The 288358-nt window shown below is 38.5% G+C and overlaps 1 protein-coding gene and 1 non-coding gene across 4 annotated transcripts; one reads left to right on the forward strand and one right to left on the reverse strand.

The window, feature by feature from the left end:
* The first annotated feature begins 21179 nt into the window (after positions 1-21179).
* Positions 21180-229708, forward strand: CDH2 (cadherin 2). 3 transcript variants are annotated; one of them, XM_036072062.2, is made up of 16 exons: positions 21180-21345; positions 48539-48650; positions 169139-169365; positions 171054-171200; positions 172946-173101; positions 177488-177632; positions 180298-180470; positions 188913-189050; positions 189724-189909; positions 192198-192451; positions 193406-193548; positions 196888-197121; positions 197417-197650; positions 199647-199786; positions 219181-219345; positions 228482-229708. In XM_036072062.2, the coding sequence occupies exons 1-16, from the start codon at positions 21286-21288 to the stop codon at positions 228686-228688; spliced, it is 2721 nt and encodes a 906-aa protein (XP_035927955.1). In that variant the 5' UTR covers positions 21180-21285; the 3' UTR covers positions 228689-229708. The 3 variants fall into 3 exon arrangements, with proteins under 3 accessions (XP_035927955.1, XP_035927957.1, XP_035927954.1); XM_036072064.2 differs by lacking the exon at positions 21180-21345 and adding an exon at positions 22445-22471; XM_036072061.2 differs by lacking the exon at positions 21180-21345 and adding an exon at positions 39773-39880.
* On the reverse strand, positions 181060-181166 carry LOC118522782 (U6 spliceosomal RNA). The gene has a single exon (XR_004910779.1). It is a non-coding gene; the product is annotated as a U6 spliceosomal RNA (small nuclear RNA).
* Positions 229709-288358: the final 58650 nt, after the last annotated feature.

Below are 288358 nucleotides of genomic sequence, written 5' to 3' on the forward strand. Positions count from 1 at the left end.
AATGCTTGAAAATGAATGAATGAATTCCAAACCATGCCTGACCTGGTCTTGACTCTTGCATTAAACATTATTTCTAACATATCACTAACTCCCATTATACTCAGCCTAATTTACATCATAAAGAGATTCATATTAAAAACATAACCCCCATTTGTGGGCTCAGCCTGACTCCAGGATCTAGCTTCAGTCCTTACCCTTGGCAAGGAATATTTAAGCAACATCAGACCAAAACTCCAGACTCAGAAACAAGTCACTCTTTTGGCCCATTAGGTCCTGTTACAATAGGGTTTCTGCTTTATTGTCAAAAATCAGTCCTTATCATATTCCCAGTCATTATTGGTTTGGCTTTCTTCCTACTGAAATTCAGCAACAGCGACAGTGACAGCATTAAGTATTCAATGATATTGTTTTAATTCACTGGGATTGTTCATTTTATTGGCACTATTAAAGTATTTCCAATGACACTTGCTAAATCAACTTTTCCTCCATTTACTATAGGACTGGTGCACTAATAGGACCCAAAATGTATTTCATTTGTTAGGATTCACAGGGCTGGAAGACTGAGCCCTCTTTAATAATTTATTCCAACACTTTGGATTCCATAAAATGGTTATATCTAAATTTAGAGTAATCATAATTTATATATTTGTGTAATGTCATCTTTGGCTGAAAGATTTTTTTTTCCATTAAATGTGAAATATAAAGGTTACAATGGCAGTTTCTATTTTACATTTCTAGTCTTCTGTATTTCATACTTCACTGCTATGTGAAATTCTGTATAGTAACGGGGAGAGCTATCATGGCGCTTTAAAAATTTCTCCCCGCAGACAGAGTCAAACTTTCTACAATTCCGAGTGCCCTGTTTGATGACAAAAATCATTTCCAACTGTTGTCCCAAGTATTATAGAGTATTTCACTGTAATGATGTGTCCTCTTCTGTTCTATATCACCACCTCTCAATGCACTTCTGTAAGGGGATTGTGGCAATACAGTAGTGTTTCGTGATTACTTTGTGGCTCTCTGTGACTCCTTTGAAACCCTCTTTTTCTCACTCATTCTCCCTCCTGGCAGCCTTTCAGGTTGGAGAAAGATCCACTTGTTCAAAATTACCCATATAGCCATGCGTTGAATTAGTTATAGAGAAAGGATCTCTGTTAAAATCGAATGACTCCACGATAGCCACATTCTGGTCTCCCAGAGAGCTGCAGGAGCAACTAAAGGCATGGATTAGCTAGCAGTCTCTCATAAATATAATTTATGAAATGCACATTCAGATGTGTGGACCTAATGTGTTTCTACTACAGTCGTGCTAATTCTTACAAAGTTGCTTTAAAAATCTGAAATAAATATATTATGGTGTCTAGAATAATTATAAACAACGCAGATGTTCTGTCACCGAGTGCCATTTTGAAAATACATATTTTTTAGAGTATTTGTATTCCGTGGATTTTGGAAAAGAATCAAGGCCATTTTTCAAAAGTACGTAAAATAGTATACCTGTGGAGAAGCTCATGTAAGTCCATTTTTAAACTACAATGATTTTTACAGCCGAATAATAGGGCTTTGAATAACAGAACTACTATAATTAACTGAGTTGTCAATGAAGGCAATTTTTCCAGGGCATCCATTCATAGTTTGAAATATTTCAAAATACTCTAGACTTTTGTCATTACTATAACACTTTAAAAAATAATACCTACTAACACCCGAGTCTTTCTTTCATCCTTTATTAAGGAAACTATTAAAATTATTTCTCAGATGTATTTTAAGAAAATAACCTTATGGAACTAATATTGTGACAAGAATTTTTGGAGAAGTTGGTGTTTTGTATTTGCAAAATCAAAACCACAGTTACAACTCTTCTTGTGTCAACAAAATCTATTTCATTGTCTAGCTTAAATTGTTACCTAAACTGAGAGCAGCCTTCTGACCCAAAGGTCTTTACATTTATTTAGTATTTCAGCTTCAAGAAAAAAATGACTAAAGCTAAAGGATTTACTTAAATTTAAAAGTAGCAATCAGGGGCACCTGGGTGGCTCAGTCGTTGAGCATCTGCCTCCAGATCGGGTCATGGTCCCAGGGTCCTGGGATCGAGCCCCGCATCGGGCTCCCTGCTCGGCGGGAAGCCTGCTTCTCCCTCTCCCACTGTCCCTGCTTGTGTTCCCTCTCTCGCTGCGTCTCTCTCTGTCAAATAAATAAATAAAAATCATAAATAAATAAATAAATAAATAAATAAATAAATAAAAGAGGCAATCATCACATTCAGTAGATTTGACAGCTATAGAAAAATTCTTTTAATGATGTAAATTGCAAATTACACTTCATACACAGGTTTACTTACCAAATCATAGACTAATAAGTCGATTTTTAAAAAGTTTCTCTTGGGGCGCCTGGGTGGCTCAGTCATTAAGCATCTGCCTTTGGCTCAGGTCATGATCCCAGGGTCCTGGGATCGAGCCCCACATCGGGCTCTCTGCTCGGCGGGAAGCCTGCTTCTCCCTCTCCCACTCCCCCTGCTTGTGTTCCTTCTCTCGCTTTGTCTCTCTGTCAAATAAATAAATAAAATCTTTAAAAAATAAATAAGTAAAAAAAATAAATAAAAAGTTTCTCTCTAATGTAGCCAAATATATCTCCCCTTTCTTAATTGTTTTCTTTTAGGTAATCAGCTTTACAAAAATAAATCAAGATGAAATATTTATGGCAATAAAACTGAAATATAAAAGCACTAAGGTATACTTTAAAGAGATAATGGTATTTTATATTAAAATGATTTTAGTCTTTCCGTCTTCACTGAAATGGAAAAGACACTAAGCCTTGCTGAGATAAAGTCTCCTTCATACTTTGCTGTTGAGAAAGAGCTCTGCTTTTCTTCACCCTGTGCTGTTTGGGATGTAATCAGTTGGGTAGGGGAGACTAAGGAGGAAGAGTGTGCAGAGGGGATAGCAGGGGCTCATGCTGCTGGTGCTTGCACTTTCTGACACACCAGCAACCCACCACCGACCTAACAAGACTGCAGATAGCTGGTGAGGGTTGGCCTGAGTCACCCCCGGGGAGCTGTGGGGCAGGGCTCCCTGGGAGGTTGCCACAGAAGCCAGCTTGCAGGAGAGCATCCAGAGAATGAATAGAAGAGGATGCTAATGTGGCAATTCCATGAGCTTCTAATTGGGAAATTAGCAGGCAATTCAGGCTTCAAAAATAAATCTATGCGAACCAACTAAAAGAGCAGTTTTGTTAAGTGAATGTAAGAACATTTCCTTTCACCCGGAATGTTTGGCATCGTGTGAAAAATCTGTTGATCAAAGGTCTCGTATTATTTTTAGATCAGGAAAGAATACAGTTTGGGTACAGTGTTTCCGAAAGAGAGAAAAGAGTCTGGCTAAAAGATTTGACCCCAAACTTTCTCCTTTCCTATGATTCGTATGTACGGCATGCAAAACAAGGGTGGAAATAATTAATCTGGTGATAATTTTTCCATCTTTGTCCTCTTAAAAGGCACATCAAATCTTTTTGATCATACTGGAGTTAAAAAATTATTATTTTCTAGCTAAATTTAAGGGTCATCAATCTCCATTTAATCTATAAAGGACATGCTTCTCATCATGAGGCCTTCTTTACTGCAAAGAGATTTTATGAAAAAAGACTGCAGATTAATATTATTCCCTAAAGACTCCTGACGTTTTTGCTATACTGATTTCTACCACTTTATGAAGTGTATGTCCTCCGGGCAACTTAGCTATGCAGCAGAATTTCCCAGATGCCAGACTGCAGACTATCACCCTTTGCAGCAAGTTTTTACTAATTCACAAAATGTTTATGTCTGAAAGGGATTACATTTTCATCACCTGATGCAAAACTTGTGGCTCTCTGCTGGCAGCCTGAGAAGTCCTGGTGGTCAAGCAATAAGATCAAAGTTCAGTCACCCAGGGCTTAGGTCCCTGCTCCTACTGGGTACCACTCCCTCTCTCCTCACGCTCCCCTCCTCTTCCTGTCTCTCCTAAGATTTCCAGGTGCCTCACTGAACATGGGTGGTCCAGGATCTGTGCTATAAGTTTATCCAGCCTTGATTACAGGCTTACTCTGAGCTAGACACTGCCCAAGACCCTGAAGTCTTATGGTAAATAAGAAACTAGCCCTGGCCCTGAGGAGTTTATGGTACACTGGAGCTCATCCAACACTAACAGACAAGGGACAGCTGTCCCCCCAAGGAGGGACCATATAGCACTGGAGTTTGTAGGTCCATCAAGGTTTCAGTCATAACTTCCTGGAGGGGGTGACCTTGAACTAGTCTTGATAGATGAAGACAACTTGGTCACTTAGTGAAAAGTGGGAAGAGGGGCACCTGGGTGGCTCAGTCAGTTGGCTGACCCACACTTGATTTGGGCTCAGGCCATGATCTCAAGGTCCTGGGATCAGAGCCCTGTGTCAGGATCCACACTCACCAGGGAGTCTGCTTAACGATTCTCTCCCTCTCCTTCTGCCCAGCGCCCCCCCCCCCCAAGCACACATGCTCACTCTCTTTCTCTCTCAAATAAATAAATCTTAAAAAAAAAAAAAAAGTGGGAAGGGCTTTCAGGCCCAGATTATAGTATAAATGAAGGTCTCAAAGGTTATAGTATTGTATATGCCCCCCCCACCCTGCAAATTCATATGTTGAATCTTTAGTTCCCAATATGACTGTATTTGGAGATAGGACTTATAGGAAATAATTAAGGTTAAATGAAGTTGTAAGGGTAGGATCCTAATTCAGTAGGATTTTTGGCCTTATAAAACAAAGATATCTCTCTCTCTCTCTCTCTCTCTCCAAGCACACACACTGAGGAAAGGACATGTGAGCACACGGCAAGAAGACCATCTGTAAACCAGGAAGAGAATTCTCACAGGACCCAGTCATGCTAGCACCCTGATCTCTTCCAGCCTCTAGAACTGTGAGAAAATAAATTTCTGTTGTATCGCCACCTAGTCTATGGTGTTTTGTTAGGGCAGTTAGAGAAGACTAAGACAAGTGCTCTCATGCCCTTGGGTTACTTTAAAAAGTACATATACTGTGATGTTTGAAGCCAATAATGGGTGAGATGATACTGGAAATGTAAGGAAGAGAGAGGAGGAAAGAAAGGTAGAGGGAATAGAAACAGACACCGCTCTCCATAGAAGCTTTGGATAAGGGGGAAAGGAACCATTCCTAGAGCTTGTGGAAGCACATTATGAATTTCAGCCTCCCATAGAGAGGAACGCTTAGCGTCCCTCCCTCCTTTATCATTCTGCCTAGTGCTTGCAGAAGGGTCAACTTCATTCCCTTGAGCTGGTTTCCCAGACCCACTGGAATTCTGATTCACTCCCACCTTGGCTCCATAGCACAAAGAAACTGGAAAATTGAAGAGTATTTCTCTTGGCCTTCAACCTGTGACCATAATGTTCCAACAACTGTTGCAAAATATGACTGCAGAGAATAAAGTTAATACTGAAAATTCAAAACAATTGGCATTATTAGGATAATAAAATTGCAACAGCTTAAAAACTCTCATTTCCTGAAAAGAGGGATATGTATAGATATAGCAATTACAGTTTGAATAACCATATGAATTATGGGACAGAGAAAGAAATAGATAAAAGAAGCCCAATTAATAAACAAGAGCCTCTTTGTTACTATTTTGATTAATTAAAAGCAGTTATGAATATATCTTAATAATGATGAAATAACTACGAACAGAATTAAACATAGGAAGTCTGCTTTCTAAAAGCATTGAGAAGATAAAAGTAAACAAAACAGCCTGTAGAACAGAAGCCAAAGAGTAAGCAAACAAAAACCAGACGACAAAATTATCTAAGACCAAAAAAATTAATGAATATAGTTTAAACTGCCCTATTAAAAGGGCAAAATATGTCAGATTGAATAAAAAGTAATCCAGTGAGTTCATACTTTTAAGAGAGAGATCTAAATAATTATACAGATAATTATAGCAGAGGTGGCAATTCACACAAATGGGACTAAAAAGGATTATTATAACAGTAAAAGAAAAATAATACTGAGTTATCTACAGCAGAATAGCTTAAAATATATATTAAAAAATTATTAAAAATATAGGAAATAACATTTTAAATGCACACTTAACTATCTTGTTAAACATCACAACATTCTAGATAGATAGATATAATAAATATCTCTATTTTATATCAATGTCTATATTGAGCTGATAAAAATAATTATAAGTAAATGAACAAGATAAAAAATATATATATTTATCCCCTACCCCTATTAGGAGATAACTGTCCATGAGTTTCTTGCACTTCTGCACATATTGCTAGCAGAGGTGCTGGATGCTTCAGGCTATCTTTCCAAGGATGTTTTTATAGAGGGGCACCTGGGTGGCTCAGTTGGTTGGGCATCTGCCTTCGGCTCAGATCATGATCACAGGGTCGTAGGATTGAGCTCTGAGTTGGGATCCCTTCTCAGGGAGGAGGCTGCTTCTCCCTCTCCCTCTGCCCCTCCCCCACTCGTGCTTGCTTTCTCTCTTTCTCTCTCACATAAATAAAATCTTTTTTTTTTAAGATTTTATTTTATTTATTTGACAGAGAGACAGCGAGAGAGGGAACACAAGCAGGGGGAGTGGGAGAGGGAGAAGCAGGCTCCCGGCCGAACAGGGAGCCCAATGAAGGGCTTGATTCCAGGACCCTGGGATCATGAGTTGAGCTGAAGGCAGATGCTTAACAACTGAGCCACCCAGGCGCCCCTAAAATCTTTTTTTTAAAAGGATGCTTTTATAGGAAATAACCTTGGAAGAGAGAGATAATGTCTCCCTCTGGAGCAGAGTTGGCTGGCTTAGAGTCTTGGAGACAATATTTCTCCGGAACAAAAGAGAGGCATGCTTACTGCCATTTATAAAATGATCAGGTTCCCTAACCTCAGGATTCTTCTTCTGTAACATATCATGGTGTATGTAGGTGTCACGTAGTTCTCTTTATCTTGTCCTGTGGAAATCACAGATGGAGAGCTAACATAAAAATGATGATACTCTAGGTACAACTACTGCTGTAAGTGATAAAATCCTTTCTCTGTGACCTAGGAATTGCATGTCTTCTCCCAACATTCACACAACCATGGAAGCTAACTTGTTAGCCATCAAGTGAGGCAAATTCTCAACCTGTCACGTTCTTGGCATTACCAGTAACTTTCTTTCATATAAAATATGCAAGAAGCATGTATTAAAATTAATACCATACCCAAAACAAAATCAGTAATTCAAAGAAACCAAAATCATGCACCATATTAAGTGACAACAATAGAATGAAAAATATAAACTCTTCTGTTACTGAAAACAAGGTTCAAACCCTTAGAAATGAAAATATACTTCTCTAAAAACTATTGAACCAAGGAAGAGATAAAAAGAAATAAAAATGTTAAAACAAAAGTGGCAAACAAAAGTGAATTCATATGTATTAATATTTTCTATGTGTTGTGAAGAATGCAAATAAAGTAAATTTTAGAAAAAGAAAAGATCAATTTAAAAAAAGGAAAGAATTAGGTAATAAAATTAATGAATTGAAAAGAAAAGAAAGAGAAAAAGAATAGAATAACAGAAAATGTCTAATAACATTATTAGCAAATATTAAATAAAATTGTGTAATAAACACAATATAACAGTACTTTTAGAACTGAATAAAATACCAGATTCTGCCAACGATATCAACGTATCTTCAAATAAAGATGACTTTTAAAAATCACAAATAAAATCTAGAATTTTACGCTGCATAATAAAGTCATCAGGTAGGACTTATTTCAGGAATGTAAAATGAATCAATATTACATAATTTATTATTAAAATACATTAAAGCACTATGTCAATTAATAAAAAATCATAATTTTTGAGCAAAGCATTGAAAATATTCAGTAGTCACAATTTTTGAAAACACTAATGGCATAGAATTATGTCATCAATATTATTAAAAAATAGTCACTGTGATACAGTTCATGGTTAGACCCAAGGAAGACTGTTATTAAATGTGGAAACAAACAATAATGATGTCCTTTTTAGAAGACTTTATTTGTTCAATGCTGGAAGACATGACACAAAGGTAAGAGCTATCAATATAAGACATACAGAGCAGTGATTTGTTAAGAAAATGCAAAATGACATCATATGAAAAATGTATACAATTATTTTATTTATTATAAGAGAAAAATACAAAATCAACAGCATGCCTATATACAAGTAATAGCAAATGTGGAAATAAAACTGTGTAAAGAAATTTCATTTATTACTGTAACAAAAATATAACATCCCAAGGATCTATTTTAATACAACACGTTTAACATATGAATAATATTACAAATAATTTTTAGAGATATAAAGGACATCTATGGAAGACTAAATATTTTACAATTATTACCAAATTAATTGATAGTTTAATGTGTCCAAAAACAGATCAAATGTGATTTGAGGTAATTTAACAAAAATATATTAAACTTCTCCCAGGAGAATAATCAGGTAAGAATAATAAAGAATTTTTTAAAAGAACGATTAGAAGAAGAGATAAGTCTTCCCACACAGTAAGCGAATGACAAAGCTGTGATAATTAAAGTAACACAGAATTGATACAAATACAGAAAGACCCTGCTTAATGGATAAAAAAAGATATCCCAAATCAATCAGTGACTCTCCTTGGAGACACTAGGCTGGTAGGTAACCGTGGCACTGGAAATGCAATTGACTTTCAACCTCCATTTCTTACTTTTCATCACTAATAATTTGCAACAGACACGTAGTGTGTGCAAGAATTAAACCTTTGTTATTTGAAGCCACCTAGTTTTAGGCAGTGTTTGTTGGCCAGCACAACGTTGTCTATCCAAACCGAGAGTCATGCTCCAAGATACAATTTTTTCAAGGAGAGTTTATTATTGACTCATAATAATTATAAGCATAGCTTTGAAATATCTTTGAAATACCTATCTTCAGTAACAAGGGCCTTCAGTGTCTTATGGAACTAGGGTGCAAAATTTTATGCTGCCAGTAGGTGTCAGGATCTACACCGTGAAGTGCAGGTTTAAAAAACAACAACAACAAAATGACGGGTAGAAGATTTACGACTTGGCTGCCAAAGATAGGAAAGTAAAATAAGTGTTCCTATTCATCAGGAGTTAATTCCAAATAATAATATTTTTTTAATTGGTTCTCTATTTTATCAGTTGTACAATTTTTTAATTGTGTATATTTGTTTCCTTTAATACAGAAATTTTAAAAAATAATATTTGTGTAAATGCTTGGTTGTCACACTGAACTTGATAACTGATGTGAGATTATTAAAGCCATGGTTAAGTCATTTAAGTAATTCATGCACACTATTCAAAAATTATTGTACTCATACAGACAACTATAACCCATTAACAATAACTTCTATTACAAATAACCAGCTGAAAATCCTTTTCTCTCTCCTTCAAACAATGTCTCAGAGGCAAAGGAAACCTACCAAGGATTCCTGATGGCCTTGCTTGTCCTTTGGTCTTCGTTGTTCCATACGTTGTTCATATCTTTGCTAAACACTTGTCAAGGAGCAGTCAGTGTGGGTCTGAGAGAGTAAATAAAAAGCAATAATGGTGGAAACAGAATGGATAGTTAACAGTCTGAAAATGTCCAATGTAAGAAAGACGTTAGGGTTTGAAGCCGATGGCCAAGAAAGAATTCTTGAGACAACTTTGGTGCATAAAGGTGGTTTTATTAAAGCACAGGGACAGGACCCGTGGGCAAAAAGAGGTGCACTGGGGTCATGAGGAGTGGTCCATTATATACTTTCAAGTTGGGAGGGGTTTGGGATAGCGTAAGGCTCCAAGGAATTTTGGAAGCAAGGTTTCCAGGACCTTGAGGGGGCTAGCTATTGTTGGGAAAAGGTCATTTACTACCGTCTAATAAAACCTGAGTCAGAGACCCTTCAGATGTATATCAGTGAGCCATAGACTTGGAGGATGATTGCCAACATGTATCTTGGGGTTTTAGAGATAGAGGACATTTTTAAAGGAATTTTTATATGTTAAAGTAGACTTACAGGATAGGGGCTGCGGGGGAGGGGGGTCGGGCTAGGATTGCCTTTCACCCTTAGCAAAGTGTCAACCTCGAGGCAGTTGAGTCCCTAGAGGAATGTCACTCTGCCTATTTCAAGGACTTGTCAGTGGGCTGTAGGTAGTAAGGAAATTTAATGTTTCTTCTGCCTTTGTTTCCCACATCAGTGTCCATAACAAACAGCTGTGAAACTGCTTTATGAAAGCAGACTCTACCCTGGAGGCACATTCGGGACATAAACGTACCCTTCTATTGTACAAAATTAGATACCGCCCTTGGGAAAACTTCCTGAAGACCACTGCTCTACACCAGTTATCATCAGCTTCATCAGTCTGAAGGCAGAGTAGCCGGGAAGTTGTTCCTTCTCAAATACATGTTTTTCTTTTAACCTGATGTGTTTGTCTAAGGGCCACTTGGTGTTCTGTGGTGATAGATGCCATAGAAACATTTGTTTTTTGGCCTAATTGGATGACTTCGGTTTCCAGAGCTGTCAGCTTGACAATTTTTACAAGTGGTAAGTTCAAGTGAAATAAAATTTCTAAAATTAAAGATAAATTCTACAAAACGTAAGAACTAGACTATAAGTAGCCTTAAAGGTTTGAAGAGTTTGTTCTAAACTAGGAGCACCTCCTAATGGCTGGATCAAGGAGCAGGGCCACACCACACCACATCGGTTTTAGGATTAGACATTTTAACAAAGCATAGGAAAAGTCAACAGTGTGAATAACTGTATCTTTTTGTTCTTTCCTCCCCACCAACTCCCTCTTTGCTGCTTTTTTTATTCGCTTGCTTGTTTTTAAGATATTGTAAGCTGACTCAGATATATACAGATTTTTAAAAATAGCATCAATCACACAGAGCTAAGAAATGGTATTTGCTATAAATTTGACTCAAAGGAGGACAAAGGTAGAGAAATGTTTAGTGAAGAAAACTGTGGTCAAAAACAAATATTTTTAAATGAAAACAAAAATTGGGAAACTGATAACTAAGGATGGAAAACCTTTATTTTTATGGTCAAAATATTGCATAAAGGTTTTAAGAATTTGATTTCTGGAGAAAACTATTAATTATTAATTATGTACCATTTTGGAGGACCACACATGAGTTTTTTACTGTTCGTGAAGATTTTTAAACATTTTTTTAGTTTAGTTCACCTTTTTTTTTTTTAACTAGGCTCCACACCCAGCATGGAGCCCAACATGGGGCTTGAACTCATGACCCTGAGATCAAGACTTGAGCTGAGATCAAGAGTTGGATGCTCAACTGACTAAGTCATTCAGGTGCCCCTTAGTGAAGATTTCTTAAATCCAGGGTTTGGGTTTTTTTTTTTTTTTTTAACATTAACTCTGGAAAACTATAAATAGCAAATATTTTTTTACTTTAATTTTGGTAATAATCTGATTTTACCATATCGATTATAGGAGATGCCATCAGCAATTTAAACTTTAGGATTTATAGAAGAATGCAAAGTGATTTCTTAACAGTATACAACATGCAAGCAGCTAGGTTGATTTTGTGATTCTTAAAAACAAACAAACGAAAAAACGTACTACAGGGTAAAGATTTTAGCCAGCATCGTGGGTTATCTTTTTCTAGGTTCTGCTGAACAAACTGAAGAATTTCCTGCTTATTCAGATCCAAGCAGGTTGCTTTCCTTCAGGCAGGTGCTATCTCAATTCATCATCTATTCACTGCTATCTTTTGCCAGGCACGTGGAATTTGAAACTCTCACTGGAGCCTTCGAGTGTCCATATTCCTGCTCACCGTGGTTCTCCCTCCCCGCCAGCCTGTCACCACCCCCTTGTTTCTTTTCCTACAAACTCTAGAGTCTATGCAGAGCTACCCTGAAGTCTGCCTGTCTTCTGTAGACCTAAGAGTAAAAGAAAAAGATTTGCAGTATTAGTCTTTTATTTTGTTCCATTCTCAGATAAGTGATCCAATTTGTACACAGTCTTTTTAAAAGTCCCCCTCCCTTTTTTTTAAGGGAAAGTATTTTCTTAATAATTTAAAAAAAAAGCTTTTCCCTCTCCTATGTTGCTACTAGGAAGTGGTAAACTACTCAATTTTACTATAAGATATACTGGATATTCTAAACAGAAGAGATACATTTTTTAGAACTGATTCTCTGGAAATACAACTTCTGGTGAAATGGTGAGTAATTTCTACACATCTGTTAAATGGTTTTAAATATATCCCTTTTAACTCCAAGCTTGAAATCAGCATGTGTATAAAATCTTTATAAACCCCTATAAGGTGAAGTGATGGCACGTCGTTGAATAACAAGATGATGAAATTCAACCTCATAAGACTTCAAATAGATAAGAGAAGGTTCATATTAAGTGTAAGGGAAGAGGAGTTAAATATTCAATCAGTGATTCTCAATAGCAGGAATGTTAGTGGGGAAGGTAGTGATGAGCTTCCCCACTAGGAATTTGTCACAATATTTGGGGCAAGGTATAATAAGGGCACCTATTAATTCACAGACATTATAGGGTGTTCCTTTCATTCCAATGAAAGATGTTTTTTCTAGGACATTTTAGTACACACAGTGTGACAAGCATCAAAAAAAAGCTGAAGATAATTGTACTAGATACCTTAGTTACTGAAGTATTTCTTTCTCAACTACTCCAAATTTGAGGTTTGGATTACTAATACTGTAAATTTATATTTCACTACTGTCTGTTGGAAATATGAGTCTATCCATATGATATGGATAAGTACTTCGTTCTGGATTGTTTTAGCACATACATAAGTGAACTCTCGGGGGGGTCAATATACTCCCATGGATTGCTTCAACATGATGTGGTACAACCTTGAAAATGGTTTTCATAACTATTATTTATATTAGTTGAGGATAGAAGATTTAGAATTTTTTTTTAAAGCTGAAAACTATAGGTGTTAGAACAGTGAATTGGGACTAGGTAATATATGAAGGTGACACGGTTTCTCACAGAACATGGAGAGTGACAGGTGTCCTTCATGAACTTCAGGAAAGGCTGGGTCACAGTGGGAGTCCTAACCTGCTTCCAGAGATCCAGGTCTCGGTGGAGACTGATGCGTGTGTATCTCATCCTTAGATGACCATCTCCGTCAGGGAAAAAGGTATCGACAGTCACCTAGCCTCCAGATAATCACCAAGGGCTCCTTCTCTCCTTTATCAAGGAATAAGCCACAGATTAAATCTAGACAGAGAAAAGTAAGATCAAGCCACCAGCAGAGTGCAGTGTGGCTTGAGCCTGTCTCAGCTGGGGAGTTTATATACTTCTGCAGGGCAGAAACCAGTCCCGGGCTGCCCAGTGCATGAGGCGTGGGGTATAAGTGCGGGAGTAACAACTCCTATTTCATCAGAATTGAGAGGACAATGGTTAGAAGTTCTGAGAAGAAGGTTCTTGACGTCTTAGAGACAGTCTCTGAACTCATCACCCAAGCAAAGCTGAAGTAGGGTAGGATGGCTTATGGAAAACTGGGAGGATCATGTTAAATTCTGCATGCTGAACATAATCCCCTTCCCCAAGAAAGCCTCTGACATGAAAGACAGAGACAAAAATAAACACTGCAAGAAATGCAACAGACAGTAAACTAGGATGATTCAGCGAACAGAAGAAAACTTTTAAACAATATGTAAAGAGATAAGAGAAGCTTTTCCATTTATGAAACAAGAGCAAGTTGCTATAAAAGAAACTATCAGAGAACAACCAAAAACTCTTGGAAATAAAAAATATGACCAAATATTCAACAGAAAGGCTGAAGGAAAAAGCTGAAGAAATCTCCCAGAAAACGTATTTGAAAGAGAGAGAATATGGGGGGGGCAGGGAAAATAGAAAAAAATGAGAGAGATAAGAAAATTAAGGATCAACCTGTAAGGTTCTGCATCCAGAAAATAAGAAAAAAAAGAAGCCAACTTACATCTTCTTCAGTTAAAGCTTAAACTATCTCATTAACATATGGATAGAGTTCATTTTCAATTAAAAAAAAAGGCTATAATTACACAAGGCCATTTTATATCATTTCCAAACTTACAAAAATAACTTCAGAGGCAGAATTTTTGAAGTATAATAGGTTTATAATATTTGTTGAGGTAACGATTTGAGAATGGGAATAGCAGTGCACATCCCCACCAGCAAGCATCTCTGAGTGAAAATTTCTTACTATTGATGATGACTCGCCCTTCTCAAGAGCTGTGCAAATTCTGGGAAAGGACAGACTGAACTGCACTGGATGACTGCTACTTACCAGTCGCCCTGTTGTGTGGCCCTTCCTGTCAGTTCTGGATGCTGAAAAGAAAAGGCTGTCCCACGCTCTTGTCCAAATTCCGTGTTTTTTCTTTCTCTTTCTTTTTTTTGGGGGGGGGGGCATGACTCACTTCTAAAACTGAAAAAACATTTATTGAGTAATTACTAGGATTATGACCTTGCCCTGGTCCTGTAGTTTAGCCATAGTCAACATTCTGTCCACATTCTGTCCCCTCCTCTCATTACAGAGCACAACCTTCAGGTGCTTGAGTTCTTTCCTTCTTCTGATGTTCGGCTGTGCCCATTTGTCTTTGACAGCCACTCATCCCTTCCCTCAAAGCCCTGAGGACCAGAAACCTCCAAGAACTCTTCCCAGGGGCTAGTAGGCCTCCAAGGGATTAACATTGCATATGGCTTGGATATGTAGTTTGGGAATGCAAAAACATGCTTATTATTGGCTGTCTAACAACTTTAGAAGTGAGAATATTCCCATCTCCTGCAAACACATTTTTGAAAAAGCTTCTCAAGGATGATTCAAAATAATAGACCTCCCAGAAAGAAAATGCTTATTTATGGTAATCACTCGGCTCTTTTGAGCTATGGAAAGAATGAATCACAGTGACATACATTATAAATTCTGTAATAAATGGGACTATTGTTGATTTTTTTTTACATTCACCATTGAAAAGGAAAACTTGGACTATATCTTCCCAGATTGTATTGCAATGTAAGAAGTCCTCTATGGATGATTATGGTGTGTTTAACTGAATATAATTTTCTCAAGTATCTATGGATGAGCATGTGTTGCCTTTGTAATGGAAAAATAAATATGTTATTTTTAAATCTGTGGATAAGTGGAGGGGGGAGGGGAATGATTTAATAAGCACAAGACAGCTTGTTGGTTATGCCACATCATTAAAATGTGACTTAACTTTAGGTACCAAATAATCATTCCTCTTGTGAGAGCCGAATCCACAGCCTTAAAGAATACTGTATATTTATCTACAACTTCTCTCTAAAGAACTAAATAGGCTTTACTGACATTATTTTTTCAGACAACTCAGCATTTTGTGAGGAAAGTGGAATTATTTAGGTTCTATAGGTAAGAAAATGTGTAAAGAAATTAAGTGGCGTGTTTAAGAGGATTCAGCCATTCATAGATCTAGGAAGAGAACACCAGTCTCCTGAATCCAGGGAATATTTTTCAACTGCCTGGAACTTCACTGGAGGAAAGGGCACAGAGTCCCTATAAGCTCAGATACTAAATATGTTTTAGTATCCTCTAAACACTGACCGTTGTATTTCAGAACCTTCCAGAAGGCAGATGTTTGCTTTTATAAGGACACAAGGGCAAAAGTTTGGCACAACTAATGTTACCAAAATCTTCAACATTATTTGTTTTATTTTCTGAAGATACGTTTATCTTGAGAAATAGGCCTTCTGATTCTTAAGGAATCCAAAGTGCTGTTGTTATCCCATAAACACCCATGCTTCCCGTGCAGAAGGCAGATTTCTTTAACATCATGCAAATTATATTTTCTCAAATACAGCTGATATTCAAGCAGGACTCTGAAATCAACTATGAAATCTTGACTCTGGGAACACATAGAAAGTCGTTTGAGAAATAACAGAAGTCAGGTTTACTGGAGAAAAGTTCTAAGCCAAGTAAGTTTTAGTCCTGGTCTTGCTATTATCAGTTTATGAGATAATCCAAAAATGAATATGTTTTCCTTTGTAAAATCAATACATTAATATTGAAGATAGTTTCCTACTAATACTTCATATACTCAGATGTTTTTACGCATCTTGTAAAGCCACCATATATTTATTACTTTTCTCAGTAAAATATGTATTCAGCCATTGCTACCTACATTAGAGATTTCATGTCCCTCTGTAAAATTCATGCCTCCCAAATAAAACTCTGATTCAAAGCCTTGTTTGTTTTAATTGCAGATAGTACTGGAGGAGGTGAGAGGAACATTCACTGAGATTCCTCAACAACTCTGCTCCAAATCCTCAGTGGAAGTAAGCATATTTAATACACATATAGATAAAATGCCAAGTCCCTCCTGTGTTCCACTGTGTTCATATCACAAGAAATCCTGATATATTATCCACATTTTAGAAATAATGAAAAGAGCCTTAGAATTGTTAAGAAACTCACCCAAGTTCATAAAGCTAGGTCCACCTGAATTCAAATCCATACTCTGTTTATGATACCTTTCTAACTTCCAGAAAGGGATTGTTTGGGGGGGGGGCAGCGAGGAAGGGGTGTTCCTTGTAATATAAAAGCTGCTTGTGAATTACCTCCCTGGCCATGGAAATGTACAACTCCTTTATTCACTTACTTGACCATATGTACTTCAAGTTACTACTAACGTGGTTATATTTTCCATGGAAACATTGAGTTGGATTTTCAAATACTTAAAAAAATAAAAATAAATATTTTTTTTTAAAAAAAGAAAAGAAAGACAGAAAGAAATGTAAATAATATCTCCAAACAAGAGTAGATTTAAGAAACCCAAGTTTTTTTTCTAATATTGGCACAGATGATGACTTCTCTGGCTGAGTACCAAATGAATGGCACAGTCGGTTGAGAGTCCAACTCGATTTCAGCTCAGGTCATGATCTCAGGGTCCTGAGATCGAGCCCCCCTCCCTCTTTGGGCTGCGCACTCAGCATGGAGCTTGCTTGAAATCTCTCTCTCCTTCTCCCTCTGCCCCTCCCCCCAGTCTCCCTCTCTCTAAATAAATAAATAAATAAATAAAATCTGAAAAAAAGAGAGAAAATATACGAATCTTGAAACACAAGAATCACACTAAATACAGTGAGATGATCACACTGAAAATGGAACATGGGAACTGAGACCAGCAGAGAGAAAAACAGTTATGAGCCCCATGTGACGTATACAGCAAAGAACAAAATAGCTAAGAGAAATAGTGGACAAATCCACAGCCTCATTAACTTTGTTTCTTTTTTTTCTTTTCTTTTCTTTCTTTCTTTTTTTCTTTCCTTTCTTTCTTTCCTCTTTCTTTTTCTCTTTCTTCTTCTTCTTTTTTTTTTTTTGTTAAACTTTCCTCTCATTCCATATCATTGATTTTTCTAAAGTTAAAAGGGACTCTCTAGATTAAAGAACCTAGATAGGACTGGTAATAACAAAGCAGGTGTCTCATCGGGGTTCCCTACTTGCCAGCAGGTAGCCTTGTGTACCTCTTTAAGCTTCAGTGCTCCTGGAAAATAAGGGGGTTGTACAGACCATCTTTAACTTTAATTTAGAACATTCCATAACTCTATAAAAGGGGTATAACACAGGGAAGGTCAGCTTTAATACCCTAACGCTAACTGAGGAGAAACTTGCAATGTGAGGGCCATTTCCTAAGGGAGAAGGGACCATCCTAGCTTGCCATGGGGGTTGGGAGAGAAGGACGAAAAGTTGAGGAGTGTCTTCATTTAATATTTGGGAAGGACACTTAGCAGGATAAAGACAAGTGTGGTTCCTGTTTCGGAGCTGTGTGGGGCGGCAGGGAGGGGAGGTTGTAGGTGAGGGTGCTGCAGATAGATACTACTATTTGTCATTTGTTTCCAAAGTGAGGACCCTTTTATCCAAACACTTGAATGATGTATTTGTAGGTTTAGCATCTCCCGTTTGAGAAAATACACCACAACAAAAAAGTTATGATTTTACTTTGAAATAAATGTTAAAAATGAATCATCATGGTATCTATATACATATGAAAACTAGCTATGTGCACATCATTTATTCAGTCTGTCCACAATGCTTGGTGCACATATTTATTTGAGACCTCTTATAGTAAATCAGCAGCAGACCACAGGCCAGAAATCAAGGGATTAGACTGATTTTCAGTGTATGAGCCGAGCCTTAATTTTTATTATTTTCTTGTTTTCTTCCCCTTCCCCTACCACCTGGCTGTTTCTCTGGGTCACTGCCAAGTCCCCTGCAGCCCTGGAGCTCTGCAGGCTGATGGAAAGTTAGTCTTCTGACTAACAATGCTGTGATCTGGGCTGAAAATCTTAGAGTTTGGTCACCATTTGCCCAGAGAAATGAATGGCCCCATTAGATTATTTTAACTGGTTCAATGGAGGCAGGGGTGTGTTGCATGCCAAAGTCAACACTGTATCTAATTTTATTAACATCAAATGGATGCACAGTCTCCAATAACATAATTTTAGACTAGTCTATTCCTTCTTGTGATAAAAGGCTGATTAGCAAGATTTGGCTGACCACGTGGTCAAGTTAATCTCAGGCAAGTTTCCAAAGCAATTCACAACCATTGAAAAATGAGAGGCATGCAAGTTGGACCAAAAAAAAACAAAACAAAAAAAAAACAAAAACCTTGCAAGTTCTTATCTGTATGATCAAAAACTATTGGAATCAGAGAATTAGTTAGCTGACAGGCATTGACAGGCATTCCAAAGCAGATTTTGAAGTCGTAATAAGAGTTTAATTTATAAGGGGCATGATGTTTAAAGCTTCTAGCAAATAATACTAACAAGCAATAGAGTTACTCATGCTGAAATCTGTTCTAACTTTAATCAGAATGGCAATAAACATCAATGGCTACTGCTGGGAGTGGGGAGGAATTTGAATTGACATGACCTTCCTTATTCTTTTTGAGAAAAAAAAATCTAGGAAATTTTTTTGAGATTCATTTAAAAAATGGCCTACAATATTATGTTTTAATTAAAATTGAATAAGCTTCCCTATGAATATTAAATTTTTAAAAGCCTAGCCAGCAATAGTACATTATCAAAAGCTGCATCACTCATGTCAAAGAAATTAGTACTTGATTTTTAGAAATTCATCAAGTTCTTAAATGATCAGTATCCTGAAATTCAAATTCAAATAATGTTAGTACTTCAGTTACCCAAAGTAGAAGAATAATGTTCATTAACTGCAACGAAGTTCCACGACCTCCAGAGTGTGGAAACGTTTAAATAAAATACTGGTATTTTTATTTACCTAAAAAAAAAAGTTCTGGAAAAAATTCATTATGTAGCCAAAATCAATGACTCCTCACCCCTCCCTCCGTTCCACAAATGCTTGTGACCCAAACTTGTAAAGTCTCTCACTTTTTGTGTACCACTCCAAGTTCATGCCTTAAGGAGAGGAAACAAAACTCCGTTACTTGGTGCGAACTATCAGTCATTTTACCTTTTAGATAATCCTATTTCCACAGCGAGCTCTGGCTTTTAGGTTGTTTACACCTCTCTTTCTCTTTCTTCTCTGTTTTTCTTTGTTGACGTTGTTGGAGGTGGTGTAAGGAGGAAGTCAAAGTCCCTGAAACTGTTTGCTAAAAATTGTGAACAGTACCACTAACGAGTTAGAAATATAGAACGGGAGACTTCAAATAAAATAACACGCACTCTCAAACTCTCAGAGGGAACAAAAGAAAACGAAACAAGAACACACAAACTTGGGCTGTTCCAGCACATTCGCGAAGGTGGGAGAAGTACGAGCGCCACAGGGAAACCGCGGCCTCCGCCCTCCCCGGCCCTCAGGTGGCTCAAGGCAAGCACCTCAGACAACAATGGCCAGGATGGGCTCTGCCTGCGTCGCCAGTATGCTGTGTCTGCCCTTATCCAGAAAAATAATCTATCTCGAAACAATGACAAAACAGAAAAAGAAGCGTCTGTTAGGCTGCCTAGGAGGCATTGTCCCCTTTCCTGATCTCTGATTCCCCGTCGCGGTCCAAGGAGGAACCTGCCAACCATCAAGTTCCCGTGCAAGTAATTTTATTTCCCGCAGCCCCTCCACCTGCCGGGGCGGTGCTGCGCGCACCCCAGACTTCCCTCCGGCGACCCCCCGCGGGCTGCAGCAAACACGGGGTGCTTCGGGGGGGGACGGGGGCGGGCGGTTGCCGTGGATCTGGCCGGCTACCGCCGCAGCTCGGTGGCCTCCGATTGGCCACGACGCGGGCGGGGAAGCTCAGCGGAGGAGGGAGGAGGAGGCGGGGGCGAGGGCGGCGGCGGCGGGAGAGGAGAGGCGAGGAGAGAGGGCCGCGCAGCCTGGCAGCGCGTGCGGCGAGCGCCGGGAGAGTGGCGGCGGCGGCTGCGGCTCGCGTCCATCGCGCTCGCGGAGGCCGAGCGGGGTGCGCGGGCGGCGGCGGCGGGGGGTGGGGCGGTGTGCGCGAGTGAGCGGCGCCGGGCAAGGACCGGCAGGCGGGTGCCGGCGCGCGGGCAGCAGGGGTGGCCGCGGCGGCGGCGGCTGCGCGGGACGGAGCCGTGGCAGTAGCGGCCGCGCCAGCCCCTGGCCTCACCCCCGTGCGGCCGAGGCCGGAGAACAGTCTCCCAACTCTCCGGGGTGCCGGAAAGCGGCCCTCAGCCCCCCTGCCCCCCCCCCCCCACGCAGCGGAGGCGCCGGGCGGCGGGACTGCTGCCCTTTGTGGGCGCAGCGCGCACGGCCCGGAGCGCCCTCCCCGCGGCGCTCTTCTCGGCATCTTCGTCTTGCAGAGCGGCCCTGGAGAGGGGACCCAGAGGAAGCAAAGCCACGAGCCCGAAACCTCGCGTTGCGGAGCCCCTCGGGAGCGCCAGCCGCTCCACTTCCACTTCCGCATCCTACACCGGCCAAGGTCCCCGCCGCCTGCATCCCTCCCGGCTTCCGCTGCGCTTAGGGCCGGAGCCTAGCCGCCTGCGCTGCCACCGCGGCCGCCTACACACACACACGCGCACACACTCTCTTTCTCTCTCTCACACCCTCACACGCACGCCCGCCTTCTCCCCCGCCCCCTCCCCAGCTCCTTGATCTCTCGGTCTGTTTTATTACTCCTGGTGCGAGTCCCGCGGACTCCGCGGCCCGCTATTTGTCATCAGCTCGCTCTCCATTGGCGGGGAGAGGAGAGCAGCGGTGAAGGGGGTGGGGTGGGGAGGGGAAGGGAAGGGGGTGGAAACTGCCTGGAGCCGTCTCTCCGCGCCGCTGTTGGTGCTGCCGCTGCCGCTGCCGCCGCCGCCGCCTCCGGCTCCTCGCTCGGCCCCTCTCCGCCTCCATGTGCCGGATAGTGGGAGCGTCGCGGACCCTGCTGCCGCTGCTGGCGGCCCTGCTTCAGGTACGCGGCGGTCTCCGCGGGCCGGGCCGCGGGCGGGGTGGGGCGGGCGGCGCCGGGTCCCTTTGTTCCCCGCGCCGCTGCGGGGCCAGGCTGCGCACCCGGGAAGGGAGGTGCCGCACCGCGCGGTCGGGAGCTGCGCAGGCACGAGTCTCGGGCCGGGGCGCTGGGGCAGGGCTGGCCGGGCCGGCTGGTCTCCGGCGCCGCTCCCGCGGGTCCCGAAGGGACCTATCGCCGGCCCCCTCTGTTCTTCCTTCCGGGCCGGGCGAGCTTGCAGGGGGTATCTCCGGGCAGCAGAAGGGTGAGGCAGGATAGCTCCCAGGTTTTGCAGTTTTCTGCGCTTCTCGCCCCTCGCTTTGCACTTTGCTCCAATTTTTTTGTTTATTTCTGCAGGGATGGGTCGCGAGTTTGCAGTAGGAATTCTCACTCTGGTGTCTTAGTTACGGGACGTGCCTCCATCCCACCCCACCCTGGCACCCGCGCGCCTCCCGGTGCCCGAGGGCTCCACTGTCCTATTGTCTTTACCCAAGACCAGAGTTGCTTTCTCTTCTTGTCCTCCTGCCCTCACTGTGTTCTGTGTCGGTCCCACCTGGAAGAAAACCTCGTCCCCTTGCCCCGAAGAGTCAATGCGGGCCGGGGCCTCCGCACCCAGACCCTGGCCCCGCACGCCCCGTATTCTGGTGGGTGGGGAGAAGTTCCGTTACTCGGTTATTATTCCTCTTCCCTGTCCGCTGTCTCTCCCCTGCGTTCGTCCTCGGGGACGCCTTCGCAAGGAGCCTCCGCACTTTTCACGCCTTCGGGAGAGCGCCAGACAGCCTCTTCATAGAATCGGTACTAGGAGGCTTCTCCGCGGCAGGAAGCACCTGCTTCAGGCAGGTCGCAGGTTCCCTTGCCACTCCGCGCCACCGGTCCCCAGCCCGGCTGACCGACCAACTTTCCCCGCGGCGTCCGGCGGAGGATAAGCCAAGGCCCCTCCCGGCCGCCCACAGGGTCCCGGGAAGCGACGCCGCGCGCCTCAGCCCCGACCCCCGCGCAGGGCGGGGGCAAGGCGGGGGTCCTAAATCGGCCCCGGCTGGCGATGGGGTTCCAAAGCGGCCGCAGGAGAGGGGCGTGTCCGCCCTGAATGCAGGTCAGGGTGTCCGGGGAAATCCGCCCAAGGGGCTCCCTGCGCACCCTTGCAGCTGGGGGTGGCCAGCGAGTGGCAGCTCTGAAAAGTGCGGGCGCGGCTTGGAAGTGCCGCTGCGCCGGGGGCGGCCGGGGCTGGGACAGATGGTGCGGATCGCCCCCCTCCATGGTCTTCACGGGTCACGGCCTGGCGCGGTCCGGCCGCGGCGAGGGTGGGGGGTGGGGGGGCGAATGCGGGCGCCGGGGGCGGGACGGGGTCGGCGCCCGCGGTCTCTCGCGCTTTCTCCCGCCGCCCCCTAGAGGGGTGTGGGCAGAAGCCGCTGGAGCCCTGTCCATGGTCCGCCGTGGAGCCGCGCGCCCTGCCCGGCTCTGCGCTCTCTTCCCCCAGGTCGTGCTCTCCCGCTTTCCGGCGCGCTCTCTCTCTCTCTCCTTCTGACTCCGTGGCCGCCCGGGTCCCGTCTTTTCTCCTTTCTTGGGTTTCTCCTTTTGTTCTTTCGTCTCCTGCTGGTCTCTCTCCCCTTCCCCCACTCGCCAGTCCGCCCCCCTCGGCTCTTCTGACTCTGGGGTTTGAGAACTATTAGACTAGACGTTTTTGGCCTCTGCAGTTTTGGGAAGTGGATGGAATTTCTTCTAACTGGGGGAGGAGACCAGTCAGTCACTTGCTAACAAAAGTATCTCCTGTTATAAAACCGCCCTTTATTCTTGAAGTGCGCACTCCTCATTCTTTCACCTCCTGTCACTTAACTTACTGTTTCTTCTTTTCAAATAGGGTTTACTAAAGGGGTTAGGCTGAAGGGGAAGGAAGGAAAAAATGCTACTTCGGTGGTTTGAAGTTAGGGAGAGGGCAAGATAAACTTAAGAATCCTATGGATATCAGATATTTTCCCTTTTAAACAGAAAATGCCGTAGATCAAAAAATCTTATTTTTAAAAGCATTAATTTTGAACATCATTGAGTGGTCTTACTAATTTACAAACAAGTTTTCATATTTCAGAGTGTGAAACCAGCAGTAGATAGTATCATGCTCACTAACTTTTTGATCTGAAAGTAAGTTTTAATTGAATACTGCGCAGTGAAGTTAGGAGAGGAGGAGACATTTGTTGGTCATTCATACCGTGGGACTAAGTGTGCTACCACTGGAGCAGTCTCATTTTCTCTTAGTCATCTGCCTTGAAGTCAGGTGTGAATTTTCTAAGTCATTTTCTCCTTTAAGCATTTTTTAAAAATAGAATTTATAAACGTCACATACTGCGCTTATCTTTACGGTCCCATGTTCTTTCTCAGTTTCTTCTAGATGGATGTCATGTTGACGTTTGTAAACCCTCAGGAAAAGGGAAATTATAACTTTGTCATCAAGTTATTTGGCAGTCTCCTAATTCCTGGGTGCAAGTTAAGCAATTACATTGAATGATTTGCAAGGTCATTAGGAGTGAAAGCAGAGCAGTTTATGAACATGAGTTTCAGGGTTAAGTGCGCCATGTGGATTGTACAACTGAGATTAGAAATGACTTTGTGCTAATGGCCTGCTTTACACACCAGAATAACAAAGATCTATCTGCAAGGTGAAAATGGCCCCTTCTGCAGTCATCTGCTATTCAAGTCCAGTTTTTGGTTTTTTTTTTTGTTTTTTTGTTAAGGTCAGACTAAGAAGACAAGACTTTTAGGAAAGAGGATGAATAGGTTATTAGTATAGATATAGAGCAACCTTATTTTTTCAGACAAGTTAAAGAATGATTAAATATTCAAAAGGACTTTGTGCATTTATGTGTTAACTGAAGTGTTCCTTGTTTTACTTTGAACACTTTTATTTTTACTTTGAGAGATCCTTTATTAGTTTAGTTGTTCTCTTACTTAGAGTTATATAATTCTAGTTAATTTTGCACATTATGATATTCAGCTTTAAGATTTTCTCTAATTCTTCCTTATTTTAACTTATGGCATTAGTATTTTCCTTTGCACTAAAAACAAGAAAGTCAAATTTAACCATTAAATTTCAAAGATCAAAGGATATCACAAAGTTATGACAAACTTCCCTTTTAAATTATGCAAGTGACTTTCAAGGCCTTCAATAGATTTATCATCAGGCCAAAAAAAAAAAAGAAATCAGTTTTATTTTTACTACCTACCCAGTAATTACTAGACTAGAAACCTGCTTTGTTTTTCTAGTTCATGTTTTAATGGCATAGTTCCATTCTTCTTATTTAAATAAATTTGTATGGGTTATGAAGCATCAAGGACATCACCTTAATGTTTATAGATACTCTGGATTCTTAGTCTTATCACATAAGTCCTGCTTTCAACCTTGGGTGAGGAAGTATGAAAAAAGATGGCATAAACCATATGTGATTTTCACCTGTTAGGTGTATACACTTTGAAGAGATTAATATTCAACACATGAGACACATAAGAAGAAGCTTTATTTTAGGAAGCGGGAAATCTAGGATGCGGTAATCATTTTAGGTATAAAACATATTTATTCTCAGTGTTTATTTGATTTTCATGTGTCTTTGTAACAACTTATTGTGAAAGTAAGGAGAATTAACATAGTTGGTATTTATAGTTTATTTTACTTAATGGCCATAGGTATGCATATCGTTGCCCTTTTCTTATGGTATGTGGTCATTACTCATAGATGGTGCATTGCCAGCATACTAGGTGTGATTTGATAAATAATTTGTGCATCCTAAAATATTTTATGGACACATTTAAAATATATATATATATATATATGGAGATATATATGTAGACAGATAATCTGTATCTGTCTGTCTATCTATCTATCTGTAATTTCTTAGGCCCCAATTGCAAGTTCAGAATTTACTTACAGATTGTACTTTTTGACTTTCATACGTTCCTGGAAGTCTGCTCTGATCTTCTAAAAGTTCAGACTGAGATTTTAAGAGGAAATTTTTTTAGATTGTATTTTTTGCATATAGAGACTAAAGTCTTCTTGGGACAGATTATTTTGGTGACAATATATTGCACCAAACTGTCCTTAATTTCTCTTTTCATTAAAAATTTTCAATTCTTAAATCTGTTGTGCCTCATTAAGCTTCAGGGCTATTAATTGGGAAATGTCAAGACTTAAAGCAACAGTTAATCTTGCTTTAAAATGCCTTAAAAAAAATCCTAAGTAACTCAAATCCCCATTCTGTTTTCAAAGGGATATTCTTAAGTTAGAAGAGTGATTTTTAAAGAAAAATCCTAGATGTTATTTAAGAAATGCCGTGTTTGTGTATATACTCTACCATTTGCCCAAGTTAACATTATTCAAATTTGTTCTTTTGGCTCAAATACAAAAAGTAATCAAGTTTAAGCACTGCACAGACTGGTGGTGAATTTTATCAACCATTTAAAAAATATGATAGATTTGAAGTTTGGATTTTGTCATTTGAATATTTATCTGCCATTAGTATACCTTCTAAAAACCTAAGCATTTTCAAATTGGGTTAAGAGCTATAAGTTGAAATGTAATTTGTATTATGCCGCACATTTCTGTCTTTTCCTACCAAAAACTTATTTTTGTTTTAATTTTTTAGCAAATTATACCAGTTAATTTGAGCAGATGCTAGTCTTTGTGTATTTAACTAAATGTAGATCAGTTTTAATTAAACAACCCTATTTATGCCAGGGAAGAGATTTATATAGATAAATGTTTTAGTTAGAGCTGTATCTTCTGCCTATATAGAGTGATGTCTGTAAAGTAGTCAAAAGAAGGTGAATTCCGGAGCTAAATAGGACCTTTAAAAAGATTTAGATTTAAAGATTACGATTTGTGTTACAACAGAGTTTTTAAAAGGAAAATTTGGGTTATAAATAAATGCTTCTCAGTTCTTATTTCTGGTTACTCTCTTTCATCCTCTGTGCACTTCCTTGTCTGAGCTTCCCCTGTACTTACAGCAGTGCAAAGACCTTGGGTCGTGTATATATGTACAACATGTATGTTGAGGATTGGTATTTACACACGTGTCTCCTGCAACATTTATCACAGTTTAGCATGAAGTGTCAATCCATAGTTAATTGACCTTTGTGTTTGCCATCCGAGGTAATTTGGGTACCAAAGGTGTAATAATTTTGTTCTGTGCAAATGAGCTGATGTTACATAGGGTCAAGGGCCAGAGCTAGTGTCAAGGGCAGGGAGCCTGGGGTTCTAATCTAGTCTAGATGTAGCTTACGCCCTTAAACTCTCCTGACCTCATTTTCTTCAACAGTAAAATACTGGGTCTGGTTGGATTAGTTGATCTCTAAGGGACTTTCCAGTTCTGGGACTCTTGGGGCTGCTTAAAAATATCCCCCAAATGACTCCTTTTCAAAGACTTTGGAATGACTTTAATTTTTAACCTGAAATGCAAAGATTTCCACAAACTCAGAGTGGTAGAATATCTCTTTGGAGGTCATTAACAATAGTTTATTATATATGGTAGGTTAGAAGTCATCTCTATTTTTTATATGCTTGACTTTTAAAAGTAATTTTTTTTCATTGGCATTGCTGCTTTTACCACTAAAAGTAAACTGTTTTTTTGGGTTAGACTTGAAGGGGAATGTGATACTACTAAGAATAAAAACTATTCCTTTTATTCCTTATATACTTCTGTGTTTCTTTGAAAGAAGATAGCTTCCGTGAGAACCTTTGAATTGAGTGATATGGGTCAGCACTAAAAATATAGCCCATTGACCTAGCAAGTTATTTTTCTACAGATATGTCTGTATTCATGATGTACACATAATATATAAATATATGTGCATATGTAACATTATGTATTGAAATGTTTATAATTACAAAAGATTGGATTAATTGAACTCTGAATGTCATTAGTAGGAATTGATTTAATAAATTATATGTGTAATATGCAGTTACATTTGAGAACCCTTGCTGTGTGGAATAAAGCATTTTAGTTCTAGTTCCAGGTCAAGAAAATGATTGTTAAACCACCTAATGTTTATGGCATAGCCACGTACCTAGAAATGCTTCAGAGAAGGACCGCGAAAATGATCAGTGGGATTTCAGGGCTTCTGAATGAGGAGAAATTGGACGAAGACCATGATAGAAGCTGTGACAAAAGAATAGGTAATCAAACAATGTAGGAATAGGATGAAGATGGCCTAAGGTAATAGTAGAACGTCCTAAAGTTGTGTCGAGAACAACCTATGGCAGGCTGAGCTACAAGTAGGTCTAAAGAAGATTGGCTAAGTTAATGGGTAGTTAAATAATAGCTTAGTTTCCATGTTGTATCATAAAATGACTATACTGTGCTGAGTTATTTGTGCCTGAGAGATTACATTAGTTGGTTTAAACCATTGTGATATTTCTTACATTCCTTTGACTGAATATTTAATTTTTCATCTATTCTTGGTGGCGAAAGTGTGGCCTAAAGTATAGTCTAAACACCTTACTACTATCTAGAATTTGAGATGCATAAGAATATTTAGTATAGGAATCAGATGTTCTGGTTTACTGTCTTGATTAAATAAACTGTTTAACTTGGGTTTTTCCCAAGTATCATTAGAAAATTAATTGTATAATGCCTTTAAAACAGCTTGAGCTATTTAAAAGGAAATGCTATTATAAATACAATACGGCAATCATATAGAGAAGTGCTTGGAGACATGCTTGATCTATGATCTGTTCTTTGGTTTTCTTTTACAAAATATACCTACATATAACAAAAATAAATAAATAAGTGCTGAAGTAATAATATATACTTTTATATATTGTAATTTTAATATTTATTTTTATGTTAACTTAAAAATTTACTTGACCATAGTGGACTTATATATATTATAGTTTTAATATTGGTTTTTGTGTTAATTTAAAAACAGTTGTTTACTTGACCACGATAATTGAAAATATTTATACCCAGATTCCCTCTCCCCCATTCTGATATATTATTTAATATTTCAGTGGATTATTAAAAGGAATTTGTAAAAAAAAAAAAAAAGTTAACTGAAGGGACATAACTTAGAATATTATTCCAGAAATTACTGGAAATGGAAATGTGAAATGACCATTTTCCCCTCATTATTAAAATAAATTTTGAGTTTATTCAACTTTCTTCTTTTGCATTAAATATTGAAGTATTTTTAAAAATTTATTTATTTATTTAAGTAATCTCTACACCCAACATGGGGCTCAAACTCAGAACCCCAAGATCAAGAGTCGCACACTTTACTGACTGAACCAGCCAGGTGCCCCTAAATATTGAACTTTTCTATTACTGCTTTCAGTAATGGTTGTAAGGCTGGCCCTTTTTCCCTCATATGCAGTTTTAAGACCTCTCACAATTTATTTTATTTTTATTAATCGTCAGTAGGTCATTCATGTAACTCAGAAAAAACACATACACCGGAGAAAACCATTAAAACTTCTGATATTTGTTGCCACCTCTTCGAACCCTTTTTTTTTTTTTAACTAATGTCTGGTAGTACTAAACCTTTACAATAAAATATTTTTAATTTCAGTGAAGGAAACTAACATGTTATCCCAGTTAATTATTTCCATAACCCTGTGAGATAAAATTCCCATTTTAGAGATGATGAAAGTAGAACTCAGTTTGAGTAGTTTTTCTGAGAATCCAGAGTGAAACGATATCTGTCAGAGTAGATTGAGCCTGACTGCAAAGCACATGGTTTTCTCCCTCCCTCTATGGACTGGGACCCTTTCAATACAGTGGTAATCAAGGAATGAATATTGCATTAGAGAGGAATTTCGATTCCTCTTTAGTAGGTTGATAAGATTTTTTTTTTATTTAGTCAACTTTTGAGTTATATTCTCTATTAATTTGACCTTAAATATTTTGACTTATTTTGGCGTCTGAACCCAAAATGTAATGCTTGGTAAGGATTTTCACTCATTTTTAAAATACGTTCTCTTAGGGGTGCCTGGGTGGCTCAGTCATTAAGTGTCTGCCTTTGGCTCAGGTCATGATCCCAGGGTTCTGGGATAGAGTCCCACAAGGGGCTCCCTGCTCAGTGGGAAGCCTGCTTCTCCCTCTCCCACTCCCCCTGCTTGTGCTCCTTCTCTCCCTGTGTCTCTGTCAAACAAATAAATAAAATCTTTAATAAAATAAAATATGTTATCTTAGAGAAAGAAGAAAATATCATAGGGAAATGATTCATAATCAGTTTTATAATGTTCTTCAAATTGTCTCGATCAACAAATAATATGCTGATAAGTGTTCAAAAATAATTTTTTTGCGCGAATCCTAGAACTTAAAATACTTCCTAAGAGCCTAGAAGCCCTCAGGCTATGCATGGTTTTTTTTTTTTCTTTTTTTTGATACTGTTTTTTCAGCGTTCCTTTCTGTGAAAGTAAGTTCAAGAGAGTGGATCACCAAGTTTTGAAATATGTTTAGTGACACATTTTCCCTGTTTGAATCATCTGAATTACTTTTTCTCCCAAAATGAAATTAATTGGGGGCTTTTAAAACAAATATGTCCACACCTCAAAAGGAACTACTAAAGCAGATTCATGCGAATGTTTTGTGGAGGGACAACAGATTTGTTTTGCGAAGGAGAAAGCCTAGAACTGTTTTGCTTGTAACTTGACCTATTGTAACTGGGCGGATTCAGTTGGCTTGACTAGAATCTCCAACAAAATGTCTCTTGGTTGATTGGGAAGCTATTAAGTGAACTCTGAAATAAATGAATAAAAAAACCATTAATTTTACTAAGTTTAAAGGGGATATAATCCACTCCCTCTGCTTAACATAAATCTTTCATAAACTAGAGATTGTGACCACTTTAATTTTTTTTCTTTTGTTGTCTTAATTGGTTAACACAATGGTTCAAAGTCTGAAGTTCATTCTTTATGGCTTTCTGGTCCAGTAAATAAAGAAAAAATGTGTTTTGTGTGGCCAGAATATTAGCCTTTTGCAGCTCCTTTGGCATCCCCCCAGTGGAGTCCATTTGGTGGCAACATGTTCAAAATTAACTTATAATGTTCTGCTTCCCCAAATTGTACTTTAGGGAATTCAAAATCAGAGTTGACACATACCTCAACATACACACTCACACTTTAGGGAACTATCAAATGCTTACAGGAAAGTGCACATATAAGTGGATAACCTGCTGAATATTCATAAATTGAACATACTATTGAGTCAGCACCCAATCAAGACACAGCTTCAACAGCACCTCATGAGTACCCTCCTCCAATTTTGACCATCCTCCAATGCTGAGTATTTACTTGACTTCTAGTAACATCTATTACTTTTGCTTATTTTTATGGAATCTTTGTACTTTATGAAATCCTATATTATATTCCCTTTTGTGTCTGGCATCTTCCACTCAATTTTAGAATTTGTCCATATGTTTGTGTCATACATATGTTTTAATAGTCAGAAATTAGGAAAGATTCATGGATGTTATAGAAATCTCCAGGAAGTTAAGGAAGTTGAAAATTCATTTTTTTTTAAAAGAATGGAGTGATTATTTCATTGCAGCTAGAATTTGCTTGCATATTTATGGTTTGTCAAGCCATGAAACACCTTTTGTGGGTTTTCCTACTCAGATTTTTTCTTCTGTAGTTCTTTTAACTTGGCAGTATTGTTTAGCCAAAAGCCAAAACCATTTAGACTGTAGTAAGTTACAGCCTCTACCAGAAGGAGGATGGAGGCAAAGAACTAAATGTCTTTTTGATTTGACGTCTTCAAGCAGAGTTTTGGGGTGTTAACAGATTCTAATCTTTTCAGTGATGCTTCTTAATACCTTCTCTGAGCTTATCAGTGACCCACTTCTCAATGAGGTCTTACCCAGATTTAATTTTAACTTAAAAAGAGGTTAAATGGAGGGGTTATAATGCCATAAACTGCTAGTTTTCCAGCTGTTCAGTGCATCTTTGGGTACAGTTGATCCTCTTTTGTGTTTGTATAGGTTTTTTAAAGATCTGAGAGGTTGCCATGAAGGATGCAGAGTGCCATATTTGTCCCAAGATCTTTCTTTCTAGAGGCCTTTTCTCTCTATTTATAATGGTTGTTTAGTAGATCCAGATTCTAGGTGGAGGATTCCATGCATGGTGCTGAGGACTAAAGAATCAAATTCCAGCCCACCAAGGATTTCTTTGCTTCAAGGCAGTTTTAGTTTTTTTTTTTTTAACGTTCTTACACGTGTGGACTTTCTTACATGTGTGGACTTTATTTTGCAGTATTTAAAGAGAGTGTACTTTTTGCACGGCCTTAGCTTATTGATACATAATATGTATTTCATTTGTGTTTCGCCCCAACCCATAGTTTTTCTCCCATAAAAGTAATTGTTTATATTTGGTGTTTGTGTTTTGGGCATTAAATTTTATTTACAGTCTGTCTTTTCTGTTTGACAAGTACTAAGAACATTTGGGGAGAACATCATAATCACTGATTTAATTTACAAATCGATTTAGGTTAACTTCTTTGTAAACAAAACTGGGTTATCCATGATTTGGTTTATGGTCTTCCCTTTATTTGAGGCTGTCTCTATGGAGCTGTGTTTAAAAGGAGGATACTGGTGTATTTAAATGTAGATAACAGTAGACTATCTGCAGATGGCTTATAGCATTTTATGACCTAAAATAAAGGCATTTTGGAAAACAGTGAGGTTACTTTTTTAGTATTTGCATTTGTAATGGATATTGTCATGATTCCTATTCCTTATTTTCCTAAGTCTTGGTTCTTCAGAATTTAAATGCATACATAATTTAAATATATATATACACACATATATACATACATATACACATACGTATCACGTGTTCCTGGGACACTACTCTGGTTGTTGTGCCAATATATAAATTGAGACCATGCACCTCCAAACACAGTCTTCTTAAACCTCATGCTATATCAAATTGTATTTATCTGTTTATATTTTCACATTTAGATATTTACTTACCTGAAATTTCTTTTTGTATGGGGTATGAGGGTAGAGAGTCTTGCTCAATTTCTCCCACCAAGATTTTATACACATAATACACAGACTAACACACGAGTGGCTGTCGTTGGTCAAATAAAGCTGCTCGTTTTCTGAACTGAAATGCTCCCTTTATTACGTTTCACATTTCCTTAGATTTTTGGTTCTTGTCCTTTTTTCTTTCCAGTTGTACTGATTTAGTAGCCTAGAGAGGCAGTGAGGCATTGTGGTTAAGATTGGGATCTCTGGAGCTAGTTGACCTGTGTTTGTACCCCAGTTCTGACACTTGGGTATTATGTGCACGTGGACAACATGACATTTTTATGATAGTTTATCATAAGGCGGTTATGAAAAGTAAATGGGTTAATATATATACATCACTTTAAAAAGTGCTTTCATATGGTAAACAAGGTATAAGCTCTTTAACTGAAGATTTTGGGGCGTAGCCATTACCACTGTTTTATACAAACACAGTCAAGGGATAATTTAATTATTTGAATAAATTTGAGCTCTTATATGTCTAAAGCTTTATTCTATGTTCAGCGTGATAGCCAGATAACTTGTAACTCTGAAGGGACTATCACCCGAATGTCCCTTCGGCCTCACTGAGAAACCACATTTGAAGGACCCATATTTTAACATCCCTCTTTAAATTCTAACAGATGTTGCTAGGCTGATAGGATTAGGGAAAGGGGTTAATATATATGGAGTGTATTCTGCCAGCAGTTTGAATTTTGGGAATTACAGGTAATCGAACAGAAGCTATTCTGGTGTCTTTCTCTTTGCTTCTGTGATTTAATTCTTTAATGTTCTGATATTGATGCAAACGTGTGTGGATGTGTTGAGACTAGCCTGGAACCAGAGTAAGTTACTCATCTCCGAATGCTTTTAACATGATGATGAGGACCTCATAGAGAGGAGGGGGTTGAAGGTAATGTTGGTGGATGCCAATACAGAATCTGCAAAAACTGAGTGAGGAGTCATTGTTCTTGTAGATTCTGATAATTTATTGGTGATTAGATGCAGGAAATATTACTTTTAACTCAGTTTCATCCTGTCCTAATAATAGCACATCATTTTTGAGTAATTACTATATGTGCCAGGCACTGTTCTAAGTACTTTAAGTGTATTAACTCATTTAATTCACCCAAGATTATACTCGTTTTACATATGAGGACACCAAAGCACAGATCGTTTAGAACAAGGTACCCAAAGTGATTTTGTTAAGGGAAGAAACTTAGGATTCAAATGCCAGCAGCCTGAGGTCAGAGCCTGTGTTCTGGTTTGGTATTTATTTGAATGCAGGTAAAAAAAAAAAAAAAAATTAAGGCAGGATTGGCATCCAGTTCTATTTTGCATATATATGAAGTACAACCTTTAAAAAAAAATCTTTTTTTATTGTAAAATGTGGTCCATGTGGAGGAGTATGTAAAGCACAGTATATGCACAGTATAAAAAATAATTAGCGTATACAAATATGTCCGTGTAACTACCAGACGAGTTAAGAAATGGAAAATTGCCAGTACCTTGGAAGTCTCCAGAATACTGTATCTATTCCCCCTTTTTGCCCCAGAGGTAACAATTATCTTCATTTTTCTAATTAATTACTCATTGCTTTTCTTCATAGTGTTACCATCTATGTATATATCCCATATATATGGGGGAGGAGAGGCGTGTTTATGTAAATGTGCGTGTATTATGCGTTAATAAATGTACTATGCACATGTGTGTATTTATGTGCACATATATATAAAATGTACTTTTTGTGATTTGCTGCTTCTGCTTAGCATTCTGTCTGTAAGATTCATTCAGTTGAATTGTGTAACTCTAATTTGTTCATTTTCACTGCTCTAGGGCATTGCATGCTATGAATATGGTAGAATTTACTTATTCAATTTATTGTTGATGGGTTTGTGTGTGTTCAGAATTCGGCTACTGTGAACATTGCTGTACTTGCCACCTGGGCATTAAGTGTCAGGGATACTCCGGGACTGCATTTCTCAAACTTGAGCTTGTGTAAGAATCACCAGAAAGCCCGTTAAACAGAGATTCCTGGCCTCACCCTCTGAGCTTCTGATTCAGTAACCCTGTGGTGGAGCCTGAGAATTTGCATGTCTAGCAAGCTCCCAGGTGATGGAATGCTGGACTGCTCTGGGATATGTACCAAGGAGTAGAACTGCTGAGTTGCAAACAAGAATGTTTTCCAAACCAGTCCACCAGCACCATGTATGTATTTCTCGTTTTCCCATGATTTTAGCGTATGTGTTATAGCCAAACTTTAAAATTTTTAACTGTTTAGTGGACTGCATAATTGTATCTCTTTGGTTTCAATTTACGCTCTCCTGGTTACTAATGAGTCGAAGATTGTTTTGATATGCGTTTTGGCCTTTGTCTCTTCCTTGAGGTGTCTGAATGAACGCTAGCCTATCAGATGAAATTTGTAATTTGTCTGTAGCTTGGCCTTACTGTTTATTGCCTCTTCTTTTTGCCTCACATTTTCAGTTGTGGCTTGTATGGGATGTTGTCAAGGATTGAGCCTTCTTGAAAGCTTACTCATGTGGTTAAATCTAATATTCGCTGAGTGCTTACTATGGGCCAGGCCAAGCCCTTCCCCTGCGTTGTCTCATGTAATCTCACATCAGGCCCCTGAGATAAGGTGGGCATTATCATCACTATCCATTTTACAAATGTCTGAATGAAACCTGGCTTAACACATTCACTCAAAGGCACGCCTCGAGGATGTGGCCGGTGGGGATTTGAACAAGGTTTTGCCTTGCTGGTAACAACCAGTCCCTTGGAAGTCTACAAGAATATATGCAGTGGGAGCATAATAAGCTTCTCTGTTCTAGATTTTGGGAAAGATTGCAGCCTGGAGGAGGATTTGGAGTTTAGAATCCAGACTTTAAGGATCTCCGTTTCAGAGAGCAACTTTGGCCTTATGAATGGGAAAATTTGATAGACAGAGCCAGTGTTCGGATAGGATACCATGGAAGCAGGCAGTTTCTGTCACTGGCCACATGACCCCTCGGTGGTGATTTTAAGAGATGCAAGTAACTGATAAGTGGTTGACAGTTCTCTGAATTGCCCTGTTTTTCCTGACCTCAGGCTGGCTGGGCCCAGCACCGTAGTCACCGAGCAATCCAAGGGTCCATGCGACTTTCTCTTCCTAGCACCTGGGCTCCCCCAAGCACTTGAAGAGACGTGGATGTCTGCTCTCAGACCCTCAGTGTTCAGCATCCTGGTGAGCTTGTGGCCCTGCTGGTGGTATCAGGATGTTATATAGTCTGGCCTCTTTTTGATCTTTGAGCCTTAGCCTTTGAGTATTCAGTAAGAGTGAGACTTTGTATGTAATTTTGGTGTCTTTGAAGAGACCTAGTAAATAGTGCTTCGTATCCATCTAAGTTCTGGTAAGTAAGACAAAAGGGTCAGCAGATAGTCAAAATACAACTTTTCTTACTGACAAAGGCAAGGGTGGAGAATGTAGATTAAATATCTTGGGTCTCCGAATTAATTCCCCCCCTTACCTCCCATGTTCAGCAGCGCTGGGTGAGGGCCAGCCTCCTGCCTGGGGACCCTGCTCCTGCAAGCTCACCTGTGGCATGGTGATATCTGCGTTAGGGAAGCAGGCGGGCTCCCAGCAGAAAAAAGATGATGAAGGTCCTGAACCCTACATGCCCATTTGTCTCAGACGAACCTGCCAGAGACGTTGACAGAGGTCAGGAGAGCTATTGCTAACGTAGTGCCCCCTACTTGAAAGTAGGGGGTAAGGGTTCCCGTAAACCTTCCCCAGATTTTGGATTAGCCATTGAGTTTATGTTCTTAACCACCGAGCCTGTGCTCATCCAGAAGGTACAGCGATTGCCCACAGTGGGGAAGATGGGCCTCTGTCAGGACCAGCCCTGCTTCCAACCTCATGAAGCCTTAGGAGATCGATAGCTTTACTTTCTCAAGAGTCCCCAAAGCTAATGGGACATGCAAGATGATCAGAGCAGTGGCTGCACAGCCTACCGAATTAGAAGGCACACCCATCTCGATCCTGGAGGATTTATCCCAGGCGAGGTTAGGACCCCACGGCCTATCTCTAAGTGTCCCAAAGACCGTAACAGGGAGCCCATGATATCTGAGAGAAAGACTCACAGTGGGCTGAGAAAACCTTCAGTTTAGCCTTCCCCAAATGCTAATCAGGCCAAGCCTCTTGTCTATAATCCCTGACCCTTGGGCTAAACACAGCTCAAAGAGGAAATGAAGACTTAAAGATACTGAATCTGATGGATGGAAGTTAAAGAAGACAGGGATTGCCACCATGGGATATTCTCGAACCTTGCACATAGGGGGCAGTATCTCAAATGCCAGTTTTCTCAGGAAAAACCCAGAATGCGTGGGTGGATCCCCTCCCCCGAGGTAAGTACAAAGTGCTGAATATAACCTCCCACTGGGAGCCTCTCCCCGAAGAGTTTCGGTTTGCAACCAGCACATTGAAACCTCCTACTCTACCTTTCCCTGTGAGCCCCTGGAGACTGCCAGCCTGGTGTTGTCACTGGCGTGGGCTCTGTCGGGTGGGTAGTTATGGGACACACTGTCTTGGGAGCAAGGTTTTCAGTCTCTTGCCACTTGTTATGGGGTTGCTTTAGCCAAAAAGGCCCTGTGCAAGGCAAGATTTCTCCTTCATTTGTAAAGACCAGTGCAGACTGCCAAGGGGCCAAACTACGGTGGCCCTCACCCAAAAGTGTTCATCATTTGGCTAAGGTCACCCCATGTGTCCTGCCTCTTTTCTGAGATCCTTGGCCTACAGCCTTTCCTGAGGCCCCCTGCTTGCTCTAGGCCCTGCCCCTGTAAACAGCCACTTTCCTGGAGAATAACCACCGTAAGTTGTGGTCACACATCAAGATCAAAATACCCTGTGGTTTAGGAATTAAAGCCTCTTGATGTTAAAAGCTACCTGCCCAACTATAAAAACCAGCCACACTGCACAATCAAGGCTGCAAACCACCAAGTTGAAAAACATTCAGGGCCATAGTAAAACATCCTTTCTCCCCTGCCTGGAGACCCGGTACCTCCATGAGTATTTTCTTCCCCAGTGTTGGATTCCTTTTTTATTATTTGCCGAGATCTCCAGATAATATACCAAATGCAAGTCTCTGAAGGGGCCCAATAAATAGGACCTCTCCTGCTGAACCAAGTTCTGAACCAAGTGAAATAGAAGCCAGGAGAGCCAACAGTTGGGAAAGGAGGGTATCACGTGGTTCTGGCAAAAGCTGGGCTTGAAAGTGTAGCTTTTGTCTGTTGCTAATAGGGAACCCCAGAATTCCACAGACATGGGTGCTCAGTTGCAGGCGGTTGTGGACACCCTCCCCCAACCCCCAGATGCTGCAGGGGATCCGTGAATTCCCAGCATGGAAAATGAGATCACCACACTTGTTTTCTGCGGGCCTGTGACTCCCCAGTGGGAGGAGTAGGGGACAGAGCTGGGCACCAGCTGCCCAGATTGTTCTTTTGAATTCAGCCTTCAGATAAGTTCAGTCCATCCTTCTCTCTAGGGCAGTCGTTCACAAACTTCTCGGTCTTAGGATCTTTTTATGCTCTTAAAAGTTACTGAGTGCCCCAGTGAGCTTGTGCAATGTGGGTAATATCTGTTGGTGTTTAGCATATTAGAAATTAAACTGAGAAAAATACATATTTAATTCATTTAAAGATATTAAAATCCATTATATAGGTAACATAAATACCAATTATTATGAAAAAGAGCTGTATTTTCCAAAACAGAAAAGAGAAGTTAGTGGGAAGAGTAGCCTTGCGCTTATATGTTTTTGTAAATCTCCTTAATGTCCGGCTTATCTGCTTCTGCATTTGCTCTGTTATGGTAGCACACATTGCCTGCCTCAGGAATACTCTGCTTTACACTTGTGAGAGATTGAGAGTGAAAGGACAAATAATGTTATTCTATTAGGAGAAGAGTTTTTGCCTTCCAGATCTCCTGGAAGGATCTTGGGGACCCCTAGCATTCCGCAGCCCACACTTTGAGAACTGCCGTTCAGGTTAGGCCTGACTGGTGGAGTGGAAAGAGGTGGGAGCAACATTCCTTCCACATGGAAAGAAGCTTCTGGAGGAGAGGAAGCATTCCCCCTGCACAGGTTACGCAGTGGAACCGTCCAAAGGCCAGCCTTAAATCATTCACCATGGCCACGGGTGGAAAAAACGTTAGTCTTCAGCCCCCGAGTTGAGACGGCAACTGATGGTATTAGCTCTGTAACCTCTGAGTTAGCATGCGGGGCTCGAGGCTTTACTTCTTTATTGCTTAACCTATTAGAACACCACTGGGCAGGGTGCTGCTTGGGGAACGAGTTCAGGAATGACTTTGAACCCTGATGTTATTGACAGTATCCTCTTCTCACTGCAGGACATTTCTGGAAGCTGTGCTGTGAATGTTATTTTCTCACAAGAATAATGGTGTAATTGGCTTGGGTTTATCTTATCAAGGACTTTGAATTAGATAAATCATCACTATGGCCAGCTATTCAAATTAAATCAGAGTTATGGGAACTGTAAATGTCTGTAACCATTTTTAAAAAGTGAAACCATTAAAAAAAAAAAAAAGAAAGGAAAAATGAAACCATGCTCCAGGTTTTATGAAACGGGTCTGAATGTAGATGAATACAAGGGAGCCTGGAGTATAGGAAGTGCACAGAGAGTCTATTATAGACGATAATTATTTCCTCATCAGTACCACCTACTGAAAATTCATATACTCGCTATATGTATTTGCTGATAATTTTCCATGTGTACTTTTAGAAGGGCTTGAGGGACGTGGAGGGGTTTTGGTTTGGGTGGCTTAAAAAAACAAGATGTTTATCCACGTTTGCGCTGATGTCTCTTTCTCTCCAATTTTTTCCCAGTGGACAGAAACATTGGAATTATTTTAAAAGGAGGTATCATATCATATCACAATCATATGTGAGAATCATTTTAGGAAAAATATTTACAATGGTAGCAGGTAGATTCTTCACTTGGTCTTAATTCATATAGGACAAGTTCTAGCCCTTAGCCAGTTAGGTAATATGTGTCATTGTGTGTGGATACTTTCTGATGTTTCTGTCCCCGATTCACAGTGGGGAAGGGTGGTCCCCAAAGCCATTTCGTGCTGGTTTGAATAGCATCCCTAAATTGACTAGCTAAATAACCTAGGACAGGGGCTCCTGGGTGGCTCAGTCGTTAAGCGTCTGCCTTTGGCTCAGGTCATGATCCCAGGGTCCTGGGATCGAGCCCCACATCGGGCTCCCTGCTCCGCGGAAAGCCTGCTTCTCCCTCTCCCTCTCCCCTTGCTTGTGTTCCTTCTCTCGCTGTCTCTCTCTCTCTGTCAAATAAATAAATAAATAAATAAAATCTTTGAAATGAATAAATAACCTAGGGTAACTTCCTTTTAGTTTGCTTCCTTGCCTGCAAAATGGCACATTATAGTACCTACCTCATAGGATTGTTGCGAGGATTATTGGGATATAATGCGTGGAAAGCCTTGGAATGCAGATCCTGGAACGTGGTAAGCACTCCATAAATATTAGTAATCAGTCATACTCAGTGTATTTAGTCAGATGAATTCCCCAGTTGGTTATAAACACCGTCTGATGCTAAGTAATATACTATTTGATGACATTTTGAACATTGTGTGTAAGCCTCTTGCAGTCTCTGGTGAGTGTGATGAATTGATGGGGCAAAATCAATGTAAGCCAGGATTGGTCGTCTCTACTGAATTGCCTTCGGCACTTGTGGAACTTTTTACTGGCAGTTTAATTGCAGAATGGCCTGAGCCACAATCTCTTGATAGTGTTACCCTTTCCTAAGCCAAGTCCATAAGTGAGTACCTGTAGGGCTGCTACCCATTACATTAAATCCATGACACTTACTGGTAAACTCTTGGCTGTGTTTCAGGATTGTGCTCCACGAAGCCTTGACGCCTCGGAAGCCCCTTCTCACGTGGCTGACGAGCTGGGGGATGGATGGGGCTGATCTCCCTGGACTTCGCTTGTTAGATGTTTGTATGTGGTCCCAAGCTTTCATAGGTTCTGCTCCTGAGAAGCTGACGCTCTAAACCATGTTTTGTATGCGGAACTCAGATTTTTGTCCATCAGACTGTTGTCTTGTGTTATCCTCCGGCTTTGAGTTCAGTTTCAGCAGGGCTGTCAGGTTTCCTGGCCAGCATCGATGCTATTATTTGACTCTCTGTCATTAAAAAGAAATGAAAATCAGAAAAAGAAAAGTACCAACGCTAGAGATATTCAAGGACTCATCCTAATGATAAAACAGAGGCGAAGATGGAAATTACTAGGTGGGTCACAGGGCGCAGTGGGTGGCCTTGGTCAGGGATTCCTCGCATCTCAGCCCAGTCTAGATGGTATCATGAAGTCAAGAAAGAGTTAAAGAACCAGTTCGAAATGCTGGGCTCTCCCTCCAGAGTAGTACCTGGCAAAACAAAAATATCAAAGGGCAGGGTTAAACTTCTGCCCATTTCAAGCATGTTTCCAGGGATATGAAATTCTAAGTGTCATCCATAGCATGGCTGACTCAGAGAAAAATCGTTAAAGAGTAGCAGCAGCTCTTGACTAATCTTCTTAACGTAGCCTCCAACATCAGGATGGAATTCTGTGAAATGTAGAGAATCTGGCAAATGTAATCATCTGGTGATAAATTGGATTTAAAAATAAAAAATTAGTCACGCACACTTGGTCCAGAACAGTCCATTATTGTATTACCATGTACCCCACTAACCACTTAAAAAATGTCTTCACCGGTTGTTTATTTTTGCGTATAGAATTGGAGGACCTAACCACGTAATAAAAGTATTACCATAGTTGTCCCCCTTACTTTCCTAACCCTGCCCACCCCCACCCCACAAACACACATCAGGGAAAGAATTCCATTGTTTTCTTTTTGTAATTCCTGCTTTAAAATATTTCTCAGGTAATCATGTAGCAAAGCAATAAAAGTCTCCACAACAGAAAAAAAAACAATAATATCATAATAATAGCTACCCCTTGTCTTGTGGTGGATCAGGTATTCTCTTTAAGCCCTCTGTCTGCTCCACAGCAGTCCCGTGAGGCTGGTACTCTGTTAGTGGTAGTAGCAGTCCATAGTTGTATAGAAGAAGAAGCCGAGGTCCAGGTGAACTTCTGTAGCTTGTTAAGCTCACACAGGTCACGCAGGCAGTGGAGACAGGGTTTAAACCTAAGCAGGTTTGCTCCAGAGCCCTGAATCTTAACCATTATGCACATTACTGCCTTTATTTCCATAAAAAGTAAGAGACAAACAAAAAGAAAAAGGAAGTTTCCAGCTTTGTTGACTGCATTAGATCATCTACTTCACAGAACTTAAATTGTTACTCGATTCTGACCTTAGATTATCTGGAAGGGGAAAAAAATGAAGAGATTGATCCTTTGGGGGAAGACATCCAAATGATTAAATTTGATAAGCAAGAGAGCCTAGGTTTCACTTAGGCAGTCTTCGGAGCCACGAAGAAAAGATAAAGATTCCATTAGCTTTGGGCCGCTTTCTGATGTGAAATTTTTAGCCAATAATCATAGATAATCTTGATCAGGAAGAAGATGGAGAGGCGAGGAGATTGAACATCCACTGTGGCTTCAGTGGAATATTTAAAAGCTTGGATTTAGGAGTGACTTGGAGGAAATTGGAAAGCGGAGCCAGTGACCGAGGAGGACTATAAAAAAGAATCACGATAATGGGGACCTGAAAGAGTAGTGGACTCGGGGCTTGAAAGCTCACAGTATTGAGACTACGGAAAACATTTTAACGGTAACAAAAGTGACGTCATTGTGAGTTCAGGACCGGAACAGATAGACTAATACTAACAGGCAAGCAGTACTCCTCAACTCCTATTACACTTTTGTCCTTTCTAGGCAAGGAGGTCGATCTTCAGCCTGGGAAGAGTAGAGCAAATACTTGTAAGAGGAAATTGAAACTCAAGATAGGTGAACTGATTGTTTGAAGGCGCGGGGCAGCTCTGAATGAGTTCACCTCCTCTGGCCAGCATGAATTTCATCCTAGTGGGCCAAGCGGACTTTTGCTGCCTACTTGTAATCTTGGAAGAATTGTGGAGACGAGGAGAATCACTAACGGATCAGGGATGGGATCATGCCCGATTAAAAGCAAAGCCAAAAACAAAATCAAGAAAGCGTAGTTTTCAGAGAAAAGAATAGAAAGCCCCATGCCAACCTGGGGCAAAATTCTGGAACCAGTAATTACAAAAGGATGGCTTGAAGATTCAATTTGTACATGTACACGGTAGCTAGGAGACCTCATGGGATTGTTAAAAGCGGGAAAAATAATTGTTTCTTTATTGCTTTTTGTTGCTAGGTTCTTAGACTTGGAGGCTGGGGCACACAGGTCTGCTGTGCCTGGAGTCCAGAGAGGTTTCAGGAGAGAGATGGGTACTGGATGTGTGGCTACCGCATGCTGCGTAGGCGCTTGTTAAGTGTACCGGTTTATCTACCACATGTCTTGAAATTCTGTTTTAGTGATTCGTGATTTAGATCCAGGAATCTGGATTATAGGCCAGTGTTCCAGATTCCTTGCTATGCTGGAGCAAGTTTGGGAACTGCTGAGCTGTAGGAGACGTGCCGTGCGTTGGATTTATGCTGTCATCATCGTGTTAATGCGTGACAGCTGATGCATTGGATAACCACGTGCCAGCCACTACGCCAAGGGCTGTACACATATGCTCTCATTTAATCCTCACCCCAGCGCAGTGAGTGGGTGCCGTCTTTATTGTACATATCATCCAGACAGGGAACTGTGACGTCTCTGAAGTCTCACAGACAGTAAGGGATGGGGCAGGATTCAAACTCGGGAAGTCTGGCGCTTTTGAAAGTCTGAGCTTCTGCACCACTCAGCCGATAGCCCCTCTTTTTTTTTTTTTTTTTTTTTTTAAGATTTTATTTATTTGTCAGAGAGAGAGAGAGAGAGCACAAACGGGGGGAGCTGCAGGCAGAGGGAGAAACGGACACCCTGCTGAGCAGGGAGCCCGATGCGGGACTCCATCCCAGGACCCTGGGATCATGACTTGAGCCCAAGGCGAATGCCTGACTGACTGAGCCACCCACGCACCCCATCAGATAGCCCCTCTTAAAAGCCCGCCTTAGGGCTCGGGGTTGGAGGGAAGGGTGATGTCTGGGCATGTGTCATACCCTGTCTTTAGTATCTGAGTGGCATCTTTATGAAGACATTGGGGTGTCTCAGGCTTTCTTGATGCAGAGAGCTGGGGGGGTGGGGAATGATTACATCTAGGTGGAATTATTAATTTATCACGATCCAATCTGGGAAGGTTACATGTAAATTACTGCCCCTTGGGGCCCCAAATCAGCAGCAAAGATACTGGAAGCCATGACTTTATATAGTTTCCTGGTAAAAAAGATCAGGGTTGTTTGGGTTGACTACAAGCTCAATATAAATCAACAAGCCTTTGTCTACGCTGCACCTTTTGCCTGGAATGCCCTTTTCCACTTCCTCCTCTTTCTCCTGGCAAATTTTTAATCATCTTTAAAGACAGAGCCTAAATGTCACTTCGGCTATGGAGTCTTCTTTGATTTCTACAGGCAGATTCATCATCCCATTCTTTCTGCTTCTTTAGCACTTTGTTCCTGGTGTTATAATTCTGCGATTATCTTTCTTAGTTTGTGCCACCCAAGTTCACAGTCACTCAGCTGGAAACGTGGGGGAGAGCATCCTTCTCTTCCAACATCCCTGCAAGAATCCCTGCCCTCACTAAGCTTATCAGTTTTAACTGTCTGCTTACTGATACAATCTGCCCCTTCCTCATTCCTGCAGCCCCTGTCCGATTCAAGTCTGTGTCCTGACTTGTACCCCGGCTGTCACTTGTCACCGCCCTCCCTCCCATTTTCCCACAAAGCATCAGAGACTTCTCTATCAAATGCAATCTGCCTGTGCTTAAAATCTGTGCCTGACTCCCCACAGCCAACAGGATAACCCCAAGGCCCTAACCATTTATGATCTAACCCTGTCTAACTCTCCATCCTCAACTTTTGACTTCCTGTCTTGCTTCTTGGACTCCAGTGACACTGAACTCATTGTAATTCTCCAGGCATAATGCTGTTTCTTGCCTCCTTGTTCCAGCTCAACAGTGACCGCCTGGGATGGCTTCCCACCACCCCACACTGCCGGGCTCCTCCTGGGTTCTGTGTGGGAGGCCCCTGGGCCCCTGCCCTGGGTTCTCTCGGTCTCTGCCTCTTGGTTGTCACTTTCTATTGCAATCACTTCTTTATTTTGCACTCACATTAAGCCTTGAACTTCTTAAAGGCAGTGAGGATGTCTGGTTTTGTTTCCATTGGCAAATGGATACTCAGTACAAGTTTCTGGAAAGAATTGTGTTGTAATTATTTGTTCTACCTGGAAAGGTAGGGTTAGGTAGGGTTAGCATCTTGCCTCTTCCTCTTCCTGGATGTGAGGTCTTGAGTATTTTGCCCCTCCTTTGAGTGAGCACCTGTTTGCTCATTTGTAAAATGAGGATAATTTCACACACATCCCCCCAAGGGGCTCTTGTGAGAAGCAGGTGAGATAGTAATGTTTTATAGATCTTAACACGCCATTCCAGGGATCGCGGACTACACCCTTGATGCCCATTTTTGTATGGCCAAGAATGTTTTTCACAGTTTTAAATGCTTATAGAAGATCAAAAGAAGAAGAATATTTTTGCCACTCGAAAATTAAATGAAATTCAAATTTCAGTGTCTATAAATAAAGTTTTATTTGAATGAATAGAGCCGAGTTCATTCTTTTCCCATTGTCTATTACGGCTTTGGCATTGCAACCGCAGAGTTCAGTCATTTCAACAGTTACTATGGCTTGTCGAACCTCAAATATTTACTATCTGGCCCCTTATAGAAAAATGTTTGCTGACCCCTACCTTGTTCAAATATTAGGAAAATGCATGTGATTCAGAGCTGCCTTCTTGTACCACAGAGTACTTTTTGAGGGGAAAGTTTCTCTCTTTGAACTTTCGGAGCCTCATCCTGGGTCCGGCAGAGTGATCCGTTGATGTTGGAGCAAGCCACAGGGGCACGGTTCTGGTTTTCTGAAAACGAGGATGTCCCAATAAGAGTATGGAGGACGGTTTGAAAAGACAGTGAACTTCCCACCACTTGTGGGGAGGGGGTTAAAGGGTAGATGGACACCCAGTTTTCATGGGTTGCTAAAGAACAGGGTGTCTCACTCTTGGCCCTGTTGACATTTTGGGCTGGATCATTCTCTGTCCTGTGTGTTGTGTGGTGATTAGCAGCAACCCTGGCCTTCAGCCACTAAAGGCCAGAAGCACCCTCGTCCCCAGTTGCAACAACCAAAAATGTGTCCATACATTTAATAATTTTTGGAGCCTATTTTTAAGAAAACATATTATAGAGTAACAGCATATTATGTTTTGAATCCATTTTGTCTTGGGGAAGAAGAATTTAGAAAAGTTTTAGCTGTTTAAAATGAGTATGAAGGGGTGCCTGGGTGGCTCAGTGGGTTAAGCGTCTGCCTCCGGCTCAGCTCAGTGGGCAGTCTGCTTCCCCCTCTCCCTCTGACCCTCCCCCTGCTTATGCTCTCCCTCCCTCTCTCTCTCTTTCAAATAAATAAAATCTTAAAAAAAAACAAAAAAACAAAATGAGTATGGAAATCTCATAAAGTAATATATGACCCCCGTGGGTATTTAATATTGGTTGCCAGTATTTGTTAGAGATGTGCTGTACAAACATGGTTGCAGAAATTCTCGCAGTCACCTTGTGCAGGTAGGCCCCCTTTCCTAGATGAGGAAGCTGAGCAGAGAGGTTGAGCAAAGAAAGGGTAACATGTTGAGGACAGAAATTCCCTTTTCTGAAATAAGATGGAGACAGAAACTCAGAAGTGCACATACATGGACTTTATTCCGCCTTGAAATTCCATTCCTGTGGGTTTGAATGAGGAGCATGTTGTTGCTGTTTCTCCCACCTTAGGGCAGATCCACTGGAAAACAAGACAGTAGCCATGGAACTCAAGAATGAGTGTATGTATGACTCTTCCTGAGGCCTTTCCTATCTTACCCAGCTGCCCTGGGGGTAGCCCCTATCCTCAGTTCCGTGTTTATCACCACCTTGTACATTTTTATATTCTTGCTTTATAAGTGTCAGTAACTACACATCTTTTATATTAAACTTTTCTTTTTTTTTTTTTTTAAAGATTTTATTTATTTATTTGAGAGAGAGAGAATGAGAGAGAGCGAGTACATGAGAGGGGGGAGGGTCAGAGGGAGAAGCAGACTCCCTGCTGAGCAGGGAGCCCGATGCGGGACTCGATCCAGGGACTCCAGGATCATGACCTGAGCCGAAGGCAGTCGCTTAACCAACTGAGCCACCCAGGCGCCCTATATTAAACTTTATGTATAGAAATGGAGTCCTCAGTCATGCTTTTAATTTTTTTTTTTTTTTTTTCAAGATTCATGCTACAGAGTGCTTTGTCTCTGGTCTGAGTTTGGAGTGTTGCATAAATAGATTTCTGAACTTACCTAAGAAGAGTAGTCTTCTCTAGGTTGATTTAGAATTAAATTTCTCTTGCAGTCTCGCGTGGAAGTTAAAGAAACTGACTGTCTGTTTGGAGATGTAACCCTGTGGATAAATGTAGCTCCAGTTCTTCCATTCTCATGCTGTAGAGCGTTACTGTTTTTGGCGATGTGAAAATTTTGATGGCTGTTTAGGTAGTCTTCAGGTTTTGCTGTTATAACCGTGCTGCGGTGGGCATGTGAACATGCCCTCACATATGACTGGAGCACGCACAAGAGAGTTTCCACAGGAATATACCTAGCACATAGGCTAGGATATATCCACATTCATCTTTACTAGAATTTTCCCACCTGCATTCCAGATGTGCCTGTACCAGCTTCCACAAACACCTGTATGAGCAGGTTGGTTGCTCCAGACCCTTGACCTGATACAGTCCTTTCTTGCACATAACAGACTTAAAACTGTTTGCTAATTCGGAGGGTCTGAACTATTCTCTCACTGTTGCTCCTAACACTTTTTTTTTTTTTTTTGAGATTAAAGACTGTGTAATATTTAACAAAGTTCAAATGGACTTTTTTCTTTTTTTCCCAGATCCAAAAAGAATGGCTTAAATATTAGATTAGCATGGATTTTTATGACTTTAGTATTTGCTCAACTTCTCATGCAGAATCCAGGTGGGCCTTTAATTGTGAAGCTGTGCGGTTTTGCTTTGACACTTGCTTTCAGGTCTCTCTCTTTCTGGGAATTTCCTTCCTTCTTCCTCCCAATTTCTGATTCTCATCAGTGTAGATTGTGCCTAATGCTGGTCCTGCAGCTATTTCGATCCCTCTGGCAGCCCGTGTCCTCTCTTCCTCCTCCTGTATATGGATCCCCATCATGTTTAATGTAAACGCTGCACGAGTTCTGTTGAGTGCTATGATGAGGTCAGTAGGGCCAGAAGACACAGGGAAACTGACTTGGAGGGGTAAGTGCATAGCACTTGGTATGACTGAGTTGTAACCACACTGGGTAGGTAGCTGCATATGGGATAATAGAGACGAAGATGGCAAGAGAGACTTCCTAATTTTTAAGTATAAAAAGGAAACATAATTGTATTAATCTTCATTTATATTTTTAAAGTGTCCCTGCCCTTTTGATTGATTGGTTTTACTTGGTACAAAATACTCTATACCATGCAAGAAGTCTATCGTAGTTTGGTCTTTTAATGAACTGGGTATATCGAAACAAACTTCATAGCCAGAGAATGGGATGAGAATGTAAAAATCTATATACTTAATGTATACGTTTTTCTTGAAAAGTGAAGTTGGCGATGGTGATTTGTGGAGACTAAAAACTAGTTGGCTACCCCCCTCCCCCCAGATCCACTTGATAATTCTTCGGTCACAATGCCCATTTTAATGGAAATGTGCGGTCTTTAGAAGAACCTAGAATGTGTATTATTTGGATTTTACTGGACAAGACAAGTGGGATTTGTTTCTTCTACTCCAGTTATCAAAAAGATTAACCCTTTGCCCTCTACATTCTAATTGTAACCATTCGGAAACAAAGGGGTTGTTTGTACAAGATAGCTGAAAAATTGAGGCTTTATGCCAAGTGGAATGTTTCTCAGTTGAAGGAGGTAGCAATCATTGCACACATTTTTTCTTGTGTTGCAGGCGTCTGTAGAGGCTTCTGGTGAAATCGCATTATGCAAGACTGGATTTCCTGAAGATGTTTACAGTGCAGTCTTATCACAGGATGTGCATGAAGGACAGCCTCTTCTCAATGGTACTATCTCAAAAGATATATTTGTACATACAGTGTCTATGCTCGTGAAACAAATTAGCTATTAAAAAGTCTCTAAATCATCTCTACTGTATAACAAGTATGAATTTTTCACAATCACTATAGTGAGACTGTAGGGACTTTATTTTAGGATTACAGAAAAGCATATGAATCTCTTATGTACATAACTGGAAGGCTCCTAATCTCTTGAAAACTTCAGATTTCTTCCATTTTTAATTTATAGTAGAAACCATTATGTAATTAATTTTTACAGTTTTTCTGTACACATTTTACTTATTTTGAAGGATGTTTGCCAAACATCAGATTCTAATGTGTTTAGAAATTATTTACAGCAAAAATCCACTTAGTATTTTGAATTAAAGAAACAAAGAAATTACTATGATATTATCTTTGATAAAACACATCAAACTTTAATATTTAGCTAAATTATCATAAAAGACTTAGCAGATTAAACCTTGAGGGAGGAGCATGAGATTCATATTTTTGTTATGACATTCTTTACAGAAATTATTAGATAGCTAATTTATCTGTCAACATATGTGACTTTTGCATATATACACCTCTCCTGTTTAAATGTGGATCAAGTTCATTGTGGTAATCATGCCAATACGTCTAGATAAAATCTGAAATAAAACTTTGAGTAGCCTAAGCAAAATTGAAAGCCCCTTCCTTTATCTCTAATTGAAAGCAAATAAAATTTTGGTTAGTAGTATTTTCATGGACTTATTTATCATTACACAAAATGTCATTGAAATGTGAAAGCAAGAAGAATTGATTAGTGAGTTGTATTTAAATTGTTATTCCCCACAAATCGTGCATAACTCTAAGGCTGTTTTAGAGAGCTCCTTTTAGAAAATCCGTGCAGCCTCAACTAATTAATTTACACAGGGTTCTACCACACAGCCTTAATTGAAGTGTCTCTGCAGCACTGACAAACCTTACTGGTATAATACTTAAGAAGACCATGGACAGAGGACTTTGAAATGTAAATGGCCTCTTAGCTACTAAAGTTCTTTAGTGCAAGATTAATCATTTTATTTTCATTTCTAATCTAATTGTGATTTGCTTACACCTATGTATTCTTTCTGAAGTTGATTTTTTTTAAAAGACATCTTTGCGTCCTTGCCTTATTACATGGTATTTTAATGAGTAAATGTTAAATTCGTCTGTCTCCACACTGAATTGCTCATTTAGTGGGTAATGGTTGACATGATTGATAGAGGTTATATCAAATCAAATCACAAGTGTAGATTTTGAGTCTTGGAGTTCTTCTGCATGTTTGTCATTTTTTTTTAAATCTATGAATTATTATATGGTATCCTAGGACCTGTGTGACCAGTAAATTTATTTGAATACTAGAAAAAAAAATGTATTGATGATGCTTCTCTAGAATAACTCCCAAGAAAAAATGTCAGTGGAATTTGTTGCATATTTGCAATTTATTTCTGAGATTCATTTTTAATGGATAAGTCTTTCTCCCAGTCTCTTTTCCTAAAAGCTTGTTGAAATTTTCTGGTTACAAATCAACACACGGTCTGTCATTAGAGACCACGGATTTAAGATGAAGTACATTGGCACGTTGAATGGTTTTGCAAAATGAAAGCCTGTTTTCTAATTACTAGATAATGCCGGTAAGAGTAGAAATTGGGCATAGTTGCTTACCAGGGTCTTTTTAGTAGAACCTAGAAGCTGGGATTTTGCCAGAGTATTACAAATGTGAAAGATTGAAGCTACTTTTGACTTTGTGCTCTTGCCATCATTGAAAGAAGTGTGTATCATAATCTCCCACAGAACTTACATGCTGTGACACCCAGTTGTTACCTTCTTTATCTTTAAGCTTTTCTTTTTCTTTTCAAACTATTTCTCTCATGCCACACCATTACTTTTCTCTTTGTCATTCATAGAATATGTGAAGGGACACCAGCATCTGAAAGCTTGAAACATAAAGCTCAAAATATTGGTTAGTAGAAAAAAATGTTTTGGGGTGAGGAAGAAAACTTACACAGGCTTTTGTGAAATATCCATTTTTTACAAGAGGGTTGTCACCAGTTATGTTTCCTTTAGAGAATTGTTATTTAGAAGGATTCTACATTTTTACCTCTTATATCTTTTTGGAGTTCTTAGTGGGATAAATAACCCAAAGGTTCATCTATACACTGAACCCAAATGCCATGCTGTGACTCTGTTCATGAATTCTGTGCCCTGCAGTAAGCTCATTTACCTTGCGTGTACTACATCTGGAAGGGATCTATTGCTAGGCCCACCTTTTGTCAAGTTTTGTGATTTATGGTGTTTAAGGAAAGAAGTAATTGTACATAAGATATATACAACAATTCTCTTAGACATTTGCCTCATGGCAAGTTCTACTGTATTAAAGTTTACAGTAGAGTCCAAAAGCCTACTGAAATCATAGCTCCTGACTTTTGATGCTTCCTCTGATTTCTCATTGATGATGTTTGGGGAGAGGGGAGTCCAACCATATGTATAGTATGGTTTCATAGATTACATCCCTGGCACACTAGTCCTTGTACCAAACTTTGACATTTTGGTGTAGTGTCATGCATGCTGATTATTTTTCAAACAATAAAACATCATAATCTTTGTGAAAGTGCTTGGAGACCATTAAGCATTAGATGGAGATCTAAGTTGGTATTGGTCATGTTAGCGAAGCACTATGTGGAAGAAGCATAAAAATGTCAAAGCTGGTCTGTAGTGTGGAGAGCATCCTTTCCTCCCATCTGCCTTTTTTTTTTTTCTCTTGTGATGAATTTCATAAAAAGAAGAGACCCAACAAGCTAGTTCTATCCCTCCAGTTTCTCTTCCGGTTGTCATCAGTATGTCTTCTATAAAATCATAAAGAAGACAAATGTATTTTGTGATCAGCCTTTACGTTTCATGTGATACCATGTTGAATATTTCTGCTCTTTTGAGAATAGTTCAGTATTAAAAAATGGCCATGTAGACCTCTGTTCCATTTTGTTAGCAAAACCAGTTTTTTACTTAACTGGGCCTCTCTTTTTGCACTTCCAGGTTGTTCCCAGTTTTTCTCTCTTACATAGAGTGCTGCTATGGAGATGCTTTTTGAGAGAACTTTGATTTTTTCTTCAGGGATATTTTTTAGGGGGATTTATACTCAAAATTAGAATTACTAGGCCAAAGGGAACGTAGGCTATTGATGTTTTTTTTTTTTACATTTTTGTAGGACGCTTCCTTCCAAGGCTAAACGTATGTTAGTTCTTTTCTACATCCTCATGACCCTTTAATTCTGTAATATTTTTCATTTTTCTTTTTCCCCTCCGGTGAAAAACATTCCTTTCTTATCTTGTGGTATTCTCTGTGTTTGCCTTTATAAGTTAGGATCAATTGTAATATGTTGAGGTACTCATTTTTACCTTGCATTTTTCTGTTCTGATTTAAAAGCATTTATCACAACCCCCCTCATTTTACAGATGAGCAAATTGGAGCTCAGAGAGATTATAGGCTTTTCCTATGATTATACAGTTCTTTAGATGGTTAGCTGCAGATCTGGAGTTAGAACCTAGGTTTTCTGATTCCTAATTTAATCCCGATGATGACAATGATTAAAAAACAAAACAAAACATTATGGGATAACCCAGGGAAGAGTGAAAGCTAACGAGAGCTAGCCTAACTGGCCAGGTGTCTTGTGACAAGTTCATCTTAGAGCTAGTCTTTTTTATTCCCACTTCACACCATGACTTGTGTGTTACTAGATATATTTGGGAATTGGTGACTGTGAGGCAACCAAAGCTCCCTGTAATTAAAAAAGACATTTCAATTACTATCACCATTCATATTTTGTGCCTACTTGCTTACAAGCAGCAAAATTAAGGGCTTTGCAAAATAATATTTAGTCTTTAGTATATAACTTCTACTCCACTGAACTAGAAAAATCTCTTGTGGTAGCATATTACCTGAAAATAAAATAACTGCAATCATAAATTTTCATTTTGTCACCAGCAATGCATCTGACACTATAAAATTACAACCACACCGTGACATTGCAGAGAGGATCCAGGCTGTTTTTCGTGTGGATGTCAAGAGTGATTTTCCTGTGTGTTGCGCATTGGTGGTCTGCGTGCTTAGACATTTCACTAAGTAAACTCCTCCAACTCTGGTCAACATAAATAGCAACCTGCAATTACCAAGAATATTTTCAGTAATCCATTTATACTCACCAACTCTGGGCAGGACATGATGATTATTTTCAACTGGAGAGAATTTGATTTAGATTAGTTTACTTACTGATTGAGGCTTGTCTGCATTAACAAGCTCTGGGGAAGCAGTAGTGTATGGTATCTTTAGATGACAGTATGAAAATATTTTTTATTAGTTTAGCAGGACTTTACAACTACACTACTTTTTTAATAATATGAGTACTTTTGTGTATGTGTTACTGAATTGAGAAGCCATCTTTATTTTAAGTAGCTTGCTGCGTTCGAGGCTTGTGATTGAATTGTTGTGAAAACCTTGGCTTTGTTTTAATTTTTTTTTATTTTGACACATACTGTTTTTGGTATTGAATGTGTGTTTTTAAATATTTGAAAGGTAGGTTTATAAACATCTTATTTATAAAGTTGGCTAGCCACTTGAACTTTATAATTTCCAGTGATTGTGGGAGAAGGCACTAGGTACTGGGATTGTTCTTTTGGATATTATGATGAGCTCTAAGGAGTTACAAATGAAATGCAGCCCTGTGGGATTCTCAGGGGTGGAGACCTTGTTTTAATACCACGTGGCAATTTTTTTTAAGAGCAATTAAGTATGTAATAAGATCAACATAAGAACGAAGAAATTTCGTCCTTGTTTTCATCATCTCATTTAGACTTTATTTAATACTTGGAATTTTTTATATCCCTTTTGATGTATTTTAGGTCCATCTTTCTTAATGCAATGCTGCAAACCAAGATAAGCCAGTTTGAGTGGTCCCTTTTTTTTCTTTTTTTTCTTTTAGTCCTTTTACAGTTATTTATAGCCTTCAGTGATTTGGAGTAGGTGAGGCCTGCTCCCTCACAAACTTGCAACCAGGTCTGTGTTAAAGAAAGTAAGTCACAGTTCACATAGGCAAACATATTAGCAAGCAGGCACCCAAGTGGTTTAAAATCTGTCCTTCTATGATCCAGAGAGGCCCTTTCTCATTGTCCCTTGGATTCTCTAGTAAACATCTAGTGGGGAATAGAAAATAGACATAGTAAATACGTAAAATTTACTGTATGTTAGACAGTGTAAATGCTATGGAGAAAAATAATGCAGAGAAGGGAAATAGGGAGAATGTGTCGTTCTGCCGTTCAGATAAGATGCTTAGGGGAGGCATCACTGCAGAGGACATATTTGAGTAAGAAATGATGTTGGAGGAGATGGTCCAAGAGCCAGAGATATCTAGGGGAAGAGCATTCAAAATAGAGCAAACATCAAGTGCAAGGGCCCTGAGGCAGGAGTGTGTTTGGAATGTTGGAGGAGTAGCAAGGAGCCTGGTGTGATCTGTGTGGAGAGAAGGGGCAGAGTAGTCGGGTTAGAGCAGTAATGGGCCACACTGTGTGGGGCCTTGTAGACCACTGTAAGGACTTTGGCTTTTACTTTGAGGAAGTAAAAAGCTATTAGAGGGTCTTCAGCAGAGGAAAGACATGATCTGACTGACAAAACAGCATCATTCTGGCAGTTGTATTGAGAAAAACCAAAGGAGATAAGAGGGGATGAGGAGACCACTTAGGAGACTAGTGATAATGTTGGTAAGAGAAGATGGTGGCTTGGACCAAAGCAGTAGAGGTAGGAGAAGAGGTTGGATTCTGAATATTTTTAAAAATAATTTATTGATGTGAAATTCACATAACATAAACTTAACCATTTTATAGTGAACCATTCAATGGAATTTAGTACATTTCAGTGTTTTACAACCACCACCTCTGTGTAGTTTCAAATATTTTCATCACTTCAAAATAAAACCCCTTATCCATTAAGCATTTTCTCCCAAATCTTCCTCCCCAACCCAGTCCCATAAACCTTTTGTATCTGGCTTCTTTCACGTAGCGTCATGTTTTGGAGGTTCATCCACATTGTAGCCTGTGTCAGTACTTCATTCCTTATTATGGCCAAAGAGTACTCCATTGTATGTATGTAAATATGTATATGGTTTACAAGTTGTCTGTAAACTATTTACTCATTCATTGGTTGATGGACATTTGGGATATTTTCACCTCTTGGCTATTGTGAATAGAGCTAGTATGAATGTGTGTATACATAGACTTTTTGAGTACCTGTTTTCAGTTCTTTTGTGTATATACCTGGGAGTGGAATTGAAGGGTCCTATGGTAATTCTGTGTTTAACTTTTTGAGGAACTGCCAGACTGTTTTGCACAGCAGCTGTACCATTTTGCACCCCCAGTGGCAGTATACGAGGATTCCAGTTTCTCCCCATCCACATCAAAACTTGTGATTTTCCATTTATTTTGATTGTAGCCATCCTAGTGTGGGCGAAGTGGTACCTCTTTGTGGTTTTGATTTGCATTTCCCTAATGACTGCTGATATTGAGTAACTTTTTATATGTGTCATTGTGTCTCTTCTCCGGAGGAATGTCTGTTCAAGTCTTTTGCCCATTTTTAAATTGGATTGTTTGTTTTTTGTCTTTCAGTTGTCAGAGTTCCTTATATATTCTGGATATTAATCCCTTAACAGATACATGATTGGCAAACATTTTTTCCCATTCTCAAGGTTGTCTTTTCACCTTCTTGGCAATGTCCATTTATGCATGAAAGTTTTTAACTTTGATGAAGTCCAATTTATCTATTTTTTTTTCTCTTGTTGCTCTTGCTTTTGGTGTCATATCTTAAGAATCCATTGCAGAATCCAAGGTCTTTATTTCTCCGTTGTTTTCTTCAAAGATTTTTATGGTTTTAGTTCTTATGCGTAGGTCATGGACCCATTTTGAGTTAATTTTTGTATGTGGTGTCAGATAGAAGTCCTAGTTTATTCTCTGAATCTGTTTTGACAATAGAGCTGATGGGATTTGATGGCTTGGACGGGTGGTGGGTAAATAGAGTCAAGGACGACTTTGATAATTTTGTCTGAATGCTGGGAAGGATGTTAGTCACTGTGATGGGGAAGATCAGGAACTTGGTTTGAATCTGTGGAGAAGAATATCAGAGATGTCAAAGGGACATTTGAATACAGGTTTGGGGTTCGGTGGAGTAGGCTGGGCTGCAGAATGGGAAGTAATAAGTGTATAGACGGTAAGTAGAACCAGGACCCAGGCTGAAGTCACTAAGGAGCCCAGTGTGAGGAGGAGAAAAACCAACAAAAGTAAAGAAATGGTTTTGTATCAAGAATTTGAGCACTCCAGTGTTAGGAAATCAGGATTAAGAGGTGAACTGGAGACTGAGAGTGACCAGGGAGGTAGGATAAAAATCAGTAAGGTGTGGCATATCTGAAGGGATGTGAGGAAATGTGTTAAAGGGAGGGCGTGATCGTCTGTGCCAGATGCTACTGTGAAGGATCAACTCGGATGAGGGCTGGAAATTCACCATTGATTCTGCAACTTGGAATAACTGGTGTCTTTGATTTTGGGTGTGTTCAACAGTCAGGTGGAGGCGAGAAGCTGGATACAGATTGAGTTTTCCTTTAAAAGGAAGAAGAGAAGTTGGGTGGTGGTTGAAGAGAGAAGCGGGGTTAATCGAGGATATTTTTTAAAGAAAGGAAATGACAGGTTTGCACGATGATGGGGCACAGACTCCAGTGGGGGGGAGGTGATGGTGCTGAAGAGAGGAGCTAACTGCTAAGACAATGTCATGGAGTAGACTAGAGAAGGGAGATCAAGTGGAATTTAGAAACCTGTATTTATGACAAGCTCCACAGATGTGTTTATGTACCTGCATTTGGGAACCACTCTAACACATTTTGTTGAGTCACTCCTAAAATGGTTTAAAATCCTTCATTTCAGCATGATGATTTCATGTCAGCCGAAGATTTGCTCCACAGAAATGGCAGATAGGATAAAAATGAAAGCCTTGTGGTGTTCGATGATGTAAACAGTGTTTTCATTGCTGTAGCATCCTTGACAGATGGTTATCCAGTTTCTGCAAGAATACCACTGCTGCTCCCTCCCCCCAAATGAGGAGGAGATCACTCCTTTACAAAGTCTGCTCAGTCTTTGGAGAGCTCTAACTGTTAAAAAGTGGTTTCTTAAAAAGTTTAACAGGAGCATATGTTCCTAAAATTTTTACCCACTGGTGCCTGTCTCATTTTTTGGCACCATACAGAACAGCAAGTACATTCTCTTATGCTCTAAGGTCATTCATTTCATCATTTTTCATTCAACAAGTATTTTTGAGCATTTGTCCTATGTCAGGCCTTTTTCAAGGAGCAGGCAGCGGTGGTCAACAAGACAGGCGAAACCCCTGTGGTAGGAACCTACCATGTAGAGATCCTTCACATACCTGAACACAGTCACTTTGGCTCCTTAAATCTGGTCTGCCACAGGCTGAACTTCACGTGGTTTCATGTGGTTTTCTCGGTGGTGTTTGAGCATTCTGGTCGACTCTTTCCTTTCCGTAGAGGAAACTGAGGTTCCCTCCACTGCTGAACTCATTCCTTCTGTGTCCTGTCCATGCCTCAGAGGCGTTCTTGACTTTGATGGGGATGCGCCCCTTCCCAGCGCGGCCCAAGGTGGACTTGGCATTGTTACCCGCTGCACGATTCTGTTGGCTCCTGTTAAGACTGTGGTTAACTAAAACTCCTGGGTGTTTTTCAGATGAACTGCTTACCATCTTGCACTTGTAAAATTGATTTTTGAACTCAAATGTTAGACCTGTAAGTTGATTCTTTTTTCAAAAAGGCCCTCGTTTCAACATCATCTGGAGACCCCACTGGCAACCCAAACACATAGTAGCTTCAGAAATCAATGCCCAGTACTTACTTTAAATCCTCATTTGAACAAAGCGTGTACGATAACATCTACAAGTTTTAGATGACATAAGCCGCCAAATCAATGGGGTAAACCATACACACACACATGCTTTAAATTGTTAAATGACCAAAAAGGGGTTGATGAGTTTCAGCCTATAGCAACTTGAAGAGACATGTTAAGACTATATTTCAGTTCATGGCCTATGATTTTCTTAAATAAGATTTCTTAACATCAGGCAATGGAGAAAAGGCTTGCAGTAGATGTATGAAGGTATAAATAACAAGGGATAACACATTCCTGCTGAAAAATGAATTTCATTAACTTTAACAAAAAGTAAAGAATAATCTGTTTTCAAGAATGCATATATCTTTTAAAGCACATCGAAGTTGCCACAAAGTCTGTGTTTCATCTTGAGGACTTTTATGTCAGTAAATGGTTGTCCCCTAAACTGATAGAACATAGAACAAAGGTGAATCCATTATGGCAAATCCATTACATTTGCAAATTGAGCACTATTATTTTTTGGGTGGGGGAGGCCTTCAGTAACTTTGTGTTTTGAATTGTGTCTCTGTAGGAGTTTCAGGTTTATTTCTTCAGTTGTTCCTTGTTGAATCTTTTATAGATCACTCTGGTTGGGATTTGTTCACTTGGAAGGGAAAGTCACTGTCCCCTTGACCTGTTATTTCTCCTTCAATGTGGATGAAGTTCCTTTTATGGACACTTTACTTTGCTGTTGTTTTTTTTGGGGGGGGAATGTCTTTTAGGCTTTTTTTCCAAGTGGAATCATCTTTGATGCTAATATTCACAATCTGAGTTGTATCAAGAATGAAACTGAGAATGCCAGCCACTTTTGAAGACGTGTGTCCTTACACCAGGTCATGTGTCCCCCTGTAGGAGCAGGTGGTTCTTTGTGACAGTGCGTCATTTCACCTCATTTTGAGATTTCCAGTAGTATGAGGGAGTAATCCCTTTATCAAAAGAACTCATCAGATTTTAATCCGACTGCCTATTACATTGACTGTTACATGGTTCTTTACTATTTATATGCTTTTATTATTTCCAGTTTAACTTTTGTTCCTAGTGTCTATGTTAAAAAGTGCAGGCAGTAACTCTAACAAAGATCTTTTAACTTTTTTTAAAGCCAATATCATTGGCTTTCAGATTTTGGGGTGCTTGAGAGTTGCCGTGGGGGGGAGTTTGTTAAAATTCAGATTCCAAGGCCTACCCCAGATTTTAAGGTCTTAGCCCTAAGAACACACATTATTACAAGTGAACTCCTGGTGATTCTAATAAAGGTGGTATTCCACCAAACGGACATAGTTGGACTTAGTGTGTATTTCCATGACAGAAACACAGATCAGATGGATTTTTAGAGATATTATACATTGGAGGTTGTACATTACCTCCTTTTCTTGTTTTGTTGTTGTTGTTGTTTTAATATAGAAGCCTACTTTCTGTCTTCGGACAAATACTACCTGCATTTAAAATAGACATTGGTGAAACCTTTGTTCATGTTAATGATTGATCAGAACATATCTATATACACTATTATTACTACATTTTGTTTGTTTTTAAATATCTTGATATTTATTTCGTCAGATGCTCAAGTAAGGAGACTAGTAAATTCTAGTGTAAGTGTGAATAAACAGACTAAGATTCTGCACTTACCTGGTTAAAAAAAAATTATGGCAAAGAAAATGGCTCAGAAGTTCTACCTCCAGTTAATTCTTAGTGCTGAAATCTCCTCCTTTCTGGCTGCTTCATTTACTTGCTGATATTATGGTTTAACTAAAGGTATTTCTGTCCAGAGGGGAAGCACCGATATATTGCATTTGATTTTCCTCTGACATCAACTGGCCTTCCTGATGTTCTCCTTTCATTGGCATTTGACTTTATTTAGCAGATTGTTGAATTACATTTTATTTTTTTTAAGGATTTTATTTGTTTGAGAAAGAGAGTGAGGGAGAGAGAGAGAGAGCGCCCCACACGAGTAGGGGCAGGGAGAGGGAGAAGCGGACTCCCCACTGAGCAGGGAGCCGGATGTGGGGCTCGATCCCAGGACCCTGAGATCATGACCTGAGCCAAACGCAGACGCTCAACCAACTGAGCCACCCAGGCGCCCCTTGAATTACATTTTAAAACCCTATGAAGAGGGGCCAGTTCATCATTACTTTTGTCTTTTATTTCAGAAATTCACCTTAAATTAACTACTCTGGATTAGCAGGCATTATGAATTTAAGAAAGTGTTGATATGGAAATTTTCAGAGCCTGGCATGTCTTTGTTTTCTGTACGTTTATTCAACAAATACTTGTTTTCTGGCGTGTGCAAGAAGTCAGTGTACATTGTCTTGGAAAATGTCAGTGCCCAGCTAACACTTACTAGTTGTGGTGGTGGGGAAAATAGTCACAATCCGTGGGAATCATTTAAATTATAAATATTTCTGTGTAGAATCTCTGTGGTTTTCAAGGCCAGCAAGAGTGGGCCACCTTAATGAAATGATCAGAGAAAAATCTCAACAGCGCTGAATATTTGTTCTCCTAATTCCTTTGTGAAATTAAATGCTGCAGATTATCACATTATGCGTCTATGTAATTATTCCTTCAATTCAGTCACTTAGATCTGCAGTGGCATCTTTTGTTGACTTGTCATCTATTCTGTTGATGCTGAAGACATTTAGTAAAGCATCTCGTTGCATTTATGTTGTAGGAAAATGGTCCCTTATGAGGTAACCTCACACTAACTACTCAAACTGATAAAGCTCTAGTACAGTATTGTCACTCCACTAATAATTAGCAAATTAGCAGATAGCCTGAATTCTCAGTCCATATTATTCAGTGCCCCATTGTCAGAGGTTTGGTAGTCTTCCACTTAAATGTCCTAATTGTTTAACGCATCTCAAATAATAATTGTAATTTATCATTTTCCAGGCAGCTGTTTAAATAAACTAGGCAATTAAGAACAGATGTACCCTTTGTTTTGCTGGTTATTCATATATGATGTCTAGTGGGTTCAACGTGGACATTTCATCAGTGCTATATTGAAATTTGTGAGGATCACCTTACTTTTGGCATTCAGGTTGTTTTTTTATAAATGTGTTACATTTGCATGGCCTTTTCTACTTCTTCAGAAATTTAATAAATTTTATTTAGCTGCTGCAAGCTGAGTCAAGTAGGACAAGGGGGTGCAGTGGAGGTGCATGGTGGGGGACATTTCTATTTTCACATAATGAAACTGAGTTCACAGAGGTGAAGTGATTCACTTAGAATCATAAGATTAATAAGTGGCTGAATGTGGTCTGGATATTGTCTTCTGATTTCTGTCCATTATACAGTCCTTCCCCTCTAGCCCATGAGGTCAGTGCTTCTCATAAAGGCTTGTTCTGATGAGGCATTTCATGTACCGTCAACTTCCCATCCCCCACTTGCCAATACTCTGTTGCTTGTTTGGTGTTTTAAAATTCCAGTTGCCAGTACCAGTTCATTTTACCATTCTTTTTTTCCCGAGAATGATCACAAAACCTTGCTCAGTTTCCTTGAGGTATTAGTAAGTGCACCCAGAGTTCTACCTTTTTTCTACCATTTTGGACTCAACATTCTACCCCGAATACTCTTATGCCATGAATGTTTACTACTTAAGAAATAGCAATTCATTTCTATGGAAGATGATAGAAGACAAGTGTAGCCCTCGGGGAACAGCATCTTGGTTTTGCCAGACCCAGTGGCCAGCAGTTAATTGGACATAGATAGAGAGATGACTCTCTTGTTTGCCCCAGATTACTTGTTAAGTGAAGACCTGGTAGATGAGAACATGAGAGAGAACCAGAACCAGAAGACTGCATACAAGCAAGAGATCTCATGATTCAGTAGAGATAATAGATTTTTTTAATTTATCAAGTGACTGTATGCACCAGGTACTTAATAAAATGTCCTGGCAAAAACAGTAATCCAGTGTTGTAGGTAAGGAAATTCAGATGTAAGCAGTTTTAACATGATTTACCCAAGGCATACCATTAGCAAGTGGTGGTACCAAGAATTGACCCCAGGTCTGTGTGATTTCTGTTCCTGTGCTCTTCCTGATATACCATGCTGTCTCCATAGGGTGTGCCTGAAAATTCAGATCGGTGAGGGACCAGATCTGCCTGGTCATCAGGGATGACTTCATGGAGAGGCAACTGAGCTACACTTTGGAGAGTGGAAGTTTAGATAGAGGAGGAGAGATGGATAAAGGAGTATGTGTGTGAGATCAGATTGACCTGGGAGGAAGATTTTTATTGGCGATTACTTCCCAAAATTGTAGACTGACGGGACCAAGTCTTGAAGGCCCTCGAGTGCCAGAGGGAGGGATTGAGTTGGCTGATGATGTGGGAGTCTTCTAGAGCTGGGAAGGAGAATTAGGCTATTAGGAATTCTGCAGAGGACATTATGGATGAAGCTAAGTCTAAAGGCTGTAAACAGTGGGTGAATAATGTTTTGTGTGGAGTAAGTTATGTAATAGACATCATGGTGGTCTTCCCCCCAAGAGTCCTTCCTCAGTTACTCTTTGGGTATTTACTCCTGGCAACCCCACACAGTTCAAAGCTTTAGGAGAAGCTTAATCCGCCTCTGGTTCTAGGGAAGAGGCACCATAGTCCTCTTCCTCTGCCCACGGTGGAATGTTTGAACAGTGAGCTCAAGTTTAAGGAAAGATATATTGTTCCTCTCAACTTGTGTCTAGATCTTTTGCCCCCTCTCTCCCCCCACCCCCCTCCCTCCTTCCCTTTCCCTCCATGGTTCTCACCCTCCCTGGATGGAGACAAGGAAGCAGATAATGTCAAGAGCTCCTATTAGTCATCCCGTTCCTGGCAGAGTGGAGAGAAGGGAAGATGCAGTTACTGAACAGCTGAATTAATATGATCCAGAGCTTTTCCTATTCCTGGGCTTCTGGTCATGTTAGCTGATAAGCTCCATCGATAGTGTAAGTCAGCATGAGATGAGTTTTCTGTTATGGGCAGTGAGTTACATCCTAGCTGATAGTGGGTATTGCTGAAGGTCTCAGTCAGGATGGGAGCACAGACTTCGTAACTTTGGGGGAATGAGAAGCTGGGCTATGTGGTGATGGCCAGAAAGGGGAAATATCAAGGTAAGGAAATGAAAGGTGTTGCTTTGAAAAGGGGTCTGTGCTTTTCTGCCATGAGTGGTCATCGCTATGAGGTGGAGACTGTGTCATTTATTTATCCAGTACCCTCAGTGCCTAGCACAACGCCTGACAAATCTTTCCCAGAACACTAGTTGGTAGATTAAATGAATGAATGTGTATGAACAACAGTTTGGCGATTTACTGAAAAATAGGAAATGAGGTCAAGGAGAGTATCCTCTATTGCAGGAAATAAAATGGAAATTAGAAGAAAAATGAAGTACTTAGTAACTTAGAAAGGTGGAAATGGGATGATAGTTTGTGAATTGGTGGAAAGTAAAAGGAAATTGTAAGTAGGCCGTAGGATCACACTGTTTTAGGCTACACAAAACTGCTTTGGGAACAATTTCTTCTTTCTCCTTAATTTTTTTCTCTCTCTAAATGGACCAATTTTTTCTAAATGTCTTCCAAAATATTTTGATTTTCTTGTAAGAATATATTGTAAGATAGAGCAGAAAGAAAAATTAAGGGCTTTTTCTAGGTCAGATCTTAATAGAAAATCACCATGGCAGTGAGAGATGTTGCTATGGGAAGATTTTATCAAAGTGTTCCTGTCACTTGCCTAGGTGGGAAGTGAGGTGTTGTCATCAAAAACCCACAGTGTGCTTGCATAGAGGCCTTGCTATGATCATTTTTACTCCTGTGGCCTCTTTTCTTACAAAGTAGGGATGCAAAAGCTGTTCAGTGTTAGATTTTTAAAAATTGACAGAAAATTCACTATCTGAGTTTTTTTTTCCTTCTTTAGTCTGTTCAGGATGCAGTAAGAGAATACCATAGACTGAATGACTCATAAACAACAGAAATTTATTTCTCACTGTTCTGGAGGCTGGGGAAGTCCCAGGGTGGCGGATCGGCCTGTGATTGAGGGCCAGCTTCCTGGTTCATAGATAACTGTCTTATCCACTCTGTTCTCAAATGGTGGAGGGGTGGAGGAACTCACCTTTCCCCCCCTCCCTTTTTTTAAATATGAGGACAGGGATCCCCTCATGAGGGCTCCAACCTCATGACCTAATCACCTCCTAAAAGCCCCACCTCCAAATGCCATATATCAGGGAATAGGTTTCAACATACGAATTTTGGGTGGCCACAAATATTCAGTTGACAGCAAATTTCTAACAGAAAAGATAAATTTTCGTATTTTTGAAAAAAAATGTTGATTATATATTAGTAGGTTTGTGAAAAGGGCAGAAGAAACTTGTAATTATCACTGTCAAATACTGTAGAACTTAGGGTATCTTATTTGAGCTATTTTGTGTAGGTCACTCCATCAACAAATTAGGTGGTATTTTATTAGTCCAAAATGACATTTCCTATCTGAGAATTTTGGAACTGTTTTTTGTTTTGTTTTGTTTTTGGTTATATGTCTGGTTAGCTGAGGAAATGGAGTAAAGAGCTGTTTTTTTAAAAAAAGATTCCACTGAATGGATGAATGTGGGTGCCAATATATGTATGTGTCTGATGGTAAATTTTTAATTAACTCTTAAAGGGAGCTCATTGAAATTTGGGATTACTGAAGTCTCAGCGTCCTAAGGAAATTTAGTTCTTTCACTGTTCTGGAGAAGTTCTTGCTCTCACAGTCGAATTCCACTTTGGAAAGTATTGGTAGGAATAGAGCTCTCTGCGCCCCAGAGGAGGTAACACAATTTTAGACTTCAGTCACTGGGGACAGAGCCCAAATCTTCTCCGACAGGGCTCCCTGGAAGAGGCCTGCTCAGCTGCTACGCTCACATCTTGAAGCTCTGTCATCTCATTACTTTGGCCCATTAATTCTGCCTTAGAGACCTTAGGTAGGCATGGTGTGATTACTTCACAGGTGTCCTAGTTGGGTGGGTATAGACTCATGTCCATTAGAGCACTAGTTTTCAAATTGTTATGACGGGAAACATTGTCACAAATACATTTCACATCATGATTCTCTATTAACGTGTGTGTGTGTGTGAATGTAGGTGGGGGTGTAGATATACACACCACACATCTATATGTCACAAGACAATAGACTTAGCATTGACAGCAATGTACTCCAGTTTCCATTTCATTCCAGTCCAGGTGATACTAATAATCTGTTGTTATATCTGCACTTTGAAAAGCATTCCTTTTGCCCTGCATTCTAAGGTAGAGGAAGTACTCAGCCTCAGAGACTTCTGTCTCTTTTCCAGTAGAAATGGACCTCTGATGACTAGCTATGATGTACCTACCCATGCCCATGGTCCCTCTATTAGTGTTAATACAATTCCAAAATGTTCATAACGCTTCTAACTGATTTTTATTTATTAGACACTGTGTACTGGATATGAAAATGTTTTTTGTGTGTGAATTAGCACCTCTTTGCTTCACTGTCATCTGTTAGGTGTGAGCACTATGATTGTGTATCATCTATTTTATAAATGAAAAGAGAGGTTCATTATTCTGCTGAAGAAGTAGCAGAGCACAGGGACACTGTGCTTAATGTTGCATTATTCCAAAAATTCTGCTTTTTGACCTAATAACATTTTCCTTATGAAGTTCTAAAGGTCCTAAAAATGGGTAATAAGAAAGTTATATAAATTATGACCGCTGACCATCTAGAATCATCATTAAGTTTTCATGGTTAATACTTTGTATTTTCCAAGTTGTGGCAGAACTAACTGATACCCACCTGTTTTACAAATTATAGGCTGGACTCAGAGAAAAATAAAGTCTTGATATATTATCTTCGGTTTATGTTATCAAAGACATCAAGGCCAACTTCTATTATGTATTATTTTTCTTTCATTTTTTTTTATAATTACCACAATTAAAGTGTATTTGCTTAAGTTTAAGTAGATAGTTTTTTATATGCAGGTAGTTCGGTTTTCTTTATGAGCTTAAAATCTTTACAGCTATGATTTAAAAGTATTAAAGTGAAGGAAGTAAATTCGTTCTAAGAGAAAATAGCTTCACATTAGGAATATGTCAGTCTTGGACTTACTGATATTTTGAAAGACAAATTATAATTTTCAGGGGAGAAGCTATTAACCAGATCACAAAATGGCAATTCTAATGCCTGTTTGCAGGTAAAAGGGACAAAATCACATAATATATGATGCCTAGTTGTTTGGAGTGGGATAGGGTATGTCTGAAACCTGTATGTAAGTGTCTAATGTCATTAGAGAATATGGGCGTGACCCATCCAGTGTGGGCTGCATGTGAAATTAATTTACAAATTTACTCTCAAATATAAGAAAACAGCAATTCAGATAGGCTTTGATTTGTACCACTGATATATCTGAACTGAATAAATAGGGTGTGTGTTGAATGTGTGGCAACACTCAATCTATTTATTGTGTGTTTTTGTCCTTCTGTGGGAGGCAGCCTCATTAATAATGGGGGTAATGCTAAACCCATTCTTCAGTTAGCTCCTTAATTCATGAATGCTATTGAGACATATTAAAATAACCCTTTGGATATTATAGTTTAGCAGTCAAGGTTCTTTGGAGGGTAGCCAAATATATGAGAAATAAATATATATACATCTAATATTTTAGGCACACACTTATTACCTTGTACACATAGAGTTCTTGAAGCATAATCCATGAAATAATATAAGTGATGAGATTATGAGACTTCGTTACCATTTTAAAAGTTTTTGAGAACCTGATTATATATTCTGGTGTGGCCTATAAATTCACTTTTTAAAAAAAAAAAATCCTCTTTAATTTTATATTTGATTACGGAAAAACCAAAGAAAAAACTGCTAAGAAATTTATGATAACATTTTTAAAGTATATCAAAAGTGTAATAATGAGTTGCATAAGCTCCATTTAGTTGTTAGTTGTTAGTTGTTAGTATACAGTTTTGGAATTGTATACTGGAATTGTATAGTGGAAACCATACTGTTTCACTATTTCCTTTAGTTGTGTGTCCTGGGAGCATTAGAGGTGTCCCAGGATGACATCTAACTAGTCATCAGTCATTTCTTTATTTTCTCACTCATTATCTAAAATATTTGTTACTGAGCATTCTTTTAGGATTGTAAGTTATTGAGTAATAGTTTAGCTTGGCAAAATATTTGTGCACCATCCTCTTCGGCCAGCATCACGATATACTTTGATGCCTAAGCATATAGAGCTTCGCAATATATTACCCATACAATTAGCTGAGTTCATGTGTGTATATGAAATGAAAGAGGAAATGTTACACATTTTTGTTCCTTTCTGAAATAATTTTCTGATTGCATGTGTACTGAAATAGCCTTGAAGGACTTGTATGCATTAGGGCAGTGCTACCTCCAACCATAATTAAACCCCACTTTTTTTTTTTAGATCTAGTTCTGTCGACATATAATTGTAGTAAATTTTCTTCTCTTGGCATGACTTAAATTACTGTATCATAATCAGTCTTTGTGCTCTGTTAATATATTATTTTTCTTATTAAAAAGAGGAATGAGCATTATTTTGATAAGGCTAAATAAAATCTTAAATGTATTTTTGAATATATGTGGAATACTTGTTGACCATTGTTCAGGAAAAAGTATTTTTCCTTTACCTTAGGGCCTTGCTTTGTTGGTTGCTTCCCAAATTTCAGATAGGGCTGTAATAACCTGTCACTATGGCTACCAGAATTTAAATTTGCTGTTATTAGGGGAAGCTTATAAATTCCCAAGCCACTCAAAAGTTGAATCCATCAACTAAATCCATAACTGCTCCTCTGGGAACTGGGGGAAAGCCCTGTAGATTTTAGTATTATTTCCCCCATATTAGTGTGGTGGATTTGGATGACTTGACAATTTTTTTTTTCTATACAAAAGAAGATGATTTAATAATAACAATACTTATCTTTTTTTTTTTTTTTTAATAATACAGTTCCTCTTCGAGCTCTCTCTCTCTCATACTGCTGCTGGAATTCTTTATACAAGGCAGGTATTTTGTCTGTTTCCTGCCCAAGGACTCACGATGGGCCTCATGGGCTCACAGTGCCTTGAGGAGAAAGTCCAGCCACTTGGGCTTAGTGTGGAAGGCCCTTTCTTGCAGGGTCTGGCCCTGGAGCATGCCTCTGCAGTTTCTTTGCCCTTTAGCCCTTGTGGATATTCTCAGCTCATTTGTGGAACTATTATTTTTTTTTTTTTAAAGATTTATTTATTTATTTATTTGAGACAGAGGAGATGCAGGCTCTCCACTGAGCAGGGAGCCCAATGCGGGGCTCGATCCCAGGATCCCGGGATCATGACTTGAACGGAAGGCAGATGCTTAACCATCTGAGGCACCCAGGCGCCCCATGTGGAACTAATTGATGGGTCTGGCTGCCCCATTTGGTCACATTGCCATATCTTTGCTTGTGCTGATCTGCCTCTCCAGAACCTACTAGCCCCTCTGTTCACCTTTCAATTCTAGAAAGTCTCTTTTCCATACTCACCTTGCAGTTCTGTTAGGATGGCCTCTCTTATTCACATCTCCATCTCCTGTGCCAAGCACAGCACACTCAATAATGTTTGAAATTAGTGATGGCTATCACTCACTCATTCTCTTTATTTCAGAGATTAGAAAATTGGAGAGATTTACCCAATCTTAAGATTTTTTTCAAAGGTAATTATCTGTAGGCAAGAGATTGGAAACCCCTTGACTGTGTTTTATATTTATGTAAATGTACCAAGTTTGCTTGAGTTCCAATACTATTAGGGGCTTTAGATGTGTTATTTAGCTTAATTATCATAACATCCAGTTGGGATATATTTTATACATATTTTAAAGGGATTGAGTAAACAGATTTAGAAAATCTAGAGAATTTGCGGAAGCACCCAGTTATTAATATATGGAAGATTCCATGTTTTTTCCAAAGGCTCCCTGTCATCTTTCTAAGGCTAGCATATACACTACTGTGTTTTGAAGAAATGATTCATTTTGATTTTTTAAATTTATTATATAATCATATAACCTCCCCCAATTATTCTATTTAAGTTTAATTTCATATTCACATTTGAGAACAATATATAATTGAGAAAGTAGTTATGGATTTCTAAGGTCCATTTTTCTCAGGATGATGACAATATCCAAAATAAAAATATTTGACCACTTTTAAAAGCATAGGCATCTGGGTATTTCCTCTAGAATAACAATATATGACCTTTTAACAATGTCTTTTTATTAAATGTGAACCATCATTGTGTCAGTCTGAGCAGTTCCAAGTGTTAGACAATGCAGTTTACCGTGAACTCCTTCATTTCCTATAAAGATACTATACTTAGGGGCGCCTGGCTGGCTTAGTCAGTGAAGCATGCAACTCTTGATCTTGGGGTTGTGAGTTCAAGCCCCATGTTGGGTATAGAGATGACTTAAAAATAAAATCTAAAAAAAAAAAGATACTATACTTAAGTATACTTAAGGTAAGCTTTCAGTTTCCCTATTTTCAGTGCAAAATTAAGGAAAATGTTTAAATTATCTTTCATATTTTCCACACCCCTAAATATTTCTTGTATGTAAATGCATATATTTTGTAATCAGGAGCTGTGAGCTCTAGTCATAAACAATATTGAAGATTTCACCCCTTCTGTTAACTTCAGTTTCCTGAGGATAAGGATAGTCCCTATTTACATGCCTGTTAGGATAAGTAAATAAGTTAATACCTATAAAGTGCTTAGAACAATGCCCACCACATAGGGAATGCTAAATGAATATTCATGGTGATAATTTAGCATTTTTTTCTTCCACCCCTTCCTTTTACACATGAAGTTTTCAGAAACTGAGTCAATTAATGGTTACTTTTAATAAATTAATATATTAGGGTAAATAAGTCCATTTTTATAAAGCAAGCATTTGGGTTCACTTCCTCCTTACTGCCCCTTCGCAATGTATTTCTACTTAATCTTGGCCCACTTTTTTTTTCTTTAAGGATTCTTTATTTGACAGAGAGACACAGCGAGAGAGGGAACACAAGCAGGGGGAGTGGGAGAGAGAGAAGCAGGCTTCCCGTGGAGCAAGGAGCCGGATGATTCGGGACTCGATCCCAGGACCCTGGGACCATGACCCGAGTCGAAGCCAGACCCTTAATGACTGAGGCACCCAGGCGCCCCAATCTTGACCCGCTTTTTAAGAAGAAAATGAATTTAAATATCTTCTTTGAGTCTTACTCCCTTCCACCTTCTGTCTTCTTTGGAATCACTGCTTGTAGATAATAGTTTTTGCATTCAATGTATTAATTGAGCAGCAGAGATACTTTCTTCATTCTAGGTACTTTGTAAATATTGGTTAAATGAATCAATGGCTGAATAGTAATGTACTGGGTTTCTGGCTTCTTGACCTTCAGAGGAAGGAACTTGAAGAGTTTTCTCATATGTGATATACTGAAACATAAATACTAAAGTAGAAGTCTCTCTCCTCCTCTTCCCGAGCTAAAATGTCCTTAATATTTGTGTAACAACTCTGACATTCTCGAGATAAAGTGGACATAAAGGTGTTAGAATCTAAACCCTAGGCAGTTTTTAAAATAACTAATATTTGTCTCTAATGGTGTTTTCAAATAATTTTCTTAAAACTTTAGAACCAACCCAGTGAGTAAGCAGTGTCTGCTCTGTAATACAGAAGCTCAAAGGCATAGCAGCTTGCCTAAGATACTGTACTGTGTAGCCCTTTGGAAGCTAAACCAAGATTTGGACTGCATTCAAGTTTGGATTCAGTCCCTGGACTGGTCCCCCTGCCACCCCCCACCCCCAACTACAACCAATTACTTTATTTCGTTAAGGAGTCATTCTTGAATCATTATTAGTCAGTGAGGTTGAAAAGACAAGAAATAGCGGAGAGATTAATGTAGTGATTTAGTACTAAATTATTGCCATCCTCTCTTTTAAATACCAAAATATTGGAGTAGTAATGGTAGAGTAAGAATAATGGGTAAATGTGGTAGTACGTCAGAGTACTTAACCCTTTGCATTTGGAAGGAAGGTGGAAAGGCTTTCTGGAAATAACTCCCTTGGCTGATGTTTAGAAAAACACTTACTGTTTTAAAATTGAGAACTTTTTGAAAGTGTAAAGATGAATGCTAACAAAATTTGGAAGCACATGGTTGGCCCGTGTTCTGAAAACCAGGATAAAGGGGCATGGTTTCTCTTTTTCTGAGATTAAAGCCTCCTGTAAATTTTGGCAGCAATATTTTATTGTAATAAGATCAGTTCGCAGCATATTCAGGCTTATTTTGAATGAAAATTGAGTTTGACTAAAGAAAATCATGTTCTTCCAAATGAAAATGAACAGATGTACAAAACGAACCTTAACATTCATCTCGGATTTGCCCCTCCCTGCGTGCACCATTTTACAGTAATAGTGAAAGTGACGCGGTGCGGGGAGCTGCTGCATAGAGTTAAAAAAGTCACTACGGACATCTTTTGGGGGCTTCAAGGGAACAACTGTATTAAGGAGGCGGAATTGCCTTTCTGTTTGGAAATATGAAAAGGAAATACTCCTCTTTTAAAAGTCATTTTACCTTTAAGTTACTGTTACAGCATTTTTAAAACCAAGAAATCTTTGAATTTAACACAATTTTTATCTCCCCGCCTGTCCTCCAACTGAATGCTGTCTGTTATTTTAATCATGTTAATCTACTACTTAGTATAAAATGCTGCTCTGTGGCTGCCCAAATACAAAAGTGCTTTGTGCTCTTCCTTGTTCAGTGAACCAGCCTTCACATCGTGCACGGTCCTGCAAACAGTTAGGGGTTTAATCCAAGCTGATCAATACATTTAGAACCCTTTATTTAGTGAGATCAATACAGTGTAATGAAGTCTGTGTTCCAATTCCCTTCTAAGCATCACTGTCAGGCTAGGAAGGTGTCTGTTTTCCTGTTCCAAAGCACAATCAGCATTATGTTTGAGGTTTTTTTCCCCTTCTTACCCAGGATGGAGCAACACTTTGGATCCCCCTCCAGACAGGATCCCCAAAGCTCATTCCCCCGGTCTGTCCCAAGACATGTCCATCCTCTAGAATAATGAAGAAGGAGTGAAGAGAAACCATGCAATTCCAGAAAGAAAAATTGAGTATCAGCAAAATACTGTTTTAGTTAGTATCTATTACTTAATCACATAAGATGATTGCTGCTAAATGGTTTTGAATAAAATCCTTCGTTTTATGAAAGTATGCCCACAGGTTAGCAGCGTGATTGTGGAAAGTATATGGATTATCATAGCACTGGAGAGGTAATCTGTCAACTGTAATTTTAACATAGATTCATTTATATGCAACATGAATAAAACAAATTGGAATCTATTGTACTTGCTTTCTGGGTTTTTATGCTTTGTTCAGGATTTGCTCTTAGTGAGACTTTTTAGCAGCTTTCATCTTAGCTTTAAAAATCTCTATGTATTTGGAGGAGTGTTTTTAGAGTATTTGGGATATCAGTTTTCTAACACTTGCGTTGAGTTAGACAGAACTGAGATGTGAAAATTGATCCCTTATATAAGGTGCTAAAGCACAGTTTGTCACCTTGTTGGCTCTCATATCTTCATGTGTTTTTCATGAACTTTCATCATAACCCAGAAATGTCCTCAGATTGTTTTTCCTGGAAAAATCCTATCTCAAAAGAGGTTGTCCTATTTATTAGAAATTGCTTATTTTTAATAGAATATAGTTAAGTCATTAACATGAGACCCATTGAAGAATGTCTGTTTTTTAGTTTCCGTTTAAGGGTTGTAAGATGATGTTTATATTCTTAGGCAAGAATGAAGTGCATGACTTCTAATGTGCTAAAAGGATTGTGTTTAAGAAAGTTGGGAGGGAAAAAAAGAAGAAAAAAAGTTTGGAGAAATCTCCTTATAATGTGTTGATTTAAAAATTACTTCTCAGTGTCTTATAATTAGAAATCTTAACACTAATAATTTTTAGTTAACCATATTTATAAGATGAAAGACTAGAATTCTAGACTTGGAAGGAATTTGGCAAATGGCCTAAGCCCCCTTCCTTCCATGGAGTGCGTTAATTAAAAAATAATAAAAGACAACTTAGCTAACTGAATTTATGATGACTTTGCTAATAGAGTAATATGAGAGTGTTAAAATACTCTCCATAATAAGAGGCAGTGTAAAAATGAATAGGAAATTTAAAAAAGTACTTGGAGAAAAGGCAACATCTTTGAGTACCTGCTGTGTAAAAACACCATAGTGCAAATCTAATTAGACAGTTACGTGTTCTGTGAGCTTTCTATCAAATCGTGGCGCTGAGGATGAATACAGAGAGTTGAAGTTTTAGGGATCCCTGAAGGAGTGATTACTTGTGTCTGTGGTGGAGATTAGGAAAGCTTCCTGGAGACATGGCAGTTGGACTTGGCCTTAAAACTTAGGCATGAATTAGGGGCACATGAGCGGCTCAGTGGTTAAGCGTCTGCCTTCAGCTCAGGTCATGATCCCAGGGTCCTGGGATCGAGCCCCGCATTGGGCTCCCTGCTTGGCGGGAAACCTGCTTCTCCCTCTCCCATTCCCCCTGCTTGTGTTCCCTCTCTCATTGTGTCTCTCTCTGTCAAATGAATAAATAAAATCTTAAAAAAAAACCCAAAAAACTTAGGCATGAATTAGATGAAACCAACTGGGATTTTCTGTTTGGCATTTGTTGGGCATGAGGCACCAAGAGGAGAAGGGAGCTTAAGACTTTCAAGATCTAGAAGAAACTCGAAGAACATTGATAGTATTACCTGAAATAAGGAAGCACCAAGACTAAAGATCAAGAGTGATAAAGGAAGACCATCCTCCTCTCTTGACATCTTGAGTTATAGCTCTGCTGAGCAAAGTGTGTACAATTCCTGCCCTCCCTCATCGACACACCTCTGTACATTATCGCTCGTCCCCTTGATGCCCTCTTTCCCACTCTGTCCTGCTAATTCCTCTGCTTGGGATTTTTATAAAACCCAGGTCAAGTGTTGAAGCTTTGTGTACCACCATGGGGATAAGTGCTCTCATTCCCCCAGTCCAACACTTTTTGGTTGACCGCACTAATGTGAGTGTGGTTCTATTTTATGGCACTCTAGTGACCTTGTTTTTCTTGCTAACCCTAATCCTGGCACACAGAAAATACTCAAATTTCTGTTGGATTAATGAAAAAGGATAAAGAATTCAGATTGTTGGAAAGGTAACTAGGGGGAGGACATCCAGCAGCTGTGGCTTGGGTTTACTAGAATTGGGGAAGAGGTTCGAGAATCTAATCTATAGTTAGAGTTGGCCTTTTGAGACTGGAATCTAGAGAAAAGAAAAGAATGTGGAAGACTGAATCATGGGACCCAAATGTGGAACTGAAGGAGGTTAAAGGGAAATCAGTACAACCTAAGTTAAGGACAAAGAAAATCTCAAGAATTAAGGAATGACCAAAGAGTTGAAATACTGCAGGGAAGCCAAGAAAAATGAGACATAATGAAAAGTTTGCATCTGGTGAAAGGTCAGTCTTTGAGGCCCCTGAGAATAGTTTAAATAGAGTGGTTAAGATGAAAATATGAGTTTCTTTAAGAAAACATCCACATGTTTTCATATGTCATTTGTAATGATGTGCTGGACAATTTAGTTTATTTAGGTGTTTTCTATTGACCCTTCACCCCTGAGTGACCAGAAGTCTGATGATTTCTTGTGGTCGTTTTTAGCTGATTGAAAGCTGGCTATTGAGTAAAACATAATTCTAAGTACTGGATACTTAGGTGAAACTGCACAGAATAACATTAGTGTTTCACTGTGGTTTCCATGGGTTTCTCTATTTGTCCTTGACTTGTAATGAGCCTATTAGCTATCAGCTGACACAATGCCTGTGGGGACAGTTGGATTCCATGAGTAAAAGTTTACACTTGTGGCCAAAGGGGCTTTCTCTTGAGAAGGGCTGAAACCCTTGATAAACAATTTTAATTTTCTAATCAGGAAACTGTTCTCAAAGGAAATAACAACAATACAACTTCTTTTTTTTTTTTTTAAGATTTTATTTATTTGACAGGGAGAGACACAGTGAGAGAGGGAACACAAGCAGGGGGAGTGGGAGAGGGAGAAGCAGGTTTCCCACGGAGCAGGGAGCCCGATGCGGGACTCGATCTCAGGACTTCGGGATCATGACCTGAGCCAAAGGCAGACGCTTAAGGACTGAGCCCCCCAGGCGCCCCAACAAGACAACTTCTTGATAGTCTGGGTGATATCTGTGTCCAGGGATGACCAGTGTATGTTGTGTCTGAGTATTTCTTCAATACTGTTCTTTCACTCTTAGGTTACAATTTAGGACAGGATAGATGAGGTCGATGAAGTACCATAGGTTTTCTGTCCAGCTTGGGCATAAATCATGCCTTCCTTTTATATCTCTCTCTTTTATATTACGGCTCATCTATCTTCTTTATTATGGTCATGTCTCATCTTCTAAATACACACAGCCTGTCTAGCCATGTACTATTGGATGAAATATCAATTTTGGTCATAAACAGGCATATATTTGTTTTATGTCAAGGACTATGTAATAGCAAAACTTTGGGGGAAAACTACATGATGCATACGATTTACACATCAAAATCTGTATCTTTTCTGTTACTGAATAGTCTGTAATTTCTTTGCTCAAATTTTCAATTAGCCATATTTTAAAGTCTCCAGGGCAGACGAATGCATTAAGGGGGAGGGAGTTTAAGAAATGTGTTGGGCCTTTGATATGGCCCAGATATGGCATCTGAAAATGATTGGGACCTCTACACACACATACTACAGACATATGTGTGTCTCTGTCCATTGTTCCAGTCGTGTGTGTGTGTGCCTATGTGTGTGTGAGAGAGATTATTTAGCCAGAGTACTTAGGAATAATTAAAAGGAGTGGCTTTTGTTCACTTGCTTTATGAATTAGGTAATATACAAATTTGGCTGTGTGAAACAAGACCTAGAAATAATAGTAACTTGGGAAAGAAGTTTATTTCTCTCACAAGTGGTCAGTTGGGCATCAGCATTCAGGGAAGGTAGGGTGACTTTCCTCCGTGAAGTTATCCATAGATCCAGGCTCCCTCTTTGTCACTGTTTTGCCTTCCTAGAGTGATGCTCTCATTTGCATTCCAAGTTGGCTAACGGTCAGGCTCACAGTCCTGACAGCTGGAAAGCGGAGAATGTCCCTTCCTTTTAAAGGCATGATCTGGAAGTTGCACATATCACTCACCCTGGCGTCCCATTAGCCAGAGGTTTCTTCTGAGGCACAACAACCTAAAGGGAGGCAAGGAAATGAACTCTGTATTCTGAGCTGCAGTATGACCAGCTAAAAATTCTTTTACTTTGGAAGTAGGTGAGAGTGGATATTGGGTTACAGTTTCTGTTCCAGGGCACAAAAGAGTTGGTGTATATAAATAGCAGAAAGGCCATTTCTATAGTTACATTATTATAGATCATTTATTGAATGTCCACTCAGTATTGCTTAATACTAAGGCATTATTGAATGGTTTATAAATTATGCAGAAGACATCTCCTTCAATTGGAAACTTGATGATCTCAAATTCCAGAATTTTAATCTCTGAGGACTTTGATTGTGTGGTAGATTGCACTTAATTACTGATGGAGATCTGTTTGTTTCCTAGCAGGTTAAGGGTGGTCTGTGTCTGATTACTCCTTGAATATTGCTTTATTTATTCACTCATTTCAGTTCTTTATTAAGCTCTCTTAAGTGGGGGTCCGATGCCAGGCGCTGCATGACGTACAAAATGAGCTGGACATAAACTCTAAGTAATAAAGCTTTTACAGCCCTGTGTACATCCCTGTGAAAGTCTGGCCTTGATAATAATGGCTGTACCTGGTGGAAATCAAGGGAACATTGCCCCGAAGTCTCTTCTTCATTCACTCAGAGTCTGCTCTGCACCATACTCCCTGATCATAATCCACTCTTGACTTCGTGGCAATGGTGGGAAAATTTCTTGAAGTTCAAATTATTTATGTTCCTTGGATTGTTTTCTGGTTTTGAATTTTCTGATGGATTATGAAGTTGCCCCCAGTGTCGTCCATGGGTTTGTCCGGGAACGAGGAAAAAAAGTTTATTGATGCCTATTTAAAAAGTAATTTCAGGTTTTGGAAAATTCTTTTTTTTTTTAACATAAAATATTATTTTACCTAGTAATTAAGCGTATTCTCTTTTCTTAAGCAACTCAGGTTTAAAATTTTCCCATTTAATCAGAGTGTAACTTTTGAACTTTTGGAATGGTCTTTAAGAAATAAAAAGCTGGTTTTAATACATATTACATACATCAATAACCATTAAGGTATACTGACTAAGCCTTCCTTAGGTAAACGATTTGGGTTTTATTCTTAAAATCTCCAGCAAAACCTTATGTGACCTTCATACTGCTCACAACCTGAAGTCAGGGCATGCACACACACACACACACACACACACACACACACACACACAGCACACACACACACACACACACACACACACACACACACACAGCCAAACAGCTACTAATCAAACCTTAAATGCATTATAAAACAACAACAAGAAAACACTGGTTCAACCAGTTTTTTCTTTTTCTTTCTTTCTTTCTTTCTTTCTTTCTTTCTTTCTTTCTTTCTTTCTTTTGTCATACTTTAATGAGAACTTTGGAACTTTTTTTTTTTTAACAGTATTCTTTTCAAATGGGTTGATCATTTTCTTTGATTACATTAGAATCACGAGGACTATTATAAATGTAATTAAAAATCATGTATAATAGGGGTGCCTGACTGGCTCAGTTGGTAGAGCAGGCAACTCTTGATCTTGAGATCATGGGTTCGAGCCTCACATTGGGTGTAGAAATTACTAAAAAAAAACATAAATAAACTTTTTTAAAAAATCACGTATACTAGAAGATGGAACACTTTACTTGGCCGTAAATATGCTTCAGTACATGGGGCACAATCAGCACTTCTTCCTAATCCCAGTCCCCCTATTGCACTTCTGTCCCTTTGTTTCTTACTCTTCTTTCAACCTCAATTTACTCTATGTCTAATATAGAGGCATGTGTATATTAATTATCAGATAGACGACTCTTGAAAGATTTTGTTTTATGATATGGGTAGAATCATATCATTGGGAAAAAACAAAACTCAACAGAGAAAAAACAGAAAAAGAAAATGTCTGTGGTGCCCCGGACTTGTCAGGAGGGCAGATAAGGTTTAAATAAAGATGGAAGTATCACATCCCTATTCTTTGCTTTTATTTTTAATATATTAAGTCAAATGAAGTGCTTAGGTTGGGATATATGACAGCTCTTAAACTGTTTCCCCCAGGATTGTGCATATGAGTTAGATGACAGATAGCCTCACCTGCTGGAAAGCAATCATCCTGAGTCCAGAAACTTGGGTTTCAGGGTCAGCTCAGTTCCGAACTTCCATATAATCCTGCTATGGTGTGTACTATCTCTGGGTGCCTGTTTTCTCATTTGTAAAATGGAGGGCTTGCACTCTGTGATTACTAAGATTCCACTCAGGTCTGTGATTAACATGGCACTGGTCACTTTTACCTTAAAAATAACACAAAATAAACAAAAAAATCAGCCTTTTTTTAAAGCCACGTCCTATTAAAAAAAGAAAAAAAAGCAGGACTGGTGCCCAAATCTGTGTAATTTGTTCTAAGGCCGCATAACTTTCTTGATGGTTTCAACTGCTCGTGAATAAATTTTGTGACCTAGCAATGTTAAGCTCCAGTCCCGGGGTGTTGGCATGGAGCCCCTTGCTGCTAGTGTATTCTAGGAGCATTCTAGAGTCTCCTTGAACCAGCTAATGAGTGAAGCCATTGGGGGAGCCCTGCAGTTGCATGTCCTCTGCGGGTGAGGGGCCAGCCGGCCAGCCTGGAAGGGCTGTCTCTGACCTGCTGGTTGTGAACATTTGTCCCAGTTGTATATTTTTACTTTAGCCATCGTCCCCTTGGATCACATGTCTAGCCATATGGACTTGGTTTACTTAATTTGAGGTTGATATTTCCAGTTTCAATTAATCTTGTTTAGACCAATTTGGTTTTTTTACAAAGAGGTAAATGGATTTCTCTTTGTGTGTCATCGCTTCCCCTTTTGTTGGTAACAATCAATTTCAATTTCAGGGGAATATTAAATATCAGTGTGAAAAAAAATGAGTAAGATTAAACAAGCCACTTTTCAAACTTCAGAAGTTAGAAGATTAATTTCAAATACACTATAATTGGTACAGGAAGGAGAATACGAAAACCAGATTGTGGGCACAGTTGTGGGAGATGAAGCTACTTAATGAGCCCTCCCCCGTCTATAATATTTTAGTAATCAGAGTTTTTAAAAAGATGAAATGCTGACTCTTTCTTCATTCCTAAGACAGGTACTTGGTCCATTAAACAAACAGCTATTCCTTTAGAGTGTGCCTTTGTTGACTCTTACAGGTAACTCAGTTATTTTTAGTAAGGTCTGGTTTGGTTCATGAAGTCAGAGTTCAGACTTGGAGTCATTCAAACCGTGTCTGCAGTGTCTACCGTCACATGGGTTCTGGGCTCAGGATCAAAGACAAATAGCGTGAAAACTTAACAAGTGACAGAGTTGTTTGAAAAAGTGTGAAACCTATAGTCTTTGTTATTAATTGGTTTTATAGAAAAAACCTTGAATGTCAACAACCTTCGGTATCATCCCACTTACTTCTCTGGCCTTTTGGGAGTTCTTTCTAAAAGAGGCACATGCCTGGTCATTCATTCTCCAATTAAAATCATATAGTGATGAGGAACTCACTTCTTTTTTTTTTATTAACATATAATGTATTATTTGTTACAAGGGTACAGGTCTGTGATTCATCAGTCTTACGAGGAACTCTTCTTATCGGGATAGCTATTTCCTTGAGGAACTGCTTTGTACCAAAGTCCATGTGACCCAGAATGGTTCATAAAAGGACATTCAAAATAATACATAGAGTTTGATCTGAAAATAAGTTAAAGCAGGCAGTAAAATTTAAAAGCATCATCTATTATCATTCTTACAGATAACTCAGGTTTCAAAGTTAGCTAGTCCAAAAATCCTTTGATTATTAAACTCTGTCAACCAGTGATCTCTCCCTGAATACTCGTCCTTTTTAGCCTAGCAATCTCAGGTCATTGGGATTAAAAAATGAGTAAAATTTCAAAAAAAATTGCCTAGTGAAGACTTTTGCTTGGGTTTCTCAACTTTGGCATTATTGACATTTTGAAATAGATAATTCTTTGATGTGTGGCATTATCCCGGGCATTGATGTTTAGCAACATCCCTGATCACCCATTAGATGCCCCAGTTGTGATAACCAAAAATATCTCCAAAGATTGCCAAAAGTTAGCTGGAGGGCAGAATCACCCACAATTGAGAACCACTGCTTTACATTTTAATTGGTATCACCATTTAACACCAGAAATATCCTAGTAAAGGATAAGCCTTCTCAAGGAGGAATAGGATGGAAACTAATAAAAATGCAATGTTAAAATTTTATGAGACTTATTGAATTCAATTGTTTTCTTGATACATGTTTGACAGATCTAGACCACATTGTACAAGGTGAGATGGAGTTCAGATGTCCCACTTGTGTTGTCACTTAGAAAAGGTCATTGTACAAATTCTGATTCCCTGAGGCATACTTGTATAAATGGAAATAAACATTTTAACCCCAGTTACTTGACTTTGGAATATCCTGGGCAAACTGGAAAGCTGACCAGTAGATTGGTTGTAGTAGTTCTGGTGTTGTTCTAACGAGAGGTGGTTCTAACTGACTCCCTGGTGATCATCAAGATGATGCAGCCAGAGGCCCTGATATCAGGAAATTCTCCTAGAAAGATACCGGTGACCAGTGGGAAGCTTTGTCACCAACTGGTGGGGAATCCTGGCCTGTGTTTGAGAATCCTTAGGTGTTGACTAATTTGATTTCCTCTCCCTCGTCACTGATGGGTGCTGAAATGGTCAGCCCCAGAGGAGCATGGTGATTCACATTGAGGATGCTCCTGCATCTTCCAGGTTAGAGGGTGTGAAAAATACGGCAGGAATTAAAATGATATAACTCACACCCCCTTCCCACATGGCATTTCTTATGGAAGTGATCCCTGTGGCACTTATGTGTAGGGAAATCTTTCCCAGGAACTTCCCATAAGATCTTTCAGCCATAACTCCCATACGGGAATGAGCACTCTCTACATAACCCCAGTTTTTTTCCCAGGCTCTCACTCTGGTTCCCAGGGTTCAAGTAGAGGCTGAAGACTCCTGGCACGCCTAGATTCTTGACTCAGTGAATTTTAACAGATAAGATACATTCCCCAGGAGTGACAGCATGGGGGATGGCACTGTCCCTTTTGACATCATCACTTTGAATCATCATTTAGGACTCCCTGTTCTTCTTAGGGATTTGTCATATCAAATCCTCAGCTGGGTTGGGCAAGAAAATGGTTGAGTACCACTGGAGGCTGAGACATTTTTGACAGACAGGAGCTAACCTTAGTGCTGTTCATTATAAGGTATTTTCCAGTGATTTGCTTTCCTTTATGAAGGCAGCCTACAATTTAGATGGAGAGTATTACACTGATATTTTTAGAAGACGGACAGATTGAGCCAAAGGTTACAATGTGCCTAAGGTCATGGCATATTAATAACAGATTCAAGACCTCAAAATTTAGAGGCCCCATAACTAAAACCTCTCATGACATAGTAACCTAAGTATTTTACTGACACCAAATCCAGATAATGCCATTGCTGAACTACAGCTTGATAGGTGAGTCATTAGTAAAAACATCTTTGACAGTTACATGGTTTAGAACTTAAAGGAGAACACAGTTTAAATGAAACAAAAGCCCATTTTATTGCTCATCAATTGCAAATTAAATTTAAAAACAAGTTCAAATAAAATTTTACACAATCCAGATATGAAATATTTAATCACTTATTCCTTTTTCTTATTAAACACATGTTTCTTTACAAATTGTATGTCGGAGAATCCATGGAAAAAATAATTAGTAGGTGAATAAACAGGCCTAGAATAAATAGGAAAAATTTTAGGATTTGGCTCTCTTATCCCACCTAACATCTTAATTTTGGGGAGCAGAGGATAACAGTACTAAGTACTATGAAATCTAATTTCTTTCCAAATTACTGCTCTTGTTCTACATAGTCTTTTCCCTTCTCTCTTTTCAATAGATTGACGTTTTTCCTTTTTTTTTTTTTTAAAGAAAATGCATATCTGCATTATGCTCCTTTGGGGTTTGTATAAAAGACTCCTTCTATGGAAGGTAACTTTTTATATACATTAGAAGTCATCATTAGAAGCTTGAAGGAAGAGATGGAGGTAGTATTCCATATTCCCTGTCTTCTTTTCAGAGCTAATTCAGAGTTACATTTAAAGATCATGCTCATTTTGTACAGTATTCCAAGAAGATTCTGTGTAAATGCCTACAGTACAAATGTTTCAGTCCCAATAGCTATCAGGTTCTTTCTAATGTCTAATTGTAAATCATTCACGTTTTGTTTGTGCCTAATCTCTGTCTGTTACCTACCCTTCCCAGGCAGCAGGGTATTTGTGTCACATCTTTGGTAAACACACGCTTTTTCTTTCTTTTTTTCTTTTGCTCTTTCTTTTCCTGGCTTATCGCAGTATATTGACACTTCTGCCTTACAGGCAATTAACTGTGCATGTATTTAAATGTTCTGTTCAATATGACAGCCAGTAACCACATGTGGCTGTGGAACGTTTATAATATGACTCCAGATTTTGAAGACCGAGTACAAAAAATGAATGTAAAATGTCTCCTTTTTCTTTTTTATCGATTACATATTGGAATGATATTTTAGATATATTGGGTCAAATATCATATACTATGTAAATTAATTTCATCTGTTTTCTTTTTACCTTTTTAAACTGGCTGCTGGAAACTTTAAAATTACACATGCAACTCACATAGTATTTCCATTGGGGTAGCACTGCTCTGGACTCTGCTATCCACTTTCTTTGCACTTGAGCACCCAGATTCAGTATTTTAAAGGCCTGATCAATATAGATTGTATTGAAAGAATACTTTCTTCACATTCTCTGAATACTTCCGTATGCTTTTACCCACTCCTCTAGGAGTCTTAAATTTTAACACAAAAAGATGTATATATTTAAACATTTTTTTGTTGTTCATTCCACAAATTTGGCCTCCTTGGTTTTTCTTTCCTGTGTTGTCTCAGTGCCAATGACTTTTCTTCCTTAAGAGAATTAGTAGACACACTTTCAAGGCTTTGTCTTGTTTGCTCACCAGCCTGCAGAGATAAGGGGTCTTAGAGTGTGGGCTTTGATCTGCATGTCTGAGGGTTTGGGTTTTTTGTTTTTTTTTTAATCTACTTGTTTGAGTTTATAAATCTGCTACTTTGAATGTGGGCAAGGATCCTCAGGAAGTTTTTTGTTTTTTGGGGTTTTTTCCTTTTTCTTTTAAGATAAATCCTGAGTTACCAATTAGAGGACATTTAGAAGGAGTCACATACTTCACTTCATGGAAGTAAAGGTTATTGAAAACTAGAAGATGACCAAATGAGCACTATGAAACTTTTTTTTTTTTTCCTGAAACCAGACTGTTAATTTCTTTTCAGAGTGTTTGAAGATTTAGTGAAGTTTCACATACACTTCGCAGCCTTTTGTTGAATCCATCACCTTGGTGCCTCCTTCAAAGGAATTTGGGTCTGGCCTTTTGGTGTCCTTTCTGCAGAGCGCCGCACGGAAGGCTTTCCTGCTCATTAAGATCCCAGTGTGGAATTCTGCAGGCCCAGACATCACTGACCCATTTGAGGACAGTGAATACAGAAAGTCAGGTTTTATTTCGGATCATTGCATTTGTCTGTGACCATGGGGCTGAAATATGAAACAAACCAGCTCTGGAGACATGGAGTCTTGCATTCATAGTGGAAGAGATTAGACAAGTGGTCGGCTAGTGACACAGACATGATTCATGCTCTATCTCCTGATGACGACACTTTCCAAATACTTTCAGTGTACTGATAGTACATTACTTAAATGCTAAATATATCTAACTCTTAACAGCTAATTGTCTGTCAGGCTCATTGTCCGTACCCTTAAATGCTAAGGTCATGCTGTCCTTCTGGTTTTGTAGATATAAAAATATGTATATGTCGCAGAGGCTGGGAAAGTAAATATGTAAAAAATAAGTGTACACTTGTAAAACTCCTCTTAGAATTTTGAAAGTATTCATTTTGTGAATGCAGTGAAGCTATTTACACTTTTTCTTGTTGTTTCCTCTTGTTCAATGTGTAACAGAATCACAGAACTTTAGGTCTGGAGGAAAAAACTCTGGAGATCATCTCCTTTAAGCTCTACATCTTTCCATGTTGCTTACTAGTAAACTGGGTTTAAAGGAAGTAAACGCCTTTTTCAAGTCTCCAGGATAGCGGGCAGCACGGGCTCAACCAAAATTTGAATCTCTGATACTGGAAGTGTAGTGTTCTTTCTGCCCGAACTTGACTCTTCTCATTCAAAACGTTGCAGGCAGATCAAGACATCCAAGAACTCAGTGGTTTTAATTTCAAAGAAACAACACCTGCCTCTCTGATCCTCAGTTGCTTCATTTATGAAAAGATAGGTCTTGGTTAGATGATTCCTGAGATTCTTCTTGCTCGCACAAATTATAGCACAGAGTTGTTTCTTTTTTTAATGTGGACAGTGTTATTATCTCAAACACATATGTTTTTAATCTTCAAAAAAGCAACTTCTATTTCAAGGTTGTGTTAAGTAACATTCCAAATCCAGATGAAACCAAAGAGAAAAAAGAAGGAACGTGTGATTGGGCTGCTGGGGTGGGGAAGAGAGGCCCATGCCCACGTGCGCGTGCGACTCTTGACGCGTCTCCATCTAGGTTAGCAGGTGGGCTCCGTGAGGGAGGGTGAGGCTGAGGCCAATATGCCGAGGCTTTTAGATTTCATAATAGAAGCCCTGCTCTGCTGTTTTCTTCCTGGGCAGTATTGGTCTTGCCTGTTTCCAAGGCCTGTAAGTAGACCAGCGAGCCACTGAAGGTCGACCTTGGGAATTGATAAGGGAGTTGATAAGAACTCTCTTCCCCTTCTGCAACTAAGCAAGAAGGCCCACCTTCTGTGACTCTGCTCGGACTGTCAGATGGGCATGTTCTTCCTTTATCATCCTCTTTAATTTCTCTGCCATACTAACCCAGTTCAGCTGGACTTAAGTCCTCCTGCTTCTACCAAATGGACCTTCAAGATGGTGTGGTGAAGAGAAGCCACAATTTGGAGAAAAGTGATTTGGGTTCTACAGCCAGCTTTGTCCTGTGCAACTGGATACCCTTAGCCAAGTCTAGCCACCTGCCTCTGGCCTCAATTTCCACTGCAGCCTGCATAAGCAAGCATAGGCATCTTTCTCTTGATGCGGTAAATAACGGTAAATAACACGTTCACTTTAACACTTACTTTGCACATTTATTTCATGTTTGTTACTGTCCTTTTGCCAGCAGAAGGGCATCATCAGTCTACTTTTAGGTCTCAATAGCGTGTACATTCATTATCCCTCTCCTGATACGTCCTGTTGCTTAGGGAGGTTGGCCCACTAACTTACAGAGCAGATCCATTATTTTAGGGTTGGGGAACAAAGGCGAAGATTTATTCTTAAGAAATAGTTGATACAGCGAAAGAATGTGGCTGATTGAGAGTCCCATGTAGGGAAATGTGTTTCTATGTTAGTCTTTGGCTGGAACTAAAACAAAGCAGAATTAACCAGAGGACGATGCTACACAGTAGACATAATGGCATGAGTCCCCATGTGTAATTAGTACAGTGTGAGCGTGGTCTGCATTAACATGGGCAGCATCAAGTTCATAATTCAGAAAGGGAATAAACTCCTAAGTGTGTCAGGTTTATTGCCTTTGCCTCTTATCTCAAGGAAGGACACCACATGGCCCTGTATTTGTATACTCTTGCCATGACAATTCCTTCTGTCAAAAATGATTTTCTCCAGAAGTATGGTATGTAAATTCTTGGCCGATCATTCAAAAAAAGGAAGGGAATTGCATTTTTTTAACCAGCAGTTTTCAAAATACTGTTTTGGCATATGAAAAGAATTAACAACTCCCTATAAGTGTTGGCATCATGTATGTGCATTTAATAATAATAAGACATAAAACATAATTGCATAAACAGTAGAAGAATCTTTCCTCCTGATCTTCTGATTATCTAGACATGGCAGATTTTTTTTTCCCCAGAGTTTCATTTTCCAAAGTAGTAGGGAAAAGTGTCAAGGAGATTTTGACATCAGTTGTTTGTGAAATCACCTTGAAGCTAAGACTTGGTTCTGTCTGGAATGATGTTGAAATGTGCAATAATAAATCACTCCCCAGTTCTTAAGAATAACAGCCCAAAGTATCTTATTTGTATGGTTGTTCCATATCTGGCTCATGTATTGTTTTGTTCAATATTATAATACTTAAAAGGGGATGTGGTCAATGAATTCCACTTGAAGTTTTCCTTATGCTCAGTGAGCCTTTCTTCTTAAATCTTTCATGAACTGTGTAAGGAGGACGAAAGCATTACCCTATACTTCTAAATACATGAGGATATAAGGATTCTCCAACTTAAAACTAGATGGCATTCCATTTTTTGTTTGTCAGTTCTTTGTAAATTAGTAGAACTTTTCTGTCATAATGGTGTTAAAAACTAAAAGAAAAGAAACGGCTACTAAGGGTCACAGGCCAGTCTACCAAAACTATTTATTTTGTACTGATTTCCTTTCTATGGAAAATTTTCTTAATTTGTATTGGGTATTTCAAGAATGAAATCCCTTTTGCTCCTTATTAGCTCCAGTAATAGGAGTTTGTAGATACAGTATTTATGTCATTAGTTATCTAATTATTTGCCCATCACATGGTGGCCACGGTTCAGATGCTGGTTTAATAAGATTAATCATAATGCTTTTAGTACTGGAGAAGGTGCTGTCGTGTTGTCAAAGGATTATTTAATGTTCAACATGAACAAACCCTCTTGAGGTGTGCCTGTTCTTGTTTTTTTTCTTTTATTCCGCCTTTCTTGACGGTCAATTAAATGGAATTCTACAGACCACAAGGGAAGAGAGGGAAGTTTCTGTTATTCGTTTAGACCTTACCCCTCCTTCTAGTTAAGGTGAAGAAAATTTGGGAAAAGCTGTTCTATTCTTACAGTGACCTTTTGTTTTGTTTTTTTTTTGTTTTTTTTTTTAAGATTTTATTTATTTATTTGAGACAGAGAGAATGAGAGAGAGAGAGCACATGAGAGGGGGGAGGGTCAGAGGGAGAAGCAGGCTCCCCGCCGAGCAGGGAGCCCGATGCGGGACTCGATCCAGGGACTCCAGGATCATGACCTGAGCCGAAGGCAGTCGCTTAACCAACTGAGCCACCCAGGCGCCCTGTTTTTTTTTTTTTTTTAAGTACCTCTAATGTTTTCTCAAAACAGAGCACGCATCCACAGAAAATGCTAGTTAAAAAAACCTTCTGAGAAGTCATGTGCCAAATGCAAACTATTATCAGAGAATAAACTAGAGTTTGTAACTTTGTAGTTGAGGCGTGTGTATATCGGGCACGTATTTCGAGGACTTAGAATAAACTTGATTTTCTGTAATTCCTCATCGGGTAAGAGTTGTGTTCGACGGTTAAAGGGACACAAATGTGTCTTTGAGCGGATGCTTGATTAAAAGCTGAGCCCCAGTCTGTCAGGGTGACTTAGAATTGGCCAAGACTCAAGTGTATGTGATTGCATTTCATCTATTTGCTAGCTCAACAGATGGATCTGTTTCTTAGAGTATTTGCGGTTTGTCCTTCAGCAATGACTAGCTTGCCCAACGACTGTAGATTCCATTGACCAGAGTTAATGATGCTTTTCCATAGATGTTATGATTCCCATAGTAGTTTTTAAATTTATGGATCAAATAAGCAACTGAGAGTTTTCAACCCTTTTTCAGATCTTTGGAAGTTGTCTCAAAAGCCTGATCAAGGAAAATGAGGCCATTTATCTTTCCAGGGGTTTCTATGCCCTCTCAACACCTATGTGTTAATGGGATAAGTAAGAGTGGTTTCTGCTTCTTGAAACCTGCAGGCTATCAAGGGGAGAGGGGGAAAAAATGGAAAGGTTACTGCTTCCTCTGTCTATCAGGTTTTATTATGGAAACTGTTCACCAGATAATTGGGTTTAATTTGTGACAGAGGGGAAGATTTGTATTGTAAACAAGAAAGTTCTTTGAAGATAAATCTTGTCAGTAGCGTCTGGAAGGATGCTGGAGGAAGCCTTGACTTTTTTTTTTTTTAATGGCCTTGAGTGGGAGGGTGTTTTTCTTTCTTGTTTTTTTTTATTATTTATTTAGTTAGTTCCCTTTTCTTCCTTTTTGCTAGACTATAAAGTGTTAGTGGGGCTGGAAGGTGATAATTAGTAGTCTTCACCTGATTTTTCTTTTGCAAGTGGGCTAATTAAATTGCATAAAAACTTTTACTTTTTTTTCCCCCAAAGGGAAACATACCTCTTTTGTCAGCTGCCTTTCTGAACGTCTGCACTCTTTCTGCCACCTTCTTTGTTTTATTGACTGCTTCTTTACACAATCAAGGACTCTCAGGTGCTTATTTGTAACTCTTAAATATTAGGAGAATTAGCACCACTTGTCAATGCCAGGTTTGTACCAATATTAATCAGTAATGTAGCATATATATTATGCTCCTATTGAGTTATTTATTCAGTTCTTCTATTATTATTTTACAGTGGGCTTTTCCTTACTCTGTTTTGTGTCATTTTAAGTGCCCTAGGTAATAGTGTCCGTAGTCTTCTGTATTACAGCGTATCACTGATTCAGTGGTTTCTATATGCACCCATTTCTCATTCCATACATGATCACTCCAAGAATCAACAAATTTTTCAACATTTCAAACTCAATATCAGTAGGTATTGGGTATGGTTTGTTGTAGATTTAGCTTTATTTTTTTAGTTTTAGGTGCCTTGCTTCAGATAATGTATTATTCTTGATAAACTTCAATTTGGTCTAAAATGATGCCAGGTTTTTATAAGATATTCAACAGCAAACATACTGTAGTACCACATTCTAGTTTTGCCTACTTTTTTTTTTTTTTTTTAAGATTTTATTTATTTATTTGACAGAGACACAGGGAGAGAGGGAACACAAGCAGGGGGAGTGGGAGAGGGAGAAGCAGGCTTCCCGCGGAGCAGGGAGCCTGATGTGGGACTCGATCCCAGGATCCTGGGATCATGACCTGAGCTGAAGGCAGACGCCCAACGACTGAGCCACCCAGGTGCCCTAGTTTTGCCTACTTTTAAGTGTCAAACTGACTGCGTTTTTCAGTTGTACCGATTCCAGACTTTTTATCACTGAAGAAAATATTTGTCGTGGAATTGGTAATGAATGTTTAGCTGGTGTCTGTGTGTTTTCTAATCAGTTGGGTTACCTCTTTGTACATAATTTTGATTTTTGTGCTTACATCCAAAACAATTTTAACCAAATGTTTGTGTAACTAGATAAACTGTAAAAAAAAAAAATAATTATCTCATGCTACCTATGATATAAATAATACAATTAGAGATGCTAAGTAAAAATTATAAGTTATTGTAAGGAGTTAAATTTGAATTTTTAAATGCTGATATGTAAGGTACCATTATATAGGAAAATAGTTTTAAAAATAACAGTTTACTCAAGCCAGAGAAAAGAATCTATTAGATGAGACAGATGCTCTGAAACTCAGAAACAGATGAGTAGCGCATCTTGTAGGCTTCCTCGCTGTTTAATAGTTATGTTACATGACTTTTTTTTTAAATCTATAAATTTATAACTGTAGTGGGTAATTCCTATAATTTTTTTTCTTTCTCCGATGAAAAAAATAAGTTCAAACCATCTATCTAGGAGGAAAAAGTAACTCGATAAATTGATGCCCATAAGATACATATAACTAACACTTTTTTTTTTTTTTAAAGATTTTTTATTTATTTATTTGACACAGAGAGAGAAAGCACAAGCAGGCAGAGAGGCAGGCAGAGAGAGAGAGGGAGAAGCAGGCTCTCCACCGAGCAGGGAGCCGGACATGGGGCTCGATCCCAGGACCCTGGGATCATGACCTGAGCCGAAGGCAGCTGCTTAACCGACTGAGCCACCCAGGCGCCCCTAACTAACACTTTTCTACCCCACATTTGCTGACAGTGACTGCCGGCAAGAAATAAAAATTTTCAAGAATTGCACTTTCAAAATCTCAGAGCAGAGAACTTGTGAATAGCCCTTTCAGTGAAGTAATATTATGAATATTATTAAAGAGAATGTATTCTACTCATTTCCTATTCATTGCAACTTGTATTTATTGTTTTAACAATAAATTCTTAATTAATCCACATAGTGGAATGGATTTTTTTCTGGTTAAGTCATGAAGGGGTTAACCAGGAATCCATTTGTATTCAAGCTTTATTTTTAAACATCTTTTTAAAAAATATTTTATTTATTTATTTGAGAGAAAGAGCACAAGTGGGGTGAGGGGCAGAGGGAGAAGCAGACTCCCCACCGAGCAGGGATCCCAGCATGGAGCTCAATCCTGAGACTCTGGGATCATGACCTGAGCCTAAGACAGATGTTTCACCGACTGAGCCACCTAGGTGTCCCTATTTTTAAATATCTTTATAAAATGTGTTAGGAGACTTTGGCTGTAATAACACTATTAATGAATGTGATTATATTTTTAATTAAGGATGAATGTTTTTCTGAATTTGAATTTTTATTGTAGAGTTCTGTGACACAGGCCCTGCCCCAGAAGTTAGAGGAGAGGGAAAAATGTTTATTGAATGACTAATACAAATTTGTTCTGTTGTCAGACTGAACTTTTCTTCTAAGATTGGAGTAAAAATTTTTTTTAAACTTTAAATGTATATAATTGATGGGTTATGTTTAAGAGTTTACTGTATTTCTTCTTATGAAAAGCTTATTTTGAAATGGATACAAGGAATTTGGAAGTATTCCAGAACTCTCTAAAATTCACACTTAATAATTTGCTTCATTCAGATTTTTTTTTGATTGGCATGCGATCCCTGTGTTGTGTTCTGAAATGTCTGAAATCACAACATCTTGATAGAGTCTACTCTATTTTTGAATTGTTTTAAATAGTAACTTTAAAATTTGCATTAATTGAAAAGTACCTTGTCATAACATTTGCTTTGTGTCATGAAAGGTTATCTATATTTGGAAGTAACGTTTTGGTAAAAGGAAGATTATGGAATATTTATGAACTTTCTCTCTCACAGATTCATAGGTTATCAGAGCAAGATGGAACTTTAGAGCTTTGCAACCACAACCTTCTCAGCTCACAGTCGAAGGAAATGAGGTCCAGAGAGATGAAATGACTTGCCCAAGGGCACACAGCTGAAGAGTAGTATAAGAAGGACTGTAACCCTGGACTTTGGGCTCCAGGTCAAGTATTTTTATCATGGAAAGTTTGCTCCAATAAAGTAATGTAACTTTTCAAAAGATCATGGTGTAAAGCTGGAAGGGAGTCAATTTTAAGTACACTTTATTATGGTAAATTCAGTTTTGCATCTTTGTGTATGTTTAGGTGGTTAATTTTTTTCCTATTAAAGTATGCTTAATTCAATTTGTGAATTAATTACAAAAATGAGAATAATTTTGCTTGGATGACGATAACTTAACTTACTCTCATGACCCAGTTTTAGGACTGTGCTCCTTAATAACACCTCCACAATGGGGCTCTGTGTAAAACAGTTAGTTTAAATTCTTGGATTACTTCATGGTTTTTAAAAAGAATAGTTGAAGAAGGATGCACATTAAATATTGCCTGTTTATGGCCTTTGATTGCAAGATAGCAACAGTTATAATCTCAATTTTCATGTAACCAAAGTTTATGGTATAGAACAAATACCTGCCCCCCCCAAAAAAAATATTTCATTTATTTATTTTGGAGAGGCAGGGAGGGGCAAAGGGAGAGGGAGAGAGAATCTCAAGCAGACTCCGCGCTGAGCACAGAGCCGGACACCGGGCTCGATCCCACGACTGCCAGATCATGACCTGAGCTGAAATCAAGAGTCGGATACTCAACGAACTGAGCCACCCAGGCGCCCCTACCTGTGCACTTTTAACTAATTTTGTTTTAGCTAATTTCTTCACAAGGAAATGCTTTGGGAACCTTTTAACTGAGTATATATGATAAATATTTTCACAGTCCTAATAGAACCAAGAGAACCAACAGAAACTGTTGATACCATTATTTGTAGTTTTCCTTCACTATAAATCTGTTTAAGTAACCAAAATCAATACTATAACCAACTGGAATTAACACTGATTGTTTTCTTGGAGAAGCAGACAGGAAGAAGTCACAGCCAGTTGGCATCAAAAAGGTACTGTAAGAGCTCAGTGCCTCTGGCCACAGCTGGTAGAGTTTGCCAGAAAAAGTGCTGCTCCGGCTTCTCCTGGGTCGTTGGTATTCACAGTGTGCAGCCCGTTTTCTTATTTTAGAGCCAAAATTTTTTTAAGCTGCATTTTAAAATCCCATTGACTTTTTTTTGGGGGGGGGTGGGAAGGGTGTTATATCTAAGTATGTGATAATAAGAGCTTATCAGTTGGGCTTGAGATCCTTACTCTGTCATTCTTTTTATTTATTTATTTATTTTTTTAAGTAGGCTCCACGCCCAGTGTGGAGCCCAACATGGGGCTTGAACTCATGACCCTGAGGTGAGATCGAGTCAGACGCTTAACCGACTGAGCCACCCAGGCCAGCCCACACTCGTTTATTTTTTAACTGGTTATTTACTGAGTACCTACTTACTCTAAGTACCTACTGTTAAGTAACTAGTGAACAGGGTGTTCTTTCTAGGCAAGCAATGTTTTGATGATTATAATCAGTTCCGCTGTATGTATGCATGCATCTATTTTACCCGATTCAGATTTCCACTGTGGATTTTTTTTTTTATAATCTGCAAACCAGTTTCAGTTGCACTGCTAGAGGCTCTTAGGTATTTAGCATTACTCACTCTATACTGATAGTCTATTTTTATACTTCATGTTTCCCTCTAATTTGCATTTCAGTTTCTTGGATAGGGGGTTTGGGGCCACCACCTCCACCCCTTGTCATGTAGCCCACAAATAAGTCAAATAAATTAGGCCTATAATGACATTAACTCATTCCAAACCATCAGATAAATTTTAGGATTTTTCTATATTTAATTTACATTAAGTGCCTAATTCCTTGACTTAAAAAGGCAAGGGAATGATTTGCATATTCATTTTTAAAAAATAAATACTCTGCAGTTGCTCTTCCCCAAGGTACCAACTGCTGTCATTCAATGTTGGATAGCCAGTGTGGAAATGGGCTTCCCATCCTGCAGAGGGGACTAGAGATATAGAACCAGGAAACAGCAATATTGGCCTATGGTACCGTACCGTGTGTTTCTAGTTACAACAAAACAAAACATTTCAAGAAGTGATTCGGCAGAGATGAATCAGAATACCCGGACTGTACTTGAAATTTTCATTTCTTGAGTCTTTAGGCACTTTGCAGTCAATCAGTTCCAAACACCTGTGATTTTATTTCTTCATTTAATAAAGTTAAAAAAAAACACACACACACACAACAAAACATTTTTTTTTTCTAGTAAAATTAACTTTTGATTTCTTGGTTTATAGAAAACATAACAGTTTCCCCCAAAGAGAGGGAGGAACCACTCGCTTTCACTCTCTCTTCTCAATGGAAAAGTAGGCCAGTTTCATAGGAGAAGTGGTTTCAGCCCCATGATGAAGGTGAGTTGACTTGTGGGCATTCTTTACAGATGGCCACAGGGAATGGGAACGTGCTTTATTTAGCTTCTCACCCTGCACAGCCATCGCGTTTCCTCTTGAGCAGTTTGAGAAATAGGAAGATACATAGGTAAAAATGGAGAGGGCAGAGAAGAACTGGAACAGGTGCTCAAGTGGCTAATTTTGGCTTTGACAAGATATTAATGGCCGAAGTTGGAAGTCTTTTTAGGGTGAAATAATTTTTTTTTTTTTTACTTTTGTGCATTTGGAAACCTTCTTAAGCAATCAAGGAAATTAAAAACTCTTTTCATGCTTAGGGCAGATTTTTGTAATCTATTGTGTGCTTCAAGCTATGCAATTTAGTTTCCTGGATTCCAGAAAAGTTTATTCTTGTACTTTAATCAATTCTTTCTCTTTTTAAAACTCTGAATCCCTGAAAATGGCTATTTCTGGCAAGCATAACATGTTACTCAAATTAAATTGCACATAGGTATTAAATAAGCTGGGCAAGATTTAATTCCCGAATGGGTTTGGGTGCATTTGTTTATAAATCACAGGTGTGGTTACAGTTAAGTCTCCAGGTGGCTTTTCGAGAAATATAAGTTAATAAGGTGCTGGTGAAGAAATGCATACAGGTGCAAATGACTTTAGAAAGGCAGGAAAATTTTCCACTAACTTCATTACGGTAGATGAAAATTAAGTTGTGTATAGTTAGGAGGGTCACATAAATAGCTACAGGGGTCATATGACACGGCTAGGGAGGTGGAGGTTATGTGTGTGTAGCTAAAAATTGTGAAACATGGAAAGCTCTGGAGTGACCTGGAATGAAAATTTGGATATATAAAATATTAAGTGGGAAGCAAACTATTAAGGTATTCTAGATACAGTGTAACTGGAGTTAACATTAATTCTAGTCATAGCAGTAGCTGAGTTCAAGGTAAAATATATTTTCCTTTCCCAGGTCATCATGTACACTAGATGGTCCGTTCTCCGCTGGGGCTCCCTAGAACATATGTTTTGAGATATGATATGCCACGAGTAGTAGGATATTAATACTTGTTCACAAATTTTACAAAATTCCTCCTTTTTAAATCATTTGAGTGAACTCCAGTTTACTCCTCTTCATGGTGTGAGTCTCACTCACCTGTATTCAGACATTCCTGCTCCGTGGGACGGAGGGGGGAGGAACGATTCAGCTAGGAAGTTGTTACGTCAGTGCCATACCAGGACCTGTCATGACTTAGCCTGTCGGATTTACTGCCATAACTGTAGAGGTTCTAATAATTGCAGTTTTTAAAATTCCAACCAAAAGTTTTTAGGTTTTATTAGAAATTTCTTAAATCTTCGGGAATATGTGTCCATGAGCGACATGGGATTATCTCATGGTAGAAAAATCTGCCAAGCTAGACTAAAGACCACGGAGAAGTTGTGCCATACACCAGGACCCGCTCTGGCTTGCTCGTATATACTACGGTAGTCTAGCATAGTGTATTAGTAAGTGTTCTCCAGAGGAAAAGATACAATAGGAGGTGTGTGTGTGTGCACGTGTGTGTGGGTGTGTGTATGATTTATTATAAGGAATTAGCTCACGTGATTATGGAGGCTGACAGATCCCAAGATCTGCAGGGTGAGTCGGCAGTTTGGAGACCCACAAGACCTGATGATGTGGTTCTAGCCCAAAGGCCCTCAGATTTAAGACCCAGGAGAAGTTAGTGTTTCAGCTCTGGTCCAGACGCAGGAAAAAGCTGATGTCCTAGTTTGAAGGCATTCAGACAGGAGGAATTCTCTTTTATTCAGGGAAAGGTCGGCCTTTTTTTTTTTTTTCTCAGACCTTCAACTGATTAGATGAGGCCCACTTACTGCAGGGAGGACAATCTGCTTTACTCAGTCTACCTATTTAAATGTCAATTTCATCCAAAAACGCCTTCACAGAAGTAATATATGACCAAATACCTGAGCACCCTGTGGTCCAGTCAAGTTGACACATAAAATTCACCATCACACATGGTGTCTGTACATGTCCAGGACAGTACTTTATAGACATCAGTACTCAATAAATATTGATGGATGGATGTTTGTTGGAAAGATGGATAAATGAATGAATGTTCATCACAGATGTTAAAGAATTGTAAGTTTCCATTTTATAAATCTGGAAATACTTCTGTTTTTGCTGGTTAAAAAGCTATAACTTCACAGAAGTTTGTTTGAATTTTAGTATTCTTTGGCCCTGGTGTTTAGCACATGAGCCAAGCTGAAGGTGATACCTACCTTTGAATACTCCAGAATACTCCAAAGGATCTAAACTTTTTCTTCTGTGAAATCGCATGTCTTTTTTCTTACTATTTTTTTCCTTTAATATCATACTACCTCTCAGTTTTTCTTACATTTCCATGGCCTCTTTTTTCTTATCAAAGAGGTATTTAATATTTATATTTCATTTTGTATCTTTATTTATATTTATTTATATTTAGTATTTATCTTTTCTTCACCCTAATTCATTTTAGTTTTGGTTGGCTCTGCCTTTATAAACTTCCTTCTAGTGGCTTCTTGCCAATTGCCTTTACTTTTACTGTGTAGATAATAACTTTTCAGATTTTAATTGATGTAAAAGTGTTTGTTGAAATCCCATGAGTGATGACAAACTCAGTAGTGTGGCTACAGCCATAAGAAAACTGAGCTACAACCTCAATATTTTGAAAATGAATTATATTTTCTATTAGTAATGAGTTTCTTTTTCTTTATTCTGATATGCGCACCATAGAATTATGAAGTTTTCTTGACTTGCACTTCTTTTAGTTCCTACTGAGTAGATGCTGCCAGTATTTAGCGGAGATGGTTAATGTCAATAACTCTCAATATTACAAAATGCTTAAGAGTGTAATGTAGTTCCTAAAATATGATGGAAACACCGTAGTTTAAAGGATTTTGCTAGTAACAATCTTTCTCCTCTGATCAAAAAGTTAATAGGTTTGCTGTAGAAAATTTGAACAGATAATCATGTATTTTTTTAAACAATTGAAGTATGGTAAGTTTACTCTGAAACAGCAGATGAGCAAAAAGAAGAAAACACCCCATGTGGCATACCTAGCTCGCTGCCACCTGGAGAGACTTCTGTTCCTCGATTAGCTAGATCCTTCCAGTTCCTCCCTCTGGTTATGTACATGTACAGTCAACCCTCATTATTCGTGGATTCCATATTTGTGACAGAACTGATTCCCTAAAAATGATTTGTAACCCCCAAATCAGTATCTACAGCCCTTTCAAGGTCATTCGCGGCCCTGTGCAGAAGGGTGAAAACGCGAGTCACCTAACACATACCGTCCCAACAGATGTCCAGCAAAACAAGCCTGCTTTCTTCTTGCGGTTCTCATACTGTAGGTAAGCGTCCTTTTTGCGGTCTATTCAGTGTCACGTTTTCACATTTTTGTGTGCTTTGTTGGTGATTTCATTGTTAAAAATGGCTCACAGGTGTACTGAAATGCTGGCTGGTGTTCCTAAGTGCGAAAAGGCTGTGATGTGCCTTTTGGAGAAAATGCCCACATTAAATAAGCTTCATTCAGGCATGAGCTATAGTGCTGTTGGCCGTGTGTTCAATGTTAATGAATTAACAGTAGATATTCAGTCAGGTGTTTTTAAACATAAACACACAAAGAACGACGTTGTGTATTGACCGGGTGATGAAAATGTTATGACCAGAGGCTCCCAGGACCCTACCTCTGTATTTCTCCTAGGAGCAAGAGAAATATTGGCTGAGTCAGCATTTGCCACAACTTTTTTTGAACATAACTTCCTGGGGTAATGGAGATCAAATTTAATTTTTTTTTTCTTTTCTTAAAAATTTGAGTTCCACTGTACTTTGTGCATTTTTCCTTGATAGTATATTTTTGAATATTTTCCTGTGTCATTAAAAGCTCTTTAACATCTTTTTAATATTTATGCAGCAGGACAGCATACAGATGGGATGTCAGTTTATTTAATAATCCTCCTTTTAGAGAATACTTACTAGGCTCTCCCCTAGTAAGTAACTTTTTACTACTATATGCAGTTCTGGAATAAACATCCTTGTAGCTTAATCTTGATCATATCCATGATTATTTCCTCAGGAAAAATTTTCTGCAAATGAAATTTTTGGAACACGGAATATGCAAATTGAGACTTTTGCTCTTTGCAAGATTGCTTTGTGACCTTTCTAATATGCTCCTTTCTAAAGAAGATGAAATTGGGCACCTGGGTGGCTCAGTTGGTTAAGCGACTGCCTTTGGCTCAGGTCATGATCCTGGAGTCCTGGGATTGAGTCCCGCATCGGGCTCCCCACTCAGGGGGGAGTCTGCTTCTCCCTCTGACCCTCCTCCCTCTCATGCTCTCTCTGTCTCATTCTTTCTCTCTCAAATAAATAAATAAAATCTTAAAAGAAAAAGAAGATGAAATTAACAATAAACTTATTTTTATCAAATTTCAAAAACATAGGCATTTGAGGAAAAAACTAGTAAAGTTACTTTTACCTTTTATTTCGGTGGCCATTTATAGTGTTTTGATGTATTTAAGTTTCAGGGCCTTGTATTTCAGATGTGCAGAGAATTGCAGATTAGGTAAGAAACGTTCAATTCCTTCCAGTCCAGAGTCCAGTCTCCTCTTTTGTACTGATAAAGTTGGAGGCTTGTTTGAATATTTTATTGTGAATTTAATTTTTTTTTAAACACACCAAACTGCAGAGCTTTATTTTCTTCTGAATATTATCACCCATAGGTGTAGAGGAGAACTCAGACTGTTCACCTCCATTTCCAACCCCTCTTAGGTTTCTCTCTTCTAGCTTTGTTTCAGATATCTAAATTCAGAAAATATGAGTCACACGTGTATTCTATGTAGGGACGGATGCTAAGTGAAGAGGGAACATGAAGACCCCCCGCTGCAAGGGAGATCCTGATTTCATGTCACAGGAGGAATCAAAGCAGAATTCATTGGAAATACAGAGGCTGGAGCAAATATTACTTTCTGCTGTGTTGTCAACCCAAAGAAACAGCATGTGTGCTAGACATTGAAAGACGACTTATGTTCATGGGGGAAATTATCTAATGCCATAAATTTGCATCCTTCTACAGTGGCAGATTTTTAATTTCGCTTATGATCTTTCTTGGGTAGGGAGCATGTCTAGCTTCTTTATTTTTAGCCTTGCTGCTACAAGAAAGCAAATGTGGATTTATGCTATGTAATTCTTATTTACAAAGTCCATGCGGCATTTCATAGTTTGTATGTTTTCTCTTGACATATCTTTGGTTTGTTTCTGCAGTGCCTTTGTGATCGTAAATCATCGAATATGTAATGTTAGATTGAATACGTAATATTGGAGTGTGTCGATATATTTTAATTTATTGACATTCTTCCCTAATTTGATCATTTTGGATTTCATTCCACTTTTTGATTATTACATGTAATACCAAGTGAACAACTTATTGCTTATATCTTTTTTATTTCTGGTGGGGTATTTTTAGTGCATATATTCCTATGAGCAGAACTACTTGGAAGTACTTTATTGCTTTTGTCATGTATTTTTATATTGCCTTCCAAAAATGTGTTGCTAATTAATAGTAATCCCTACAATAGTTACCTCATGATTGTGTGTTATGTGTGGTATATTAAAAAAAAAAAAAATCCTGCTTTCTTTGTGGCCATCAAATGGCATCTCAAGGTTGCTTTAATTTATATAGTTTTGATTACTAGCAAGGATCAATCTTTTTCTAATAGTATTTACTTTTGAATTTTGTCTTGTGTAAAATCACTGTTCATAATTTTTACCCAAATGCTTGCTTCCGAGAGCCTTTTCTTTGTCACAGTTAAGGTCATTCCATTCTTTATGGAGTTATTCCAAGTTAAATGTTTTGTGTGTGTAAAATGTAAAGCCTGTAACGTTTAACTTTTATAGACCCACTAGTAGAGAGGGAACAACACCTCACGTTATTGGGTTCTCACTTGGATGCAGACACTTTAACGAATAAAAACACGTCTGAACCACCCTCATTATGACCTGTGAAACAAGCAGCCAGGGCTAGTCCAAGATGCTGAATTCCCAAATAGTTCACCTTCTGACATTGGAATGCCCCCAGGTATCCAGAGTCATAACGTCTTCTGCCTCACACAAATTCATCCATCCCTCTTCTGAGTTGTTATTGTACCTCTCCGTTGTGAAGCTTGATCCCAGTAGATTGTAATTCTTTTTTCTGTGCCTGTGTTTTTCCCTTCTGGATGCTTCCCAAGGAGTGGAAACCCAGTCAGATTCTTCTTCTTCTTCTTCTTTTTTTTTAATTCTTCATGCCTAAGTTTGTTTATTCATTCAGCAAGAATTTATTGGATGTCTGAATGCTATCTTAAGCTTTATTGGGTATGGAGTATATACAGGTGAAAAAACCTTGGTCTCTGTAATCTGGCCAGATCATTTACAGCGAGGGGAAAACTTGGGTCCCTATGTAATTAACAGAGTGTGAAGTCTGAGTTTAGAGCTTAGGATGGTTTTTAAGCACTAAAAAATATGGGTTGAAACACCTTAAGGCTACAGTGATTGGGAATTATTGGGGAAAAAATATGTAATAACATGTTACAAATTTTTAAAGGTTATTTTCTCAAACTTGAGAGATTTTTAGTTAAATTGGCCCGGCCAATTGTAAATCCCCACCCTCATTCGTTAAAAATTTTGTCAGAGGAATGTAGTATTTAGAGCTGGCAGAGATCACAGAAATCATCTATTTAAAACTCCTTTTTACAGTCGAGGAAACGAAACTTTAAAGCAGTTGTGACTAGCTGAGGGCTTTTCCAAAAAGAAAATATTTCAAAAATGTAGAAGGGTAGATTTCCTCATAAATATGATGGAGAACTTTACACATCTCTTTGCACATTTGAGCCCAAGGGTTTTTAATCAGATCCAAGAATGGTTTAGATTCACCCATATATGTGGGCTCTGACCGTGTGTCTGGCTGGCCTATCCCATCTTCATCCTGTATGTACTTCCCAAAATGCTTCAGGGATCTGGGACCTGTGGTGATTCTTATTTTTTTTTTTTTAAGATTTTATTTATTTATTTGACAGAGACCCCGAGAGAGGGAACACAAGCAGGGGGAGTGGGAGAGGGAGAACAGGCTTCCCGCGGAGCAGGGAGCCCGATGCAGGGCTTGATCCCAGGACCCTGGGATCATGACCTGAGCCGAAGGCAGACGCTTAACGACTAAGCCGCCCAGGCTCCCCTGTGGTGATTCTTATATTTGTATGCTCTACGCTTTTTAAAAAGTGAGATTGAAATTTGCTTTTGGTTTCTATTCTTGATCCTCTTTGTGACCAAGACCTAGATTAATTACTACAGGGTTTTGAGTTTTAGTTTTTCAGTATAATATATAATATGTAAAGGAATGCAATAAAATATGTTAAGGAAATTGTATTAATCATGCAACTGGCTGGCTGTGATTGTGTTTTTCACAATGTTTTATCCGAACTTTATAGTCAAGTGTTTTATTGTTTTTGAGAACAATCCAGTGTTTTCTTTTCTACTTTGCTTAGACTTTAAAAGATAAAGACAAATTTATCTTAATTACACCAGACAAAGCTAGCATAGTGGTCTCCACATGGGATTAGACTGTGTAAAGGACAGAAAGAAGCCTTTGAAACTGTATTGTCTCTTCACTGAATTATAAAAATTTAGAACTCCTACCTTATTTATTACATGGAAACTCTTTCAGTTAAGATAAGGACTCTGGGGCAAGAAACTCCACTTAGCGTCTTCTAACTTGGGCTTTATTTTTGGTATGTGTCAGAGATTTTTGTTCTTGAGTACTTTTTAGGGGAATATTTGACTTCCCTGAAACACTAAATTTTGTATACATATGTATTTTTTTTTTTTTCTGAAGGGGTTCATAGCATCATGAATCGTATTCTCAAAGGTGTCTTGAACAGAAAGATGAGGAGAACCATTGCCCCAAACTTTGATGCAGTATCTGGTAGAATGCAGTAACTTAGGAAATGACAAACAACTTTGTTGTCCCTCTCTTTCTAAGCAAGTCCCTCAGAATGACAGAAATCAAAGTTCAGTGTTACCTGCACTTGTAATTTGCCCAATAATATGAAAAATACTCAAACTCATTGATTGTCTTTGAAAAGAGCATGTAACTGAAATGGAGAGGACTTGGCCTGGGCTCGACCATTGATTGCTTCCACTTGATGTCCAAGAAAATTTCTGTGTGATGGACCTCATCCCTCACTGTTAAAATGAGAGGGTAGATGTGAAGATTTCTATGTGTGTGTGTGTGTGTGTGTCTTTCTCCCATAATTTCATTCATTAATTGGAATATAAATAAAATTAGAAATAAATACTAGAAGTATGATTTGATACCACCCCCAAATTATGGATTTTGTTTTGCTGTGGTTTCTTCAAAGACTGGGTCTCTAAAAAAACAATATTATACATTAGGATTTTCAACTGCTTAGTTTTTGTGAGGCTTTTACTATTTTCGTACTTTTGGTTTTTTTTTTTTTTCCTCATCTGATCAATATTCCTGTTTCTTGAAAATAGGGCCATTGAAGGAATTTTGATAATTGGATCGAGTGCTGTTTAATGACATTGGGCTTTTGAGTGGTGATGACTAGAATTTATGTGCCCAGTGGTTTGTCTGACTTACTTATTTCATTTTATAATAATCATCTCAAATTCAAACACAAACAGGGGCACCTAGGTGGTTCAGTCCGTTGAGCATCTGCCTTCAGTTCTGGACATGATCCCGGGGTCCTGGTGTCTAAACCCATGTCAGGTTCCCTCCCCAGTGGGGAGTCTGCTTCTCCCTCTTCCTCTGTCCTTCCCCCTGCTTGAGCTCTCTCTCACTCACTCTCTCTCTCTCTCAAATAAACAAAATCTTTAAAAAAATTTCAAATACAATCATTCCTTCAATTTAAAAAAAGGCTAAGAAAAAAAATTTTTTAATAAAAATAAAAAAGGAGGACGCCTAGGTGGCTCAGTCATTGAGCATCTGCCTTCAGCTCAGGTCATGATCCCAGGGTCCTGGGATCGAGTCCCAAGTCGGGCTCCCTGCTCGGCGGGAAGCCTGCTTCTCCCTCTCCCACTCCCCCTGCTTGTGTTCCCTCTCTCGCTGTCTCTCTCTGTCAAAAAACAAATTAAAAAATAAAAAATAAAAAGCTAAGGTTATAATACTACTGACAGCAACTCTTGTTGGTTTGATGTCACGGTCAGTAATTTCTCTGACTTTCCCACAGTCTTCTTTCCTTGGCCTTAGAGACAAAGAAACAATGTTGGGCTGAAAACATCAGACATTGTAGAGCCACTCAGAAGTGAATTCAGGGTTAATTTCTGGTTAGGATATTGTGGAATGAATTTGTTCCCCCCAAATTCATTTGTCGAAGTCCTAATCCAGGTACCTCAAAAAATGACTGTATTTGGAGATAGGGCCTTTACAGAGGTATTTAAGTCAAACTGAGGTCATCAGGGTGGGCCTTAACCCAGTATGACCTCATTCCTTATAAGAAAAGGAGATTAGGACACAGCCAAACACAGGGAAGACCATGTGAAGACATATGCAGAAGATGGTCAAGGAGAGAGGCCTCGGAAGAAACCAGCCTTGCTGGCACCTTGACCTCAGATTTCCAACCTCCAGAACTATGAGAAAATAAATGTCTGTTGTTCGAGACACCCAGTCTGTGGTACTTTGTTATGGCCACCCTGGCAAACTAATGCAGGGGGCCTTGTTTAAAGAGTGATTGAAACAGCTCAGTTAATCAAATGAAAAAACAGATCTATCATTTTCTTCAGAAACAAGTTTTTATTAATGTGGCTTCCTCATAATCCCTTTGAAGGTGTCCTAAAACCATTGGTATTTTGTTAATTAATTTTCCAATGGCAGCTCCTTCAAACAGCAGATCAGTATGTTGTCTTTAAAGTATCTTTTTCTGTGAAGCTTCAGGAAACCTATATTTGAAAAAATAATTTGAGTTAATCATTAGGATTAATTGCTTCATTCTCATCAAAATATTACTTGATCTTCTCTGATGGTTTTGTTTTGTTTTTGTCCCAACACTTTACAAAAACATATCGGAGGGTTTGTGAAATATTTGCCAGACAGAGACTGAAGGACAAAGTCTATTGGCTGACTGAAGGAGAAGAAATTAAACCCAATTAGTTACAAAGTAGGTGAAAGGTGTCAGGGGCTGTTCCCACTTTCTTCCTATTTCTCAAAGTAATTTAAGAACAGTGGGGAAAAATGAGGGAAAGGGGAGAAAGTACAATTTTATCACCTCTGTTCTCAATTTGGTCTTGATGTCAATTTCTGGTAGGAAAAAACAAAAAAAAAACAAACAGAAAAACCCCACCTCTTTGCAATCATAGAGGTATTACAGAAAGCAGTACTCTTAAGTTTACTTTCTTCTTTTGGCTTCATATCAGAGTATATCTAGATCCTATCATTTTTACAACTTTGTCCTGGAAAATATGGGAAAGTCAGCCTATGCAATTAAATGCAAAATCAATGTAAACTGCCCAAAGGACTAACATATTGGGTATTAGCTTGTAGAGACAAATGCTTTTTCAGTCCTCTTGTGATTCTACTACTATTGGATATAGAAATTTAAGGCTTAATCTTTATTATCTCAGTGTTCTAGTTGTAGCAGAGTGAAAAGGAATAGCAGTCGTTTTTCTTTCCTTCCCCAAACCAGAAAGATACATGTTGCATTAGAAATACCATACTAGCTTCTGGGTGTTTTTAGGCCATGATAGATATAACATTCTATAGTACAATAAAAGAAAATTTGTCTTTTGCCCCGAAGTTATATTTTAGCTTTTGTTAAATTCTTATCTACCATAAGATTGGAAGGAGAAAAGCATATGTAGCATTTCCAAGAGTTTACTGGAATGCAGTAGAAGATACTCTAATAAATGTGCACAGGGTTTACTTTGGAATTTTGTAGGCGAAGGAGAAATCTACTCTTTGGCAGGAAGGTTGTGGGTAGCACCTAAGCAGATGTTTTTAGATACTACCTAGGTGGAAGCTTGTGGACCTCAGTTTAGCCAAGACACAGCTATATTGCTTGCCGGTGGTGTGTGACCTTGGGAAGATGGGTCAGTCATTTCTGGTCTTCGGTTGTACTTCCGTGATGACATGAAGGAGGTGGATGAGATTTTTGGTTCTTTCCTTTAAGGGGTCTCATCTTTAAAGATTTTATTTTTTATTTATTTATTTGACAGAGGGAGATACAGCGAGAGAGGGAACACAAGCAGGGGGAGTGGGAGAAGGAGAAGCAGGCTTCTTGCGGAGCAAGGAGCCCAATGCGGGGGGCTCGATCCCAGGACCTCTGGGATCATGACCTGAGCCGAAGGCAGACGCTTAACGACTGAGCCACCCAGGCGCCCCTAAGTGGCCTCATCTTTAAATTATTTTAAATGTTATTGAGATCAGTGTAATAAGCATGTATTTAAACACATACTGAATTTAAAGTATTTTTTCCATGATGTATTATCTTAGTTAACAGACGCTAAAAAGAACAATTATTAATAGGTTCGAGGGAGTCCACAGAGTTCTATATTTTTGTGTAGTTTTGTTTGTAAATTAAAAAATAGTTTTTATATTTGGGGTGCCTGGGTGGTTCAGTCCGTTAAGCATCTGACTCTTGGTTCCCGCTTGGGTCATGAGCTCAGGGTCCTGGGATCAGCCCTGTGATGGGCTCCACACTCAGGAGTCTGTTTGGGATCCTCTCTCTTCCTCTGCCTCTGCCCACCCCCGGCCCCCCATGATCTCTCTCTATTTCTCAAAATAAATAAATAAAATTTTTAAAAATAAAAAAATAAAAAATAGTACTTTTATTCAAAAAGGAAGGGAAGAGCCAGGCTAATCTCCAAGACCCTCACAGCTATAGCATTCAAAAACTGTTTTGAGGCATGCTAACTACATTTTAGTTTGTTATCACTGAAACCACAAAGATGTACTAAAAGGATATAATCAAAGAGTTTGTAAAAGCAGAGTTTATGGTATTGAAGACTCTGTCCACCAGACATGGGTCTGAAGTGTGGAGGTCTCCATTAGGTCAGGAATCAGACTCTGTCTTGTTTCCTGCTGTATTCCTGGCACCTTTCATATACATTTAGGTACTGTGTGCCCAATAGATAAATATGTGTTGCTGAATGTATCTCTTGCAATAAGATCTGGTAAGAGTACAAATCATAATTTCAGCTAACCTTTCTTTAAGAAAAAAAAAATTACAACCAAATAAGAAATCAATAAATTAGGTTTAATTAACCATGTGCTTTAGAAAAGATTATTGGACTTGAACAAAATTGTAGTTGAAATTGTTTTAAATTATTTAAATAATTTGAGGACATTTAAAGTGTGGCTTTATTTACAGCTTTCAATTTGTATGCAACTTTTTGGGTAAAAAAGAGTGTGAAAATCTAGATATTCGTAAGTAGACATAATAACCACTTAAAAAGTTCCTTACATCTAGGAAATGCGGTTAACTATAATAATAATTATAATGTGAAGAAAGGTATGCCATTGGTTATACTTTCTACGTTGAGACTGAATATTACTGTTTGATTTTTCTGTGGTAATTATTATCTTTGAAGGACTTTTGTGGAGTTTTGACTCCTTTATTTGAAGTCCTAATTTTTTTTTTCCAGAAAGTTATCAGTTCATGGTGTCCTGATCTGCTTAGAGTCAAAGTAAGTTTATTTGGCATTTAGGCTTTTATACAGTCTGTTTCTTGCAGTTCTTTATAACAAAACAGTCTTCTGGAGCGTATAAATGGTTTTGAATGGCAAGTAAAGGGAGCATACTTCTGATCTGTTGTCAAATTCTGTTTCCTTCTTTTCTGTGTATATTGAGTTATGAGAAAGAACAAATGAGTCAAACTAAGTCCCAGGCATGCAGATTTTTATTTGCTTATAAAGCTCTTTTAGCATAGTTATTTTAGAAGTTATACTTAAGTATAATAATCTATGTATTTTTTGCTAAGTCAGCTGTAGTTTTTTTCCCTGTGAATTTGCACTTTATTCTTTACCCAGCATCCAGTATAAAACTCGTGCTTTCTCTCATGGTACACAGTATCTGCTTTCATTCTTTTTTCACTTACACTACTTTGAGTTGTGGTTATCTTTTGATAAGTAGAGACAGCCCCCAGTTTAGAAACACTCGACTTGCTGCAAAGGTGGCCACCATGGGACGCTCCCACCCCCACCCAGCCAGCCCAGTAGGAAGCCTTCCCCACCACTGGGGGCGCTATTGGCGCTGGAAATCTTTATTCCCCTGCCCGCCCACTTTGGGAGGTCCCCAACTCCCCAGAGCCCTCTAGGCCAGACCTACACCCAGGACATTCCTCCCCCATGACTCTGTCTGTGTGCCTTCAAGGGCATGAGATAGCAGGCGATGCTGTGAGGTCCCTCGTGCTATTCATTCACTCTGCTCTAGATTAGAAAAGATCCTCCGACCTTGATTGCAGACGTCCCCATGATTTTCAGTTTAGTTTGGAAAAACTTGTGGTTCAAATGTCAGATTTATAAATTAACCTTCAAAGCCATTTGCACGTTCAGGGCTTCTTATGAATGGCTTATTTCTGATACTAGATTTTCACTGTCGTTGTGCAAGGACAGTTGCTTAAAAGTGCCTATAGAGATGTCAGAGATTTTGGTTTATATGCTCAAAAATGTAGATCGTTTTCTGAGTACCAGTATGTCCTCCCCCCCCCAAAAAGAAGAAATTGTACTTTAATTTGACGTGAATGTCTCTTTTTCTTTAACCTATTTTTGTCAGCTTAGCATTATAAATTAGTTGCTTCTTACCCATTAAGACTAATTAATCAAGGTAGCATTTAATTTTCTCTGACTTACTGTCTGGTTTAATATTTTTGCCAAGCAGCCTAGTTACCAAAGAATCATCTTTCCATTTTGACAAGTCAAGTATGTCTACTTGAGGAGCTTGTGTTTGTAAATTTTATATTCTGCCTTCTCTCCGGGGGAGGGAGAAAAGATGAGACAAACAACACAAATCTGAGTATCGGTAGCCTGGATTCGCCTGCCCTTCTATGTACCACAGCTGTCATTTCCCTGGCCAGGACTCCCATAATGAACGTCCGGTCAGCATGGATTTTTTGTTTTCTTTTCTTCTTGATTTTAAGATCGGAACAGAGCAGAAGGTATATTGCAGCAGAAGACAATGACGATGAAATCGTCTTGCCACACTTTAAAAAATACAACAATATTTTATTAAAGGAATCTGTATTCGGGTATTGAGGTAGTCCAGGTGAAGAGAGAGGATAATTTTTTTTTTTTTTCCTTTTGGACCCAAAGTAATAGATTGAATGAAGATGATCCAGGAGTAAAAAACCCAATGTGCCGAAATGGTGTCATTGCAGGAGGGCATGATACCCGTGGCCTTCAGACTCTGTGGTTTGTTTGTCTTGGCACGCCTGTATGTATAGAGGGCATTTTAAAATCCCTGGGCATGTGGGAGAGGGAGAAGATGCTTTTAGTACTTTATCCCAGTTACTGTTTCTGTTAGAACATGTGCTTTTGCTTTCTTCAGGCCGGCTTGTTGTGTTTACATCATTCCATCTTTGTCCCTCCTCATGGCATGGGGAGAACCGCTTTATGCTTTACCATGCTTCTCTTCACACAGATGCACAGCCCTTTGTGTGCTTTGCATCAAACTTGTCTTTCATCCTGTCTTTTGTGTCTTTTGCAAGGAAATTGATCTCATAAAGAATGCTATCAAATTTCATCAACTGGCAAAAAATATCATTTCAAAGTCTGAGAAGAGACATAAAAAGGAGGCAGTTGTAAGCTGGACTGTTTCAACAGATTGCTTAGCAGAAAATATTAAATCTGCCTCGCATGCCATTAAATCACTCTGGGCATAACTAGCCAAAGAATTTCACAATGTGGATAACCTCCAGCCCTCTGACTGTATGCAAAGTAGGAGGCCTGAATGTGAGCATTGTGTTATAAAACCTTAAGCTGGAGAGAGACTAAAAAGCCCAATCTTGCTGGTTATTTTGGACATTCAAATGCTGTCTAAGAGAAAAGAACTCATTATGACTCAGTTCCGTTAATTAGACGTAAATTACCATCTTTTGTCTGATACAAAAGAAGGTAAAGGGAACTCTGCAAGACCAGAGGATACAGAAATTCTAATGAGATGAGAGCATGGGCTGGGAAACTGCCTGAATACAAGGAGCCATTGAACTTGAGGCAAGCCCCTAGTGTGGCTTGTGTATGAGCAAAAAGCAAAAACATACATTTGTAATTGTCCAGATTCATATGCTGTTTAGAACCACGGTCAATGTCCCCACAGTGCTGGATGATCCTGATTTTGACAGGATGTGAGGCTGGCCGAGGGAATTTGCCCTTCCACTCCTGATTATACTCTGAAGATTTTTGTTACGTATACAGTCTGTTCTCAGTGGCAGATGAAAGACCTCAAATGTGACTGAATGAGAAGTAAAGGACCTTTTACTTATAAACAATAACGGCTTAATAAATAAAGGAAATTAGCAAAGTTTGACTTAAGGAATTAGACAGAAGTAGAGGAATTGCTTAAGCATAACAATAACTGGAGAACTACAGAATTCTGATGTTGGAGAGGACTGAGGGGTAATTCTGGAACTGAAAAGCTACTTCATTAAGCTAAGAAAATAGTAACCCCATTACTCCCTCCTTTGGAAATGTATAAACACATTTTCTTAATTGCATCAACTTCTCAATTGCAAACCAGGTTGTTCCAGAGTAAATTTAGCTTCACTGTTTCTACCTGCTAGAATGTTGAACTTCTCCTTTTTGTTAGGCAGAAATTAACATGGTCTCAAAGGCCCTATAGTCTGGTCACTAATTATGATTAGTTTCTGAAACAAGTTTATAATATAGTGATGAACATGCTTCCTGGTAGATGATACTTGTATTACCCTTTGAGAAGATGGGCACAGTAGGAGTTTATAACCTGTGTCCTGCGGCATTGACTGTCATGTTATTCCCGTGATCCAAATGCTAATTTCATAGGATATTATAATATTAGAAGTAATTAATCAGTTCGTTCATTCAGCACATTAAATATGTAGTAAGTCCCAAAGGCAGTGTTACGCAGTATGGGTTCTAGGGTAGTGATGACCCTAGTGCTGGGAAGAGGGATAGAGAGTACAGGACCAGACTGAGAAGAAAGTTTGATTTTCAGATGCACATGAACGTGGTAGCATCAGGCAAGTGCCAAGCAGATCACTGGCCATAGTTTTCTGAAGATGGAGGTTAAACCTGGGCTACTAGGTCAAGATCTAGGAGCTACCAGTAGGGAGTTGTTTGTTAATGCCACGTGGTGGTGGATGAAATCATACAAGGTGACTTAGAAGAGCCATGACATGGAAATGATGCCCCAGGGAGTGAAGATTTAAGGGGCAGGTGGGAAATTAGGAGCCTGAGATGGGAAATCAAGCCTATTCAGAGAAGCAAGGGGAAGAAATAGAACAGGTTATTGTGATTGCTAGGTGGAGGAGTATCTTTTCTCCACGCATTTGAGCTGTGCGGTGTGTGTATCTGTCAGTACGTGTGAATTGTATGTGTGAGGGGTGGGTGTAGAGACTGACAGTTACAACTAAGAAGTGCATTAAGATCAGGCCTGGAGAGAAAAATGACCATTTTTGAACAGGTTTATGTCCTACGTACAAGAGAAGTGTAAAGACAGATGTTGAAAAAGGAAAGGATGTCTCTACATGACGTCAGGGTCAAGGACACAATTGGAAGGCTAGTCATGAAGGACTTCCAAGTGGAGTCCTAGAGTGAGGAATGAGTGTGACTGGGGATCGGTTTGTAGAATGAAGAGTGGGGAGTTGAACTTTGATCGTGGCTGATAGCCTCCATCTTCCCAGAGGCGCTGTGGTCTTGGCAGATGAAGTTACCTATAGGCTGGGCCGAGCCTAGTGAAGGTTCAGAATGGTCCCTGAGGGAACGGGAGCAAGAGGGATAACAAGGACAGCAACAAAATAAAATCATAGGTACTGATCACTCAGTTAGGACTTGAGGCCTGCACTGGAGCAGATGCATAGTTACAAGATTTTTCTCCAGAAACTCTCAGCTTCCTGCATCTGGATGAGACATTGTACTTTTCTCTATTGATCCCAGTTTTTGAGGTTTTGCTGGATGGATGAAGTTTGAAGCGTCAGGCCAAACGAACAAACAGTTGTTTAGCTGGCCAAGAAGCTAGTAACGGTGCCTGGGGTGGGTGTGTGTGTGTGTGTGTGTGTGTGTGTGCGTGCGCGCTGCACTGCCCCTTGCTTCCCAGTATCCTTCCTTCTCTGTGAAATAGTGTTGAAACTGGCTTCCTTCCTATGTGGCTTGGAGAAACCAGATTAATAGGGAGATTCTCTGGCATTTTTCAGATAAAGACACAAAAGCAACTCCTAAAATGTCAGGAACTCTTACTGCTATTCTTTGGTACTCCTGAGTCTCCCTGTAAAAACAAAACAACAGAGAAACTACAATAAACGAAATGAGAAAAATCTCTTCCCCCTTGTGCTTGAGCTTAGTGACTTTCTTGCAGAACTAGCCCCATTGGTGTCCTTAGAATTCTGAGTAAGGGGTTGACTTTTGTCTTTAGAACTGCTGGCCAGCTTTCAGGTGACAGAAAAATGGTAGGTACTGCCTTTGAGTAGTATTTGTAAAGGCTCAGAGGCCAGTAGGTATACAGAGAATTAAATAAATAGGATTCATTTATGCTAGCTGCTGGCACCGAGTCATGTATTGTTGGTATTTGGTAATTCGAATTTGTCAGACAAAAGTCTTCATGGCTGATTTGCTTACTGGCTACCCAGGACAAGCTTCAGATTACGTGTGAACCAAGCTGGTGGGGGGGTGGGGAGCTCTCTAAGCTCTGCAAAATTGCTCTCTGCTGAACTCTGCAAGGCAAATAGATGTAGAGCTCACTAAGCCAAAATATGTACCATCCCACCCCCATGCAAAAATGTGATTCTGAGGAGTTGATTGCAGAGCCAACGTGGCATGTTCTCCAAATGCTGAATCCAGGACAGTGATTGAGAACCCCTGACTGGATGGTATCTGTGCCTAGTTTCCATTTGCCTCAAAGAAAAACATGGTTTGATTCATTTGACTATAGTGTGTGTATGTACATTTTCAGGCAGCTTTAAAATGCATCCTACCTTTTAGGAACGAGAGACCAAGTTGAAATAAACGTTCAGTAAGGTGTGGGGACTTGGTGAGTCAGCTTGGGACTGAAAATAAGGAAAATCTGTGTTCTTGTTCTTGTTCAGCAACTAACCAGCTTTGTGACCTTGATTGAGTTGCTTACATTTGGGGTCTTAAGTTTCTTCACCCATGAGGTGATCTTTAAGGTCTTCCCCGCCCCCCCCCCAGTTTTTAATAATTTATAATCCTTTAAGTTGTGTTTAAAAGATACAAAATTTTTTTTCTTGCTCTTTCCTACTTAGGCCAAAGTGGTCCTGCTTTTTTGTGTTTTGTGTTTTTTGTGACAGTGGTGCTTATGATCAAACTGTAGATTACCCAGGTTTCTGTTGGATCAAAGTGCTTCTTTTTCAGATTTTTATTCTCTTTATCATGTGACTTTTGGGCTCTTTGTCTATTCATTAGTGCCTCCAGCAGAAGGTGGGCAGGGACAATAAAATATGAAATTTAGGCAAAACGCTGCTGTAGTCTTAGTCCTGATGCTGAAAATGAGTTTCTTGGGGGATGTTATCTTTAGTTACTTAATTACGCTATCCGTGTCTCCAGGAGCTAATTGAGGGAACGGCTCTGCAGAACAGATCAACAGCAACAAACATGTTTTACCAGGCTTCCCGTCGGAAGTCCATAGGCAGCAAATTTAATATCAGCATTCTTTTCTGCTCAGTTGGCATAAATTGTCACTTGCTTTTAGGCTGCTCACAAAGTATTTTTAGACTCCTTTAGTTTCGTTCACTGTGAAGAAGAAGAACAAACCCAGCCCCTGTGGTCAGAGACCAAAGTGAGAAAGAACCTTCTAGTTGGCTCAGACCAGCCCTGCACCAGTGCTGAAACACTCCCCCTTAAGACAGGGTGTGCACTCCTGCCTGTGGGTATTGACAAGACTTTTCCTGTTTGTTTGTTTGTTTGTTTTACTTGTGTCCTAAATAAAAAAAATTTACAGCATATTTGCGTTAGATTCAAGAAACTAAGCACAATTAAGAAAACGACCATTTAAGGAACAGCTGTGTGGCCTTAAAACACTATGTGTTACACACCATTTTATAATCTAATATAAAATCGGATTAATGAGAGGATAAGAATTGCTTTGTGAATCTTTGAACAATTTGTAGGAAAAAATGTACATTAATTTCTAGATGGGGGTGCCGAATAAAATCTTTTGTGTGACAAAATACTTACTAGGAATTTGATCCTCTTGGGCTAGTCCATATCGATGTGCATGATGCAGTCTCCAGAGAAGAAATTTAACCACGACTCTTAAGTTTTGGTTGCCATTTTAAGAACTCTTTGAAAACCTTGAGGTGAATGTGATCCTTACTTTAATAAGTAAAAAATATTTGGATCCGTCATTTGGTTACAGTAAAATGGTCAGTAGTTCATAGCAAGGTTTTACAAGGCTATAATCCTGCTCTTGGACTTGATATGGAAAAAAGTGCTATTTAACAGATGGCAATGAAGAAAACTATAAACTCTTGCTTTCTTACCTGCTGATGCTGTGTATTTTGATCAAATGAAATACCCCACTCTAAAATGTTTCACCTTTGACTAACTTTATTCACATATATGTCATTACCTTAATGCTGAATTATATGTGATGTTCGATAGCCACTAAGCTAACCATTTAACCATGCCGACAGGTGCTGATGCTTGTAGCATAGAAAATAATTAATCTTACAAATGCAACGTAATCATCCTTCAGGAAAGTCTTATGAACAGTCCTGAGGCCAGATGGTATTTTCCTCATGAAGCATGGTTACTTACACATGATGGTGAAATGATACAATTAATGTTGTACTTCACTCACGTGACGGAGAAAATTTACTTTTGCAGGATGAGCTAAGAACTAAGATTTATAATATTGGAACTTGCAAAACATTAGCAGATAAAATACTAGAACTAGTTTGTTAAAAAAGTTTAAAAATAGCTTGTTTGTGAGGGATTCCTTATAATTTTAAAACATTTCCTAAAAGTTAATTTTAATATCTAAGCTATTTGCTTTTTGAAAAAATTCCTTTAAATGGCTCTTCTCTGGGCTTCAGCAGTAAATGAATCAGTGACTATTTATTTTGCCTAGTACTGGACCAAATGCTTCAGGGTATAAGATGGGACCTGTCCTAAAGGAATAAAATATATCTGGGGAGAATTACTAACTTAACAGTTAAAAAACAATTAAACGCTAAATTGTTAGAGTTGAAGGATTTCAGAAAAGGAGAGATTATCCTGACCTAGACGGACAAATAACGTCTTGGGCTGGCTCTATCTAGAATGATGAGTTTGTGTGAGTCCTGTAGTATCCAAGAAATCAGGCTGGGCCTCACAGACGCCTTTTCTCAATGAGGAGGCCAAAGCTCAGAGCTTAGTCTTTTACCCTTTATCACAAAGCCGCTCAGTGGGCTACTTGTTTGGGGCATAAGAAGGCATTCAAGGTGGAAGGAGTGGTTCAATGAAAGACGCGAAGGTAGACACAGCTATACTTTCCAGGAGTTAGGAGGTGCTAAGCTTAGAAGGAGTCTTCATATGACTGGAAATCTGATTTAGGTATGAAGCATGACCTTTTTGATTACTGTTAAATATTTTTCCCCGTATTACAAGGCATGGAGTATCCTGGGTGCTCAGTAATATTAGCTGATGGAGTGAAGGAGAACTGAGAAATTTCCCAATTTACTGTACAACACGTAAGTTAGGTTGGTCATTGGGTAAAATTTTAGCAGGAACATGATTTCACAAATAAGCCATATTAGGTGAACAAAATAACTTTAAACTCTATCAAAACTCGTGAAAATTTGTTTCAGCGTTCTTCGATCAAGATTTCAGGGTTTTTGTTTTGTTTTGTTTTTTGTTTTTAAGTATTTCCTCGTCCTCTGTTATCTTGGGCTGTGTTCGTTTCTGAAAGACCTATTAAATTTATGGGATATCATCTAACAACTTCAAAATTTAGAAAGTGAGGCATTTTACAGCACAAACCAACCAGTTAGGATTATAAACTTGTGTTTTAACATAACTGCTGTGAAATTTTAATTTCTTTCTGAATAGGAATAGGGGATATTTCAAGTTGCTTTATTAAGTAGGAAATAAAAACTGAGATTGTTGTATTCTGGTATTATTTGTAGTTTTCAGAATATCCCTGAGAGGCCCTTGCTTCTGTCTTAGATTTTCAGGTAATGACCTTCGATATTCATTGCTAATTTCTCTTTTGCCTTAGAGCAAGTGTCTTTTTGGTCTTTGCCCTCAGGGTCTTGTCTTTTCTCCGCCTTCTGGTAAATTAATTACAATTACCAGAATATTCTTCTGTCTCTTTTGAATATCAGCCCTGCATCCTCTTTCTGAGGAATCTGTCACTTATCACTGAAAGCTCCTCAGGGTCCCTGGTTCAGAATCTGGGTAATGTCATTCTGGAGAATTTCAGTTTGTGTGTTAGAGGTAGGAATGTATTTTTCTGACCTCGAGTTTCCCTTTGCTAAAATTTTTATTTTTTTTATTACTTTTAAATAAATGGGCCAGTTTTTAAAAATCAGTTAAGTCCCTATGATCATATGACGTATGACTTTTTCTCTCTGGGAAAAATAAGTTCACTTTTCAAAAAGACTACCCGCTCTATCTGCTAGAATTAAAATCTCTGTCATAGGGCATTGCCCTAGCCATGCAGGGACAATGTCCACTTGACAGAGCTCTTCCCTTCCCAAGGACGGGTCATCTTGCCTTTGACTTAGTAGCCGGACTGGAATTGGGAATCTACCACTTCAAAACATTGACCAGAACATCCTTTCTTTTCCTTTTTTTTTTTAATAAATTAATCGTATAAAGGAAAAATCATTTATTGGGATTAGGAAACTTAAGCTATGATCTCTGAAAAAGTAGAATAATTTACCTCAAAGGAAAATACACAGCTTATAGAATCAGAGATCATCGGAGAGACCCAAATAAAGCTGAGTGTGTATTTTGATTGTATATAGACAGGACTTGGACCCACACAGGAATGCAAATAAAGTAAACCCTCTGCTCTGCCTCTACTGTAAAATATTATTTGGAGGATATATTGCCGTATTTTAAGGACCAGTGGGGAAATTAAACAATAGAATAGAGAGAATGATTGGAGAGCAAGGGTATTTATAATCTAGAGCAAGGATGAAAAATGTGTTGCTTGTCCCCATCTATGGACGGTGAGGAGGAGGAGAATGACTTTTTAACTTTGGCTTTATTTTGGGAAATTAAGCTAAGCTTAGGAAGGAACCTTAGACAATTTAGGTAGTTAAATGTTGAACTGTTTTAATTATTTATTTAGTAAATATTTGTTAGGACTTATTAAAATTTCCTAGATGCAAAGACAACTGAGAAATATTCCTGTAGGCTTAAGGAACTGGAAGTCCATTAGTAAAACCAGGTAAGGAGATAATTACAGCTCAAAGGGGGGTGGGGTTCGAGAATAGACAAATGATGTTATTAATGTCCAGAGGAAAAGTCCCATTCTAATATAAGCAGGGATTTTGGATGTTGTTGTACTAGTTCTCCTTTATTAAAGGAAATTCTTTAAATCTTGTTTTAATTTCTAATTTGATAATACCTTCCTTTGTAAGTTTTCATTTTATTCAGTTTGAAGATTCTGTAAATATCTGATGTAATTGATCCATTTAATATTTATTCCAAAGATTATGGCTTCTGCCATTATAAATAACTAGAATTATATGCTGTTACTCAGCTGGTTGGTTTTTAACCATCTTAACATACTTAAAACAGCAAAGCATGTAGCCAATATACCAGAAAAACCATAACTGTCTAAAACAGGAAAGATGAAATTAACATGTATTACTGTTTTGGCTATTTGATGCAAATAGCACCGGGTTTCATTCTCAAAATGGAAGATGGATAGATGCTTCTATAGATGATGATGGTGGTGGTGGTGGTGATGACAATGTATAGATGATGATGATGAGGACAATGGTCACATGATAGAAAATGGCATAGGTGATGATGATGATGATGATAGATGCTTCTATAGATGATGATGATGATGGTGGTGGTGGTGTGGTAATGACAATGTTATCCCTTTATTGAGGGCAAGAGACAGAAGTACATGGAGTTCTTCTTGTGCATTAACTCAGTTAATTTTCACAATTCTCTGCTTTTTCATCTATCAGGATTGGCAAAGATGGTTGGATATAATTTTGTGAGTGATCTGATGAACGAATCAGTGCTTTCCCTAAAACCTTTCTCAAGCTTGAGAAATAGAAGGGCTCCTTTCACTGAAAATGTAAATTGTATCTTGGTAGTTATAAATGTGCAAAATATGAAACTCGTTAAACCTTTCTTATCATACATCTCATATAATTGTAAAAGCAAAATAACAGTAAACATACACCAGAAAAACTAAAAAGCCTTTTGGAATTAAAGTGTCGATTCATTGTCCTGGATGATGATGTTTTGTTGAAACGATCGCTATACAAAGAATGCCTGTGTTATGCTAGGTGGTTCAGTATTCTCATGTATTCATGTGTCCTATGACAGCCAACTTTTCTTACTGTTTTCCTTATTCAAACTATGTCAAAACTTCATGCAATGAAGGTATCGGTATAATTTCATCTTTGCTTGACGAGAGAATCATCTACATATTAAGTTCACCTTTCCATCACTGCTTGGTATCATTTTGTACGTGTGGACACAAGTGGGCATCACGTGCTCTTGTTAACTTCAAAGATTACCATGTGACTAAGAGCAGAAGCTTAATTTTCCTGTAGAGAGAGAATTTGTAGTTTCCCAGAATTTGTTGGCCACATTTCCCTGCCTTCTCCTCCCGGCAACATGCTAATGAAATTAATGCAATGGAAATAATAAGAGATAATGAATGTCTAGGTGCTTTGCAAAGCTCTTTCTATGCACTATCTCACTGAATCTCGCAGCAACCCTAGGCGCTAGGTAGTCTTGTTATACTGTTTTTGTAAGTAAGGACATTGGACCTTGAGCATAATAAATAAATTCCTCCCAAGGTCACATGATAGAAAATCAAACTGATTTTGCACCAGGTGTTCTCACTCCAGAGCCTGTACTACCCCCACCAGAAGCTTTATTTCTTCACTGATTCTATAAATATGTATAGATGTAACTTCCAGTGCACCAAATACCAGACCAAATGCTTCCCATGTTTTATAATCTTTACAACAGTCTCAGTAGAGAGATACTGTCATCTGCCTTTAGTAAGGTAAGAAGGCTCAAGGTCACCCTTTTAGTAAGAGTCATTCCCACCCCCACCTTAAAAGATATAAACATTTCAGGACTTGTAAAAGGGACAATTTTAAAAGCAGAACTTAAAATAGTGTTTTCATTTTCTAGAGATTCAGGAGCTTGATTTATATTTTTCAAAGAAAAACAATCAAATAAGAGCTCCTGTATTTATATTGATTTTTTAAAAATTAAAAAAAAAAATGTCATTCGAAAACGGGCCTGTTAAGCTTTTTAAAGGCCTCCATTGTATGTGAACCTTGACAAAGGATATGAAATAAATGCCTTGTGAAATGAAGTTCTCTACATTAAAAACATTTTTGGTCAGCAAATTTTGTGGCAAATTTATTGATGCAGTAAATATTTCATTTACTAATAGGGCTATTTGGGAGGAGATTTGTTTACACTGGAGAACTGAAGGAAATGCAGTCCAAATTATAGGCATAATGATTCTCATTGATATTCTTGCAGTACCCTCTAGCTTATATGCATCTATAAAATGATGATTTTTTTGAAAAAAATAAAACCGTCTGTGTCACCCTCTATATAATTTATGTTAAATTATCGACAGTTAGTATACTGATAGCCCAGACAAAAATAGGAATTCTAGGCGAGTGTGTCTTTGGGAGCATATGTGTATATAATTAGATACATATACACAGAACTGTGTGTGTAACCCATAAGTCCAAATAAGGTTCATATGCTTTTGAACATTGATGGATTTTTATTTTGAGTTTATGATAACCACTAATGTGTTCAAGTATTACTTTGCAGAGAGCAGAGATTATTGCCTTGGGCACAATTATTTAAGGTCTTTCGATTACTTTTGTTTGGAGAATAATACATTGTAATAGTAAATATATCATAAAGCTCAGAAAGTCTCCCTGTGTTACATGTAAATGTTTCATGGAAATCTCTTGGTTTGTTTTGTATTTGGTCCCTATCATTTGGATAGGACCCTCTTGTCTGTTTTATTACTTGGAACTTTATTAGTGACTTGCTAAGTCCTAGAGGAATCCAGTGCTTAACTAGAGGGACAGAGTCCCAGACCTGGTGGCCTGGTGGAAGTGGTGGGTCAAAGGGACAATTAGGAAGCACAGGCAGGTTGCAGGCTGGGTGTCCAATGCTGTTTCTTTCAAGAGAAGCACTCTTCAGGGGCACCTGCGTGGCTCAGTCGGTTAAGCGTCCAACTCTTGATTTCAGCCCAGGTCATGATCTCTGAGTCGTGGGATCGAGCCCTGCGTCAGGCTCTGCGCTCAGCGGGTCTCCCTGAAGATTTCTCTCCCTCTCCCTCTGCCCCTTCCCCAGCTTGCACGCACACACTCACTCACTCTCTCTCTCAAATAAATTAATCTTTAAAAAAAAAGAGAGAAGCACTGTACAGTCATTAACTTTAGCAATTAAGCAGTCATTGGTGGCCTTATCAAGAGCAACTTCATTATCCCTATTGTCTGTTGAATTTCTAGGATCTCAGAAGAGGAACTGTATAAGAAAGTCTCATAAATGTAATTATTTCTCCTAATGATGGTAGAACTGCCATAGGCACAATTATTGCCACTCTTAGGGCTACTAGGATAGTCCCTGAGTGTGAAAAGGAGCCAGATTGTGGGCTGGAATGAGGAGCAAAGCTGGGAGAAAGCATTTACTCAAGCAACTCCAAGGAAATGGACAGTGTACATAGGCTCATCTAGAATATTTAAGTGACAGGATTTATCTTAAGTAGCTTATAAACAAAATTACTTGGGTGGGTTGCTGATTAAGAAAATGCTTGCCAGTTTGTCAGAATGCCAGCGCTTTGTTAATTATTTAGCAATAAAAAAGGTTTAATTCTTTCCCCACTTTCCAGCTAATGGGAAGAGAAGAGGTGGGGGAGGGGAGGGCAGGTCAAAGTCCTGCAGTCCTGGGAAAGCTGAGGTTGGCCTCTGTCCTTAGTTTCTGTTGAGGAGGCCTGGTGATGGAGTGATGGTTATGGACGGATGTTCCTCCCGCCTGCTTCTCTGCTCCTTGCACACACTCCCACTTGCCCTTGTTACCTTCCTGCTTTGTTCTCCAAGGAGCAGAGTGACCTTCCAGCTGTGCACACCTGCATTTTTGCTCACTAGCATTTCTACTCGGTTCCTTTAGGAACCAGGAGAAACATACTTTCCCATTTTCTTCCTCTTACTTAAAAGAAGTAAAAAAGGGGTGGGGGGGAAGAGGGAGGGCAGGAGAGAGAGAGAGAGCCCCCAAATTGGCAGAAAACCCTGCAAGAAAATGAGTTTGACAGATTTGTTCAGTTTTGGATTTCTGTCTTCCTGTTTCCTGAATCTGTCAGAAAAGCTAAGGCCCTGCCCCCACGATGAATAAATTCCCTAAGGCCACTGTCTGAAAAGAGGGGAGATACACATCATTTTCTCTCCAAATTATCAGAGGAAGATCCATGCAGACAGAACCAAGACACAAATCATTATCTTCAAATTATTGGCGGGAAATCAAATTAATGCTTGAGGCTTTAAAATGGGTGGGCTAATGTGGAGGAGAAAAAAAAATAATTGAAAAACAGAATGTCTCATGAATAATAAATAAGTAAAATCTAGTTGTAATTTAATCCAAATCCTACCACTAATGGATTGCTCGTGATTAGTGGTGTGGTATGCTTTTTACCATTTCCTGATATTTCGCCTCTCTACCTTTGCTGTCTCTCCTAAAACATTTATCTTATGACATTTAATTACTTGTTTACACTTTGTTGTCTCCAGTTAGGCCCTGAGCTCTGTGAGGGCTGGCACTAGGCTTACTGCGTGCTCACCACTCTATGCACAGTAGGTGTTCTAGAAGGTTCCTTTGTGCACCAGAGCAAGTCAAGCAGTTCTTATTTTGCAACCTGGTCTGATCCAGTGAGGAATGGAGGCTAAACGAGTAGTGCTCTCTTCTCCGATGCATTGACTCAACACTTGGCTCTCTGCATTCTGTCCCTGGCTTCCTTCTGGGCTGGCTGATGGTAGTTGTCCTGCTGCCTGATGGAATGAGCCCCTGGCTGGTAGTCAGGAGAAAACCCAGAGCAAATCCCACCTCTGCTCCACCCCACAAAGGACCTTAGCAGGTTTTACTCACTTTTCCTAGCCTTAGAAATTAAATAGGGTAATTATACCTACCTCATTCAGTTGTAAGATGACTCAAATAAGATAATAACTATGAAAGCACTTTATAAATTATAAAGGTGGTAGTTGTAGTTGAGGGAGCAGAACAATAGCTGCAAATACTATACTTCCTGTGCAACCTTTACTCCTGGCAAGATGCCTTATATAGAGAAGGTTTTATGTATTTGTATGTATGTTTAGCATAAATTTTCTTGGCCTCCAGAACTCCTGCCTGCTTCAAAGCCACGTCCCCATATCACACCCCGATTTCCCCCCAGTATCTGATCCTCTGCAGATTGGGTCCTAATCTCCTGATCCACCCCTGCCTACTGGGCTAAGTGTGGCTGCTGATGCACTGGAGGCCATAGGTAGACCTTCACTTTTCTGCATTATTCTCTGTTGGGAAGCTGCTACCGTCACATTTTTTATAGCATTCTCTGGGAGATGGAACCTTGGGGTTTGTTTGAGGAGGGGTCAAGGTCTAAGCAACTCGTTCCCGAGATGTGTCCAGATGTGTTGAATGGTCAGCTCAGGCTCATTTTGGTGGTGACTCCATGCCCACATAAAACACGGTTGATGCCTTCCTATGTCTCATATTCTGATGGGGCAGCTAGTTCCTTCTGTGTGTGCTATACTAACAGGCAGCAGATAAGCCTGTGAGAGCCCAGAGACTGGGTACTGACCATCTACTGGTGAGATATCAAAGGTTGTCTTTTATTCTTAAGGTCTCAGGGAGGAGAGCTTAAAGTAATCACCTGAAAGAGGCTGAGGTACCCTGGAAAGTAGCATTGAAATGACTTGGTTGTCACTGAGTCTCTTGGTTCTGGACATTTGAAACCTGGAACAAAAAAAATGGGACTACTATTACAGAAAGAGTATAAAATGAGGAGGGTAGTTCCTTTGGAAGAATGAAATTCAATGTCCATTGCATGGGAGTGTTATTGGAGGTTCCGAATAAAATTGATTTTTTTTTAAAGATTTTATTTATTTATTTGACAAAGAGAAAGAGCAGGAACACAAGCAGGGGGAGTGGGAGAGGGAGAAGCAGGCTCCCCGCTGAGCAGGGAGCCCGATGCGGGGCTCGATCCCAGAACCCCGGGATCATGACCTGAGCCGAAGGCAGATGCTTAACGACTGAGCCACCCAGGCGCCCCCCGAATAAAATTGATTTTTTTCTCCACTTAAAGAGTAATCATAGAGACCTTTTCAGATTGTTGCCTCAAAAAAATTTTGAAGATTCTAGATTAACAAGACAAGCAAAGGTTAGCACTACAGTGTCACTGAATTTCCAAAATTGCAAATACTCTACTATAAAGATATATATAAAACTCTGTGCATCTGAAGTAATGTGCATCCTCCCAAATTAAAAAAAAAAAAAAAAGTGTCAAGGTTACTACAGTTTCAAAGTGGTTGAACTGAACGAATTTTCATGATGGCTCCACTTCATAATGGTAAATAGAAATATCCTCAATCGTTTGTCAGGCTTCATCTTGGAATTAAGGGACACCAGGAATATGCCCCTTGTATAACATGTTACAATGTTGTGCCTTTCTAGTCTCCAAAAATAGCAAAAGAGAAAAAGAATAAAGATGGTTTATTATATGGTAGGGAATGACTTGTCCTTTTCTTGTTTAATTAAAATGTTTTATGTTATTAAATAGATCTCAGCCTGAAGTGCTTTTCACCAGCATAGCACCTATCGGGTTGTGTCAAATTAGTCTCTAGTTAACGGAATAGCATTGGATCTAGCTCACCTTGATGAGGTAGTTCTTGGTTCAGCAGCTCTTCTTTAGCTAGAGGGCATTTCTTGTCAGCCTTTTTGAGACCAAGTTTAGTCTTAAAGCTGCTAGTACTGATTGATAGCAGCTAACATTATTATCTTCATGTATGGACCTTAGGTCTCATAACCTTGCCTCAAGACTTGATGAAGCTATTTTGGTCATGCTGTTAACACTTCTTCTATTTTTAATACCAAGTATCTGCATTATCTGCTGGATGAGTAAATTCAGCTTATTTTTAATTTGTTGAAAAGTTTTGTACCGGTCAGGAACATTTTTCCATGTGTCTTACCAGAATGTTCAAAATGGTCTTGGTAGTGGCATTGTGAGTGTTTGGAGGTGTGCATTTGTTAATTTCTCTCCCTTGGAACTTCAGAAATACATACTGACTACTTATGGGTTGGAGTCTCTCAAACATTCCTTGTATTTATAAATAACCATTATGTCTGCCAATAATGTTGAGACCTTATAGCTAGCAGCTCTGGTATTTTTGTTCTTTCTTCTACACTTAGCTGTCAAAGTTCGAAATGCTGTTTGTAGTGCTTGGAGACCAGATATCTTCTCTTTGCCCCTCCAGATCTACTCTCGGCCCCAGGAGGCTTACCTCTATGACTACATCAATGGGCTCTTTTGCCCTCTGTTTCTAGGTGAATTTAATCAATGCAATCTTTGGCTGAGATTGGAGGGAGAGAGAAGAACAGGTGAATCAGGACATGTATTACCCTCTCTTCCTGTGGAATAGCTTTAGACTACTGTCATTATACTACATTTTTGGTTTTATTCAGCTTTATTTTGATAATTCTTTGCAATGTATTATGAGCATCAATTTCCAGATCCCTAAAACTTGAAACTCAGAAATAACTTTTATTTCACTTTAACTAGAGAATCCATTTCATAAATGAGAAAAATGATGTAAGGTGGTGGGTCTTGCTCATGAAGTAACCCAAATGTCCATCTACTAGACAAATGGATACATAAAATGTGGTATATCCATCTAATATAATATTATTCAGCCATAAAACAATGAAGTACTGATATGTGGCTACAACATGGATGAATCTTAAAAATATTATGCTAAAGTGAAAGAATTCAGTTACAAAGGACCACATATTGTATGATTCCACTTATATGTAATGTCCAGAATAGTTCTATCTATAGACATAGGAAGTAGATCAGTGGATGCCTGGGGTTGGGTGGAGGGAGTTGGGAGGGGGGTGGTAACAAAGGTGATAACTAAGAGGTATGGGGTTTCTTTCTGGGTAATAAAAATGTTCTAACATTGATTGTAGTAATGGATGTACAACTCTATGGATATACTAAAAGCCATTAACTTGTATACTTTAAATGGGTAAATTGTATAATATGAGAATTACACTTCAATAAATGAGTTAAAATAGTCAATGTCACTAAAAATAAAGGAAAACCAAGACAAAACCAAAAACGCAAAGATACACATTGCATAATCAATATGAGTTTGCAAATACTTGCTTTTAGATTCTGTGAATTTTTAAAACAAGTGTGTGAATATTACTATTACCAGGAAGTATATAAATCTGTGAGATTTGTTAGTTCATTCATAGAATTTGTTTTCCTCTCCAGTTTATGAAGTTTTGTTTCATAGGTTTGTTTGCTTATGAGGAGAAAGATCCAAGTAGAAAACTAAATTTCTACAATGTTCTTATTTTAGGGCTTTTATTTCAATGTTACTTGAAATTTACTTTAGGTTTTTATATTGTGTGGGGTTTGCCAGTTCTTTCCTATTGGAGGAGCATATATATAAATCTTGCAAGAATGGAGTCTTCTTCTGAATGCTAAATGTGCTTGTATTGTGGATTTCATATTCTGACAATAAACATTTGTGTAACTTACAGATTAAAATTTTTTTAACCATCTGATCCAATAGTAAAACTTATCCTTTGTACAATTCAGATTCAACTTGACTATAATAGAAATCATTATTCAAACAGTGGAGCAGTACCAGCATTTCAGTGGCACCTAAACTAAGAAGAGAATTAGTAAAATGGTTTTAATTACATGCTTGTCTGTTTGATAGGCAGTAAGAAAAGGAGAGTTTTGCCTTTGAAAAGTGAAGGGGTCTATTTGGAGGAGGGGGTTGTCAATACAATTCCATGCCTTGCTATCAAAAATTATTCTAAAAATTGTTGATGCATTAAACATAAGGGCCTTTGTTCGAACTCCTGCTGTAAGGGTGACAACCTTAAAAATCTAAAAATAGTCTGATTAGAAACCCTAGTTTTACTTTAATAATGTAAAACCTGTATTTCTCTTTATGAAATATCTGCATTTATGAAGTTCATCTGTAGTTAATTTTGAAGATAAAATTATTTTATATTTAGTAAGTGTATGCCAGGGCTAGGTCTTCTTTTTCCTGTGTGCCATTCAAATGTACCGTCCAGTTCAAGCCAGTTAAGTTATAGTTTTTTTAAATAAACATTTTGAATTTAAGAATAATTGTTTTAAAGGCAGTGACTAAGTACTTTTCACATGGTTATCGAAGAGAGTTGTGGCATAAATTGACATCCAAATCCTGAAACATAGGAGGCTCTCAAATATTTGATGAACAAAATGGGGGGGATTATAGCCTGAGCCCTATCACACTCTACCCCCACTTTTAACTAGAAAGCCCCAGGATGCATTTTTTTTTTTTTTTTTTTTTTTTGGTCAGATTGGGTACCTCTCTGAGTGAATAATCATCAGAACCTAGGGAGTGTGAAATTTAATTTTGTGATCTTCTTCAAACCCCTAATGTTTAAGTCTGGTATCACCTAAAGAAATAGATAGTGGTGGTTGTCCTGCTTTTCTGAGTTACTAATTATTTCATCACCCAGGGTACCACTGTAGGGGTCTACTCTTGGTTATAGTGTCTACAGAATTTTGTATTGGAGAATTACGATGATGACGATGATGATGAAGTAGGCAGGATGATGATAATGGTGGTGATGACCACAACGCTGGAGAAGTAAGAGGTTGATGTAATATTTCTTATAATCTCAGCACCCGGGGCAAACAAAGAACCAATTCTACAGTAAGTGACCATGGATTTCCTTAGAGGTTGACAATGACTGGATTATCCCTGTCACAGCATATTCTTAGCACTTGAGCCAGTGTCTGAGAATGCAGAACAGTAATCCCTTTTCCATATAAGGAGATAGAGGCATTTGTAGTTTTGGAGACAGCAGTCCTTTCAAGAAATTCCTCTATTACATTTGCTCCAGAATGGATTCTCCTTACCCTATAACTCAGATGCCTTTTTCTGGTTAAGACATCTTGTGTAATGAAAATGTTGTTTTGGATACTCCTTAGTATCCTGCCTCCTGGTACATGGGTGCTATGTTGTATAGATAATTAGCTGTGAAGCCTAATAGAGTTGGGACCCTGGCTTAAGATCTTGGCTTAGATCTTGTCACCCCTCTGAACAATGAAGTGTCAACAGGAGATAAACCCCTTGGTGATTGAGTTTCTGGCTCAGCTCCCAAGAGCTCCCTTTATAAGCTGGACTGAGGGCTGTTGAGGTGAGCTACAAACTGGGTAGTCACCGTAATTTATAGTTTTTTAGTAGCCACTGGGCATTGCACCCGAATTGTGGTACATCTTCGTCTGTGACATTCTTGGGTATGAGAAATGTTATGATGAACAGCTGCTGGGAAAGAAGGGACCTGAACATTAATGGTTCTTGGACAAGACAAGCTGAGGGAGTAGGAGAAGCACAGGCAGGTTTATCAAGAAGCTCAAGAAGCTGAAAGTGTAAGGCCCTTCACTTTTAGACGCTGAGTGCTGGCCTTGCTGGGAGGTATTTCAGAGCGTCCTGGGAGGGAATGAGAGACCAGCTTGTAATCTGGAAACAGTTCTGGTAAATTGCCTGAAGAGATCTCAGAAGAAAGAGACCCGAATATCTCAAGGCTCCAGTAATTTTGGCAATTTATGTTCTCATTTTAAGTAAATACTCACTTTTAAAAAAAAAAGATTTTATTTATTTGACAGAGAGAGAGACACAGTGAGAGAGGGACTACAAGCAGGGGGAGTGGGAGAGGGAGAAGCAGGCTTCCTGGCAAGCAGAGAGCCTGATGTGGGGCTCGACCCCAGGACACCGGGATCATGACCCGAGCCAAAGGCAGACGCTTAACTGAGTCACCCAGGCGCCCCAAGTAAATACTCGCTCTAATTTATATTTTGTACCTTTGTTAAATAGGGCTCCAGGTTTTTCTGAATACTCTGGTTTGTTTGCTTAGCACATTCATTTATTTGTTCTTTTTCTTCAGACCACCTCAGAACTGGAGGAGGTGAATAGTTACATTCATCCCTGTTTATTTGTTTTCCTTCCTTCCTTCCTTCCTTCCTCCCTTCCTCCCTCCCTCCCTCCCTCCTTCCCTCCCTTCCTTCCTCCCTTTTCTTATATTGGCACCCTTCTGTTTCTCTCTTATCACACTCTGGTATATCCTCACATGCTGTGGCTAGTGCTTCATGGAGAAATTACTAGTTTAGGAAGCCAGCGAAAGAACAGGGATGAGAGAAACTGTTCAAATCCCCAGGAATTGCTTCCATAAAAATACCATCTTCAGACATGAGGATCCTTTTGACACAGGAGAGAGAAAATCTCCCTCTGCCCCTCTGCCCCGCAGCCCCCCCCCCCCGCTTTAAGGAATTCATAGTTTTAAGAAATCTCCAGATGTTTCTCATCCAGACATGTCTGGAGAAATAAATGGAAAGACAGCATATATTTTAAGTTGTTTTGGCCGTTAACGCCTCTCAGGCAGGCAATAAATATTATGTTACTTCTTCCTTTGCCTAAGTCGATCTTAATGATAGAATAAATTGGGGCTGGTTATATGCAGTATACTGTGCCGCTAGTGATTTTTGAAGCTTGCAGAATATAGATGGGTTACCAATAATCATCAGAAGCTCCTTTAGGAAGAAAATGTAGAAAAGGCGGTTAATGCTTTTTGAAGCATGAAAGAGGATACTTTTGTCTACAAATCCCAGGGATGTGTAGCTTAAATGGTGTGAAGTTTTACATATACACTGTTATGCTGTCAGATCTGTCCTAGTCAAGTCAATTTGTCTCAGTAGATATCCTGCTGCAGATCATTACTGAGTTCAAGCTTCACTTTATGGCTTCCTGAAGCTCTCGGCCTCCTGCTGACATTTAGTTTAGCATGTAGATGAGAAAGGAGCCCCTGCGAAAAGTTTTTATTAGGATGTGTTAATGATGCTTTCGTGCTCAATACAATGGGTGAGGGAGATCCGCTCTGGTTGTGGGTGTGTACCACCATAAATAACTTGCTGGCTTGCCCCATTTTTCTTTGCTCTAGAAGAGAAAGACTGCCTCCCTCCCATCCCTCCCACACAATAGGGTATTCTTCTGTCCTCAGTCAATGGACTTCCTTCGTGGTTGTTGGCTGTTGACTCTCTTGCCTACTTTGCTTTAAAAAAAAAAAAAAAAATCACCAAATAATGACTATGTTATAGTAGTGAGATCTTCAGGAAAATGACTCAGATTCAAAATACAAGAAAAGTAATACAGACATTGCTGTTGCCTCTGTAATAATTCTGGGGTGTGTTTTTTTTTCAAGTACTTCTAAAAGAAAGAAATAGAATTTTAGAAAACTGTATGCTTTTATTTTTTAAAAATCACCATACATGGGGCGCCTGGGTGGCTCAGATGGTTAAGCGTCTGCCTTCAGCTCAGGTCATGATCCCAGAGTCCTGGGATCGAGCCCCACATCGGGCTCCCTGCTCAGCAGGGAGTCTGCTTCTCCCTCTTCCTCTGCCTCTCCCCACTGCTCCTGCTCTCTCTCTCTCTGTCTCAAATGAATAAATAAAAAAAATTATTTAAAAAATAAATAAAATAAATAAAAATAAAAATCACCATACAAATAACTTAAGATAAGGGCTGTGCAGTGCTACTCAGATCTAACATTTAATTGCGGCTTTCTAAAGTACTGCTTATTTTTTTTTTTACATAATACAGTTTTCACAATCCGGAAGATTGTTAGACTTTGATGAGAGATGCGTTTCACAACTTGTGTCGTTTCGTTCCATTTTTCTTAATGTTGTACCATTAAAATTTGAAAAGTTTTTATAGTTGCAGCACCTGATTTCATGTTAGTGTGGTGTGAATATTTGCATTATTCGCTCAGTTGCATGACGTGGACTACTTGGTTTACAGTGTCAAGAGCTGTTTCAAAAATGATTTTTTAATTTTTAAAAAGCTTAAGAATTTTAATAGTTTTCATCTACAGTATGCTATAAAAATAATGAGGACAAACAAACTGGAGACTGTTGACTCAAGTTTAATATATTAGATTATAAATTGTGGTCCGTAGTTGAATAAGTTCTATATTTTCTGTTGGAAAAGTTGTTAAATTCATTCAGTTAGCGGACAAGGGCGTGAATAGTTGCCAGTAGTCTCTCTTATTGCATTATATCCCCTTGCTTTTGAAATTATTTTAGCCACATTTTATTTTTTATTTTTTTTTTTTTTTTTAAGATTTTATTTATTTATTTGACAGAGAGAGACACAGCGAGAGAGGGAACACAAGCAGGGGGAGTGGGAGAGGGAGAAGCAGGCTTCCCGCGGAGCAGGGAGCCCGATGCGGGGCTCGATCCCAGGACCCTGTGATCATGACCTGAGCCGAAGGCAGACGTATTTTAGCCACATTTTAAATTTTAAAAAAGAAATAGAAACATGGCTAGAAAAATGATTAAGTGTCACTTGTTTATTGCAAAGAACGAGGCTGTTCATTGCAGTTGTTTGTAAAATTTAAAGACAGGAACAAATCAAACGACCATGAGTTGGGAACTGGTTGAATAGATTATAGTACAACCATCTGAAGAAGCACTCTGCAGATTAAAAAGGAATGAGAGCTGTCTATAAACTGCCGTGGAGAGATCTTTCCAATAACCTATTAAGTGAAAACAACACAGCCAAGGGAAGTGTACTTAAATAAACATTGCTACTGTTTATCTAAGGGAGCAAGGGTTTTGTGGATTTGACTCTGGAAATGAGTCCATACTTTTTTTCTTTTTTTTGAGAGAGAGAGTACAAGCTGGGGGAGGAGCAGAGGGAGAGAAAGAGAGAGAGAGAGAGAATCTTAAGCAGGCTCCATCCCAGCATGGAGCCCGACACGAGGCTCCATCTCAGGACCCTGAGATCATGACCAGAGCCAAAATCAAGAGTCGGATGCTTAACTGACTGAGCCACCCAGGTGCCCCGAAATGTGTCCATATTTTACATAAGTATAAAACAAAACCAACAAAATGAAGACAACTACTAAAGATGAAATAAATAAGCTTCATTGTATAAAGCAGTTGCTGGTATAACCAGTAACACAGAGAAGAATCATTTCAAATGGTACTAAGGCACAGAAATTTGAGTGTATGTCCTCATTGGGATAGACTCTGAGATCTAAAGAAAAGAGGCAAAATTTTAAACTGTCTCACAGTTGTATTTGGTAATGGTGTTATTCTTGGAAAATGTTGTCAGTCTGTGTTGTGGGGTAAAGCAAGTGAGTAACCATGCTGTTGATTGAGAGAAAGAGGAACCAGATAGAGGTGTAAGATCAGTGTTACTGACATCCTGACATCCTGAATTTGAATGAGAGGTATCAAAATGAATTTTCAAAAAATTACGGATTTATTTGTATCCTTTGAAGATGCCTGAAAGCAATGACCATCTAGTAACAATGAGTAACCCTGAGACCCATATTGAGGTTCACCCGAAGGAACAAGGGCTCTTTGAAAGAATGGCTGATTCCGTGTCAATGGCAAGATGTGTAGGAGGTGACCTGGATTACCATGTTGCCCTACCACACAGCAACGTAACTATCAACAATTACTAGTTTTATCAAAAGGTCTCTCCAAGGGCGCCTGGGTGGCTCAGTTGGTTAAGCGACTGCCTTCGGCTCGGGTCATGATCCTGGAGTCTCCGGATCGGGTCCCGCGTCGGGCTCCCTGCTCAGCAGGGAGTCTGCTTCTCCCTCTGACCCTCCCCCCTCTCATGTGCTCTCTCTCGCTCTCTCAAATAAATAAATAAAATCTTTAAAAAAAAAAAAAAAAAAAAAAAAAGGTCTCTCCAAGCTGGGTCAACATGGGTGTTAACAAGTTTAATAACTGCAGTGGAAAAGAAAAACGAACCCATTTTGGTCACTGTTTTGAAAAGTGTTAAGTAAGGGGAAATAATATATTCATATTGTTTTCTCCGTGATGACTATTTCATGGTAACCCTGTAATGAGTAGATGATGCAAGTGGGTTCTTTTTTTTTATAGAAGTATTGCAGCTAATAAATGAAGAAGGAATTGTAGAAATTGATCATCACCATTTTGCATCTCTTATTAAAATACTGGGTCTAGGCAATGATCACCTACAGCTAAAAGAAAGAAAATCTATTCTCTCCTCCTGATAGGGATACACAACATCATCTGTGAACTAGTTTGCACCTTCCCTGCCCGCCAAAAAAATAATAATAAACCTGGATCTGATCAAATGGAAATTGGATTACTGACTGAATATTTGGTAATTTTAATGAATTATAGTTTACTTTTAGGTGTGATAGATATAAGTATCTTAAAAAAATGTTTAATACTTAACAATAAAAAAATTAAGGTCCTACTAACTTGCCTGATTATAAATGAAGTCAGTGACTAATTTTTAAAATTTTCAGTGTTGCATTGTGTATTAATTTGCCTGGGCTGTCATAATAACGAAGTACCACAGACTAGGTGGCTTAAGCAACAGAAACTACTTTCTCATGGTTCTGGAGGCTGTACGTCCAAGATCAAGGTGTTGGCAGGTTTGGTTTCTGTTGAGCCGTCTCTCCTTGGCTTGCAGATGGCCGCCTTCTTGCTGTGTCCTCACGTGGTCTTGTCTTTGTGTACTTGCATATCCCTCCCCAGATTTTCTCTACTTATAGGATCACCAGTCATACTGGATTAGAGCCCACCCATATGACCTCGTTTCACCTTAATTACCTCTTTAAAGGTCTAATCTCCCAATACAGTCATATTCTGAGGTACTGAGGGTTAGAGTTACAACATATGATTTTGGGGGTGACAAAATGCAGCTTATAACACATGAAATGGTGATCTGAAGGAGAGAGATTAATTTTTTAAACTTCAAAAAATAATTCTGGTAGTTTCAGTGAGTTATTTGTTGATGTTAAACAAGTAGAAGCACCCAGAGAACGTCTGGCCACTTTGTCATGGCATATATTTTCGCTTTCAGTGCTTTGCCAATTTCTGCTTTGTTCCCATGTGCTCTCTCTCTCTCTCTCTCTGTCTCTCTCTCTCTCTTTTTATGCATTGGCATCACTGAGGTTAGAGCATTATTTAATAACTTTAAAACACTTCTCTATGATCTTTGGAATTTCTCTACCTTTCCAAATAAATATGAGTAAGACATTATAGAGAAGCAAACCATTAAATAAGTTGTTAGCTTTTCTTTAAATAAATTTAAGAAAGGAGGTTCTTTGGAGTTCACTTGTGTATGCCTTTTAATGACAATGAACACTGAGAAGTTTAAATTTAATTTTTTTTGCTATTGCTATTGCCTAAATATAAATTAAAATTCAAGTAAGGATTTCTCTTCCTTTATCTGTTTAATTACAAAGCTGATATACATATTGATACTGTGTCTTTTCTTAGTTATAACTCCTTTACACAAATTATTTTCCATGTGTAATAAACAAAAATGGAAATTGTGATTTTTCTAATCATGTTCTCTTCATTTTTCCTTTTGGAAAACTGGTATAGTGTCGGGAAATAGAAATAAGTTTCCTTGTAAAATAGATTATGATGGAAAAACAAACTTGCTTTAAACTTTATAGATTGATTATTCCGTGATGCCAAGCAATAATCATTAATTGTGTCAGGACTACAATGGCATGGTGAGTCTCTAAGAAAGTGTTCATGTTTTTTGAGATGCATACCAAATGGGATCAGGGATTTGTGCTAAAGTGCCTAAGCAGTGACAAAAAAGGGAACAGATGAAGCATATGTGGTAAAATTCTGATAGTTGTCCAATCTGGATGGTCAGCATGAGTTCATTAGACTCTTCCTTTTGTGTATTTTATAATTGTCCTCGGTAAAAATTGATGCCATGATAAGGTTGTCATTGTTACACACTGATTTCCTAGAAAAGTACATAACAGTATTTACCACATTGCAGTGGTTGAGCCATGGAGTCTGTCTTCCTAGAGACACAGAGGCCTTCCTAACAGGACTCACATAATGTGTGCTGGGAAACTTAACTCATAAAGAGTCTTGTGTCAAGGGCGGGACAATTCTGTAGCTGGTAGGATGCATTTTGGAGTATGATCCATTTGCAGGAAAAGGCTAAATTTTCTTAATTTTTTGGAAAATGTTTGGCACTGAATTTCTTAATTTTTAAAAGTCAGGCACTCCTGAGAGGTATTGGGATGATTCTGACATAGAGTGTACCATCTTACATGCGAATTTCTCCTTTTACTTTATAGACTGCATTTCTTAGGATAAGCAGACATCTTTAATTGCAAGCCTGATATTACTGTCTGTAGAGATAACATCATCCTATTAATTATGCAGGGGTTATTTTTTTAGTGCACTTGGCATCTTCCTAAGGTCATTGTTACTTCTCATCATTATATCTAGTTTTAGCACATCTTAAAGTTTTGAAAGATCTTTGCCCAGTGTCATGTTAGGTATGCTTTAGTTTCCACTATCATGAAATAATAGTAGCCTGACTACTCTGACATATTAGGAAATCTATATGATAAAAGCTTATGTGAGCAATAGAAATATATTTTTTTAAAGATTTTATTTATTTATTTGACAGGGAGATAGAGCAAGAGCACAAGTAGGCAGAGTGGCAGGCAGAGGGAAAGGGAGAAGCAGGCTCCCTGCTGAGCAGGGAGCCCGATGCGGAGCTCGATCCCAGGACCCTGGGATCATGACCTGAGCCGAAGGCAGCCACTTAACCAACTGAGCCACCCAGGCACCCCGAGCAATAGAAATATTAATAATAATTTAATATAATATAATGCTTAGAAGGACTGTCTCTGCATCAGCATCTTTTAAAAGCAACCTCAGGAAAAACATTCATAGAAAAATGTTCATAGTTATTGATTTTTAAAATATGCATAAGATTTAGAATCGGGAAAAGAGGGGTGCCTGTGTGGCTCAGCCGGTTAAGCATCCAACTCTTGATTTTGGCTCAGGTCATGATCTCAGGGTCCTGGGATCAAGCCCCAAGTCCAGCTCCGTGCTCATCGGGGAGTCTGCTTGAGATTCTCTCCCTCCCTGTCTGCCCTCTCTCTCTCTTTCTGTCTAAAAAAAAAAAAAAAAAAGAATGGGGGGAAAGGAAATTGAGAGAATTAAGTGTTTTCAGTTCTTAGCATGGCTTAATTAGGAATACACCTGGTTAGGGAGATGTATGTTTAAATAAAAACAAACACAAAAAACAACTCTGATTTTTCTTTTGCATAGACCCTATCAAGACTGAATTAACTTAATGGTCAGAGATGAAAAGAAGTAAAGTTTTTTTAAGGTATCCTCTTGAGCTAAAACTTATGGCTATCTTAGGAATTTTCTAGGCTGTACTTCTCCTTTGCAAGAAGAGAGCTTTCAGCCATCCCCAGAGGCCTCTCCTTGTCAAGTGGACCATCTGGGCGTGGGAATGGGAGAGCTATTTCAGTGCCAGATGAGTCCCTACAGAGCAACAAAAGTGAAAAAGACATTACATCTCCTCAGTGCAGTTGGCTTGTTCCTCCGTTAAACATTTTTAAATAGAAAAAAACCTTTCCTGAAATATGGTATTAGGGAAGCACCTACTTGAAACCTAAAGCTGCCACCTATTAACTCTGTGGTCTGAATTACTTAACCTCTGTGAGTCTCGATTTCCTTATCAGTAAGGGGGATAAAGTTACATTATGGGAATTGTTTTAAGAGACGAATGAATAGAAAGTGACTGTTTTAGTGCCTGAGACGCTGAGCCAGAGTATTTAATAAACGGCAGCAGCTCATTTAGGTAGCTGTAGAAAAGGTTGGAGGGGGCAAAACTAAGAAGGTCCACTTTTACTAAGGCTTATAACTATACTGTATTCTATCAGCAATAATGAAATCTCTATTTTCATTTCACCCTTTATCATTTATCTAATATATAGGCACTATTTATGATGATATATTAGCTGGACCATTATTAATACTGCTTATCTCAGTTAGCTATTGCAAAAGCAATGCTGCTTAACAAACCAGTCCCAAACTCAGTGGCCAGAACAGCAATCCTGACTCTTGCTCATGCATTGGTGGGCTGGGTAGGGCTCAGCTGATCCAGGCTGGGCTGGGATACAAGCTGCAGATTGAGTTTAGATGTGCCCCTCCACCCCAATTCCCTTCACCCTCCTTAACTAGTGGGTAGCCAGTCCACATTCTTTTGCATGATGATGGCATCCTCCAAGAAGGCAAGCCTCCTAGTACAAGTACATTTCAGACATTTGCTTGTGCTATGCCCACGAACGTCCCAGTGGTCAAAACAAGACACATTTCCAAGCCCAACATCAATGGAATGGGAAAGTATATCCTGCCTATAGTGGGAAGAGGAAGCTAGTGAATATTTGCTGTACGATAATTCAAATTATTAAAATGATTTCCATCATAATAATAATTATTAATTGCATCCAGGTTAACTTATATTAGGTTTCTAAAAGCAGTGATCAGATCTGTAGGATGTGGCTGGGAAGGTTTTTTGTTGTTGTTGTTGTTATTGCTAGTTGTTTACTTTTTGACATTTCATGTGCATGTGGCCTTGTCACAGGTATGATTCAGTGATGAGTACATCTGATAACTTAGCTTCCTTATGGTCCGAACACCGGACCCGATAAACAAATGCATATAAAATTTTTGTAGCACATTGGTGCTTTTCTGGTCCCATTAATAGTCTAGTCAAGCGGAAAATGTTTTCTACCTATTTTATCAATCTGCTTTATTCCATCTAACTTTCGTTTCTGTACTACCACGGTGTGTATTTGTACTGTTCATTTCATCTCCGTGTGAAGAGTTTCCTTTCTCAAGAAGGCAGACTTTCAGGAGCGTGTTTAGCATTGTAACAGGTGAATTGGCAAGAGCTGTACGGACCGAAATAGACTGTTGTTTTGGTGCAAGTAAGACATGCCCACAGCGCATTTTTGGGGCTTCATCACAGAGGAGGCTTTTGAAATGCATCCACCTGACTGGTTGGATTCGCCACTCACCACTTTTAAGTGCTTATTTTTTTCAAACTTTTCCTTTTACCTCCGCATGACCCCAGACAAATCAATCAGCAGCCCTCTGGTTGAAAACTTTTCCAATAGATGATGTGACACCAGCAGAATCTTTTAAAGAATGGCCGTGTATTCCTCTGACCATGCAATAACTAGAAGTAGCACAGGGGGTCAGGCAATGAAAGAGAGCCTGAACAGGCATCAGTGTCTGCCGGGGGGCAGCGACTAGCCTGACAAGGGTGTCCCCCTGCTTGCCTGCAGATGGTATTGTCTGTTTTCTGTTTTTTTTTTTTTTCTTTTTCTTTTTTTTTCATACAGAAGTGGGAGGCGAGGGCTGTTTCAGCTGCCATTGATGAAAATCAAGCTCCCAACATCTGATGGCAGGCTGCTATTTCACGCTCTGCTGTTCTTGGTTCAGCAGAAAATTTAGTTTGTTGTTTTTGCTGGCAGTGTTTGCCTATTCTAACGTGGAGAGACTACTGCATTTAGTGAGGGGTGCGGCAGTCTTTGCTTACATTCAAATTCGTGTCATGGTTATAGTGCTCCACATTTATTAAGCAGAAACACCTTCATGTGCACAGGGAAAGAGCATCATGAATAACATCGTAGTCTTGAAGAAATGCCAAAAAACTTTCATGTTGGTCTCTAGGTACCCACTTGGAATGCTTCGGGGGCATTTGACCCACATTACATATCAAATACAGTTATTCTTTATAACAGCTGGGATCATTGTTTTTCGCTGTGTGAGGTACATTTGTGCCGGGTTGGGTCCGTGTATACATTTCACATAATAAAATCTCTGCCCATGATTTCAAGTGAAAAGCAGGTAAGTAATGGGAAGTTTTGCTTCCACTCCCCTCCCCCTTCAGTTCTTAGCATTAAACACTAAATAAAGGTTAAAATAGGTCACAATTCAAACTTACCAAGGCCTTGGGGCGCCTGGGTGGCTCAGTCGTTAAGCGTCTGCCTTCGGCTGGGGTCATGATCCCTGGGGCTGGGGATGGAGCCCACATCAGGCTTGCTTGGCAGGAAGCCTGCTTCTCCCCTCCCACTCTCCCTGCTTGTGTTCCCTTTCTCTGTGTCTCTCTCAAATAAATAAATAAAATCTTAAAAAAAAAAAAAAAAAACAACTCACCGAGGCCTTATTCATCATATGGAAATGATCTGTTTATGTCAATCTAAAATCTTTTAAGATAAGAACTTGAATAATCCAGTGAAAACTTAATTTTTTTTTTCTTTCCTGATACCCCCTGAATTCAAGTCTCACATGGCTTCAGAAAGCAAGTTGATTCCCCCCCCCCTTTATTTTAAAAAGGTAATTGTAAATACTTCAATCTTTTTGCCGAACGCTTGGCGGGCTAATCTTAACCTCTGGTCTTAAAACATCTTGAGTTGTAGAATGAAGAGTATTTTGATGTTTCCTTGCTCAGCTATGAATATAGAGGGCCAAGGCTTTCTATGATAGATATCTACTTTTTATCAGTATCTCATTTCTTTTTAGCTCCTAGCAAGCTTCTAGGTATTTAAATCTCTTAGTGCTTTTTTGTAACTTAGTTGCTTTACCTACAGCTAGGAGCCCACTTCCTAGGGAAATGATGGTAATTTGTTTGTGAACTGCCTGGAGCATGGCCAATCACAAGGCCACAGAAGATCTGAAGTATAAAGGAATCCCTGTAGGAATCACATCAAATGCAATCATCTGGTTTCTAACACACCCCAGTAAATGCATGATTCTTGAAATTCATAGTCATCCTTTTGCAAGCCTCTCCTTGATTTCACAAAGATAATATTGTGTACCTGCCTTAAGGCTGCTTTGAAAGAAGAAATTTACTTATACTTAATCCGTCCTGGCTCCTGTCACTTTCATCCATTACTGCAGTTCAACAGAAGTGAAATTTTAAATGCAAAATTATGATTTTTGCTCTGAGTGAAGGTCTCTGGAAAGGCCACACTTTCCAAATACTGTTTTTTTGAAAGACTGTTAAAGTTTGAATGTGTAGCACATCTAAAAACTTATCAGAACATCTGTTCTTTTCCTTTAGTTTATTGATTAGGTTAAAAATTAATGGTAAAATGGCATCAACTTTATTCTGACCTGTGACAGTATTTTGTAGGAGATCTCTTACCTAGGATGAATTTTGTAAATTTGCAGAGCATTTTTCTTAGTACTGAGTCTTATATTACAACTTAATTTGATTCTGTAATGTAAGATTTTCCTCTAAATTATGATTTATATTTATATCCCTTCCCACCTGAATCAGTTTTATGTCAAAAAACATTCTTATTTTTTTGGTTTCTGACAACATCTTTGCATATACTCTTAATGTTTCACTGTGACCTACCTATCAACATTTTTGAAGAAATAATTCTGTATTTTAATCTGCTATTAAGCAGATTCTCCCAGTGTGTTTTTATCTTCCAGGTTTTTTTCTGACTATTTCATTACCCACCAAGGACGTTACATGCAAATTTATTAAAGCTGCCCAAATTTCCTGACAATATAGGAGATGGTCACAAATTACTAGACAATAGTAAGTTATTCTATGTTATCTCTCGGTAATACATCATATTTAAATTATCTAGACTTAGAGCATTTATAATGCTCTCAAATTGTCACTTAAGGGCAATAGCTATCTTACAAAAATGAGCACTTGACTCAACTCCTTCTGGAACAATGTGTCCGTTTCATCACATACTTGATTACCTGGAATTGGGTATTCTGAATAGCTATGACGGAATGTTTTCTTAATTAGTAAAAATCATACTTGTGAACACTTAGCATTTTCTGTATTGTTGTGGATCCTGTGAGACACTGAATGTCTACAAATTCCGAAACATATTCTGAATTTGGCTTCTCATTCTTAAAATTCAAATTCTAAATTCCCTCAACTGTCTCTTTCTGCTAACCTTCGTTCATTCAGCAAGCACATAGGGAGGGCCTGCTGCATACCCTGCCTGAGCTGAGCACCAGAACCCCTAAAGGAATAAAGCACAACTTTGCCCTTCAGCTTGGGAAAATACATACCCACACATGTGAAACACAAGTGTGAGTGCTATGAGAAAAAATATATAAGGGTTACAGCTGGAACACACAAATGGGGGAGGAGCATATCAACTGGGGCTTCATAAAGGAAGTGACCCTGGAAAGTTGTGTAACCCCCTGCCAGGTGCTGCAGTTAAGTTTGGTCCACTCAGATGAACCGGCACGAAGAAAGCAAAGGAAGCCTGACACAGCCCAGTGTGTGCAGGTGGATTTGATTGGAATGGAGTTCACTAACAAGGCATAATGAGAGAATTGACCTTAGACACGGCCACATTGTCAAGGACATGTGCAACTGTCCAAAGAGTACATCTTCATTCTCTAATCAGTGGAGAGCTATTAATAGATTTAAACTTGATCAGCTTTGAGTTTTAGAAAGACTCATAAGTCGTCCGGAAGGTAGATTTGATGAGTGGAGAAAAGGCAAAGCTCCCCCTGGAGACCTGATGAGCAGTGTAGAGGGTTTGTGTGCCAGGGAGAAGCAGAGAGGATGTGTCTAGATGTTAATGAGGAAAGTCTACAGGACGTGGAGACTAGCTGGTTGAAGCAGGGTTCTAAAATTATCATATTTGCTGCTCTGTGACTAGCAGATGGTATCATGCTTCAAGGTAAGGGATGGAGGAGAACCCAGGTTGGGAGGAATGTGGTCATTAATTTTTCTTTTGTACACCAGATTGAATTTGGGATTTGAGGTATGGCCACACACAAGGGTCATAGAGACACTTAAATCTGTGTCTCTAAATCTCAAGAAAGATTTTTGGGTTAGAGATACAGATTTAAGTCATAATGAAATAAAAATAACTCTCATTTATTGAAAACATCCTTTGTGCTAGGCCTTGTTCTAGGTGATTATGTATATAAATATAAAAATTGTGAAATTTACTTATTTGTTTATGTAAGGTATTTTTAAATCGCTGATGTAACTCTAAGAACAAAATATTATTATCTTCATTTTATTAAAGAGTAAGTAAGGCTTAGAGCAGTAAACTTGTGCAAGCTTCCAAGTCTAATGATTTGATGATTTGGTTTGATTTGTATTTGATCACAAACATGATTAAAATAATGTTCACTGGTATTTTCCAGTATCATTTTTAGTAAGAAGGGGAAGCAGGGTATGGGCACAGTGGTAGACTGTGCGTGCACTTAGACCTGGCTTTGAAAGCCTGTGAGTATCACACAGAGAAGAGTAGGATGTTGGTAGATTTCACTTTATCTTATCAGCAGTAGGAAACATTGAAAGTTTTCAGCAAGATGATGAGAAAAAAAAGGAAGTGAATTCAAATGAGCATAGAAATTGGACCAGTGGGAGGGAATATATTAATGTTCTTTTGGTTGCAAATAGCAGAAACCAACTTAAGCCAACGGGATTGTTTATTGGAAGAACACCAGGAAAATCTCGGAGAAACAAAGAGGTTAACAGCCAAGAAGTAGAGTAGTTTGTGGAATTTCCCCTTCAGGGTACAGCCAAAAATTAACACACTATCAGCAGGTCCCTGTGTTTCTGTATCTCTGTTCAAAATACCAAGAGGCTGAGAAACAGATGAGCAGTCCAGCCGGTGTGGGGCCTTCACTGTCGATCCTGTCAGTTGTGATCATTCACTTGTAAACATGGCATCTCTTGGTCCTTCAGGTCTCTGTCCAACTTTTGACCCTAAGGAAATAATTTCTTCTATCTTTACTTTATTTTGTTAACTTGACATAAAAATGATCTTTTTCAAAGATGATGATCATAAGAATAGTGCTGGTGGTGGGGCGCCTGGGTGGCTCAGTTGGTTGAGCGTCTGCCTTCGGCTCAGGTCATGATCCCGGGGTGCTGGGATCAAGCTCCACATCGGGCTCCCTGCTGAGCGGGGAGCCTGCTTCTCCGTCTGCCTGCCTCTCTCTCACTCTCTCTCTCGTCAAATAAGTAAAATCTTTAAAAATAAAACAGTGCTGGTGGGATATTTATTTCATGAGGAAAAGCCACAAAGTTTGAAGTGAAATGAGATGTAATAAAAACTCAGTGCCATCAACCACTAAGGAACTTATTTTAAGGGCCCTTTAAAAATCACGTCTCCCTCAGCTTCTCCAGATCAAACCTGTTTTCCAGATATGCACATTTCTTCTCTACAGTGGGAAGGAGCTCTGACCTTCCTTCCATTCCTGTGTCAGGTCTAGTTTCTGATTAGAAGTTACTAGTTCTAATTACTCTATTTTTTTCTTCTCCTTCTTTATTGGAAAATGGTGAAATCCTTTCATTTCATAGACTTCAAACAGAAGGCAAGACCATACTTTTAAAACCTTAATTTCCTGTAATAACTTGTTTTACAATGCAAATGTTGCCTTCATTTTTCTTAAATGTTTTGTATGTGTGCCTGTGTGTGTATTTTTGTTTTGTTCACCTCTGTATCCCTAGGGTTCCTAGCAGTGCCTACACATAGGTGCTCAGTAACTAATTGATGAATGAATGAATGATTTTATAAGACAAGTGAAATGACTTGTCCACTCATTTTCAACATGAAAAATAGAGCGTAATTTATAGATTTGTAAATGCTTTTGGAGTGTCACGTCAGACCATCAGTGTGATACACCAACTATAATATCATCTGTAAAGAGTGGGCTTAAATATCAAAAAGATCATCCTAGATGTCATCTGAGGCAGGGTAATTGTGGAATTACCAAAGAACCTCTAACCTAGAATACTCTTAAAGTAAAAAAATAAAGCATTATTCCAGTAATTCCAATATGTTATGCTATTGGGTATTATAAAAGCAGAAAATCGGGCGCCTGGGTGGCTCAGATGGTTAAGCGTCTGCCTTCGGCTCGGGTCATGATCCCAGGGTCCTGGGATCGAGTCCCGCATCGGGCTCCCTGCTCCTTGGGAGCCTGCTTCTCCCTCTGCCTCTCTCTCTCTCTGTCTCTCATGAATAAATAAATAAAATCTTTAAAAAAAAAAAAAAAGCAGAAAATCTTGTTTATGACTAAACACAAAAAAATCAATTGTTAAAAACGTAATATCCCAATTTTAAGATTCCCATATACATAGAGTCAAAAAAATTTAACAATAAAATGTGTTAGTAAAATATAAAAGCACATACATTGTTACTAAAAAGCGCCTATTAACAGTTTGGTATTTCAAATATACCAGCTTTAGCTTTCCTATTTCCTATTTTTATGGTGATGATTTCCTTCCTAGTGCAAAGCTATTTCTCAGTTGTAACTACAAAAGGCATAACAAAAGTTACCGACAACTATTTAAAAGGAAAGTCATTTCATTTCTTGTTAATTCATTTCTTTCATCAATAAATTGTATTTAAAAATTTTCAGCTATAAGATGAATAAGGTCTGAAGATTTAATGTATAACATGGTGACCATTGTTGATGATGTTGTATTGTATAATTGAAATTTTCTAGGAGAGTAGAACTTATTTTCGCCAAAAAATACATACATATGTGTGTGTGTGTGTTGTGTGTGTATACATATATGTGAGGTCAGACTTGTGTTTATAAACTGGATGGGAGGAATATTTCACAATGTATATGCATATCAAATGATCATGATGTACACTTTAAATATTTTAACAATTTTGTCAGTTATACCTCAATGAGCTAAAAAAATTATATCTAAGTGAAATCAGGGTAAAATTCTTAAGGTAATGGGGAGCATTTCAATGGAATGTATACTTTTACATATTCATTTTTGGAAAATAAATTTATATTTTTATCCATTCCATTCATTCTTACTGTTATTATAAGGTGCGTATGAACTATATGTAATGTGAAGACTTGTTGAAAAGTGCCAAATGAGCCGCATTCAGCATCCAGGCCCTCTCTCTGTTGGTTCAGGAACAGGTGTAAAAGTAACATGGAGGCAGGTGCATGCTTCTGCAATGCTTCCAAATTCTGCTAAGAATGATTCACCTGGAAGAGGGAAGGGAGAGAAGTAGATTGATCTCTAGGCTAATTCAATTCCTAATCTTTCTGAGCCTGCTCACAGTGGTGCTTGCACTGCCGTGGCATTTTTTTCCTGTTGTCATGGCCACTTATCCATTGAAAACACACTGCTGACTATCCATTTTTTCACATTGCCTGGTGATTCTTGGGTTGGATTCAGGCTTTGATTAAAGTGGAAAGCACCCAATGGAAATTCATTCTTCTTAGTTCATATAAAACTTGATCCGTGATTTCATTGAGAAATTAAATGAATTCTGATTTTTTTTTCCCGTAGAAAAGTCAAATATTTATGAAGCCCAGGTGCCTACGGATACCTGATTTAAAGTAGAATGGCGGATTTTCACTTCAGGAAACCACTTTTACAAACTTGCGAATTAAAAAGAGATTTTTTCAAGAATGCACCAAATGATAAAGATTTCATTATTCTCTAAATGTATAATCTAGCATGATTCCTAAGGGAAAGACAGTTTTATTCATAAAGATATCAATTCACGGCTCATGTTCTTACTCTCAACGTGTGCTCACTATGGATTTCTCTCCCATAACTAGAAGCAGGGAAGCATTTTGAAAACGTGTACTCTGCTTTGGAGTCACACAGCTGTTTTTAAATACTGGTTCTACCACTGCGTGACCTTGGACCTGGTACTTCATCTCCCTCTAACTTTTTTTTTTTTCATCTCTAAAATAACATCTACCTTTTACAGTTGTCCTTAGGACTAAATGAGGTAGTATACGGAGAGGCGCATTTGCGTAACTGCTGAGTCAGTGGACCAAAGATCTATCATTATGAGAATAATGAACTAAAATCCTTGGTATTTGTTTCTCCTTCATTATACTGTGAGTCTCTGATGGGGCCAGGACTGGAGTCATCCATCTTGGTATCCGGTGTTTAATACTGTTGCACTTAGTAAGGGCAGTATTTACCGTAGTGAGGGCTTGCAGAGTTGTACATCAAAGCTCAGCTGGACTCCATTGGTTCAGCTTCTACTTCTCCTGTTTTCTTTGCTTTCTGCATCTGATGTTTTTCAAGCAGTTGCCAGCTTTACTACCTATGGATAATTTTGTCCCTGACACTTTGGTTAACAGGAGGTAAAACTAAGAGTTTTTGTGTTGAATGCAGATTGTAGGAACACAATTTTTATCCAAGCACAGACCCGAAAAAACTAACATGATCTGTCCATTCAGAGAATTTTCGCAACTTGGAAGTGAGTTAATTATTTTGCTGATGTGGTGGGCCCTGCCCAGTGGTACTCAGTTTTTGGAGTACTGCCATACCTGAAATCATAATTTGCCTTCTGCTTCTAGAAAGGCAGTCGTGTAACTGTTAAGGTGCTCTAAAGCAATAAGGTAGTGGTCTTATTGTTACCCTGGTCAGACAGTAATACATAGGACGATATCATTCCCTTTGTTAAAGCAAAACAAGGGGAAAGGACTGCAGTGGGCCACATTCTTGCTTGGACTCTTCACTCCAAGGCTCTGTGCACAAACGCTCAGTCAACTTTGAATATGCATCTCGGGCTCCGACTAAGAAAATAGTTACTTATTCTTCAGGAACACCATTTTAAGATATTATCAGAATAAACATTACTCACAACTTTTGTTTGTGTTTAATCAGTCAAAAGAGATTGACTTCTGTTTTTGGCATCGTCAGTGGTTGCCAATCTTAAAACATGCGTTATCGTCAGGAAATAGCTCAGAAGACTCCTTGTTGGTTGTCTAATATTCTCTTTTTCTTGAACTGTAAATGTTGACTGACCTTAAGTTCCCTTTCTTTGTGTTTACAGAATCACTGTAAAATACCAAGATCTGTTTCATAGTCACACAGGACTCGAAATTTTGTGGAATTGCTTATCCCCACAACTAATAAAATTGGAAGAAAATGATCCTTACAAATTAGTGGTGAGAAGAACTTGACAAAAAAAAACATGTGATACGGACTGTGACGTCCAGACTTGGCAGTGCTAGAGCAGAAAATAGGTAATTATAACAAGCCATAAACTAAATGTGAGTTAGAAACCCATCATTATTTGTAGTTCATTTGGTCCCTAATAATGGTAGTTTGTTTTCTTTGACAGTTGTGGAACCTGGGCAGGTTGCTTCATCTCCCTGAGCCGTAATTAATTCATTTATAAAATGGAAATATGAGTTACTACCTACTCGGGTTGAAGTGAGGGATCAGATACGATCAGGTGTGTGAAATCACTGAAATGTCAACACCACTCTCCTAAATCCAAGCACAGATTGGAAAGAGCACTGGACAAATGCAGGGAGCAAGGAGTGTCACACAAAAGGTGTGCCCAGAACACAGACACCTGACATCCCAAGCATCATGATGTCTCCATACCCCCCTCCCCCCTACCCCCTGCACCAAGCCTCAGAACCTCAGAATCCTCAGATGTCAGGAATGTGGATTCACAGGAGACCCAGTAGCATAGGTGGTGGGTTTATCAGGGACAACTTTCAATGGTTGTGCAAAGGAGAGACATGAAGGGACTTTTCATGACTTGAGACCCAAGGCATACATCTGGAAGAGTGTTAAGCAAGGGACCAAGAGCCTTAAGGATGACTGATAGAGGCCACTGTCCCTTGTACAATACCAGGGACGGGGCACGTATCACTCACTTACCATGAAAGCTTCCAGAGATTTTTAAGCTTACAAAAAACCGCCCAGTCTGCAGAGGAGTTACAAGAGCTGACAAGTATTTTACTTTCAGTAGGTATTCTGACGTTGTTAACTGGGCAATGATTTTGCACACCCGCATTTGAGCTTAAGGAACTGGTTTTGTAACTTTTACATTTGAAAAAGTAGTAGCAAGTTTGAATCTGGTACAGAAGAAAAGAAAACAAATGACCTAAGGTCCATGAATGAAGAAGCTAATGCATTTAATAAGGAGGAAAAAAAAAAGACGAGGGCTGAAATCAGTACATTTTAAAAATCTTTTTGAAGAGATACCTATGAGGTGGCTTTCAAGTGTCTTTTGTCAGTAAGATGAGGAAACAAAATAATCTCAGCAGGAAAAGTTTAGAGTAGACGTGACTTTCTCCCTGAAAGATTTCACCTCATTCCAATGACTTCAACTAGGCAAATGATTTGTGTGTGTCTCTATCACTAGACTAGGCGCTCCTCCAGGGATGGTCATGGGTGAATCGTCCACACCTCACCCACATCAGACACTCAGAAGATGCACAATTCTTATATGTGTTTTAATGCCAAATTAAATCAGCAGTTCTGAAAAAACGATCTTTCGTAAACTGTTTCCTCCTTCAAACTGAACACATTTCCATTCATCTTCCCACTAGTCAATCAGATTCAAAACACTGGAATCCTTTCTGGCTTCTTCTTTTCCTTTCATAGCCAGTCCTTAGCCTTACATCAGATTGGTTATCAGCTCCTCCGGATTCTATCTTCACCCCCTCTCTGGTTATATATTTCTCCTTTTGAGATTCTTGTGGCCAGCACTCTGGCTCAGATCCTCATTTCAGGCTCCAGCGCTGACCTCTTCAGTGCTCTGCCAGTCTTTCATTCATAATTCCAGCCTTGATGTTGACGTTAGGTCCCTTGTCCCAAAACACTGCGTGTGCTTCCCCTGACCTAAAGCCTTCAGCATCCATCTCATGAATTTTTGCAAGTCCTCTCTGTATATCCGTACTAAATTTATAAATGTATCTTCCACTTTCTCCTTATATGAACTAGATTTTAAGCAATGGCTGGTTTTTGCCTTTCCCTGGACATGTCATCCGCCCTCTTTATCCTGCTCAGTCATTCCTCTCCTCACTGGAATCCCCTTTCTTCCTGTCCCTGCCTCTCAGAACCCTCTGGGGTTCAGCATGGCCCCAGAGTATTTCTGTAGACTTTCTCACAGGTTCCCACAAGATTCTTGTGCTGTCCTAGACTCTTTAGTGTATGGTGTGAACTGGAAAGTTAATAGTTGAAAAGGAGATGTTTCAGAACAACACAACATGCGGTAAGCCATTGTAAAAAGTAGTTCTGCCCTCATGGAGGAAGTCTGTCTGAAACTCATAAAGTTTCATGGTGTGTTTAATGTCTACAAAACTCTGGGAGGAAAAGCACCCTGTAAGAATCTTCTATCTATCCATTAGCAAAATTATTTTGAGGCATGTTTGGCACTTAGAACATCTTTGATCTTACATGGAGTGCATTTCTTTAATTATGAAATTTTGTGTTTTAGCAAGTATTCTCAGATATATCCTTTTGACATTTAATCTCGAATCCTTACCCAATTTAAGATATAAAACCAATGACTCCTTACCAGTCCTAATTATTTTATAAGCACTTTGAGTGCTGCTGGGTACACAAAGCACATTTACTATTGACTTTTCATTTAAGTTGCTTCTTCAGAGAAAGCTAGGACAACTACAGATATTTTTACCTAACAGATTGCTAAAGAACAGGTGATGGATGGTTACTAGCTGAAAAAAACAGAAAGAACATGAATCTTAAGGTAGCCAAAGGGAGATAATTGTCCAAATAGAAATGCTGTTTTACCCCCTAAGAGTTTATTCTTATGTTGTATTTTGTTTTGCAAACAGACAAAAGGACCAGCAGAGCTCAGGAAGGTTTTGTATTGCTCCGAGGTTGGGGGCAAGAATTTGAAAGGGATCAGTGAATCAGATGTAATATGGGCTCTGTTTGAGCCATCCAATCTCTGTTTTGCTGACGGTCAGTATTCCTGTTATAAAAGGCTGCATAGGCATTTCCGTCAGCTTGAAAGAACTTTATCCCTGTATGACTTTGTTCACTAAGCAGAAGGAATTATGGGAAATGGAAACTCGGTGGCATGTTTTTATTAAAGAGCAATGTGTGTATCTTCACTGAGAAAATAAGGAACCAAGCCGAATCTTACGTTTTCTTTTCAGGTAGCAAAAATCGCCTGATTCATTCTCTCCAACAGTGATTTAGTTAGATTGGGAAACAAAGTAGCATAAAATGAGAAGGCTTATGTACAAAGCATGTTTCTGTATTTTAAACAAAGAATTCAATGATTCTATGCTTTTCCGTTATTCTAAAATCAAACTAAAACATAATCACAGAAAGACTGTGCAAATATATTCTATGGGGCAGGACTGGTGGCTTAAGGAAGGAATGTTTAAAAGCTATCTTTCCACTTAGCCTTCTTTAGAATGAATTGCACATTTACATTTCAAAATAAGGGACATGTTTTCAAATCTGGACAGGGGTACTTTGCAGCAATGTATATTTGTCCCTTTCTGTATACAGCAGACATTTTTCCTGCAAACTGCAAGTAAATTAAAATTTTACAAACCAGATATTTTTGTGGCAACTTTATACCACTCGTGATACTCAGTTTAATCATGTTATTAAATGTCAACTTCAGCTTTTAAATTTCTTGGCCTAATTTCCCTAATCCCCACTCTGTAGTTCTTCATTTTAATTCACATTATTTGCTAGAGAAGTTTTTAGAAGAGACTCTGACTTCTTGTAGATCCCATGCTCTGTTCACTTTTATATTCCTAGCTCCTCTCCCAGTACTTACCTTGTATTAAGACACATGTTTTCAAGCATGCAAAGGAGGAACAAGGCAGAATATCATGCAGCTATGGAAGGGAGCCTTATAAGTGAAAAACATTATTAATGTCTCTTTAAATTTAAGTTCATATGTCTGTATTTTCATAAATCTAATTTATTTTAAATGGGATTAATCTGTATGTAGTTGCCTAAATCTGTCCTGTACTTTCTTTTCGTAGGATCTATGTTGAGCTTAGTAGCTATTCCCCAAAATAAAGTCAAACTTAAAAGCCCTTGACTGTGAGTCATCTCTAAATAAGAGGTCTATGCTAACATAAAGTAACTCTGCAAGTCTGAAAAATGAAGGTTAACCTCATTAATTTTGTAAAAATTTGCCAAACATCAAGGGATTTGAAACCGCCTAGAAAAACAATAAGGTATTCAACAAAGTTGCTTGTTTTAAAGTCTACACTGTAATCCATTAAAGAATTATCAAAAGGTCTGTGTGCATATAAAATAGGCTGTTTAAAGAAAATGACTTTGAACCCGAGAAACAGAATGCTACTCATTAGAAACCCAAACTTGCAGTGGAATGTCTATGTGTAGCCGTTATGATAAGAACCCAACAGAGGATGCCTCTCTTGTAACAACTACTGAGCTTATTTTATTAGACACTTTTAAAAGTAAATACGACATATAAAAGTTAAAGGAGCACCTTTTCTGTTGTACTTTTTTTTTTTTTTTTTCCCCTGTTATTAATTAAGCCTGAAACAGTCATGATGGTTTTCTGGCCATGTATCTCCCAAGGAACTTTGTAGGTCTTCAGGGAGTCTTTCCTGAAATGCATTTAATCCCATCAAGCCTGGAAATTTAGGAGACAGCATGGATGGTGTCCTCAGTTGTCTCAAATGCGTATTTTTATTTCCCAGAGTTACAAGAGTTTTGTGCTTATTCCTAAATAGTTCTAAAGAACTGTTCTAAGGAAGTTTGAGTTTTACCCTTCCTCGTTGACATTCATTATTTAAAGGGAGTGAGCCACAGAATTTGTAACTTGAAATACTGGGAGTATCTTTTGATCACCAAGATTTATACTCATTGTGACACTTTGTGCTGCATGCAGTGACTGAGATTGGTTTCATGTAAGGAAGGTGACGAATCTATTCCAGAAAGAGCTCTGTTTCAAACAGAACAACTGGAGCTTCTTTTGTTTTTTGTGATGGCATACAAAGTTTCACGAAAGAAAAAACACCTAGATCATAAATTACAAGTCATTAATTGTAACTTGTTCACCTGTTGAAGAGTGCCCGCTGAATAACTGCAGTGAGTTTTCTCACGGGTCCTGTTGCTGTCTCTTTCATCTGTAATTACATGGGATGTGATATCTGGCCTGTAACTTTGCTGTGGGATTTAGAACTTTTTAAAAACTAGAGAAAAAACACATTAAAAAAAACGTATTCCTGGGTGAGTTCTCCTGTGCTTTTTGCCCCAGAGAAGCCATTGTATTTTAGCGAAAACCTGCTCAAACGACAAGAAAAACAAAAACAAACCAAAATAACTTGAGTACAACCTTCAGTGGTGATAATCACTCTGGCACTTGTTATGATCCTCAATTTTAAGCTATGTGTCTGCATATTTTTAGTGCTGTAAAAAGATATTAGTAATGACCGAGTGAAACTCCCTCCCATTACAGCCGAAATGAAAATGCAAAACTGTTTTTAGAGAATTATCTGGTATTAGTAGAACCGCAACCAGAACTCAGTTTACTGGCTGTAGTCCACTGCTCTTTTTATTTATTTATTTTTTTGGCACCAAATAAGAACAAAATGATAAAAATCTCATTATCAATGTGATTTCTTCTATTCAGAGGAGAGTACACTGTGTCAGTCTAGTTGAGGATATGGTTCAGTTGAGTATAAAATGATAATGTTTTATTGAAGATTACTTATAAAAATACATGAGATTAGAGCTGGCCTTTATACAAGCAGAATTTTTTTAGTATCTTTTAGCTTCATTAATAATTCATCTCATTAGATCGTAAAGTTACTTCTGTATTGTACTCTAAATTAAAGTGCATATTTAGTGCCCCGTTGGTTGGACTCTAATTTATACAAGGCGTGCTTGTTATGTAATGAATCTGATTTTTCTGTGTGACTTGTGGAATTAATCCCATTTCTTTATAATCACATCTTGCATATTATATTGTGTATTCTTTAATAATTCCTGTGTTTTAAAAGTACCACTAATGGTCTTCCTCATATTAATAGATCTAGCCCGTGGCTCAGGAAAAGGGAAAATGTTAAACTACAATGACATTTAAATTTTAACGCTTAATCTTATTATCAGATATGCATGTTACACACACACACACACACACACACACACACACACGGTCCCTAAATTCTGTAAACCAACTCATGTGCGTCAGTAATTTGATCTTTAGCTTGTGCCTATGTTGACTTTTCTTCTTTCAACCTAATGGATTTCAGTCTACCTGAAGACTGCAGTAAGAGACTTGAGTCCATAAATATTCCTACTCCACAAAGATAATATGTTGTACAAACACCTTGCCAAACAAATTTGCCCTAGGAAAAAAATCCTTTACAAATACTCATCCTTAACAAAGGCATTGAGTGAGGAACAATTATGATCCAGGCGCGGCTCTTAACATAAACACTGATGCTTCTGTGAAAGGGGCTGTCACTGCTGGAGATCCAAGCCCCATTCATGCAGAAGCCACCACTATTCCCCTGTCCCTGCACAGCCTGTTGGAATCCTGTGTTTCCTTCTATGTTCAGATCAAAAGCCTGCTGCCATTTGCATTCTGTGTTCAGTGATTCTCTTCCTCCTCTCAAACATAATTGTCAAGAACTTTGGCTTAGCCCACCTTGTTCTATATTGTTTTTTTTTTTAAGATTTTATTTATTTGTTTGACAGAGAGAGACACAGTGAGAGAGGGAACACAAGCAGGGGGAGTGGGAGAGGGAGAAGCAGGCTCCCTACTGAGCAGGGAGCCCGATGCAGAACTCGATCCCAGGACCCTGGGACCATGACCTGAGCCAAAGGCAGACGCTTTACGACTGAGCCACCCAGGCGCCCCATGTTCTATACTTTACTGTTAGTTATTAAAGGTATTTCCTCCTAAATGTAAACTCCTAGAGATCAGGGACCTTGCCATATCTATCTCTATATTCACTATGGATGGTAGACTGGGAATCATTTGGCTAATTTTCATTCAGTGCAGGCAATTCAACAAGAACTGGAAATTTCCCTTGGTCCTGAACTGTAGTGGGTTCTTCGCAGACTGCCCCCAAGAATTTCAGGCAGCTGTGTCATCACTTTCAATGTGACCAGGTCACTTAAACTCTGTAGCCTTTTGTTTCCCTACGTGTGAAAGTGAGAAACTATGGTACAAATAGGAAAAGGAAAAAAAAAGACATGAAAGTATTTGGATCATTAGGGGTGCTATCCAAATGACGTATTAGATCACAAATATTCTGAACTCTGAATTCCTGACTTAGAAAGAGCAGTAATGAGAGTCATAGCTGACTTCGTACTCTGTTCAGAGTATAGTGCTAAGCACTTCACTTTTATATGTAGAGAGATAGATGGATTCACACATACATACAAAACAAGTGAATGTGATATTATTACCCTGTGCTGTTGGATCTGAGGAGGTGGGCGCAATATCCACCTTTGCTTTTATTTCCATATATTGAGAGTCATGCTGTACACATTCTCATTGAAGCAGCATTATAATTGGGGTTGAGATGCTGAGGCCACAAGTTTATGTTCACTCTTCCCAGTCCCCAGTTTTGAGAGGACCTAATATACATATGAATGAACACTGGCTCAACACTACACCCTTGTTATCCTTGACCTTGTCCTTACTACTGAAGAGCTAGTTGGAATTCCTTCATTCCTCCTGCACATTTTCAAATTCCAGTGTTGTTTTCGAGGCTATGTGGTGCAGTAGAACACAGGGTCGGTAGCGTCTCATCCATGGCGGCATGTTCTGGTGGCCAGACCGCTTACTAGATTACAGACATCAAAACACTTTTGTTTGCTGCCTCTCTATTTGCTTAGCTCTTGCTAAAATGCATAATATGCCACACCCCTCCCTATGCATTCAGTGATTCATATCCCTTATCTCTAGTCAAACCAGCTAATGGATGAAAAAGGGTCTCAGGTGCCTTTTAATCATTAATTGGTTTGACTGAAAAAAGTCAACTCGAATCATTCGTTGGTACCAGTGACAGGGAAAGAAAAAAAAAGGAAGAAAGTTGGAAAAATTAAAGAAGGTAACTTTAATAATAAAGTCTATAAAAAGACCAAAATAAACCTAACAATCTTTTACCTGGACAGTTGGTTTTTCCAAATTTTCTTGCTCCTTTCCTGTTTTATTTTTTCTTCTCTCTCTCCTGCATTGTGTGATATTTCAAATATACAAACAAGGACTTGAGGCTTGTTGGAGGAATCGCCAGACTGGGGGTCCTGTGAGTGAGGAGAAGAGGAAAGGAAGATGAGGTTGCAGGCCAAGGGCTTTTGTTAAGGAATTTATTCTCTGTGTGATAGGAAGCCTTTGAGTATGATCTAACTTATATTTTTAAAAGGCCACTATAGGTATTATGAAGAGTGGAAGTGATAGACCAGTTAGAGGCTGGGGATAGACAGATAGACTAGTCATGAATCAGCCCCGATAATGGCTGATGGTAAGACGGTAGCCTTGGAGCCGTGCTGGGGATATATTTTGAAAATAGAGCTGACAGGATCTTCAAATTGATCCATTTGGAATAAAACACGGGTCAAACTCAACAGCTAGACTTGTAGTCTGAGCATTTATTTGGGTGTAGGGTGACACTGTTTACCATGCTTCTTTATTGGGGGCAGGAGGGAATCAAGAGTTGGGTTTGGCACCTGCTTAGTTTGAGTTGCCTTTTACATATCCAACTGGACATGGCAAGTTGGATGGAGGAGTTTAGATCTCAGGAGAACAAAGTTTATAGATACATATTCAGTATTCATTTTTATACAGGTGGTTTTTAAAACCTTGGGGTGAGTTGAAATCACCTAGGGTGAGAATGTAGAGACATGAAGGTCCTCGCCTGATCCCCTTGAGACATCTTCCAGAGAAGGAGAAGGAATGGGAAGTGGGATCTGGAAAATCAGAACGGTCCATGAAGTTAATTTCATTTGGTGCATTAGGTTCTGATGTCCCCCTCACATTCAAGTGCCTTTACCCCAGAGAAGCTGCATTTCAGTTGACCCCGCTTGCCTCCTACCCAGGTGACAATTCACATTAAGTTCATTTCCGGTCTAGTGCGACATTCATCTTGTTTTTGAGCCTGCCTGGATTTTATCTCATTTTGTTTCAACTCTTTATATTTTATTATGATGGCTGTGTATTTGAGTCAAAGGTAGTACACCAAAAACATGCACCCACTGCCGCACCATGCTATCTGGAGTCTCCTTCACACCTTGCATTTCTGTCTGTTCTTGGTTTTTATATCCCTCCTTAAAAAAAGCGAGAGTTTTTTTTTAATGAAAAATTCACATGTAATATGTCTTTCATTATTACTGTTAGGTGTGTGTTTTTCTGTCATTGTCCCATTTATTTACATCTAATGTTTTACTTCATTTTCATGCTTCCTGAAGTCAGGTATCTAAGATAGTTTTTTAAAATAGGGTTTTAATATATTATCCCAAAGCATTAGTATTGCTGGGGCTTTTAGGCAAAAAACATAATTCAGACTAGTCTGCTTATTGCATCTGCTTATCAGGACAGGATAAGGATATTGTTTTAGCCTAACTCAGTTTATTGTAGCTAATACATACAGATTGGCAAATGGTAAAGTTGGAAGCAAATAATAAGAGCACAGGATATTTGTCTTGACATCATCATGGTTAATGTAATGAAAATACTTTAATACATGCGCACGTATTTTCATGGGGTAAATTAAATGTGCAAAATCTTTTATCTCCATAAAATTTTAAAGATATCTTGACACTTTGTAAGTATACCTAAGAGTTGGTCCATGAGTGCTATAGGGGCATTTGGGGAGGGGTTGGTGAGATAATTGCTCCTAGACAGAACACTCATGCACCTGTGATGTTTCTAGATAAAGTTACACAGTGTGGAGTATGCAAGAGAAGGCCATAAAGTTACAGTATATGACCATTAATCCCATTCAGTTTGATATAATTAATGAGAATGGTGAAATAGAAACGTAATCATTTCTCCGAGAGGAAATGTCAACCCATTAATGAGGATGAGGCTTATTAATGTCATTTGAAGCAGATTTTTGCCCAGCTAGTCAGACTGCTGAGTTGGTGTGTTCACAGAGGTAGATGTTCATTTCAGCTGTGATAGAGGGAGGGAACACTTTTGAAGAGTATTTTTTGTTTTATTTTTGTTTGTTGGTTGGTTTGTTTTAAGCCTGTGATAGCAGTTAGAAATGATCACAGTTCAGGACACATTAATAAAAATGTAATAAGCATAAAGTATATTTCTAAATACAAGTAATTGGCATTTAAAATGGGTATTACTCAACTAAAGTATTTATACATTTGTGTAAAATCTTAATCTTCAAATAGTCCTTTATTACTGTTACATTAATGCATTAAAAATCATAGCCTATTTTTTAAATTACATGTCATAGATTACTTGCCTTTGTTTTCCTTGTGATTCTCTGTGACAGACCAGAGTGAGCTGAACTGGATCTAAGAAATGCTGTCTATATAGGTTGTTGAAAGTATACTTTCATGTTCCTGGAACAGCTTTCTAGGGTTTATACAGTAATTCTTTAAAAAGTTAGACAGTGGGTTACTGAGACAATAATAATAGGATAGACTGGAAGACCATGTTTTTTGTTTTGCTTTGTTTTTATTTTGTTTTGTTTTTTAAGATTTTATTTATTTATTTGAGAGAGAGCGTGCACAGGTTGTGGGGAGGAGCAAAGGGAGAGGGACAAGCAGACTCAGTGCTGAGTGTGGAGCCTGATGCGGGGCTTGATCCCACAACCCTGAGATCATGACCTGAGCTGAAATCAAGAGCTGGATGCCCAACCAACTGAGCCACTCAGGTGCCCCTGGGAGACCATGTGTTTTTCCAGGTTATATGGTGATGTTTCCCAAGCAGAAACACATTAATTGAATTTGTATTAGAATTTGTTAATTGTTTTTCCACTTAAATTTTATTGCCAACTTAGGGATTTTATGTAATTGTTTCTGATAGCTTTACTGGATTTATGAAAAAAATAGTAACTGATGAAATTTTTATGGAATCCTGCATTTTTAAATACTTAATTCACATCATGTTGCTAGTTCATAAAATATAAGCAGCCTTTAGAAATAACATGTGTAACATCGTGTGGATTTTGGTATGCTTTTGTTATATTTGTATAGTTTGCGTTCTGTAGAAAGTCCAACTTTACTATTTATACAGTTCTTTGTAGTGGCTGGGGAGCTGATACATCTTTTGAGTGGATTGGCAGTAATAATTGGGAATTCAGCTTTTAAACTATGCGTTATGTATCATTATGGTATTTTTTTCTAACATTTTATTTATTTTTTTGGCACAGAGAGACACAGCAAGAGAGGGAACACAAGCAGGGGGAGTGGGAGAGGGAGAACAGGCTTCCCATGGAGCAGGGAGCCCGATGTAGGGCTCGATCCCAGGACCCTGGGATCATGACCTGAGCTGAAGGCAGACGATTAACTGAGCCACCCAGGCGCCCCTCATTATGGTATATTTTCAAGAGCTATTTTAGGGGTGCCTGGGTGGTTCAGTGAGTAAGCGTCTGCCTTTAGTTCAGGTCATGAGTTCAAACTCCTGAGTGGGACTCCCTGCTCAGCGGGGGAGTCTGCCTCTCCTCCCTCTGCCTCCTCTCCAGTGCTCATTCTCACACCCTCTTCTCTCTCTCTCAGATAATTGAACAAAATCTTAAAAAAAAAAACTATTTTAAATACATTGTTATTTCTTCATATGTGACCATGATCTTTTTCTCTTAATAGCCAGTAAAGGAATAAGTATTTCTTAAATTGTTTTACATGCTTAGGATAAAATCTTACCCTGTTTGTTTTATAACTTTACTATCAGCAACTGGTTTTGGATTTAATAGTGCAACAGTTCAATGGATTTTAATTTCAGTTAATGTGATATTATGTAATACCAGTAGGGCTAATTTGGTTAATGAACATTATGTTCTATGTACCGCTTTCTTTTATTCAGGTTTCATAAAACATATAACATCCTTTTGTTCCCTGCCTTAGCAAGCCAGGCATTCTGGGGAAACATTCACTCTTTCTGGTTTCTGTGGCACATTTGGAGGCCGCTTTGTCGAAGTTGATTTAGATATGCGATTAGTTTAGTTCTGCTTTTTCCTTTTTCAGTGGTGCTTTTGAAAACTCCCAATTAGCAAGAACTTCTGTGTTCAGTAAAATTTACGATGAAGCTCTATTTTCTTTAAAAATTAACAGAAACCCGTCACAAAAATTAGGAATTAGGATTCCTTCTTTGTTGACATAAGTAGCCTAATAACTAAATTTAGAAGAACTAAATTGCATCAGATTTCAGAGACTAATAATCAGATAGTTGGGAAAAGGAGCTTCTACACAACCTGTGCTTTCTCAGAGTAATTTAATTAGAGGTAGTGATATTTCAATGTAATTTGTTAATGGGCACATTCTGTGGAAAAAATGAGAATCATTCTGCCTGAGCACTGATAATTTTATATATTTTAGGTGGAGTCTGTCAGGAAAAAAAAGGAGGTTTTCATTGAATTTCATGCATAGAAATGCCTGGAGGAAGAATATCAATGATGTGAAGAACAGCTATAAATTTTTTGAGTTATTAAAATGCATACAAGGGAAAATGCAATAATCTTACTGCTTTTCCAATAGTTTAATATATAAAATTACATACATATCATTATCGGACTGCTGAAAATCCAGATTTCCTATTTTTAATGTCATAATCATTCTTCTCTATCGTTCCCGCTGTTTGTTTTGATTTTTTTCAATTTCATATCAAAGAGGAATATCATAGCTCTGTTCCTTTATTTGTGTGCAACCTGTATACAGATGTTAGTTAATATTACATGACTTTACCTGGAAAGGAAATGAAATAACAGCTTCTCTAAGAGATTTCACAACATTTTAGAGAACATGATAATAAAACCTTTCTCTTTTGGTAGGGAAATACCAAGAGTTTTAGGAATAAGAAATATTTTTGTTTTAATCTACAGTAAGTTTGATTCCAATTGACTTTATTTTATAGACACTTCAGGCTAGTTCTACGGCACTGAGAGGGTTTCAGGTCACTGCAGGTGAGGCTTTATCATGGTGGCTGCGATACACTGCGCTAACACTTACCTCCAGCCCTCTGTGCCTAACTCGAAAAACAGCCATTTCTCTTTCACGGGAAGTCCATTTTGGAACAGGTTTGACACCCCCCCGCCAGAGAAGCTCCCTGTAGAGTGGCTCACTCATGCTGGGGGTTTTGGTCTTGTACTATCCACGTTTAACACCTTCTTTAATCATTGCCACTGTTGGGAAAGAGGGTATCAGCTTTTATTTATTTATTTATTTTTTTAAAGATTTATTTATTTATTTGAGAGAGAGAGAATGAGAGACAGAGAGCATGAGAGGGGGGAGGGTCAGAGGGAGAAGCAGACTCCCTGCCGAGCAGGGAGCCCGATGCGGGACTCGATCCCGGGACTCCAGGATCATGACCTGAGCCGAAGGCAGTCGCTTAACCGACTGAGCCACCCAGGCGCCCGAGGGTATCAGCTTTTAAATGCTTCTGCTGAGAAGTGATGTATGTCACTTCAATCCCCAGATTTCATTGGCCAAAGCAAGTCCCATGGTCCGACCTAAGGTCAAGAGAGATGAACAGTGTCATCTCTCTGAATGTCCATGAAGGGGAGAAAAACTGAAAATATTGCTGACTCCATTAGTAATGCCTACTGCAGCCTTATATTTTAGAAGTATGGCACAATAAATCAGTGTTTCCCAACCAGAATGCCAAGAATAGGGTACAGTGTGCTGCAGATATGCATGGTTGAACCTTTTTTATAATGTTAAAAAAGATGTGAAAGCATTTTTATAATAAAACAGTAAGTTAACTCACAACAGTTAACATTAGATTTGAAAGCTCCTTTAAGGCTTTCTCTAAAAACTTGCTGACAGTTCTTATTACTTTTATTATTTTCTATTTGGCTGAGGAAGACTTCTGTAGACTCACGTCCACACATGGCAACTCCCCAGATCTTCTCATTGACCAAGAACTCGCCAGTGGAACTGGCACCAAAATGTCCCCTTTCCCACCGAATCTGGTTATCTGGTCATTACTTTTGTATCTACATGTTTATCCTCAGTGAAGATTTTATGCAAGCATTCATTTAGTTGTCTTTTCCATTTCATTTGCTTATATTTTTGCTCATAGTTTTCCGTTTGATTCTAAAGTAGAAAGTATCTATAAATTTTAACTTTTTTATGTTTTTGTCAGGAGCCAGGGAATCATTAATTTTATTAATTTTCTCAATGGTTTATTTCCTCTCCTCTCCCTCTTTTTCTTTTTGTCTCTTTCTTCTTTTGCTATTTTTCCTTTCTTCCTATTGGATTTTAAGGTTAACAGTTAGTCAAAGTCTTATTTTGATGGAAATCAAAAATTTTTATGCAATTTTTAGAATTAATGTGTATGTGTTGTGTTAAATTTACATAGGTTTTTAGAAACAAATCCCTTAGAATTAAATTAGTTTTTTTTTTTTTCTGGATGTAAAATTTACTAAATTGTTAAAGAGGACTGTAGTTTCCAGAAATTGATTGTTTTCAAAATATTTTTTGATTATCCAGAATTCTGAGTATACTTTTGTACATTTTTTATACTTTTTAAATGAAGTGAAAGTGAATATTCCATATTCTAATTTAGATTACAGGATGTTTAATTTTTTAAGTTTTTCATGTCTTTATTTTTTTTTTAAAGATTTTATTTATTTATTTGACAGAGAGAGACACAGCGAGAGAGGGAACACAAGCAGGGGGAGTGAGAAAGGGAGAAGCAGGCTTCCTGCGGAGCAGGGAGCCCACCGCAGGGCTCAATCCCAGGACCCTGGGATCGTGACCTGAGCCGAAGGCAGACACTTAATGAATGACTGAGCCATCCAGGCACCCCTTTATTATTTTTTTTAAGATTTTATTTATTTGTGAGAGAGAGAGCAGGAGTGGGGTGGGGAGGGGCAGAGGAGGAGGGAGAAGCAGACTCCCGGCTGAGCAGAGAGCCCAACGGGAGGCTTGATCCCAGGACCCCGGGATCATGACCTGAGCTGAAGGCAGATCCTTAACCGACTGAACCACCTGGCCATCCTTCCTGTCTTTATTTTAAAGTATTTTAAAAATGCAGAAGACCTTATATACATAATGTATATTATATACTTATTTATATATCTTATTTCATATATTTACATAATATTATTTATATAGTACATTATTTATATATGTTACATGTATATTATATATTGTTTTACAAATAGATTTCTAAAGCTCTACATGCCAGAGTCTGTTTTTAGATGTCATTTTTACATATCTTTTCTTTTCCAACCCAATGGATAATTTGGGATGAAAGCTGGAAAGACTTCAGAGTCAAAATAACGCACTCAAATGTTTAAGATATTAATTAGATAATATAATAATGATTCCCTCAGATTGGAATTCATGTGTTCTTATCATTATTCTCACACTGGGTCTAACCATTTTACTTAATGCAAAGTGATCAATTGAAGCCACATGCAGGACAGACTTTGTGGTCACTGTATCCCCAACCAGCCATTTTAGGCAGCAGGAATTTTGCACTTTCTTAAACAGGAAGTAAGAACATTTCTTTATGAGACTGCGTACAGCACTGTATGATCAAGCTCTTAACGTCATTTATAGCATTTCCAATTTAATGCTTTAAGCCAAATGCAGAATTCCTTGTTTTACCAGCCTATATATCCATCATCAACGGCAGGAGAAATAGAAAATGAGCCACTTTTGAATAATACACTCAGGAGAGGTAGTGATGGGATGTCACACATCGTAGTGACAACACTAATCGAAAAGATTATTAAATCAAAAAGGTCATAGTTGCACGTTGATGACTTTAAGGAACTAATAAATATATTAGTTAATAACAGTGGTTAGAATCTTCGAAAAGCATTATTCTCTTCTGGAAAAAAAAAAGCAAAACAAACTTCTGTAAATTATATATTCAAGGAGACCAGTGAATATTTTACAATAGGATGGTAAGCAAATATTGCATGAGGCTGATTCCCTGGCCCTAATGACATTAAGGTTATAAAGGCTATAAATGGCATGAAGATATAAAAACCAAGAGTTTAATCTGAGAACCTCATGATTCTGTTAGTTTTACTCATGTAAAAAGCTCTTGTACATAAAAGATTGCTCATAAATCTTAAATCCACATAAATTGATATTATGAAAATAAATGGCTCTGGCTTTGTGCAAAGGTAAGGGAATACCATATTTGCTGATACATACCAAAGTGCACAAGCTGTCCAAAGGACACTTTTTTTTCAGGAGTTTATTAACTAATAGAAAAATGACTGTGTGTTCGAATGTTGTTCACTGTAGATTTGTTGAAGGAGAGTTATTCACTTGAAAAAATAGCTTACTTAACTGACATTTTGGAGCACCTGAATGAACTTAATTGAAAACTGCAAAAGCCGTGTAAAAAATACTACACACGGTCACAGGGTTTATGGATTTGAAGCAAAAATTCAACTCTGGGAAAAGGATTAAAATGATTCATTTGTGATATTTAGTTGGTGTTATATTTTTAAATGATAGAGAAAAATTATTTAAGACAAAGCAACACCTGTGTATTCTTGAAGTCAAGTTATATCATTATTTTAAAATACTTAATATGAAAAAATTTGAAAAGCTTTTGCATTTCCACAGGAATGTCTTTGTTATATTTGTCAGTGCAAGAAAAGGAAAGACCATGAAATGTAATAAATGTATTCCTCATGGTTCATGCCAAGAAAGAACTTTCTGCCAGTTGGAGAAAAAGGGGTGAATTCTTTGCTGTTATTTGCTACCACTAACTTTTGTGAGTAAAGCTTTCATTGATGGTAATTATCAAGAATTTGATATCCAAGTCATAAAACTTATTGTAAAAAAAGGTATTTCACGAAAACAATCTCAGATTTTAAGCATTAAAGAATTTTAAAGGATTTTGTAAGTTTTATGTATATCTAATAGTCAATATGTATAATTAAAATTCTGTATTTCATTTTTCTTATAATTATCTATATTATAAAGAAAATGTAATGATTTTCTCCATGAGGGTCCAAATGGACATTCCCGCACTACCTCTAGCGGATCCCACTGTACAGGTGTGGAAAGGGTTGGTACACTCTGAAATGGCTACTAAAGTGTTTCAGGAAGAGTCGTTCTCCGGATTGAAACTCAGTAAGGGCCTGGTGTGGCAAAAGAATATCTAAACAGATTTTTCAGATCTGTAAGTGAACTCGCCTCTTGGTAACCATTCTCCATTGGAATCTACAAGTAAAAACCCGGTGAAATCCCTACTGTTGAGACTCCTCTCAACCTTCCCCGCTCTCACTTCTTCATTTAGATGTCAAGTTCATTAATTAATATTGCTCTTTGCCTTTGGAAGGAGAGCTTCTCTTAGCACTGTAAAATATTTCTGTTGTCCCAACATGCCTTCAAAAACAGCAATTAATGTGGAAAAAAACAGTAAGTTAAAGGCATATTTAGGCTCAAAAATATTTTGCAGTGTTCTCTTATCACTGTATTCTTAATATGGTGTGATGTTTTACTTGAGCAAAAATTATAAGCCATATGTATTTTGCACATTTTCATTCATATGGTTTATGCAGTGCTATTAAGTGGTAATGCATTTAATATATAAGATCTGCGGTTTGCTGTTAATATTTTATAAAGATATTATAGCTTTATGGTTAACATTAATTTGAGGTATTGCTTTAAGAGTCAAAAAGTACTTTAAAATAATTATTTCCCTGATGTTTAATTTTGTATTAACCATGTTAACAAAGTTTTATGTAGGCTAGAACATAATAACTACATATTATGTAGGAAAACTATGCAATAGCTCTAATAATAAATTTCTTGTTTAATATAGTAATGTTTTCAGCCACAGATATTTAATTGTGTATAGAGTTGTTTTAAATTTGAATAATCCCATGGATTAAGCCTGTTTTTTTAGTTGTCTAAGGAAATTTATTTCCTTCTCCTGTGTTACGAAATTCTGGAGTTCCTACTTTGAGTTATTTGAGTATTTAAGCAAAATTAATGTTTTAATGTAAGGAAGATCATTCTGTCAGAAAAAATAATTCAAGTTCCTTGATTATTTTTAAAATAATAGAATTTCTGCTTTATTACACGTGTCTAATAAGAAATTATGACTTTTGTGAAACACCGACTGAATATCTCCATCCCTGATGTATATAATGTCAAGTTATTGATTCAGTTATATAGCTCCAAGTAATACCACTTTGAGGCAGTTCACTGGAACTCATGTTTATGAGAGACTGAGGATTTTGACAATTATCCCTTTCAAATATCTAATAATATAGCAGGTTAGATCCTCACCAATAAGGAAATTTTTCCTATTATTAACGTCTTGCATTAGTGTGGCACATTTGTTGCAACCAATAATGATACATTATGAGTAAATAAAATCCGTAGTTTACATTAGGACTTACTCTCTGTGTTGTGCTGTTCCTTCAGTTTTGACAGATGCAGAAGGCCATGTATCTACCATTACACTATCATATAGAATAGTTTCATGGCTAAGGATGCATTTTAATTCAAAATAAATTTATCATCTTTTCTTAAAAAAACATATATTAAAAAAACGATTAAACTGTTTCATGTTTTGGAAGATAAAAGTTGAAAATTGTATGCATTATGTTACTCAGAGTTCTTTACCTACCATTTATTAGGAAAATGTTTTAATAACAGGAACAGCTTGGTTCCAGTGAACCATGTATTTCTTCTAACAACAGAAACATGTCTATGATCATTGCCTTATTTTCCTCATCTTGAAAGTTAAATTTTAAATCTAATTTTAATAATTAAGCTATGTCCCTTGGATATCTCTTTCTTCTTTCCAAATGGCTTCTACCCACTCTCCTTTTTATATTTAACCAGTTTTTTTGTATACATACTTTGTCATAGTCCTCCTGAAAACTCCTTTGAAATGTTATGTAAATTTAATTTATAAATTAAATTAGTGGTGTAACTGAGATTCTGTAACATAGCCATGTCCCACTATTTTTTTTCATAAACGTCTATGTTTCTGTAAAAAAAAAAAAAAATCCTCTTGAATAAGTTTGAGTGGTTGTTTCAAGAAGAGAATTTTGTCAAATTTGAGAAAATATTCTTAGCTGCATCTAAGTCATAAGTGAAACAAAATAATAGACAAAAACACTGACCAGTGGTTAATAAGTGGAATCCACGCATTCCCCACTGTGTCATACCACAAACTAGGTGGTCTAAACAACAAATGATTTTCTTCCAGTTCTGAAGTGTGTAAGTCCAAGACCAAGGTGACAGCAGGTTTGGCTTCTCTCGAGACCTTTCTCTGCTTGCAGATGGCCTCCTCCTTGCTGTGTCCTCACAGGGTCTTTCATCTGTGTTTATGCACATCTATGCCCAAATTTCCTCTCCTTATAAGGACTCCCGTCCTATTGGTTGAGGGCCTACCCATATGAGCTTTGTAAATCTTAATTACCACTTTAAAGACCAGCATGTCCAATTACAGTCATATTCAAAAGTATTGGGAGTTAGTGTTTCAGCATAGGAATTTTGAGGAGCACAATTCAGTTTGTAACACCCATTGAAATTAGTAAGCCTTTTAATTTGTGTGACTTGAAAACAGTAAAATGTAGTTATCATTGATGAAGCATGTCACCGTGAAGCAGGCACTCGACACGCATTAACTCCCAACCACAGGATGAAGTCAGGACGAAGCTTTCACTGAGGAGGATTTTCTCAGTTAAGGTGTTGACCCTAATGGTTGACTGTACAAAGGGAATTACGTAATGAAAAACACTTCTTTAAACCTGAATCCTCCCCCAGTATATTGCTTATTTTAGTATTTGAGCAAATGCAAATTAACATTTGTTTAACAAACCCAGAAGAATTTAATAATAGATATGTTAAACCAATTCATAGTAGTTATAGGTGAGGAGCAGGGGTGATAGAAAACTAATTACTTTAAAGAACTGAGGGGGATGGGAGGATGGGTTAGCCTGGTGATGGGTATTAAAGAAGGCACGTTCTGCAGGGAGCACTGGGTGTTATACGCAATGAATCATGGAACACTGCATCAAAAACTAGTGATGTAATGTATGGGGATTAACATAACATAATAAAATTAAAAAAAAAAAAAAAACTCACAGATCATTCCCAGCTGAGTGCTTGGTACCTACCAGGTGTCCAGTAAACATTTATTGAATCAAAAAACGAAAGAAGAAAGAAAGAAAGAAAGAAAGAAAGAAAGAAAGAAAGAAAGAAAGAAAAGAAAGAAAGAAAGAAAGAAAGAAAGAAAGAAAGAAAGAAAGAAAGAAAGAAAAAGAAAGGAAGGAAAGAAAGAAAAAGAAAGAAAGAAAGAGAAAGAAAAAAGAAAGAAGAAAGGAAGGGAGGAAGGAAAGAAAGAAAGAAAGAAGAAAGGAAGTGAGGAAGGAAAGAAAGAAAGAAAGAACTGACCTTTATGCAATTTCCTGCAGTTTTCCCCAGTGTCAGACTCCCTGAGGAAGGAAGGAAGGAAGGAAGGAAGGAAAGAAGGAAAGAAAGAAAGACAAAGAAAGAAAGAAGAAAAGAAAGAAAGAAAGAAAGAAAAAGAAAGAAAGAAAGAAAGAAAAAGAAAGAAAGAAAGGAAAGAAAAAAAGAAAGAAAGAAGGAAGGAAGGAAAGAAGGAAGGAAGAAGGAAGGAAGGAGGAAGGAAGGAAGAAAGAAAGAAAGAAAGAACGAACTGACCTTTATGCAATTTCCTGCAGAGAATTTTCCCTGAGGTCAACCACTTCTCATTCATAGGATGTTCCGAGACCCTTTATAGGAAAAGGCATATTTTTTTTTCCTTCTTTGCAAATGCATTTTTCTTTAAAGGCCTTCTTCTTTCCCTTCCCTGCATCATTCTGACACCTGAATCCAAGTAGGTAGCTGAGTACCAAATTAACAGAATCCTCAGGCACTGGGAGAGTGAGCGTGAATTTCCCCTTCTGCTGGCCGCCCCTCTGCACCCCACTTCCAAGGGCCCAGCTACTCCCCTTTAGGGGACATTTAGGGTACACTCTAACTTAAGGACTTCTTTTTAATAATACTCTTTACTCTGGTACTTTTGGAGATCTAAATGTGGCATTATTCTCTTCACGAGCATTTATCGAACCCCTTTGTCTTTATTCTGTTTACTAAAGGTTTAGGTTTCGGGAACTTACGAGTCACGAGTTTAGTTGGATTCTTTTTTGCTTTGGTAGGAGAATCCCTAAAGTCAAGCCATGGGTACGGATGACTCTCTGAATTTTCTTTCCCCATTTGTAGAACAGAAATAATGATTCCCACTTCAGGAGGTTATTGCTAAGGCTAATCTTCAGTAACTTGTTCAATGCCGGGCATGCAACAACTATTAATTTATTTTCTTTTGCTCCCAACAACCGAATACAAAGTCAAATTACTTAAAGATTTTTTGTTGTGGTGGTTGCTGAACGTTATTGCTGCAGCAGGCTGGACATACTTCTCTGTTTCCTGCCTATTTTCAAGTTTTTTGAAAAGTTGTAAGGTATTCACCATATAATTAGTCTGTGAAAATTTAATAAGCATTTATACTGGGTCTGTCACTTTTAGGTGTCCTAGGAAACAGAATAACCAAGACTCACTGTCAGGAAGCCAAAATGAGTTTACAGTCTACTTACAGAGAGAAGATTTAGTCACATGAAACCATTAATAAGTAGACATTATTCTTATAATCATCCTAATAAAAATAAAGTGCTAATATGTGCTTCCATGGACAGGAAATGTAAAAACAAATAAGAGTTAAAATTAAATTAAAATAAAAAATTTGAAGCCTTCCCAAATGAGGGCACTGGCTGCCATATTCTAAAGATCATCTAGGTGGACCCTATGCCCAAATGATGGCCTGGCTCTGGAGCTGTGGCATGGAGAATGGGGGTGGAGGAGCTTTCCAGAAAAAGTGGTGAGCATGGGGTTTGGGCTGCAGTGAGATGGGGGAATGACTGAGAAATCCAATTGGGTTGAATATGTTTTAGAAGATGATGTACAAAAATTACCAAAGAGATCAAGTGACCAAGAGCAAAAAGAGCATTGTACACCAGATGAAAGAGGGTATATAATATTATTGATAGTAAGCATGGAGGAGACCTGACTGAGCAACAGAGGTTTAGTCTAGGAGTAGATGCTCAATGACCTGGAGCAGGGAGAAGACCTATAAGAGGCAGATGCAACAATCCAGGTGTAAATTGACGAGGGTCCATGCTAGAGTGGTAAAAAGGAACAAAAAAGTGCAAAGGTCTGATCTACATTATGTTTTTAAGTTCACAAATACCTTTTTTGATATAAAAAGGTGTTTTTATACAAAGATTTTGATAAGTCTTGAATTTTGCTTTCTCAGCAGGGTTCCCCCAAATCAATTTTACTTTTCATTTTGTCTTTAATAAAAGATTAGCAGTAGATGGCATTGTTCTGTAGAACAGATTACCTATTTTTCACTTTTAAATAGCATGGCAAGTAAGATGGGGTAAATAAGTATCTTTTGGGATACTTCTACTCTGAAGACAAATATTCTGGTTTAACATAATTTAGTGTGAGTTATAACATTTTTTTTCAAACTTTATTTATTTATTTTTTTTTTAAAGATTTTATTTATTTGACAGAGACACAGCGAGAGAGGGAACACAAGCAGGGGGAGTGGGAGAGGGAGAAACAAGCTTCCCGCCAAGCAGGGAGCCCGATGCGGGGCTCGATCCCAGGACCCTGGGATCATGACCTGAGCTGAAGGCAGACGCTTAACGACTGAGCCACCCAGGCGCCCCATGAGATACAACTTTTATTTTCATTTTTAGATGTTTGAAAAATGAAGGATGATATATGTGGGACTATGTGGGAAATAATATATTCAGTAGTTAAAGTATTTTATTATTGTTATCAAGGATTTTATGGTTACTAAGGGAAATAAGCTTGCATGTTATTTGGCTGTGATCTTGTGCACATCTCAGTGAATTTATATTAATGAAAACAAAAGAACTCATCAATCCATATGTGGAGTGGGAGTTTGAAAAAATTTACTTAGATATTTGAAAAATGCAAAAAGTAGTATATGATTATATTTTGTAATGTGTACCTATTAATTGCTTTCCAGAATATATCCTATGTACAAATTGTGGTAGGGACATAACATCACATGTTTACAGAAATTTAAAACATTGTTTTTTCTTTGCTCCCTTTATGCTATTCCCAGGGAAATTTTCCTCATAAAGGATGATAGAGGATTTCAAAGGAAATCATCTTCCTTAGAGAATATTTTTATTATTTTATAATTTTACTTTGGCTTGACTATGTTTAGTCCTACATTTATAAGCATGTGGTTTAACTTTTGTGTTGTTATCCAATGAGACATAAGCTGATTGATGTTGCTCTTTTTTTGCACTTTTTTATTATGTTAATCACCATACATTACATAATTAGTTTTTGATGTAGTGTTCCATGATTCATTGTTTGTATATAACACCCAGTGCTCCATGCAGAACGTGCCCTCTTTAATACCCATCACCAGGCTAACCCATCCTCCCACACCCCTCCACCTCTAGAACCCTCAGTTTGTTTTTCAGAGTCCATCGGGTTGATGTTGCTTTTAAGAAAGCATTGATTTTTTTTCAATTTTAAGTCATTACATGTTACATAAAGATAAGATACTATATTTTGAGATATGTTTTATTTTTATGTCTGAAAATTTATAAATTGTTACTGCTTCATAGAACTATTATAAGCACCATGAGGATTAGAAATTGCAAATTATTCCCGTTTTAATTACTACTACGGTCTTGTAATTCTAGAGCATGGTGGACATTCAACATTAATAAAAGTTATTGCTTTCTTCCTTGAAGAATTTATTCAAAAATTATAAGTTAAGACTGTGTGCCAGGAAATGTGCAAAGTATTCAAGATAACTAAGAAAATTGGCCCTGATAGTACCTCTCACCGTGAATGTCAGGAATGGCTATAAAACTGTGGTAGAGTTCAGATTGCTACATGAAGACCGAGAACTAGGGATGGTTCCACCTTCAGTGACTCTGGAGCTGGGATGGAAAGGATGAGTGGGAGTTTGTTAAGGAGTGGCAGATAATATCAGGGAGAGAGGGAGAGCATGGCGGAAAAAACAGGTGTAGCCAAGGGCTCCAAGATGCAGGGGAATGTGGAGGGAGGGGAAAGGCTTTGGAACAAGGAGATTCTGGGGACCAACTCAGAATCATAATCTGGTATCTTTAGTATGAGAATTCCTTTAATAATGTAAAACTGAAACTTCTGTGTTTTATGCGTACCGCGTTTTACCCTTTAACCTAAGCGGGACCCGGACTTATACATTTCTGCGTTTGTATTATCATGTGACTTGTAGGTTTGTTATCTCTTACAGTGAAGTTCAGCAACTGCAATGGAAAAAGGAAAGTCCAGTATGAAAGCAGTGAGCCAGCAGATTTTAAGGTGGATGAAGACGGTATGGTGTATGCTGTGAGAAGCTTTCCCCTCTCCTCTGAGCATGCCAAGTTCCTGATATACGCCCAAGATAAGGAGACCCAGGAAAAGTGGCAAGTAGCAGTAAAATTGAGCCTCAAGCCTGCCTTACCTGAGGATTCAGTGAAGGTAGAGTATCCAAACATGGCTTTGGAGTTATGTTTGAAAATGAGATTTATACAGTTGGAACTAAATAGATGCTTTGCTTTACGTCACATTGGCCAGTATTTGAATTTTTATCATCTTTAACCACTTCAATATTATTTTGTTGTTTTTTTTTAATCTTAACTTAGACTAAATATATATTTAAGGTATCTGAAATTGCGTTTGAAACGGTTGTTTATACTTTGAGATTTGTAACTTAATTTAAATTAGAAGTAGTTGTTTGTTTTAAGTTTCTTTGCAGCTTTACCAGCTGTTAAATATAACCCGAAAATAATTCTTTGCAAGATGTCACTAGTAAAGTCTATTAAATGGGAAGTACAGATACACAGTAGCAATAGGAAAGCATTTCTAGCTAGGAGTATTGGGTTTTTGTCTTGTCCCTTAATAATCAAATTGGGGAGTATGAATTATTTATACTACTGACCTAACTTTAAGGAATGATATACTCCCTCTGGTGGAAGCTGCTATGAACCAGAATAAAAGAAGTAGATAGACTTCCAACAACGTACAGTTTGATTAAATTCAGCAAACATTTACTGAGCACTTACTTTGTATAAATCACTATACTAGGAATTTTTAATAAGATACAATAACTTCTTCAGTAAAGTTATGATAACTTAGTTTCTGAATATTCTAATTCGTGTTAATTCGAAAAAAATATGAGGAGACACCAAAATCATCTATTTTGAAGTCCATAATTTCATGAAGTATAAGTATTACATTTTGTAGACTTATTGTACTGTGGGAGATAAGAATACACACGTTCACTTCTGCTATTTAATTTTAAGTGTGACATACACACCCATAATCAAATATGAGTAAGTGTATTCGTGGAAAAGATATCATTTTTCTCTTGTCCCAGTGTTAGACTTTTATTATGTGAAATGTAATTTATTAATCTATTAACTGTTAAGGGAAATCATGTCATTTGGGGACTACAGAGGGAGAAACTGGTAACTAATTGAGTGAAAAGATGCTTTTGTTGTTGATGATTCGCTGTGTTCCAGCAAACTAGCTTGGATATTTGCATGGAAGCAGCAAGGGCTAATGGCTAAAATGTCTACAGATATAAGGAGAAACAGAAGAAAATGTTGACATCCAGCAGAGATTAATACCCAATGTGCAAAGTGGGTCATCTACAGCATCCATCATGGCTGACATAGGTTTAGAATAATTACAGCATTAATTCTGTGGGATTTAATAGGGTCATAAATATTTGAGACATGCCTTAGCAGTATGTATTAAACTTCTCTTGGAATTCAAATTATATTTTAGCACATCAAGATCTAAATTTAATGTACAGTAGCACATTACCTGAACTGTGGTTTAAACTAATGAGAGATGTATAAAAGGACACCATTAAATTTTGCTCAATATTAACTCCTACCTAAGATGGTTATAGAAACTGCAAATAGTTTACACAGATGTGCCACATAATAAATTGTTTGGAATTCAATTCTTCAATGATCAGTGTAACCCCCAAATTTTATGGTGTTTTCTATTATTTTAATAGAGGGATGAGGAGAGGGCCTCCAGGTGTATTTTCTTGTTCAGAACAGTGAACCCTACACTGTCAGGTATCCATTGATATTGCTGTCTTTCAGAAAATGTTTTTCCTAGTACTCAGCAATGTCTTGTATTTTAATGCAAAGGAATCACAACAAATTGAAGAAATAGTATTCCCAAGACAAGTGACTAAGCACAATGGCCACCTACAAAGGCAGAAGAGAGACTGGGTTATCCCTCCAATCAACTTGCCAGAAAACTCCAGGGGACCTTTTCCTCAAGAGCTTGTCAGGGTAGGCTGGCACAATTTTAATTGTCTCCATGGCATGTGTCAAGTGTATGTTAGAAACGCTTTTGTCTATTTTATCACAAGATAGACTTTACAACATGTATTAAAAATATATTTTTTTGCATAGATGAAATGTCTATAGTGTTGTATAGAGCCTCTTTTTTAAAAAAATTATTATCTCAGATTATGTGTAAGTAGAGCTCTCTGTGGGTCCCCTACACCACGGACGATGCAGTCTGTTGAGTGTGTGAATACGTAAGCCCTAACTCCAACATGCATCCACACCCAGACCATACCCTTTCTCACAACACACATACACACACACACACACACACACCCCTTCACTTCCCTGTCTGACAGCTATGCTCTCCATGATGATCTTTGCCCTCTACAGATAGCTTTTGAGCCAAAGAAGAAATAAAGGGGCAATCATTGCTAAAAAGGCCAGCACCAAGTGCATTTGAGAGTTTTTTAAAGAAAAAAGGAAGTGACCTCTGATACCATTAACAGAATCCCTGGGGCTGTGCAAAGCCATAGGCTTTTATAAATCTGAGAAGTAAATTTTTTTCAGTTACTCCAAATGTATACCATCAGATGTGGAGAAAAAAAATCACAGGTAGTTGTGTATGTTTAGTAAAATTAGCAACCCATTGTTTATTACAAAAGGAAAAAAGACAAAGTTATTGTGTATTTATTTATTTGAATGTAGATGTTTGTGTGCATGATTAATTTAGCATTCCAATACATACTTACTGAAAGCTGTATTTTTTAATAAGTCATTTTTTTGTATTGCGTATTTTATTTTAATGCACATTATAATTCAATTTAACAATGAACAACATAACCCCCAAATAAAGGCTTTTTTTTTCCTACTTTAATGGACAATGAGTAAAAAGAGAATTTTGCCTTAACAAGAAAAATAATAAACTAGATTCTGTTACTGGGTTAAGTATATTTACCTGCTACATAAAGATCTGTTATTATCACCTGCGAAGGTATTGCCAATGGGCGCTTTCTCTGAGCTGTTCTTCTTCCTCCCTTTCTATAGCCTTTTCCTATGTCAGCTCACCTATAAACTTATTTTTCTGGGGAATTATTAGATTTGGAGGAAAAGGCAGTGAGCCTATAGTGGGTTGAGTTTTTGAGAGCATAAAAATGTATTGTAAAATGATCTCTTGTATGTTTTGTTATTAATAAAGAATTTGGAGTAATAGGTGCCACCTTAAAATGACACGGAAAGCTTTGGAATTGCAGTGAATAATGTCCCTATAATGCAAGTGCAGAAATCTGACTTCCAAGCTCACCCATAATATTAGAGTTCCCATGTAAGGTTGTTTCACACTGTGGCCTAAACAGTTATGTCTTCTCCTAACTGATACAAAAAGGTAAACAAGTTTATTTCAGTTAAATTGGACACCTGTTCTTATGTTAAATATTATAACCTATAATCTCCCTGGATACAATTTGATGCAGTTTAAAAAACTGACACTCCTTAAATTTGACTTTTTGGCACTGCTCCTAGAGAGTGTTCTTTTAGAGGTTAATACTGGCCCCAGTCTTTCCGGTGATAGGTGACATCTCTTTTTGAAGCTTATCACCGAGAAGCTAGGATGAGAAAAAGGACTTGTTTTCTGGGAAGAGACGCTGTTAAGTTTGTAACTGAAAAAGGGCATGAGGTGTGGCATGTCCTGTCCTGATAAAGAGCTCGTTTAGTCTCTCATTTAATATGATTGTCTTCTCGATCCTCAGATCAGGTCGGATAGAGATAAAAACCTTTCACTACGGTATAGCGTAACGGGGCCAGGAGCTGATCAGCCTCCAACCGGTATCTTCATTATCAACCCCATCTCAGGTCAGCTGTCAGTGACCAAGCCTCTGGATCGTGAGCTGATAGCCCGGTTTCATGTAAGATTTCAGCCCGCTGATAACCTGATGTATTAATACTCTTCTAACTGTGTAGAGCTTAACGTTTGCCTCTTAACATTGGTCTTAGAGCTTTGATACTGACAGGTTTAATACCAGAAGTGAGCTTTGTAGCCTTTTCAATTTGTTGTAATGATTTCATTGTTTTTATAGGATTGATGAATGCTTAGGGTAAAAAACAAACAGTGCCAAAGAAGAAAGTGAAATTGCCAGAAATCTCCTTACCCTTTACTGTTGGTGTGGCTAAGGACTTACAGGAACAAATTTACATGAAGGAGGTCAAAATTGTTGCCTGTAAATTATAGAGATCACAACACTTTTAATGACTGCATAGTATTCCATTAAATGTGTAGGCTATAATTTTAATGACAGTTTCTTACGATTTCGATAGACATCTGTGTTCGTCATCTTTATCTATTCTTCTTGGTCTGATTGTTACCATGAAATAGTCTTAGAAAATGGGTAGTACATTTTAATTTTGTTATTTGTTGGCTGTATTCCTTCCAGAAAGATGTGCCATTTTGATGCTTCCAACCAGAAATTGAGATTTCCCTTTCTCTCATAACCCAGCCAACACTTGGTTTCATCAATCTGCCAATCTGAGCAATATTTTCTTAGATATAGTATCTTATTATATTTCTTATGTTCATTTTTATGCTCTTTATTTTTCTGTTTTATCTGTTTTCTTGGTGAGTTATCACAACTTTATGTATATAATTTATATGTTCATATTTTTAAATATACATATATATTTGAAACTGATTTTTCCAATTTAAAAATACTAATTGTAGTGAGTGTTTTAAAGCTCAAGAATTGCCTAATATTAATCAAATTCCAAGAAGCATTTTTCTTTTTTTTTTTAGCCATGCTTACACATTTCCTGGAACAAGATTTCAACAATTTTTTCATGAGTTTAATATAGAAACCTAAGTTGGTCTTTATTACTTCTCCAGTGTCTGCATGAATAACTAAAACTTGCAATGAAATTATCATTTTTTTAGACAGAATATATGCGCATTATAAAAACTTTCAAATAATGCAATACTAATAAGAAAGTAAAAATGATTTGTAATCTCAGTACGTAAAACCAACCTGTTTGTTTGTTTCTTTTTTTTTTTTTTGGAACACTTTGGTGATATGCTGTAGGATGTTTCTCTTTGCCTAGATTCATAAATGTATTTCTTTGAAATTGGCATCATTCTCTGAAACCAGCTTTTGTCACTTTTGCAATCACAAGATTTAGCATATTTCCATGTCAGTAAATAATTATTTACTTATAGCATCATTTTCAATTGCTTCAAATTATTTTGTTGAATGAATGTAATGTAATTTTAACTAATTACTTATGGGTAGACATTTGGGTAACTTAGTTTTTTTATTTTATTTTGCAGCTATAAATAATGTGGCAGGGAACATTTTTTTGTACATTTGCCCATTATATCCTTGGAATAAATTCCTAAAATTGGAATTATTTTAATAAATATAGTGAAGTTCTCTAGAATGGTTGCATTATGTTGCACTACCTGCCCACTGTGTAGGAGATATACTTTCTCCACTCTATTCTCTTACTTATCAAACTATCATTTGCAAAGAAATTATCTTAATGCTTTAAGTTGCCTACATTGAATATCTAATCAGAGTGAATTTCCTATTCCTGTTCTCTGTTGAATTTTGTTTTTTTAGAGGTGGGGGGGAGGGGCAGAGGGAGAGGGAGAGAGAGAATCCCAAGCAGGCTCCATGTCCAGTGTGGAGCCCAACATGGGGTTCAGTCTTATGACCCTGAGATCATGACCTGAACTGAAATCAAGAGTGGAACACTTAACCAACTGAGCCACCCAGGCGCCCCTCTCTGTTGAATTTTCTTTTGGCTTGTTTACTTTTTATTCTTAGTGTTAAGAAGCTCTTATCTATTAGGGATGTTAATGTTTAATTTGTCATATGTTTTCCTTTTCGTTTGTTTTTAAACTTTGTTAATAATTTTTACCCTACTATAGTTCTTGCATTGTAAAATTAGTTGTGTTTTTCAATTTTATCATAAAGTCTTGTTTTAGAGATGGTTATAAAAGCCTTCTCTACTCCAAGATTCTAATCTCCCCAATTTTATCTGTTGTATTTATTTATTTATTTTTGCATCTATATTTTTAACCTCTGTGCAGTTTATTTTACTAAAAGGAGAGAGGTATATAGATCCACTTTGTTTTTCCTTTGCAGATAGCCAGTTGTCCCATGTATTGAATTAGTATTCCCAGCGGTTTATCATCGATATTTAGTCATTCAAAACTTTTTATTCCACATATGCATGTGTTTGTTTTTAGACTCTTACACTGAACAATAACATATTTGTTGAATTTTTGCACTTGTAAAAACTTTTTAAATTATTGAAGTTTTGAAAATTGTTAAAATATTGATATGTGGTAGAGCAAGATTCCTATAGATCTAAACAGACGAATAAGCATATGAGAAATTTTTAAAACTTTTTCAAGGGTGCCTGGCTGGCTCAGTGGGTAGAACATGAGACTCTTGATCTCGTGGTCGTGAGTTCAAGCCCCATATTGGATGCAGAGCTTAAAAAAATAAAATGAGGGTTATTCTTTAAAAAGGGAGGGTGGCGCCTGGCTGGATCAGTCTGTAGAGCATCTGACTCTTGATTTTGGGGTCATGAGTTTGAGCCCCACGTTGGGTGTAAAAATTAAAAAAAAATTTTTTTAAACTCTGAGTACTACTTGAGTACTACTCAGCATTCCCTTCTTCCAAAGGACTTGATTGTTTCATCAACCAGTTCATCAACCAGGTTTTTTTTAATCTTTCAGGAACATGTAATGCTAGTGCTTTTTATATTGTTCTAAACCATAAAGATATAAGTAAAACTTCCAAACCTTTCATAAAGACAAAAGCTCATTAATAGGGAAACTTGATAAAGATAGCACACGAGAGACCAGTCTCTAATTAGACTAGTCTTGGATTTATGAATATAAATAATATCAATACAAAAATTCTAAATAATTCTTCCTGTATGAAGTTTCATTATCTGAACTCCTGTGGTTAAAACCTCAGATCAGTTTTGGGGTCAACTCTTGCTCTGCAGATTCTTACTGCCAGCACAGAAAAGAACGATACTCATAAAAAATAAAAAAATAAAAAAAAGAATCAATTATAAAATTGCAAGGATGTTTCAGTGTGAAGATCTATTAACATGTAATGTATTAAATAAGTGAAGGAAAAAAGGATTATTTTATAGCTCTTAAAAGGCAATAATAAAATTTACATTGTTTCATGTGTTAAATAACCTCTAAATTTTTTAAAAAGGGGATATGTTGATGCTTCTTTAACTTGATGAAGCATATCCAACAGAAACCAATAGCCAGCATGATACTTCACAGGAAAAAAACCACAGAAGCATTCCCATTAAAAAGAAGCAATTCAACGGAACACTACACAGCTATTGAAAAGAATGTAATGGATCTCTATGTGCTGGATTAAAAGATTTTGAGGATATTCTGCCAAGAGTAGCTGAGTGACTGTATTAATTTAAAAAAAAAAAAAGATAAAATTTTTAGAATACCTGTAAAACTGAGAACTCAAGCTTGGGAGAGGAACAATTGTCTTACATACTCACACACTTTTAATGTTGGCGAGTGACTTTTACAATGAAAAAAAAAAACCCACCTAGTGTCAAAATTCCCTAAACACATTTAATTCTAAGTTCTCTTCTGTTCTTTTAATCTCTACGACTACTCTGTGCCCAGTACATTTTTAATTACCCTGACTCATACGTACGGATTTAGCAAAAGGATTTGGGAACTGGACAGAACTGGCTTTGTCTATGGGCTCTGTGAAGAGACAGAGCAAAATCACTTAGCTTTTCTGAAGCTCAATTTCTTCACCTTCAAGCGCTTATCGTTTCTGCCTCACTCTTTTGTATATGGATCAAATGAGTTAAAATCCGTAAAACTGAGCACAATGCCTAGCAAATAGTAAGTGTTGGCTTTTTACTACAATATCTATCCTAATCACATGAAGTTTGGCTAACTTCAATTTTTTTTAAAGATTTTGTTTATTTATTTTGGTGGGGAGGGGCTGAGGGAGAGAGAGAATCTGAAGCAGACTGCACACCCACTGGGGAGCCCCACACAGGGCTCAATCCCAGGAACCTGAGATCCTGACCTGAGCCGAAATCAAGAGTCAGACGCTTAACAGACTGAGCCACCCAGGTGCCCTGGCTAACTTAAATTTTGATGGGGAGAGTAGCTTTTTCTTCAGTTTCTCTGTTCACCCTTGCGATTTTGGTAGCATGGTGATTGTATATTTTATCTTCTCACTTGAGACATAAAAGTGTTAAATAGTTTTGTTTTCTAATTATTTTTGCAGTTGAGGGCACATGCAGTGGATATTAATGGAAATCAAGTGGAGAACCCTATTGACATTGTCATCAATGTTATTGATATGAACGATAACAGACCAGAGTTCTTACACCAGGTTTGGAATGGGACAGTTCCTGAGGGGTCAAAGCCCGGTAAGTTTGAACATAATAATTCGGAGATTCAGGAAATGCTGTGTAATTCAGCACTGGTTATAAGCAAGAAAAGGAGAAATCATGTGAGCCTTTTGGTGTTATTTTCTTTCATGCGAAATGATTTTAGGGAAAAAAGAAGGTAACAGGAAAAAACCGATTGAAGAGAGAAAACAGAAAAATATCACTTCCCACTTTGGAAAAAAATATACACTAAAGTCTCTGATTCTATATTATAGGATCTATGGGATCCTTTCATTCTGTTGCAGTTGGTGTAAAGTCGGTGTGGCTAAAAAGTGAGCGCTGGAAGACCAGGGACTTTCTGTTCATAAAGTACAGATTTTATCATATTACTCGGAGGAGCAAGTAAAACTCAATTAGAGAGTCTGAAATGTACTTGGTATTCCTAGGTAAAGCCAAAAAGCAGAGAGGGGGCTTGGAGACAGCTGTGGTGACACTGGATATTTACTTTGGAATGACCCTAATGTCTTCTGCAGCCCACACTTTTAAACTAGTGTCATGGAAAGTGTCGTAGCCTAGAAACAGGAGTTGCCAAACCCTCTCACCATCGTGCAGTGATGTTTGACTAAAATTTTAGACTCGGGTCCTTGAAAACACTGTAAACTTCAGAAGACCAAGGCTAGGAAGGCCAATTTAGTTTGAAAAACTAGTGGACAAGAAAACCAGTGGTTAGAGAGGTGGGAAAAGATAGTGTTTCACCAGCTTTCCTGAGATGATTTGGTGTTTGGAGAGATTTAATTAGCTACGTCATTATTTTTATTTTGAATTTAAAGAGTCTCAACATTTAAAATAGTGCTACATATTACCTTTGTCACCTACGCCAGTTTATACCAGTAGCTCCTTTACGCATACGCCAATTTATAGATATAACCACGTATGCCTTAGATTGGCACTTTTTCTTGGTTCAATTGTACCTGTCTATATCCTCAGAAAGGAAGTAGAGGTGGGGGGTGAGGGGAGCTGGAGTGGGAGGACGGGGCTGTGCGGGAAGTTCAACCATCTGTGGCTCCTTCTGAGTCACATTCCAGAGTAGCTTTCTTTGGTATTTTAAAATACTATAAAATCAAAGAACATTAAACATATCCTTACTAAAACACTAGTCTTATACACATATTCTAAAGACAAATGAAGATAAAGATTTTTTACGTGCGGAAATTATTTTTTGTTGTTTTTTTAAATCACTTATTTCATATGTTCCTCTGTTTCTAACTTTATTAAAAGTACTGCTTCATGAAAACTGTCAAAAATAAACCATTAAAGATATATTTTTTATGCATTTGATCGTGAATTTCCATGAAAGCCTCCCATAGACATTTCATGCATGTGTTTCCAGTAGTCATTCTGTAAGGATCTTGAATTAAACTGCATTGTAATCAGTATTTTGGTTCAACATTCCGGAATATACTTTTTTTGTTTTGACCATTCATTTGTTCATGCGGCAAACGTTTATAGAGTCTCTGCTGTATGCTAGTCATTGTTTTACCACTGTGGGCACAGTGTTGACACAGTAGTTCGTAACCCTAACCCTAACCCTGACCCTAACCCTAATCCTAACCCTAACCCTGACCCTAACCCTAATCCTAACCCTAACCCTGACCCTAACCTGTCCTACTGGAGCTTACATTTTAGTAGGGGAGAAAAATAAAAGCCAAGGAAGCAAGCACATATGCAATGAAGTTTAAAGAAAAATAAGGGTGTAGAGTGGGCACATAATCAGAAGTGTCTCACTCAAAGGGACAATCTCTGGAAAGAGATTTGAATAACGTGATCAAGCCTTCATGAATTCTGGGGCAAAATTGTAGCATGGAGAGGTTCTAAAGAAGAACTGAGCTTAGAGCACTCGTGACGAATTTAAATTAGAGATGGAAAATTTTATATGCTAGTTCTTATAAACATCCTACAGAACAAACCTTCCTAAATAGTAACTACTTTTCTCTCTACTTCTAAATTACACAGGGTGTGTAGCTAGTTTGAACTTATTTGATTCTAATGCGTTGTAGATTTCCTTTCCAAAATATCTAATAAATTGAAGTCCCTGAGTTTGTTACAGTGCTCTTGTAATCTCCTAGGAAATAATGAACCACAATGCCAAACCCCTATTCAATGTACCAAAACAGTAATGCATGGAATGATTCCTTATGACCTGAGTAAATGGAGTGTGCATCGTTATGCACACAGCTTACTTTCAGAAAGTGACTTAGGCATTGAGGAGAATCATGCTCAGCCTGTCATTTTCGATGTTATTGTATAACAGAGGAAAACATGGCAAAGGGAAAGTATCAGTGGCCATAAAAGATGTTGCTAATGGCATCTGTACTCTTATTTGCATTTTATATAAATAAAGGTCTGAAGTGATCTTTTCTTTGAGTCATATAGTGAACTTAGAGGTTATGGAAAAAATGAGTCTTTACAAATGTATACATTTTTAATAATTTTCCTTTCGAGGATCTAAACCATGTTTTATATTTTTTAAAGTGAGTGCTGTTCTTATCAGTAGCATTTTTAATTAAATCTAAGTGACTAAATGTTTGTTTTGAAAAAGTGAAACTAAGATTGATCTGAAAGGCAAATACACCTTTTAGGTATATCTATTTAGGAGACCCTCAAGTGCAGGGTGACCATTCATTTTCCATGTGTACTGTTCTAGGAACATATGTGATGACGGTCACTGCTATTGATGCGGATGATCCAAATGCCCTAAACGGGATGCTGAGGTACAGAATCCTGTCCCAGGCTCCGAGCACCCCTTCGCCCAACATGTTTACAATCAACAATGAGACTGGTGATATTATCACGGTGGCAGCTGGACTTGATAGAGAAGTAAGCCAACCAAAAACGATTTGAATTTGTTGTTTAATCTTAAAGGTACACGTGGTATGACATGCAGTTTATCTCCAGGTAATAATACATAGACAGTATTATTCAATATCAATTTTTTAAAGAAATCTTGTGCTATTTTCTACCGAACTTTGAATTGGTTAAATGATGTATGCATACTGGATGAATCATTGCTGGTCCATGTAATATTTAGAGTATAATTGACTAAGTTCATTAGATACATCTGGTATCTGATTTTTTAAATTCTTGGCATTTTTCTCAGTTTTCCCTTACATTCAAATGTTTTTGTGAGGAATTAAATTAAAAACCGTGCCCAAATAATGTGTGCATAAATTTAGGATAATTTTTAACAGTCATATTGTTTTTAAGATTTATTTATTTATTGTGGGGGTGGGGGTGGGGAGGGGCAGAGGGAGAGGGAGAGAGAGTCTCAAGCAGACTCTGCTCTGAGCGTGGAGCCCCACATAGGGCTCGATCCCATGACCCTGAGATCACGACCTGAGCCACAACCGAGAGTCGGATGCTCAACCAACTGCACCACCCCAGAGCCCCAACAGTCATTTTTTTTTTTTTTAATATGGAACGCTTCACGAATTTGCGTGTCATCCTTGCGCAGGGGCCATGCTAATCTTCTCTGTATCGTTCCAGTTTTAGTATGTGTGCAGCCGAAGTGAGCACCCCAACAGTCATATTTTTAAGAGGCTACAAATAACGTGTGCTGAGGTGTTTTGTAGCGTCTCTGGATAACCTGGTTTGGTAAAAAGAGATTATCTCCTTTATTAGAATTTTCCCCTTGACTCTAAGATTAACTTACTTAACAGGCTTGAAGACTAGCAATGGCATTAATTCTACTGACAAGCCTTTAAAGTTATAAATGGAGAAAAACAGACTTCTGGCATAATTTTTGTTGAAAAAGGCATAAAATGTTGACAACACTGAAATACCATGTAGTGTCACAGTCTTGAGAGTGGATGGGCATTTCGGTTAATTCTCAATGCTCATCTCACTGTGACAGACCTCAACCCCTTGGTCCTCAGACACACCTCTGTGTTTTTGGTCATGTGATTGCTTCTAGCAGGAATGCCTTGCACCTTTTTCTTGCTCTTGAACCTTCCATTTCTTCATGTTTCTATTTAAGCCCCACTTATATCCTCTCCCGAAAACCCTGTCCCTAATGAATCTTTTACACTCTTTCTCTATGCTGGTCTGACCATTTTCTTAAGAGATTCTCAAGCTCATTATTGACCATCAGTAATCATTGCGTGAGTGAATTATCAAAGTGCTAATTCATAGACATTTGTGCTTTGTAGATTTCTGGCTGAGCCAGCTTTTATAGTAATGAGACCTCAGATTATGTATGTCAAAAGGAAACATTATACCTACTGTAATAAATATTATTGACAAGGATTTTAGGAGTTGGTTTTTATGACGCTTTATTTGCCCCAGTAGCATTCACTTGAATTCGATCGAAGAAAACATTACTATTGCAATTAATTATATACGCAAGATAGTGCTAGAAGCACTTTAATAAAGTAGTATGAACAAATCAAGATTACTTTATTCACAACTGAACTGAGCTGGGAGCCTTACTTAGGAGTTAGATGTATGCCTGTAACATGTACCTATTAACTTCCGGGTGTCACTGATTCTTTGTCCAGGAATATTCTGTATTGGAGATAGTTGAAATTTAGTGTTTGCAGTAGTACTTTTCATTCAGTGATACTTGGAACATGCATGTCTTTTCACCTCTTCCATTACCGTATGAAGTGCAATTCTTAAATGCCAGTAATCAGCATGCATGCATATTTTGTTTGAGAATAAGGGGTGTTTTCTAACATTCTCTCCTGAGTGCCAGGTTGCTCATATACTGTGTGGGTATGTAGCTCATCCCCCAATATAAATATTTCTCTTTCATTCACACTTTCCATTGGAAGATACAGAAATGGGGCTTCCTCATGTTTGCACACGGCAATATTCTTATCGCATTGAGTCTGGCTGTTTCATGACAAGAAAGAGAATTAAAGATCATTTTACTAAAGCAGACCAGCCATATATAAAAACTAGAGAGACTGCATTTAGTTTAGAGGATGAAAGCCTGACCGCGTACCCTAATTGTGGTTAAGTTTATTTTGCAGTGGACTGAAGCTGTCGTGCCCCACCCCCAATGAAATGAACGTGGAAATGGATTAGAAACGTTAGAATCATGTGTGAGAAATAGCTTCTTGACAGTGAAATTATTAAACACAACAATGAGTTACTAGAGTAAATTATGGAAAACCTTCCTTTTCTGAAAGTCATTTAATGGGAAAAAAAAATGTATCTATCTCAGATGGTTTATGGTAATTCTGCCTGAGGCCAGGGATAAATTACTCTGACTTCTTCAGGCCTCGTGCAGGCCTGAAATTCTTTTATTTCTATTAGAACTCACAGTTTTCTTTCTGTCAAAAGTAATTTCAGTTGTTCTCCCAGGATATATGACACCTACAAGTGATTGAACTCGTAATCATTGAAATGCTTACTGAGATTCCGTTTTTTATTTTACTTTAATCTGTAGGTTTAGAAAAATATCAGTTCTTCAGGTTGCATTATTCGGCGGTGCCTTTTCCTGGCACTTTCTTTTCTCCACCCCTTTCCCTTGATGTCCATCTCCTGCCCTTTTCGGGTAGGACTACTGATGGCTCACCCTCTGCTTCCGTGGGTGTAAATCCTGGGACTGCCTGTTATGGGCTATTTGACCTTCAGTGTATTAACCGGAAACCTTAGTTCCCACATCTGTGAATGGGGATAAAAATATATTACCTCCCCCGTGGGATGGTCGTAAGGGTTATGTAACACAAGGCATAAAGCATTCAGCACTGTGCCCAATAAATATTAGCTATTGTTTTCCTCTGTTGCCATCATAAATCCAGCCTCGGCATCTACTGGGTGGGCACTATCACTTGGGCTCTTCAGCATTGTTTTCTCATGGCAAAGAAAGAAAAATACTTCCTGTTTTCCAAGCCTACTGATCCTTTCTGTTGCGCTCTCAGCTCCATGTTCTCCTGTGTTCCACTGTGTTGGTCTTCCCTTCCCTACAGGTTCCCTTCTAAAACCCCACAAGTATCTTTATAATCTGTAAACATGCTGAGTCTCCCCTGTGGTAAAATGACTCTCCACGACCCCTAAGATGACGTCAGAGCTCTGTAACATGGCACTCCAAACCCTCTATGACATTGGTCCTGAAGCCTTCTTTGGTCTAACCTCCTGGGATTCCTTGCCTCCTGTTGAAGAACAAGTGATGTCCAACACTCATACAACCACGTGAAACTCCTTGTACAAATCTTTTGTTCCTGTGGTTTCCTCTGCCTGGAGATTTCCTTTCCCATCTCTTTAGAGCAGGGTGACCCTCACTCTCTGAGAGCCAGTCCCCAACCCCTCCTGGGCACCCCTAGTAGTCTCTGCATTCCCCAAGATGGGCAAAGACTGTGTCACATAGACATTATATCTGCCTTCTTGCTCTCAGTATTTGGTGAGGCTGATGGGCTCCTTTTTACCCCGCATAGGAACCCTGAGGAAATGTTCACATTACGTGATTTTCTCCTTCTTTTCAACACCATACTCCTTGAAAGGACAGCCCACACTCACGCTCAGCTCCCACTCCCTCCTCATCTTAATACTTGGCTTTCTGCCTACCTACCCACTCAGGATGCCCCCTTGTCATGCACATATTCTCACTTTCTAGGAGGGCACTAATACAGTGGAGCGATTAACCGTACAGACTCTGGACTCAGAGAGACCTGGGTTCAAATCTCGTCTCTGCTACTTATGGCTGGGTGTCATTGTGCAAGCTTCCTTGCCTCCGTAAGCCTTGGTTTCCTTATCTGGAAAATGAGGATTAAAAAAAATCCGGGCACCTGGGTGGCTCAGTCGGTTAAGCATCTGCCTTCAGCTCAGATCATGATCCCAGGGTCCTGGGATCAAGTCCCGCATCGGGCTCCCTGCTCAACGGAAGGCCTGCTTCTCCCTCTCCCACTCCCCCTGCTTGTGTTCCCTCTCTCGCTGTGTCTCTCTCTGTCAAATAAATCAATAAAATCTTTAAAAAAAAATGTCCACCTGCCTTATGGGATTATTGTGAGGACTGAATAAGATAATGTAATCTGGCAGGTCGTTAGTACTCAGTCTCAAAAAATATTATTTTTTTTTTCTTATCAAGGCCCTTAGAACAATGTCAGCATGCATGAAGCATTCAAAAAAATTTTTAGACTCCAGACATACAAGATAGATGGTACGATCAGCCGCATTTCACAGGTGAAGGAACTGGAGCTTCCCGTTTAAGAATTTGAACAGCGTCACAAACCTATACTTATCTTCTAAGTTCTCATGACATTATTACTTAATTGTCGATCCCCTAACCCAGTGCATCCAAGAGCAATCTATCATCTCCCTAAATCTGTGATTCCTGATCAATTTCCCATTTCATGTGACCAGTGCCACCTCCCCAGTCTCCCAAGACCACGGTCTACCTGCCTTTACCATGCACTGCCATCCATCCACTGATAAATTTAGTTATCAGATTCCTCTCAATTTACCCCCAAAACGTCTCTTGCATTCATTCTTCCCTCCAGACTTTGAGGACTGGTTTGGATGCCCCTACTGAAGTCCCCGCATCACTCCTTCCAACTCTTACTACAGGTGCTTTGTACATCTGCTCCTGTGATCCATTAATGGTTGCCTCCATCACTTAAGGATATCAAGGCCATCTCTGCCGTCATTCATTATTTTATCCAAGTAAATACTACATTGCCTGACATCTAGTAGACATTCATTAAATGTGTGCCAAACTGAATGAATGACCGAATGCTCTCACTTCTTCATTCGCTCATGTCACTTTAGTTCAGTGTTTCAAAAGTGTGGTGCACAGGTGTGATGATTTTTATTGATACATGTAGGGAAGCTCTTGAGAAAACTGGAGACCACAAGTCTTCAGATGCTACTCCATCAAGTAGAGACTGCCAGAGTACAAGGATTATAGTGTGTTTATTTTTACAGTTATATTTATGGCAGGTGATGTTGGTCTTCCATTTATGGTACTTTTACAATAAATTAAGTTTTTTAAAAGGGAGTGAATGTCAAGATAAATGTTACGTGACTCATGATACAGAAATATGAGGATAAGTCAGCATTGGGAAGATGGTGTGTGAATCACTGTAGTTTGGGAAATTAGCTAGTTTATACTCCTGGTATATGATTTAATGAATAAATAACAGCCACCATGTAAATAAGATGGTTTTTCCCAAACCTGGAATGATTTTTATAGTGAAAGGCAAGGCCCAGGATTTCTCATCCATTCACCCATCTAACCACCAAGTCAAAGGCATTTATCACTTGCTTACTCTGTTCAGGCATTAGGCTGTGTGCCAATGACACAAACATTGACAAAGCAGGGGCCTGAGGAGGGCCGTGTGTTTGTGTGTACATAACCAGGAGGACAGACATATGGATTGATAGCAGCCATATAAACTAGAAACAGTGATAAAGGTGTATCCATGACAGTCCAACAGCTCTGCCTCCAGGACTTTCTGAAGTCACCTCTGAGGTGGCTTTTCCGCTTTGTCTTTGCCAGGCTCAGGGTGAAGGGGAGGGTGCTGAAGCCCAGAGTTTCTCAACCTTGGCACTATTGACATACTGGATTGGATAAATCTTTTTGATGGGGGGGCTGTCCTGTGTAGTAGGATGCTCAACAGCATCTCTGTCTGGCCTCTATGGTCATCCATTAGGTGTCAGTAGCAACCCCCAACTGTGATAACCAAAAATGTCCCGGGAATGGTCAAATGTCCCCTGGGGGGGGAGGGGCAAAATTACCTCCATTGAGAACCACCGTTCTAGCCTGAGGGAAATACCAGAGGCAGTGGTGTAGGGTCACAATAGGCATTTGAAAGTAGATACAAAAAGCTCAAGGTGTAGGGTCAGTGGATGAAAGGTGATACATTGCTTTGATAAGTAAGATGGATGAGTCACAGGGAAGGATTGATAGCAAATAGATGAGTTGAGATTTTACCCTCCTAGAAGAGGAAATAAGGAAACGTTTTTAAGCAAAGTCCCCTTGATCAGATATGGGATTGACGATGGGAAGTCAAATTCTTATGGAATCTGAATGTCAGTCATTCAGAACCAGATGCCCAAGGACTAAATTAGGCAAGAAGCCCTAAATAGTTTGGTTGTCTAAAACAGGCTGTCATGTCTTCCTTACTAAATGTGAGAACATTTTACCAACCAAGCATTTGAAAATGGAGATTATATTATTTACCAAGTCGGATTTTTTTTTATTTGGAGAGACATTGTATTTTAGAAATAACAATGTTCTTTTGTAGCTTAAAGATTCTAAGACTAACTTGAAGTAGTAGGAAATGTCACGTATTAGCTACTGATCCCAATATTTCAGCTCAGTGGAAAATTATATATATTATGCTTATATAATTTTAAAGTAGACATTATAATTTAAAGAGCAGACATTAACAAAGAACCATATTTCCATACAATATCTGTGTGGGTTTTTTATCTTCTTTAACAACAACAATAAGAAAAACCTCTTCCTTTTTTTGAAAATGTTCATCTGCTTCTGCAAATAACTAACAGAAATTGCATTTCAAAGTCGTAACAAATTTTTATTTTCATGATTTTCAGCTAGGAAGTTGAACTGAGTGCCCTACAAAATTCTCTCACTAACCATGAGAACATTAAGCTGAAATGACACTTGATTGGGAAAGGAAATCATTGAGAAATATTTTAGCCTACGTAAGCATGCTGGTGAGGTGTTACGGGTTAAGAAAAAATTTACAGGGCTCAACTAGCACTATTCCTTTGTTTCTTTTTTTTTTTTTTTTAATTCAAGTAAGTGGTATTTTCTTTTTTAGGAAGACAAATAAATAACTGCTAGAGTTTGGCATTTGGGTGGACAGAGACTTCAAATCAGATGTGTGGGGTTTGGCTTTTTCTCCTACCCATTTCTTCTTCCTTGCCCTTCCCACTAACAAACTAAATCAAAAGCTACAATTTGTGTCTGTTCTAGCCAGCTCCAGAAATCCCTTAAGAATGGCCATTCATAATGTTAGCTATATTTAGAATCAGGGAAAACTGTGCTTTGCAGTGACAGTTTATTTTTGTATGAAGAAGTGAGTTTTGTTGTTCAGAATGTTTTAACATTTATGAAAAAGATCTATATTTTTATATGTGCCAGTTTCCACAGAGATTTCAAATGACTTTAGAAAATCATTTTGGTTAGCGTAATATAAAGTGTATTTGTCAGCTAGTGCTATGGATTTCTCAGACAGTCTCCAGATATTCTCTTAGATACAGTGCAGCTTAATTTGGCTCCCTCTTTTAAAAACTTAATTCAGATGGGGCTCCTGGGTGGCTCAGTCCATTGGGTGTCTGACTCTTGGTTTTGGCTCAGGTCATGATCTCAGGGTCATGAGATTGAGCCCCTCATCAGGGGCTGAGCTCAGCTCAGAGTCTGCTTGAGATTCTCTCCCTCTTCCTCTCCCTCCTCCCTGCCTCTCTCCCTGCTCTCTCTCTCTTTCTCAAATAAATAAATAAATAAATACAGACATACATAAAATATTTTAAAAATTTTCAGTTTGGAATTTAAAAGCAGTGATACCTATTTGGTAATAGCCATCTACATGCAGATGTATCTATGTCCCTCCTAGGTATGTGGGCGCAATGAGTGTTAGGCCAAAATGGCAATCCGTTGGGTATGCAACAATTAAGTACCACTGTGTTCCTTAGTTACGACTAAAGACATAAACATAAACCCTCTAATTAGGTTTTAACTTCACTTAAGAATATATCTCTCCTACATAGTTGTGAATAGTATGTACTAATGGAAAGTAGGAGAAAATACTCTATCAACCTTGTTATAATAGAGAGAACTTATATGAGAATATATTAAAAGAAAGCATACTCTGTAAAATGAAATATGTGAAAACATATATATATATACATATATATATATATATATATATATATATATATACTCAAGATTTTTCATTGTCTTTAGTATTCTAAACTGGGTAGAAACTAACATATGAGAAAGTAAACACAAGCCAAATGACTTGAATGCTTGATCACAATGTTGTGAAGTTCAGAAGAAAGGGGAAGGTTGGGACCAGATGGAAGTTTCCACTTCTCTGTGAATTTCACACATCTACAATGCGATCTTTTCCACAAGTAGAGGTGAAAATATACGTCACCTCTCTCTAGACAAGAACCAGACCTGTGCTTCTCAAGTTAAAAGTCGGCTCCACTTGGGAAATTTCAAGCAATGTTAATCAGAATGAATGATGCTGTACTTTCTGTGTGTAATAAAGAGCTATTTACAAAACAACTGCTATGTCTACTTGAGGAATTAGTTTCATCTAAGGTGTTACCTTTTTGTCTTTCTAGAAAGTGCAGCAGTATACATTAATAATTCAAGCTACAGACATGGAAGGCAATCCCACATATGGTCTTTCAAACACAGCTACGGCTGTCATCACGGTGACGGATGTCAATGACAATCCTCCAGAGTTTACTGCCATGACGGTAAGTACAGACTGTCACTCACAGAACTTAGGTCTGTGGTCCATTACTGAGAAGTTTTGTCATGAATAATAAATGCATTAAATAGAGGTAGACCTTGCTTACCCTCGTTGTAGATTGGCTACGCTCTCAGACGTTTTCTGTCACCAGGACTTTTAAATGAGGCACCTGAGTAATTTGTTTTCTCCTAGTCTCCCAGGTCCACTGATGAAGTTGTTAAAATATGCCACGTGGAAGAAATGGCCTAAAAATACTTGGTGCTGTTATAACAGAATATTTATAAATATTTTCAGGTGCATGAAATTGAACGGATATTACATGACTGATTTATGCAACTTTGTCGAGAATATAAATACTATTTCTTGAGGAAAATTATTTCCCTCAGACAAGTCCTTTTCTCCAACCCTGCATCAATCACCCAGATACTCACAAATGGACACTAATTTTAATATTAATGAAATTGTAACATCATTTGGAAGAAATTTTGACTGCTGAGAAAAGTGATAGTATTTTTAAAGTGAAACATAAATGCTGTGATTACCTGCATTACCGATTTCCTCATTTAGTGTGTGTAATAAAGATTCAATGGGGCAGTAAAATCAGGGCAGTGTGGTCATCAAGACACTCTGTCTTTCACCAGGTCACTCCTCTGACTGAGGTTTGTTTTTTTTTGTAGTTCTATGGTGAAGTCCCTGAAAACAGGGTAGATGTCATAGTAGCGAATCTAACTGTGACCGATAAGGATCAGCCCCACACACCAGCCTGGAATGCCGCGTACAGGATCAGTGGTGGGGATCCTACGGGGCGCTTTGCCATTCAGACAGACCCGAACAGCAATGACGGCCTCGTCACTGTAGTCAAGGTAAGTGCCACTTGGGCCGCTGATCTCTATGACAGGCACCCTGCATTGACCGGTCCATGCTCCCTCGCCCGTAGTTTCCTTTTGTATCTTAGGGTTTTGTTTTTTTTTTTCTTTCAGACACCTTTAAATCTAGAATTAATATATTTTGGGGAGTCACATTTGTTTTTTGTTTTTTTGTTTAGTTTATGTTGAGGCTACATTGGGGCCAACATAAATGTTCTCACATTGTCTCTGGAATACGACTGGGTTTCAATCATTTTGGACAATTTTAACATTCTGAAGACAGGACTGCCCTCCACAGTGTTGACTATCCGTGTAGTTAGATGTGTTCGTGAGATGGCACACCCTGAAGTATTGATCGCCAATTGATAGCTATTAAGAAGGATGCCCCACACCTATTATTCTCAAGGTGCCCTTTGAGTATTGACTCAGAGAACAAACCAGAAAATATCACAAAAGTAAAAGGGGATGAGTAGGGACAAAGAGGGCCTACATTCTGAAAATGTTGTGAATTTATATTCCTGTTTTTAAATGCTATATTCAAGACAATGTTTTAATTGTCAAAAATCAAACAAAGCAAACACTGAGTGCTAGAAGCAAGGGGATGTTAATTTCACGGGTAATAAATATGTAGCTATAATGTAAAAGTTCCTTAAAGTGAGCATCTCTTCCTTCGAGCCCCCAGTGAAGAGATGTGTTTCCTTGCCTCACATTCCCAACAGTTGATTTGTAAGTGAACCCAAATGTGGATCTTGCCTAGGAAGGTGCTCTGAGGGGTCCGTTGCCTAGAATTTCATATGCGTGTGAGTAAAATGGGAATTTCCCCTGGGAGGAGGTGGGTGTTGGAAATTTCTCTGCACGAAGAACATAGCGATCAGGAAGCACACCCCAGACCCAGACCATTTGTGTTCGAATCCCAGCCCTGCTTTTGGGAGTGGTGTGAGCACAGCAAGTTGTGGAACCTCGCTGAGCCTCAGGGTCCTCATGCGGAAAGTAGGGAGGATTATAGTATGGAAGTCATAGCATCGTTCTGAGGGATACACTTAATACGCATTTAAGGACAGACTTGCGCATACCACGTAGCATAAATAAATATTATGTCCTGGACTTTTCATGTAGCTAATGAAATCTCTCAAAGAATTCTACTTTCTGGCTTCTATACTGTCTTGTTTAGAATAGTTGAGAAAGGGAAGTTGAATTGGTGATTTTAGAGTGAGAGAAAAAGAAACCCTGTGTTTGAAGGTTTTGAGGAGGTGGTCTAGGGTAGGAAACTAATAATGGGGCTTTCTCATTAGCTTCACTCTTAATCCTTCCTGGACCATCTAGGAGGGCATGAGAGCTTGTCAAGTTCTTTTTTTTTCAAATTCTTATGGCACAGTAGTGTTTATCTGCACCCCCACTAGAAGGTGATCAGGGGAAATCAAGAGTGGAAATGAAAGTCCAGTCTGATCACTTGACTCCTGGTAACTCTTCTGTTGACAGTAGGATTCAATGGAAATTTGGAAGTTAATATTTACATTGTGGGTTATTTGTGCATCGCCTTTATCTAAAGTGTTGTTCTTAGATTAGGGATTCTTACAGACCAGTAGAATACCTAAAATTCTTTTGGGGAGACAGCCAGAGTTTTGATTTGCTAAGTAAGGGAAAAACAAAAACAAGGAAAAGCCTACAAATACTGTTATTTTTCATAAGTGTATGTACATGTCTGTACTTTAAAATGTGTTTCAAATTATGAATGTTATTTTTAAATAGAATTTAAATTTAAAATTTAAATAGAATTAAGTTTTTGTTTTATGAAAAAATTGGATTTTATAGTTTTGGGGCTTTGGTTTCTTGGGTTTTTTTTTTTTTTTTTTTGCACTTCATCACAGATATAAAAGGTCTCCTGGATGAGGAGTGGTCTTGATACCAATGTTTGAGAGTATAATCTAGACATTCGGGTTCTCACTTGACCTCAGACTATTTAGTATTTTTGGTTAACGATGCTGTTCTTAAGAATAATCAAGTTTTTAGATGTAGCTGGTGCAATCAGTGCAATAGTAATACACATTATTTTGTTAACATAAATCGTTAAAGTACCTGAGATTTACAGACATCTTATACAAACAGGCTCAATTGTGATAAATATCTCAATCATTGGCCATGCTAATGCATGTTTTCCAGGCATTTGAGAGGAACCTATGGTGCAGAGAATGAAAAATTAATGTTTTGGAAATGGAGTTGAAAACTGTAGAATACAAATATTCTTATTTCCTGCAAAAATATGGTTTCTTTTTTTTTTTCCCCAGCCAATTGACTTTGAAACAAATAGGATGTTTGTCCTCACTGTCGCTGCTGAAAATCAAGTGCCATTAGCCAAGGGCATCCAGCACCCACCTCAGTCAACTGCAACTGTGTCTGTCACAGTCATTGATGTGAATGAAAACCCTTATTTTGCCCCAAATCCCAAGATCATTCGCCAAGAAGAAGGCCTTCATGCTGGTACCATGTTAACAACATTCACCGCTCAGGACCCAGATCGATATATGCAGCAAAATATTAGGTATCAAATGCCACTCGTGGCATTTTTTTAAAATTTACTTTATGTTCTGTGTTGTGCACAAAATTTATCTACCTTTTGAATGAGAAATTTGAACTGGAACCAAAACGACTCATTACAAAATTATTTTTAATTCCTTGATGAAGGTTCCTGTCAGGAAATAAATCAATGAGTATATCAGATAGGAAATAGAAGAATGGCTCTACTCATGTATTATTTGAGGAAGAAAATGTTCCCTGCCTCTTTTTTCTCTGCCCCCTTTTATCTTTTTATATTTCATAATAACTTAGCCAGTGCTATTATACCAAACGTTGCAAAAAGTTTTCACTGAGAGTAAATAGGGCTCGGAAGCTGTAACATTTATCTCTTCTCCACACATCAGGAAAAAAGGAAAACTCATGCCAAAAACAAGATATAAGAGCTAATTATTTTTGCCTCTTACCTGTGCAGTAGTTATAGGACTTATAAAACATATCTGTAAAGATTTCCAACCTCAGCAAAATCTAATTTATCCTTCCTGATGAGGGAGTAGGTTGTTGGTAGAGCATACCCCACATGACTATTATCCATTGCTGGTGATGATAATTTTTTAAATTAGCTCATATTTAATTTAACTTCTTTCAGAATTGCTGCTAACAGAAAAATGCATATCTTTTGCATTTCTCTATACGTTGATATCAAGATAGATAAATAGCTAACTAATAGGCGTATTGAACTCCTACAACTTTTTACCTTTCAAAACGAAATTTTTTCCAATCTTTATTGGTTATCTGAGCTTGAAAAACTTAGCCTCCACCCAGAATAAAAAGGAGTTTAAGCTGATAAACCTACTGATACATAGAAATCTACTTTATATAGACTCAGTGGCATTTTCTTTGAAGAATGTAGTTCTGTGTAGTGTAGTTATTTTTTAAGTATATCGAAAAATTTAAATTTACTAATGCTTTCATTTTGTAGATACACAAAATTGTCTGATCCTGCCAATTGGCTAAAAATAGATCCTGTGAACGGGCAAATAACAACAATCGCTGTTTTGGACAGAGAATCACCAAACGTGAAAAACAATATATATAATGCTACTTTCCTTGCTTCTGACAATGGTACGTAACTAAATATGGTCACTGTATTACCATGTATGTTGTTAAAGAGAGTAGAGCCTCATCACGAATGCATCATCGAGAAACAAGGTTTTCTCCCAAACTCAATTGTTTAGAAAACTGACCTTTATTAAGCTGAGGCCCCTATGTCTATTTTCCATTTCTGCTGGGTGTTCTCACATGTTCCCTATCTTCTATAATGTTCGCAATGTCCACATGCCCTCGGTGTCAACCTCGGATTGTGATGACAAACCTTTGTAGACTTCTGCCCTAAGACACATTGACTGCGCCTTACTGCGAGTCTAGCCTCATGCCTCAGTGGCCTTGAGGCGATCTTTTTATATTTCTTACGGTCAGTCTATTTGCTGACATCAGTTGGTCTGTCTCTAGCATTTTTTTCTCTTTGTAATTCTCCACCTCTAGTCCGCCATGGATAGGAAACTCTTAATTGCGTGTGTAAAGTGAGATAAGTGAATACACAAGCTTGTGTGTGTTAGTTTTGGAACATACAGTCTAGGCCCCTTTTTTTCCGTTCTGGGTGTCTGCTGGATTCTAAATGATTGAGATTAATAAATAGCCTTCTTTTTTTCTTTCTTTCTTTCTTTCTTTCTTTAGTTATATAAGACAAAAATGACTTACGTAAACCTGGTGATGGATTTATTTTGCTTTGTTAGCCCTCAGTATGACGTGTGTTTAAGAGTACAACCTCTGAAGGTCTGCCTGACCATCGGAACCCAGACTCCAACTCTACTACTTTCTAACTGTGGGATTGGCAATGAGATTTTAAATATATCCATTTCCTTTTTCTCTTAACTAGGGATAATGGCAGCAGTACCTAACTCATAGTGTATCGTGGAAGATAAGGTGGTTTGTACACATAGTTTTTTTTTATTATGTTATGTTAATCACCATACATTACATCATTAGTTTTTGAGGTAGTGTTCCATGATTCATTATTTGTGCATAACACCCAGTGCTCCATGCTGAACGTGCCCTCCTTAATACCCATCACCAGGCTAACCCATCCCCCCACCCCCCTCCTCTCTAGAATCCTCAGTTTGTACACATAGTTTTTAAAACAGTGCCTGACACAAAGACTCAAATAAATATTTCTGTTATGTGTTAATAGTTTTAAAACTGAATCACAACCACGTTTGAAAATCGTTTAGTTCTAGACTATCAATGTTAGCATCTAATAAAACTAGCAGGCTTGAATTTGGTGGTCAGGATAAGCACTTTGAAAAACATGGCCTATGGACACTTTTGATAAGAACAGTTTCAATGGACCTTTCTGAATCCTATATAGTAAGATTCAGTGAGATTATTACCTGTCATAAATCTACATGGTGACAGGGTCAAAGCAGTATTTCTTATCCTTTCTAATATCAGATCTACTGTTCAAATATTTAGAGTTGAAACGTCGTAGGGACAGCTTCTGCCATGTAAGTGGTCGCTTTCCTCTATGATGGAACTTAAAGCAATATATCTTACACCATTATGTTGAGATTTAAAGAGCTATAAAATTTGCTGTGAATTGTGTAAGACTGTTGAATCACAGACCTGTACCTCTGAAACAAATAATACATTATATGTTTAAAAAAAAAGAAGAAGAAGATAGCAGGAAGGGAAAAATGAAGGGGGGGAATCGGAGGGGGAGACAAACCATGAGAGACTGTGGACTCTTGAGAAACATACTGAGGGTTTTAGAAGGGAGGAGGGTGGGGGGATGGGTTAGCCTGGTGATGAGTATTAAGGAGGGCACGTTCAGCATGGAGCATTGGGTGTTATGCACAAACAATGAATCATGGAACGCTACGTCCAAAACTAATGGTGTAATGTATGGTGATTAACATAACATAATAAAATAAAAAAAATAAAATAAAGAACTATAAAATTATATGCATGAATGTTGGTTGTTACAACCAGATTTGTCATTCACCAAGGTGGATTTTTTCTAATTGAAAGAGTGTTTGATAGGATAGAGAAGTGGGTGGTTACATCTGTGTTAGCCGTGATACTTGGCAAATGCACTTAACTTCAAATTGAAGCTGGATGTGGAGCACTGGTTCTGCTCCTTAATGATGGGGTGAGCTCTTACACTCTTTGTGCCTTCGTTTCATTATTGATAAGTTGTTTTTGCAGCTTGCCTATTCTGTAAAGTTTTTATGAAAGTCAAATATTACATGTGATAATGAATGTGAAAGTTCTTCAAACTATGGACTATCACTGAGCTCTTGGTGCTATATTCATTACTAGAATATTGTTCACAGCTACCTCACCCCGCGACTTTTATTCCCCTTGCTCTCAGAACTGTCCGTGTCCTTCAGACAGGTCCAGAGAGATTTCTCCTTGTCTCCTCCTCAGGACTGTATGTGGGCACATTCCTAACTGCATGTTCTTGGGCAGGTCACTTAAACTTCTGGGTCTCAGATTTATTATTTTAACATTTTTTATGTTTCTATTCTATTCTATTTATATAATGTATATTATGTAATTAAACTAAATAAAATAATTATGTCATTATAATAATAGTACTAAAAATACATATAATATGGAAGAGGCCAAATTACCAGACTAAATTATCACAAAACGTAGCAGAGACAGTTTTTAGGGTGGAATGAGAATGGGTTTGGGGTCAGGCAGACCTATCTTGAGTAGCAACCCCACCACTTACAAGAGCGTGTGACCATGAGCAGCGTACAGAGCCTGAGGTTCCTCATCTGTTTAAATCGACTTCGTAGGATTACCAATGAAATAATGTATTTAGAGCAACCTAATTCTTGGACAAGTAGGTAGTTGGTTGATCAATAAATCCTATTTCTCTTCTCCATGGCATTCCTTCCCAAGATGAGGTCTGTGGGTCTGTGTTATCTGTCTGTAGACTGGTTGAATATTTCATAGCTGTGTTTGAGCCTTAAAAGCATTCTCATGCTCTTTCATGCATACGTCTTGGTTCTCCATCAAAAGAGGAGGTGCACAAGGCCATGAGCCCCATGTTCTGCTTCTCTTGTATTCCCCACAGTGGCTAGAGGAGCGTGGTATGCACAAGGCCCAGCGTAATCGACAGCAAGGGCGGGGCAGGTGCAGAATCGCACTCTGCAGGGACATGCATTGTCCCAGCGCTCAGCTGGGCACACCAAAGGTGGCAGCTCAGGGTCATCCTAGAAAGGAAGCAAGAAGTGGCCTTGTTGGAGTAACAGTCTGCCAGATGCTGTGGCAACTAGATATTTCCAAGGTTATGCAATGATGAGGGCAAGCAGGCTAGTTTTGAGCATTCCACCGTCATTGAGACTCATGGGAAAGAACTGTTCAGCATCGGTTTGTGATTTTTCTCCTTTTAAGGAATCCCCCCTATGAGTGGAACGGGAACACTGCAGATCTATTTACTTGATATTAATGACAATGCCCCTCAAGTGTTACCTCAAGAGGCAGAGACTTGCGAAACTCCAGACCCCAATGCAATTAACATCACAGCACTTGATTATGACATCGATCCAAATGCTGGACCATTTGCTTTTGATCTTCCTTTGTCTCCAGCGACTATTAAGAGAAATTGGACCATCACTCGGCTTAATGGTAAGAACAGGTTAATTATTTGACTAAATGTGCAGTTGAGAGGTTTTGAAGCCTGATATGAAAAGTTAATTTTGGGTGCTTTATAATCTTCTCATTAAATATATTTTAAAAGCTACTTAAGGTTAAATAAGATACTAAAAACTTTTACAGCTAAAAAAAAAAAATCTTCACAGTGCAGCGTAGTTGTATTGCTTGATATATGCTCTTAAGTAGTAAATGCATTCTGGAAAAGGCTGCGTGTTTTGTATCGTATGATGTATTAACTATCCACCGTACTTTTTCCTCTTTTGTGTAGGTGATTTTGCTCAGCTTAATTTGAAGATAAAATTTCTTGAAGCTGGGATTTATGAAGTTCCGATCATAATCACAGATTCGGGTAATCCCCCCAAATCAAATATCTCCATCCTTCGTGTGAAGGTTTGCCAGTGTGACTCCAACGGGGACTGCACAGATGTGGATAGAATTGTGGGCGCAGGGCTGGGCACGGGTGCCATTATTGCCATCCTCCTGTGCATCATCATCCTGCTCAGTAAGTATTGGCATTATCTCTCGGAGTTCAGTTCTTCTCCCTCCTCAGATGTTTTGCGAAGTAACTTCTTGCTGTTGCCTTTTAATATAATCTTAACAACTCTCTTCGACCTCTGAACGCGTTCTGGCCAATCCTGTATGGGACGGTCAGGTCCCCTGCAGAGTGAGAAAATCCCTGAGCACTGTTTCAAGCACTTACGTGCTTGCAGCAAACCCAGCCAGCACACCTCGCCCGTGACCCGTTGCAACCGTTTTCTGATGCTGATGGCTGGGAGAGCTGGAGCAAACTCTCTCCATAGAGAAATGTTAGACGGTCCTAAGTGTGAGCGCTTAGCTTATGATTTGAGTATGAATTTATGGCACTCAGTTGATGATTTAGGAAAATAAGTATATTGCTTTCCTTAGCTCGTATAAAGCACCGTCAGCAGCTAACTGCAGTCATGCAGGGATCAAGGTATTTGTTACTGAAGGGCTAAGTAAAATAGTGAGAGATTGTCCTTCATACAGCACATTTGATAATAGAAATGATTGCATAGCTCAATCAATTGTCTTTAGAGCAAGTCGAGATTAAGGAATTGCTCCTTTTTCAGATACTTTGCAATCTTTGGTTCAATGGAATGCAAGAAATTAACCACTGGAAGTTACTTTAGGAGCCACTTCTAAGCATGCAGGTTAAAAGGATAAATTGCCTGGGCCCTGTGTTTTATTGTTAAATAGCAGCAGGACTTAGTTTATTGTGCGATCATGCTATGCACCAATCACTTTCTTGAAAATGTTGGCCATTTCTTTTATGTTTTCTCCATTTACAAGTGTTCTGGTAATTTAGAATTCTGTCCCTTTATTCTAAGCAATTACTATAGAAGCCTGGGCATTTTTTTACTTCCTGTGTGGAGACTACTTTGACTATAATTTGAAACCTTCATGCTATACTAATAAGCCACTTGCTAGATTTAGCCCTGGAACAATGGCAAATGAGATCATGTATCTGGCTTTAAAAGGAGGATATTTACTTTTATGGCCAATAATAAAAATGTGCTCAAATAGGAGTCATTAAATCTCTTGCTTCAGGATGTAAACTGATATCCTCAGATTTGAGAGAGAATGCGCTCCTAGATGTGCACTTAGGGATATGTTTCAATTTGAACTGAAACGTGGCATATATATGCCAACCTTATCAAGAAAGACTTCGATATGATGGATTATGGGCATGAAGGAGTGACTGTAGCATTTTGAAGGAAAATGAATTGGTGCCGATTTTAACATCAACCCTCTGGAAAATTCATGGTGCCAGGCCTGGCACAAAAGTGTAAAGCGGAAAGCCTTGTGTTATTTCAGTGCTCAAACAAATCCCATCAGCTTCTTACCTGAAACGTGCATTTTAATAGGAGAGGGAATGCAGAACAGCACAGGAGAAAAACACCAGCCTTTGGGAACCCAAAATCCTCAAGACCAATTGCTGATCCAATTCCGATTTACTATTCAAGTCTCAAGTCGTCCTGGCAAGCACCTACCTTCCCTGAGGAGTGCTGTTCCCTCGGTTGTGGGGAGGATAATAACAGCCAACCCACCTCAGTGAAATAGCAGTTGCATAACAACCAACAATGGACTTACTATTGTTTGTTGGTTTAGAATTTACAAACCATTATATTAGGAGTGTCCTATCCTCCAGCAAGCCAAAGTCAGAGACAGACATGGTTATTGTCCCCACTGGTAAATTATAAAATGGAGGATGGGCATTCAGCCAGTGAGTTCAGAGGGCACCAGGTTCTGGAACCGAGGGTTTCAGGCTCTGTGCCCAGTGCTCCGGCCCCACTCGGTCTTCTCTCTCTTCACGGCAGGCCAGAGAGAGGTAACAGACTGGAAGATGCCTTAGAAGCTCTTGACCCAGATAAGTATGTTATTAATGTGAAAAGCGGTGATTGGAAAGGTCATGTTTTTAAAATTATGACACTGTGTTTTTTTTTTGTTTTGTTTTGTTTTTTACTCTTTCTACCTAGTCCTTGTTCTGATGTTTGTGGTATGGATGAAACGCCGGGATAAAGAACGCCAGGCCAAGCAACTTTTAATTGATCCAGAAGATGATGTAAGAGATAATATTTTAAAATACGATGAAGAAGGTGGAGGAGAAGAAGACCAGGTGAGCTATATTTTAAACCTTTAAGATGAAATTTTGTGATCACATAATTCAAGGTGCAGGACAAATGTTAATACATGCAGTAAGTAAGGAAATGGTCTCGAGTTTCCTATGTTTGTCACATTATCAGATACTCAGGGGGGGGAATTCTTCCCTAGGTGTACTGCACGTTTCTTGATTTTTTTTTCAAGGTGCCAAATGTCATTGCATTTATTTTGTAAGAAAATCGTTAACATTATTTCAAGGAGCTAGGATTTAAACCCAGTTCCAATTATAATAATGCTAATAAAAATATTTTTCTTTATAGTTTTTCTTCATTGGATATCTAAAGTATAAGTAAAATTAGTGTCCACGACTGGATTTATATATACAGGAAAAGCACTAGATAACTTATTCTGCAAACATTTACCAAGTAAGTTCAATATTCCACACACTATTTTGATCACTGAAGATACGGAAGTGGGCAGAGCCAACAAATATTTGCCCTCAAGAGTCTTCAATTCTTGAGAAGTATTTGAAATTAGAGACAGTATCTAGTTCATCTTTGTATCCGTAGAGTCTTTCATGATGCCTGGCTCATACATGTTGAAGTTCCCATCTGGCTATAAAATCATGTGAGCTTCTGTATCACTGTGTACATGAGGAACTGCATATGTGTTCAAGGATGAGGGTGACCAGTATGTGGAATACTCTTATGTGCTCAAAAGCAAATTTTAGATATCATAGCTCACATCTATAATGTCTGTACCACATACCAGACATTCTGCTGAGTGCAATAAATGCTGGTATCTCTTAAATCTTTGAAACCTGTGATACTCTACTATGAGCACCTCCCCTTTTGTGATAGAAAACAGAGCTGCAGATGACTGGATTCTCATAAAGAAGTAGGAAGTGATGGACACAGAGTTTGAGTCTAGGTCTGTCTGATGTCATAGCCTAAACTAAATTACCTCTTGTAATTACCTGGAAGATACTAATGTAATCTACAAAAAGTCACCATGACAGGTGACTATATTTTAGATACTTTGATAACTACGTTATTTCCACTTACAAATGCAAACTTTGCGGAGGGCAGTAGTCAAAAAAAACCCCAGAATTCTTGGGTCTTGGAACATTACCAGTAAATTCAAATGTACTCTGTCTTAAGGATATATGTAGACAATTAGTGATAAGACTGTTAACTTGAATAAAAGCAAATTTTCATGAACATATTTTCTCTGCCCCCTCTGTATTCAAGGAAATAATATATCACTTTTGGGGTGGTTTTTTCTTTTCCTTTTTTTAAGATTTTATTTATTTATTTATGTATTTATTTAGAGAGAAAGAGAGCACAAGAGTGCAAGTGGGGGGAGGGACAGAGAGAGAGGGAGAGAGAGAGCATCTCAGACAGACTCCATATCGCTGAATGCGATATGGGGCTCGATCTCATGACCCTAAGATCAGACCTGAACTGAAACCAAGAGCCGGATGCCCAACCAGGTGCACTACCCAGGTGCCCCTGTATCACTTTCTGTTTTACAAAGCACATTCACATCCACTGTTGGGTTTAATCCTTATGGCAGGGACGCCTGGGTGGCTCAGTCGTGAAGCGTCTGCCTTCGGCTCAGGTCATGATCTCAGGGTCCTGGGATCGAGCACCGCATCGGGTAACTGGCGGAGCCAGAACTGAGGTCCACCTTTTCTGATTCCAGATTCCATGCTTGGTTAACAGTACCTCAACTCTCGCATTTAGGAGATGCTTGTAAAATATGTTGAAAACTTGACTCATGTGTAAAGCTGCTTTGAATACTGACTAATTAAAGTGGCGCTATAAATATGCCCCAGGGTTTCTTGCTTATAAATGTCTTTGGATATTAAAATTCATGTTTGGCTTAATCCTTAATTAATCTATCCTTTCACTTCCCTGAGCTATGTTCAGGATCAGCAAATGTATATTGATCACATTATCTCATAAATCTTCTACTTTCAGTATTTTATTTTTCATGTCATTGTGCATAATTTTCTAGGCATAAATCTAAACCCAACTCCATGAAGCTTCAGTATAAATAGTAGTAACTGGAAGGCTACCCGTCATAACCGGGTGCTGCATAGAATTGGAGGCCCAGAGGCAAGAACCAAGATCGTTCTCAACATCTTGGGCACTCAGTGTTACCTGATTTGCCTCTTTCTCCCTCTTCCCCACCAATCCCTTTGAGGGAAAGTGCTGAATGAGGTTTTATTGTTGTAGTTATTTTAGGAAAGACTGACTTCCTTTATTGACTTTATCCACTTAGATTGATTCTTGAGATCCAATAAGTCAAACTTACCTATTGCAAGATTTATTAAAATCATCCTCATAAATGTTCAGCTTCTTCTTTTACTGACCTCTGAAGTTTGTTTTGCCCCCAGATAAGCTCTTAGGCACAAATGTTTTGTTTTCTACCCACTTCCCCAATAGTTGAAAGGTTTTGCTGTAACTTTCTTTATATTGTCCTCTGTGTCTAATTTCTTTATTTAGTACTAGTTTTCCTATGGTATCTTTTGGTAGTTAGCGTCTTGGTTCTTTGATGCCATGTTCATCTAGATCAAAAGCCTCTGTCCATCCTGGATTCTCTGTCATGATTTCCTTTTGCAGTTCTCATTATAGGAAATTGTAAAAAAGTCGGGGTGCCTAGGTGGCTCAGTCAGTTGGGCATCCGACTCTTGATTTTGGTTCAGCTGATGATCTCAGGGTCTTGAGATCAAGCCCCATGTCAGGCTCCGAGCTCAGCAGGGAGTCTGCTTGAGATTCTCTCTCTCTCCCGCTCCCTTTGCCCCTCCCCCACCACATGTGCTGTCACTCTCTCTCAAATAAATACATAAATCTTTTTAAAAATTGAAAAGAAAATTGTGACAAAATTAAATAATGGGCTTTTTATTGACGCTGTGACTTACCTCATAATAGCAGAATACAATATGCAGGTGGGAATGCTACCTTCGTCTGTACCTAAAGTAGGTTCATGAAATCCCTTTGCATGTCTCCATCCCCACGGCCACCGCCGTAACTTAGGTCAGAATCATCACTGTCCTAACGAGTGTCCTGTGTCTGGCTTCACACCTGCACCAGCTCTTTGGAAATCATTAGATCCAGACTTCCTCCTTAGCATGACAGGTTTTTGGCCTTTTGGTGCACTCCCGTAGGGAGCAGGTAGAGGGCTGTGGGAGAGAGTTGGTGGTGGGTATGCACTCCCTCAAGATGCAAATCTATCAGGCTTGTCCACACGTGGCCACTGAAGTTTCCTTGCAAGTCTAGGCGACTTGTCCTCATGCTCTCTCTGCCTTTTCTTGGGTCAAGACGTAGTTTCTAAAAATATTTTCTTTATTGGCTGTAGTGTTCCCTTTTTTATTGAAGTATAGTTGACATACAACGTTATATTAGTTTCAGGTGTACAACGTAACGATTCAACAAGTCTTTATGTTATACTACGCTCATCACAAGTGTAGTTACCATCTGTCAGCATACAGCACTATTACAGTATCATTGACTATATTCCCTACGCTGTGCCTTTTATTCCCATGACTTATTCATTCCGTGACTGGAGGCCTGGACCTCCTTAATGACAGATTCCTTTCTTCTTCCACTCTCTCCTCCTCCAGAGATAAAAGCAGCTATGGGTCTTATTTCTCTTAGAGCTTGTTAGCTTCTTTATTTTTATTCAGTTAGCCTCATTATGTTCTCAGTTATGGCTTCAAAATTTTGGTAACTTATCTGGCTTGTTCTTTGCATTAGCGTGTGAATAATAGTCTCATGACCTTCTACATCCCAACCAGAAGCGGAAGGCTTCCTACAAGGTTTAAGAGTGTAACCACCATGCATATCAACAAGAGCATTTCCAGCACCCTGGGAGCCTTCCTTGAATCCCCTGCCAGGAAGTATGCCCTCTGCCAAAAAGTAACTAGTATTTTTTTATTTCTATCAACGTAGAACAGCATTAACCGGGTTTTAGATTTCATTATGTAAATGGATATCACACAGTAGGTACTTTTTGTGTCTGGCTTCCTTTACTCAGACTTACATCTGTAAGATTAATCCACGCTATATACAGAAGTAGTTCATTTTTATAGTTGTTGAAAAGTATTCTGTTGTAGGAATTAGCCACATTTTATTCATCCATTCTACTATGCTTGGACCGAGTTCATGCAGTTGCATTATTATGAATAAAACTGCTATGAACATTCTTATGTGTGTGTGTGTGTGTGTGTGTGTGTTGGAGCATTTCTGTTGCTGTGTGCATAGGGATTGGATTTCTGTGTCCTAGGATGTGTCTGTGTGCAGCTCTAGCACAAACCTGTCAGTTTTCCGAAGTGATTGTACGGTTGACCCCTCCCCTCATCGTAGCTGTGCGTCAGAATTCCGGTAGCCCTGCATCCTCACTAGCACTTGGCTTTTTCCAGGCTTTGAATTTCAGCCACTCTGATGGTATGTATCTCAGTATGATTTAATCAGAATGTTCCTACTGACTCATTTACCATTTTGATATCTTTGCGAGGTTTCTGTTCGGCCTCTTTGTCCACATTTCTATTCGGGCTGTCTGCCTTTATCTGATTGATTTGTAGGAGGTCTTTCTATATTATGGATATTATTTCTTTGTCAGATAAACATATGGTCAATATCTTCTCCCATCCCATAGCTTGCTTTTTTATTCTCTTCATGGTGTCTTATGATGAACAAAAGTTTTTAATTTTAGTGAAGCCCAGTATAACAGTTTTATTCCATTAGGGTTAATACATTTATGTCCTATTTAAGAAAACTTTGTCGATTCTGAGGTAATGAATTCTCCCCCCACACACAAAAAAAGTCTTCTCAAAGCTTTATTGTTTTACCTATCACATTAAGTCTGTGATCTCTCTCTAATGGATTATTCATTTGTTATAAGATATTTATCAGAGTTCTTTTTTGTTTTCTCCCTTGATGTCCAGCACTGCGTACTAAAAAGATAACCCTTTTCGACTGCACTGCAGAGGTCCACTTGTCATGAAGCAGGTGGCTCTGTGCGTGTGCGTCTGCACACTGGCCTCCTGACCCTGCGCTGTAGTGTTTGTTCTGTTGCCCTGCTCTTGAGCCACTACCACTTGTTGTCACTGCTATCACTTCACAGTGTCTTCCTATCTGGTTGTATCAGTTCTCCAACTGAATTCATCAAGATTTGCATCAAAGTTTTTGGTGGAATTTCTCATTTATTTTTTTTTTCCTTAAGAAAAACTAAACCCTTTACATAATACTCTTAATTTCTAAGTAAATTTAATCCAGATATTTTTCCATTTTCTTTTTTTAAGATTTTATTAGAGAGAGAGAGAGCACGCGCGGGCGTGCATGAGTGGGGGGAGGGGCAGAGGGAGAAGCGGGATCCCTGCTGAGCAGGGATTCTGACCGGGGGCTGACTCCCAGGACCCCATGATCATGACCTGAGCTGAAGGCAGACATTTCACCGACTGAGCCACCCAGGTGCCCCACTTTTCCATTTTCTAAACAAGATCTTGGTTACTGCTTTAAATCTTAAAATTATGGTCAGTTCCTGAGAAGTTCAGCTTTGTGAAATACATTCTGTTTCTGTTTTCCATAATTTACGTGTGACTCCGTTAGAAAGTCTATTTCTTTTTTTTTTTTCTTCCTGTTGACATACAATTTTACATTAGTTTCAGGTGTACAACCTGGTGATTGAACAAGTCTGTATGTTAGATTATGCTCACCACCAGCGTAGCTGTCCCCTGTCGCCATAGGACCCTGTGACGAGGCCCCTGGCTGTATTCCATACACTGTGCCTTTTATTCCCAGGATTTATTTCTTTGTAGTGTGCATTAAGCCTTTTGGCAACAGAATATGAATCATACACTTTTATTAGTTTTGGGGGGAAGATATTATCTCTTTACAAGAGTAGGCTTCGGAAATGGGACTGCTGCCATGTTACATTTTAGACAAGTTTTAGTCGATTTTTATTACACGTAGGTAGTATTTTACGGAGCATGTGTGATACCTCAAGATGGGGACGGAGACTGTGCCGTATGAGACAGACATGGCTTGTCATAATCAGGCAGTGGTCTGCTTGATGTCTCAGCTGGACAATCCCAAAGAATCACCAGCTTTTTCAAAGGATGGGCAGGCCTCAGAGGGTAGTTTAGGCCGTTGGCAAAGCCAGGTAGCGACTGTGGGGACAGGCAAAGGTAGCTGTGCTGGGAAGGCTGGAAGACCCAGCCTCGGGCTGGCTTAGCCAACATTCTTATTTTTCCTGCCAAGAGAAAGTATCCTTCTTATGAAGCTAACTGATTAGAAAGAAAACAAAGCAAAGCAGCCCTTTACAAGGGTAGTCCTTATCTTCCCCATTGATTAGCATCTCTTGTGTCTTAGGTCTGTGCCAGGATACAGGCTGCTAATTTCTTTAACAGAATGGCTCAGGAGCCTAAGAAAAGAAAAACAACACCACATCTGTATCTTTGGTCTTGTGTATAGCAGACTTTGCCAGTGCGTGTCAGTACTCTGCTCTGGGTTAGGCTGTCAGGGCCCTCGGTGTTTGAAGGTAGCCTTAGATGCCTTCTGAACAGGAACATCTGTTGGCTGTTGGACAGACACTTTTAGTATAATGTGTGTTCTCTTCTCAGAGGGCGAGGTTCCTTCTTTATCTCCTTCACTGCCGTATCATCAGGGTTTTTGGCGGTTATCAAGTCATGTTTAATCACCCTCATTAGCAAATGTTCCTTCGTGCACTTTTGGACAGTGGGGCTGGTTGCAGATACTGTGTAGCTTTTAATGTTCTTTGCAGTGAGCTCCCTCCGTATTAGCATCACTAATAAAATCAGGGCAAATGTACAGTATCGCGGATGGCTCGCTTTTCATGGCACCACCCCTTTAGCCCAGGACAGGAAACAGAAACTGTCAGCTTCCTGCTTTTTAAAGCTTAGACTTAATTACGATTGCTTTTATATCAAATAAACATTTATGGAGTGTGTATTATGTTTACAACACTCACTGGTGCTCACTTTAAACAACCTCTATCTAAATCACTTACCATTATACAGTTTCATTCCTCATAATAATAGCAAAAGCTATCGTTTGGGGTACCCTATGAATTAGGCACTGTAGTAAGTGCTTTCTGTACGTTATTTCATTTGACCCTCCCACAGTACACAGCAGAGACAGAGCACATTGTTAAGAAGTAGTGATGTGGGGATTAAGTCCCTGTCCATCCGAGTCCAAAGAAAGTGGTGTGTCTACAGGATCCTGTCCCTCCTTGGCAAAGCTCAGGTTCAATCAGGCGATTAAAGCAGCGCCTTTCTGAATGTCATTTGAATTTATCAGAAGATGTCCCTTCCTTGAAATGGACTCTGGGACATCCAGCAGCTTCCTCGGCTCTTAAAGTTTGACTTGGAAAATTTCCCATTCCGAGTCTCGGGCTGGAGGACTCCTATGGGGGACTCTGGACGTGTGAGAGAGGATGTTGCTGTCCATGTGGGGAGGTTTCCCAGGTGACAGTGAGTGGACACTGGGATCTTTTGGACCATGGCTTCTTCTCCACAGACAAACTCATCTAAGGTTAAAGTTGACGCTGGTCAGAGGGGGTCTTGACAGAAAGGGTGAGTGGCTAATTAAAGGTTCCACGTCAGTGTTGTCTTGCTCACTCTTGGACTCCTGGTCCTTACTCTCCCCTGGGTACCAGGTCTGTCTTCCCACACAGCTGCTGCAGAGTGTATCATCACAATCAGCTAGATTTTTGTCTCTCGGTTTCTTCAGAAGAGGCTCAGCACTTCTTGGGCTCAGGAGATTTCACATTCCAGGACTGAGAGGACTCTTATCTGAATTCCCACATTTGGTTTCTTAAGTTTCGGAGTCTTACTCTCGAGCTAGAGTTTTTCCTTCGCATCAGAGATGGTTCTGAGCTCTCAGAGGAAGTGCCTGACATCAACCCTGATGATTTGGGGGGCATGTTTGAAAGCTGGATTCCCTGTCACTTTAAAAGTCGTATTTCATCAACTGTGGGTGGGGAAGGAGGTTGTGTCTGGACTTTTTTATTTAGCTTGCAAGGTGTAGAAATTGAAAAAATTCCCATAAATTTTGGATCTCCGAAGCCTATCCAAAAAGTTGAAAGATCTAGAAACATGGCCGGCATTCGGCCTTGACAGCAAACATTGCAAACCAAATAGAGGCTTCTCTCTTGAAGCAGAGCAGACATGTTCTGATAATTGTTTTTGTTTTCTTCTTTTCATCCCAGGCCAGCTTTATTGACTTAAGTTATAAGCCAATCCTTTATAGAAATCTATTTTTGCTGACTCTGATTAAATTATATAATAATTATTAGACATTGGATTAACAAAAAACAGATTTCTACAAGGAGAAGATACCATAGTGCTCTGAAACCATGGAACAATTGCCTGTAGTACTGTTTTTGTTTTTGTTTTTAAAGGAAAAGAGGAAAAGAAAGTGGATTCACCACAAATATATTTAGCCAGATGAATTAGTTAAAATAGGCTAGATGCTGTAACAAACTAAAATTTCTGTGACATAAGCCTGATTGAAATGCATTTCTCACTTACTTCGTGGTCATTGGATTTCAGGTCACGGGAATTAGGGGTGGAGAGGGAAGGTCCACTGTACTCCATGTGGCTTCCAGGGTCACCCCAGCCATACATACCTGCAATCCCTGAATGACCAAAGGGCAGGGAGGATAACTTGTGGGAGATTTTTATGGGGCGTGGCGCACGTGACTTCCATTCTCTGTTCCCTAGGTATCTAGTAAGAAGAAGAAATGAGTTCGGTGACCAGCTGGAAGTCTCTGCCCCACCCTGTTAGGTATTTGAGTTCAGAGAATCTTTTCTGAGGTTGTTTGAGAAGAGTTCCCTCCTAGGACCCACCCACAGTAGAGTGCTAGCTCACGTGCATTGTTTTGTGACCCCTGCAGATATCCCGGAAGGAGGTGGGGGTCACAGGGGGTGTACAGGAGGTCCACGGCTCATGAAAATGAGACGCTGTACGTAAGGCTCACAAAAACCAGGGAGGGCAGCTTTCCCTTACCTGCAGGATGCTCCCCGTGCTCCCTGGGATCCTAAAGTCTTCTTGATCAGGGACCAGCACTTGCACATGTAAAAAATCACATGCGATTTCAGGATAAAGGGAGTGATGATAGGAGCTCTTGGTAGTGGCCCAGGATTTCAAAACCCAAAAGATCCAGATGTAATTGCTGTATGAGTGACCATTGCCTTTTGTTTTTTTTTAATGAAATTTATTTCTTATGTGATTTGTGGAAATCAGTATCAGTATTTCTGTAGCTGAGATCCCCGGAATCTCCATGGCACAGGAAGCACGTTTAGTGGAATTTAGGTGCCTGAGATGGGGTATTTGTGGAAATCAGTATCAGTATTTCTGTAGCTGAGATCCCCGGAATCTCCATGGCACAGGAAGCACGTTTAGTGGAATTTAGGTGCCTGAGATGGGGTATTTGTGGAAATCAGTATCAGTATTTCTGTAGCTGAGATCCCCGGAATCTCCATGGCACAGGAAGCACGTTTAGTGGAATTTAGGTGCCTGAGATGGGGTATTTGTGGAAATCAGTATCAGTATTTCTGTAGCTGAGATCCCTGGAATCTCCATGGCCCAGGAAGCACGTTTAGTGGAATTTAGGTGCCTGAGAAGGAGTAAGAACCCACAGCTCCTATGAGCTGGGACTTGGCTTTGAGGACTGGGGACTCTGAGGGTTGATGATTTAGTTTCTCCTCACATGGCCCCTCCCCTTTGCATGTTCAGCTGCAGTAGGATTGAACGCCTGTACCTCTGTACCTGTGACATGGGACTTCACACTTTCCTGGCTTTAGTCCATGGTCTTCACCAGCATCTCTGTTTAGCCCCCAAGACTCATCTCAAGACCTCTTCCCTTGGAATCCCAGCTGGATCAAGTGTCTCTGCTCTGTGACCCACAGCATTCCATGTCTGCTTTGTTTTGAGCTTTTGTGTCTAGTCCTGCTCCCGACCTTAAGCTCTGTGAAGGCAGGGATTTCTCCTACTCATTTTTTATTCCTGTACCTAGGACATTTCGCGCCTGAGAGGTGCTCACAGAATGTTCGTGCTTTGGGCCTTCTTCCCAAACCTCTTAGTTTTTATAAGTCTGTCTACAGGGTTAATTGAACTAGTACGCCCATGATAACTTGACTTTCATTCTTTGAAATTCCTGATGTCTTCAGGAAGTGATGACACCATTCATAAATGCTAGCACTCATTACATACTTGTTCAGTGTCAGGCTCTGTGCTGTGCCCTTAGTTTGCATTTCTCTTTTAATCTTCCTAACAACCCTGTGCAGTAGATGCTGCTATTAGTCCAGTGTTCAAACCCAGGTCCATGTGGCTTGAGAGGCCAAACTCCTAATGCACTTGCTGGTGGTCATATGATGGATGTCGTATATGGTGTTGCTGATTTGTAGCATGCAGGTGATGCTGGTAGGACCAGTGAGGCTGGGCGCTTAGCCACAGTTTCTTAGAAGACCACTGGTAATCCAGCTTTAGAACAGGCAGAGAGTAAGACTCAGTTAATTGGTTAAACATGGCTTGCAAAATTGAGCATGTTTTGACATTAATAAAGTTAGAATCTGGAGAAGCAATGTGAACAGCCACGTTATTACAAAAAAAAAAAAAGAAAGTCCAAGTATACAGTCTGGATGACAGGAGCTAAAATTTTAAATCCAGCCTGGATGCCTAGACAGAGGGATGGGGTACAGGTATAAGAAAGCCCCTTGAGACCAAAGGAGCCACTTCCCCGAGTCAAGGGATCTTTGCTTGAGCCACGGGGTCTGTCTCCATGCACTTCCTGCCAGTCTCAGGATCCAACCCCGGTGTGGGCAACAAACCCAGGCCCTCTGTCTCAAGCAGAGAATGAAATTATATAATTTAACCATGGTATATTTGATTCTCTGAGATAATTGTTTTACAAAATCTTTCTGCTGTGTAAGCAAACTGACATGTTTGAATCTGGACACAACTGTGGAGACCATTCCACAACTGTGGAGATTTTATTGTTGGCTGAAGCACACTCTGTTATGTTCTCAAGTTGTTCGTCCACCTATACCCACCTGCAAATACGAGTATATGTTAGTTATTCAAAGACCAATACTGATTTCACAAGAGGAGAGCTTCACCAGGGATTGGATTAGTACATTGTCATTCCCTTCGTGCAAGCTGTTCTCAAAGCTCTTACCACCAGGTGACACACATCAGTAGGCTACCGGCGGCATATTCTCACCTGGTCAGGGCCCGTTCATTCCCCACAGGGCATGAAGTATTTTTAATGTGCACATGATTTGCACAGGACCTTTTATTTGCTATTCTTGTCACTTTGTGTGAAGGAACAAAATATTTTCTGGAATTCATTTTTAATATTCATTCTTCCTGACTAATCATAAGTTTACTGTATTTAGTTTTAGAAGAATAGGAAGTTATCAATATCCCGGTAATAACAGTGATAAAGATTTTGAATGCCAACTATGTGTTAACACTGTGCCAGGGAGAAAAAAAAAGATAAGATATTAAGTGGCATTTGCCAGAGTTCTGCCACCCGGCCAAATCCACCAACTGCCTGTTTTTATAAATAAAGTTATCTTAGGACAGAACCATGCACCTTGTCCATTGTTCATGTGTTATCTGCAGCTCCTTTTACACTGTAGCAGCAGAGTTGAGACCGTATAACAGAGATTATATGGCCCAAAGATACTAAAATGTTTACTCTAGGGCCTCACCGGAAAAGCTTTGCTAACTAACCCCCTGAGTGGCTAGAGAATATGGAACCCTCGTTAGCGTTTTGTCCAAAGTTTGAACACTCTTAAGGTTAGCACAGGACATTTATGGAACCTGCCCAAGGTCATGCAGTTGGATATGGTGAAGTCATGATTTGAATCAAGGCATTTTGATTTCAGACTCTATCTTTTGCAATCGCCATAGTACGCTCCTTTTATGTGCATGTTTATCTTAAACAATGATTAGTTCTCCTTAGGAAATTCCAAAACAATGTGACTTAAAGTGGAGAAGGATTTCTGATGCTCTGTCGCCATATTCCCAACCACATCTTCTCATTTCTTGACTCCCTATTTTTAGGTTTCCTCTAAGATAGAATACTAGGTCAGGCTAACACAGGATGACTTTGATCTTGTCTGAATGGTGACATTTGTTTTTGTCAGAAGAAGTTGGAGCTTGGGGTGGGAACGTGGCCTGAAGATGTATTTAGAAAGTATACTCTGTGTCTCCCGGACAGACGTGCTTGAGCGGGCTAAGAAGTATAGGGCCATAACTGAATTGCATGGAAAGGGTGGGAAATGACAAACAGTATAAAAAAATAAATGTCAGATGGCAGGAGCAACATCAGCTCTCTGAAGCCGTTACTCTGCTCCATCCTACAGGCCTCGCACAGCCACATCCTTTCTTCCTCCAGCAGCTTACACCTTCCCCTTCCATATTTTTGTAATTGTTTATATACGCATTATATCAGGTTTCATCATTTTTGAACGCATTCTTTTAAAAGACACTACTAGACTAAGAGCTCTATGGGCAACCTAAGAGACTCTCCAGAAAAGTATTTGTTGAATCAAATCTAATGGAACTGTATTTGCAACATTTTTCCAAGAGAATATGCCATAATTTTACAATAGGAAGTAAGCAGTGATAAAATTTCAACAACGCCAGTTTCTGCAGCAGCAGAACCATCATTTTGCACCAAAGAGTGAAACTTCAGTTCATTCAAAATTCTGAAGACAGAATTTTGAGAGAATTTTGAAAGAAGCTGTGGCGAGGCAACATTAACTGTAAAACATGAGGCAGAAACAATGGATGCGCTTCCTCTTCATGGGGACCCAGCTGCGTCCCTCGTGGGAAGTGGGAAACTGGCCCTCTAGTGAGATTACGATGTCTATGAAAGCAGAGAATAGAGGTCCTTCAGCTGTCCCCAAGTTATTTTATCTCTGTTAGGCTCATGATTCAAACCAGAAAAGCTTTTAGCAAATCTTTTGTTTTGGGGGGGCTTTCATAATCCGTAGAATCAACTTAGTCTTCCACATCATTTTGCCTGGGTAGAGAGTTACCATCAATCACTGTATTTCGCTGTGGAGGAAAATCACGTTGTATCGTCATTTACCTAAAGCTTGCAAGGGTATTTGACTGACTTGTCAGCAGTTGCATGGTAATGTGTTGAGACCTTATCACTATTTTATTCAATTATTTTAATGCCAGGAGCTATAGAGGGTGAGATAATAATGTTCTTCTCTTCCACCTTCCATTCCTTTTTGTGTCTGTCTGAAGAGTTTCTTGCTTGTGCCACAGTCAGCTTTTTTGTCCAGTTAACTTTTTTATCCCCCCCTTCAGAATTTGGTCCATTTACTTTCACGTTAGTATTTTTTACTTCTCTCAGTCACTCAGTCTTGAAACATTAAAAATGTTTCGCTTATCTATATGGGAATTTGAAATTCCTTGCCTTTGCTGCTATAAAAGGAAAGTTTTCCACTTGTACCAGCCCTTGCCTAGGAGATAGGGAAGCAGGATGCTCTGTTCCTTCACTCTTCTCCTCAGTGGAGGCTGATAAAGGACCAGGAATTTTCAGTGCCTCCCGTCCCGTCCGCGCGCACCTCCCCCCGCCCCCCCCAACGCAGGCCCACCTGGTGTCAGACCTAAATGAAGAATCCTAGTTCTGACTAAAACTCAGTGAGGCACATTTGAACCAGCTATGCACAGGCCAGAGTTCTAGACTCCAGTGCCTAGTTAGCTTACTTAGCATAACCACCCTGAACTCCTCTTCTAGCACGGGAAACCCCTCACATTTCCCACCTCAGCAAATGGTCCTGTGCATTTCTTCACGGGCCCTGGGGCAACAAGATACAGCCTTTTTTTTTAAATTTCACTTGCTCTGGTGGTCTCTGTTTTATCCTTCCACACTGCTTACCTGAGTCCGTGACCTTGGGCAAATGATTAACCTCTCTGACCTGCGGTAATCAATGGAATAGAACAACACCCACTTGGAAGGATTTGTGCTTGGGAGTGTGTGAGGTTATCACTTGAGAAAGCACCTAGTACATTCCTGACGGATGATGGGCACCAGGTGAAGGTTGGTTTCCTTCTTTCATACATACCCTGAGCTGAAAATAGCATCTGGTACCCAGTAGGCTCTTCTTAATTACTTGTGAAACAGTAAATGAATGTTTTCATCACTCTCTAAGACAGATTTAATTGCACGATTCTATAGATGCTACCAGCAATGAAGCTTTCTGATTTTTTTTTTTTTTTTAGCTTTCTGAAATTTTTACCTCGGTTCCAGAATTTCTATCTATACTGATGCAGCATTTTAATTTATTTAAACATAACCAAATGCCTTAGGGTAGATTCATGATATCTTTACTGAACCAATTATAAATCATTGCTAGTCAGTGGAATTTAATAAGAAAACCAAAACCAGGGGCGCCTGGGTGGCTCAGTCGTTAAGCATCTGCCTTCGGCTCAGGTCATGGTCCCAGGGTCCTGGGATCGAGCCCCCCATCGGGCTCCCTGCTCCACGGGAGGCCTGCTTCTCCCTCTCCCACTCCCCCTGCTTGTGTTCCCTCTCTCGCTATCTCTCTCTCTCTGTCAAATAAATAAAAAAATTAAAAAAAAAAAAAAAGAAAAGAAAACCAAAACCACAGTGTTAGCTGCTAACTAACTTTTTACTAACTCTCTCATGATTGTATCACACTTAAGACATTTTAAATCATAGATGGACCAAAAAAGGGGGTTTTAGTTGCTTGCAGTGTTAATATTCTAAAAACCATAATTCCATGCCTACTTCTAATGGTTGTTACCAAATAACATATGTTCCAAATATTTTAAAACAAAATTTTCCTTAGCCTTCATTTGAAAATTAGATTTCTTTAGGAAGTTAACATTGCAAATAAAGGTTGACAATCATAAGAGAATTTTCAGATCTGCTTTTTCTCTAGAGATTTTTAGGAACAAAATAAAAGATTTCTTCTTGGATTGTTTCTTTGTAATCTTCAGAAGTAAGACCCTGAACCCAATGACCTTGAGAATGTTTTCGGTCTCTGTAATTGTCTTTATAATTCTCATCCTACATGTTGTAATTTGTGTGTTTAAGTAAAGTACTATGGGATTGTAAAGATGTATAATTTAGGAGGTTTGCATAGAGTGACCCCTTATCAAAAGGCTTTAAAATTGGACCCTCAGGTCAGGACCTCTGCCATATAACACAGATGGATGTGGGCAGAAAAACCCATCCCTGTGACCTGAAGACATTTCTGCCTACTTCCTAGCATTATCAGATTTTTTTATATCCCCTATTTGTAATAGACAGGAGAAACCATCACAGAGAAATGTTAAGCCACCCATTTTAACCCAGTTTCTAACTTCCCGTAAATCAGTGGTTTTCTGCCTGTTTTTTTGATAGCAGCACAGCTGAGGAACATGACACGTTTCCATCATTGTGGGGGACTCACCAGGGCAATGAATCTCAGCGACGGATCGGCGATCTTTCTGTCCCTCCCCATTGTGAATTACTGCTATGGAATGTAATGCGATCCAAGGCACATTTCTTAAACTGGTTGCTCTTTTGAACATCTGACATGAATATCATCGCTGAGACTTTATTCAACACATTTTTTTAATGAGCTCTTTCTACGGGCTTGCCATTTTGATGGTGGAAAGGACTGAACAGGACTACAAACCTTTGAAGGCTATTGCTGCTCTCTGGTTCTTAAAGTGGTAGGAAAAGGCTATCAAAGGAAAGATAAAAAACCTATAAATTAATATGCTGTTTATATATATATATATATATATCCCTAATAAGTGAAGCAGTCCAGGTGGAGATGCTGTCCTGGTCTGGAGGAGGTAGCTACAGTCAGTTTTAGCAAATTATGTCAGAATTTAAGCTCTATTTTGCCAGATCTTCCCAATTTTCAGGGGAACTATCCCTATGTCTAAATGTCGGCAATTTATTAGAAAATTTTTACCACACTGCTGGCCAGTCAAAATGCATTCCCCTTTGTAACCTTGTGGTGGGAGCTATATAAGCAATCAGGAAGCACAGTTTCTTTCCAGGTAAGGAAGCCTCTTTTGTCTCTAATTATGCCAAGGAAATTCCTCTGTATTCCTATATGGAATTATCATATAAGACACTGAGTATCAAGGAGTTTGTCACCAAGTAAAAAGACAGTCCTTAACCATAAGATTCAATTACTTAATTTCATGTAATTCAGACTTCTAATAAAATATTTTACACCCTCAGCATAAAAATATTTACTGTCATCAGTATACTTACAATCTGTTTTTCCCTTCCTATATAAAGCTCCAATCATTGTCAGGAGGCACAGTTATTCACGGTTTATCCCACTCTATTATGCTTGGGAGCTATGCAGTTAAACATGACCTGGAAAAACATGCTTCTGGTGTGTAAGCACTCAGAATTCTCTAAATAAATCCTTGTTTTTATGTTGTATAACATTTTAGCATTTCAAAGGCCTGCACATCTGTTATATCATTGTATGTCTTCAAGATAGTCTATAAATTGCTCATAAATTCCATAAAATTTAAAACGGAGCACATTTGTGCATGATCGAGATGTTTTCACTCAGGTTTTATATGGATAGTCTGAAATGCTCTATCCTGACAAGAGAAAACAGCATTCCCAAACCTTTGCTCATTCTGTTGATAATCCCAGAAGGGTCCTTTCTCCCTTGAACACGGATTGTTCAAGCTTGAAACCTCACACAGATTTTCTCCTCTGAGCATTTTATACTTTGCAATATACCAAGCTTACATCCCACACTGGCTTGTCCCGCCCTGTGTACCCGCCTCACGCCCCGTAGACCCGTGTACACTCCTGAGAGGAGGGGCTTTTCCTCAGTGCCTTCAGCGGTTAGGTTAGCCGGGCCTCTTGGTAAGGAGCTGTTTCCAGGAAGGTGGTCAGGATGAGAGTGTCTCAGCGAGCAGAGACTTACGTGGTAGACGGACGTTCGGAAGTCACACACACCTGGTTTGGATTCCCATCCTAATCATAGACTAGACGTGAGGCTGAAAGCAAGTTACTCAAGCTCTGAGTCTGTTTCTTCACCTAGAAAGACGATGATAAAACATTCTCCACAGGTTTGTTAGAAAGTATCTGTGAGGGGCTCCTGGGTGGCTCAGTCGGTTAAGCGTCTGCCTTCGGCTCGGGTCATGATCTCAGGGTCCTGGGATAGAGCCCCGCATCAGGCTCTGTACTGGGCGGGGAGTCTGCTTTGTCCTTTCCCTCTGCCCCAACCCGCAGTCGTGCTCTCGCTCTCTCTCTCCTCCCCCTCTCTCTCAAATAAATAAAAAAAAATCTTCAGTTAAGAAAAAGAAAATATCAGTGAGAAGACACTTCTCAAGAGGCTGGTGTAGTGCCTGGTACCTAGTGGGTGTGAATGCTAGTTACCTTCCTGCCCTTGGTCTGCTCTGTGATTTTCATCACCCCTCACATTCCTGGCCCTCCACACTCATCTGTCTAGTCTGTTACCCTTTAACGCCGGCCTCGGAGCTTGGACTTGACTCACTCTCCTCGGTGACTGTCAAAGAGCGAGGCTTTGAAGTAAGTCTCACATGCTTGGAGTCGGAGCCTGTCTCTGAGTCCTCATAGATTTGGGACCAGGGACTTCGTTACTTGGGTTCTTTGAGATTCCAGATCTCAGCTCTTACACGGGGATACTAAAACTGACTGGCGAACAGTGAACAGCGCTGATCAGAGGATTACGGGGGGACACGTGTGAGGCGGCAGCACCAATGCCAGTGGAGGCTGAGTATTCGAGTGTTGAATCAATCAAAACCACCACGGAGATACTACAAACGGGGCTAAGCTGGTGTGAGACAGAAAGGTAAAGCCCGAGCTATGAAGAGTCCCAGGAAATCTGCACTCTCCGTAAATGTCCACATTAAATTGGAGAATTTTACATCATCAGAATTTAGGGGTTTGAAAACTACAAAGTCGTTTGCCCAAACCTAAAATTTTGACACATTTCCACATTACAGTCAGCTTCTTTATTCCTGTCTCACTGGCTGATGTTAAAGCCGAAAATAGTTCTGAGGGCCCAAACCGTGCCCAGAGCCTCCTTCTTCACCACTGCTACTCTGCCCGTCTGAACGTGGACAGGCTGTTGTTCCAGAACATTCCCACAGGGCTGCCCTGCGAGCAAATCCACTCCTCCTCGCCTCACACCGTGGGGCCAGAGATAGGCAAACTTTTTCTGTAAAAGGCCTGATAGTAAGGCTTTGTAGGTCACATAGAGTTTCTGTGGCATATTCTTCTTCTTTGTTGTTATTGCTTCCAATAACCCTTTACAAATGTAAAAGCCATTCTTTGAGAAAAATAGGAAATGGGTCCGGCAGAGACCCACAGACCGTAGTTTGCCAACTCTAGACCACTGAAGGGAGGGAGGACTAGAGATTGGCTTTGAAACCGTGGTGAACTAATGCCTTTCTTTAGGGAAAACACATCGGCATCATTTTTTTAAATTATATTTTAATGTTAAAGACATTGTAGGAAAGGAAAAAGTCTTCCTTGACCCTCTCAGGGTCCCTGTCTGGGTCTGAAAATTAAACAAACAAAGACAGATGAACAGGAGAAAAACATACTTATTGAACTTTTAAATGTTCCTGGGAGCCTCACAAGAGAATGAAGACCCGAAGTGTCCAGGGTGGGAAGCTTTTATACCTTTCAGACAAAGAAACAATACATTTCTAAGAATTGACAAGACCAAAGGTTTGGGTGAGGGCTGGTAAATGGTGAAGAAGTAATTAGGGACATAAAGGTTAGTTTAAGGTTTGTTGGTACAGATCCCTTGGCCTCAAAGTCTCTATCTCTGATGATAAGAATGTCTTCCCTCCTCCCGGTACAGGGAGGGGAACTTTCACGCGGGAGTTTTATGACCTGTTTCAAGGAAGAAGGGCAAGGATGAGGGGAGCTAGGGTGACCTTCCTACTCTGCTGAGGTTTTTTTGTTTGTTCGTTTGTTTTAATTCCTTCAACTTGAAGTACCTAATACGCGAAGGTGCTCTACATTAGGGTAGTGGGTCTCGAACCCCACACTGAGTTAATACCTTTGCTGCCGTGGCATAGCTCTGTCTTCTAGGCAGATTTTAGTCATTTTATAGTAGGGCCTTATCTCACTGCTGTTTTCCATTGGAAACTGATGAGAAACATAGGAAAGCAGATGGAGCACAGACTGTAGAAATGAAAAGCACAGAAGAAAGAGCTGTGTGAAAGAAATATTTAATCATAACATGAAAAACTCATAGTGGCAACTTTTCCATTATGTTAAATTTCACTCATTTCTATGCATTCTGGGTATGTGTTTAAAAACAAAGGTTGTAATTTTCCATCTTTATGCCCATCTACCATGGGTTTTTGATTTTGTCTTCTGCAGGACTATGACTTGAGCCAGCTGCAGCAGCCCGATACTGTGGAACCTGACGCCATCAAGCCTGTAGGAATCCGACGACTGGATGAGAGACCCATCCACGCCGAGCCCCAGTACCCGGTCCGATCTGCAGCCCCGCACCCTGGGGACATCGGGGACTTCATTAATGAGGTGCAAAGACAGGCTCACTCTCTTTATAAGGACGTTTATTTTATGCTAACCGTCAGCTATACGTAGACCACAGATTGCTTGGAATACAGCTGTGTAGTCCGTTAAACACACTTGATTTTCTCGAGCTTATCTTCGTGTTAAAGCAAATGTGGCTTCAATAGTGGAGGACAGATATAATTGGTTTGATGGGCCAGAAAACAGATCTATCAATTAATATTCTGTATTTGTAAATGACATTCATATACATTATCAGTATTAGTCACACTATTTCCAAAAGGCTTCCTTCCCTAGATTACAAGTAATAAATAGACTAACAATATTATAGTGTATTCTAATTTCATTTATTAGCACTGATGAATGTAATAATAGTTCATTTTCATTTTCCTCACACTGTATCCTTTGAATCCCACAAATGTTGAGAATTCAGTGCCTACCCAATGACTAGAGTTCCATCAAATAAGATTAGTAGGAAGAGGAGCTAAATTAAATATTATGTAAGTGATTTAAATACTTGTCTAGTTGAGGAGTTTTAAGAGCTTCTGTAAGAGGCAGCTAATTCTCCGTTGAATATAACAGATAGGATTTCCATTGTCAAAATTATTATGGCGTTCTTTTATTTCATTACTGACCACAAGTTCTGCTACATTTAATACTTACGTTTTGAAGTAAAATGATTTGTGCTGCTTATTTTGATCATGTCTATAGTTTTACTGCAATTCATCTTTTGAATTTTTAGTGTTAGATGTAAGAGAGCAAAACCTGTTGATGTCGACTGCGACTCTATGGCAGAACTCGCATTCTCTGGCCGTGTCCTGCCGCTCAGTATCTCTAAGATCAGAATAGGTCTCAGTGCACTACAAGGTGGAATACTTCTGTTATATATCGCCTTCCATCATGTGCTGATAAGACTCTTATTTCCCGGGCTTCCTTGTAGTCATATATTTTATATACATAATCAGTCTACTTTAGGTTTTTAAAAAGATGCAGTTATCATTTGTGGAAAAAAAAAAGATTTGAAACAAGCTTTGAGTATTTATTTCCCTTTACAACTCTTCATTACTGTCTATTCCTGAAATGCATGCTGCTTTCTGAACATATGCATTCACTTCTGTTAAACAGGTAATAGGTTAATTTGTTTTAGTCATGGTTTGAAAGCAGATGGAAGGCAAAAGCAACAGAGTGCCAATACTTCCTTCATCTACAGAAATATGCTCTGACTTTTCCAGTTATTTGTATAGAGACCTGGTTAGGAGATTTGCAGGAATTTTATATCTATGACTAGATCTTTTTTGAATATTTAAGAGTGCCTGATGATTTTATTTCTAATTTAGCATTTTGTTGTCATGAGAAATTGTTTCGTTAGCTCTGTGGGTGTGGGGCTTCGAGATAGAGTGAATCTTTTGAAGGGAAGTGCAGGAACTGGACTTTCTTAAAGCAAGAATTTTAGCTTCGGTGTCATTCAACAAATACTTAACTGAATGTTCCTGCCTATCCCCGAAGCGTCAGTATTCTGTGGGGTTCCAGTCCATCCATAACACTGTTCTTTTCTCAGTGACAGAGGTCAAGCACTAGGCTTCATGTATAGGACTGTTGTCCCAATCTAACTCCTGCCCTCTTCCCCGTGACATTTCCTTCCAGGGCTGCAGCCCTGCTGAACTATTTGCAATTCCTCAGAAGCATCCCAATTTTGACTATAATGTAACTTCTGCACAGCCCTCACCTTCTTAACCATCAATGAAACACCCACGTAGCCTTCAGATTCACCTCAGACACCCCCTTGTATGTGAGGTCTTCTTTGATCCCTCTGGGAAGAGTTCACAAGACACTTCCTGCATGATAATCCTGGCCACAGCGGTGTAACCATTGATATTTCTCTCTCCTGCATGAGCATGTGCCTGCTGTCCAGGGTGGGGGCAATTTCTTGTTCATCTTTGAGTAACCTCAGCATCCAGTATGTTGCCTCGCTCTTAGGTTTTGTTGTTTTAAGGAACCCGAGTGCTGTGGCAGCTGTTTAGGGTGTAAAGCCATGAGTACCACCCGATTTGCAGTTGATTGCGCTTCATCGGGACCCAAGTCTGGGGCCTTCACTCTAGTGGAGCTGACTAAATTCAGAAAATGAAGATATTGGTTGTTCTAAGTTGTGTTTTAGGATATGTTTTGTGTTTGTGTCTATGTGTTTGTTCATTCATTTTTTTTTACAGGGACTGGATTTTCTTCAGTAGGTAGAGAAGCATATCTAGTTAATAAGACTCAGTTACCCAGCCCCTCAAATGCCACAATAGAAAGAGTTACAGTCACAATTTCCATTTGCAGTTTCCTTTTCCTAGAACAGTGCTCAGCCTAAAAAGTAGCTGGAGACCATAACAAACATGTTTCAGTACTTCTATGAAAAACTTGGTGCCAAACGACTGACTTGCAAATTAACTCCTAGAATGCAGTCAGTTCATAATTTGAGGATTGTCTGCACTGGCTAAAAATGGCTCATTTTGAAATGATCTTGAGCTTGGTTTAGGATCATTCATTCAGCAAATAACTATTGAACCTCTCCTGTGTGTACATATTTGTACTAGTAATATGTAGAAAGAAAATAAATTAGACCTGGATTCTCTTTGTGTGTACTCCCTACTTTGCTGCAAGCACGGTCTTTGTACCAGGCAAACATTCCAGTATCTGACACCTTCCTTTGCCAGACTCCATTGGGTGTAATCCTTCCTTGGTTTTACAGTTTCATCTCAATGCCCCCTGCCCCCAAACCTGCATCTTACAGGCCAGGGACAGGGACTCGACTTGTGCCTCCCACGCTCAGCTCGTAATTCCAAGTCAGTACCTGTTCCCATGCTATCCTCTCTGTGTAGAATGCCCTTCCCTCTTTTTCTAGACATTAGTTCTTTCATTAAGTCTTTACCAACCCAAGGAGGGTCAGGCACACAGAGTTTGGGGTAGGCACCATCCAGTGACATCCCATTGTACCCAGGACTAACCTTCCTTCATAACTCCTATCTCAGGGTCCCCTTCTGCTGCCAAGGGAAGAGGTGCACATGTCCCTGGGGGGCAGTGTGGGGCCCACTGGTTTGGTGAGTACATGAATGCACCAAAGGATCACATTTGGAAATGTTTCCCCAAATGACTACAGAATCCATAATTCCGAATGGGATTGTAAGATGGAGAAATGTGGACGAGTTGGAAGACCAAACATTCACACTAGAAATGCCCTACATTTGGACATAGGAAGAAGGTCTACGGAGGTGAAGGTGTCACAGAAGAAACTAAAATGAGGGTCTAGGAATGAGATGGTCAGGTCTGTGGGAAAATTCAGAGGGTTGAAACTGTCAAAAGGCCTAAGTCAGGTAACATTCAAATACACCGTGTAGATTCTTCCATCTAAGACACCCATGGACTTACTCTTTCTATAACTGGACAGATAAAAAATACATTCATGTAAGGTTTTAAAACAGTTGAGGACACCTAGAAAGAATTCAAGCATATTTTATAAATACATGTAAAATGCAAACAGATTCTTTATCCCCAGGTTTTATTTGATTTAGCACAGTACTGAATGTTCCAAAGGAAGAATAGTATGGTGCAGTTATAACTGGAGTGTTTTTATAATGTAAGGAATAAGTAAGCTCATGAGAACATTTTCTAGTTTGTTTATTTAAATAATCAATGAATGTTGTCTTGAATATCAAAAAATATATTTCTAGTCTGGTAGGTAGAGTAAAACAAATCACACATTTTTTTAATTTCGACTACCAAGTTTCATTCTATTTTGAGGCTTTCAAATATGACCTTCAGAGAGTGAAAAGTTAAAACAAATTAATTTAATCTCAGCCTGACAGTAGATATTAGCATACCTCCAATAACTTTACTAATCCTATGTATTTCTTTATCTCAGAAATACAAAACCAAGGACTTATTTCTGTTAAAAGACCAACTTTTGATTGATATTTAAAAACTTATGGGAAGTGCTTCTAGAATAACTTGCACAGAACTCCTAAAGCTTATAACTTTTGCCTTTTTTCTCCTATTAAATGTATTTGTCCTCTTTAAAATATCTCTGTCCCATACATAGAGTAGTTGGGCATTTGTTTGAATTCAAATGCAGCTGCCTCACCTAATAGCTCTGTTCCCCTCTACAAAGTCAGGGTCCTTGGATTTAACCTCTTGGATATCCAGTTTTCATATGTATATATAAAATGAGACTAATAATAAAATCCTCTTTTAAGATTTCTGTAAGAACTGAATGAGATAATCCACATAAAGTGCTTGGTATAGTGCCCATCCCATAGTAAAATCTCTTACTTATTATGTGTCATATTAGTTATTAGTACAGATTACTGTTCTCTAATTGTAAATAAAACAAAATCCTCTCCTTCCAAAAAAATTTGCTTTAAGTAAAGTGAAATTCTCAGAAAGGGACATAGTAATGTTGGCGTTAAGTCACACAATTCCGCTGTAATGTAAACCTAGTATACTTTTATGTCTACATGTATTTTAAACCTAAATTCTAGCTTCTTCTGAAAAGAGTGTCTATAAATATGAGCAAGGTGATGAGTGAGAACCAAAGCCCAGGAGAGGAGTACCAAGCTACCTTCTAGGATGCCCGCTGGGTATCAGGCACTGTAGTGAACAGTGGGATATGAAATGAATATCAACATCATTGGCAGAAAAGGGTGTCACAAACTAGTGTAACCAAAACATGACAATGAAAGTAAAGGAGACCATGAGAATGACTCCCAGTCATGATTGGAGGAAAAATCCATACAGTAGAAGTAATATTTTTAATGGGTTTTAAATGATGGATGGATGGATGGATGGATATTAATAAAATGAGAAATTATGAGTGAGGAAGTTTCAAACAAAGGAAATCACATTTTAGCTATCAGGAAATGAAGGTACAAATAACATAGGGTACACAAAAACATGACATTTTTAGATTTGGGGGGAATCTGGTGAAAAATTTAGTTGTGGTCGCTGGAGTAGAGAATAGCTGAAACGGAAAAGATGCATGAACACTCCAGGTTCACTGAATGCTCTGCTAAAGTTTTAACTTTATCCTGTAGGTTACCCAAACATCAGGCATTTGAGTAATGCCTTCTAGTTTTTTCCATGTCCACACACCTCATCTATTGTTCACTTGAACTTTACATTTCATTTTTTAATAGAGGTAATTGTTTTAAAGTGCCCATGCACCAATTAAAAATCATCTTACCCATCCCCAGCGGAACCCCTCCCTTATCTGGGAAACACTGCAATAGGTGATGGGAGAGCAATCAGAGTTTTACTTGGGGGAGCGACTTCAAATAATGTCTGAGAGAAGAGCCACTAGTAGTTTGTATGAAAGAAAAAGGAATAGTACTGGCGACCGGGAGACCAGTTAGAGAGGCTTTTGCTGTGGTCCAGGCAGGATATAAAGAGGGCCCGAACTAAGGCAGGTAGCACTGAGCTGATAAGACCTCTTTCCTCTTATATCCCTCATGTGTTCCCTCACTGAAGAATATGGGTTTTTATAGCTCCTATAAAAGCATATCTCCATCCATAAAGCATAGGATCAGAAGTCTATAAATACAAGCTCAGCAAGAATTCAGCCAGAGCCACAGGCTTTTTCATTTTACAGAGACACCTCAAACTACAGGAAACAGTTCAGATTTATCCAGAGTTCAAGATCTGCCCCTCCAGGAAAGGCAAAATAGACACCTACTCTTCTAGATTTAGTTAAACCAGGTGGAGAAGAGAAACACATGCAGTTAGTTGGTAGAGTTGACAACAGCACATACACTTCATGTGAAATAGTGTCCACACCTAAGAATAAAGGAATCCCATAAGGGAGGACCAGATGGGTATGTGGCCCACCGGATTTCTCCTGCACATTCATTCTGCTTGTGTGCCTGTCATTTTCAGTCTCTCAGAACTTGACTAGGATCTTTTTAGAATTACCAAAATAGTACCCAGAATTTATATAATACCTCATCCACAAGAGTCGTATTTTATTCTCAGATAAAAATCAGTGCTATTCCAAGTGGAGGGGACTTAAGATACTTAACTTCCAGCCTAGAAAGATGGCTTGCCTAAGAGTTCTTGAAAAGTTCAGGGGTTTTTTTGCTCTTTTTTAATTATTTAAAACCTGAGACAGTGTGGAAGGGAGGGAGGGAGGAAGGAAGGAAGGAAGGAAGGAAAGAAGGAAGGAAGGAAGGGAGGAAACAGATTCAAAAATGACCAGGATGATCCAAAAACCGGGGCAGGAGCTAAAAGAAATTTAGAAGAAATGAATATATTTTAGAATCTTCGTAGTGAGTAGGGGACTAGATTATCAGCAGTGTTACGCTTATTTTAAAGCATTGAATTAGGGGGCTTAGACATGCGATGAAGGGGCTCAGGTCCTTTTATACACCAGTGAAGACCAGACAGCTTCCCCCGTTCATCCTTAAGTCATAGTGAACACAGGCCAATGCTTCCTCTCCACTGAATCCAGACACACTTAACACCCTGCCACTGACTCTTTATAACTAATTTTAGTCTTAACCTTTTCATATTTCCAGTTTGGTGCTCACACCATAAAGACTGGGCAGGGCTCTGCATGTATTTCTATTTAAATTTCGAATCGTGATAAAAGCAGATGACCTGAACATGGTGGCCTCGGTCATTGGCTCTGTTCTGCACATTAGAAAGCAGTTTCATTTAAGGTCATAATGAAAACTTAATGCAGGTACACCCTGCTTTTCAAACATCCGTCCGCTTTACTGCTATGGAAGACCTACCTCAGTGCTTGGTTTCACCAAGGAAATCCAAAGACAGGTTTTGCTTTTTAAAAAAAAAAGATGGTAAGTGAAAAATAGCGCACAGCCTTTGTCTTGCAGGGAGCTGTTAGAGAGGCAGCACGCACCCCAGGCCGCGGGAGCGCCCCGCCGGGCTCCTTCCCCAGAACTACCCTCAGCGCCTCAGCATCCAGCTGCGTAGCTTTGAACTGTGGCAGTGAGCATCTCTGCTTCATCTCCATTTATCGTGTGCATCTGTTAGCAACATGTGTTGTAAGCACCAGAAAAGCCTCAGAGCCATTTTTGGGGTCTGGGAATGCTCAAAAAGATGTCCTATATAAGTGAATGGTAATTGCTTCTTTGCGTTCTGCCATTTCAGCTTTCAGAAGGTTTCATCTTCATGAACACCCTACTCTCTGATAGCCCAGGAAACCTGCATTTGTCTTCAGAAACCTGTTCTCCTTACCAGGATTTTCTTTGTCTTCTTGATTTCCCCTCAGATCTTTTCGGGTCTAGTTCTTGTATGGACCCAAGTTAACCCACGCTGAACTAAAAGAATCTCCTATTGCTTACGTTTGCAGTTGTTAGATTTTGTAGGGAAAAGGAAAAAGGGCCCATGCTAACATTTGAATATAAACTCCATGAGGGCAGGTGTTGGGTCTAGCTTCTTAATAGCTGTGTCCCCACCACTAAGCAGAATACATGGTAATACACATACTCAGTAATTACATCTTGAATTGAGTAAATAAACACAGAAGGTGCGTTGTTTGATTTTTACCAGCTAAGGCTACAGCAGCTGACAACTGCCAAGTATTGTTGACTTATAATAACAAAGGTTTACGTCTTGTCCAAATTCTGTGTTCACTCTGGGCTGGCCATGGCTGGGTCCTCATGTCTTCTGTGTTTCAGGATCCAGGCAGGAGGAAAACTGCCAGCTGGGGTAGTCCATTGTCCTGGGAGAGGGGGCAAGAAGGGACTGGTGGACAGAGGTCTTACAGAGTCTTCTCTACATAGCTGCTGACGTTGTGTTGGCCAAAGCCAGCCCGTAGCCAAGCCTGACAGTGGGTTTAGAAAGTGAACTCTGGCTCCAGGGAGGTATTTGTGGTGGTGTGGGCATCTGACCCACCTACAAGGAAAGGATAGTGCATCATTGAGGACAGTAACACGGTCTACCACAGAAAGGAATTACGACTTCTGAGAAATTGTAGTTTGTGATTTTCAACCTTAGCAAAATTGCCCGGTAGCTTATTCTATAAATATGATAAATAAAATCCTTTCTAAAAATTATTTATGTTTTATACATTGAAGTAGTTTGCAGAAAACATGCTGTATTTTATTTTACACTGGCTTTTCTGGGTTATACGTAGTCCAACCAGACATGAGGGAAAGTGGTGTTTAATTAAATGGTTAGGATGGTTGGTAAGAGAGGCTTTGGGATGGGAGAACTGGTAGTGTGTACTTTTCTCTCTTGTTTTTGATGGAAGTCAAGCAGCTGCCATTTTGTTGCTTAAAATATTATGTCTCCACATTTATTTTTCTTTCTTCAAGTTCCAAAGCAAGAAATTTTTGACTAAGCTTTAAAGTTTTTTTTTAGACAAATGTTCATTGAGTGCCAACAGGGCAGATACGGTGATGAGCCCATGGTGCCTTTATCCTTCTTTTTCCTTCCAAATTTAGGTCAAATATGCCACTTCCTCCTTGAACTCCTAGCTCTCAGTGCTAGTCTGGATTTTTTTTTTTTTTTTTTTTTAGCATTCTGATGATTTTTGCCTAGACTTTGTAGTTTTATTATTTATTTATCATTTATTTCACGCTATACTATAGTAATGCCTTTTACGCTAGATTACAAAGGGCAAAGACCATATGGCACTCTTATATATCCCTGCGTTTGCCTGGCATGTATAATTCCTGTTCAACCTGTTCGCTGTCAGAATCCTTTGACTCTGACTCTGGATTAGTGTCCACGTGTATAACATGATTTCCTAGCCCTTTGTATTATTTCATGTAACTTATTCCAGCAGTAATTACTCACTCAGTGCACTGTCATATAGATGGATTACCAGACTTCGAGATCCTTCCTTCTCAGCCTCAAGCAGTTGGCCACTCATTTCTGCCACCTGTCAAGCACATCTCCACAATCAGCTCCCCTCCCACTGTATGTCTTGGCCTCACTGAGCTAGACTTCCTTGGGCTCTTTCCTGCAGAGGAAAGACCTAAGTGCGTTTTTGTCCAACATTCAAACGGTGATAACCCCAATTTCTGTGGTTGAAAATGTTGTGGTCTGCAGGTGGAAACTTATAAACATGGGACCCCTGGGATCTGCGTGTGGTTTGCCGATTGTAACCCTCTCTCCATTCTTTCTTTGTCTTTCCAAATTGTAGGGCCTTAAAGCTGCTGACAATGATCCCACAGCTCCGCCATATGACTCCCTCTTAGTCTTTGACTATGAAGGCAGTGGGTCCACTGCTGGGTCCCTGAGCTCCCTTAATTCCTCAAGTAGCGGCGGCGAGCAGGACTATGACTACCTGAATGACTGGGGGCCACGCTTCAAGAAACTTGCTGACATGTATGGTGGAGGTGATGAGTGAACTTCAGGGTGAACTTGGTTTTTGGACAAGTACAAACAATTTCAACTGATATTCCCAAAAAGCATTCAGAAGCTAGGCTTTAACTTTGTAGTCTACTAGCACAGTGCTTGCTGGAGGCTTTGCATAGGCTGCAAACCAATCTGGGCTCAGAGGGAATATCAGTGATCCAATACTGTTTGGAAAAAACACTGAGCTCAGTTACACTTGAATTTTACAGTACAGAAGCACTGGGATTTTATGTGCCTTTTTGTACCTTTTTCAGATTGGAATTAGTTTTATGTTTAAGGCTTTAATGGTACTGATTTCTGAAACGATAAGTAAAAGACAAGATATTTTGTGGTGGGAGCAGTAAGTTAAACCATGATATGCTTCAATACGCTTTTGTTACATTGCATTTGCTTTTATTAAAACACAGAATTAAACACACAAAAAACAAAAACTCATGGAGCGATTTTATTATCTTGGGGGATGAGACCATGAGATTGGAAAATGTACATTACTTCTAGTTTTAGACTTTAGTTTTCTTTTTTCACTAAAATCTTAAAACTTACGCAGCTGGTTGCAAATAAAGGGAGTTTTCATATCACCAATTTGTAGCAAAATTGAATTTTTTCATAAACTAGAATGTTAGATACATTTTGGTCTTAATCCATGTACACTTTTTTTATTTACTGTATTTTTTCCACTTCACTGTAAAAATGGTATGTGTACATAATGTTTTATTGGCATAGTCTATGGAGAAGTGCAGAAACTTCAGAACATGTGTATGTATTATTTGGACTATGGATTCAGGTTTTTTGCATGTTTATATCTTTCGTTATGGATAAAGTATTTACAAAACAAAGTGACATTTGATTCAATTGTTGAGCTGTAGTTAGAATACTCAATTTTTAATTTTTTAATTTTTTTTATTTTTTATTTTCTTTTTTGTTTGGGGAGGGAGAAAAGTTCTTAGCACAAATGTTTTACATAATTTGTACCAAAAAAAAAAAAAAAAAGAAAAGAAAGAAAGAAAAGAAAGGGGTGGCCTGACACTGGAGGCATTACTAAGTGTGTGTTTTTAAAAAAAAAAAATGAAAAAAAAAAACCAAGCTTTTAAATTGGAGAGACTTCTGACCAGCTTTGCCTCTGTATTGTGTACCAGAATATAAATGATACACCTCTGACCCCAGCGTTCTGAATAAAATGCTAATTTTGGATCTGGTGACTGGTTTGAACTTTTTCTTTTCTACTTGAGCTGCTATAATTTGTTGCAAAAATCCCAAGTAAAGGAGTTCTGTGGAGAACAACAGTTTTACCAAAGTACGTATTTGTTCTTGTACCACTCGCCATCGAAACCCTTAGCAGGGCAGCCATGTCCAGTGAGCGACAGATGGAATCACCGTGGATCTTAACTGCCCGGAAGAAAAGCATCAGGAAGAGACTATGCTGTTGGTTTACAAATGATGTTCGTAACTTCAGTGAACTCTGTGTACTTCTTCATATCACGTATGCTTTCATTCCTTTCTGCTCAAGCTTGTGGTCACAGCGACTGTAACGGGCCTTTCCCGTTAGAGCACCAGCGTTAGGAAAACCGTGGTAAAAAAAAGTTACAGGACTGGCCCTGAAAACCTAGTATCTCAGGTAATTCACTGAAGCCATTTTCTGTACTTAGTGAACTATACCCTGGTACTTCTGTTCATTTACCATTTTTTTTCTGGCTTCATTGAGGTAGAATTGATAAATAAAGTTGTATATATTTAAGAACCACACTATGATGATTTGATATATGGATACATTATGAAATGATTTCCACAGTCAAGTTAATGAACACATCCATCACCTCACATAGTCACCTTTGTGCGTGTGTGTGTGTAAGATCAAATCTCTTAGCAAATTTCAAGTATACAGAACAATATTAGCCTTATATAGTCACAGAGAACCAAAAAGGGAAATGATCCTACTACATTTTGTAAAATTACGAATGCATCCCACTATGATTCAGAAGTGAATTTTAAGAGACTTGAAGAAAGTTTCACTGTATTTTCTATTTGCTTAGTGATGATTATCACACTGTATTATTCTGTACAATTCAAAAAAACATACAATATACCTCCTCCAATTAGCTCTGTGCCTGTTTGCTTAACATAAAGATTATTTTATATTAGGGAAATTCACTTTTCTATTGATTCAGTCTGAAAGCAATACTTTCTTGTTACTTTTCTAATCATTAAATGCCAGAGGTTGCCTCTGGGAATTTCCATAATGAAACTTACTAAATTTGCTAATTTAGTCTAATTTAGTGTGGTCTTTTTAAAAATGGATTCTTAGTCTGTACCACTCTGCTGCTCTAAAATGAATACCGAACTATTTTTCTTAATTCAAACGCAGAACTTAAATTTGCCTCATTTAGGTAAACAAACACTCTCCCAATTACTTACTTATTGTTGACATAGAGTCACAGATTGTATCTAATATGTATATACATTTTAAGCATTAATAATAAGCATTCCATACATGCACAATCAGTAAATACTATAAACAATATTTTTCAAAACTTCCCCTTTTTGCTAGAAGTCATACATGACTCTATTTCCTTTGTGAAAACACTTTTCAAAACAAACAAACAAAAAAACCAATAAAAAGTGGAAGCGCCACCCCGACCCTGATAAAGGGTAACTTTCGTTAGCTCTTTGATGTGTAATTTCTAGTCTTTTCTAATAAGTATCTTTACACACACATTTCCATTAAGATTCTATTGTGTTTGGTTTTCATGAAAGTGGGATTGTGTACTACATATTTTCTGTAACTTGCCTTTTTCATTAAGCCATGTGCCTTGGAAAATTTTCCATATTAGCATATATATATATATATATTTTATATATAAATATATTTGCTGTTTAGTATTCCTTAATATGGACATACGGTTAACTTAGCCACTTCCTAAGTAATTTGTCGTTTCCAAGTTTTTTCACTCCTGAAAACAATGCTACAATTAACATTCTTTGCCATATCTCTGCATGGGGTATTTCTGTAAATGAGATGCTTGGAGATGGAATTGCTGGATTAAAAAATGTGGAGAGAAATGAATTAAATATGACCAAAATTATAAGTATTTTAATGTCGTTTCAAATTGACTTTTAGCTAAAAGTAGATGAGGTTTTCTAAAAGCCAGCAACTCCTTCTTTTGGCAAGAGGATTTTATGCAGCTCAAAATAGTAACCACAAAATGTAAGACAATCTAACCAAGGCCTTATTCTTTTTCTTTGGAAGGTAGTCTTTGAGTTGGGCAACTGTACTAGTTTCAAGTACTTTGAAATGACTGTCACCACGTGATGTAGTAAAACCTTGAAAACCATATTTGTGAACGTGGTTTATGGACCCCATCCAGAAACATGTTTCCTAGGTTGCTACTAGTGATTTGGATCTCTTCGGCAACATTACAAAAAAATAAAAAAATGTACGGAGTGCTAAAATCTCTGTGTAGTGGGTTGTTTTCCGTGATAAAATATGTGCATTTTACATTTTAATGAGACAGTCAAGTTGCCCTAATAAAGACTAAACCAATTGACATTCCACCAACACTGTGTGCAAAAACCTATGGACCTTCATCCTCAGCAATCTTGGACATTACACTATGTTTAAAAGTTTTACCACTATGATGAGCAGTAAGAGATATCTCAGGCTAATTATGACTTTCCTGATTACTAATGAGACAGAGTGGTGATTTTTTTTTCTTATGTGTATTAGCCATTTGTGTTTCTTTGAACTGCCTATTTTTATTTCCCTATTGAATTACTTGGCTTTTCCAATTAATTACTAAGACCTTGTTAAATGCATTCTTTTTTCCTGGTCTTTTACTAATCTTGTAAATTTGTCTATGGTGTTTTTACTTACTGAAATTTTTGTTTTATGTGGTTTACTCTCTCAGTATTTTCAACTGTAGATTTTTGAGAAGGTCTTCCCACCTGTAAATTAGAAGTTATTATCCTATATTTTCGGGGTTTTTTTATTGGTTTGCATTTATTCAGCTCTTTAATTCACCTGGAAATTCCTTTGTATGAGGTAGAAATTGAACACTTAAAAAAAATTCTAGATACGTGATCTATTTTCTAAACGTCACCTGTTTAAAAGTCCATCCTTAACCCAATCAAGTGAAATAACACATTGATCATACACACAATCCCCATTAAGTGTATGTTTGTTTCTAGATCATTTATTGTGTTCCACTGATCTTTAATTCCTGCACAATATTAAACTGTTATTCCAGAATACCAGACGGATCAGTCACTATTTTCTTCTATTCAAAATTTTCTATATTCTTTTCCTACGTTGTCTTTTGTGCATAAATTTTAGAAACATCAAGTTCCATAAGAAATTTTATTGGAAATTTTAAGTTGTGAAAAGTTAGTAGCTTCATCTGTTACCCCATCCAATACTATGTGAATCTCTCACTTTTTAGATCACATTTACACTTTCATAGAGTTTCATTAAACATTTTCTTACACTGTTTTATGATTTTAATTACTATAATGAGTGGGATCTACATTTCACACCATTGTCTTGAATAATTCTTTTACTGCTATAGTGGAAATTTATCCACTTTTATGTATTTATCTATTTATCTTCTTTTTGTCTTACTTTATTCCTATGTTAGTTCTAATTGCTTTTTGGTGATTCTCTTGGATTTTCCTGACAGAAAATCATGCTGCAAATCATGACAGTTTGTTTTCTCTAAGATTAATACTTAGTTCATTTTCTGTATAGTTAATAGTAATGATCATAAGCATTTTGTTGTTTCTCACTATTGGAGGAAGGTTTTGTATATTTTGTCATATATAATACCATCTATAGATATAAATATATTTCATGGTATAACTGAATTACTTTGAGATTTTATGAGTATACATACTGAATTTTACAAAAATTTCCTTCATCTACAGAGATTATAATATATTAACCCATTAATAATAGTGAATTATGCCATTGATTTTCCAATATTGAACCAAACATTTTTGGAATAAACCCTGCTTGGTCATAATGTTACTCTTTTTTTTTTTTTTTTTTAATTTAACTCCAGTATAGTTAACATAGCATTATATTAGTTTCAGGTGTACAATATAGTGACTCAACACTTCTCTATATCACTCAGTGCTCATCATAAGTATACTCTTAATCCCCCTCACCTGTTTTACCCATCCCCACCACCCACCTCCCCTCTGGTAACCACCAGTTTGTTCTCTATAGTTAAGAGTCTGTTTCTTGGTTTGTCCCTTTTTTTATTCATTTGTTTTGTTTCTTAAATTTCACATATGAGTGAAAATTCACGGTATTTGTCTTTCTCTTACTTACTTCACTTAGCATAATACTCTTTAGATCCATCCATGTTGTTGCAAATGTCAAGGTTTCATTCTTTTTTACAGCTCAGTAATATTCCTGTGTGTGTGTATGTGTGTGTGTGTGTGTGTGTGTGTGTGCTACATTTTCTTTATTCATTCATCTATCAATGGACACTTGCATTGCTTCCATAATTTGGCTACTGTAAATAATGCTGCTATAAACATAGGGGTGCATGTATCTTTTTGAATTAGTGTTTTCATATCCTTTGGTAAATACCCAGTAGTGGAATTACTGGATCATATGGTAGTTCTATTTTTAATTTTTGGGGGAACCTCCATATAGTTTTCTACAATGGCTGCACCAGTTTGCATTCCCACCAGCAGTGCATGAGGGTTCTTTTTTCTCCACATCCTCGCTAACACTTCTGTTTCTTGTGTTTTTGATTTTAGCCATTCTGACAGGTGCAAAGAGATACTTCATTGTGACTTTGATTTGCATTTCCCTGATGATTAGTGATGTTGAACATCTTTTCATGTCTGTTGGCCATCTGTATGTCTTCTTTGGAGAAATGTCTATTCATGTCTTCTGCCCATTTTTAATTGGATTATTGTGTGTGTGTGTGTGTGTGTGTGTGTGTGTGTGTGTGTGTATAAGTTCTTTATATATTTTGGATACCAACTCCTTATCAGATAAGTCATTTACAAATATCTTCTCTCGTTCAGTAGGTTGTCTTTTAGTTTTGTTGGTTGTTTCCTTTGCTGTACAGAAGCTTTTAATTTTGGTGTAGTCCCAATAAGTTTATTTTTGGTTTTGTTTCCCTTGCCTCAGGAAATATATCTAGAAAATGTTGCTATTGGCTGATGTCAGAGAAATTACTGCCTGTGGTTTTTTATGGTTTCAGGTCTCACTTTAGGTTAGTAATCCATTTTAGGTTTGTTTTTGTGTATGGTATAAGAAGGTGGTCCAGTTTCATTTTTTTGCATGTAGCTATCCATTTCTCCCCCATCATTTATTGAAGAGATTATCTTTTCCCCATGGCATATTCTGGCCTCCTTTTAATTGACCATATAATTGTGTGTTTATTTCTGGGCTCTCTATTCTGTTCCCTTGATCTGTGTGTCTATTTTTGTGTCAGTACCTTGCCCTTTTGATTACTACAGCTTTGTAGTGTATCTTGAATACCTGGTAGTGTGATACTTCCAGTTTTGTTCTTATTCCAGATTGCTTTGGCTATTCAGGGTCTTTTCTGATTCCATACAAATTGTAGGATTGTTTGTTCTAGTTCTGTGAAAAATGCTATTGATATTTTGGTAAAGATTGCATTAAATCTGTACATTGCTTTGGGTAGTATGGACATTTTAACAATATTCTTCTAATCCGTGAACAGGGAATATCTTTCCATTTGTTTGTGTCCTCTTCAGTTTCTTTCATTAATGTTTTCAGAGTGCAGGTCTTTCACCTCCTTCACTGTTTATTTCTAGCTATTTTATTATTTTTGGTGCAATTATAAGTGGAATTGTTTTCTTAATTTCTCTTTCTGCTACTTCATTATTAGTGTATAGAAATGCTATGGGTTTCTGTACATTGATTTTGTATCCTGTGACCTTACTGAATTTATTTACCAATTTTAGTATTTTTTGGTGGAGTTTTTAGGGTCTTCTATTATGTCATCTGCAAATAATGAAAGTTTTACTTCTTCTTTACCAGTTTGGATGTCTTCCCCACCCCCTTTTCTTGTCTGATTGCTGTAGCTAGGACTTCCAATACTATGTTCAATAAAAGTGGTGAGAGTAGACATCCTTATCTTGTTCCTGATCTTAGGGAGAAAGCTCTCAGTTTTTCACCATTGAGTCTGATGTCTGCTGTGGGTTTTTCATAGATGGTCTTTATTATGTTGAGGTATCTTCTTTCTCAACCTACTTTGTTGAGGTTTTTATCATGAATGGATGTTGTACTTTGTCAAATGCTTTTTCTGCATCTATTGAGATGATCATATGTTTTTTTTTTTCTCTTATTGATGTGATGTATCATGTAAATTGATTTGCAAATATTGAACCACCATTACATCTCAGAACTAAATCCCACTTGATCGTGATCATAATGTTATTCTTTTAATCGGCTGATGGATTTGATTTGTTGCTATTTTACTTGGAATTATAATTCATATGTGATTTTCTTATACTTTTCTGTTTTTTAATGTTCTTGCTCGGTTTTAGTCTGAGATTTATACTAGCCTCAAAAAATTAGTAAGACTGCCATTTTTTTTCTGTGCTCAAATTGCTCATATAAACTGGGATTATCTATTCATAAAAATTTGTTAGAATTCTCCTACAATTTTACTATTGTGGTTATATGCTTTCCCCCAATAGGAATTGGTGTATTCAGGCATTACGTTTTTTTTAACCAATTTTCACAATTTACATCTTCCTGAAAAATTGTGTATTTTATGTAGCTTCTAAAAAATTTATTGATAGAACGTATTTTGAAGATCTGTTGTATAACTTATGTTTCCTTTTTTCCCTTTTTTCTTTTGTTTTTCCCCCCTTTTTTCTTCAGCAGAGCAGTTAAAAGTGTCTATTTATTATTCTGTTAAAAGAACTAGCTGTTTTATTTATTGATATAGAATATTTTCTCATTTGCTTAGAGGGCACACATTTTTCTAACTCTATAACTTTTGTTTTTCAAATAATTGGTGTTTTACTAATTTTTGATTTATCAGTTCCTGAGAGAGGTTTACTGACATTTCTCACTGGTGTTTTGGATTTGTGTATTTCCAGGCCATATTGATATGTGCTTAAAATTGTTCGATCCTCAAGTTTGGATTGTTGCTTTTATCAATGGGAAATATCTTGCTTGGCAACTTCTAGTGCTTTTGGCTTTAAAATCCATTTTGTCTGATATGAATATTTGTGTAGCCATGTCTGTCTTTCTTTTTCTTTTTTTAGCACTTGCTTGAGGAAGCTTGGTCCACCTCTTTATTGAAGACTTTTGGATAATATTGCCTTTTATATCTCTGTAAACAACATATTAATTAAAATATTTTATTTCACTGCCATTTTCAAACAGGCAGAAAACATCTATCTTCCATAATGATTTGGTTTTTGCAATTCACTGTCTTTGCACTTAGTGACCTCCATTCATGTATTTTTAGAGTGACAGTGAACTGGGCATGTGAGGAGTCACTCTCAGTAATAGTTCACATGGCTTTTGGGGTATCTCCCAGCTACCAGCATGTGAATTAACCTCAATGATGTAAAGAATAGAAAAGGCACTAAAAAGCCATGTTTCTTCCCCCCCCATTTTACCTCATAGCTTTACAGTTGTTTATTTAAAATCCACTGTATTATTTTTCTTTGTTAGGAGAATAAAAGTATCATTTTCATATTTAAAGGAAAAACTGGAAGACCTAAGCTAAGAGATTCATACTATCCTCAACTCATTCAGAATGATAGTGACATAAAACAAATATAAAACACCTACTGGTGTTTCACCATGTGTTCAACAACAAACAAACAAAAACCCTCCTTCCTAGAAAAATATAATTTGATTGACCCCCATTAAGAAGGCATTTGAAGGGCGGGCAGCAAGACTATTTCTCTTTCTTTTTCTTGATGCAGCAAATTCAGTCTTACTATAGATACTACTTTTTAATTGATCATTAGTGCTTCTGCAAGATTGATAATAAAAGTTCTTATATTACCATTTTTTTCTGTTTATTAGCCAGTCTGATTTAGAGGTCAGTGAGTGGAAGAAGAGATGATGGATGCTTCAACAGCTGAAATGAGTTTGGGAGAGATTATTTGTAGATGTAAAGTAATTTAGATTCTCTTAATTTCTCTTACAACAAATGATTGTGCTGACTATAAGTATAGCTTAAGGTTGGAGAATATATTCACTCTCTATGGGTTGTTTTAGCAAAAGAGGTGCACTAAGAGTTATGATACTGATTATTTTAAGTGTCTACTCTTAGATGGGGTTGGTGTGGGGTGGAGCAGGTCCCTCAAAGAAAAACATTTTTGTGAATCAGAAATGTAATGGTGGACAGATATTTTTGAGGTGTTCAATTTCTCTAGAACCAATATATACTTAATATACTGGATTCATTTATTCCATTTTTTATAGTTTGAACATGTTGATCTCAAAAATGATTCTTAAAAGGATTTACATATTCAGGGAGGTATGGTGAACTTAATTACTAAATGGCTGTCTGCTCCTACAGTAATTTGTTTCTTGATCTTTCTCTGTAACTAACACACTTGGAATAAGAAACCTTAAGTTTAAGAATGTTGACTTTTATTTTCTGCATCATTATATAGACATTTGTCAGCAACAGTTTATTTTTTTCAGTTTCTACTTCTTAGGAAAGCTAGTTTGCCGGGCAGAATTTTAGAGTTTGTTGCCTTTTTCTAATAGGGTATTTGTGGTAAATAAAGGTCAGAGGAGAAATATGACTGTATTGGATAAGAATATTTTCTAATTTAGATGATTTTATAAACTGCATTTGATAATGTTTTTCTTGTTTCATTAGATATTTTTTCTAGCTTCCTGTTTCAACTCCATCTTGATCATTAAGTATCAATAAAGGCATCAAGAACCACAGACTGAAAGAAACTTCTCCCCTTTGCCCCAGGTTTTTCACCTTCTGCACTTAACTCGTGTCCCTGCACTAAGATCCCTGGGACCTTCAGAGTAATTCAAACTGAATCAATGTCCTATCTTCCAGGCCTCGTTATGAACGTTATAAACTGAAGTTGATTTCTCTTGTATTTGCAGAGAACATGGTCTCATAGACTATATATGAACTAAAACTGTTACCAGTCTCAAATAAACCCATATTCAACAATGAGGATAGATTTCAATAATACTGAGTTCTTTTTATGTGTAAAGATTCTATTCTATTCACTTGGCCTATTAGCTCATTTAATCCTTCCAGTAATTACCTTCTTTCATCCCTTCTATTGGACTTACTGTTTCCCCCCATAATTGAACAATTCTAAGATCAAGGAGCATTACAAGATGACTGAGTCCCAGCCAGGAGACACGGTGCTGTGGTAGTTGTGCGAAAATGTCACTTTGATGCCTTTCAGTAATAGTAAAGCTTAACATCCCTGTCTTTGAGTCTGAAATACGTATTAACGGTCAGATCGCTTTCATTGTGCCTGGTTTCTTCAGATGGAGAGGCCATAGCTGAAGTTACGTGGCTCATCCACTGACACTCAGCTGGTCAGTGGCCGAGCTGAGACGTAAGCCAGTTCTCTGGCTCCTGAACTCACACTTACGTCTACCACCTGGCCGCAGCAGGCATGAGGCAAAAAATCACAGGGCTGGCTGAAGAAAGGAGAAAGCCACTCTATCCCACAGTATCATTTGTATCTTAGGGTGAGCCATATATCTTCGCCAGTTCTTACACGTCAAGACAGTTGAATATTTTAATTTCCACATCTAAGTTAAACTTTTAAATTAGTTCAACCTAAAGTTTCAAACTAAGCCATATATATTAAGGAACATACGCATCCTATGAAACACTAAGCACATTAGCAAAGATGCATGTGGCATGAAAGAGAATCAGAGGCGCTAGGATGAGCGGGAATTCTTTTTTTTTTTTAATTTAATAATTTCTTAGACTTATTAAGTCCTTTTCTCTCACTGCTGACACCAAGACTGGCACATTCTTAGCATTCTTACTCCTCAGTCTCTCCCCAGTCCCAGGCAGACTGCTTTGTGCGCTGTTGACCTCAGGGTCTAGAAAGCTACTCAGAGCATCTCTCTGCTCTCTGCCACGATCGACAATCTCTCTCATTCATACGTGCAACGAGACCCGCCTGCCCTCTCTGGCCCAAACGTTTCATTTTCTAGTTGTAAGCTGAACAATTTTGGAAATCAAAATAACATTTCCAGGCTCTAGGGGAACATTTAGTCTGCTAGCAGAAACTCATTTTCTTCTCCACGAAGAAAGATGAATCTTTTATTCTGTTTCTTTATCCAACATAGCTGGGTGTTTTTTCAATATACTAACTCATGGCCTTCCCTAACACGGCTGCAAACCCAAGTGCCTTGAGGAGAGACTGAAGTTTTCCAGAAGGCACAGATTGATTCCCTCTGGGTTCAACTTCCCTTTCTGCCCCTAACTGGCTGCATAGCTTCTGATAATTTGTTTGATCTCTCAGTGACCTTGACTGTAAATTAGGGATACATCACAGGACAATGCCTGTGACCTGGAACCTAGTAAGCATTCTGGAAAAGTTAGCTACTTTTAGCTATTGTTATTAAGACACAGTCATCTTTATCTCCATACTCGTGTCATTTTATAATTTACAAATGAAGAAAACGTTCTCATTCTCAAAAAGTTTTTCCACTTTAAGTTAGTGTCATTTCTTACTTTTTCAAAAATGATTGTTAAGGTTCAGTCAGAATTTTTATGCGAGCTTTATAATTCTGTAATACATACTCTTTTCATGCATTCAATGTATACACTTACCTTGATAGGAGACTTTATTTTAGTTCTTAAAGTTGAAGAAAATTTCTGTGTTAGTTTTGCATTCTGTGTTTTAAACTCTTTTACTGTTATTAAAGGCAGTATTAAGTGTGTTTTATGTAATGTATTTGGCCCTAATAGTGAAGCTTATTGAAGTAAAAGTACATGATCCCAGATACCAGTGACCAGATTGCTTTAACACCTGTCAATTTTGTTTCCTTAATCACCAGCTCTGGAAAAACATCCAAGTATATCCAGGAAACTTGGAACTACAGGAATTCTAAAAATTGATTCAATTGCCTGGAAGTGATAGATCCTAAAGAGATCAAACTTTATTACTTTGGAGATTTTCCTTGTGGACTTGGGCATGAAAAGTGCAGACTTAATAACTCAGCTATGTGAGCAGAATCATCCATTTTAGCTTGGCTCACCTAATTCTAAATCCACTTTCTAATATTCCCCTTCTTAATAGTATCATTCCTCTTAAAACCTTTGACTGCATATATAGAAATCTTTAAAAAATTAGGTCATTATGAAACACTAAACTTTAATAATTGGAGGAACAGGGCATAGAAGCAAACATATCAAATTGTTTTTTGTTAATCATCATTACATTTTTTATAAGAACCTAATGCTGGTATCACCTAGTTTATTAAATCACTCAGCACAACTGAAGAATGACAAATGAGATAATTGATGTGAAGATACTTTATAAACTGTAATGGGCTGTATAAATGTTAGGTTTTAAATATTAAATTAGTAACTGGGAAAAGTGAATGATATGTATCATCAAAAAGATGCTACTTAGATGGAAGCCTCAAATATGTATCTCTCTTATGTACTAAAAGCGAGTACTTGGTAATCCCAAAATGTACTAATATCACAACCCAGAAAGACAGAACAGATATAGAGCTTTTAGTTTGTCCATTTGGCCCAGGATTTGTTCGCTTGTTGCTTTTATTTTTCCAAATAATTTATTGTAACTATGACTTCTTTTTAATATTGAGATATGATTGATATATAAAATCACATTAGTTTAGGTATACAGTGGAGTGATTTGATATAGGTATATATTGTGAAATGACTACCAGAACATTAAGTTCTGATCTTAAGTTTACTTAATATCTATCACTATGCATAGTTACTTTTTTTCTTTTGATCAGAACTTTTAAGATCTACTCTCTTTGCACCTTTTGAATATACAACACAGTATTGTTAACTCTAGTCACCATGTTGTAGATTATATCCCCAGAACTTATTTATAACTGGAAGTTTGTACGTTTTGACCACCTCCACCCGTGACCTGTTAATGGTGGGATAAAATGATTCAATGGTATGATAAAACAATTCCTTGTCCTTTGACAGATACTGTCTTTGACTATTTCTACAAGTTAGGTTGATTCTTCTATTGTCGAACCATAATTGTAACATGACTACACTCATTCTCTAGGAGAAATGGAATATGTGGATAAATCATGGCATTCCTGAAGAATGGAGAAACTGTAATCTCAGCTAAGAAGACTGGAGTCACCCATTAGTCTCAGGGTGCTAAAAGCATGGCTCTTCAGATGAGCATTAAATAAAACTATTCCCCAAGTCAGACACAAAAACACCAAAGAGGTAGCAAGGGTTCTTTTAAGAAGGAAATGCAGCTGGGGCTTCTGGGTGGCTCAGTTGTTAAGTGTCTGCCTTCGGCTCAGGTCATGATCCCAGGTCCTGGGATCGAGCCTTGCATCGGGGCTTCTCTCCTCCTTCACCCATTCCCCCTGCTTGTGTTCCCTCTCTTGCTGTGTCTCTCTCTGTTAAATAAATAAATAAAATCTTAAAAAAAAAAAAAAAGGAAGGAAATGCAGCCAAGGAGGTAGGAGACTTGAGGAAGAGTAGGGAGACTCCTGAATGTGCCTATACATTTGTATACCTGAGGATCTTCCAAAAATACTGATAACTTGTTTCCCAACCTAATATACCCAAGGCTCAGCCTGAGCAAATGAACCTGTCATTCAGGCTCACCCAAGAGAAGAACCTGTCCTGGTTTGCCTAAAAGCATTGTTGGCACTATGACTGAGACACTTGGTAACCATATGGAGAAACACTAATTAAGAATGAGGCCCAGGATGGGTTCCAAAGGAAGCAGATTCTGAGATAATTGGCATGCAGAGAGTTTATCAAGGAGGGCTTTGGGGATCAATGTGTATGGATGGGAAGAGAAAGAAGTTGGATTAGGCAGAAGAAGTTGGGCTGCCCTGCAGTCTCAATGAAGACCTCAGCTGACATCTCAGGCTGCTATAAAGCTACAGGGGCCCTTAAGCATAGTTACAAATTGAGACGAGGGGGCCACACCTACCTACATAGACCAGTGATTGGATGCATGCCACCCGAGGAGGGTTTTTGACCTTGAGCGAGTAGACCCTCTTCAGTGGGTCAACCTTGGAAGAGGGCTGTCAGTAAGGTTATCTGGCAGCAGCAATCTCAGCAACTGGGGAAATACATCCTTCAGTTCTCCAGAAGGTTCTAGGAGGCACACCATACTCAATGCTTATTAATTTGTTTTAATTTTGGTAACTTTGCCACTTTATTATGTGGCATAATAAAAACAAATTAAAGTGCCCAGTATAAGGATTCCCCTTATAGTAAAGAAGTCTTTGTTTAGGAAGATAACTTCTTGGGATTGAGACTGAGGGCAAAAAGGAGGTGAATAAAGAGCGCCACATTTGAAATGACAGGAGTGGGGCGGGGATAGGGGAACGGAGAGAAGATAGAGAACAGTGGTAAAGGTGGGAGAAGATATATGATTACATAACATTGGGGAAAATTTTAGTATCGGGGACATTTGATATTCAATTTCAATTTGTTTGCCCTGTTGTAAATAAATCACCCCCTCCATTTCCAGCATAAAAGACATGTACAAAAGTTTGGGGATTTAGCTTTGTTTTTTGTCATATTGTGTGTTTCTGGTGTTTTGTGGAAATCAGGTCAGCAGAAATGTCGGTGCAGTGGGGGTGGCAGATTGAAACAAGTAATGGAGTTCTCAAGGACACTGAAACCCCAGGCGATAGCTAAAATTACAGGTGCTTTGTTTTGTTTTGTTTTTACTACTCCCCCCACTTTTGTCCAAAGCAGTTGGTTCATATATGGAAAGGCTTGGATGCTTGCCCTGGTGGCTGCCAGAAAGAAAATGGAGGGAAAGTCACTAGGTCTTAATGTGCAGCTCAACTGGAAAGAGAAGAAGTCCAAAAAATAAAAGGGGTGGGAAATGCAGAACACACTCCTGAAAACACGAGAAAAAAAAGCAACGTAATCTGATCCAAAAAGCCCACACACGTTCTTCTGACAAATGGAGATACACCCTTTGTGTAAACAGCTAAGAATATATTTCTACAATTTAAAGGAGTTCCTTCTATCTAGAGGGGCGCCTGGGTGGCTCAGTTTGTTAAGCCACCAACTCTTGATTTCAGCTCAGGTCGTGATCTCAGTGTCATGATATCAAGCTCTGTGTTGGGCTCCACGTTGGGCTCCTCGCTGAGCATGGAGTCTGCTTGAGATTTTCTCTCTCCTCTCTCTTTGCCCTCCACTTCCCCCCCCCACTCATGTGCATGCACTCTCTCTCTCAAAAAATTAAAATAAAATAAAATAAAATAAAATAAAATAAAATAAAATAATAAAATAAAGGAGTTCCTTCCATCTAGATTGTAAATATCATGACCCCTAAATATTTTAATTCCTTGTTAAAACTGTCTTTGCTTTCCTTCAGATATCCTAATTTAGCAGATAAAATTTGCATGTATTTTTGCATTAGTAGACCAATTAATTGGTGTGCATGTCCTAATTCTATTAGATTATAATGTAGAAGTTTAGATACGGTATTACACTGTGCTGTTTAGTCCTGTATAAGGAACTAATTAAAAAAAATACTAGCGGTTTTGTTATCCCTAAGATAACAAAAAAAAAAAAATCTAGAAAGTAATAAAGTATAATTTGTTAGAGTAAAAGGAGGTAGCATATAATTAATTCCCACTTACTATATATCAAGTAGCATTTTCTAAAACAGGTTTAAAGCTAACTTTAACCTCAGAGCTTTGAAAAACTGCTTTCAATTGGGGAAAAACAATCAAAAATTGATTTATCTCATTCTTCTCTTATAACTTTATATCACCTTAAGAATGTTGGTGTGAGAGATTAAGAATTATCTGTTATAAAATTCATCAAGATGCAAATATGTGAGGATAAACATGGTCTATAAACATTGACTATATTGTCAAATTATATATATCCCATTTATGAATACCATGTGTGGTTTTCCAAATGTGTGTCTATACTTTTAGAGAAGGTTTAAAAAATTGATGTTTTCAAAATAAATGCAAGCTGCAAGCCTCCATTTATAGCAGATGTTTTTCTGACTTGACTATCTGGATTCAACATTTTCTTGATTTAACCAAAGTACTCATCTATTAGTTCAAGTTCTGTCTAGAAACCTTGAAATGTAGTTCCTCCATCTTTGACTCCCTCCTAATCCTCCATTGTGTTGTGTCCACCATTGGTATTTTAGAAAAAGAGTGAACAGAATTTTGAGAGAAAATTAGATCAGATGAGTGTGTAGATTTTTTTTTCATGTTACCCAGGGATACATATCAATGATTATTGACTAAAAAACTAAAAATACATATTAAAAATAACAGATAAATTAGCTTAATGTTGTGTTGTGATAACAAGAATTCATTTTGCACATGTCTTACACTTATTGATGTGCTGTAAATAAATTATCTTACTTGATTCAAACATCACTCTGTCTCACAGTTGAGTAAACTAATGTTCAAGAAAATAAGTAAGTTGCCTAAAATCACATAGTGAATTACAGAGTTTGAAGGAAAACTCAGGCATGTCTAATTCTAAAATCCCATTATTTTTAACCACTACATATTCTTTATAGTTTTTATTTTAATTATAATAAATATCAATAAAAACTGGTTTTATCTCTAATAAAGCAAAATTTCAGACTCCACTTATAAATTTTGCATGTTCTGGTAAGATATCAGCCTTTTAACATATTTGAAAGATGGCCTTATAATTTCAATGCTATTAATGTTCCCAGCAAAGAGAAATAAAACGTGGAATTTCAGGAGGTTAGCTATCCCAACATAAAATTTATTCTGTATTTTGAATTTGAATGAATATAACTATTCAGCTTGCACCTTTTCTTCGTATTAACTTGGCATTAATAAAGGTTTCCTTTTCAAGCAGAATATCTTTAAAAATTGAGTGTTTCATTACTTTGAGTAAAGTGAATATGTCAGCCTCCTACCTCAAGTTGTTTTGAGTCCAAGCAGAAATAGCTACTTCAGTTCAAAACAGGAAAAGAGGAGGTAAGAAAGAAAAACATATAATCTAAAGAAGAATGAGTGAGAAATAGACCGCCGTGTTTACTAGAAGGAGTTTGCAGGTAGCCAGATTCATGGAATCAGGAAAGATGTAGAAAATGTTAGTAGAAAGAGAAGAGTTTTGAAGCTAGAAGCCCTGAGTTAGCATCCAAGAATGACAATTAGTAATGATATGACAACATAGGAACCATGTAGACTCTGGCCACTTCTGCATCCTTCTCTGTACTACGGTCATAACAACAATGGCTGCCATAGACTTAATGTAAAAGGCTATACTGAGAAGCAAAACAGAAAACATATAGAAAAGACTCTGTAGATGTAAATGTATATAAATATTAATTTTGATCTTTTAACCCCAACTGGTGCTTATCACAGCAGTTGTTCATTATGAACAAGCCCGTGAACTGAGTCTATAACTTCAGCTCAGTTTTTCCATGATCAAGACAAAGTGAAATTAAAAACATAAACTAAAAATATCTGACCTTCCCTAGATAATCTATTTTCTGCCAATATTATAGTTGCATCCACAGTGCAGCCGAATAATATCGTCATTCATATAGATCAAAGAGTTCAGTTTTTAGTGAAGTCTCTTAAATAGATTTTGTTAAGTTTAATACTTTAAATGGGAATAAAGGGGCGCCTGGGTGGCGCAGTCATTAAGCGTCTGCCTTCGGCTCAGGTCATGATCCCAGGGTCCTGGGATCGAGCCCCACATTGGGCTCCCTGCTCGGCGGGAAGCCTGCTTCTCCCTCTCCCACTCCCCCTGCTTGTGTTCCCTCTCTAGCTGTCTCTCTCTCTGTCAAATAAATAAATAAAATCTTTAAAAAAAAAGGGAATAAAAAAATTTTTTTAATCCTTAAGAGACAAATCCTGTAGTGCAAGAAAAAAAATATAAAGCATTAAGAAAGCACATTCCACTTTGTCCTTTAACCTAGAAAGATACATAGTCATTGATTAATGGATATAGATTGTCTGTACTGTGCTGAACACCATGCCAAGCGTGAGTCTGTAAAGGGACTAAGACTTGTGGTCTACCCTCAAGAACTGCCTGGTCTAACAAGGAGATAAGTCACATGATCAGCCACTACATAAGGTGGTACATGCATAGCAGAAATGGGCCCTACTTCATTGGAACTATTAAAAGGAATATATAGCTCCATTTTGAATTACCTTTTCATCATGGCAATACTTAATAAGAGTGAGGAAGGATAATTTTCTTAAGCCCAAAGGGGAGAAAAAGAACATTCTAGAAAGGAACAACATAATCAAAAGCATAAAGGTTTGTGATTAAAAGGCACAATTTAGGAATGGTCAGGCCATTTGACACGATGGCTGAATAGGGTGGAGTGGCAAGGAATTAGGCTTATTTTTTTTATTTTTATTATTATGTTAATCACCATACATTACATCATTAGTTTTTGATGTAGTGTTCCATGATTCATTATTTGCATATAACACCCAGTGCTCCATGCAGAACGTGCCCTCTTTAATACCCATCACCAGGCTAATCCATCCTCCCACCCCCCTCCCCTCTAGAACCCTCAGTTTGTTTTTCAGAGTCCATCATCTCTCATGGTTCGTCTTCCCCTCCGATTTCCTCCCCTTTGTTCTTCCCCTCCTGCTTTCATCTTCTTTTTTTTTTCTTAACGTACTGCATTATTTGTTTCAGAGATACAGATCTGTGATTCAACAGTCTTGCACAATTCACAGCTCTCACCATAGTACATACCCTCCCCAATGTCTATCACCCAGCCACCCCATCCCTCCCACCCACCCCCACTCCAGCAACCCTCAGTTTGTTTCCTGAGATTAAGAATTCCTCGTATCAGTGAGGTCATATGATACATGTCTTTCTCTGATTGACTTATTTCGCTCAGCATAACACCCTCCAGTTCCATCCACATCGTTGCAAATGGCAAGATCTCATTCCTTTTGATGGCTGCATAATATTCCATTGTATATATATACCACTTCTTCTTTATCCATGCATCTGTCGATGGACATCTTGGCTCTTTCCACAGTTTGGCTATTATGGACATTGCTGCTATAAACATTGGGGTGCACGTACCCCTTCGGATCCTTACATTTGTATCTTTGGGGTAAATACCCAGTAGTGCAATTGCTGGGTTGTAGGGTAGCTCTATTTTCAACTTTTTGAGGAACCTCCATACTGTTTTCCAGAGTGGTTGCACTAGCTTGCATTCCCACCAACAGTGTAGGAGGGTTCCCCTTTCTCCGCATCCCCGCCAACATCTGTCGTTTCCTGACTTGTTCATTTTAGCCATTCTGACTGGTGTGAGGTGATATCTCATTGAGGTTTTGATTTGGATTTCCCTGATGCCGAGCGATGTTGAGCACTTTTTCATGTGTCTGTTGGCCATTTGGATGTCTTCTTTGGAAAAATGTCTGTTCATGTCTTCTGCCCATTTCTTGATTGGATTCTTTGTTCTTTGGGTGTTGAGTTTGATAAGTTCTTTATAGATTTTGGATACTAGCCTTTTATCTGATATGTCATTTGCAAGTATCTTCTCCCATTCTGTCAGTTGTCTTTTGGTTTTGTTGACTGTTTCTTTTGCTGTGCATCACAATTCCGGACTTCCAGCTCTATTACAAAGCTGTCATCATCAAGACAGTATGGTACTGGCACAAAAACAGACACATAGATCAATGGAACAGAATAGAGAGCCCAGACATGGACCCTCAACTCTATGGTCAACTAATCTTTGACAAAGCAGGAAAGTATGTCCAATGGCAAAAAGACAGTCTCTTCAACAAATGGTGTTGGGAAAATTGGACAGCCACATGCAGAAGAATGAAACTGGACCATTTCCTTACACCATACACAAAAATAGACTCAAAATGGTTGAAAGACCTAAATGTGAGACAGGGGTCCATCAAAATCCTAAAGGAGAACACAGGCAGCAACCTCTTTGACCTCAGCCGCAGCAACTTCTTCCTAGAAACATCGCCAAAGGCAAGGGAAGCAAGGGCAAAAATAAACTATTGGGACTTCATCAAGATAAAAAGCTTCTGCACAGCAAAAGAAACAGTCAACAAAACCAAAAGACAACCGACAGAATAGGCTTATTTGAAGTGAAGACAGGTTCAAACAAAGCTCAGCCCTGTGTAGTATTGCTAAAGAATTCAGAATTTTACGCCTTGGGTTATAGAAAGCTGTGGAAGGAGGTCACTGTTGTGACTACTCCAGTAGTTCCATAAAGTCTACAGGGCCCAAATAAAATCTTCAGAGTTCCTATGTACTGAAAATATTATGGTGATTCTGCCATATGTAAAAAGTAAAAACAACATTAAATTGTAAAAATAAATATGCAGAAATCTGACCATGTTCTGATATTTTTCATATTGATTATTTCAATGCTGTTTTGAGATGTTAACTATGAAATCATCTCAACTATTTCTTCACCTTCCCCTATGCTTGCATTTAGTCCAGTACAGAAAGAATGCATAGCAATGGGCTAAGGCTACAGGAAGGAGACAAATTAGACATCCACTGCAAGAGTCCACATGAGAGATGACGAAGTCACAGATGCTTGGCTTTGTTTGTGGGCCTGGAAAAAGATGGATAGGTTAAACAAATTTAAGAGGTGCTTCAATAGGGTTTGAATAAATAAATTCATAGAGCAAATAAAATCAACAAAACCTAGGAAATGATTATTGATGGTTGATGGAGAGAGAACATTGAATTTACCAGATTTACCAGGCTTCCAGACTGGCAATTGAGACCACAGTCATTGCTATTAGTCCAGGTAATAGAGTAAAATTGTATTTCAAAATAGCATAATGCCAAAATGTTGCTGCAAACTAACCAAACCGCTAGGTGGTTGGTTTCTCCTTCTTGCTGTCTGCTGAAGAAAAAGAAGAAAGGGAAAGCCACAAAAAACGGAATGCTGAAACCCTTACTGAGCATTGAAGAACAATACAATCCTAAAGCCCAAGATAAGATTGTAATCCACCTATGTGGACAATATTCAAGATTTAAGGGCACTAATCCAATTGACCACTGAATTCCATAGGCTTAGTACAAATGTCACGCTTAACTTGTTTTCAGTGTAGATGTGACTCTGTTCCTGACTCTTGCACCAAAAAAATAAAATAAAATATGGTAAAACAAAATAAAATAGAGCATTGTGGCAGCAAAAAATGTCTCTTGTTTCCCTCCCCCTCTTCCCCCACCAACAAAAATTTGGCATCCATCCATGGACAGAGTGCCTTTGTGGGAGCTTTGGCATCTAGCACCATATGCCAAGGGACCTGAGAGTTTTTACCACCTACATGTTCAGTAATAAGTAGACAGATCTAGGTCCAGCTATGGACCTCTTAGTGGCCCGTAAACCAATTCAGTCCTTCCCCACCATGGTCTGGAAGTCCCTAGACAATACTGTCTTAAACAGTCACTCACAGGTGAGAGGGCCTTTTGGAAGTCCAGGTTTCCAGAGGAGAAGTTCCAGCACACGTCTAGAAAAAAACAAACACACACATTTGGCAGCATTGAAATGGGTAAAAGGAATAGCCTGACTTTATCTGCATCATGCTTCCTCAAGGCAGCCCAGCTTAGGGCTAAGAGAGATATTCTTGGCCATGATTTCTTCTGCGGGGGAAAGAGGAGGTGTGTGAGTGAGCCTCCCCAGCTTGTGGCTGTGCAGGATGCAGGCAAAAGGGTTCACTACTCACTCACCCCATCCAGAGTACTGAAGCATGAGCAAATTAACTGGGGGGCAGGAAAAAGCTGGGAGAGCAGCAGATAGAACTCTCAGTAAGCGTTCAAAGGATGTGGATTCTACTACCTGTGTTGCAGACTCCATCAAGAAGCCTGTCAATAAGCTACTGGCAACACCTGACCTGCAGATCTCCCATCTGACTCATGGGCACCCTGAGCACTCTGTGCACCTCACCCACATCCCCACCCCCACCACCCTGTTGCTGGCTCTCTGTGAGTGCTTTTAATGGTGTGGCAAGGGAGAACTTTGGCAAACTGCTAGTAAGCATGCAGAGAAAGCTGGCCTCTGGGCCAGAGAGAGACCACAATCTTGAGCTTTAGCACCACGTTTGGAAAAACAAAGCAGAAACTGTCAGCACTCAGCCTGGAGTGTTGCAGGATCCAGAGAAAGCAACCAAGCTCAAGAATTCTCCCACAAGGGGCGCCTGGGTGGCTCAGTCGTTGAGCATCTGCCTTCGGCTCAGGTCATGATCCCAGGGTCCTGGGATCGAGTCCCACATCGGGCTCCCTGCTCCGCGGGAAGTCTGCTTCTCCCTCTCCCACTCCCCCTGCTTGCGTTCCCTCTCTCGCTGTCTCTCTCTCTGTCAAATGAATAAATAAAATCTTTAAAAAAAAAAAGAATTCTCCCACAAGAAGGAGCAAGAAACATGGAGCAAGTGTACCCATGGAACGTCTGAGATAGCATCCAAATTCTAGCAGGGCTAGACCATGTCCCTCTCAGGAAGGCAGTTGGTAAAGACTGAAGGAAGTGACTACTGCTCCAAACGTGAGGACAGCAACTCAAATCTTTAAGGAACATGAAAAACCAAGGTTCATGACACCACAGAAGAATAGCAATAATCTTCCAGTAATTGAATCCAAAGATAGGGAGATCTGTGATTTAGCTGATAAAGAATTCAAAATAGCTGCTTTAAGGAAACTCAATGAGCCACAAGCAGAAAGACAAGTCAATGAAATCAACAAAGCAATACACAAATAAAAGAAGTTTAACCAAGAGATAGAAATCATAAAAAAAAGAACCAAACAGAAATTGTGGTGCTGAAGAACACAATGGATCAAATGAAAAAGAAATGCAATAGGAAGCAGTAACATCAGACTTGATACGGATGGTTCAGGAAAACCATTTTTGGGAATTCCTGGAGTCCCAGAAGGAGAAGGGAGGCAGAAGAGGGCAGAAAACTTATTTAAAGAAATAACAGGGGGGCGCCTGGGTGGCTCAGTTGGTTAAGCCACTGCCTTCGGCTCAGGTCATGATCCTGGAGTCCCAGGATCGAGTCCCGCGTCGGCCTCCCTGCTCAGCGGGGAGTCTGCTTCTCCCTCTCCCGCTCCCTCCTCTTGTGCTCTCTCTCTCTCTCTCTCATTCTCTCTCTCAAATAAATCAATAAAATCTTCAAAAAAAAAAAAAAAAGATAAAGAAATAACAGTGGACAACTTCCCAAATCTGGGGAGAGATTCAGATCTCCAAGTTCATGAAGCTCATATGTCACCAAACAAAATCAACTTAAAGAGATTTCCTCCAAGACACATTATAATAAAACTGTCAAAATCAAAGACAGAGAATCTTAAAAGCAACAAGAGGAAAAAAAATGCTTATAACTTATAGGAGAAACTCCATAAGGTAAATTTCTCAGCAGAACCCTTACTGGCCGGAAGAGAATGGGATGATATATTTAAAATACTGAAAGGAAAAAACTGCCAACCAAGAATCCACTACATAGTAAAGCTTTCTTTAAAAAATGAAGGAGAGATAAAGATTTTCCCAGGCAAAAAAAAAAAAAAAAAAAAAAGGAGCTGAGGTTTTTTGTGACCACCAGATCTGCCTCACATGAAATGCTGAAAGACGTTCTTAAAGTTGAAATGAAAAAATATGAATTAGTAACATGAAAACATATGAAAATATGCAACACATTGGTAAACGTAAGTACATAGTCAAATTCAGAATTATATTGTTATTTGTGGGGTGTTAACCACTGAACACTAACATAAAGGTTAAAGACAAGAGTATTAAAAATAACTATGGCTATAATAGTTTGTTAATAAATATACAATATAAAAAGAGGTAAACCAAGACATAGAAAACATAAAAGGAAGGGGAAGAAAAGGTAGAGGTTTTGTATGTGATCAAAGTTAAATTTTAAATTTAAGCTTAATTAAAGTTAAATTTTAAAATTAATTTTAAATTAATTTTAAATTAATTTTAAAAATTAAAATTAAAGTTAAATTTTAAATTTTAAATTTAAGCAGCTGGGCTGCCTTGAGGAAGCATGATGCAGATAAAGTCAGGCTATTTCTTATGTTGTCAGCATAAAATAGACCGTTATGTCTATAAGATGTTTTATGTAAGCCTCATGGTAATCACAAAGCAAAAACTTGGAGTAGTTTTACAAAAGGTAAAGACAAGGGAACCGAAGCTACCGATATGTAAATCATCAAGTCACAAAGGGAGGCAGCAAGAGAGGAAACGAGGAACAAGGGAACCAGAAAACAGCCAGAAAACAATTAATAAGATGGTATCCTTCCCTATCAATAATTACTCTACATGTAAATGGATAGAATTCTCCAATCAAAAGACATGGATTAGCTAGATGGATTAGAAAACAAGACCCAACTATATGCTGCCTACAAGAGATGCACATTAGCTTTCCGGATACACAAAGGCTGAATATGAAGGGATGGAAAAATGTATTCTATGTAAGTGGAAAGCAAAAGAGAACAGAGATGGTCATAGCACACAAAATATATTTTCAGCCCAAAACAGTAACGAGACAAAGAACGTCATTATATAATAAAAAGGGGTCAGTTCATCAAGAAGATGTAACAATCGTAAATATATATCACCCATTCAGAGCACCTAAATATATTAAGCAAATACTCACAGATCTGAAGGGATAAATAGACAGTAATATAATATTAACAGGGGACTTCAATACCCCACTTTCAACAATGGATAGATCATCTAGACAGAAAATCAATAAGAAAAATTGGACTTCAATGGTACTTTAGACCAAATGGACCTGACAGACACATACAGAACATTTCATCCAACAGCAACAGAATACACACTCTTCTCAAGCACAAATGGAACATTCTACAGAATAGATCATATGATAGGCACAAAACAAGTTTTAGCAAAAATAAGAAGATTGAAATAATACCAACTACCTTTTTTGACCACAGTGGTATGAAACTGGAAATCACGACCAAGAGGAAAGCTGCAAAATTCACAGATGTGTGGCAATTAAACAATACAGTCCTGAACAACCAATGGGTCAAAGAAGAAATCAAAAGGTAAATCAAAAATATCTTGAAACAAACAAAAAATGGAAACACAACATATCAAAACCTATTATAGAATGCTGCAAAAGCAGATCCTAGAGGGACCTTTATAGTGATAAATACCTACAATCAGAAAAAAGACAGATCTCAAATAAACATCTTAACTTTATACCTCAAGGAACTAGAAAAAGAAGTGCAAAGTAAGACCAAGCTTAGCAGAAGGAAGAAAATAACAAAGATCGAGCAGAAATAAATGGAATAGAGAATAAAAAAAAAAAAACAATAGAAAAGATCAACAAAACTGAGTTGGTTATTTAAAAAGATAAAGTTGAAAAACCTTTAGCTAGACTAAGTAAGAGAGAAGACTCAAAAGTAAAATCAGGAATGAAAGAGGAGATACTACTACTGATAGCACAGAATTACAAAAGATCGTAAGAGACTACCATGAACAATGATTTTTTTTAAAAGATTTTATTTATTTATTTGAAAGAGAGAGGGAACACAAGCAGGGGGAGCGGCAGGCAGAGGGAGAGGGAGAAGCAGACTCCCTGCCGAGCAGGGAGCCCTATGCGGGGCTCGATCCCAGGACCCTGGGATCATGACCTGAGCTGAAGGCAGATGCCTAACTGACTGAGCCACCCAGGTGCCCCTACTATGAACAATTATATGCCCCCAAAATTGAATAACCTAGAAGAAATGGGATTTGGGGAAATGGGAGATTTGGGTCAAATGTACAAATTTCCAGTTATAAGATTAATTAGTTATGTGGATGTAAGGTACAATATGGTGATTATAGTTAATAACATTATATTATTATTATTATTATTATTATTGTAGTAGTAGTATATACTCGGCAGTTGCTAAGAGAGTAGATCTTAAATGTTCTCACCCCTAGAAAGAAATGGTGATTAAGTGACAGGATAGAAGTGTTAGCTAACACTCTGGTGGTAATTATTCTGCAATATATAAGTGTATCAAATCAACAGGTGGTACACTTTAGGCTTGCACAATGTTACATTTCAACTATAGCTCAAGAAAGCTAGGGAAAAAAGTGAAATGAGATAAAATAAAATGGTTTGCATAAAGTCTTGCGGTGAATGACCACAGCAAGCACAGTTGTGTGACTATTTCACTGTATTTGAATGTTTATAGGGTGGTTTCGTATTTACTGTGATTATGTTTTATCTAATAATGGATTATTAAAATTGTGGTATGACCCTTTAAGGGACATGTTAGGTTAGAAAATAACTGATTTTTAGGGTAGAAAGAGATATCATCCTAAAATTGGAAAAGGTCCCCGAAAGAAAATCCAACAGTATCAAAGAGACAATAGACCACTCTGATTCCAGCAGACAAAGAAATCTATTCCTCCTAGTTGCCGTAATGGAACCTTCACTGCCTTGAAAGGGAATCTGAACATCAAAGCGTAAATGGCACTGAGATTGCTCTTAGAATCATGTCAGAAGGTGATGGGGAGTTAACTGGCACAACCTACTGACTTGCTTGATGGACAGGGACACAGACAGCAGCATAAACCAGACCCAGAATGGACATAGACCAGGAAAAGAAACAGTCCCTAGAATATTCATATGTGTGTGCTTTGCTGCACCTGTTGTAAGTAAAATAAAATTGTAATGAAAGAGACATCACAATGATTTGGGGTATATTTTACCTTATTATGTGTTTATTAAAAATGAAAAGGGCGTAGGCAGGTCCGTCTTCACCTCATTCTTTCACAATTGTGTGAGAAATACTTTAACTCTTTTTATTAGTGGAAAATATTCTCTTCTTTAATTTACTTTATCTCAGCAAAACTATCCACATGGATCCCAAATAGGCCAAGCTCTTCAATCAAAGCTACCTAAAATTATTAGCACTTGCTAATATACCGTGTCATCAAAGGCAGTAAGTTCTGGTAAATTTTTAGCTGGGTTTGGGAAACCTTAATTAAGAATAACTTCAAGTTTCTAAGGAAATATACACTGAGGCGTAATACCATGTTGTATAATTCCCGAACACTTCTAGCTTGGTTTTCTTGAAACATCCTTTGACTCATCGGCTGGTTTCAAAACTTAGTGACTTTGGGCATCCAAATAGAGTAAAGTTACAAATGTTTAACTTCTCATAGCAGCACAAATGATGGGCCCCAACTCATATATTTTTTTCTAAGCTTATAAACACTTATTTCTCTATCTCTTCTTTTCTCTCTCTTCCCCCCCCTTCTTTCTCTAACCTAAGAACTGAAATTAAACAGATTCAAACAAATAGCTAGTATTGTAATAAAATCATAGTAATCGTGAAATGTTATAGATTTCAGGAATGATATACACTATGATTTATTTAGGCCATGGAAATGGCTTCACAATTGTTAGTTCACAATGTGCATGTACCTTTTTTTTTAGATTAATAAAATAAAGAGAATCTATTTCCGTAAAAACAAGAGTATATAAATATCCTGACTCACTCTTGAACTAAGATATTTTTTTTATTAAATAAGAAATTCCCTTTATGCATGAAGTTGATATTAGATACAGTAAGGGGGACATGTATTTTGATTAAGAAATCTTTTTAGTATCACCAGTTTCCCTCCTGTTTAATGGTATGTTGTTAATAATAAGAATAAGGGAGATTGGAGATGCAGCCTTTTCATTTTCTCTCTATAGAAATCATGGCCCACATGGAGCTTACACCTTTGACCTTGGCTTCAACAACACCATGATCTCAGCAATTTGTCTACCATCCCTGCCTTTGACCTCATGTGTATGAGCCACATTACATCAGAGAATGCCAGGGTCAACCATTAATATTTTAGAATTACAACTACATATGAACCTATGTGCTTGCATTTTCTGCAATACTATTGTCTAGTGCTCTTTATTTTTAAATTAAAAAAGGAGCAAATATATTATGTGATTTGCTAACCAATATGGTTCCAAACGGGCAAATCTTATTAACATCTCTGTGCACTTGGATTCTATAGACCTCGTTACAAACCAAAACCAATTCTAGCTTTCCCTTCCTAGCTTCATTTGAATGATACCTGATTGATCATAGATAAATATTAAAAATCAATGAATATAACCAATTGGCCCAGTACTATACATATCTCTCTAATATGTCAAAATTTTATGAAGCAATCTGAGAGTTCAAATCAAGGCATCTTGTGCCTTCGAAGCTCTCCCCACCGTTTACACAATTTAAAACAGTAACCACTCTGGCCGTATAACACAATTCCGCCTTCAGGACAGAATGCACGGGGCCTCTGAAAATATGTCATTCATTGCAAATATGACTTCAGCTCCATCTTGCACACTTCTCAATGGAGACAGTGTAAATGCGGAGTTATTAAATACCCACTTTGTATCATATGAATTGAGAAACAATGGGAACTGGTTTGCAACTAGGAGCTAACCCAGCAACTGCCCAAAGGCAAAACTAAGTGGGGATAGCAGCACAGTGCCTCCTTCTCAAACGTTCTTCAGCACCAGCCCCATTGCCACCGGTGGGTTCCAAGACACCCTTGCACCCTTGTACTAAATTTGATGTTCCTTAGAACAATTTCTTTTAGCAAAAAATCAAAGAAGTCCAAAGAAATATAACTGGGACCCAGTCTCAAATCAAGGATGGTTAATTGGTTCATAATCCCCAAAGAGTCTGGCCAAAAATTTCTTGCTAAAGGAAAAGCCAATTTCATTTAAATGTTTTCCTTGTGTATATAATATTAATCAATTTTCATAAAGAGACAGTAGAAAAAATCTCTAGTAAGCTTGCTGTCTCTTATACAATAAGCCCCCAAAATAACTATAGCATTTGAAGAGAAGAAAGCCATATATTATGTTAACAGTTTACCCAAAAACATGTCATGCTGCATATTGGGCAGGGGGCATTAATTTCTTACAATAAGCGGATTAAAATGAAATTTAGGGACACTTCAGTTGGCTAAGCGTCTCCCTTCAACTTAGGTCGTGATCCCAGAGTCCTGGGATCGAGTCCTGCATCAGGCTCCTTGCTCACCAGGGAGTCGGCTTCTCCCATTCCCACTCCCCCTGCTTGCATGCTCTCTCTCTCTCTCTGACAAAGAAATAAATAAAATCTCAAAAAAATTTTTTTAATGAAATTTAAATTTGATTCTTGTTCATTTAGGAGAAAACAAGATAGTGCCCACCCTGAGAGAGAGGCACATATGGAGATAGGCACAGGCAGTGAGAAAAAGGGGCCAGACCAAGGCACACTGCCAAATATCATGACTTTTATTCTGTTTACCGATCGCATCGTAGATACCTCTAAAGGCCTTTACTTTTTACCTCTGAGTTTTCAGGCTACAGCAAAAATATAAATATGTATAAAGGAGGATAAATGATTCAACTAGGATTTATTCTGTTAGCTAAGAGAGCCAAAGGCAATTTCATATTTGCATTTTTATCATCATCTCTTAAAATAAGATTACATAAATTCTAAATTACCCAGTTGTTTTTCAAAACATTTTTTGGAATCAAATTTTGAATTAAAATTTATATTTGAAATAATTAGTCATTTTTATGGGAAATATGTTCTTTTTCACCTATGGGACTTGTTGGAAACTTTAAATTTCTGTTTTTATAGTACTTTCCAAAGACTATTGACCCTGCAATAAATATTTTAATTTCTAAATTCAAGTCTGATAATTCGTTAATGTTAATATTTTAAAAAATACAAAGTGATTCAATGAGGCAAGGTAAGTAAACTGGTTCATGCATCTAGCAGAAATGGATCAAACCTTCCATAACCAGAAAATTCAGATAGATTGTCTTGTTCCTTGAATTATACTGAATAATTGAGGTGTGCTTTTACTTTAATATTGTCACATATTCATTAAATGCTAATCAATTACATATCTGTGATTTTTCAGTCATTGCTAATTCCATTACTTTGTGGGGCAACATAGTTTTGAAATCATTATGAACAGAAATCTTGACCTTTTATTTTTTTATTTATTTTTTTTTTTAAAGATTTATTTATTTATTTGAGAGAGCGAGAATGAGAGAGAGTACATGAGAGTGGGGAGGGTCAGAGGGAGAAGCAGGCTCCTCGCTGAGCAGGGAGCCTGATGTGGGACTCGATCCCGGGACTCCAGGATCATGACCTGAGCCGAAGGCAGTTGCTTAACCAACTGAGCCACCCAGGCGCCCAAATCTTGACCTTTTAAACTGGGGTTTGAAAATGGCAGAAAGAGAGTTAAAAAGATGTTATCAATTCTTAGATCTTTGCTCCAGGAAATTACATTTCAGCTGCTCACTCACTGTTATTTTTATAGACAAAAAGAAATAGTTATTGCCAGTATAATTATGGGATGCACTTCAGAGACTGATATTATTACGCAGTGGATAAGGCACTACATAAATCAGAACTTTAGAAACAGGCAAATTTGACATGTTGCTTCAAGAGCACTTATGGGCATAGTGCCCTCTCAATGTGAATGACTAACCTCCATGATTGTTAATAATATTTTCTCATATAGGCAGCTCAGAGAAGGAAACCATTTTCTTTTTATTGGTTGCCATTTCCATGTTTCTCAGTGAGTGCCGGCTCTTTACAGATTGAACTAAAAATATTGATTTACATGTATACTAAAGCTCCCCATATGTTGAGCTACTTAAGACTATTACCAGTTTCTAATACTAGAACAAAGATGATGCCTAATGTTGAAACGTTCATAAGTTATGATTTAATTGCTCATCATGTATGGCATCCCATAGCTTTTTTTTTTGTTTTTTTGTATTCTGGTAGAGTATCTTATGAGGCTGCAAAAATTTTTTACTGTATCTTTTATAAAAAAGCAAACTTTAAATTTTAAGTGCCTGGTGACATGATAAACCAAAAAAAAAAAAAGAAGAAGAAGAAGAAAAGATCTATCATCCCCACTCAAAAGGTCTTAGGATCTAAGGACTTAGAAGAAATGAGATGGGGAGATTGGTAGTGTCAAACCATCCCTACTAGATATCAAGTCACATCAATGTATTATTACACATAATTCAACATGGAGGACAGACAATTGAAAGGAGTTTGAGGATTGTTGTTCTGGGGACAGAAACTGCTTATTGCTTCTTGTAATTGAAAAGGATTATTTCTTCAAGTCAAAATCAGTATTAGTGACAGGAAGTCGTAAAGTTAAAAAGACAAAATGGATACTCACTGGAGTGATGGAGAAATGTGAATGTTTGCCAAGATTGGAGAGTATTTTTAAGTATAAAGAAAAATTAGATTTTAGGTAACTTACCACTATTAAAATCATGTCAAATGAAGAACGTGAAAGTCAAACATGAAGTACTGAAGGAGGAAGGAGTGAGTAAAATACAAGTACCAGAAATAAGTATGGGAGGAGAGATTACACTCTTACCCACAAAGCAGGTTATAAAAATAAAGACTAAAATATCTTCAGCTTATTTCTGCCTAAGTCTCAATTTCCTCAACCAGGAAACAGAAATACTAATAATCATCCCTATTTCCTAGCATTGTTTTCAGTATTAAATGAATTAATAGAGATGACGTGCTTTGAACAATACCTTGAATATATAGTAACAACTCAATAAATGTTAACTTTTGCTATTTTGATAATTATTATACTTCATGAAAAAGAGAGTTTGAAAGTGATCACTTCTCCTCATATCAGAAAGAGATTACATATTATATAACTCTTCCCAAAGTATATATAACTCAGCATTTTTTTTTTTTTTTAAGAAGGGCTCCTTTCCCTTTCACTAGCAGGTCAGGTAGACGTCAATACCACATCAATTTCACAACTAAATATTTGTCTTTAAAAGTGTCTCTATAAGTGGTGGGATATAGTGTGTCACTTCACTCTATTCCTCAAAGCCTCTTGTAGAAACCCACTGAGAAAAATTTTGAAAAAAAAAAAAAAACTAGAGAAAAATGACACTTTGTATACAGAGATATAAATTATAGTCAGGTTTTCTTTCTTCAGAAACAGTGACATCAAAAGACAATGGAACAACATTCTTCAAACTGCCAAAAAATAAAATCTAACAACTCAAAATTCGCTATCTAGTTAAAATATTCTTCAAAAATAAAGGTTACCATTTTAAGATAAACAAAAATGAGCATATTCTTTTCCATCTAACCTGCGCTACAATATATGCTAAAGGGAGCTCTTCAGACTAAAGGAAAAACACCTTCTGGCAACTCAGATGTACTGGACAAAAGGAAGAGCACTGGAAATGATACACTTAAGTAAAAGGAGAAGAGTTTATATTTTTCTTCTCCTAGCACAAAGAAACATTATTTCCTTAAAAGACAATTGAAATGTTGTTAATGATGGAGTTTATAATATATTTAGACTTAATACATATGAAAACGTTAGGACAAAAAATGAGGTTGGTAAATGAAACTATACAGTAGCAATGTTCTTATGTTTTAGATGGACTAGTACAATATTAACTGTAAGTAGACTGATAACTTAAAGATACACACTTAAAATTGCTAGAGTAACTCCTAAAAAACAATAGGGAAATTAAATGTTTAACTGACTCGAAAGAAAGAGGAGTCAAAGGATAAATTGACTATAGATGAGATAAATAAAAATCAAATAACACACTGGTAGATAAATAAAACCAAGTCAATATTAGCATTGACTACAAGTGGACCAAATCCTTTGTTTATAAGGCAATGAATGTCAGAAGAAAAACAAAAAAAAAACGAGACCCCAAGTTTTGCTGTATAGAAGAGATGCATTTTAAATATAGACTTAGGGGCCCCTGGGTGGCTCAGTTGGTTGAGCACCCAACTCTTGATTTTGGCTCAGGTCATGATCTTGGGGTCCTAGGTTCAAGCTCAGTGTCTGGCTCTGCACTCAGCAGGGAGTCTGCTTGAGAGTCTCTCCCTCTGCCCTTCCCCCCATTCACGTGTTCTTTCTCTCTCTCGCTCATAAATAAATAAATCTTTAAAAAGAAAGGAAGAAAAAGAAAGAAAGAAAGAAAGACTTAAAGGCAAAAAGTAGCACAGACAAGAGGAAGATTTGAGTGTGATGGAATGGTTAATTTATCAGGAAGACACAAAATCTTCAATACATATGTACCTACCCACACAACTGTAAAATACAAAAGCAAAAATTGATGGAACTAAAAAGAGGAACAGATAAATCAACAGTAAGAGTCAGAGATTTTAACACTCTTCTCTCAGTAACAGAAGAAATATATGAAAGATCCAGGAGTGATATAAAAGAGTTGCACAACACTATCAAACAACTTGACCCAATTGACATTTATGGAATAGTCAACAACTGTTCAATACATATTCCTTAAAAGTGTACGTGAAGGGCGCCTGGGTGGCTCAGTCGTTAAGCGTCTGCCTTCGGCTCAGGTCATGATCCCAGGGTCCTGGGATCGAGTCCCACATCGGGCTCCCTGTTCGGCGGAAAGCCTGCTTCTCCCTCTCCCACTCGCCCTGCTTGTTTTCCTGCTCTTGCTATCTCTCTGTCTGTCAAATAAATAAATAAAATCTTAAAAAAAAAAAAAAAGTGTACGTGAAATGTTTAAGAAGGTAAATTATATGTTGGATCATAAAACAAGTCTCAATAAATTTCAAAAGATTAAAACATTACAGATTAGGAATTCTGGCCACAATAAAACTAAAGTAGAAGTAAATAATAAGATATTTTAAAACTCCAAATATTTGGAAATTAAACAACAAACTTCTAAATAACCCATGTGTCTGAGAAATCATGAGAGAAACTAAACATTACAGCAAACTAAGAGATAATGAAAATACTTGTCCAAATTTGTGGTGGGCAACTAAAACAGTGTTTAGAAAGAAACAAATAGCTTTAAATGTTTATATTACAAAAGAAGAAATGTTGAAATTATCTACATTTCCACCTTAATAAAAAGTTGAACAAATTAAACCCAAAGTAAGTGGAAGGAAGGAACAAATAGAAATAAGACCAGAAATTAATGAGATAGGAAAAAGATAGAATATAAAAGACAGAATTTAAAAACAGTTAGTAAAGCCAAAATTGGCTCTTTGAAAGGATCAACAAATTGACAAGCATCTAGCATGACTGAATAATAAGAAAACAACTACCAATATCAGGAATGAAAGGAGTTGTATTAGTCAGAATTCTACAGAGGAACAGAACCAACAGGATACTTATCTTGTTTGTTTGTTATAAGGAAATGGCTCATGCAGCTGTGGATACTGGCAAGCACGAAATGTGCAGGCTGGGCTAGCAGCCTGGAGAATCAGGAGAGCCAATGTTCTTATTCAAGTCCAAAGGCAGTTTGCTGTAGAATTATGAAGAGCTGATACTGTAGATGAAATCCAAAGTCTTCTGCTGGAGAATTCTCTTTTGCTCAGGAAACACTAGTCTATTTATTTTATTCAAGCCTTCAACTGATTAGATGAGGCCCACCAACACTATGGAACTCCATCTGTTTTACTCAAAGTCCACTGATTTTAATGTTAATCTCATCCAAAATTATGTTTTGGAAACAGCCTCACAGAAGCACCCTGAATAATATTTGACCAAATAAATGGCCACCATGTGGCCCAACCAAATTGACACATAAAATTAACCATCACAAGTGTGATACTGCTATAGATTTTACTGACGTAAAAAGATAAGAAGAAAATACTGCCATAAAGTTTATATATTTACACTTGATAATTTAGATGAAAAAGATGAATTATTTGAAAATGTTACTTATCAAAACTACCATAAGATAAAAGGAAAACACTGTGTATCCTTTTATTTATTAAGAAAACTGAATTCATAATAAAAAACCTTCCTTCATTGAATATGTCATATCCAGATGCCTTCACCTGTGATTTTTTTTTTTTTTAAGATTTATTCATTTATTTGCGAGAGGAAGAAAGAATAAGCGAGCATGGTGGGGGGGGGGGAGCAGAGGGACAGGGAGAGAGAAACTTTAGCAGACTCCTTGCTGAGCTCAGAGCCCAACACAGGGCCCGATCCTGATCCTGAGATCATGACCTGAGCTGAAACCAAGAGTCGAACACTTAATCCACTGAGCCACCCAGGGGCCCCCACCTATGATTTCCATCAAATAAACAAACCTGACACAACTATTTCAGAAAATAGAAGAATGAATATTTTGAAACTCATTTTCTGAGGCCAACATAATCCTGATGCCAAAACCTTGCAAAAACATTATAAGAAAACTACAGACTGATATCACTCATGACCACCATCATAAAAACCCTTTAAGAAAATAATAGCAAATCAAGTCTCCAGTATATTAAGAGGAAAATACTCCATGAAAACTTAGGATTAATCCCAGAATTGGTTTAATATTTGAAAATCAATCAATGTAATTCACTACATTATTAGAACAAAAGAGAAAAATTATACAGTCACCTCAGTAGATGCAGAAAAAGAATTCAACGAAATTTTAAAATTCAACACTCATTCATGCTTTTTTAAAAAATTCTTAGAAGACTAGGAACTGAAGGAAACTTCCCTAATGCAAATAAAGTCTTCTTACACACAGAAAGCAATAACCACAAAGGAAAAAAAATGACAAATCAGAGGGCTTCTTCAAAACTAAAGCCTTCTGCTCATCAAAAGACACCATAAAGAAAATGAATAGGCACACTTCAGCCTTGAAGAAAATATTTTCAAAAAAATCTATGGACAAAGAACTTGGAAACAAAATATTTAACTCTCAGAACTCAATAACTGAATGACCAAAAGAAATCAAAACACCTTGCGGGAAGACCCTCTCTAACAAATCCAAGAAACACCATTATGAGACAAGGTAGTTTCTTCCATATAACAGACAATGTCCCCCTTTATTCATTTGTGCATCTACTTAATAAAAATTAATTGAGGCCCTGGGAACACAAAAGGGAAGAGCACCTCGTGTTGCTAGTGACAGCTCGCAACATCAAAGGGAACGAAAGGCATGAGTGCAATTGCTGGAGCCAGACCAGAAAACGGGCAGTGACAAGACACTGTATGAGCACCGATAGAAGGGAAGTAGAGAACACTGCGGAAGCAAATCGGAGGGCTCGCACACGCTCGGGGCATCAGCAAAAGTTATCCGAGGGGAGCACATCAAAACCAAGGCCTGAAGGACAGCAAAAGTTGGTAAGAGGACGCCTACATGGGGGGTGGCGAGAGGAGGAGACGCGGTGCAATGGGGAGATTCTGGACAGATGGAACGAAATGAGCAAAGGGCAGAGAAAACATGGCCCATTTGGCAAACTGAAAATAGCTGCGCATGGGAATTCACATGGGGTCTGTTGGCGAGCCTGCTCCTAGGAACACCCGGGTGGGCAGAAGATGCCGAGGGAGCGACGAGGCTTGCCCTCGTTTGGCAGAGGGAATAAAGAAGCTCATGATTTGCAGAGACGCGACACATCAGTGTCACCAGTACCTGATTTCACCAGCTGGCCACCCTTCAAAACAGTTCAAAATTCATCTCTAGGAGGCCTTGTTTCCTTTCTCACAGCATCTTGGAGCTCTCTTTACAGAGACCTTGCATTCGGTATTGGAGCGACTCGTTTCCCCACCGGATGAAGAGTGCCAAAGGCGGGAGTGACAAGTCACTCATCTATGCTAGCAGCTCATCGCAGGGAGCCTGGCACGGAGCTGCCTGTCAGTAATCAACACCAGCCTCCTCCCCGCGCCATAGACGGTGGAGAAGTCGGATACACTGCAACACTGTTCCTCTGACCGGGACCAACGGGCTGATTTTTCCAAATTCTCTGTCTTGTTCCCTCTCAATAAACAATCAAAATATCCCAGCAACTCCTTAAGACATCTTTCACAATGCCTTTTGCAATTTGAGTGAACACAGCAGTTCTTTGTCTAACCATGGGTCCCCATTTTTTCTCATCCAGAGAATGAGTTCACCAAAGTACTAGATGCCATGTTGCCTTCAAGCGTTAGAGCCTCAGAGGCAGAAATTAATTGTGAGAATGTTCATTTCAGTTGATAGCATGCTGCGGTTGCTCAATGCTTATTTAAAATATCAACAAAACTTGTTTCTTTGCTTTGACATTTGAACCTGCTCTATAATGTTGGGCAAGAATTTTGATTCCCATACGTCTACATGCCAAAGTTGAAAAATAAGGGATCTATTTTTCCCTCAGAATTGTTTCATGCCTATATCAAAATACCGAGTTACCATGGTGATGGCTTCTCTTGTAAATAGGGCAACTCTACCCCCCTGTAGCCAACCTACCCCCCTGAAGCAAATGTAGCACAAAAGGGAGGCAAAATAAGCTCTGAAATAGAGGACAAAAGAGCCTAGGGAAAATCCCCACAGTGAAAGAGATAAAGCCTGTTCCAGATAAAAGTCTTGTAGGGTGACAGAATTCCCCTTGCCTGGAGCTTCTCACAGGCCTGCGCGCTAGTGAAAGGGGTGGGCCCTTGAATATGCCCTGCGAGGGGCTTATATAAAGTAGCACAGGGAGGTGGCCTTTGTTGAGTGCGGTGAAGTCAGTGTTAGTAAGAACAATCATTACCAACCTTCTTTGAGGGCTCATTCTGGCCTTCAGTGCTTTAGGTGCGGGAACTCATTCAATCTTCATAACGCGTTTGTGAGGTAGATCTTATAGCTATTAAGGACTGAGGTGGAGATTCAAACTTGTGCTCTTAACTGACTTCCTGTAGGGCCTCAAAAGTAATGACGAAGCAATTTGAAAGGCTAGAGGAGAGAAAGTGGCCTCGTCTTACCTCTAGAAAAGCGTGAGGGGGAGAGGAAACAAAATCAGAAGTCAGACTATGACTCACTGGAGCCATCAATTGCCCTAAGCTCTGTGGGGGCCCTTGGGATGGACAGCCGGGCAGCAGGCCGAGGAGGATGCCGGGAGGGGGGAAGTGAGCGGCAAGTTAGGGAGAAAAGCTGCAATCAGGGGTGGAGAGGAGAAGTTGCTGCCAACTGTTTTCGACAGAAATGGAGGTCTCTGCATATAATTAGTGCCTTTGGGTGAAGATATCCCTTGCTTGCTCCCCACATGTCTCTCGGCTGTATGTCTTCCTTTAGTGAACTTGTTTTCCATTTCATTTTGATCAAATTTCAACAAATTGGTAGGTTTGGGGGCTTTGGTAACCCTGTGGCTTTTATTGTCATTTACGCCAGCTCTTTGAAACAGCCTTCCTTTGTGGCTTCCTTAGGGCTATGGGCTCTGTGAGGAAAGAAAAGAGAAGCTGCAACCTTCTGTGTTCCACCCATTCTAGAAGAAGACGTAGAACTCAGGGCAGTACCCCCATAATAAGAGTGCTGAAGTGACTTCTAGGCAGGAGACCTAGCCAGCAGAAGCAGAATGGCTTGTCAGAGATGTGTGCAACTCTCCTCCAACGTGTAAGACAGCAAACCAGAACCAGCCCCCTGTTTAAATGTCAATACCATAACGAATGCAAATAAATGAATATTGTTCTTCAAAACAGGTTCTTTGGAAGTTTATGTGCTCATTTTAATGAAGGTGCCATTTGTGGAAAATCCATTTGAATGCAATCATGCCTAATTTTTAGCCCAGAATTCTACTGACCAGATTCATCACCCATTTTATTCGATATCCTGAACTCCACATCACTTTCTTTTCAAAAATCGAATCCATTGTCGAAGGATTAAGATTCTCTACTGAGGATTCTCTGGAACGTAGCCCAAGCTCTGAGAGCAATTCCAGAAGAGGAACTCCAGAAATGTTTTGGTCAAGGGTCAGCATCACTGGTAAATCTGACCTCCAAGCTGAGTGCTTTGTCGTGTCTGCCCTCATACAGACATGTGAAATTGGTAGACTTGAAATAAATCAGCTACTTTCCTTATCAGACAGACCTATTACATTATGGCTAACAACTTGGAATACAACCTAAACAGTGAAGACAATTTTAAGGAAATTTATGACCAAATGTCTGTATCTTTCTTATTGGAGGAATTTTTTTTTTTTTTTTTTTTTTTTGAGTTTGCTTTACTGAGAAGTTTTTGATGCGGATTTTGCTTTTGGAAACTACCTCTAAGAAAAAAAATCTTACTAAGGAAATTCACACTTGCATTCATTCGAGCACACTTATGGAATTAAACGCATATTTTTCTACAAAACTGGATGGAGTTCCCCAGAAGGTAATTTCAATCTGTGATGAAAGTAAATCCAATTACTTTGATCAATGAAATTACTAATAGACACTTTCCAAGGACATTCAGAGTTATGTGCCATTGTTGTGCTCATGGGTATGCTGCCGGCTATTTTATGCATTTAGCTCTGTACAAATTACCTAAAATGTTTGCGTCTTACTCAGACAAAAGTGTTAGCTCTTTGAGAGTAGAGCATTACCTATGACAGTGCTAAACACCTGAGAAAGAGTCTGATGCTTTAAATGCAATTGGTCACAATAAGCAAAACTACGAGTCAATAACCAGTGCAAGTAATAAAAGTGTAATGAAATGTTTTTCTCTATTATTACTGTTCCCCTGATTTAAAAAACATATAAAACATTTTTGTCTTTTCTACAGTTCCTTGCTATTTGATATAAAGAAATTTGACTGATAATAAGACTTACCCCTGGCAAATTTAGCTGGATCAATATTTGCATGATTTAATTTTATCTTAATTGGGTATCTTGAGACTCACTGCAGGGGGATTTTTCTCAGTATGTGCCAATAAGTACTCTCTTCCATTTGTTCTTCTTAAAATTGTTTCCAAAGGCAAATATTCCAACTGTTTCCCTTTCTCCATTGATACCACACTCAGAACTAAACCGCATTGTTGCCAGGATTTTACTATCCTTAAATGCAAGCCAGCTCACATTAGGGACCTACAGATGGAGGGGTAAGCAAACCTAACACTTCAAATTTTAACATCGAAAGGCCTTTTTAGGAGTATTCTGGTTTAATGCAATGCAACTTCAAATTGCTACAAAAAGCCTCTTTGCAATGTAAACTCTTTTTTTTTTTTAAAGATTTTATTTATTTATTTGACAGAGAAAGAGAGACACAGTGAGAGAGGGAACACAAGCAGGGGGAGTGGGAGAGGGAGAAGCAGACTCCCCGCTGAGCAGGGAGCCTGATGTGGGGCTCGATCCCAAGACCCCGGGATCATGACCTGAGCCGAAGGCAAACGCTTAACGACTGAGCCACCCAGGCGCCCCTGCAATGTAAACTCTTTATATTTCTGCTAGGATCATATATTGTATTTATTAAACATATTTCATTGATTCAAAAGAATTATCAAATATATAAAAGGTATAAAATAGTCATGTTACAATGAACTCATGTAGTCATACCTATTCTAAGAACAGTAATATTAAAATTACCCTTGAAGTCCTCTGAGTGCCCCTCCCCAATCCATTTCCCATCTGTCATCGTCACATGTAACCACTAGTCTATATTTTATTCTTACCATTACCATTACCAAAGATGTTGTAACCCTAAATATATTGTTTTTTAAAATCCTAAAAAAATAGTTTTTTTAAAACTTTTTATTTAGAAATGATTTCAGACTTACTGAACTGTTACAAAAATGGTACAGAGAATTCCTGTACAGTATATTCTTCATCCAGCTTCCCCTAAAGTTACTGTCTTGCAATAGTTAGTGATCAAAGCTAGGAAACCAACATTGGAAAAATGCTATTAACTACAGACCTTTTTGATTATTACTGTATTTTCTATCAGTGCTTTTTCTGTTCCAGGTTCCAATCCAGGATCTTGCACTGCATTTAGGGTTGTTTTAATTTACATATCCCATTATGAGTGAATTTGAATATTTTTCTTTTTTTTTTTAAGATTTTATTTACTTATTTATTTGTCAGGGAGAGAGAGAGAGAGAAAGTGCGCACCAGCAGCAGGCAGAGGGAGAAGCAGGCTTCCCACCAACAGGGAACCCGACATAGGACTTGATCCCAGGACCCCGGGATCATGACCTGAGCCGAAGGCAGACCCCCAACGAACTGAGCCACCCAGGTGTCCTGAATTTGAATATTTTTCCATATGTTTCAGGATTGTTTTCTTTCTTTTTCAAGAAAGAATTGCTTGAAATTCTTATTGCTTGAAATAAGCAATAAGAAAGAATTGCTTATTTGGGTCTCTTTTCTGAGGCTTTTGATCCTTTGTCCCTCAAATTTTAAAAGTTTTATATATGTATTTATATAAAACATTTAGCTCTTTGAAGTATATTTTTCAAATATTTTCTCCTACTTTTTTCAATTGTATTTTGGCTTTATTTTTGATATTTTGTGTCACATGAAATTTCAATTTTTATGTGGTCAAGTTTAATGCTTTCTTTTATTGCCTCTATATCTCGAGCTGTAGTTAGAAAGCCTTCATCTACTCTGAAGTTAAAGAATAACTTACCCATGTTTTACTTTTGTACTTCCATGGTTTAATTTTTTTACATGTAGATACCTAAACCATTTGGAGTTTATTTTGGTGAATGGTGTGAGATATAGGTCTACTTGTATTTTTTCCCTAAACATTTATCTTGGTACCAGTTTTATAAAATCAATCTTGTCCCAGTGATTTAAGATGCCACCTCTATCATATACTGAATTTGTACGTGTATTTGATTCTATTTCAGGGCTATATATTTTATTCCATCAGTCTGTCTAGTCATGCACCAGTGCTATATAATGGTTTAATCATAGAATCTTTAGCAGTGAGCAGAGTGGAGCAGTGGAAGCATGCTGAACCTGTAATTACAGAGTCTCCAATATGTTTCAATGTCTGGTGAGGTAGTCTTCCTCAGAGCTTTACTTTCTTAGTATTTTTCTGGCTACTCTTATATAGTTGTTATTTTCATATGAATATTAGTATCATATCAACTTTTATTAATCTTTGCCTTTGTTTTATAGAAGTATAATTCAGTTATTTATCACTTTCGTGTAGTATTCCATTATAGAATATGCCACGATTTATCCATTCTACTGTTGATGGGCATTTAGATTCTTTTTACTTTTTTATTGTCACAACCTCTACTGTTTTGAACAATTTAGAGCATGCCTTTTATTGCTCACATGCAAGACTTTCTCTAGAGTATGTACCTGCAAGTGGAACTGTGGGATCACAGGATATAAACATTTTCAGCCTAACTACATAATGCCAACTTCCTTTCCAAGGAAACTATTTCAGTTAAGATTTCCAGCAGTTTTAAAAAAGAGTGTTTGTTAATTTTTAATCACATGGAACTTTCTAGTTATTTTTTTTTTTCTGAAGTAAAATACACATAATGTAAAATTTACCATCTTCACCATTTTTAAGTGTACAGTTAAGTGTATAGTTAAGGTATTAAATATATTCATATATATTCATAACGTGCAACTCTCACCACCATGCATATCCAGAATTCTTTGCATTTTATAAAACTGAAACTTTATCCCAATTACACAATAACGCCCCCTTCCCCCACTTCTTCTCGCCCCTAGCAACCACTGTTCGACTTTCCGTCCATGATTTTGACTACTCTCGGTACCTCATGTAAGTGAAATCATACTATTTGTCATTGTGACTGGATTATTTTACATAGCATGATGTCCTCAAGGTTCACTATGTTGTAGCATTTGTCAAAATTTCCTTCTTTTTAAGACTGAACAATATTCCGTTTTATGTATATACTCCATTTTGCTTATCCATTTATCTGACAATGATAAGGGTTGTGTTCATGCCTTAGCTACTACAAATAATGCTACTCTGATCGTGGGTGTAAAAATATCTCTCCAAGACCCTGCTTTCAATTTTTTGGGATGTATATCCAGAAGTGGAATTGTTGGATCATATGGTGGTTCTACTTTTAATTTTCAAAAAAGTGCCACACTGCTTTCCACAGCAACTGTACCGTTTTACATTCTCACCAGCAATGCAGGACAGTTCCAATTACTCCACGTCCTCACTAACACTAGTTATTTTCTGGTTTTGTGTTGTTGTTGTTGCTGTTTTTGGGTTTTTTTGGGGTTTTTTTTTTGTTTGTTTTTTTATAACAGCCATCCTAATGGGTATGAGGTCATTGTAGTTTTGATTTGCATTTTCCTAATGATTAGTGATGTTGAGCATTTTTCATGTACTGAGAAATACCTATTCAAGTTCTTTGCCTATTTTTGCATTGGCTTGTTCCTGGTTGTTATATTTTAGGAGTTCTCTACACATTCTGGATGTTAATCCCTTACCAGATAGATGATTTGTAAATATTTATCCCATTCTGTGGGGTTTCCTTTTCACTCCATGGATAATGCCTTCTGGTGCACAGAACTTTGGAGTTGGGTAAAGTCCAATTTTTGTCATAGTTGTTGCCTATGCCTTTGGTGTCAAAGCCAGGACATCACGGCCAAATCCAGTGTCATGAAGCTTTTGTCCTATGTTCTCTTCTAAGAGTTTTGTAGTTTTGGCATTTACATTTAGGCCTTTGATCCATTTGAGTTGATTTTTGCATGTGGTGTTAGGTAAGGGTCCAACTTCATTTTTTTCCTTCTTATATAGCTTTCACAACACTATTTACTGAAAAGACAGCCCTTTCTCCATTGAATAGCCTTTGCACCCTATCAAAAATCATTTGACTAAATACGTGAGGGTTCATTTCTGGGGTCTCTGTTCTATTCCATTGGTCTATATGTCTGTTTTTATGTTAGTACCATATTGTTTAATGAGTAAATTTAGTAAGGTCTGTAAAGAATTTAAAAAACCAAGTTACAAACTATTAGATAATATTTACAAATCACGTATTCAACAAAGAACTTGTACTCAGAATATATAAAGAACTATTAAACTCAACAATAAGAAGGCAAACAACTCAATTAAAACTGAGAAAAGGACTTGAAAGGATAGTTTGCCAAAAAGGTTGGGAAATAAGCACATGAAAAATAGTCCAATATCATCAGTCATTGTGAAAACACAAATTAAAGCTACAACGAGATACCATTATATATCGATTATAATAGCTAAAATAAACAATACTGACAATACCAAATATTGACAAGGATGCAGAGCAATTGGAACTCTTATATGTTATGTTACTGGTGGGAATGAAAAATGGTACAGCCACTTTGAAATGGTTTGGCAGTTTCTTACAAGGTAAAATATACACTTGCCTTATGACCTTATAACCCACTACTGGTTATTTACCAGAGAGAACTTGTGTTCATACAAATGCTTATAGAAGCTATATTAATAATTTGCCCCAAACTAGAATTAACCTAAACATCCTTCAATGGGTGAATGAGTAAATAAACTGTGTTATGTTCATACAATGGAATACCAGTCAGCAATAACAAAGGAGTTCACATGAAGGCTGGCAAGTCTGAAATCTGTAAGACCAGCTGGCAGTCTGGAAATTCAGGTGAGAATTGATGTCATATTCTTGCATCTGAAGGTAATCTAGAGACAGAATTCCTTCTCAGCAGACCTCTGTCTCTTAAGGCCTTCAGCTGATTGGATGAGGTCCACCCACACTGTGGATGGTAATCTGCTTTACTCAAAGTCTACTGATTTAAATGTTAATCACATCTAGAGGCGCTTGGGTGGCTCAGTCTCTTAAGTGTCTGACTCTTGGTTTCATCTCAGGTCATGATTTCATGGATCTTGAAATCAAGCCAAGTGCTGGGTTTCATGCTCAGTGGGGAGTTGGCTTGAAGATTCTCTCCGTCTGCCCTTCCCCCTCACTAAAATAAATAAATACATCTTTAAAAAAATTTAAAAATAAATGTTAATCACATCTAAAAAATTACTTCACAGCAACATCCGGCAGATTTTTGAACAAAAAAGTGGGCACTATGGCCTAGCTAAGTTGATACATAAAATTAATTGTCACACTGAATGTGTAGTAGTATGATAGTGAGAAACTCCTAGGACCATAGTCTTAAGGGGACCCCATACTTTCACAGGCATTAGTTCAAGAAATCCCACCATATTTCCATGGTAAAGATCTGAGAAATATACCTCATATTTCTAATAGGGAGAGAAAAAGAGAAATTACTATGGGCTGAATTACGTGTGTCCTCTCCCCTTCATTTCATACACTAAAGCTCTCAGCCCCAATGTGATGGTGTTGGAAATGGGGCCTTTGGGAAGAAATTAGAATTAGAGGAGGTCACGAGGATTAGGGCCCCATGGCGGGATCAGCACTCTTAAAAGAAACACGGGAGAGCTTGCCTCCACTCTCTCTTTCTGCCACGTGGAACATAGTGAGAAAGCGGATGACTGCAAGCACCGAAGAGGGCTCTTGCTAGGGAAGTGCATTGGCCAGCAGCTTAAGGTTGGATTTCTCTGGAACTGTGAGAAATAAGGTATCTGTTGTTTAAGCCACTCGGTGTATGGTATTCTGTTATAGCAGCCCAAGCAGACTAATACAGTAATCATTGTGAAATATGCCCAGAACCCTCTCCATAAAAAGGCTTAAGAACCAGAGGAAGAGAGTCTTACCCAGCTGGGGAACACTCATTCCTCCTACTGCAGCACCTTCTAGTCTTCCTTCTTACCTGAGAGAGAAAAACATAGTCAACAGGAGGTCAAGGTTTCAAGGAAATGTATTGGAAATGCTGTGGCCAGAAAAGGGAGTGGGGGATGTGAAAGAAAAGTTATAATGCTGAAAAGAAGCGTGTGAAGGTCACAGCCTCAAGATACAGGCCCACTGAAAGACCAAGATTTCAGTGTATGAGTGCAGGATGCTTCCCCTCATGCATATCTTATTGCCACACCTAAAAGTTTCCAGTATAGTTAAGAGTGGATGACAACTGAAAGGGTTGCAGGATACAAATTCTTTCTAAAGGGGAACACTTGGGGAAGCCCAGGGTCAAGGGACTGAGACAAAACGAGGACACTAGAGGAATTTAAAGTCTCTGGCACTTATAGGTACAGAAAACATTAAACATAGCCTGGAGTGTAGGCTGGTTACCATAAATCCTCCCCCTAAAAGCCTATTTATCTCTTCGCCTATTAACACTATTGATATATTTTGCTTTCAACATAAAATGACAAGGCAAAAAAACAAACAAGCAAATAGAACAACAACAAAAACAATCCCCCTCCCCAACAAAAACAGTCTGAGGAGACAAAGCAATCAAAATCAGACTGAAAGATGGCACAGATGTTGGAATTATCAGACAGGGAATCTAAAATAACTATGATTGGGGCTCCTGGGTGGCTCAGTTGGTTAAGCGTCTGCCTTTGGCTCAGGTCATGATCCCAGGGTCCTGGAATCAGGCCCCACATCAGGCTCCTTGCTCAGGAGGGAGCCTGCTTCCCACACCCCCTGCTTGTGCTCTCTCCCTCTTTCTGTCAAATAAATAAATAAAATCCTAAAAAAATAAAAAATAAAATAACTACATTTAACATGTTAAGGTCTGCAAGAGAAAAGAAACACACAGGCAAGAACAGAATGGATGAGACAGAAACTCGAAGAATCAAAAGGAAATTCTAGAAATCAAAGTCATAGTAACAGAAATGAAGAATGCCTTCCAAGGGCTCTTGAGGAAACTTGACACCGCCAAAGAAAGAACCAGTGAGCTTGAAGAGAGGTCAAGAGAAACTTCCCAAACTGAAAATGCAAAGGGAAAGAGCAAAAGAAAGTAAAACCAGAGCAGAACATGCAAGAACCATGGTCCAACGGCGAGAGGAGCACCACCCACGGCACTGGAATATCCAAAGGAGAGAATGGAGTGAAGAAATAATCGGAGTAATAATGGCCAAGAACTTTTCAATATCAATGGCAGCAGGAAACCACAGATCCAGGAGCCTCAGAGAACATCCAGGGGCATGGATACCAAAGAAGACAGCCCTAGGCAGAGTACGTTCGAACTGCAGAAAGTCATAGACAAAGAGAAAGTCTTACGGTGATGGTTACAGAACTCTACCAATTTACTAGACACCATTGAGTTATCCGATTAAAATGGGTGAATTGGATGATATGTAAATTATACCTCCACACAAACGGTCAAAGAAATTGAGTTGGTTACTCAGAAAAGTATTAAAAACGAGTGTTGGTGTCAAGGCAGAAAACCATTTATCTACCTCAGACAATCATTTCGTATCTTTCCTATGCAATCAAGACTCTCGGGAAGTGAATTAAAAGGAGGGGCCCAGCTCTGGCCATGTTCTGGGGCAGGGGGATTACTGAGGGGAAATCCACGGCATTGCCATTCTCTTTATGCTTGGTGACCTCTACGACCTGGGTGAGGCAATGTGAAATAAATCATCATTTTACCTGTTGCAAGTCCTTCCGCCCAACTTCGAATCTGAATGTGTTTCAACCATATGTTTTCCCTCATTTAAAGTTTTTTTCATGTGTTTAACATTTACTTTTATACCTGAATGGCATATATTTTTGTCTCAACTTTTCAGGAAAGATAAGGGCAAGCTACCGTGGCACAGGGTAACATGCAAAGTAAGCCCCCAAACTCCCAGGGACAAGAGTCTACCAGGCAGATATGCCTCCATTGACACTCCTATTTCTTTTTAAAATGCATACAAATTTTCTGTTTCTAATCAGTGCCTTCACCTCTCTTCAAGAGAGAGGGGAAAAAAAGCTTCTAGAACAAAATAACTTCACTGACATTTTTCCTCTGATGCGATGCTTATCTGCTTCCCTCTGAAGGTTTCTCATTGGGTTTATCTGTCTTATGCTTTTAACAGTTTCTGGTCTGATTATTGTTATTTGTACAGCCCTGAAGCCTTTTAATCTCTGCGGGTGGAGATCTATTATAAGAGCTTATTGCTGGAGAAGAACGTGATTTTCAAAAAGACTTTTGTCCTTCAACGGTAATCAGCACACAAATGCATCCTGCTTCTTCCTCCTTTAACCCTTGTTGCCATTAGGGATGTTTTCATACGGTTTTAGGTTTTCTAATCCAGTAATTAGCTACAACAATTTTATTAGGAAAAAAAAAGGCAGTGAGAGAGGATAGAATATTGGTTTAGGAATGAGGAAATCCACTGTAAGCTTAGTCCTCCACTCTGTAACCCTGGCTGGGCAAATTATTTCACGCAGTTTGGTTTGACAGCCTAAGCACCTCTGCAACATTTGGGGGTTGACCTGGTAAGATTCACATCTATGGGACAAAGCAAGTTATACATAAAAGATTAACTGAAATGATTTCATTAAAATTGATTTACCCTATCCAGACAAAAGGGGCAAGGGGCAAAATGATTCCTCTGAAATGGGTTTGGTAAATTCCTCCTTAGGGGGCAGTGAGCCATTATTCCAACGGCTAATCCATAGGCCCACTTGCCCTGCTTCTAGCGGCCCGCTCAGAGTAGACCCATCTTCACTACCATGATCACAGAAGAGAGGGAATGAAAAAAAAAAAAAAAAAAAATCCCCCCCTCCCCCCTTGTTTTAACAGAGCAAGAAGAAGAAAGGGGATGAACAGAGTATTGGATTCAAGAAATCACATTGATGGAGAAAGAAGTTCCTCCAAGGAGAAAAGGAGGAATTGGAAACTTTCTCAAGGGATTCAACAGCAGTGTGTGTGAATAAGTAAACTGTGTCCCAGGCTGAGAGCAATTTAATGTCACTCGGTTTTATCTCTCTCTTTCCTGGATCTCTTACCAGTGGTGCAGACCTTAAAACCTAAGATTAGAGACATTAGAAATGTCCCTGGACCTACAAATGTGAGGTCAAACTATTGAACTTTTTCCAAGAAGTATACCTCTATTGCATTTTTGTAAAGCAAATTGATTCATGACATATTTCTTAGATTTGTCTTCATGGGGTTCTGGAGTCAGACAATTTGGTTGAACCATAGTTAAATAAGTAACACAGGTATATACCTTAGCATAGATCAGATGCCAAACAAAATGAACACCACCAACAAAAACAAAACAACAAAACAGTGTCTGCCCAAGTTACAATCTCAAATAGAATTGGATAGAGCAATTTTATTTGGGCCACAGTTTTTAAATAATTTCAAAGTGTGATTTCCAATTGTGTCACACAGCCTCTTGTGGGACTGAGTTCCTTCACCTTGAAAGTGGGTATAATTCCTAACTTTCTTGATTGTTGTGACTATTAAATTATAGAATGTATTTATGTGTCAAGCATGGTGTTTGACATATAAATTATAGTCTTCACTTCTATTTTCTGCACCTCAATTTATTATATTGCAAACTGGAATTGCTTTTACATCCTGCTTTAAAATTACTGAGACAAAGGCCTGACAAATAATGGGAAAATATTGATAAAATCATTAGAGGACACATTGAGTATTAATAGATCACTAGCATACTTTGAATTCTTGTAAAGTTTGAACCTGGCGAGAGCTCAAGAGTTGTGCCACATGGAGAGGCATGATTGGACAAAGAAGCATTTGGCCGGGTGTTTTCACTGGCCTGTTGGTCAGAAAGCCACAGCAAATGGTGACATTTGTATTTCTAGGTTCTCTGTGTGACCCGACCCTATTGACAAGCTGGGACTATTCAACCTGACCATTTATAATCCTGGTGTAGTTTGTTCATCAAATGATCCAAAGTCACAGTCATAAGTTCCTTAAACCTAAGAGTATGTGAGTCTTTCCAAAGAGCTAGTGGTACCTACGAGGGGTGACCGCGTTTGCAAACATCACTGGGAGGGTCCATGCAACATTTCCAGGCTAATAAGACGGGCAGATGATGTTAGCAAATGAAGGCAAAGGTCTGATTGTGCAGCTTTTAGGACAGCAACACAGAAGAGTCCCATGTCCTTGGATAGTCTTTACTTTCTTCCTGAAGCAGTAGTGAGTATAGATCTCCTAATCCCAGAACAGTATGGAGGATATGAGAACCAACCTGCAGATATTTTGAGTAAATCTAACTCAACTTTTTTCATCATGTTGCATCCCTGCTTATCCAACACAGAGGTGTATCCATGGACTGTTCTGTCATTATACTGTTCATTCAGTATTTAGTGTTCTTTTCCCACATGCCAAATACAGGGTATGATGCTGGTCACTTTCAACTGAGTTTCTCACCGTGGACTGTAATTTCCCCCACCATATTTCAGATCATTACTCTGGGTGCTTCTGCTGATCCAGAGAATCTTTTAAGCACTCCTTGAACTCCATGAAAGGCAGCTGTTGGAAGTTTTTGTTCTTTAATTAATCAAAGGTGTGCCAGGCAGTCAAGTATTATTCAGTACTCACAGAATGATGCTGTGCATATGTGCCATAACTAGGGAAATAAATCTGAGTTATACACCTTACTACATTCAGTTAGTGATTTCTGGGAAAAATAATTAGTGGGTTACATTTAAGCTCATTTTTTCCTCTTTTGTTCCTCTTTAACAGAGGATTGTAGCTTTTGTTTTGGCATAAAGTTGCCAATGAGACTCTTACAAAGCACAGTTATTCTCTTTTTCCAAGAAATGATTTCAGATCACATAGTTTCTCATTGTTATCAGTCTATCCTGTGATAACCAAACCTTAAAGTATTCTTTTGTATAGTAAATGATCCCTAGTGGTATAGAAATCAAAATACTTATATACCCAGTCTATGATTCAGGTCTGTGTGAGATGCAGTAGTAATTAGAAAAAAGCTTGCTTGCTAAATTCATACCCAAATCCCATAACAGGCAGCAGCCAATAATAGTGCAGACATCCATGTGAGTCTAGCAGAGGCCAAGGATAAAATTAATTACACGTTCTCCCAAACAAACCGCTAAAGTATATTTGTTTCACAAAACCAAAGAGTGAATGTTCTATTAAAGGTTGTGTAAGATATATGAAGACAAGAGGATAGGAAAATGTCCACTAGATGAGCTAATCTTTTCTCCTTCTCCATTAGCTTTCGCTAAACTGTGGGGTTCTCTTTGTATCCCCAGTGCCTGATAGAGCCTGGCACATAGTTGAGGCACCATAAAGGACTACTGAGTCAATGAGGAACAGGACATCTTTAGTCTTAAAGGAATATAATACTGAGTATTTTGTTGTAACTTCATATACTCGTGTGTTTGTCTTTAGCTATCAAATGCTTGTGTTGACGTATATATGCATGAAGACTTCAGATTGCACTTTCTTTAGTTAAAAAATATCTATAGACCATGCTCACTGAATGAGATACAGAAATAAATATGGTACAATGTTCAGCCTCCAAGGAGAAGGAAATGATTTCCTTTTTATCATGGACAGCAAGAGGCAAAAGGAAATTGATTTCATAGTTGAAAATGTTAAATTTTCACTAAACTTTTTGGGTCGGATTGCCAGTTAAAACATGGGACACTTAGTTAAATTTGAATTTCAGATAAGCAACAAATAATTTTTTAGGATAAGTATGTTCCAGCTAGTATTTGGGGCATGCCTATCCAAAATGTGGTATTCGCTATCTGAAATTCAAAGTTAACTAGACATCATCCTGTGTGTGTGTGTGTGCGTGCACACACGTGCGCGTGTGCATTAAATTCAGTAACCATACTTTTCAGGCTACTTTTTGTATAGCAGAATCATCCAAATTGGTTTTCCTCTTTTTTAGACACCGTGGAGAGGGTACAAATTGTAAAATGCTTTAGTGATAGAGAAAAGTAGATGTTCAGAGGAGCATCAGAGAGGAAAGCAAGGCCCTTGGATGATAATTAACCACAAAAGAAAGTTCTTATTCAAAATGTTGAAGCTGATCATTGGAACAGATATGTTTATTCATTTGTTGGTGGAAGCATAATACTGTGTTTTAGGACCTAGGCTTTGAAGGAAGACTGGCCAGTTCTATAACCTAATAACGCTATGACTCTGGACAAGGAACTTGTTCTTTCCATGACTGAGTGTCTCCATGTGACAAATGAAGACAAGTAGAGTACCAAAAGATAGAAGAGCATTGCCTGGCATCTAGGAGCCAGCCTGACACTCACAATTAGGCCTTCTCCTGTTGGGTATAAGCAATTTCACAGAACACCGAGACCAGACAGTCACTCTGACCACATTGGATCAAGGTAAAAGTAAAATGATTCCACATAAGCATGTGTGAATACAGACAAGCACATGAAGAGTAACCACACATCAAAAATGACCTCACACTGCCCCATCCTGGCTACTATGAATGGCTGGCTAATATAAAAATTGTAAGAAGTTCCTTATTTACAACTTTATCCTTGGTCTAGTTTTCCCTCTTTCTAGAGAAGGTTTATTAGTTGTCTAATCATGATATTAGTGCCACTGCCTGAGAGTATCCAGTTCAGAACAAAGACCTGAGTCCTTCAAACCTCCTCCAAATTATATCACACAAACCCCAATCCTTTTTAGCGCTGTCTTACTGAGATGTCCTTTGCCGGTCCCCTCCCCCATGGTGTGCATTTTCCTTTGTCTCAAGGAGCCATTCAACTTATTCAACTGTAGGTGTGTTCCTGGTGGTCTTTGGCTGGAGGGCATTTCCATCATCACCTTCTCTTTCCCTTCTTTATTTGTCTGTTCCATTTTCTCCTTGTGCCTTTTCCATGTCTCATCCCTACACTGGGTCGGAGAGATATGGATGTTATAAAAATATCAGTGAAAGAGTCACCATCATGAGCTCATAAAGTTAAATAAATAAAATCAAATGCCAAATTCTGGTAACTCTGGGATTGCTTCTGGGTTTCAAATAGGCATTTCAGGCTTACTCATTTTCCAGGTCCTTCTCCATTTTAGTAAGTGGTCTCTTAAGGACACTAGAATATTTTTACAGTTGCTCACATTTTTCCCATTTTCCAGCAGAAAAGAATCCAATGATATAATAGCATGAAGAAAAAGTTTATGGATAACACTATTTATTATGCTGGTTTTTCTTGGATGTTGTTTCAGAGAACAGTAATGATTGACATAGATGGGAAGCAAATGATACTTTCCATCCTTGAAGGTACTATCTACCTACTCCTAGGCTAACTTTTTAGGGGTGTGGATTCTGCCATGGACACCAGCAATCCTGGGGCACGAGCAACCCTGATTCTTTGTGTCCCACAACCCTCTGTAGTTCTCTTCTATCACTGGGGGTAAAAAGATTTCCCTTTCCTGTTATTTTTGTTGAGTGAGGAATCCCAGGTTATTTCAGCTCCAAGTTTGGCAGCATAAAACCCAGCCCAGCATTCCCCATAATTTGTGATACTGGACGGTGCTGGGTGTCAAAAATATCAACTGATTTTTTTCAAATTACACACACCTGGGGTGAAGAAAGTTAGAGAACTGGAATGGGAAGTTGAATCAGAAGTATGAATATTTATATGCTTTAAAAACTCCCCAGGTGATTCTTATTTGACCCAGTTCTGAATTCCCCAAGAACTACCCCATAGATGTAACATTGCCTCTAAACCAAAATGAAATGGAGTACTTGAAAGAAATCAGATTGAGGATCAAGGTATGATCTACTATTTAATACTATTTGTAGTTCAAACTCTTAGCAACTTTAGGACAGAATCCCACATTGGCCCGAGCTGATCTAATTGTTGGTTCTGCCACAGTTCCACGGCACATGATGAACCAAGGCCAAACCCTGAAGAGCAGTAGCAGATCTCGCCGAAAATCTAATTTAAGGGGTAGGAGCAGTGATGCTCCGGTTAAAGTTGCTGAAGCCATGGCTAGCCAACCTCTATTTTTCATTCCTTAATAATTTTCTCAGAATAACACCTTTGGGTATACAATTTATCTTGCTTAGTTTGGACTCAATAGTGAATTTGAGAGAGAAAGTCTTCAGTGAAATGCAGTATGTTTTAAAGTTATGCTGCCATGATCAGCTGAATTGTCTTTTCTTCAAGAATAAACCAGCAGAATTTGCTTCAGGATATATACCACTAGATGTTTACAGCTTGATTTCAACCCCAGAATGGTTTATTTTGAATGTCAAAATTATGTGGACATTCTAATATGGGCAATGATAAATGATTAATGAAGTTGTAACAAAATGTTTCTTGCCTACTGGATTGCTCAGAGCATAATATAGATTTGACCGACTTAATGAGTCTTTCCTGCACACTGAAAAATAGATGAATAGTAAATATTTCCTCCTTAATTTAATCACAATGTCTTCAAAACAGAGGCCACAAGCAATTTATTGAAGAGTTCCACATAATCATTGTAAAGCCCAGTAGTTCAGCCTGAAATCTTTCCGAATAGGGAGAAGGCAGACTTTTAAAATATGTTTTTGTCACTGATTCACAACTTGGGTTTTAGTATTGGGTAGTTTGTGAGTTACTCAGAGGAAAGACGTAAGTCTTTGTGCCCAAGTACCTGTCATACTGTCAGATACTGGATAAAACCACATACACAAATACAAATCAGTCAAACAAACAAGCAAATAACAACAACAAAAAATGAGGCAGATCTTTGGCTTGCTATTATCAAGTCTTTCAAAAAGGAAGGGCTTGATATTCTTTGGCATTCCTAGGTTTGGTAATCACCTGAATAGTGTGCTAAGGCAAGAATCTGAAGGGAAATATTCCGGAGTGCTTACCAAGTAGCAAAATTTTGAATATTTTATGTCAATTAAGTGGTGGATAAAAACCGCCTTTCAAAAAGCCTATCACAAAAAGCTAGCTAATTATAATTTTTATGTTTGTTTGATTAAAAAAACATGATAGAAAGTAGGAGGTAACATTCGAATGCTTCTGTTCATTGTTCCTTTTTAGATGTTCATAAATTTTGCAGTGATCTGGGTGGTGGAAAATGGGAGCAACCAGGAGAAGAAAATACCCAACACCTTCTTCAAAGCAAAAGCTATTTTCCGTAACAAACAAATGTAAAGAATTTCTTTGCCTTCTTATCTCCCAATTTGACTTGTTGCTCCCCCATCCCCTAGTCACCCTCCCCACCCCCCACCAATGTTTGACCTCCCCTTCCCTTTAACTATTCAATACTAGGGAAGTCTCAGGCTCTGGAGTCACCTACATCATGGATTAGATTAGATTCAGAATAGATTTCATGATACTTGAGCTTTGCATGTTTGAATATTTTGGCTTCTAACTTCAGTGTCTGAAACTTGTGAAAATTAAACATACTTATTTCTAGGACAACAGACGTGTATTATTTCTAGTATAACTTGTACATTTATTCCTGGTATAACTGATAGCCTCATGAGGTGAGGGTACCTGGAATCTGGTCAGTTTGGGGTATTTATCTCTGCAATTCCTCGAGAAACTCTGACTCACTTCACAGTTTAACAGCCCTCTAGAGTTTAGCTTAAAGGACAGGGGGCAGCATTGCCTGCCTGCTCTGGGGGGGCCGGCCCAGGGACTTCAGTGGAAACTGGATTCTACGTGAGCCGCCTGGAACAAGAGGGAAGGAGCGGCAGTACCCGACAGGGGCATGCTTGCTGGGCTGCAGGGAGGCACCTGGTGATGCTTTATCTGCCACCATTCAGGCCTGCAGTCACCTTCACAGCAACACATAAGTTCCAGAAAGTATAATCCTGATGAACTGCATTTCTGAGAAAACCACTTGATGAAGTGCTTAAAAAAAAACAAACAAACACAACAACAACAAAAAACCCACTTGTATATCTTTGTTGTTCAGTTTTTAAAATAATTGACTATTTTAACGTTTGCTGCTTTTCTTTCTAGAGTAAACCTTTACAATCCTGAATATGAGACTCTACATTGCATGGCATCAAATAGAGGGTCTGAAATCTTAGGAGTACTAAAAAATGGCAATTAGGAAAAATCCTGAAATTGCCATCCGTTGCTATTATCGGCTGAGCTGTTTGATCAGCCCCTCATCTATTAGTAATTAATTTAATTAATGTATTTGACCCCAGCATGTGGTAAGCACTGTGCAAGGAGAGAGTGAAAGGAAACAAGAGGAAAAGGGCACCCACCTTAGCCTTCCACTGTTACGGGACAAAGAGAAGAAAGAAGAACATGGTAGAAAGAACAAAATATTGCGAGAGCACTAAAGAGAAGCAGTAATTTCTGCTTGCAAGATCTCATGGAGAATAAATCATCCACTCAGCTCAATTTCGTCTATCTTTACAGATGCCAATTATATGCCAAGCTCTGTGTAGGTTCGAGGGCTCGGAGGGCCTCTAAAGCTTCCCTGCAAGGCTCTCAGAGTCTACTCAGGAAATTGACACAGAAACAAACAAACAAACAGGCATGAACGGAGGCAGGAGAGAACATGACCCATCTTTAGAAATTATTATTAATTATTCCTGGGTTGTACATTGAAACAAGAGGAAGTGATTAGAAATGTATGTATGAGCTAGATGAAAGACAACTGTTTATGTCATGCAAATGACTTGATCTTTAACATTAAAATATTACATTTTATGCTTAAGATAGGCCATTTCCAGCATTAGAGTGACTCCGAAATGTTTATCCATACTCCTATCATAAGATATATGATACATGTTTTACGGTTTAACTTGGTTTCTCTTGCCATAGTCTAAATTCCTTCAAGGCAATCAATATATTTTGATTGCCATACCTCATCCATAGTAGATGTAATGTAAATGTTGTTTGAACTTAATTGATCATCCGCGTAAATTATTTTGGAAGAAAAGAATATTTAACACAGACCAATGACACCAACTACTTCCTAAACAGTAGTTTTCAAAATAAGCTGGTATTTGCCAAAATCAAACGTACTTTTTTCTCCAGACAGATCTTTGTTGAAAATACAGCCTCCATTGCAAGCATAATTGCTTCTATAATTCTAGAACTAGCAGTGAAAAAAAATTAGAATAAGTAATAAACAGCAAATAGTTCGCCGTTATTAAATAGTCCCATTTTTATGGAAGATCTGGTGGCATGTTTATATATCATCCGTGGGAAAAAAATATCCTAAGTTCTTTTATCCACTGTAGACTTTTTTTTTAATAAGAATTGTAATACCTGAATATTGTCAGGGAATCCAGATGAAGCAGTCCCTTTCTCATGATTTAAATACTCTTACTTTTAAGTAGCCATGATGCTAGCAATTAAAAATCAGAACCAGCTAATAGTATTCCATTGTTAAATTGTGTTTCCTAGGTTATTTGGAATACTCAGTCCTTGACCCCATTTAACTGTTGGTGTGCTCCTTAGGTTCCCAGGGAATACACACAGAAAATGCACACCAGACAGATGCATAATCTTTATACTTGCCCGAGTTTCATCCCTGAACCTCTGACGGAACCCTTTCTCTGCTGAGCTCCCCATGAGCTTCCCCATGGGTGCAGTACAAAAGCCCACTTTGTTAAGAGCAGACATGAGAAACCTAGCCCCTGCCTTCATTCTTCTGGCCCCTTCCCTGTTTCCACTCCACTTTCCAACAGAGAAGGCTTCTACTCTACTGGCTACACGGGAGAGAAGAAAAGGAAGAACAGCAGCTATGTGAAGAAAGCAATTTTTAAAGGGGTTGTCCCAGACCTGTACTATTCATTTCCCCTCAAAAAGCTATACCCCTTAGTAAAATAGCCTCATCATATGTCCTCGGCATATATCCTTTTGGAGTGAGAAGAGTCCTTGATTCATGCTGAGAGATGAAAGAACGTGACCAACTTGAACCTACTTAGAATCCTTGTCAGAGCCAGAAGGGACTTTTGAGGTGGTCCAGACCAGTGGTTCCCAGCCCTAAGTTTGCCCCAGGGCCCCTGAAGAGAGTACACACTCCATCAGTAACAGGGAGGGTGGTGACTAGTGGAGCGATTCTTCCGAAGAGAGCACAGAGCAGGGCTTTACAGGACCTTGCAGGTAAGAGAGGACTTGCATCATTTTAAAAGACCAGCCTGCGACCAATGCCATGCAGGACATTTGGAGACGCTGCTTGGCACAGAACTGCCTAGGGGGTGGGGGTGGGGGGCATTTGTGGGTTGTTGCTGGAAACAAGCCTCTCTATTTAGAGGGGAGAAAACTGAACCTCAGGAAGGTTAAGAGATTTGTTCTCATCCCCCAGCTAGTTACTGATGGACTCAGATAGAGAAACTGTAAATCTTACCTCCTTAAATGGTTTTTATCACATTCTACTGCATCCTCATTACATGTAGATTTTGTGTAGCATTTCTCTGCGCCCAGTTAGAAAGAAGGAAGGAAGGCAAGAAGGAAGGAGAGAGGGAGGGAAGGAGGCTGGTATGGAAGGAAGGAGGTACCAAAGGGGCAAACAACACTAAAATATAAGAGAACAAACACGGGGAGGGGAGCAGACAGGGCCCAGAGTAGCCTGGCAGCAGAATTCAGACTGAGCGCTGCCATCCAGCAAGTGGGCTCTATGAATAGGCCTGGGAGAGCAAGAGTTCACAACAATTGCTTGGGAGGACTTCTTCTGCTACAGATCTCGTGGGCAAGAGGAACGGCTTGTATTAGTGTAGGCTCTTCTCTGTGTCTCCTAGAAAGTCCCTGTGTCCCCAAAGGGGACAACTTAATGGAGCATCCAGCTAGAGCCTTCATCTGTCAAACCTCAACCATTCAGGAGAACTGTTGGAATTCTGAGGTCAGAGTTTCCTTCCTTTTCCTTGAGATTCTTATTTGTGTTAAAATGTAAATAGTCCAGAGGAAGCACCCAAGAGGAGTTTTGGTCAGGGTTGCATGATGAAAGCAGGAAGCCACTGTGTGTGAGGGGCGGTTGTTAAAGAGAGTTATCTGCGGAGCAATCCCAGAAGATTTTGAGCGGCTTGTGCCCGAAGATGAACACGACGTCAAGTACGTCTCTGCCTGACTTTGACCCTGCTCAGGAGGAGGTCCTTGCCTCTCATTTCCAGTTAAAGCAGAAAACGAGATCTTTTTTTTTTTTTCAAGAGCCATGGAGAAACTGAAAAATAATTGAGGTGGAAATGTTTAAAAGAGTGTTTTGGGGAGCGTAAAAAAAGACACACTTTCTAGATTAAATGTGTTCTCAAGTTGACTTTGCTTAATTCTGCGCCTACTAATAATCCAGAATGTATACCAATATATCATTACAATTAATGTCTATTAGGTACTATGTTCTTGTCACTATGCTGATAGTTTACTTACTTTTTTAGCTTTTTGAGGGGGAGCAGGGTCCATCCAGTGTCTCCTTCCTTCTTTCAGTGACAGAACACCCTGCCTCCTTCCATGTGATCTGGGGTATCCCACATACGACTCACCCCTCTGTTCCCTTCCCTAGTCCTGTTCTAATACTTTACCCCTCAAGCTTGCCACACGGATATATGCCCATGTCCTAAGTGAGAGGTGATAGATTCTTTCCCAATAATATGAATTTTGAACAGGGACACACAAGGAAACAAAGGAGACTGAAGTTTAATATTCTCACCCTGGGAGTCTGCAGGCTGGTCTGTGGCTCTTGCTGCTGAGATCTTCAAAACTACCCCAGCACCCAGCTTCCTTAAGGCCTGTTTCCTCTTCTTTTGACTCACTGAGCCCCTGTAGGTTCCAATTAATCCCCTCCTTTTTGGCTTAAATTAGTCAGCTATTACTCTTTTTTTTTTTTTTTTTAATATTTTATTTATTTGACAGAGAGAGACACAGCGAGAGAGGGAACACAAGCAGGGGGAGTGGGAGAGGGAGAAGCAGGCTTCCCGCCGAGCAGGGAGCCTGATGTGGGGCCCGCCGAGCAGGGAGCCCGATGTGGGGCTCGATCCCAGGACCCTGGGACCATGACCTGAGCCGAAGGCAGACGCTTAACAACTGAGCCACCCAGGCGCCCCCAGCTATTACTCTTTTAAACAGAACCA

This window comes from Halichoerus grypus, chromosome 13 (assembly GCF_964656455.1).
Source record: "Halichoerus grypus chromosome 13, mHalGry1.hap1.1, whole genome shotgun sequence".
Lineage (NCBI taxonomy): Eukaryota > Metazoa > Chordata > Mammalia > Carnivora > Phocidae > Halichoerus > Halichoerus grypus.

What these genes read in the sequence shown, in the direction of transcription:
- CDH2 (XM_036072061.2), top strand. Translation starts at nt 39,788, where the DNA reads ATGGCACATTATAGTACCTACCTCATAGGATTGTTGCGAGGATTATTG. An exon ending in AATGCAGATCCTGGAACGTG is followed by an intron (nt 39,881 to 48,538) that starts GTAAGCACTCCA and finishes CTTGTGTTGCAG; the next exon opens with GCGTCTGTAGAGGCTTCTGG. An exon ending in AGGACAGCCTCTTCTCAATG is followed by an intron (nt 48,651 to 169,138) that starts GTACTATCTCAA and finishes TATCTCTTACAG; the next exon opens with TGAAGTTCAGCAACTGCAAT.